Source organism: Pan paniscus, chromosome 8, assembly GCF_029289425.2.
Source record: "Pan paniscus chromosome 8, NHGRI_mPanPan1-v2.0_pri, whole genome shotgun sequence".
NCBI classification, from domain to species: Eukaryota; Metazoa; Chordata; class Mammalia; order Primates; family Hominidae; genus Pan; species Pan paniscus.
The window spans coordinates 84,159,868-84,384,940 of NC_073257.2; the positions used below are offsets into that span (position 1 = coordinate 84,159,868).

General features: G+C 45.8%; 3 protein-coding genes, 1 non-coding gene and 1 pseudogene across 10 annotated transcripts; 3 read left to right on the forward strand and 2 right to left on the reverse strand.

The window, feature by feature from the left end:
- Positions 1 to 42,640: 42,640 nt before the first annotated feature.
- SPOCK2 (SPARC (osteonectin), cwcv and kazal like domains proteoglycan 2) lies at positions 42,641 to 72,309 on the reverse strand. Its single transcript, XM_008968983.3, has 11 exons — positions 71,519 to 72,309; positions 56,277 to 56,285; positions 55,879 to 55,924; positions 55,520 to 55,634; positions 53,691 to 53,805; positions 51,561 to 51,675; positions 50,987 to 51,106; positions 50,276 to 50,494; positions 47,550 to 47,612; positions 46,397 to 46,534; positions 42,641 to 46,277 (listed from the first exon to the last, which is right to left on the reverse strand). The coding sequence occupies exons 1-11, from the start codon at positions 71,705 to 71,707 to the stop codon at positions 46,132 to 46,134; spliced, it is 1,275 nt and encodes a 424-aa protein (XP_008967231.1). The 5' UTR covers positions 71,708 to 72,309; the 3' UTR covers positions 42,641 to 46,131.
- A 7,554-nt stretch (positions 72,310 to 79,863) lies between these two features.
- On the reverse strand, positions 79,864 to 209,356 carry ASCC1 (activating signal cointegrator 1 complex subunit 1). Of its 6 annotated transcripts, XM_055092952.3 has the most exons (11): positions 207,487 to 207,507; positions 203,851 to 203,995; positions 201,375 to 201,474; positions 194,079 to 194,176; positions 187,238 to 187,416; positions 149,707 to 149,843; positions 139,078 to 139,197; positions 119,188 to 119,312; positions 114,231 to 114,316; positions 85,664 to 85,742; positions 79,864 to 80,793 (listed from the first exon to the last, which is right to left on the reverse strand). In XM_055092952.3, the coding sequence occupies exons 2-11, from the start codon at positions 203,960 to 203,962 to the stop codon at positions 80,786 to 80,788; spliced, it is 1,044 nt and encodes a 347-aa protein (XP_054948927.2). In that variant the 5' UTR covers positions 203,963 to 203,995; positions 207,487 to 207,507; the 3' UTR covers positions 79,864 to 80,785. The 6 variants fall into 6 exon arrangements, with proteins under 6 accessions (XP_054948927.2, XP_034786657.2, XP_034786658.2 ...); XM_034930766.3 differs by lacking the exon at positions 85,664 to 85,742 and having other exon boundaries at positions 207,487 to 208,802; XM_034930767.3 differs by lacking the exons at positions 85,664 to 85,742; positions 207,487 to 207,507 and adding an exon at positions 206,882 to 207,004.
- Positions 168,993 to 169,124, forward strand: LOC112441077 (small nucleolar RNA SNORA36 family). The gene has a single exon (XR_003029055.1). It is a non-coding gene; the product is annotated as a small nucleolar RNA SNORA36 family (small nucleolar RNA).
- Positions 176,308 to 181,310, forward strand: LOC106635173 (large ribosomal subunit protein eL15-like; annotated as a pseudogene).
- ANAPC16 (anaphase promoting complex subunit 16) lies at positions 206,670 to 224,494 on the forward strand. 2 transcript variants are annotated; one of them, XM_034930774.4, is made up of 5 exons: positions 206,680 to 206,813; positions 210,678 to 211,017; positions 214,524 to 214,692; positions 221,020 to 221,094; positions 223,666 to 224,494. In XM_034930774.4, the coding sequence occupies exons 3-5, from the start codon at positions 214,551 to 214,553 to the stop codon at positions 223,779 to 223,781; spliced, it is 333 nt and encodes a 110-aa protein (XP_034786665.1). In that variant the 5' UTR covers positions 206,680 to 206,813; positions 210,678 to 211,017; positions 214,524 to 214,550; the 3' UTR covers positions 223,782 to 224,494. The 2 variants fall into 2 exon arrangements, with proteins under 2 accessions (XP_003816019.1, XP_034786665.1); XM_003815971.5 differs by lacking the exon at positions 210,678 to 211,017 and having other exon boundaries at positions 206,670 to 206,813.
- The last annotated feature ends 579 nt before the right edge of the window (positions 224,495 to 225,073 follow it).

Genomic DNA, 225,073 nt, shown 5'->3' on the forward strand with positions numbered 1-225,073 from the left:
CACGGTGGCTCACACCTATAACCCCCAGCACCTTGGGAGGCCAAGGCAGGTGGATCACTTGAATCCAGGAGTGTGAGACCAGCCTGGGCAACATGGTGAAACCCTGTCTCTACAGATACAAAACAAAATATTCACCGGGTGTGGTGGTGCGCACCTGTAGTCCTAGCTACTCGGGAGGCTGAGGTGGGAGGATTGCCTAAGCCCAGGAGGTTGAGGCTGCAGTGAGCTGTGATCACATCACTGCACTCCAGCCTGGGTGACAAAGTGAGACTCTGTCTCAAAAACAAACAGTTGGCATTCGAGGACAACACTAAAAAATGAAGGGGTTTTATATAAAAGGCAGACTTGGCTCCTCTTGAAAATCAGGTGTCTTGGTTTGGGTTACACCGGCAGCTGACACTGGGACAAGGGCAAAATGGTTTCTTTAGGAGCTGTGGATGGTCCGGCAAGGGAGGAGAGGAGGCAGGCAGCCAGCAGAACCGTGCCACTGAGCCAGCTGCCACTTTGGGGAACTGGAGCCGAATCCCTCTGGGAACCACAGTGCAAAGCCGGTGCCTTGGAGTCACTCCACCCCGGGGTGAGGGGAGGGAGTCTGAAGGTTCCTACACCAGTGCCTGTCAGCTTCTGGCTGAGACTGCTCTTGGAGGGTATTAATTTCACAGCACAGCCGCTGGCCCCAGCAGAACAGCATTCCCAAACTCTGGAACAAACCATTAGACTCAGAGGTAAAGATACAGGTGGCTAGAAGTTTCCAGAGCACAGTAAAAGGTTAGGTGTAGGGGATAGGGCACGGTCTGACAACATCTACGCCCTGGGGTGCTCTCATTCCCACAGGAAAAATAGGCTCTGGTGGGAGGGGGCAGCAGCCTTTTTAACAGGAGAAGGTCAGGGTCCCCACCTGCCCATCCCCCGGTCTCCCCAATTACTGAGGCAGCAATGCCCTTTGCCATGTATCATAGCACTTGCACTGATGTTTGACTTCCAACACAATATCTTCTCTGTGAATTCATGTCTGTCCAACATGAGAAAGTGTCAGGCCAAGAGGGCCACGGCTCCCAAGCCATTCACTGTGACAGCTCCCCAGCCACTACGGGTATTTGGGTTTGCAGCCCTGGCTTAAAGTCCTGGAATGCTAAGGGCTGGGCTGGCTTTCCTGACAACATTCACTCTAGGCTTCTTTTTTTTTTTTTTTTTTTTTTTTTTTTTTGAGACAGAGTCTTGCTCCGTCGCCAGGCTGGAGAGCAGTGGCGCTATCTCGGCTCACTGCAAGCTCCGCCTCCTGGGTTCATGCCATTCTCCTGCCTCAGCCTCCCCAGTAGCTGTGTCTCTACTAAAAAAAACAAATACACTCTAGGCTTCTTAATTCTTAGACCTCAGGAATGAGGTGGTTGCTCTCCCTGGTCTGCACACCATGGAACTCAACACCCCCTGGCCATCTCTCATGGCACCTACCTAGACTTCTCCCGCCCACCTAAGCAGATGGCCAGAATAAACACTGAAGAAGAGGACAGCTGGTTTTGCCCACCTGGAGGTGAACAGGGCTAGGCCTGCATCCAGTCCACGCCAGAGCTGCCCCCTGGAATGTTTTCAACTCATTTCTGCCTCGGTGCACACAGTGGGGCATGCTCCTCTGTGGGGTACACAGACCCCTTGGGCACGCGCTCACTGTGATCAGCATGGCAGTTCCCAGTGCCTGGGCTCAAATGCTTCTCCATTCTCTCCCACACAAGAAAGCTCAACAGAGTGACAGAGGACACTGTGTGTGCAAAGACCTGGAGGATAAAGGGGACATGGGAAGTTTGGAGACCAAGAAGCAGTTTGCTCTGGCCGAGATGGTGATGAGACAGGAGGCTGGAGAGGAAAACTGGGGCCCGAATGTACTAAGAAAAAGAGGTTTGACTTGCTCCTAAGAGCTATAGAGAGCCATTGAAAGGCAGAGTGAAGCAGAGTGGTTTGGTCTGATCAACTGTATTCTATTTTACAGAGAGAAGAGTGAGGCACGGAGAGCTGAAATGACCAGCAGCGTCAGAACATGAACCCACGCCACTCATCCTTGGATTCCAAGCCTAGATCCTCCTGTCCTATCCTTTGCCTCGCACCTCCCACCCAATGTATTAAGACCCCATGGGCTGTGTGCTATGGTTTGAATGTCCCCCAAGATTCATGTGTTGAAACTTCATCACCAGTGTGATAGTATCAAGAAGTGAGATGTTTAGAAAGTAAATCATGAGGAGAGAGCCTTCAAGAATGGAATTAGCAGCTGGGTGCGGTGGCTCACACCTGTAATCCCAGCACTTTGGGAGGCCGAGGTGGGCAGATCATGAGGTCAGGAGTTTGAGACCAGCCTGGCCCACATGGTGAAACCCCATCTCTACTAAAAATACAAAAATTAGTCAGGCATGGTGGTGGGCCCCTGTAATCCCAGCTGCTCGGGAGGCTGAGGCAGGAGAATCGCTTGAGCCTGAGAGGCGGAGGTTGCAGTGAGCCGAGATCGCACCATTGCACTTCAGCCTGGGAGACAGAGTGACTCTGTCTCAAAAAAAAAAAAAAAGAATGGAATTAGCAACCTTATGAAAGGGCTGGAGGAAACTAGTAATCACTCCTTTTTGCCCTCTGCCATGTGACAGCACAGCACTCGTCGTTTCCAGAAGAATCCAGAGTAAGACAGGAAGCAGAGAACATCCCTCACCAGACACGAAACCTGCAGCACCTGGATCTTGGACATCCAGCCTCCAGAACTTGAGAGATAAATTTCTATTGCTTAGAACTTGCCCAGTCTGTGGTATTTTAGTATATTAAGTTGGTGCAAAAGTCATGGGTTTTTTGCCATTACTTTAATGTAAAAAAACTGCAATTTTTTTGCACCAACCTAATAGCAACACAATTGGATGAAGACACTGTGTACATGCTATGAAACCCAAGCCAGAATCACAGGCTTCTCTCTGGAGTCATACAGGGCAAGCCCCAGCTCTCTCCTGGGTGCTAACTTTCCAAAGTCTGCCCCTGAGTCTGCTCTTCTCCACGCTTGAATAGCAACAATGTGTCCTAGCTGTGGGACCTTGGACCAGTGACTTGCCCTCTCTGAGCCTCAGCTAGCTCATGTGTAGAATGGGGGATAATATCGACGGGAAGGGTAGGGTGCTGTATGGCACATGCCTGATTTGCAGTGAGCCTGAATCAACAAATACTTTGAAGTCTGGAATGGAGGCCCAAGTGGAGCTTATCATGCAACCTAGGGCCACACAGAATGAGTCCCTCGGCATCTGCCCCAGGCAGGCAGGCTGTAAACCTGGACAAATACTGAAAGGACAAATACTGCAGGACAATACTGAAAACCAGAATTGAGGTTCCAGGGACCAACTCTGAGACACCCCATGGAGCAATTCCCAGAGTTTGAACAAGTGAGCAGGGGAGAGTTTTCTCGTTCCTTTTGGGAGTGTTCATTCATTCCACTTCTGTATTTTTTTAACATTGTCTTTCCCCTGACGTGAGGTTGATTTATTTAAGCAGTTTCCCTTCCAAGAAAAAATGCCCTCTGCCTCTGTCTCTATCAGTGGAGAGACCGACACTTAGAATCAAGAAGACCCTGGTTTAAATCAGTTCACTCAAGACATTGGCTGATGGGCAGTGCTTCTCCCTCCAGCCCTGGCTCTTGAGGGGTCTGGCCAGCCCAAATAGTGGCATGTTCACACTTGGCCTGACCCACCACTTCCTGACACGTGTCCTATTCGGCTGGGGAGCAGGGAAACAGTTGAGAAGACATGTATCAAGACTTGCTCATGGAAGCAGGAATCCAAGATGCCCATTACAGGGGAATGCTCCTGACATCTTACTTCTAGACGCCAGTGCCTTTCTCTTTCTCTTTGAGGGGTGTTTAAACCTCGGTCCCTGACCTCAGCATTCACATAGCCTGCCACTGTGCCTGACCCAGCAAGATCAGTGGTTGAATGAATGAATTAATTAATGGTGATAAAGTTCTAGAAGCATTTGGAATAAGAACTTTTTTTTTGGAGACAGGGTCTCACTCTGTTGCCCAGGCTGGAGTACAGTGGCATGATCATGGCTCACTGCAGCCTCAGCCTCCCAGGCTCAAGCCCACATCAGCCTCCTGGGTAGCTGAGACTACAGGTGCACACCACCACAGCCAGCTAATTTTTTTGTATTTTTTGTAGAGAAAGGGTTTTGCCATGTTGCCCAGGCTGGTCTCAAACTCCTGGGCTTAAGTGATCCTCCTGCCTTGGGTTCCCAAAGTTCTGGGATTACAGCCATGAGCCACCACACCCAGCCATGTCTTTTTAAATACACAGTGGTGCACTGTCTTTGCAAATGTCAGTGTTTGTATGACATGGAAGACAAGAGTGTGGAATCTGGAGCCAATCTGCCTGGTCTCAAGTCCTGGCTCTGCCCATTTCATGGCTGTGTGGCCTAGGGCAAAGTACCCAGCCTGTCTTTGCTGCAGTTTCCTCATCTGTGAAATGGGGATAAAGCTGGTATCTACCTCATGAGGTTGTTGTAAGTATTAAGTTAATGCATGAAAATTGACTGGCGCATAGTAAGCGCTCAGAAATGATTACTGCTATGCTAAGAGCCTGGCCGGAGGTAGAAGTAAAGAGGGTAAAACAGGAAGTTCTAATGGTTTTTCTTTCAAGAAATTGTTACTGAAACCACAGGGGTTCGGGCTAGGTCCTGCTGCTTACAACACAGAAAGCCAATCACTAAGACAATGAGGATTGCCGGGGAAGAAGGCTTCAACTGGATACCGCATCCAAGGAGATCAGTCCCAACTCTATCTCCCTGACCAACTAAACTTAGGGGTTTATATAGCAAGGAAGAAATGTAACTACATCTAGGAAAACAGGAATTAGGGAGGGGTAAGGAAGAGGAGTTGGTCAACAACAGGCAGGCGTTGGCTTAGGAAATCATGAAGGGTGAGAGGTCTGGCATCTCATTGTCCAGATCCAGTGAGTTTCAATCAGGGAGGCCTGATGGTTGGTTTCCTGAGAAATGAACTCAGATAAGACAAATGTAACTTTGCCAAGTTTCAAGACTGGGAGGTTTCATTTCAATATTTATTCCAAAGTAGCCATAAATGTCAGTTCTATGGGATAATTGGGTCTGTTTCAAAAATGACAAGATTGCAGCTGGACACAGTGGCTCACGCCTGTAATCTCGGCTCTTTGGGAGGCCAAAGCAGACAGATCACCTGAGGTCAGGAGTTCAAGACCAGCCCGGCCAACATGGCAAAACTAAAAATCACAAAAATTAGCTGGGCATGGTGGCAGGTGCCTGTAATCCCAGCTACTTGGGAGGCTGAGGCAGGGAGAATTGCTTGAACCCAGGAGACGGAGGTTGCAGTGAGCCGAGATGGCACCACTGCACTCCAGCCTGGGGGACAGAGTGAGACTCTGTCTCAAAATAAAATAAAATAAAATAAAATAAAAGAACTTGGCTTTTGATGCCAGTGATGCTGTGCAAAGGCAGGGAAACACCACATGAAGAGCTCCTAGACAAAGTCTCCTGTTCCATTCTAGATGCAAGCCCAAAATAAACACAGGAATAAAGCTCAGACCCAGTGGAGATCAAAGAAAGGCAAACCCAAATAACAGTGACCTCTTACACTGGCAATATTTTTTTTAAAAAAATAGCAAAACCTGGCTGGGCGAAGTGGCTCACGTCTGTAATCCCAGCACTTTGGGAGCCAAGATCATGCCACTGCACTCCAGCCTGAGCAACAGAGCGAGACTCCATCTCAAAAACAAACAAACAAAAAGCAAAACCCAGTGCTGGTGAAGGTGTGGGGAAACATTCATTCTTTTGATGGGAGACTTCTGAAGGGCAGTTTGGTGACGTATATCAAACATCTTAACATGTTTCCTACCCTTTCATCCAGCAAATCCAGTTACAGGAATTTATTTTATTTTATTTTATTTTTGAGACAGGGTCTCGCTGTGTCACCCAGGCTGGAGTCCAGAGGGGCGATCTCAGCTCACTGCACCCTCTGCTTCCTGGGTTCAAGCTATTCTCCTGCCTCAGCCTCCCGAATAGGTGGGACTACAGGCACATGCCACCATGCCCTGCTAATTTTTGTATTTTGTTTGTTTGTTTGTTTTGGTAGAGACAGAGTTTTACTGTGTTGGCCAGGCTGGTCTCTAACTCCTGGCCTCAAGTGATCCACCCACCTCGGCCTCCCAAAGTGCTGGGATTACAGGCGTGAGCCACCGCACCTGGCCCAGTTACAGGAACTTATCCTAAGGAATTAACTGTGGCTGAATGCTAATATTTAATGTTATTAAACATTAAATGTTGTTTATAATAGTAAAAAACTGGAAAACCACTCAATTGCTGAATGACAGGGGGCTGGTTACATCAGTATGGTTACACATATGATGGATTCTCTGCAGCCATTAAAATGATCATGCAGGTTTTTTCATGACAATTAAAAATGTTTAGGATACATTAGATAACAAAAGTGGGCTGTAAAACAACAAGCGCCATATGACCTCATTTTTGTGAAATGAAGTATTATCTCTAATATGAATATATCTGCACAGATAAATGATTGGAAAGATAGAAACCAAAGTGTTGACGGCCGGGCGCAGTGGCTCACGCCTGTAATCCCAGCACTTTGGGAGGCCGAGGCGGGTGGATCACGAGGTCAGGAGATCGAGACCATCCTGGCTAACACTGTGAAACCCCGTCTCTACTAAAAATAAATAAAAATAAATAAAAATTTGCCAGGCATGGTGGCGGGCACCTGTAGTCCCAGCTACTCGGGAGACTGAGGCAGGAGAATGGGGTGAACCTGGGAGGCGGAGCTTGCAGTGAGCCAAGATGGCGCCACTGCACTCCAGCCTGGGGGACAGAGCGAGACTCCGTCTCAAAAAAAAAAAAAAAATGTAGATTAAACACAACTAAAAAGAAAACAATAAATCTAAAAGAGAGAGCTGAATAAATTATCACGGCATAAACTACCCAGAATGCAGCAGAGAGAGATAAAAACATGAAATGCTAGTTAAAACACAAAGACAAGGCCGGGCGCGGTGGCTCACGCCTGTAATCCCAGCACTTTGGGAGGCCGAGGCAGGCAGATCACGAGGTCAGGAGATCGAGACCATCCTGGCTAACACGGTGAAACTCCGTCTCCACTAAAAATACAAAAAAAAAAAAAAAAAAATTAGCCAGGCGTGGTGGCGGGCGCCTGAAGTCCCAGCTACTCAGGAGGCTGAGGCAGAAGAATGGCGTGAACCTGGGAGGCGGAGCTTGCAGTGAGCCGAGATGGCGCCACTGCACTCCAGCCTGGGCGACAGAGCGAGGTTCTGTTTCAAAAAAAAAAAAAAACAAAGAAACCAAAGTGTTAACAGTAGATGGTGAGCATTTTATGGTTTTCCCTCTCTTTATCTGAATTGTTAACAATTTCTTTAACAAACACGTATTCCTTGTGTCATCACATAGCAGTTAAGAGCTTGGGCTTCAGAGTTAGGCTGCCTGAGTTCAAATCCCAATTCCATCATGGATTAGCTGAGACCTCTCTGAGCCGCAGTCTTCAGGTACAAAATGGAGAGAATAATAATAAAGCCAAGACGCTGGCTGGGAGGGTGTTGGAAGGCTCTAAGTGAGACGATACAACCCGTGTGCTGCCCCTGGCACAGTACCCCACAGTTATCCATGACTGTTACTGTTATCACCATGACTAATTACTGTTATAATTATTAATATAACCTTTGCAATTAGGAAGGTGAGAAGCCTTGGCCTCTGCCCATATCCTCTGGCCACCCAGAGTCCCCGAGAGCTGTCCCCACCAGCTCTTCCCTGCCAGGTTGGCGCTCGCTCTCAGACTTCTGTGAGGCCTTCAGCCCACACTTGCCAGAACTCCCGTGTTTTCTCCTCCGTGCCCTTTTCTGCAGAGAAGGCTTGGAAGAAACAGCCCAGCAAACACCAGTCTCCTGGCCCCAGAGCGAGACGTGGAAGTTTGCACAAATGCATCACCAAATGTTTGATTTGGGAGGAGAGGAAGAGCAGAGCTCATACCGAGGGCAAAATAGGACAGAAAGGAGATTTTTCAGTAAGGGCTGAGGAGAGACCATCATTCATCACTGGGGCCTCCTTGTTTCCTCACTTAGTTTCTTGACTTCAGTCCTGACCACCTCATTTGCTGTGGAACATCTGGCCCCAATATGGGGCTGATTTAATAAATCCAAGACATCTTCCTTTGCCCAGCAGACTTAGAAGAAGCCAAGGAGAAACCCTGTGGGGTTGCCAGCAAGGACCCATAGAGGCAAAGAGACAGACAGGAAAGAGGAGGATGGTGAATAACCAAGTGGGAACCGGGGCGCATCTGGCAGGTGAGCTGAGACCCATGTGTTCAGAAATCAAGATTATGTGCCAGACAGAGGCATGCCCATTGAAGCCAGCAGCAGCCTCCAGAAGCGACCACCTGCCCTTGGTTTCTGTCCTTTCCTGTTGTTCCTCACTAGGTAGGAACTGGCTTTATGTAGGTCACAGATTTTCCAGATGTGGGAGAACAGGATTTGGGACACCTTGTAGTTGTTACACACACACGCGCACGCGCGCACACATACACACGCCCCCTCCTCCCAGACTGGAGGGCGGAAGGGTCATGGAGCTTCAGCTAGAGTCCCTCCTCCTGTTGGTCTGGCCTGTAGGGATGCTGTAGCCCCTCTGCTTGCGGATGTCTCATGACCCCAGACAAAGCAGAGTGACTGTGGCTGACGAGCATGTCGGAAGGGCTGACGGGAGCATCAGGTTGAAAATGAGAGAAAGAAGTGAATGAAAGAAGTTGTGATTCCTAGAAGTTCCCACTCCACCCACTTCCCACAACAACTCCACTACTCCAAATGAGAAATTAATTCCTTCAGGATCAGGGTTGCGAAGGAGGTGCCAAAACCTAAGAAAAAGGCTTTGTGTTTGCAGGGTGTGAACTTGGTTTAAGAGAAGCTAGCCATGACGCAGCTATGGGACAGGGTCCTGGACGTCTCAGCATTTCAGGAGAGTTAGCAAGGCTGCCCTGCGCGGGGGTGGGGTGGGTCTCTTCTGTTACTGGTGTTGGAGATAGAACAGTGGTCAGGGACATTAATTGTGGCGATCGATTTTTCTTATTCTCACTTATGTATGTAGAAGAGATTCAATGAATGGTAAAGTCATTATACCCATTCCCCTACAGGGAGTAGAGAGAGACCAGCTTTCCTCATTCTGAACTCTGGCCCTCTACAGGGAAGAAAGAGTCCCCAAACTCAATACTAAACAAACCCAGTGGTTTTCAGCACCGGACACAAGTTAAAATCTCCCACTAGTTCTCACACTTTCCTGGGTATGCGACGCCCTGCTCCTGAAGGCCTTGTTAAAACACAGATCTCTGGACCCCACCCTAACAGCTTTGGATTCTGTTGTCAGGGTGGGGCCTGAGAGTTTGCACTTTAACAAGTGCCCTGGTGATGCTGATGCTGCTGGTCCCCGGGTCCAACTTTGAGAACCACCACCCCACCCCCGGTCCTCAGAGACTGATTTGGTTGGTTTGGAGTGGGGTTTCTTTGGCAGCTGTTGTTGAAAAGCACCCAGGGTATCCCAGAAGAGCCATGGTTCACACCATCAAGGCCAGTTATGGAGAATCTACTACGAGAGCACATTATAAAAATAAGCACTTTCAGCAGGACATGGACTCTAAAAAAAATAAATAACATAAAAGTAGAAATAAGCAGAAACATCCAGCTCTCAGTTAAGTACTTGCTAAGCTCCAGCTGCTACAACCTCATCTAACTCCTGTTCCCTTTCCACATCCTGGTCTTAGCCCCTCTGCAGCTTCGCAGGAGCCGTCTCCACGTGGCCTGGCCTGGCTGAGCTCTGGGGCAGGAGCGCTTGGTGGCACCTCTTGGCTCTGAGTCTACAGTTTCCTTGACATCTTATTGCTCTGATTTTCTCTCAAGTGCCTCCCCTTCTTTCCTTTGTTCTGGGAGAAACATTCCCTCATCTTGTCTATGTGCAGAGATCCCCAATGACTTGCCTTCCTTACGACTGAGCAGATAGAAAGTGACTCGCCTTGGTCTGTGGAATAGCCGATATCCTATGACCCTTATCCCTCCGCCTGGCGAGGCCCACATGGACATAAATCACAAGGATGCCAAGGCAAGACTGTGGACCCTGCCTCCAGCCGAGGCCTGGCAGAGGGGAGCTGTGGGCTTCCAGCCCCCTGTGGGAAGATTTACCAAACAAAGAGCAGATGCTTCAAACAATGACTTCATTGCAGACTGGGTCCCAGTACATTCAGGAAGGGAGTGGCCCATGGATGCTGGCCAATCCTACTCAGAGGAGCCTCAAAGAGAAACCAGGCAGGCAAGCCAGTGACCAAGCAGCCACGGTGAGGACTGGGGAGGAAGACATGCACATCTCACCTCTCCTGGGCCAGGCAATTATAGGCAATATCCTAATTAATCCTTATGACGGCCAGGCGCAGTGGCTCACGCCTGTAATCCCAGCACTTTGGGAGTCCAAGGTGGGCAGATCAGGAGGTCAGGAGTTCGAGACCAGCCTGGTCAACATGGTGAAACCCCGTCTCTACTAAAAATACAAAACTTAGCCAGGCATGGTGGCAAGTGCCTGTAAGGAGAATTGCTTGAACCCGGGAGGCAGAGGTTGCAGTGAGCTGAGATCATGCCACTGCACTCCAGCCTGGGCAACAGAGCAAGATCCCATTGCAAAAAGAAAAAAAATTAAAATTAAAAAAAATTAATCCTTATGATGCCACAGTAGACCTTGATCTGGAAGATGTGACTGCTGACCTATCCTGCCTCCTTGGGTCTGATACAAACAAGCCGAATGGGAACTGGCAAAAGGGCATGGGTAAGCACTCATGTATGTGCATACAGGCGTGTGTGTGCCTGTGTGCATGTGTGTGTTGATTCGCATACCTTCCTGCCCTCTCCCCACAGATTCCTACCCCTCAGTCTTCCCAGCCCCAGCGCACACAGATTCCATCTTCATTTTCTTAAATCTTCGTCTTTGCCCATAACCTCCCCCATGGAGCCTCCCAGCCTAATTGAAAAAAACAAAAAAAGAGAGAGAGAGAAATATTGAACTGTTATATGATTCCCCTTATCTCAAATGGGAGGAAAATCGCTGGAAAGTTTTAAAGTCTAGGTGTCAATAGTCCTGTGAATCATTTTACGACTAGGTTTGTGCAGCCCGGCGGCCAAGCCCTCTTGCCTCTCTGAATCTGTTTTACCATCTGTAAAATGCAGTCAAGGGAGGTGGGGAGGGCTTCCAGTCAAGTTAGTTTCACATCCATGCTTTGAGGCCCTGTGGTCCCAGAAACAGCAATAAATGGGCAAAACATTAAAAGGGAAAATTTATTTTTTAAATTTTTTTAACTTATGTTTTTTGAGACAGAGTCTGACTCTGTGGCCCAGGCTGGAGTGCAGCGGTGTGATCTCGGCTCACTGCAACCTCTGCCTCTAAAAGGGAAAATTTAAAAGCACCCCCTCTATCAGAAAATAAAAGACACAGTCACACTCAAAATCATTTTAGACCTATTTGTGGTACAAAAATGGACTGAAACCCCAATGCTGTAAGGTGCCAGAGACCTGACCTCTTGGGGCTCTGGGTCAGCGTCAGCTGTCTAGGTTGGGTGCGGTGGCTCATGCCTGTAATCCCAGCACTTTGGGAGGCTAAGGTGGCAGGATCACTTGAGCCCAGGAGGTGGAGGCTGCAGTGAGTCATGATTGTATCATCTCACTCCAGCCTGGACGACAAAGCAAGAACCTGTCTCAAAAAAAAAAAAAAAAAAAAGAAGAAAAAGAAAGATGTTTCTTTATTGTCTTATCGTCTTTCCTGGCATCTCTTACAGCTAGGTGTACCTATGTGACTAATGTCCAACCAATGGAAAGTAAGTGGAAGCGTTAGGTGCGATTTCACAAAGGGAGAGTGGTACTCTTTTTTGCTTCTTCCACCTCATGACAGCTCAAATGCAGACGTAATGGCAAGACTCAAGCCGCCATATTGGAGTGTGGGGTAAAAGCCACTCACTGAGGACAGCAGAACTGGATAGAAGTCTCCTGAGTCCTTGATAATTATGGAGGCACCACGCTAGCCTTGGACAGCCTATCTCTGGAATGTGTGTGAAGTTTGTGTTTCATAATGTTGCTGTAATTTTGGGTGTTCTGTTACTCAAGAGTGAATCTAATCCTCGCTAAATCAGAGGTGTCACACTTCGTGCCACTACTCATTAATTTGGGGCATTAGATTTACTTTCAAATTGTTGTTATTCTAAATAGCATAACATGAACCTCTTTATGTAAAAAACTCAATCTGCATCTCTGGGGGGTTTTTTTCTCATGTACTCTATTATCTTCCTAGGATACATTTCTGTTAACAGAATTTTAGCATCAAAGAATATCTAGGCTGGGTGTGGTGGCTCACGCCTGTGATCCCAGCACTTTGGGAGGCCAAGGCAGGTGGATCACCTGAAGTCAGGAGTTCGAGACCAGCATGGCCAACATGGTGAAACCCCGTCTCTACTAATAATACAAAAATTAGCCCGGTGTGATGGTAAATGCCTGTAATCCCAGCTACTTGGGAAGCTGAGACATGAGAATCACTTAAACCCAGGAGGCAGAGGCTGCAATGAGCCGAGATCGCGCCACTGCACACCACCCTGGGCGACAGAGTGAGACTCTGTCTCAAAACAACAACAACAAAAATCTACATTTTAGTATCTCTCAATTCATGTTGCCAACTAATGTTCTTTTTGTTGTTGTTTTTGTTTTTAAAAAATAATACACATGGGGTCTCCCTATGTTGCCCAGGCTGGTCTCTAACTCCTGGGCTCAAGCAGTCCTCCCACCTGAACCTCCCAAAGTACTGAGATTACAGGCCTGAGCCACTATCCCAGCCTACCAACCAATGTTCTGAAATGGTTGTACAAATGACATTCCTGCCAGTTGCATATTTGAATGCCTATTTCACAGTTCCTGCACTAGTACAGGAGGCAAGGGAGTATACGCTTTCTGTCCCCCAGCCATGCCCTTTGAACCACTCTGGACTTGAGCTGCAGCTGGGCAGTCTCTCCTGTCCCCCCTCACAGCTTCCCCCTCTCAGGTGCCAGTAACATCTCCCACTTTCCTGACCCCAGACTTTCTCCAAAGCTCCAGAAGCTTACTCAGCTCTCATGCAGGTGAAGTGTGGCAAGGAGTTAGTGCCCCAAGGAGACGAGAGATGCTGAAACACACCTGGGTGTTTTTTATTTGTTTGTATTGGTTTTTTTCCCTTTTATTTTCAATTGACATATAATAATTGTATATATTTATGGGATACAGAGTGGTGTTTTGATAAGTGTTGGTTTTGGTAGTGATTTATAAAAGAGGAATAACTGAGTCAACTGGAGATATTTTTGAGGATAGAGGTGAGGACCAGATAATAACAAAATAGCAATAGCAATTATTTGTTTAACACCTACTCTGTACCAGATACTGTTTCGCTGTTGACGTAAAACAATCTTGGCCAGGTGTGGTGGCTCACGTCTGTAATCCCAGCACTTTGGGAGGCTGAGGTGGGTGGATCACCTAAGGTCAGGAGTTCAGCCTGGCCAACATGGTGAAACCCCGTCTCTACTGAAATACAAAAATTAGCCCAGCCTGGTGGTGCTCGCCTGTAATCCCAGCTACTCGGGAGGCTGAGGCAGGAGAATCACTTGAACCCGGGAGGCAGAGGTTGCAGTGAGCCGAGATTGCGTCATTGCATTCCAGCCTGTGCAACAGAGCGAGACTCCTTCTCAAAAAAAGCAAAACAAAACAGAAACAAAACAAAAATAAAACAATCTCTCAGCAACTCTGCAAACTAGATTATTTTATTATTCCCACTTTGCAGATGAGGAAACCAGGGTTTGGAGGTGTAAAGTAACTTGCTCAAGGTCTTGAAGTTATGATGCTGAAGCAATACAGCTTGAACAAAGCCTGAGCCCCACCTCGTCTGAGGTGGCGGAATATGAGGAACATGGTCTTAGGAGGGAGGAAAGAGTGGATGATCCGAAATGAATCCCAGTTTCCCCTACAAAATATGAGGGTCATGTGCAGGGAACCCTGACCAGTCCTCCTGTGAGTGTGTGTGTGTGTGTGTGTGTGTGTGTATTAGGATGGATGGGACAAAGTGATACATTACAAAAAGCCGGGAGAAGCAGCTTGGTCCAATGCTAACCGGCGCCGTGGGAGTGAGGCTCCTATCTTCCTACAGAGAGTGGGAGCAGGGGCCCTGTCTTCGGGGCTTGGCTGGAACAAACAGTTCTGGCGGCAGCCTTGTGTTTGTTCTCTCGGGCAGGCAGCTTAAGGGGAGGCAGGGTCATCCTGGACTGCAGCCTTGAGCTGTTGCAAACACTGCCTCACCTCCCGCCTCACCCCACGCAATGCTGGAACTCTGGGCAGGGGGACGATGGTGGGTCTGTGAGGGTGTCAGGTTGTCAGGAACAAGGCTGGTGGCTTTGAGCAAGTTGTGCAACCCTTCCAGCCCCAGGTACTCATCCTTCCAGTGGAGGATGTCACGGCTGCCTTCACAGGAGATGGAAAGATCAGCCCCTCTCCCAGCTTCTTGTGGTTCATTTGCCTGACTCTCCTGAGCCTCTGCTCAACTCCTCCCCATTTCCTTCTTCTCCCAGTTTTTTTGTTTTTGTTTTTGTTTTGTTTTGGGGGTTTTTTGTGATGGAGTCTCACTCTGTCGCCCAGGCTGAAGTGTAGTGGCACAATCTCGGCTCATTGCAGCCTCCGCCTCCCGAGTTCAAGCAATTCTCGGGCGTCAGCCTCCCAAGCAGCTGGAAATAGAGGTGCCCACCACCACGCCTGGCTAATTTTTTTTTTTAATCTGAAAAGCCAGTAAAAATGCTGAGAGGTCCCTCTGCTACCAAGGTATGCGGGCACGTGGAAGGGGCCAGCTGCCGTGGCCAGATGCTGAGGGGCTGGTAGAGAGAAACATCAGCAGATGGGAGGGCTGCTACTGTCCCAGAGAGAAGGGCCAGCTTGAAGCCATGGGCTTAGGGACCCAATGTTTGGGCCGACTGTTGTTAAGAACACAGTTTTGACATTCCCCTGAGCTGAGTTCCCGTCCCGGCTCACAGTGCTTCCCTGGCTGGGCAACCTGGGGCTTGTGATTGTCCCTTTCACAGCCTCAGTTTTCTCACCCCTAACAACTCGTGAACGTTGTGAATGTTGTGAGATTTGAATGAGATAATGCAGACAGAGCTTAAAAAGAGGCCGGATGCAGCAGCTCGCACCTGTAATCCCAGCACTTTGGGAGGCCGAGGCAGGAGGATCATTTGAGGACAGGAGCTGGAGACTAACCTGGGCAACCTAGTGAGATCCCATTTCTATGGAAAATTTAAAAATTAGCCCGGCGTGGTGGCATATGCCTGTAGTCCCAGCTACTTAGGAGGCTGAATCGGGAGGATCACTTGAGCCCAGAACATCGAGGCTGCAGTGAGCTGAGATGTAGCCACTGCACTCTAGCCTGGGCAACAGAGTGGTACCTTGACTCCAAAAAAAGGCGGACAGGAGGGCTTAGAAAAGAGCTTGGCATGTAGAAAGCCCTCCAAATGTTAACTTATAATTATGGCAGGGATGAATTTCAAAATCATAAAGTGCTCACAGACAACAAGCTGCCTTGTCCACAGAGATGGCTGCAATTCCTCTGGAATACTGGAGGAGGGTGAACAGTGACGACTAAATCCCCCTCCTCTCAGGCCCCAGGACTCCAGGGCAGCACTCTTCTTAGCCCTGGGTGTGTCGGGGGGTAAAGCATGGGACCCTCCTTCCAGTCCCCACTGCCAGCCTCCCTGGGCCCCCAACACCCTGTCCTGCTCTGTGCCAGGAGGCTGCTCACAACCCCCGGAGCGCCTTATTCCTGTGACTGGGCCGAAAGACGAGGCTGGGCGCAAGCCCGGAGCCCAGTGATGTGTCACACGTGAATCTGTCACATGTGAAGATACAGAAACAGCCCCTTGGCTGTTACTAAAGGGAAAAGAGGCCAGCAAGGTGACTCACACCTGTAATTCCAGTGTCAGAGGCATGTGAACCAGAGCAGCTCCATCTTGAATAGAAGCTGGGTAAAATGAGGCTTAAACCTACTGGGCTGCATTTCCGGATAGTTAAGACATTCTAAGTCACAGGATGAGACAGGAGGTCAGCACAAAATGCTGGTCATAAAGACCTAGCTGATGAAACAGCTTGCAGTAAAGAAGCCACTAAATCCTACCAAAACCAAGATGGTGACGAGAGTGACCTCTGGTCATCCTCACTGCTACACTCCCACCAGAGCCATGACAGTTTACAGATGCCATGGCAATATCAGGAAGTTACCCTATATGGTCTAAAAAGGGGAGGCATGAATAATCCACCCCTTTTTTTTTAGCATATCATCAAGAAATAACCATAAAAATGGGCAAACAGCAGTCCTCAGGGCTGCTCTGTCTATGGAGTAGCCATTCTTTTATTCCTTTACTTTCTTAATAAACCTGCTTTCACTGCACCGCAGACTTGCCCTGAATTCTTTCTTGCACGAGATCCAAGAACCCTCTCTTGGGACATGGGGTGGGGACCCCTTTCCTGTAACATTGGCACTTTGGGAGGTCAAAGTAGAAGGATCGTTGGAGCCCAGGAGTTTGAGACCAGCCCTAGCAACATAGCAAGACCCCATTTCTACAAAAAAATTTAAAAAATGTATTAGCTGGGAGTGGTGGCATGAACCTGTAGTCCCAGGTACCCAGGAGGCTGAGGCAGGAGGATTGCTTGAGCCCAGGAGGGCAAGGACGCAGTGATCTGTGATCGTGCCACTGCACTCCAGCCTGGATGACAGACCTGTCTCAAAAAAATAATAATAAAAGAAAAAGGAAGGAAAAGAAATGCTCCTTTTCCAAACCTTTCCCCTGAAGACAGCCTACCCTTAGACTCTGGTCCGTTCCCTCCCAGGCATTCTAGACTCTTGTGTCATGGGGTGAACCCCCCCCCCACACACACACACACCAGCCCTGTGTCTCTCCCTGGGTGCTTTTCGTCCCCGTATTAATTCTCCAACATTTGTTGGTGAATCCTCCCCACTCCCCGCATATGATCTCTCACATGGGGCTTTAACTGATTTTAAAAAATAAACATGAACAAACAGTGAAACTAAAAGCACAGCTATGTTGAAGCCTTGTCCTCTAACCTAGTTTCAAATAATAATAATGATAATGATAAATACAGCTATTATTTATTGTGCTTTGTTGGAAGGACATTAGACAATAATTCAACATTCACAAAAATCCTGGGGTAGGTATCATGATCACCTGCATTTTACAGATAGGAAACTGAGTCATGGAGACATTAAGCCACTTGCCCAAGATCACACAGATCAAGGGAAGATTGTATAAAGCCCCCTCCCACACCAGCTGCCGCTTCCCGACTGCAGAGGCTCAGGGTGCTCTCTCTGTCCTCAGAGGCTTGTGTAACCCTCTCTGTGCCCCTGTTGCCCGGCCTGGACATTCTTGCTTTCAGGCATGGGCACAGGGATCCCTCCAGTTGGCCACAGGCAGGAGCATTCTGAGTGAAATGCCAAGCCTGACTTAGAAAACTCTGCCCCAGACAGCAGCCCGATCATCCGCCACTGGTCGCCTTCCTGTGTTTATTCTGAGGCCACCATGCCTGACAAAGGCCCCTTGTCCTGTCCAAGAAGGGGACAGATTTTTAAGGACATGGATTGAGGATATGGGCTATTTATTACCAGGACTGGTTCCCTCTCCCGGAGGTGTAGGAGTTGCTGTCACGGTCTGTGTGGAAGTCGATGCTGGCCTTGCCGCCCCCTCCCCTGCTTGCTGGCCCAGCTCCCTGCCCACACTCAGATCCACCTGACAGTTTCCTCCACACACACATGCACGTGTGCACAGCTTGCCAGGGTGCAGGGCAAAGCGAAAGTGTATCTCCTGAGTCTGTAATGGCCTATAGGATTCCTGCACACCTAAAGTCATTTGCAAAGTGGTGGTGCATGTGGACATGTGTGTGTCAGTGTAGCACATGCAGGACAGACTACAGAAGTTGCAGGGCCCGGTGCAAAACGAAAATGTGGCACCCCTTGTACAAAAGCATTAAGCATTTCATGATGGCAACAGCAGAGCATTAAACCAAAAATGGGGCTTTTGTGAATTTGGGGTCCTGTGCAACTGCCCAGGCCATATGCCCAGGAAGCAGGCCCTGCACACACATGTTGTGTTTACACCAAGGCACTTTTCTGGTTAAAGGGCTCCAGGCTTCCATTAGAATCTCAAAGGGTGGCAGCACAGTGGCTCACACCCATAATCTCAGCCCTCTGGGAGGCTGAGGTGGGCGGATCACTTGAGGTCAGGAGTTTGAGACCAGCCTGGCCAACATGACAAGACCCCATCTCTTCTAAAAATACAAAAATTAGCCCTGTGTGGCGGCACATGCCTGTAGACCCAGCTACTCCAGAGCTGTACTCTTGTGCCTCAGAATCGCTTGAGCCGGGGAGGCAGACGTTGCAGTGAGCTGTGATCACGCCACTGCACTCCAGCCTGGGTAACACAGTGAGACTCTGTCTCCAAAAAAAAAAAAAAAAAAAAAAAAAAAATCTCATAGAGGTCCAGGATACTCCAAAGGTTATAAACCATTTGGTAGCAGAAGGTCAGTGTCAGACAGGCCTGGGTTTGAGTCCCAGGCACATTACTTATCCCCTGCAGGACTGGACTAAGTTCTGTGCCCTTCCGAGCCTGTTTCCTGGTCTGTAGAAGGGGGATTGTCATAACACTGACCTCCCAGTGCAGGAGAGATGGGAGCCAGCTCGGCACAGTACGTGGCATGTTTCAAGCTCCCAGTCAGTGGTTGGTTAGTTAACCTTTAGTTAGGTCTGTTCTGCTTGTTATTGTGTGATGTCACCTAGAAGTTTCTAAATCCTCCTGCCAGTTTAACCTCAGCTAGCTGTGCCTTCCATGGATGTCCCCAGCAGGCCCAGCACAAAGCATGGCAGGGGCTCTCGGGGACCCAAGTTGGCGTTTCTGTCACCTGGTCTGCTGTGAAAAGGGGTGGGCTGCACAGGTTCAGCTGGCCTCTTCCTCTGGCCCTGAGCGTTCGTTGGCTGAGCTGACGGATCTGCTGTGCAGTATCTGTACTGTAAGAACATGTGATGGGGCAGCAGCCTGAGAGGACCTAGGGCTGGCGGATGCAGGGTTCTAGGCTGAGCTCAAAGGGGCTGGGCCCCTACCTGATAGCTTCTGAGTCAGTGTCACTCTGGACAGAGCCTTTTTCCAAAGCAGGACACCCAGGAGAGGGTTCTCAGGAGACCTGGGGCCCAGTGGCCCTCAGTGGCTGTATTTCCCCTCCAGTGTGGTAGCTCCTCAGGGGTCTCTGTGCTGCCTCCCCAGTTGTCCCCACTGGGTCTGCTAGCATCACAGGGAGAAGCCCCCTGTTACCTAGTCACCCCTTCCCTCCTTTCCCCAGCCTGATCTCCTAGTCCCTCCCCTCCTCTTTCAGGGCAGAGACTCCCAGTGGAGAGGAAGGAGGGGGACACCAGGCTCTAGGGCCTGAGAGGAGGGGCTGAGACGCCTGGTGTGACCTCACCTTGGGACATTACAGCCCCTCAGGCCTCCATTTCCAAGGCTGTAGCGTGCAAGTGAAGTCTTCGCTTCTGCCCTGGGGAAGCCCTGCCCTGTGCATCCAGGGAGGCTTTTCCAACACACACAATGTGCATTTCTTTTCTCTTTCTTTCTTTTTTTTTTTTGAGACAGAATCTTGCTCTGTGGCCCAGGCTGGGGTGCAGTGGTGCAATCTTGGCTCACTGCAACCTCTGCCTCCCGGGTTCAAGCGATTCTCATGCCTCAACCTCCCAAGTAGCTGGGATTACAGGCGCAGGCCACCACGCCTGGCTAATTTTTGTTTTTTCAGTAGGGATGGGGTTTCGCCATGTTGTCCAGGCTGGTCTTGAACTCCTAATTTCAGGTGATCCACCCGCCTCGGGCTCCCAAAGCGCTGGGATTACAGGCATGAGCCACCGTGCCTGGCCACACAATGCGCATTTTTGAACTGATGAGAAATGGAAAGAACCAAAGGTCCACCACGAGGGGAGGGGCAGACACATGGCTGGAGAGTCCTATTATGAAAGGTATGCAGCAGTCAGAAGCTAGGTGGGCTGACAGAGAAAGGTGTCCAGGAAATTTTTTTTTTTTTTTTTTTGAGGCAGAGTCTCACTCTGTGGCTCAGGCTGGAGTGCAGTGGCGCGATCTCGGCTCACTGCAAGCTCCACCTCCCGGGTTCATGCCATTCTCCTGCCTCAGCCTCCCGAGTAGCTGGGACTACAGGTGCCTGCCACCATACCCGGCTAATTTTTTTGTGTTTTTAGTAGAGACGGGGTTTCACCATGTTAGCCAGGATGGTCTCGATCTCCTGACCTCGTGATCCGCCCGCCTCAGCCTCCCAAAGTGCTGGGATTACAAGCATGAGCCACCGCGCCCGGCCGAAATATTTTTAAGTGAAAAATGAAAATTGCAAAACAACACATACAGTATAAATCATTTATATGAAAACAGACTGCTATACATTCTCTAAACATACTGATGTGCAGGGAAAGGTCTAGAAAGATATATTTTACATGGGTTATAGCGGTTACCCGAAGGGGCTGAAGGAGTGACCAAGGAGGACTTTCACCCTCCGGAGCCCTTCCCCGAGGCGCAGCGAGCCTGTCCAGGCGCCCAGACCCCACAGAAGGAATGGAATTTCTAATCCCGGGGCTAAGGCCAGGTTGTACCACTGGCACTCAGAGTGGGAATCCTGTGTGGCTTGTAAATAACTAACTTCCTGGCCACTGATAGTAAAACTGCCACAGTCACCTTTTATTAACCACCCACCAAGGGCAAGGCACGGCCCGGCATCTCCCTCACAGCAACAAGGTGAGTATTATAAGCATGGAATTGACCATCAAGAACTGCAGGGTCTGAGTTTCACCCTGCTTTCAGGCTAGCAAGGTAGCCTGCCATGGTTTCATGGATGCTGGCAGAAGACGCAAGACTCCTGGGACCCAGACAAAGGGCTTTATTGCTCAAACACAACAGGCGACAGGAATTCATGTTCTCCTTGGTTCCCCTTGTCTCATGGGGCAGATTTGGAGGTGGGCCCATGTTCAGTGGGTTTAGCCGAAGAACCCCAAATCTGGAAAACTCCCAATCTTAGGAGGGGGCTTCCAGCAAACTTGCCCAATCTTTGCCCTGAAGGGAAACATTGTTTTTATTCCCCTGGAAAGCAAACAAATAAATCTTCCCTCTTCCCTGGAGGGAGACGCCAAAATCACTAAGCCAAAGGGAAGAATCAAGCTGGGAACTAAGTCAAGCAGGTCCTTAACCTGGGAACTGAGTAGTGCAAACCTGCCTCCCAAGATAAAGCTACATACCTCCCTCACAATTTGCCTACAAGGAAATTCCTTGTCCTCCCTCACAATTTGCCTACAAGGAAATTCCTTGTGGACAAAGGACGGACAGAGTTCAGAGTCATCCCTCTGCTCACGGGAGACAAATGCAGGTCTGATTCTTTCCTCTGCCCTATTGTTTCACTAAGCCAGACTACAGCACAAGTAGCTATTCCTGTAAATTGGGTATTCAGCGAAAGGCTAATCAGAAACTCAAAAGAATGCAACCTTTTGTCTCTTATCCACCCTATGACCTGGAAGCCCCCTCCTTGCTTTGAGTTGTCCCACCTTTCCAGACTCAGCCAATATACATCTTACATACATTGACTGATGTCTCATGTTTTCCTAAAATGTATAAAACCAAGCTGTGCCCCGACTACCTTGGGCACGTGTCCTCAGGACCTCCTGAGGACGCATCCTTAACCGTGGCAAAATAAATTTTCTAAATTGATTGGGACTTGTCTCAGCTACTCTGTGTACACTTCCTAGGCTGTTGACTACACAAACGTCCTTGAAAAGATAATCCAGAACAAAAGCTGTCACAAGACAAGCAGGAATGCAAGGGGCACTGGAGAACGATCTCCCAATGTCAACAGACTGGGGAAGGGAGGTGCTCAGAAGTTGAGTCACTTCTAAAGGTCACACAGCCAGGACACAGCTGACCCCAAAGCCCTTGTCTTTCCCTCCTGCCTCCAAAATGGGCTGCTGGTCTAGCCTGGGAACCAAAGACCCACACGCAAGATTGCTTCCAAGCGAGTGTCCATGGTGTCATGGTTATCACGGTCACCTAGCAATATTGCTTCCACGGGAAAATCTGCTGAGTTCTGAACAACGACTTGTAGCAGAATCGTGGGCACAGGGCCTGTCTGTGGCTTGTGGAGCAGGCGCCGCCCAGATGTGCCTGATGCTGGGATCGAGTCATCCCAGAAGAGAAAATTCCTCCCTGGCTGCCCCTGGGTGATGTCAGAGGAGCTGGAAAGAAGAAATGAGCTTCTGGAGGTGGGATAAATGCTCTTTTCTTTTGCAGAAGGAAAAAAAAAAAGGCCACGTTGTTCCATATTTATTTAAATATGAAATTTATTTATAGAGTAAAAAGAGTTGGTGTTGACTTCCAGCACCCGGCCGGGAAGTGGTTTGGCCTTGTTTTTGTCTCCTCAGAGCACCCTGTCCCCTGGTAACCTAATGTGATTTTTCAGAGTTGGAGGCTAGACCCTGTCCCCAGGCTTTCAGACCTCCCTGGTCCCACCCAGTCTCTGGAGCCCAACCATCCCCGCCTGGAGAATGGTAGGTTGGGGCTCAAGCTTGGCATTGGGCTCCTCTGTCACTCAGTCCTCATCTGCAAAATGGAGGCACGCACATCTGCCTCATGCTGCCCTCGCAGATAAAAAGCAGTCGAATAGTAAGCCAAGCAGCTTCTCACTTGGTAAATTGCTAATATGTGCATCTGTATTTATAGAGAAGGGAGCTGAGGTTTCAAGGCTTCCCTATCTGTAGTCAGCCACTGTCCCATAGATGCCTTTGAAGAAGGTCCGTCCCTGTCACAGCGCCCCTCTCAACTTCCTCCCGGCCACCCAGGAGGAGGTGTCTTCCACAGCTGTGCCTCTGAGCTGTCCCTGAGTCGCATGAGGTTTGTATTCTCAGAGGCTTGGGCAGGGCTGAGACAGGGGTCTCGTCCTGTAGAGAGTGAGGACTCTTACCCAGAAGATGCTCCCTACAAGACCCTTTAACATTGCTTATTGCATTTTAACTTCACAGCAACCCTGGGAGAAAAAAAGCTTTAACGCCATTTTACAGATGGAGAAACCTAGGTTCTGAGGGTCTTGTGTGGCCAGGCCTCACGGCCAGTGGGGGTCAGAGATGGGACTAGAACAGGGACAAGTCTTCCACTGTCTAGGCCTGGCTTCCTGTCCCCACACTGGAAAGCTTCTGAACCGTGACGCCAGACTGAGTGCCTGCACCCCTGACGCCATCTCTGATGTCTCACGTGTTGTGGTACAGCCTCAGTTTCCCCCTCTGTGCCCTGGGATGATGCCGGGCTCCTCGCCACCTGAGATTCTCATGGGATTCTAAGTTCTCCTCAGTTGAACTGTGTGGAGTTAGTTTGGAAAAGTCCAGAGAGGGTCAGTGATGTACCCAGGGTCACCCAGTGAGCTGAAGCATGCCAGGACAAGGTCCAAACCCCCCGCCGTAGGGTCAGGGCTCTGCCAGCCACACCTCCATGGCACAGGCCTCTGCAGGGAAGTGGTGGTGGTGGATGGGTGGCCGCCCTGACTCAGGGTGAGCACTGAGAACCCTGTTCTTGCCTTATGTGAGACCATTCCTGGGTATGTCCCAAATAAGCTCCCATGGCAGACAGGGAAATTACAGGGCGGGGTGGCGGTGAGGAGGCCAGGAAAGACTAGGAGGACAGAGAGGATGGAAAACCAGGAGGAGCAGGCCAACTGCCCACACTTTTCTGCCAAGGGATGACTGGCAGCTGTGGAGATAGCACCTGCAGCAAGGTGCACCAGGGGCCTTGGGGAGGGCCAGGCCCCCATCTCGGGAGATGCCTATCTGACCCAAGGTTGGACAGCTGGGGCTGGAGATGACCCCATGACATCTCTCACCACCCAGGCAGGGTAATGAAGGTGTCCCCTTCGCCTGGAACACTTGCTGCTCCCTCACACTTCAGGCCTTAGTTTCTCTCTTTAAAAAAAAATTGTATAAATATAAGAGGTACAGGTGTCGTTTTGTTCCATGCATAAGGTGAAGTCTGGGGTTTTAGTGCAACCATCTCCTGAATAGTTTACATTGTACCCATTGAGTAATGCCTCACCCCTCACTCTCTCCCACCCTCCCAAGTCTGCAGTGTCCTTCATTCCCCTCTGTGGGTCCATGTGCACTCCTTTTTTTAGCTCCCACTTACAAGTGAGAATATGCAGTATTTGACTTTTTTTCTGAGTTGATTCACTTAAGATAATGGCCTTTGACCAGGCGTAGTGGCTCACACCTATCATTCCAGCACTTTGGGAGGCCAAGGTAGATGGATCACCTGAGGTCAGGAGTTCGAGACCAGCCTGGCCAACAGGGTGAAACCCTGTCTCTAGTAAAAATACAAAATTTAGCTGGGTGTGGTGGTGGGCACCTGTAATCTCAGCTACATGGGAGGCTGAGGCAGGAGAATCACTTGAGCCCAGGAGGCGGAGGTTGCAGTGAGCTGATATCACGCCACTGCACTCCAGCCTGGGTGACAGAGAGAGACTCCATCTCAGGAAGAAAAAAAAAAAAAAAGATAATGGCCTTTGGTTCTGTCCGTGCTGCTCTAAAAGACATGATTTCACTCTTTTTTATGCCTGCAGAGTATTTTATGAGCATATATACCATATTTTCTTTATCCAATCAACCATTGATGGACACTGAGATTGATTCCATATCTTTGCTATTGTAAATAGTGCTGCTATAAACATATGAATGCAGGTATCTTTTTGATATAATGACTTCTTTTCCTTTGGGTCGATGCTCAGTAGTGGGACTGCTGGATTAACCGTGGTTCTAATTTAGTTCTCAGTTTCGAGTCACCATCTCAGGAGGGCCTTCCTGACCTGCCTGGGTAGAGCAGCCCAGCCTGCTGGGTGCTGGTGACTATTTTCATCTGCTTTATTTCTGCCTCATCGTCCTGGAGCCACAAATTTGTGAAATCCATGGAGCTCAGCTTTGTCTGGCTTCCCCCACTGCCTCCAACACCCAGCACAGGGCCTGGCTTGCAAGGGGTGCCTGGTCCCTCTGCATGAGGCCCAGAACTATGATCGTAGTTCACTTGCTCATAGGACAGGATGACAGGAGGGCAAGCTGCACCAGTAGGTGTTCACGGATGCATGGGATAAAGGCAGGGCCCCACACAAGATAAAAATGCAGGGCTCTAGTTCAAGGATTCCTGAGCGACGTTAACGTCAGTGGTGAGGCCATGTTTGTACCATGTGCCTTTGGTATGATGTGAGGAGAAGAGCACTTTACCTCTGGGGTCCTCCCAAAACCCCATAACTCAGCGGGCACAGTGGCTCACACCTATAATCCTAGCACTTTGGGAGGCTGAAGCGGGCAGATTTCCTGAGCTCAGGAGTTCAAGACCAGCCTGACCAACATGGTGAAACCCCATCTCTACTACAATACAAAAAATTAGCCAGGCATGATGGTGCATGCCTGTAGTTCCAGCTACTCGGGAGGCTGAGGCAGGAGAAGCTCTTGAACTGGAGAGGCAGAGGTTGCAGTGAGCCAAGATCGTGCTACTGCACTAAACCCTGGATGACAGAGGGAGACTCTGTCTAAAAAACAAAACCCATAACTCCAGTCTAACCAGGAGAAAATCATCAGACAAATCCAAATTGAATGACATTCTATAACTTACCAGCACTCCTCAAAGACTATGAGGAATTTCAAGACGACAGCAGAGTGTTAAACCAAACGCCAAGCCCTTCTAAGCACAGGGCCTGGGCAATAGCAAAGGCCACATACCTGGGAAGCAGCCTGGGCAGGAGGCCTGAGAAGCAAATGGTGGGGGTGCCCCAGGCCCCCACAGCCCTTGGAAGCAGGAAAGGGGTCCCTGTGAAGGAACCCTGTGGGTGGGGGTGAGGATGGGGGAGGAACCAGGGCCCTAAGCTGGAGAAGGGGTAAAGGGTGTGATTGTGGGCAGGACCCAGGGCCCCTCTCTGAGGGTCCTCAGCACAGGGGGGCTGCCATGAAGTTGGGCACTGCCCAAGCAGGCCATGCAGCCCATCTAAAAAGAGACCCCCATAGCTGCAGGGCCCCAGCAGCTGGGACATCAGAGTTCAGCCACCCACAACCCATGAGTGTCCCCTGCATCCCGAGTCTGCTCCTGTCCCCAGCAACAAGCAAAACAAAGATGGAAGGAGCCCCCTCAGTGTCAGAGACCCCTCACCGTGAGGGTTCAGCTCTGACCCTCACTAGGGCGTGCAGAAGCAATGCCCAATCAGGAACAAGACCAGCACTTTAAATTAGACAGGACTCATTCAGAAAACTATGTCAGCAGAAAAACAGAATCTTCTCAAGGTATCTCCAAGGGGTAGAAATTGGGGCATTTGGCTTTCCCCAGCTGATAGCAGTGTTTGGGTGGAAAGTAACATGCCTTCATATTCGGGTCAAACTGGTACAGATTCCTCAGCAGTTCCCAATGAACTCTATGGGGAATGCAAAGAATGTTCTAATGAGGAAGGGGTCAGGAGGCCTGGGCTCTGGTTCTCTGTTGCCAATTTGCTGTGTGATTGGGATGAGTCCTTAGCCCTCTCTGGGCCTCAGTTTCCTTGGCTGAACAGTAAGGAAGCTGTTTGGGGTGAGCTCTGGCAGGCAGGGGCCTACTGTCCTCACTCTCCTGCAGGGCTGGCAGGGCAGGGAGAGAGATAGGCTGGGTGAGAAAGGGTCTCTGGGGAAAGGAGGAGAAGAGGGGCTTTCCTGGGGCTGATAGAGGCAGGGGAGCATCCGTGCAGAGGTGACACGAGGCGCCGAGGGGGAGGTTCCGCTGTGGTTAGGAGCTGAGTTCAGAACTCACACTTGGGTTTGGATCCTGGCTCTGCTGTCTACTTGCTGGGTGACTTTGGGCAAGCAGCTTAACCTCTCTGGGTCTGTTTTCTTATCTGCAATATAGATGAAACGGCCATCCCTATCTCACGAGGGTGCTCTAATTAGATGAGGCAGGGCCTATAATTAAAGGGCAAAGGTGGTCAGGATGATTGAGGGCAATGGCGCTTTGCGAGCTGATACTACCTTACAACAACCCTGAAAGGTGACACTGTCAATCCTTGAGCCCTGAAGAAACGGACAATCAGTGCAAGAAAGTGTCACCCAGCAAGAAAGTGAACAGGACCCAGCTCCCCTATTCCACGAGGGTTCCCCAGAGGCATGTACAATGGAAATTGACAACAGGAAAATCAGCAGCCCAGTCACCATTTGAAAAGATGCTCATGGCCCGATGCAGCGGCTCATGCCAGTAATCCCAGCACCTTGGGGGCCAAGGCAGGTGAATCACCTGAGGTCAGGAGTTCGAGATCAGACTGGCCAATATGGTGAAACCCCATCTCTACTAAAAATACAAAAATTAGCTGGGCATGGTGACAGGTGCCTGTAATCCCAGCTACTCAGGAGGCCGAGGCAGGATAATCGCTTGAACCTGGGAGGTGGAGGTTGCAGTGAGCCAAGATCTTGCCACTGCACTCCAGCTTGGGCAACAGAGCGAGACTCTGTCTCAAAAAAAAAAGAAAAGAAAAAAAGAAAGAAAAGAAAGAAAGAAAAATGATGAAAGAACCACCCCCCACAAAAAAATGAAAGGGAGACAGACAGGAAAGAAAGGAGGGCAAGAAGGAAGGAAGGAGGGAGGAAGGAAGGAAGTGCAGACAAGCCCCTGACCCATAGCACTGCACACAGCCTCTTCCCAAATGCCCTGGTGCAACCACGCCAGGACGGCCTGGAGCAGCACCTGCTGGCCACTTCCCTGGCCGCACGGCGCTGGCATCCTCCCTGCAGTCCAGCAGCCGTCCTCCACTGGCCATAAAGGCCCCTTTCTCTGGTGGCTGTTTGTGTTGGGCCCTACCCACCTCCACGGGCAGCCTCCAGACACTGCTGGCAGGCACGAGGACACAGTCCCTGCCCGCTGCTGAAGGGCCGCCTTTGTGGACACATGAACCAGCCGGCTGGTGCACCCTGGCCCTTGGAAGCCAGCTGCTTCCCCCTCCTGCTCATCCAGGAGGTAAACAGGACCGACAGCCAGCCTCTGCCACGTTCCCAGCCCCCTCCCCACCCCAGCTCTGCGAGGTCCTGAATCCAGGAATGAACACACAGCCCCTGTTCTTCCTCAACCCACGACATAAATCACTGCTTCTCTGGCCAGGCAGCATGTATCACAGGCACCACTGACGCCTGCTGCCTGGAAACAGGGCCCGGTCCTGCTCCTGCAGGCCTCCTGGAGCTGTGGGTGAGGCAGGACCGGGATCCGCCTGGGGCCACAGCTAGGGACAGTTCCAAGGTGTATTTCTCATTTTTAAAACACTGCATGTATTTAAACATGCCCTGCCTTGTTCCAGAGAAGATCTAAAGCAGCTACAAGGACACATCAGATGCAACCAGTGTAAATGAAGACTGGGATGAAATGCTCAGAATGACTTTTTTTTTTTTTTTTAAGAGACAGGGTTTCACTCTGTTGCTCAGGCTGGAGTGCCGTGGTGGGATCCTAGCTCACTGCAGCCTCAAACTCCTGGGCTCAAGCAGTCTCCCTGCCTCAGCCTCCTTAGTAGAGACTATAGGTGCACGCCACCACACCAGGTCGAGATTTTGAGTATAGTTTAAAACAGAGGAACATCCGAAGCCATGTAAATGTTCAATGATAGGGAATTGATTAAATAAATTACAATATAGCCACACAATTCAATTCATAATATTTATTATGCAGTGATTAATACTGAAGTTATAGGTATAGAACCTAATTAATTTACTACTTATGTATTTATAGAACCTAATGGCAAGTTTGTATGTATAGGCCTAAGAGGATTTTTCCTCAAAGGGAGCTAGAAGTCTCATGACCTTCTTGAAATGACTATGGCCTCCAAGAAGTCAAGAGTCACAGTATAAACTCTATGTATTGTAAAATCCCACTTTTACGTATGTGTGTAGTCTGGGAGGCTGTACCACAAACTTCAAAGTGTCCTTATCTCTGAGTATTAGAATTGTGTATTTTTTCATCATTTTTCTACCAGTGTGATCTATGCCCTTATCATGGTAAGCCACAACTGTGGCCATACATCTTCAAGCAACCAAAGCAAAAACAAAAATGTGGTCAGTTACTGTTTCCCAGTGTTCATAGGAGAAAATAAGTGACTGCTTTTGGCATTAAAGAGGGTAGAGAGTTCTCTGGAGAGGCAGGGCAACTGGGAAGGAGGCTGGCTCATAGAGTGTGAGGACAGGGTGCAGGGAAGCCTCGATGAGGGGCTGAGGCATCTGCAAATATCAGACAATCCATCTGTCCAGGGGAACACCTTGCAGCCCCCCTCGGCTGGCCCCATTCAAGAAAGGGGCTGACTCATTTCTTCAAAATAGGATAGAGTGAGATGGGGTCAGACACTCGCTGTTCGCTTCTTCATAAGAAGGACAGGTAGCAACATCGCAAAGAGTCAGCCAAGAGTTGTCGACTGTCTGGCACAAGTAGAAGAATATTTGGAGGTTACTGAAATCAGAATATACAGAAAGCTGTTCACTCCACCCAAGCCTAGGAGGGCTTTTCCACCAACCTCAGAGGAAAATCTGCAGAACATATTCAAAAGTGTTCCAAATATCTATTGCTGAGTCACAAATCACCCCAGAACTTAGTGAACTAAAGTTCACAACAGCAATCCTTTTATTATCTCTCGTAGTTTCTGAGGTCCAGGGAATCAGGATGGGCTCAGTTGGGTGGTTCTGGCTCAGGAAGGATCTCATAAAGTTGTAGTCAGATGGAGGCTGATGTTGGAATGGCTCAAGACTGGAACAGCTAGGGATGGCCAAGTGTCTCTCTTCATATAGTCTCAGGGCCTCTCCATGTGGTCTCTTCATGTGTGACAGCTTGTGCTTCCTAACAGCATGGCAGCTTCAGGATGGCTAGTCTACTTATATGGCAGCTCGGGCCTCCAAGCCCAAGTATTCTAACTGACCAAGCAGAAGCTGCATCACATACTATAGGCTAGGATTGGAAGTCATCCGTGTTACTTCCATTGCTTTCTATTGGCTATGAGCAAGCCACAGGCCCAACAGATTCAAAGACACAGGACACAGACCTCTCCATGGAAGGAGTGTCAAGGTCACTCAACATCATGTAGATTGAGGGATGTTGCAACCATCTTTGGAAAATATAATCTTCCACACAGAGCCATCACCAATATCCAGAGCAGGTAAGAACAAACTGAGGCAAATGCAAGTCCCAAAACCTTTGGCCTTTGAACATTTGACATTGACACCCTAAGACTACCTTTTATCTACACAAAATTCAGCCATCATAGGCCTCAGTTAACCCACACTTTGAGCTGTGATAGGCCCAAGTGTCGGCCAAGAAATGAGCTTTGGCAGTGGCCATCTTTGTCTGTCAGCAAGGCTGAGTTTGGGCAATTATTTAAATACACTGTTGAGGCTGGGCGCAGTGACTCATGCCTGTAATCCCATCACCTTGGGAGGCCAAGGCGGGTGGATCACCTGAGGTCAGGAGTTCGAGACGAGCCTGGTCAACATGGTGAAACTCCATCTCTACTAAAAATACAAAACTTACCCAGGCATGGTGGCACACACCTGTAATCCCAGCTACTCGGGAGGCTGAGGCAGAGGATCATTTGAACATGGGAGGTGGAGGTTGCAGTGAGCCGAGATCACATCACTGCACTCCAGCCTGGGTGACAGAGTGAGACTCCGTCTCAAAAAATAAATAAATAAAAATAATAAAATAAAATAAAATACACCACTGAGTTTTACCCATACTATCTGATTTTTGAAAAATGAGTAGAGGCCGAGTACTGTGGCTCACACATGTTATCCCAGCACTTTAGGAGGCTGAGGCAGGAGGATCACTTCAGCCCACAAGTTCAAGATCAACCTGGGCAACATAGTGAGACCCCCATCTCCATTAAAAAATTTCTTAAAAGGTGGAAAACAGAAAAGTGGACTTACAGATGGAAATTATGGAAAAGGTGTTTGCTCCCACCCCCAAGACAGCTGAGGCTGAGATGAGTTAAGAGGGGCTCTCATCCACCCATGTTGGATGAGAGTTAGCTGTGAGTTAGTTCTCTGGTGGAAAACAAAGAACAACAGCAACAATAAAAGAACAAATAAAACAATGTGTCTATCTAAAGTATTTTGGGATACAATTATACAATGCCTGGGATTTGCTTTAAAATATTCCAGCAAAGAAACAAAAAGTACATAGAGGGACCAAGATCTGTCATGAGTTGCTAATTGTTGAAGCTAGGGGTGGGTACATGAGGGGTGTTTATTTGTTTGTTTATCTGTTTGTTTTCTGAGACGAAGTCTCGCTCTGTCACCCAGGCTAGAGTGCAGTGGTGCAATCTCAGCTCACTGCAACCTCCACCTCCCAGGTTCAAGCGACTCTCCTGCCTCAGCCTCCTGAGTAGCTGGGATTATAGGTGCGTGCCACAATGCCCGGCTAATTTTTGAATTTTTAACAGAGATGGGGTTTCACCATGTTGGCCATGGCTGATCTCAAACTCCTGACCTCAAGTGATCTGCCCACCTTGGCCCTCAAAGTGCTGGGATTACAAGCATCAGCCACCGCACCCAGCCATGTGTCAATTTTCTTAAGTTAATTGATTGATTCATAATCAAGAAAAGTCTTCAAATGGTTATTGTTGTCTGTTCCTTTCTTTTCCCTGTAGTGTTCTTTTGCTGTTTTTGAACTTGTTTTGTCTGCCAAGGGAGCAGGTATCTTTAGTGGACAAGGGGTACCAGTCATAAAAGATTAAGAGACAATTATGGAAGAGTAAATGTTAAATAGAATGAATTTTGGTCATTAGCCTAATCCCAGACCTCCCCCGATCCCGTCCACTCCCTGACTTGAAAAACCTCCGTTGGATTTCCCTGGCCACCTCCTGGGCCTGGTTGCCAGAGGCGTTTTCTGACGCAATGCCTAGCACGCCCTCTGGTGGCTACTGGCAGAAGTGCAGAGGTCCGTACTCTCTGAGCTCACAGAAGCCAAGTTTTAGAGCTTCCACTAGAGGTCACAAACTGGTTGCTCTACAGGCTGAATGCGACCTATAGATGTGCTATCTATAAAGCATGAATATAAGGACCAGGTTCTTAATATGTTACCAGCATTTAAAAATCTAGATATTTTATGTACAAATCCAGATTTCTGACTTCTTGGAAAGCCAGGTCTGACAATGACAGGCAGAGACCCGCACTCTCCAGTTACCTGTCTGGCCTCTGTGGTTTATGTTCAGTTTCTCCAGCACACGATCCCTGTAGTGGGCGGAATAATAACTCCCAAATATTTGTGTCCACCAGGAACCTTGGAATGTGACCTTATTTTAGAAATAAGATCTTTGCAGATGTAATTAGTAAATCACCTGAAGATAGAATCATACTGGCTTTGGGGTGGGCCCTAAATCCAACAATTTATGTCCCTATAGGAAGAGGGAGGATACCAGCTGGGTGCAGTGGCTCACATCTGTTATCCCAATGCTTTGGGAGGCCGAGGAAGGAGGATTGCTTGAGGCCAGGAGTTTGGGATCAGCTTGGGCAGCATAGCAAGACCCAGTCTCTACAGAAATTTTTAAAAATTAACCAGGCTTCGTGGCTCACACCTGTAGTCCTAGCTGCTCAGGAGATTGAGGCAGGAGGGTCGCTTGAGCCCAGGAATTTGAGGTTACAGTGAGCTATGATCATACCGCTGCACTCCAGCCTGGGCCACAGAGTGAGACCCTGTCTCAAAAAAAAAAGAAGAAGAAGGAGGACAAGAAGAAGGATAAGGAGAAAGAGGAGAAGAAGAAGAATGAGGAAGATGAGGAAGATAGGCACAGAGGAGAAGGCCATATGGAAATGGAGACAGCCTGGAGTGAGGCATCTGCAGGTCCAAGAATGCAAGGATGGCTGGCAAACACAGAAGCTGGGGACAGGCCTGGCACAGATCCTCCGCAAGAACTTCAAGAAGGAGCCAACCCCACTGACACCTTGATTTTGAACTTTTGGCTCCCAGAACTGTGGGAGAATAAATTTGTGTTGTTTTAAACCACCCAGTGTATGGTCATTTCTCATGACAGCCCTAGAAAACCAACATGCAATCCCCAGGAAACCCTTGCCCTTCTACAACATCCCCCAAACAGGCCTCTGCTCTAAAGCCTCAAGGGAGGGAGAGCTCACATCTCCCAGCTGAGTGATGGACTAATCATTGGAAAGTTCTTTCTGCTAAACCGGTACACGACACAAACAACACAAAATCAGGCTAGAGTATATAAAAAGTTGGGGGAAGGGTACCTGGAAAACACTGAAAAAAGTGGGTTGAAACAAGATCATAAAAAGAAAGAAACCCTGCTGGTAGTGGGATCAGGGAGGGCTTCATGGAAGAGGTGGCACCTGAACTGGGCTTCGAGGATGGCTATGACAAGACAAGCAGAAACTGGTGGGAGTGCAAGGCATATTCCAGGCGATAGAGCAGTGAAAGACCCAGAGGAGGAACGTGTGGGTCATGCACAGTAACATTCATCCATCCCTTCCATGAATATTTCTTCACCGAGCAGTGAGCAATGAGCTTAGTTGGATGAAGCTATGTGGCCAAGTGGGGTCAGTAGGTTGAAATGAAACAGCAGAGTCTAAATCTTTACAAAATCCTGGGTCCCCAAGCATGCTAAATAAAGAATTTGACATTTACACACCTCCCCAGGGGTTTTCCTTCAAGCTATTTCACTCACCTCTTGTACAGAGAGGGCTGTTGGTTTTGTGTCTTTCCAGGGTCCCTTCCCCTGGTAATAGACCCATGCCCTGGAGGCAAGCATGGGGACATGACTGGCCCAGACCTGGCCAATCACTGCATTCCATCCACCTGGCAACAGTAACGGATCCAATCAGGGTCCTTCCCTGGGATTAATGTACAGATTCTGGGTGCAACCAGCTCTCTCTGTCTGCTGGGGCAGTCTTGTTCCCTGCTACATGGAGACAGCCCATCAGGAGTCAGACAGAATGAGGCCAACAGGTGAAAAGAAACAGCAAAGCAAAGACGGTCAGCATGGAGGAGCCCTGGGGTGCTGAACTCACAGTTGCCATCCCCAAAGACCTGGTTCCTCAAATTCTTCCTTCAATTCCAAGACCTGCTGCAGGATCCCCACCTTCTATGAGAGCCAATACATTATTTCTCTGTCTATGCCAGTCAGAGTTAGGTAGGTGTCTGTCACTTGCAACCAAAGGCTCTTGGCTGGTACAGTCCTGTTTCTAAAACCCTGCCCCTGGTGACCAAGCAACCAGCGAAAGCAAAGGGAGACGGTGCCCATCCCGGCAGCAGCCCTCTCTCCGGTTCAGACAGGTCACTCCAGGGCACTTTCTGGTGGGTGCTTGGTGCTGAAAAGGGTGATGCTGAAAAAGCACAGGGATGTGAATTGAAGTCAATTATGAATAGGGTAAGAGAAGATAACAAATCAGACTCTTTCCAAAGGACGCACATGCCCACCCTCAGTGATTCCTTTGGATTACAGCTCTCTTTGAAATATAAGCTAGGACAAAAGTTCAAGAGGCAGAAAGTAGGCCAATTTGCCAAAATACCAAAATACCTTAGATGCAGCCACCAAATTTACTGGTGCAAATTTTGTAAATTAAAATTACTAAAAACTTGTTTTTTTAACTAAATATAACATTTTCAGAAATTCATGTAAAGTGTTGACATTTTGGTTTCCAACAAGAAGCAGCTGGGATATGTTGGCTTGGAAAAAATTTACAGAAAGATTCTAAAGGGAAAAGTAAAATTGTTTAAAGTAACTGAAGAGAAATGAATCTCCAACGGTGAGAAAAAGTACTAGGAGTGCTCGTAGATGTTTTATTTTACTTTATTTTTTATTTATTTATTTTTTGTGACAGGGTCTTGCTCTGTCACTCAGGCTGTAGTGCAGTGGCACGATCTCGGCTCACTGCAACCTCCACCTCCAGGGTTCAAGTGATTATCTTGCCTCAGCCTCCCAAGTAGTAGGGACTACAGGCACGTGCCACCACTCCCAGCTAATTTTTTGTATATTTTTGGTAGAGATGGGGTTTCACCACATTGGCCAGGCTGGTAGATGTTTTATACATGGATGATATTCAAATGACAAGTAGAGTAGGTAGCCTAAGGGTGATGTCAGGGCTGAATTGGGTCAAGATCATTCATTCATGCATTCATTTCAATGTATGTCCTGGTTACCCATGAGGCCCAGGCCTCAAGGATACAGATGTGACAAGACATGCCAAAGAACTTGGCAGGAAGCGCTTCAGGGAGTCAAGAAGATGCAACCCAGTTCTATATCCTTATAGATATATCCTATATCTAGCCCAGGGCAGGGTAGAGGCCTGTGCAAGGCCATCAAGGAGCAGACGCAGCCTAGTTCTCTCTGCCTGCGGAGGTCAGGGAAGTCATGACATTTGAGCTGGGTTATTTTTTTTTTTTTTTTGAGACAGAATCTCACTCTGTCACCCAAGCCAGAGTGCAGTGGTGCTATCTCAGTCCACTGCAGCCTCTGCCTCCTGGGTCCAAGCGATTCTCCTGCCTCAGCCTCCTGAGTAGCTGGGATTACAGGCACCTGCCACCATGCCAGGCTAATGTTCTTGTATTTCTAGTAGAGATGGGGTTTCGCCATGTTGCCCAAGCTGGTATTGAATCAAGCAATCCACCTGCCTCAGCCTCCCAAAGTGTTGGGATTACAGGCATGAGCCACCACACCAGGCCAGTTTTATTTTATTTTTTTTTAAGAGAAAGGGTTCCCTATGTTGCCTAGGCTGGTCTTGAACTCCTGGGCTCAAGTGATCCTCCTGCCTCAGCCTCCCAAGTAGCTGAGACTACAGACATGCACCACTGCACCTGGCTTGGCCTGGGTTTTGAAGGATGTGTAGGAAAGTAAAGAAAGGAGTGGTGAACATTTTCAGGCAGGGGAGGCAGCCCTAAGCAAAAGGCTGTAAGGCACAGAGGGTAGAGGCAAAAGGGAGGACAATGAGGCTGGTGACAAGGGTGAGGACCAATTCTCCAGGCTTTCAAAAGGTGAAGGAACTTGACTTTCACCCTGTGGGTAGTAGGGAGTCATTGAGGGTTTTATGTAGAGGAAAGACCCCACCTCACCCATCTCCATGGTAGTTATGACAAAAATGGATGAGGAGCGCTAGAAAGGAAGGAGCTAGAAGCCTAGTTTGCCAGCTGCTGCAACTGTCCAAGTGACAGGTGATCAGGGCTAAGCTGGGGAATGCATTCATTCAGCAGGTATTGATGAATCTGTACCCAACTAGAAGGCAGACTTAAGCCTGGACAGTTTGGCCCCAACTACTTCTGCAGTCTTCATTTGAATCCTTTCCTGCCTCCCAGCCATAGCACGCACAAGGTCTGCAGCACCCTCTGCACACGGTGTGCGCCCAGCAGACCACCACCATTCCCAGCCCTCCCTACTGTCACACAGGCCCCGTCACCTCTTCACAAAGAGTTTGCAACCCTTGGGAAAGCACCATCCTGCCCCGAGAAAAATCACACTGAGACACGTGTTCTTGTGTCTTTTCTATTGGACTGTGGGCTTCCTAAGGCAGGCCGGGCACTATTTCCCACTGTATCCTCTTTTGCACCACCTAACTCAATTTCTCCAAGCCTGATAAGCAAAGAGCCTTGCATACAGCAAGGGTGCAATAAACCCAGCCAAGTGGACATCCCATCTCCAAGGGTCAAGGCCGGATGGTGTAGCTCTAAGGAAGGGGCAGACCAAATGAGCTTTGACATCTCTGGGATTTGATGATCCCGGGATTCTGAATCCAAGAATCTGGGGTTGAACGGGCTCCTTGGAGCCCAGTGTGTGAGCAGAGGGAGAGGACAAGGAACAAAACCAAAGAGATCCAAGTTCAGTGGAGTCCCAAGCCTGCTGGGAACAATGCTGGAGAAGGGGTGCAGGGAGAGAAAGGTAGGAGCCCACGTCTCCCTAGCTGCCCTCTAACTGCTGCAGGATAGGCCGTCACCTGCCCATCAGCAGCTCAGCAAGTGAACAGGCCCTCTCAGCCCTGGCCCAGGGGTCTTGCGTCTCCTGATGGGGGCCCCTCCAGGGTGATCCTGGGGGTCCTGGGGCAACTTCATATTGAACAGCTGGGCGTTGCCAGGCCCCAGGCTGGCCCTCCGGGACAAGGGGAGTGTTGGAGGACCTGGCTGGAGCTAGCTGCCTGGCAGAGTCAGGGAGGAGGCTGGGGCTGCGGAGGAGGAGAGGTTGCCCCACTGAGCGCAGCCTCTGTTGGTGTCACTGACTGTGATATTGTGATATAAGAAGAAATACGTATTTGGTCTTTGCCCTCAGTTCCTGACCCAGAGCCCAAAACCTTTGTAATTTCCTGAGTGATAGGAACTTCTGACACAGAGCTCTGACATCCCTTGGAATTTCTGGAGTGATAGGAGCATCTTTTGTTCCAATGAGGTGAATCCTGGGGGGCTCCTGGATACCCTCAGGATAAGGACTGGCTGCCAGGGGAACCAACTCCCCCCAACCGCTGGGGAAGGGAGAGGGGCCAAAGGTTGAGGCGATCACCTGTGGCCAGTGATTTCATCAGTCATGCCTACATAATGAAGCCTCCATAGAAACCCAAAAAGACAGGGTTTGGAGAGCTTCCTGACAGCTGAACACATGGAGGTTCCTGGAGGGTGGTGCCCATGGAGGGCATGGAGGCTCCACGTCCCTTCCCACCCACCTCACCCTATGCATCTCTTCCGTCGGGCTGTTCATCTGTGTCCTCTGAAATATCCTTCACCGTAAATGGGTAAAGGTGTCTCCCTCAGTTCTGCAAGCCTCTAGCAAATTAACTGAACCTGAGGAGGGAGTATGAGAACCCTGATCTGTAGCCCATAGGTCAGAAGCACAGGTCAGAACCTGGGGCTGGTGACGGGCATCCGAGGTGGGGGCAGCCTTGTGGGACTGAGCCCTTTTTAAAATTGCTAAATTCATTAATTTTAATTTTTTTTAGACAGGGTCCCACTCTCTTGCCTAGGCTGGAGTGCAGTGGTATAATCATGGCTCACTGCAGCCTTGACCTCCCAGGCTCAAGCGATCCTCCAGCCTCAGCCTCCCAAGTAACTGGGACTGTAGGTGCATGCCAGCTCATCTGGCTAATTGTTTTGCTTTTTTGTAGAGATTGGGTCTTACTCTGTTGCCCAGACTGGTCTCAAATTCCTGGCCTCAAGTCATCCTCCCATTTTGGCCTCCCAGTTCGCCACTGTGCCTGGTGGGACTGAGCCCTGACCTGCACGATGTGTCACTCTCTCCAGGCAGTGTAGGAATTGAATTGAATGTGGGACTCCTAAGTGGTGTCCCCTGGAGAACAACTTGGTGTGTAGAGAAAAATCCCCACACATTTTGGTGACCAAAGGGGAAGTATTGTGTGTTGACAGAGTGAGAGTAGAAGAGAAAAAAATAGTTTCGCTTTTTTTCCCCCTCAGATAGACTATAAAGGAGATTGAGGCCAGGCACAGTGGCTCATGCCTGTAATCCCAGCACTTTGGGAGGCCAAGGCGGGTGGATCACTTGAGGTCAGGAATTCTAGACCAGCCTGGACAACATAGTGAAACCCCATCTATACTAAAAATACAAAAAAAAAAAAATTAGCTGGGTATTGTGGTGTGCACCTATAATCCCAGCTACTTGGGAGGCTGAAGCAGGAGAATCTCTTGAACCCGGGAGGCGGAGGTTGCAGTGAGCTGAGATCACGCCATTGCACTCCAGCCTGGGCGACAGAGTGAGACTCTGTCTCAAGAATAAATAAATAAATAAATAAATAAATAAAATTAAAATAAGGAGATTGAGAGGAGATAGTGCAGGGAGGGGCCTCCTTCCCCACCAGCGCCAGGGAAGCAAATATTCCTGGGAGACTTGGAAGGCATCCACCCTCCCCTCTACTGGCATGGCTGGAATCAGAAGAGGATGGGCAGCGGGAGCAGGAGCTTGACCTCAAGGGTCAGCCCAGCTTTCTCTAGAGGCTGACCCATCCCACAGGGGTGCATCAAGGATGCCCACCCTTCCAGAGAAACAGTGGCAGAGTCACACCAAATGTGCAATGTAAGAGAGAGAGAGAGAGAGAAAGCAAGACAATCCCGAACCTAACAAGACATTTTCTGGACTCGTACCTGTGCATGTTTTTTGTTTTTTTGTTTGTTTGTTTGTTTGCCTGTGCACGTTTTCACAGACTCACAACACTGGACAACTGAGTCCAATCCCCTCATCTTACAGATGGGGAAACTGAGGCCCATGGAGAGGTGCTGACCCAAGTTCAGAAGCAGGGCCTGGAAGAATCTCCATGTCTTACCTTCTTCTGTACTTCCCCAGTACCCACGCTCCCATCCACATTCAACCATGACTTACTGATGAAAACACAGGATTTTCCACCTTGGGCATTATCTCAGTGCGGGAGGCATGCCAGGAGTGGCTACAGCCCTGGGCAGCTGACCTTGCAGTGAGCCAGGCCTGGAGCAACACCAAGGCTCCACCACACACCCCTGCCTGAGCCAAGGTCAGCCCTGGGAAACAGAGTCTTCTCATCCATAAATGGGTCTGAGTGGCTGGTGATCCCTGCCTCGTGGAGTTGCTGAGGGGATTCAACAGCAGACGTGGCCTGGACTGGCTCACGCTTGTGATCCCAGCACTTTGGGAGGCTGAGCCCAGGAGTTCGAGACCAGCCTGGACAACATAGCAAGACCCCCATCTCTACAAAAAGTTTAACAATTAGCGGGGCATGGTAGCACACACCTGTAGTTCCAGCTACTAGGGAGGCTGAGGTGGGAGGATTACTTGTGCCCAGAAGTCTGAGGTTACTGTGAGCTATGATCTCACCACTGCACTCCAGCCTAGGTAACAGAGTGAGAAACCTTCTCTGAATAATAATAATAATAATGATAATAATAATAATAATAATAATAATAACGTAAAGGACATAGGGCATTGAAGGGAACATAGAAATGTTTGTTTTTTCCTCTCCTCTCCCTCACCTATTTTGCTCAAAATATAAAAAGTTCTGGTTTTTGTTTGTTTTTGGTCAAATACACCCCCTTGCCTCTCTGAGCTCTCCACAAAGGTGGTGGGTGGGAGGGAAATTCTGCCTGTAGGACTCTGTGTGCAGTCTGGGTTTTTTCTTTCAGATTTGTTCCCAGGACCCAGTTATTCACCGGAGAGAAGTCAATACATAGACCCTGTTCCCAGGAGGCTAAATGCTGAGGGAAAGCAAGGTGCCGGGATGCGGTGGGCACAAGGGGAGGCCTGGTTGAGGACGGTGCTGTGCCCAGGGAGGGGGTGGGCAGGGGGTTCCCACGCATCTGGGCTCCAGCAATGGTTTCCCGAACGGCCGCAGCCGTGTCTGTACTGCAGGTTGACACCTGGGCCTGTCCCCGGCAATGCTCTGTTTGCTGTTGGGCCAAGGAACCCTGGGAACCCAGGTTGACAGGACATGGTGACAATGGAAGGATTGTTCCAGAAGCCGGGGCCCTGGCTGGCCTCTGGCTTCCCGTCACCTGAGCAAATGTCAATCTGCCAGGTACAAAAGCCAACATTTCCCTGACGGTTGAAGACGCTCATTCAGAAGGCCTCCCCTCAGCAGGCTGCAGGCTCCTCCTAGCCACTCCGAATCCGAAACCGCTGTTCTCATCACCATCCCTTTCATCCTACATGCTGGGAGCAGCCCCTTGGCAAACCCCATCGCTCCTCACGCCACCTTCCAGAAAGCTCCTGAGCCTCCAAGTCTGAGCTTGCTGGTGGCATCGAGACCCAATGAATGGCAGAAAAGCTCCCTTCCTAAGGAGTTGTTCCAGCCAGACGGGCAGAGCGTGCCCTGGCTGCAGGCTGGCACCGGGGGCTTTCGCTGTTTGGAAAGCACGGGGGCTGGTTACCACGGGTGATCCATCCAGCAGATCCTGGCCCAAGGCCACAGTTAGCAAGCTCCAGGGCTAGAGATTAGAGCTCCTGTGCCCAGATTCCATCCCCCTCCACACCGCAAAAGGATTTGTTAAAAGACACGTCTAGTGAGGGGTGGGCAAGGCCCAAGAGAAGAAAAGTCACAGAATAATGACGACAGTCCCCCAGCTCAGACAATCCCAGAAATAAAAGTAAGACATTTAGGTGTTCTTCTGCCACACTGGCCAGGCGTGGTGGCTCGTGCTTGTAATCCCAGGACTTTGGGAGGCCGAGGTGGGCAGATCAGCCTGGCCAACAGAGTGAAACCCTGTCTCTACTAAAAATACAGAAATTAGCCGGGTATGGTGGCACACGCCTGTAGTCCCAGCTACTTGGGCGGCTGAGGCAGGAGAATCGCTTGAAGTGGGGAGACGGAGGTTGCAGTGAGCCGAGACTGCACCACTGCACTCCAGCCTGAGCAACAGAGCAAGACTGTCTCAAAAAAAATAATAAAAAATAAAAATACATAAAAAAATAGAATCATGGGCCAGGCATGGTGGCTCACGCCTGTAATCCCAGCACTTTGGGAAGCCAGCATGGGAGGATCACTAGAGGTCAGGAGTTCAAGACCAGCCTGGCCAACATGGTGAAACCCCATCTCTACTTAAAATACAAAATTAGTCAGGCATGGTGGCGGGTGCCTGTAGTCCCAGCTACTTGGGAGACTGAGGCAGGATAATCACTTGAACCTGGGAGGTGGAGGTGGCAGTGAGCCAAGATCGCGCCACTGCACTCCAGCCTGGGCGACAAAGCGAGACTCTGTCTCAAAAAAAAATTTAAAAATTAGAATCATAATGCTAACAAGCATGTAAGGGCCCGATACATACTCCACTGACTCAACTGGTTTTACCTTTCTCACAAGCCGTTTGCTAAGAGGTGGTTGAAGTCTTTGAAAAGCTCATACCCTGGATGAAAATGCTCTGGAGCTGGATTGTGGTGACGGCTGTATGACACTGCGAACGTACTAAATGCCACTGAATTGTACTGTACTGTATTTTTATCTTTTTAGAGATAGTCTCCCTCTGTTGCCCAGGCTGGAATGCAGTGGCACGACCATAGCTCACTGCAACCTCAACCTCCTAAGCTCAAGCAATCCTTAGCCTCACCCACTGCCCCTCCTTCTCAGCCTAATTTTTTTGTTTTGATAGATACAGGGTCTCACTATGTTGCCTAGGCCAGTCTCAAACTCCTGGGCTCAAGGGATTGTCCTGCCTCAGCCTCCCAAAGTGCTGGGATTATAGGTGTGAGCCACCACGCTCAGCCATAAATGCTGTTTTCGTGAAAAATAATACCAAGGGTAAGAATAATCAGAGTATTGCCAGCAGATGGTGTTTATAAAGTTTTTATTTTCCATTTTCTTAAAAATAACATTTGATTTCCTTTATGCATGTGTGGAGTGTACTTGTTTCCTTAGGCTGAGTAATAGGCAGATAAAGACGACACGAGGCAGGGTCCCCAAGTGGAGGCGCGGCGGGACGTGAGAGGATGGGGGCGCAGGGGAAAGGCAGGGCTGGATGACTCACGGGACGCTTGAGTGCCCATCAACGCACACGCACACAGTCTAACACTTTGTTTTTCAATTTTTTAAAAGACATCTAAAATTACTGAGAGATACGATTTCAGCAGTTAAATCTACAGACGGAAATCCAAGCACTTGAACACAATTCCTAACTCTAAGCTCAGTTATTGCACATCACACAGTTTAAGCAGGCTTCAGGCTGGAAAGCAGTTTGCTCTGCTGGGAACTTCCTCGGGATGTCTGCGTCTCCTTCTGTGGTGTCTCTCCCCTGGGACTGCCGCCAGCCTGCAGCCTCTCGACAACCCCAGGTATCAAAGCTCAGCCATTTGTTCTCCCCAAGGGCTGAGGGCTCGGGCTTTGGTGAAGCAGAGGGTCCCCGTGTTGATGCCAACGGACCCCACCCCCTCCAAAGTGAAGTTGGAAGCAGGTGAAGCTCATGGAAGGCTGAAGGCAGGCGGGCTGGAGTGAAGAGGGGTGACCACCCCCGACGTGTGGGACAACAGGGGGCAGTCAGGATGCCGCCACCCACCACCCCTCCCTTCCAAGCTCCCAGGCCATGCTTCCTTCTCCATCACCCTTGGACCCTCTCTGAGGGGTCTCTCAAGGCACATTTATTTTCTCTGCTGCAACCTACCAGATCTGACATTCACCTCCCCCAGCACCCATGGGCCAAGGAGGCCTGGGGCAGCCAAGGGGAGTTCCAGGACCAAGCAAGCAAGAAACCGTTCTTTGAACACATGGTTAAGCTTCTTCAAGCATGGCCCTAATTCCCCTACCTGCCTAAGCCAGGGGAGTGGGGGCAGGAAGGAGCGAGGCATCGAGGAGAGGGCGCTGGAGGGGCTGGGTGGCAGGCCCCTTGGTCAAGGTCACAAATCAAGGAGCCGAGGAAGGACCGATCTGCAACCTTGCTCATGAGGAAACCTTAACCTTGTCTAACAAAAAGCCACTTTGAGGCCGACCTTCAGCTCCACAGGGAGCTGCTGTTCTGTCCACCTTTGGAGGGGCCCAGTCTCAGTGGGGCGAAAGGCAGTGTGGGGGCTTCGGAAACAGGCAAGGCTGGACCCCTGCAATCCTACCAGAGGCTAGTTCAATCCCTTTTGCTTTCTTCCTAAAACATATTTACAAGGACACACAAACGTGCACAGCCAGAAGACCCAGAGACAGAGAGAGCACGTGTCCCAGGAGCGGAGGGTGACATCAAGAGGACAGGGGACACCCTTCCTCTGAACTCCTTCCTTCCCCAGGCCCCCCAGCATCCTTAACAACCCCCACCCCCACCCCGAGGAGGAAAGTTCCAGAACTCCAGCTGGGACAAATGGAAGAGATAGGTAGACTCCAATCCTAGCAAGAGCAGAAGTTTCAAGTAGCTCCGAGTCAGAGGCGCGGCTGCCTCAGAGAGCAGAGGGCTGATGTGGAACAGCATTTCCCCGAACTGAGCCGGGGCTGGAGTGGGGAGGTGAAGGACAGAGAGAGGACAGGAGAAAGAGGGGACTGGGGGACCTGGAACGACGCGACACCTCAACAATCAGAACTGGGCTGCGGAATGGGAAGCAGTTTATGGAGCTAAGTGGGGCTCTGCTATTTCCCCCAAGAAGGACTCAGAAGATGTTGATTCCAGGGCAGAGTGAGGGGCAGACGGGATGAGGCTCTTCTGTAAAGTCCAACAGATGCTCACAGATGCTGGGAGGCTGGGGACTGCCAGGTTGGGAGCCTCACCCAGAGAGCCTCACTGCATTGACCCCACACCCACCACCCACCCAGCACACAGGGGGCCTCTCCTCACGCTCCCAGGCCACCAGGATGGCCCCCAGGTTCACACACAGGCACACACACACACGCTGCACTCACCACGCACTGAAGGGCATCACAGCCCCAAGTCTGGGTAAGAAATTCTCCACCAAAGGTGTTAAGGAATTTGCTTTGCTGAGGAGAACTAGATGGGTGGGGGAAAACAGCAACAAACAAACAAAAGAAATGCACAGGGCCTCTTCTCATCTGGTGAGATGAGCTCACACTGCTCAGGGGATGTTGGGGAACAGCGAGGTGTGAGGTGTGGCCTCAGAGCCCGGCTGCACCTGTCCTGTTCCCTCTGACTTCTCACTTTTCCACATTGCAGGCTTCGAAACAGAGCTTGGGGAAGCCCCTCTGCTGGGGCAGCCCTAGGGAATCCTCGGAGGGGCCAGAAGGAAGCCCTGGGGGCTGAGGGAAGTGGGGCTGGACATGGCCTGTGGGTGGCTCTCCCCTGGCAGGAGGAAGATCATGGTCTCAGAGTGCGGGAAGGCTGCAGCTTTCGGCAGCTGCTTCTCTCCAGGGTCTCAGGGACAGCTCTCTCCGTTGGTCTGGGCAGGACAGGAGTGTTAAGGGTCAGGGAGGAGGTGGGCACACACCCCCTTAGCCTAGACCCAGGCTCCTTGCCTGCTGCTCCTGGCCCTCAGGCGCCCTCAAGTGGATGAGGGGACCCCAGCAAGGGGGATGGAGGCAGGAGTTGCACCAAGGGGGAGCCAGGCAGAGGTCAACTGTGTAACCACCACCCAGTGTCCCCAAGAGAGCAGCCCAGACCATGGCTCCACCACGAGACCCAGAGAAAAGGGACAGGCTATTCCAGGGTCTAGGATTCAGAGCTGCCCCATCTCAACACCTAAAAGCTCCCCCAGGCTCTGCAGCCACAGCCTCCTCCTGCTGAGCCGACCCCCTCTCCTCACCCTGTTCTACCTGCACCACCTGGGCCACCTGGGACAGACCTCAGACAGCTTGGCGAGGCACCCTGTCCCTGGCCTCTCAGCTGCTGCCCTCCTCCTCCGCCGCCACCACCTTCATTCTCTGCCTTGGGTTAGGAGAGCTTCTCTAGTGTTTGGGGATCCGGCAAAGGGACAGGGCTTGCTGTGGCTGGGCATCCTGGCCCGTCTCATCTGAGGCTGGTGGGGATGTCACACCACATCGGCCCAGTTTTGGGAGGACCTCAGCTGGTAGACAGCTCCCTGCCCCTCCCTCCCCTTTGCAATGGGGACAGGCTCGCAGGCCAGAGCTTGACCTCAGAAGCAGGAGGGAGAAGGGCAGGCAGGGGCCGGTCGAGCCAGGGTAGAAACCAAGGGGAGCCAGGGTAGAAACCAAGGGGTCAGGGCTGGGCTGGAGGACACGGCTGGGGGATCTCATTTCATGGATTTTGACCTGTCAATTTGTATTTGTGTGTGAATGTATTTTAAAACCAACAACAAAAGGAAAGAAAACAGCTACAAGGAGGCCGAAGGGGCCTTTGGGTGACTCACTCTGCCAGGAGCAGTGTGGATCAAGGACACATTTGTCAGCGCATGCCACACACACACACATATACACACATGCATGCACACACGCACTCACACTGTCACCCGTCCCAGCCATCTGTGCCACACACATGCCATGCACACTCACACTCCCAGTCCCCCCAGGTGGAGCAGGGTCCTTCTGACTGCATTTCTGGATCCGTTCTCGAAGTTGCCTGCTGCTGCTCAGAGCTCTGCTGTTGAGTCCCCCCCGGCAGCCGGCTCCTGAGGGCGTCTACCAGATGTAGCCCCCGTCGTCAGCCTCGCCTGCCTCGCCCTCCTCCTCCTCGGCCTCCTCGCCTGCTTCCTCCGTCTCCTTCTCCTCCTCATCCTCCCAGCCAACACCGCTTCCAAAGTCCCCCGAGAAGCCCACGATGTCATCTGTGAGGGGATCAAGCCAACAGCGGGTGAGGGAGCTTCTGGCACGCACCCCCCAGCATCCCACGACAAGGGCCCCCAGGCCTGGGCCCCCAGCAGGCCCTGAGCTGCCCAGCCCGTACCACAGTCAGGGCTCCCATGCGTGCGCGTGCCAGTCAGCTCCAGGCCCAGCTGGTCCACACACCAGCAGTCACCGCTGCTCTGGTCACACTGCATCTTCCGGTAGTAGCCATCCTCGTCGCAGCTCGGGATGAAGATGCCTGAATGAGACAGTGCCAGGCAGGGTCAGAGCAGGGGCCCAGGCTGTGGGCCCCTCAGAGAGGTGACCTCAGGGCCTCATGCAGGAGCAGAAGTCTATGCACCCCCAGAGCCCAGCCAGACCAGGTGCTGACCCCCCAACAGGCCCAGATGCTGAGAGCTGGACACCAGCCAGCAATTCTTTCGGCTCTACTCGCTGGAGATGAGGAAACCCGCTTCCTTGAACCACTGCTCAGGCCCCTGTGCTAGCTCCCAGCCGCCCCATCAGTTTCCCTGACTCCATGGCCCAAGTCTTCTAGGACAGCCAGTCTGACTTCACCAGGTTTGACACTCTCCATCCTCCCACAGTTCCTCCGGCCTGGCTGTCCCCTGCTAGGAAGGCCCAGCCTTCTCCTCCCAGCCACTCTGAGTCCGACCTGCCTCCGGGGCCCACTTGCTTTCCTGCAGGCTCCCCAGCTGAAGCTCCCAGGTGCCTGTGTACAGGTCACACTGCTAGTTCTGTCTTTTTAGTGTGTCCATTTGTGTGTTGTGTGTTTCCGGACTGGCCCAAGCTAAAGGGTTATGAGGCCGGGGAGTGCATCCATCTTGCCATCCGCTCAGAGTTGGGCTGGGTCTATTGCTGTTGTATCTGTGGGGCCGGCCCCCAGGTGTTTATGGAGCATGTGAGTGAGTGTCACTCAGGGAGTGGCCTCACTAAAACATTAGTCACAGCCTTGCTGAAGGAAACTGAACTCAGTGGAGGGTTCCAGGATCCTTCTGTATCCCAAACTCTAGCTCCAGCATGGATGGGCATAAAATTAGTGCCTAAAACACACTTTTCCCGGGGCAGATTGGGAGTCCCTGCCCCATCACAAGGATAGACACAGGAAGGGGGCAACCCTCTTCTGTCTTCCTAGGCCAGGGCCTCCTCTGGGCTCCATGTCTGCCATGAGGCCCAAGGCTGGAGACCCTGGGTCTCAGACAAACCCAGGAAGCCGTCCCCACCTCCTCCTCTGAGAGCCTGGTCTGGCCCCTCACCTGGCTTCTTCTTGGCGGCCTCCTGGATCTGGATGCGCTCCAGCTCTGCCAGGCAGGGGGGCTCTGCGGGGAGAGAAGCAGCCTCTGATGGGACTGTCCCCTGGTGCTGGGGGGATGCACTGAGCCCTTCAAGGCTTAGAGACCCAGGCAGGGGCTCTGCAAGATGAAAACACCCCGTTTCTGACACGGGGTCACCTCACAGCAGGGGTGGGAAGCACAAGGGCTCTATGGCATGAAAATGCTCAGTCTCTACTTAGGGGAGCTCATCCCACAGCTGTGGATGACCTGAGGTCCCCAAGAAGTCCTAGGGACCCATGAGAGGAGTAACAGGATTCAGAAGAGGAGGTGGGGTGAACACACAGACACCCAAGGATGAGAGAGCCCAGGGGAACGTAATGCTAGAGGGAATATTAGAGAGAACTCCCAGGCCTGAAAATACAGCCACGCGCTACACAACGACACTTCAGTCAACAGTGGACGGTGGCCCCATAAGATTACAACACTATTTTTACTGTACCTTTTCTATGCTTAGTTATGTTTATTTTATTTTTATTTTTTATTTGTTTATTTTTTTGAGACGGAGTCTTGCTCTGTCACCCAGGCTGGAGTGCATTGGCGCGATCTCGGCTCACTGCAAGCTCCGCCTCCCGGGTTCACGCCATTCTCCTGCCTCAGCCTCCCGAGCAGCTGGGACTACAGGCTCCTGCCACCACGTCTGGCTAATTTTTTGTATTTTTAGTAGAGACGGGGTTTCACCCTGTTAGCCAGGATGGTCTCGATCTCCTGACCTCATAATCTGCCCACCTCAGCCCCTCAAAGTGCTGGGATTACAGGCATGAGCCACGCGCCCAGCCTTATTTTATTTTTTGAGATAAATAAAATAAATTTTTGCTCTCGTCACCCAGGCTGGAGTGCAATGGCACGATCTTGGCTCACTGCAACCTCTGCCTCCCGGGTTCGAGTGATTCTCCTGCCTCAGCCTCCCAAGTAGCTGGGATTACAGGCACCTGCCACCATGCCTGGCTAATTTTTGTATTTTTAGTAGAGACAGGATTTCACCATGTTGGTCAGGCTGGTCTCAAACTCCTGACCTCAGGTGATCCACCCACCTCGGCCTCCCAAAGTGCTGGGATTACAGGCGTGAGCCACCGCGCCCAGTCTATGTTTAGCTATGTTTAGATGCACAAATGCTTACCATTGTGTTACAACTGCCTGCAGTATTCAGCACATAACATGCTGCACAGGTTGTAACCTGGGAGCAATGGGCCAGGTGCACAGGAGGCCGCACCACCAAGGTCTGTGTAAGTACTCCTATGATGCTTGCACAGTGACGAAATCACCTAATGATGCATTTCTCAGAATGTATCCCCCTCGTCAAGTGACGCATGACTGTAACTGGCAGCCAGCCTCTAACTTGTCTGCGACCTTGGGAAGTCCCCACCTCTCCAAGCTGGAAGCCTGCCTGGTTGTAAAATGAGGACAGTTCCCAGCCTCCTGCCCAAGAAAGCTGCTGTACAGAATGGATGGAGTGGCCTTCAAAGGCCCAGAAAGTCAAAGTGCTGGAGTGATGCAGGTCGCAGGAGGGCTGGGCAGTCAGAGTGGTGAAACAGATCACAATACCACGCATTTGCAGAGGGATTTGTGAATTACACGGTGCTCTGCACAGATTTTCTTGGCTCATCCTCACAACAGGCTCCAAGATAGGTATTGTTATTTCCTGATGCGGATGAAGAAGCAGAACTCAGAAAGATGTGGTCACTTGCCGGGGGTCCCTGACTAGCGTATGGTGGGGCCTGGGCTGAAGCTTTGGGCCCTGACTGCCGATCCCCCACCAAGATGGGGAGAAGCATCCAGTGAGGAACACCAGGGCTTCCCCAGCTCTGGCCACACAGGTCAGGTGAGCCTGGGGACCTCAATTTTCCGAGATGACTCTGGTTTGAAAGCTCTGGTTTCAGGTATATTCAGCTGAGAAATTTCATTACATCTCTAAGGCTGATGACAACGTATGTAAACACTTATTGGTGGCACAAAATTTAAGATGTGCCTAAAAGAAGAATCACCGAGAAGCAAATGCATCTTCACCTCCGAGACCCTCACTTGTACAGCCCCTTCCCAAGCCCTCTGAGGGGCCCCAGAAAGTTTACATTCGTTATTTTTCATACTCTTTCTTTCCTTCTTTTTTTTTTTTAATAGGTTCTTGCTCTGTTGCTCAGGCTGGAGTGCGCTGGCACAATCTCAGCTCACTGTAGCCTTGACTTCCTAGGCTCAAGCAATCCTCCCACCTCAGTCTCTCAAGTGGCAGGGACCACAAATGCATGCCACCATGCCTGGCTATTTTTTTTTTTTTCATAGAGAGGAGGTCTCCCTGTATTGTTGGGCTGGTCTCCAACTCCTGGGTCACATGATCCTCCCACCTTGGCCTCCCAAAGTGCTGGGATTTCTTTTTTAACTCTTTCTTAAAGAAGACCTCCAAAAGTATATAAGCTTCAGGACCCACAAAATCTGGATCCGCCTGGGAGCCTGCCAAGGAAGGGAGCTGAAAGTGTTGGCTTCCCTGGGCCTTAAGGGATGAAGCCCTAAGGGAGTGCAGGAAGTGGGCAAGCTGGGAAAGTGCTGGGCCTGGGGACGTAGCCAAGAAAGAGCCACTCTGACTTCCCAAGAGAGCCTGGAACTTCGGGTAGAGCCCAACGGGTGAGGCAGGGGCCTGGGAGGGGGGCTGCACTCACTCTCCCTCCAGAAGCAGAAGCACCACTCAGCAGTAGAGACCCGGCCATCCTTGTAGGTGTCACAGGAGTTGAAGAAGGGACGGATGCAGACCTCGTACTTGTCCAGGTTGATGGCGGCCAGCTCCGTCTGGTCCAGGAAGAGGTCAGCACTGGTGTCCAGCTTGGAGAACATCCAGCCAATGGAGTCCTTGCAGCTGGCCCCCAGGCTCTTGTCCAGCCCTGGGAAAAGATCAGGTTCAGGCACGCTTCATCTGGCTATTCAGCCGTTTCTCCAGCCCTCCATCCCTCCACCTCGCCATCAGCCCCAGCCCTCTATTCTGGGTCTGGGCAGCTTGGAATCTAACCATGGGATTGAGAAACTCGAGAACGGCCGAAGGTCCTTCCTTCCACCTCCACATAGGACTATGCCTGAACCATTCAAAACACGTTCTGAAAGCCCTTCAGGGAAAAGAATTCCTGCTTTCCCTGGGCTACCCATGTCAGGGTTTAAGCTCCCTCCACCCATGTTAAGTTCTTCCTACTAGCTAACTGGTATCCCTCCTGCTCTGGTGGAAGCTGACTTTTTTGGGGTGAAGGTTCTTTTGGGGCCCAGATTGTAGGGCCCAGAGTCTGGCAGGAAGGAACAAGGGCGGGCTGGCCCAGCATACACCTGTGTCCTCAGCTCCTTCCCTATTTCCCTCCCTCCTCCAGGCAGAGCAGCAAGCTTCCTACCGCTGGCCGGGCTGGCTACACTGCTGGCTGAGCCATTTTGCTTGGAGTTCTCATGAAGGAGCTGGAACCAGTCCCGCAGCCGATCTCCCAGGTCAGCCAGGTCCTGACCGGTGCAAGTCTCTGCAGAACAGAGAGAAGGCATGGAGGGCGAATGTGCAGTGGAGCAGCAGGCTCGATCTCAGTCTGGGATCCTGCCCTACAGGCCAGGAGGCTGGGCAGGGGTCAGGGAGGCAGCAGCAGAAGGGAAGGTGGAAATCAGGGGCTTCCTCTCAAGTCCTCTCCCATTTCCCACCACCCACTCCTTCCTGGCATGAAAAACACACAGCCCAGGTTCCTTGTGGCTGAGTCCCTCCCTCTGCCCACCTTCCAGGCACCCAGGGGAGAAACGAGGGCTGAGCCCAAGCCTCCTGCTCTGTGTTAATCTGGGCCTCTGACCTCACAGCTCCCTCAAGCTTTCTGCATTTTTGCCACTTCCCTCTTACTCTGCACACCTCTTCTACCACCCTAGAGCCCTGAAGGAGGTGCCAGGTGGCCCTTCAGCACCCCTAGCCTGGTGGCCCAGCACTGTCCTCACCTGGTTTGCCATCAGCGGTGGAGGTGGCAGCCTGCTCCGTGGGGCAGGGGCAGGGGCCCTCGCATCGCACCGCCAGCTGCTTGCTGCTCAGGCACGCCTGTTGCTCCAGCTTACACTGCACATGGGGAAAGGTGGAACAGGGGACTGAGGGCTTACCCCAGGGGTCCCCACAGCTGGGGACACCCTCAAGCCTCTCATGGCAGCCACATCTGCCTCCCCCCATGGAGTGCCCATGAACAGCCTGAAGGGTCCTCTTGGTTCCTCTGCAGACTGAGGTGCACGGTGGAGAGAAGCAGGGCCCGGGAAGCAGGGCTCAGAGCTGGTCCTAGCCATGCAGGCTCCCATGAACCTGCTCGGACCTCTCTAAGGATTTGTCCCTCCCAGGACACCTGTCTCCCCTCTCCTGCCCCTGTTGCCCCTCCCCTGCCCCTGTCGCCCCTCCCCTGTGTTAGCTGTCTGTTGCCCCCCTGGCTCTCATGGCCTGTTCCTTGGTCCCTCTGTAATCAGCCATCAGCCCTTCCCTCAATGATCTCCCCACAGTCACCCCAGTGGACTTTTCTCAGTTCTCCTGATAGGACACAGCACCGCCTATGGAGCATCTAACAATTCCTCGGCCTTCGCTAAGAACTGCTTCTGCCATAGCTGCCTGCTAAAGCCGGGTTCTGACCAGGGCCTTTTCTCCTGGTCATATCTCTTTCTTCTCATGGGGCGGCTGCTAATGGGAAGCGGGTCATCACAGCGCTCGACAATATTATCTCACTTGGGAGGCTTGGGTTTATCCTGCTCAGCAGAGAACAGCAAGGCGCACAGAGGCCCAGTGACTTGCCCAAGGCCATGAGCCGGGATGAAAGCCAGACTTCCTGCTGACCTCCACCTCCCTAAAGGACAGCGTGACCCCTGGACCGGACCGCACTGCAGCGTCCTGCCCAGACCTCGCCCTGGCCTTGGGTTGTGGGACACTAGCTCCTCTTCTTCTCCTCCTCCTCTCTGCCAGCTCTGCCAGCTCCCCTGCACCCCTCTCACCTCCTAAATGCAGCCTCTGCCCTGGCCTCTTGCTCATTCTCTCTCTCCTCCCTTTCTTCTCCCTGGATGACCTCATCCCCACAGCAATGTCAATCATCACCCACAGCGGGTGACTGAAGTCTGCATCTCACTCCAAGAAGGCCCCTCAGCCCTGGCACCCACCCCAAGCCAGCTGTCAGTGCCCTCCCAAACCAAGCAATTCCCGACTCCTTGTTGCCAATAAAAACATTCATTATCAGCACCTGCATTTCTATGTTACTTTTTTTTTTTTTTTTTTTTTTTTGAGACAAGGTCTCACTCTGTCACCCAGGCTGGAGTGCAGTGGTACAATCATGGCTCACTACAGCCTCGAACTCCTGGCCTCCCCCTCAGCCTCTCAGATAGCTGGAATCACAGGCACACGCCACTGCACCCAGCTAATTTTTGTATTTTTTGTAGAGACAGGGTCTCACTATGTTCCCCAGGCTGGTCTCAAACTCCTGGATTCAAGCAATCCACCCGTCTCGGCCTCTCAAAGTGCTGGGATTGCAGGCGTGAGCCACCGTGACCAGCCTAAAATTTTTTAAATGCTTTCTCAAATATTGTCTCCTGAAATCCTCACAAAAATCCACATAAGGTGCAAATTCATTCTCCCAATCAGTTCCTTCTTCCATCACCTTCTTATGGAGGATTATTTCCTGCTGCCCCAGAAGGCCCCTGCTCACTGGTGAATACTGGCGCCTCCCTGTGGAAATCCTCCTTTCTTCCCCCACTAACAATTGGATGCCAGAGCTCCTTCTTCCACAGCCCTCCACACTTGGCTGAGGTCTTCCCTCAGTTCCTTTGACTTGCAGTTACCTGACCATAGTGTCTCTTCCAGGCCCCACTCCCCACCTGCACCTGTCCGAGGTCAGGGACAGACAGGGTCTGGCTCCAACTCTCAGGTAGTTCCAGCCAGGGCTGCAGGTGGCCCCAGTATGGCTGGCTGCATTGAACGCACTGACCTTGCCATCTGGCCCCACCTCAGTCCTGGAAACCCCTCCGGAGGCCCCAGCCGGGTCATCCTTTCTGCTTCCTGTGGCCTCAGGTGACTCCATCCCCACCCTACCTGGGGCCTGGGCTCCTCACCACAGAGCTGTAAGTGTGGCCATCTGAGCCGCAGACAGAGGCAAGCTGGGCCATGTGGCAGGGCTTGCAGATGGAGTCTTTGTTTCCATGGAGTTTCACGGTCGGCTGCTTGATCCTACAGGAGAGGGTGGGGGGCACACCAGGGTGGAAGTGACAATGAGGAAGGAGCAGGGGAAGGGAGGGCTGAGGAGACCTGTTCCAACAGGAAGGCAGCAGCAATCTCCAGCAGATCAGCCCCTTCCTGCCCCTGCCCACCCTCCCCACACTGCTGCCAGACCCTCCTCCAGCTCAGAAGGGTGGAACCAACTGAGCAGGGCATAAATTCCCCCAGCTTCTCTTCTTCTAGGAGTCACTGAGTCCCATGGGGCCTTCAGGTAGCAACTCCAGGTCTGAAGGCCAGAGGTAAAAGGGGGTCACACTTCACTTAGGGGGTCAGACCAAATCTGAGGTTGCAAACTGATGACCTCTGGGCCATACTTGGCCACCAAGTGTTTTTTTTTTTTTTTTAATTGAGTTATTTATGCACTAACATTTACCAAATGGGAGAGTTCACATAAATACCTGGATTCTTGGCCTGTCTTTGAAAAATGGAAGCATGGGAGTCCTGGACCTGCATTCCTACATAGCTGTAATAGACCAGGGCCAAGAAGCAGCTGCCTGCTTTCCACCACGCCTGTGCTCCACAGAGTGGCCCGTGACCAAGCACTCTTCATGCATTACATTACCGGCTACGCCCCTGCAGCCTTATAAGACTGCAACCCCATCTTTCATCTTCTATGATTCAGGAAAGAAGGGAGGGAACTGGAACCTTTTCCAGGGTCTTGGAGCCAGGCAGAGCCTTGTCCTTGGGCTGGAGCTAAGACTTCCTTTTTTGTTGTTGTTGTTTTTTTGTTTTTTTTTGAGACGGAGTCTCACTCTGTCACCCAGGCTGGAGTGCAGTGGCGTGATCTCGGCTCACTGCAACCTCCGCCTCCCAGGTTCAAGCAATTCTCCTGTCTCAGCCACACGAGTATCTGGGACTACAGGCACCATGCCCAGCTAATTTTGTATTTTCAGTAGAGATGGGGTTTCACCATATTGGTCAGGCTGGTCTCAAACTCCTGACCTTAGGTGATCCACCCGCCTCGGCTTCCCAAAGTGCTGGGATTACAGGCAGGAGCCACTGCACCCAGCTGGAGCTAAGGCTTCCTTAAATGTCCCTCACTCCTTTCTCCTCTGCAAGCTACAACCTCTCACAAGCTACCACCTTAAATATTTCATGAAGTCACTGCATGTCAGAGCTGTAGGGAACCTCAAATTATATGGTCTAACCTATTTGTCTTAGAGATACTACATCAAGGCCCAAAAAGGAGATGTGACTTTCCCTGGATCCCACAGGGTTTGGTAATTGTTCTCATATGGTGTGGCTTTCTCCTTGCTCATCTCTTAAATGACTTACTTTAGGTGAAGGCAGCCGCCATGTTGTGAGGACACTCAAGCATCCCTATGGAGGGGTCCACATGATCAGGAACTGAGGCCTCCCACCAAGAGCATAAGAGTGAGCTTAGAAGTGGATCCTCCAGCCCGACAAGCTTTCAGATGAAACAGCCCCAGCCAGCACCTTGACTATAACCTCAAGACAGACCCAGAGCCAGAACCATCTAAGAGAACCACTTCTGGATTCCAACCCTCAGAAATGATGTCAGATAATACATTTTTGCTGTTTTAAGCACTAAGTTTTACAATTTATTTAACAGCAGTAGATGGCTAATTCATAAGGAGAGGGTCAGTTGAGCCCTTGCTCTTTGAACACACCCCCTCCAGGGCTCCCACCTCCCCAAACCTCTCACCTGTGCTCCAGCTTCTTGCGACTGATGCACATGGCCCGCTGGTAGCCCTGGGCAATGCACACCTTGTGGCGGCTGCACTTCACCTTCTGGCAGGGGTCCTTGGTGGTATCCAGGGCTGCAGGGGCACAGAGTCAGGACACAGGTCACCTGGGAGAACCCAGGAACCTCCAGCCCCACTTCTGAGCTGGGAGGCCTCTCCCTCCAGCAGCCCTTGATAACCAGAGCTCCTGAGCTCAGAAGTCCCATCCCCACCGGGGCCTGGCTGCTCAAGGAGCCCCCAGGCGGGCTAAGGGCTTGCCCTCTGGTCTAAAGTCTTCACACGTGTCAGTCACCTTCCCCCGCCGGGAGAGTCATGTTACCTTCATCTCCTTGCTGATTGTCCTCCCAGCTCTTGATATAGTCATCCTAGAGGACAGAGAGGGACAAGGGAGAAGGGAAAGGCTAAGATCCATATCCCAGAGGTTCAACTGCGGGGTCGAGGAGAGGCCTGGGCCAGCGATGTCATGTGCCAATGGCCGTCATCCTGGTGGCTGACCCCTGTCCACCCAGGCCCTGCCAGCTGCCTCCCCCACACCTCTATCCCTATAAACCCATGTCCAGAATCCTTTCCAGCCTCTCCCGTGAGCTCCTGATTGCTCCCATGCCACACTGGAGGCTGGCAGGGAAGGCAAGTCAGAGTGAGGGTGTGGAGGGACACAGGAGGGGGGGGGTGTGCTCTGCAGAGATCACACAGAGTGGGGTCCTGGGCAGTACTCACCTCCACTTCCTGGAGATCAGGGAACAGCAGCAGGCCATGGAAAACGGAGCAGGAAGAGAAAGGGAGAAAGATGGGGATATCAGTGTGAGGCCCTCTGGTGTTCCTGGGGTCCCCTGCCTCATCATGTGGCCGAGCAATGGCCTTCGATGGCTGTGTTCCTCTGACCCCCAGGAACCCCAATAAGAGGCCAGTATTCTTATGTCTTCACCACAGAGCTTAAGACTGGCCTTAGGAGTAGCAGGGGCCCGTGGCTTTGAGAGGGTGGGGCACCCCCACTCCGTTCCCAGTCCAGCCCCAGCCCCACCACCAGGACAGATGTCCGAGGTGTCCATGCTGCGTGGGAACAGAGCTTCTCATGCCTGTGCCCTGGGTGTCTCAGAAACTGCCTGAGAAACGGTGCACTGTCTGTCTCCTGCCAAGGCCCCTTCCTTGTCAGTCCCCTCTCCTGACCTCTGCCCACCATGTGAGTGAGGTGGGAGGAAGGCCCCCTCATCCAGTCTGCAAAGGGACGCTTTTTGCTCAAGGTCTGACATCTCTGCAGAGCTCAGCTCATACACGGAGTGAGGGAGGAGGCCATGCCTGTGATGAGGCTTCCCCAGTTATCACGATTCAGCTTCAAACCCTCAGAGGCAGAGGACCCAGAAAGGGCCCTACGAGGTCACCTGGTCCAGCCCCCTCTTTGTGCAGGAGAAAGCCCAGAGACAGATGACCTGACCCAGGTCCTCCCGTCACACAACCCAGGTCTCCTGACGCCCAGCACAGACCACTTTTCTTGCTACAACACACTCTCTGAGGCCTAAGGCACAAGGGAGACCTTCTCACCCTGCTCCAGCTGCAGGGGCCTCTCGGGCCCGTGGACCGCAGAGTGGCCAGAGGCAGAGCGCCTCCCACCTGACCCAGCTCCCTGGCAAGAACACTCAACTTATCTGGCTTCCTCCCTTTCCCCTACGCGGCAGAGACAGTTGCTAAAAAACACCAAACAGTCCCAGGGCACTCCTGGTGGAAACTCTGCCAGGCAGGCAAGGAGGGGGCTTCCCAGGCCTGCAGGCTGGCAGTGACAAGGACCAGCTGCCCACTTCCTCTGCGTGGGGCTCCAGGAGGGGCTCTGGGAGCTGGGGGGAGAGGGGCATGAGAAGCTACGCGCAGCTGCCCCCTTCATCCTGAGTTCTGCCATAGCCCAAAGGAGCAGAGATGTGTAGGGGTGAGCAGAGCTGTCAGGTCTGGGGGAAAAGGGCGGTGGGGCCATGGCACCAAACGGCACCCACATGCATGCAGCAGTGGGCACACAGAAGGGTGCCTAAAAGGCTTTGAAATCCAAGGCCTTCAGGCTTCTGAAGCCTCCCCTGGAAGCTGGCAAGCATCAGAGCAGGCAGGGTGAGGCCTCCTGGACAAAGGCCGAAGGGGCCAGACCCGAGCAAGCAGTTGGCATCACCACCGAGAAAGATGCGGTGTGCACAGGCATAGACCTGAGTGCATGCTTCTGCATGTGTGTGTGCATTTATGCAGACCCAGGTGCACCCATGCACACTCACAGGTCTGTATTATGTAGCATGTATGTGCAGGCATGTTTGTGTGTATGCACATCCTCATTTATGCACAGGTGGACATATGCACACACATGTGTAGTGACAGAAGGAAAACAAGGACACTAACAAGGACATTGTTCACCCAGTGCCAGATGGTTTTTATCCAGAAACGAGGTAACAAAACCCACTCTGTGAGCAGCCTCCAGTTTCACACTCGAGGCTCTCCCTCAGGCTGGCCTTCCTGCCTCTTCCGCAGTGAGAGAAGGAGGCAGCAGGAGACGGGAAGGAGGGGGAGGGCGGGAGGACCGCAGACTGCTCCCGTGAGAGCCCACAGCGGCTCTCTCCCTCTCTCTCCTTCTTCCTCTTGCTTTCACGTGCCTCCCCGTGTGTTCCTGTGTCCCTCTCTCCTCTGTCTCTCATTGAGCCTCTTCCCCATCCCTCTGCTCGGCCCACACCTGGCCCACACGTACCTGTCCTAGCAGCCAAGAGTCCCGCAGCCCCTGGGCCCAGGAGCAGACAGAGGAAGGCTGCAGGGGTGCTTCCTGGGAGCCTGTGGGGCACCTGGCCCAGCACTCACCCCATCCCTCAGGCTTGACCTGAGCGCTCCTGAGCCCCCAGGCAAGCCTCTGGGGAGGCTGCAGGCACCACTTCCCTCGTTTGCTAAAACCAACGAAGCCTTCTCCAGGAGCTCCTCAGGGTGCAGGGGTCCTCTGCTGGGGGTCCACCCCACAGGAGATGGAGGGAGGCCAAGAGAGGTGCAGCTGCTGAGGCCATGATGACAAGGGTTGGGGCAAAAGTGGCAACTGGTCTCCATCAGCTGGGGTCTTCCCGTCTGTACCCATCATCCCCTGGGGCAGGGGTGGGGACAAGGCTGTGCAGGTGACGGGAAATGGCTGGGTTCTGGGAGGGAGGTATGAGCCCTCAACCATACCTGCCCTCAACCAAAAAGATCTGTGTGCCCATAACCCACCTGCCCCAGAGTGGAAGTAGGGAAGGTGCCTCCAGCCCCCGGGTGTCATCTGAGGCCCCTGGCACCGGCTCACTCCCACCTTCTGGCCCAACCCTGCTGCCTTAACCTCCAACCAGGCTGTGAGTGGAATTTTTGGGACTCAGTACACAGTGGATTCTCAAAGGTCAAGACCAAGAATTTATGATTAGAAATTTGGGGGAAAGTGGGGATGGCGTGGGAGTTCTAAGAAAGGGGCTTTCCCCAGCTGCTCCACCATCCCCCACTCCCCTCCTGACTCAGCTGGCAGGGAGGGAGCCCCTTCTGTGCAAAGCACTGCCCCAGGTTCCAGCCTCGACTTTTTGCCTCTGCTGTGGCCAGGCTGGGCAGGCAGGATGGAGGGGCCCCAGTGGATCTGGATTCCAGGACCCTCACTCCCAGGAAAGCAAAGGCAGCCAGCCAGAGAGGGACGAGGAGAGCAGGGCCCTGGGGTCCTGCAGATCCCCAGGCTTCCCCCGACCAGTGCGCCTTGGGCAAGCACCCGACCTCGAGGGGCTCAGTGCCTATCTCCCAGGACTACTCAGAGATTAAAGCAGATGGCACCTGCGGGGTGCCTGGGGTCCAGGAAGCACTTAACAAATCAAAGCTGCTATGATGGAGAAGAGACCCCCGGACTGCAAGTGGGGAAAATGAGGGACAGAGATGCCACATGAGGAACCCCAAAAAAGTGGAGAGGGAGAGGCCACCATGGGGACAGCAGAGACCAGAAGGGATACGAGGAGAGTCCCCTAGGAGGTCTTGTCGGGAGGAATGACGAGGAAGTCCTCTGGGCAGCTTGGGAGTGGCCACTCTGAGGGTAAAACTCAAGGACACACTGAGGGGTCCCTGAGGCCAGGTGTGGGCTGGCGCCACCTTTAAGCTGAAAAAAAGGTGTTTGTTGGCAAGTGCGAATAATGCCTTTCAGTGCAGTGTTGGGTGTCTATTTATGGCACCCCAGTGGGCTCATTAGCAGTTGTGAGAAATAGTCTGATCAGGGCACCTGGGGCTTCTCAGGAAACAGAGGCCCCGTTCTACACCTGAGAGTGGTGGCAGGTGGCTCTGCTGCCGACCTCACCTGGAAAATGGGGATTTGGAAGAGCTCGTGGCTTGTATTGCATGGTGCTTATATATGCTTATCTATCTACCTATCTATATGAGTAAAGCTTTTAATTTAAAAAAATGTTTTAATAGAGATGGGGTCTTGCCATGTTGCCCAGGCTGGTCTTGAACTCCTGGGCTCAGGCAGTCCTCCTGCCTTAGACTCCTACAGTGCTGAGATTATAGGCGTGAACCACTGCACCCAGCCTGCATGGTGCTTTTAGAGTAAGTTCTCTCCAGGCATTTGGATGGGTCTGCCTTTTATCCTCACAGTCCTGTGAAGCAGTCAGAGCCAATAGGATCAACACCAGAAGAAAGGAGAAAACGAAGGCTCAGAGAGGCAGAGCAACTGGCCAGAGATGGCAAGACAAAAGAGGAGCTGAGTCAGGGTTCCCCATCACCCCCTCCCACCCCACAAGTTAGAGTCTCTCTCCTTAAGAGAGGACCAGCATCTGCACTGAGGAGGAGGAGGCAGAGAGAGGACATAGAAGGGGCACTGGGCCAGGAGTCCACTTTCAGCCTGGCCCACGGCGTGTCCTCAGAGAAGTCACTTCCTCGTTGTTGAGGACCTCAGTGGTGACTGCACCTTAGAATCAGCCGAGGAGCTCTTTATTTTTATTTATTTATTGAGACAGAGTCTTGCTCTGTCACCCAGGCAGGAGTGCAGTGGTGCAATCATAGCTCACTGTAGCCCCGAACTCCCAGGCTCAAGCGATCCTCCCACCTCAGCCTTCCAAGTACCTGGGACCACAGGCATGTGCCACCATGCCTGTCTAATTTTTGTTGTGGTGGTTTTTTTCATAGGGATAGGGTCTTGATATGCTGCCCAGGCTGATCTCGAATTCCTGGGCTCAAGTGATCCTCCTCCCTCAGCTCCCCAAAGCACTGGGGTTGCAGGCATGAGCCACTGTGCCCTTCCCCGAGGAGCTTTTTAAACCTTCCAGCACGCACAAGCTACCTGAGACCCCTGAAATCCCATGGGTGGTACCCAGCTCCGGCCACGCTTCTGTGCTGGCTCTAGGCAGGCAGCTTAGAGACCACTGGGCCAGCCATCAGGCCTCAGGTCCCTCTCACTCTGCGCTTATGTCTAATATTTTGCTTATGTTCTTGGGTGTCTTCACCCCAAACACGGGGCCTCTGGGATGAAAAAGAACAGCCATTCTTCCTCCCTCCGAGGGTGCCTCACACAAAGCGATACGAGGTGTGCTGAGGAGCAGGCCGGCCCTGGGAGAACCCAGGCTCCTGCTTCCAATTCCAGGCCCGTTCCTGGAGCACGCTTACCGTGCCACCCTCGAGAACCCAAAGACTGTCCTGCCCCTTTCCCTCCCGAATCCCTCTCGCTTGCCCTCCCTGCCCTACACCCACCGGCCAGGACCACCCCAACCCGAAAAACTGCAGCGCCTCCTGAGGGTCTCCCTCCTCCCACTATCTTCCACACGGCTGCGGCCACCCGGATCCTTCCAAAACACAATTCTGACCCGGTCTCTCTCTCTTTGAAACTGAATATACAGTTTGATCTCATTTTGGGGAAAAAGAAAGTGAGTAGGTGAAAAGGATTTATACCAAAATGGTAACAGTCATTTCCACTGCTGGGTAGGAATACAGAGAATTCTGACATCTTTCTGCTTTTCTCCAACTTTCCCCAAAATTTCTGCAATGAACATATATTACTTTGTAATAAAGAGAAAAAACATAATCATAATCATAATAAATAATAGGCCAGGCACGGTGGCTCACACCTGTAATCCCAGCACTTTGGGAGGCCAAGGTGGGCGGATCACGAGGTCAGGAGATCGAGCACCCTGGCTAACACGGTAAAACCCCATCTCTACTAAAAATACAAAAATAGCTGTGTGTGATGGCGGGCGCCTGTAGTCCCAGCTACTCGGGAGGCTGAGACAGGAGAATGGCGTGAACCCGGTAGGCAGAGCTTGTAGTGAGCCAAGATCGCGCCACCGCACTCCAGCCTGGGCGACAGAGTGAAACTCCGTCTCAAAAAAATAAAGAAATAAATAATAAAAATAAAATAAATTTTAAAAATAATAAAAAATATAATAAGTATTATATTTTGAAAGCCTTTCACAGGTTCCCAGTCACCTACAGAAGAAATTCCATCTTCTCTTGATCTCTCCCTGGCTACCCCAGCTCCAGGTCCTTCCTGCAAGGTTCCAGCATGGCCAAACCTCGGCACAGCTGTCTCCATCCAGAATGCAAGTTCACATCAGCCCCAGAATTTCTATTCATCTCCCAAAACCCAGCTCAGTCATCATCTTCCCGAGCCCCACTCCTTATCCTTCAGGCCAGCTGTGCCTCACAGAAGTCTACCATTGCTCCAGTGACACCAGGCAATGTCGCCTCTGCCTCACTCTGCCCTAGTTAAATAGCCAGTTCCTTGAGAGCAGAGACCATGTAAATTTCTTCTCTCTATGCCCAACATCTAGTACCTAGTAATACACACTCCTAACAATAGCTGACATCTTTATAGCAATTACCACGTGGCAAGCATTATGCTAAACACTTCACATTCATTGGCTTGTTTCCTCTTCACAACAGCTCTAAGAAACATTACTATTATTATCTCCATGTCTCAGATGATAAAATTGAGGCTCAGAGAGGTTAAGTGACTTAGGCAGGGTCACACAGCAATTGCACAGGAGAAGAGTGCTGCACCCAGAACTGTGATTCCAGAATCCGTGCCCCTAACCAGCACTCCATAAATGTTAGCTGATGAAAAAAGTCCTAGGCCAGGGGTGGGTCCCAGGAGGCCTAATCCCAGCCCACAGGTGGTTTCTCCTACCACACCAACTCTGCTTCAAGTCCTAGGCAGGGAGTTTTGCAGCCAGGAGAGGAGGGTCTGGTGGTGGAAGGGGAAGACACCTGGGGGCCCCCGTTCTCCAGGCATTTTTCAGAAACCCCTTCACATGACCCCTGGTTCGGCTGGTTTGGAGCTAACCCATCTTCAGCTTTGATCTCTGCAGCTCAGCTCAGTTGCCATGGAGACGGTGCCCACTGAGCCAAGCTGGGGGAGACAGCAGTGAGCGCGCAGGCCTAGTCAGGCTTAGGGGGCACATGCTGGGTGTTTCCAAGTGCTGTTTACTTCCTGTCATTTTAATTAGCACCCAAATCACCCGCTCACTTCACAGCTTGAATTAACCCAATCTCTCCCAGCTTCTCCATCTGGTGTGAAGCTTGGGACCCAGCAGCGAATCAGCAAAGAAGAGCAGCCCTCCAGACCCTGGCTTATGGGGTCAAGATCCACCTGCTTCTTTGCAGCACAGCGTGACAGAGAGACCTCACCCCCTACACCCCTCACCACCAAGGACTCAGGGGCCTGGGCTCCTGCTTGGCCTTGCCACTGACTGCCAGCAAGTGAGTCGCTTCCCTTGCTGGACTGGCTTCCTTGGCTGTAAAATAAGGATGACCCCCTTGCCTTCCCCTCTGAGCTGCAGAAGAACCCAGGCAATCATGTCTGCAAGGGCACTTTGTGAACTGAAACTCCATACTTTCAAAAGACACAAGACAGGACACCTGAACCCCGGGTTCTCTGGCATACACCCGGGGAGCCTAGGGACAGGGCTGGGCAGAGGCTCTGTAGGGTCTCAGTGTTACAAGGGGTCTCAGTATGGACATCTGACATTGTCTCCACTTGAGGACACACAGCCAGAGGCACAGCGACAGGACGGAAAGAAGACAGTCATCATAAGACTGAATACACCACAATTTCCCTAACCCTGTTACGGCATTTCTTCATTTTTTAATAGATCAAGAATCTCTAAAAATGGAAGTGGGCCAGGCCTGGCTCAGCCTCTGAGAGGCCCTGTATCTGCCATTATTTTGGCCTCATTCCTCAGGCAACGGGGCCTGTGATGGAGGCCAGTCCACCGAAGAAGGCCCAGGACTGGAGAGAAGCTTGCCTCTGTGGCCTCCTCCTGCCCTCCCTGGAAATAGCCACAAGGCACAGACAGAGGGACTCAGAAAAGAGCAAGGTGGGGCCCAGTGGGGACACCTGGGATCCTCCTCTGCTGAGGATTAACACCCCATCACACACCTGGGAGAGGGCACCTGGGGAGGCAGTGTCCCTGCGAGGGGGTGGGGGTGGCTGGGAAGGGTGGGGGGCAGAGGGGCCAGTCATTAAATACTTGAGCCTCTCTTGGAGGGGGCGGCAGAGGCTGTGATAGGCCTGGATAAACAGAAGGAGACAGGCATCTAGAAGACTCTGGCCTCCCACCTCCTCTGCCCTCAGAGGAATTTCCTTGGAGGACAAAACTGTGCTTATCATCACTCCTTGCATGCCAGGAGCCGGGCTGGGCCTGGGCTCAGGTATGCCTGCGCCAACACCCACCTGCTGCCCGGGCCCTGACCTCCCTGCTGGTCCAGTGGCATCTTGGTGGCTCCCCTAGTCCTTGGTCCCTGCTCCAGGCGGTGGCCCCAATAGTCTATAAAGGGCAGAGAACAGTGGGAGGTGTGAGGGGCCCGGGGCTATGTTCTGAGCTGCCTCAGGACCATGGCTTCCCTCCTGGAACATGGGGGTGGGGGTCAGAATTCAAGCCCAGGGAGGTCTGAGGAAGACCCCAGGGCTGGAGCTGAGCCACAGGCCGTGGTGCAGGGGAAGAGCCCCGGGCCACAAGAGGAGTGGGGTTGCAGGTGCCTGCCCTTTCTCTGGCCCTGTTTCTTCACCTGTGAAATGTGGGGCTCAGTGCTTCTGAGTCTCCAGGATTCTGCTCCCCCAGTTCTTCCAAACTGAGAACTTGGAGATGAGCGGAATAGGAGCCAGAACGATTTCAGAGCCTTCGCGTCCTCTGCCCTGTGCCAGGGGACAAGGGATCAGGGAAGGAGCGAGCTGTTTGCATCCAGGCAGAGGTAAGACACCAGCTGGGCCTGGCTTGTCCTTCTGTACAGGGCAGCCTTGACCGACTGGCAGGTGTTGGGGAAGACAGCAGGAGGGGGCTGGACGCCCCACCCTACAGAATCTGTTCTCTACCCGAGGGAGCCCTGTCTCCACCATCCACATGTCTGACAGGTGGCTGGCCCACTCTGTGGGCATAATATGGTGTGGGAGTGGGGAAGAGGCTCAGAGCACCCTCTCCACAGGATAAAGTGGGAGACTGGCTATAGCCAGGGATAGGCACGGAGGGCTGAAGGACAGGGAGATGCGGGGACAGTCGTCATTCACTTTATCATTCACTCCTTTATCCCACAAATGAATCACTGAAATTCAGGGAGCTGGGCTTGTTGCTGTGTTTGTCCCAACCTTTTGGGGTTCCGGAAAAGGAAGAGATCTCCCCAAATCACCAACACAATCAGACCAGCGCCCCAGCCCCTCTTTACTTGAACCCACAGCACTGCTACTTGGAGAGGGGAGGGAGGGGTGCAGAGAACGGGCTGGATGAGATCCTGTCTGGCTCTAACATGCCACAGTGCACACGTTTACATTGAGCACCTACTGTGTGCCAAACACCCCATGCAATGCTCTGGGGATGGGGTGGTAAGGTACACAAGGCTGACTGTTCCCAGACCCACTCTTCAGGGGATCACGATGGGAGGAATGTGACAAACACACATTACAAATACCAGCAGAAGGACTCTGAAGATACAGCCCGCAGTGTAAGTGATGCTATGAGGCAGCATCCAACCTGTGCCAAATGAGTTATGGCCAATAAATGCTGCAGGAACCCCAAGGGAGGAGCCACACCTGCAACTGGATGCTGGCCAAGCCCTTGGGCGGTCAGAGGCTGGCACACTTCAAGAGCCACAGCCGGGCCAGGTCTGCACACTGAGGCTGGGCACAGTGGTATCTAAACTGTGTATCCAGGCATAGGCCTGGGCATACATTTTTCCCATCCACAACTCTTGGAAGACCCACATTGCTCCTGCAAGGAGACGCGCAGAGACGGGGTTGTGGACTGCATGTTTGTGTCCCCCCCAAACCCATATGCGGAAATCCTGACCTCCAATGGGAGTCGATTAGGAGACGGGGCCTTGGGGGAGGGATTCAGTTTAGATAAGCCATCAGGGTAGGGCCCTCATGATGAGATTGGGGTCTGAATAAGAGGCTAGAGGCTGGCACAGTGGCTCATGTCTGTAATCCTAGCACTTTGGGAGGCGGAGGGGGGTGGATTGCTTGAGTCCAGGAGTTCAAGACCAGCAAGGGCAACATGGTGAAACCCCCTGTCTACAAAAAATACAAAAATTAGCCAGGCATGGTGGTGTGTGCCTGTGATCCCAGCTACTTGGGAGGCTGAGGTGGGAGGATTGCTTGAGTCCAGGAGGTGGAGGTTGCAGTGAGCCAGGATTGCATCACTGCACTCCAACCTGGGTGACAGAGTGAGACCCTGTCTCAAAAAAAAAAAAAAAAAAAAAAAAGAGGCTACATAGAGCTCATGCTCTCTCTCTCAGCCATGTGAGGCTATAATGAGAAAAGCGTAAGCCAGGAAGAGGGCCCTCATCAAACATCGAGTCTGCCAGCATCCTGATCTTAGACTTCCTGGCCTCCAGAACTGTGAGGACAAAATAAATCTCTGTTGTTTAAGCCACCCCATCTCTGGTATCTTGTTACAGCAGCCCACGCTAAGAGAGATGATACGTGTGTCCTCAGCCTGATGCTTGCCCCAAGATGCCATTAGGCCCCATTTCTCAGGTTTCTTGGTCTCCAGCTAATATACACCCTCCCCTAATCTGGTCACAGGTACTTTCTCTGGAGAAAAAAGAGAATCTCTACTTTAAACCCAAAGACCTGCTGCCCAGCCTGTGGCGGTGGTGTGGTAGGATAAGCAGGGTATACGTGTGGGTGGCCAGGCCATTGCCAGGCTCTTCCTGGAGTGACAGCATGCTAAAGCCTCTGCAGATGATTTGGTTTCACCTCCCCACTAAACCACCAGGAAAATCAAGGCCCAGAAAGGTGAAGTGGCTGCCGCAAGGTCACACAGCTAGTTCTGTCCCCTCACTGGGAAGATGAGCAGAGCGCTCTCTCTGGCCCTTGGGGCTTAGGGTAGGACAGAGCTCTTCTGTGCTCCAGGTAGCCTTCTGACCTTTTTGAGAAGGGGACGGGAGGGTGCTGGCTTCCCATCCTCTCAGGCTGCTGCAAGACTGGAGTAGCATACGACAGCCTCTCCAGGCAAAGAGGGCTCTTCTCTCCCTCTCTTCCCAGGCTTGGAGTCTCGCTGGGTGTTCAAGAGCCCATCACTCTGCTGACACTGCTCCAGCTCCAGTTAGAAGGTGGGGTGGAGGGGAGGTCAGGGAAAGGCCCACCCTCCCATTCTCAAACCCCAATTGTTGTTGTTGTTGTTATATGTTTTGTTTTGTTTTTAGTCACTTTATCTGGCAGAGGACCCAAACCCCAATTATGAAATCCATCCTGACCCACTTTTGGGTTCTTCTCACACACCCACACTTACCCACAGACGTCGGCGCAGCGCATCCCCACACTCGCAGTGGTTTAGGTGTGTGGGGTGGGAAGCAGGGAGGGGTGGTCAGGAGGGAGCCCCTTTGTGGCTACTTGCTACTTGCCTTCTTGGTGTTCCTAAACACACGATATTGTTAGCCGGCAGGTAACAATATCCCTGGACCAGACCCCAGGATCATGATGAAGTCCCTGGCATACAGGAAGGGCTCAGATCTGCAGTGAATGAGTGACAGTGAACGTGCAGTAACGTCTTTCTCACAGGGACAGGCATGGTGTGGGCCAGCCCCAGAAATGAGGACCCATCTGGTGGTTTTTCCGTGGGGGAGAAGCGTAGTACTGCCCTGGAAGCCCTCCAGCCCCCTGACAAGGTGCCTTCACACCTATGCGTCCCTTTCAGTTTCCTAGTCTGAAACCGAAGCTCAGAGGGCTTAGGTGATGTGCCCGGCATCCTGGGGCCAGTCAGCGGCAGAGCCCGAACTGGCACCCAGGCCAGAGCTGTCCCAGCACACTGCACCCTGGCCCCTCCTGGGTGGAGAGCTGCCTCTGGAGTGTTGCTAGGCCTGGGTGGGGAGTAGGCTATAGGCAGGCTGCTGGAGACACTGAGGGCTTTGGCCCACCTTCCTGGGAGGTGACACTTCTACTCAGGGCATCCTTGAAGACTCAGAGGACACAAGCCAGAGTATACTTTGCTCTTCAGGGTAGACCCTTCCTTCTCACTTTCGCTAAGGGTGAGGCCTAGAATTCCCTGAAAAGCAAAATTAAGTGAGATGACTTGGATTCAAATCTCAGCTCTGCTACTTACTAGCTATTTGACCTTTGGGTAAATTACTTCTCTGTGCCTCAGTTTCTACAACCATAAAATGGTAGGCTGTAAAGTAACAATAACTATCTCCCAGGTCCTTGAGAGGCACAAGAGACCACTCAAATTAAAGTGCTTTAATTTGATTTAATTTAACGGCAGATGTGAGTGCTGACTGCATCAGGGATTCAACTTATATGAACTGTGCGCCTCCTGGGTGCCAAGCACTGTGTGAGACACTCATAAATATAATGAAAACTTCATAGAAGTGGAGTACAAAGTAGAGAAGAGCCAAGAAGAAAGACAACAGTCAGTTCTTCGTAGCCAAGCTCTGTGGAGCCTGCCCTGAAGAATGCTGTGTAATGGACCTGTCTCCTCCAAGTGTCCATCCCGCTAGGCCCTAGATGCTTTGTTCCAAAGACCTGCATTAAATTCCACCCAGTTGTGCAGGGAGTGAATTGGGAGGTAGGAGCATCGGAGAGCAGGGCTTGGAAAAGCCCAGGACTGCCCAGGGCAGGGTACAGCTAGATCTGTAGGCCAGGGAGCCAGGCGGAGTCCACAACCTCCCCCGTCTTCTGCCAGAATCCCCTCCTCCCTGGCAGCCGGGCACCCAGCATTAGAAGAGATCGACCCAGGCACAGGCTGTAAGAGCCCTGAGCCCACTGGAGGGGAGGATTACTCAACTGGTAAATCCTGCCTTCCCTATAATCCTGGTGCTCAGAGAAAGATGCTAAGCTGCGCTCCCTCTCAACCAGCTCTGGCCAATTCCAAAGTGGAGCAACTCCCCAAGTTTTCTTGCTCTTCTTCATTCTCCTGACCCTTTCAGCCTGATTCCCTCAAGTTCCCCCTTCAGTTCTGTCCACATCACGTGAATGAGGCATTTCCCTCCCAATCCTGTTCCCCAAGAGTATCCCACTCGTCCTGCTTGCCTCCACCCTACTAGGACAAATAGGGGGGCCTTGTACCATTTTGGGGTTATGAACAAGGTCCCAGTTCAACCTTGCAACCCCTTAAGGGGTTCAAACGAAATTTCCCTTTCTCCTTTGAGGAAACAAGGAGCATATTTTCCAAAGAGCTGGCCTAATGGAAATATAAAGCCCGTTGCTACTGGGCCCAGTTAGAGTGCCTTCAGCCCTTAGGCAGGAAGTAGGGCTTCTTCTGGCAGAAGAGGGATGTGTTTGTAGTGCTGGTGGGGACCCTGTGTACTGTCTGGGCACTGCACAACTTCAGGGGGCCCCATTTCTATTGTGGCACCCCTAGAGTTATGCAATGCAGTGGCTCTGAGCTAGCAGCCTCCTTCCTGCCTTTCTGCAGAGGCTGTCAACAGATCCCCAGGGCCAGGCCCTCTTGCCCAGCCTTCTTTGTCCTACTTCTCTCCCTGACCCTGTCCTCCTGCAGCCAGGACTACCTTAAATGGGGTTTTAGAGGACATCTGCCCTACAAAAGCCTGAGGCTACCAAAATCAACACACACCTAAAGCTTTCCCATGAATCTTATATGTGCAAGTCCTGAAGACTTTCAAATCTAGTGCCTTTCTTCTGATGAGCATGAGAGGAAGGGGGAAGTGGTTGGCACCAATACAGAGAGACAGGTGGGTAGCCCAGTGCCATGGGGTCAAGCAGTAAGTCATTTATTCTCACCCGCGGAGCTGGCTATTGGAAGCAGGTGGAAGAAGGGAGGTGGGGAGGAATCTTTTATTTTAAACCTTTCCTGTTCTGATTAAGCATTTCTTTTCCCTCTGACCTTCACTGGTCCCATTTTGGCAGATCAAACAGACAGTGAGTCGGAGGGAGGCCTAGGCCAGTGACACATGGATTCCGGATGGCCCGGCCTGCTGCCGCCCCCTCGCTGCTGTGGCCAGGCTGCTGCCCAGGAGGCGGCAGGAGACTGCGGCTCATCTGCGCCGGGCCTGCAGGTGCCTCGGGAAGGCCTCGCGGGGCTCCAGGCTCCTGCGGCTGGACAGGTCGCATGTGGGGCGAAGGCGGAGATCAGCAGCCCATCGGGGGGCCCGGCCACTCAGCCTGGAGACCTGGCTGCCCGTGGTTCCTGCTGTCCTCTGTGAATTACAACCTGCCAGTTTGACTTTGGGGAGAAACAGTCACTTGTCTGACGGTAACAAAAAGATCCAAATCTCTGCCTCTTCCCATCACTTGGCTGGATAGCCTATGAAGCATGTGTGTTTTAAACAAATTTCCAAGGAACTTGTGGATGCACGCAGTTTAAGAGAAAACGGGAGAGGTCATGGTGTGGCCTGCGTTGTACTGGGTGGGTCGGACGAGGGAACCTGGGGAAGGAGGAGTAAGGGCCAGGGTCCTAGAAGAGGTTTTCTGGGGTCAGGGCGGCGGTGAGCACCAGGTCGCCAGGAGCAGCCGGCGTCGCCTCTGGCGCATCCGGGCCCATCCCCCACAGCACCCCCAACGATCTCGGGGTCCAGCCACACCCTCCGCCCGCCCTGCCTCACCCCTGCTTCCCCAGCCCCCAACCCGGCCCGGCCGAGAGGAAGGAGCCAGCCCCGCCGGGCCGCCGCCTGCGACTTCCCCTCTGATCCACAGGTGCCGGTAAACAAAAGTGCCGCAGCTACCCCCCCGCCCCCACCCCGCGGAGTTCGGCCCAAGGTTACGCCGGGGTTCGGGCGGCGCCCGCCGGGGGCCCCCAAACCCAGCTTCTGGACTCTCCCCGGCTTCTCAAGCCCACCGGGCCGGGAGCCTTCCTCTGGCTCCGAGCTGCTCCCCTCGCTCCAGGCTGGATTCCCCCCTGAAATGTTGGTCCGGGAAAACCAGCCTGGGTCCTCGCGCGCCCTTCTGCACGGGGACCCCAGCCCACCCCCGTACGGACACGCCTTCCACCATCTCGCCTAGGAAGGCTGCTGGGACCCCAGACCCAGAGCCCCGGTCACACTCCCGTCCCATGCTGTCCCCCTCCCGCAAAGCCCACGGTGGGAACAGAGGGCACCGCGCGAGCCGATGCCACCCTCACTGCCGGCCCCACCCAGACCTGCCGGTGCTGCAGTGCCCCGTATGTGCAGCCTGCAGCATCCCAGCGGCTGGGGCAGGCCCGGGGGCGGCTCGCACAACGCAGCTGGGGACCGGGTCGGGGTCCAGCCGCAGCCGGGGTCTGGGTCCCCCCGGCCCCGCACCCCTTCCCACTCCCGGCCCGCAGGGGAGACCCCGGAGCGCGCGCCCCCGGAGCGTCGGGCAGGTGTGGAGCTGGGAGTCCCGGGGCTGGGGGGTCCCAGGGCCGCCGGCCCGGGCCGCAGGGACAGGGGAGGGGCGCCGGGCTGTGACCCCCAGTACTGTTTACTTTCCGTGTAATTAGCCGGCCAGGCTGCGGAGCCTCGGGCTGCGACGTGCGGCGGCCGCTCCCGCAGACCCCGGAGCTCAATCCCCGAACCCGCAACCCCGGGTCTCTGCCTTGGCAGCCCTGCGGACTCACGTCTCGGAAGCGGTTCCAGTGCTTGATCTTGCCGCTGTACTGCGAGATGGACGACAGCCATTGCTCGTCCTCCATGAAATTGCCGGGGGTCTCGCCCTCCTTGAGACCCTTGGCGTCGCCTTCGGCCAGGGCTGCCGCGGCCAGGAGCAGCAGCGGCAGCACCAGCCGCCCGCAGCCCGGGGCGCGCATCGTGGTCTGGGTTCGACCTGGGGGGTCTTGACTTCTGCAGTATTTTAATGTCCTTCCTCCCACCCCGCTGCTGGCGAAGCGCACACGGCTGTCCTCAGCTCTCCTCCCGCGGTCTGCCTCCGGTGACTGGCGGAGAGTGGGTCGCGGCTGAAATGTGACCTGGTTAGGAGATGCACTTGTCTGAAAAAGCCCAGCACTGGACGCGGAGAGGGAGAGAGAATCAGAGAGGCTGCGCCAGCAGGGGCTGTAACTGTAGCATCAGCATCACGTTTGACATCATCATACCTGGTTTAAAAAAAAAAAAAAAAGGAGTGGGTAGATTTCAAAGCGAAGCGCTCCCTCGTTGAGAGCGCCAAACGCCAGCCAGCCGCAGCGGGGCCCAGCCCCGCCTGGCACACAGGGAGTTGCAGACCAAGAAATCCAGAATCCCGAAATGTCCCTGAGCTCCCTCCAAGGATGGAGAGCAAGAAGGGCCCCAGGATCTCCCCGGGGAAGATGGGATGGGGGAGAGGGCACAAAACTCTCCGGTTACAAAGCCAGCCAGGCTCAGGTGTCGGAAAGGGAATTTGGTCAGACACTGTTTTTCTCCCCTTGCCTCCCACCCAGAGGGGCCTGCGCCACAGCCCTGACAGCTGGCTTCCTGCGAGTTATGGCTCTACCGTAATGGGTGGCTTCGTTAAGACAAAAGCCGTATAACAACTGGCTGCTCAGAACCATTGCTCCCCAGCGGCACCGCGTTGCGCAAGGCAAGGCCTGAGCACTGAGTGGCTGGTGAAACAGAGGCAGATGTCCTCCTCCCCAGGCAGCTGTTTAGGGGCTGTCACCCGTTTTGTCAGCTCTTCCCAGGACAACCCTAAAAGGCAAATGTCTGACCATTTCATCTGCCTTGGAGGCTGCAAATTTGGAAAAGGCATATTTGCTTATGGTTTTTTGACTTCAAGTTAGTTTGAATAAGCCACTGGGGAAGCCGGGGAGTGGGGGGCTGGGGTGGGGTGCTGGTTTTGTTTGAGGTGTTTCGGGTTTTGTTGAAACTGCGACCCTCCTTATTGGCTGTAGATTTAAATGTTGACACACCAGCGGGGAAGGCTGGAGGCTGGCCACAGTCCCAAGATCACAGCAGAAATGGGGACAGGTTTACATTACAAATACATTAAAGAGGAAACATCATCTGATGGGACAAAACCTAGTGAACTTTTGGGACCCAAGCCCTAGACTGTGTTTTTATAAAAAGACTTAGCTGCTGTGATCTAAAAATAAAATAAAATAAAATTTTTAAATGCTTTAAAAAACATAATCTTAATCAGTAGGAAAAAACATAGCTTACAAGGTTCCTTGTCACCCTGAATCTGGCCTATCTGGGAACTCTGAATGCCTCAGTGGCTCAGGCTGGAGTCTCGTTGGGAAAACAGAAAACAATAGCTCCCTTTCCGTGTTTTCTTGTTTCCTTTGCTGTTGGATTTAGTGGTGGTGCTGCAGTGAGGCCCTGGCCATTGACGTCTTCATCTCACAGTAATAAAGCATTCTTCCTGGGTGTGTCCTGGCGCTGTACAGTGAGAGAGCACGGCTTGCTGTCGTGGAGACTAGAGGACAGAATCCCACTTACTGGCTGGATTCTTGAGCAATTACCTATTTTCTATCTAAAACTAATGGTAATACACCATCATTAAAATTGCTGTAAAGTGCAAGCAAAATTACATACTAAGTGGGCATAATGGGCATTTTTTTAAAAAGTTAGTCTTTCCTCTGGTTGGGAAGAGAAGGCTACGGTGTCCCACAGTTCTGAAGATTCATCAAAATTTGCCATCTTTTCCACCATCTCAATCCTACAATCCTAGTTTTGTTTTGTTTTTGTTTTTGTTTTCGTTTTTAGCAAAGCTAGCTATATATCTCTAAGGCACTTAGGAGATAGGTACCAGATACCACAGCTCTCCGATTCCTGTGCTATCTTAGGGGCTTCCAGAGTTACCAAAGTTGCTGAATAAAGAGTTTGGAAAGGTGCTGTCAAGATGCCCATCAATATGACAATAGCTGTCTCCAGACTCTGAGGGTCAAAATGGCTCCCACAGTCCCAGGTAGCTTCTCCAGTGGGACTTGCCTTCTGTAGCACCTTCAAGCTGGGTCAATACTAGTCTTGTGTCGAAAGCTAATCAACAACATTCCAGTCCCATTAGTGAAGCCAATAGTAATGCTATTTAGGAAGAAGAACCCAAATTTCCAGATGACTGGTGTAAAACTTGTAGGAAATGGCCAATAGTTTTAGTTTACAAAGAAGAAAAAAAGGGCCAGGTGTGCTGACTCACACCTGTAATCCCAGCACTTTAGGAGGCCAAGAGGCAGGAGGATGGCTTGAGCCTAGGAGTTCCAGACCATCGTGGGCAACATAGCGAGACCCTATCTCTATACAAAATTTAAAAAATGAGCCATGTTGCACATGCCTGTGGTCCCAGCTGCTCGGAGGCTGAGGTGAGAGGATTGCTTGAGCCTGGGAATTAAGGCTACACTGGGCTAGCATCGTGCCACTGCACTCCAGCTGGAGAAACAGAGCGAGACTCTTTCTCAAAAGAAAACAGAAAAGAAGAAAAAGAAAAGGTTTTTCAATTTTTTTTTTTTTTTTTTTGAGATGGAGTCTCGCTCTGTCGCCCAGGCTGGAGAGCAGTGGTGCGATCTCGGCTCATTGCAACCTCCGCCTCCCAAGTTTAAGGGATTCTCCTGCCTCAGCCTCCCGAGTACCTGGGATTACAGGTGCCCGTCCCCATGCTCAGCTAATTTTTGTATTTTTAGTAGAAATGGGGTTTCACCATGTTGGCCAAGCTGGTCTTGAACTCCTGGCTTCAGGTGATCCTCCCTCCTCAGCCTCCCAAAGTGCTGGGATTACAAGCATAAGCCACCACACCCGGCTTGGTTTTCCTCATGTTTGAAAGAATTACTGGCAGGTTAGCCTTTTCAAGACAATAGCCCCAAACATGAGGAGCTGCTGCTAGGTATATGTATTAAGTGGTACATATATTTTACACATTTTTCTGTTTGCACTTAATATTTAGCAATTCTAAAATGGAGAAGAGAAACCTTAGTTTCCTAAGAAACCCAAATTGAATACATCGAGTTTCGCTCTTGCCCAGGCTGGAGTGCAATGGCGCGATCTTAGCTTACTGCAACCTCTGCCTCCCAGGTTCAAAAGCAAATCTCCTGCCTCAGCCTCCCGAGTAGCTGGGATTACAGGAACGCACCACCACACCCGGCTAATTTTGTATTTTTAGTAGAGATGGGGTTTCTCCATGTTGGTCTGGCTGGTCTCAAACTGATCTCATGTGATCCATCCGCATCGGCCTCCCAAAGTGCTGGAATTACCAGCATGAGCCACCGTGCCTGGCCTGAATGTATCTTAAAACCCATTTAATTCCATTTCTAGATGACCCCACAAGCACAAAAAGATAAACACACAAAGATCCAGAACTGTTCATAATAGCCCATCCTGGAAACCAATTCAATGTCCATTAGCCAGGAACCACCTAATTAAAGGATAAAACATACCTGTAACAGACTATTGTGCAGACATTACAAATAATGATGTAGATCTGTATCTATTAAAGACCAATGTGATCCACTATGTATTGCTGGGTGAGAAAAGCTCGTTATATAAGATCATATATAATAGGATCCCATTTGGAAGTATAGTATAGTATAGCCATTCTCAAACTTTCTGGCGTCAGGAGCCCTTAACACTAAAAAATTATTGAGGACCCCAAAGAACTTTTGTTTCTGTGAGTTATATATATAGTGATATTTACTGTATTTGAAAATCAAATTAAGAATTTAAATTTTTTATTTTAAAATAATAAATGTACCCATTTCATATTAACAGAATATTTTATGAAAAACAACCGTCTCTACCCCTCCCCCAAATTAGTAAGAGAGTGGCACTGTTTTACAGTTTTACAAATCTCTTTAGTGTCTGGTCAGAAGAAGACAGAGTCTGGCATAAGCTTCTGCATTACAGCAAGTGTATCCATTGCTGGGGCTGCCGTAACAAAGTACCACAGACTGGGTGGCTTCAACAACAGACAATTATTTTCTCACAGTTCTGGAGGCTCAGAGTTCAAGATCAAACTGTTGGTGGGTCTGGTTTCTCCTGAGCCCTCTCTTCATGGCCTGCAGGGTGGCCGCCTTCTTGCTGTGTCTTCGTTTCCTCTGTGCACACACTAGTCTGGTGTCTCTGTGTGTCCAAATTCCCTCTTCTTATAAAGACACCAGACAGATTGCATTAGGGCCGACCCTAACAGCCTCACTTTAACCTAATCACCCCACTAAAAGCCCAATCCCCAAATATACAGTCACATTCTGAGTTACTGGGAGTTAGAGCTTCAACATGTAGATTTTGGGTGGTCATGACTCAGCAGCAGGTATAAATGAAAATAGCCAGTAAGAGCACAGTATAAGCACTGGCAGCAAACTGAGTTAATCTCTGAAAACACATATATTTGTACCCTAAATCTATCAATTTACAATATTCTAGAAAACAAAAGTACACACACACACATTCTACTAATTATCAGAGTGATGTCACCATGTCACAGAGCCTCTGGAAAACTCCACTGAACACTCGTGAGAGAATGAGTTAAAAAGGCACATAGCACCTTAGCGTTCTTATGAAAACAGTTTGGACCTCCTCGTAGGCATCCCCTAAAAGGTTCCTGGGGACTCCTAGAAGTCCAAAGTCCACACTGTGAGAGCTGCTGGTACAATCTATATGATTTAAGGCAATTTTTTTTCCCTTTTTTTTTTGAGACAGGGTTTCACTCACTGTCACCCAGGCTAGAGTGCAGTGATGTAATCATGGCTCACTACAGGCTTGCCCTCCTGGGCTCAATTGATCCCACCTCAGCCTCTGAAGTAGCTGGGACTACAGTCGCATGCCACTATGCCTGGCTAATTTTCTTTTGTGCTTTTATTTTGGTAGAGACAGTGTCTCACCATGTTGCCCAGCCTGGTCTTGAACTCCTGGGCTTAAGCAATCCTCTTGCCTCCCAAAGTGCTAGGATTACAGGTGTGAGCCACTGCCCCCAACTTTAAGGAAAATTTCTTAACCTTGTTAAGCCTCAGTTTGTAAAATGGGGACAATATTACCTACTTAAGTGGGCTATTGTAAAGATTGAATTAATGTACAAAAAAAAAACAAATGTGAACACTCCACTAACATTAGCTATTATTTGTGAAAAATTTCTTAACTTCTCATATTTTATATATGTCTAAATGTATAGGGAGTAGTTACCTCTGGAAGCTAAAATTTATTTTCATTTATTATTTATTTATTTTTGTAGAGATGGGGTCTTGCTAGTTTGCCGATGCTGGTCTTGGACTCCTGGCCTCAAGCGAACCTCTGGTTTCAGCCTCCGATTTAAATTGAAGTATAACACACAGTGACAAAAGCACAAAGCATAAACTTGATTATTTTTCATAAAGTAAACTTGTCTTCATTTAAAAGGACATTTTACAAAAAAAAAAAAAAAAGCTATTAATAAAAACCATAACGGCAGCCACTTTCCTCACTTCTAGCAGCAAGAGCTTGAACATTCATGCTCCCTATGGTATCGAGATGGAAGCTGACAGGTGTTCCATTGACTGAACTCAATACACCTCTAGTGCCAGTGGGTTCCCTTGAGCTCCAGGACAGTGAGCTCCAGCACAGTACAAGGGCAAACAGGAACCAAATCTGAATTATTACGATGCTGGATTCTACTCAATGCCCAGTTTTGGAAACTCTAGAGCTTGCTTTAAAAATAATCATTGTAAGAAACATTTACAATGTGTCTAAAATAAAAATTACTCTCCATAACAAAGTTCCATGTATAACAACACAGATTCTGTGAAGTAGCGAGTGAGAGATTTTTTTCCCTCTTCCTCTTAGAGAAATTGAGGGTGAAGTCAGTGCCTCAAAAGCTGGCTGGAGCACTGTTAGGTACAATGAACTATTTCAGTGTAGAATGAATTACAAAACGGTAATATGAAGGAAGGTTTGATTGTAAGCACAGCAGCAGCAAATCCTCCAACATTTACCCCATTATCATTTGGTGAGAGGGGAACCTTAACTCTAACCCTTTTACTGTTGTTGCTCTCTACCATTTTGCTTTTTCATAAAAGTTCTACATCAAAACTGTTACTCCCTCTTCCACAATAGCACTGAAAACTGTATTTCCTTAGAGCTATACTGTCCCCAAAATTGTAATACAGACTTCATGAGAGAATATTTTATCTCTGCCTACCACAGCATGTGAAAAAAAAGGAATTTTTTAAAATTTAAATGTTAAAAATGTTCCAATTCTACCAATACCTACCAACTTACAAAACTCTAGAGAACACAGAAATACACAAACACACATTCCATTAACCACCAGAGTGATGATGCTGTCGCGTCATAGAGCCTCTGGAAAACCCCACTGTATAACTGGTGAGAGAAAGAGAGGGAAAAAGGCAAACAACTTGAGAAGAATTACTTAACAAGACATAGGGAAGAGTAATCACTAAATCCTCAATAACACAATTTCCAATTCTATTTAGAATTTGGTATTTGGGCCCAGTGTGGTGGCTCACAGCAGTAATCCTAACACTTTGGGAGGCCAAGGCAGGAAGATGTCTTGAGCCCAGGAGTTCGAGATCGGCCTGGGCAACACAGTGAGACCCCATCTCTACAAAAAATTTTTTTATAAAAAGTAGCCAGGCATGGTGGTGCACGCCTGTAGTCCCAGCTGCTCGGTAGGCTGAGGTGGGAGGATAGCTTGAGCCCAAGAGGTCAAGGCTGCAGTGAGCCGTGATTGCACCACTGCACTCCAGACTGGGTGACAGAGTGAGACCCTGTCTCAAAAAAAAAAAAAAAAAAAAAGAATTTGGTATTCAATATATAAAGCTAAATTTTCCAAAGACAAAAAACTTAGAAAAAAAAGTTTCCTACAAACGTTAAGTCATAAGTCTCAGAAACTCAAAAGAAGTGACATTTACTTCCTGGCTGAGGTTGCCCAATGGCTTGTCAGAAAGAAACCAACGAGAGAGAGGCACATCAAGATGAGATGGGGCATTAACTCCACAGTCAGCTTCAGAATTCAGCACTGTCCCTGGAGCACTCATTCCCAAGTGCCACCTAACAACAATCTGAGGTGAAGTAAAATCTCAGTTTGTATAGAAAATGAATATCCGTAGAAAGAGGAGGCCTTCTGGGAAAAAAATCAACCTCGCGGCCAGGCGCGGTGGCTCACGCCTGCAATCCCAGCACTTTGGGAGGCCGAGACGGGCGGATCACGAGGTCAGGAGATTGAGACCATCCTGACTAACAAGGTGAAGCCCCGTCTCTACTAAAAATACACACACACAAAAAAATTAGCCGGGTGCAGTGGCGGGCGCCTGTAGTCCCAGCTACTCAAGAGGCTGAGGCAGGAGAATGGTGTGAACCCGGGAGGCGGAGCTTGCAGTGAGCCGAGATCGTGCCACCGTACTCCAGCCTGGGCGACAGAGCGAGACTCCGTCTCAAAAAAAAAAAAAAAAAAAAAATCAACCTTGCAGGTATTAATATGTAAGTCCTCCATGAATGATCCAGCTATGCTTTAAGTGAGGGCAACATTGTATCCCAACACAGGAAGGGGTCAAATATGTGAACTATGTGATCATACTAACAGAAACACCGTTAAACATTTTATTCACAAGTGATTTGTGCAGTCCCAATAATAAATCTCAGTGTTAGACACAGTCCTCACAATGTAGCAACTTAACACAGAGTTCAGAAGTGCAGTTAAAGAATATAAAGAGAGAAAGAATCAAGGCAAGAATAAGGAAGGAGAAGAAGGAGAGGACATGGAGGGAGGAAGAATGTGAGGAGGCAGGGGTGGGAGGCTGGGGCTCCCCAGCATTCCCGCCTCCCTCTGCTGGTCCGTGGTGAGGGAGGAGTGAGGGCCTCCTGTGGCTGACATTCTTCCAGGGAACTCTGCACAGTCCTGCTGATATCATCAGTTTCTTTTGCTGCGGCCTTGAAAAGTAAACAAAAAAGGGCTGCAACACTGCAACTCCATCAGGGGCATGGGAAGATGAGGGTGGGGATGGGGTGAAGGAAAAGGAATCCAACAAATATTAAGAGGACAAACTTTGGTAGGAAAATGATAGACCAAGCAAAGTAAAAGGCAAAAAACTTTAATGGTTATTTTGCTAAAGATAAAACTCTGGGTGGTAAAGGAATTAAAGGCAGAGTCTCAAAGAGATATTTGCACCCCCGTGTCTGTATTAGCACTACTGCCAATAGTCAAGAGGAAGCAAGCCAAGTGTTCACTGATGGAGGAACAGAGTGTGGTACACACATGTAACGGAACATTCCATTATATGTATAATACAGGAAGGAAATCCTGTCACCTGACACAACATGGATGAACCTTGAGGACATTATGCTAAGTGAAATAAGCCAGTCACAAAAAGACAAGTCACTGTATGATTCCACTTATATGAGATACTGAGAATAGTCAAAACCAGAGAGACAGAAAGCAGAATGGTGGCTGCGGGGGCTGGGAGGAGTGGGAATTACTGTTTAATGGGTACAGTTTCCATTTTACAAGCTGAGAAGCCTATGGAGATGGACGGCGGTGACGGCCACACAGCATTATGAATGTATTAACAGTTAACGTTACTGAACTGTGCACTTAAAAATGGTGAAGACAGTATGTTTTATGAGTATTTTATGACAATTTAAAAATTAAAAGAAAAAAAACCAGAACACACTAAGGGTTATAGGCACAAATTCTCCTTATGCCCACCACCATCTCAGCTGGTAGTATGATGGCTATAGACACCATTAGAGGCAATGGTGAATCTATGGGGAACCACCCAGGAAAGTCACCATCCAAATGTCCACATCTCTGCTTGGCAATTAAAATGAAGACACTTTTCTTCAGCACCTGGTGAAGATGTTTAGTTTCTAGTGCTTTCCAAGATCCACCTCAGGAGAAGTCAATTTGTCCACAGGAAGCGTAGTTTCCAAAGCTGTCTACGGTGAACCTCTGAGAGATGTGAATTGAATTCAGCTTTAGGGAGCCAAAGTAGAAGTTCTCAAACAACTGAAAAGGAAGAATAAAAACCCAGAATGAATATTTAAAGTATAGATGAAAATATTAAACATCAGATTATCTTGTAAAAACACCAAACCACAACAATCCCAACAAATCTCTCATGCTTTTTCTTTTCAGTGTTTACTCTGAATAATGATCCAGGAGAGAAGGGATGGGGGTGGGAGTGAGAAAAGAACAGCCAGCTCTTCTCTCTGATTAATTCTAAAGTCTCCCCTGACAAATGCACCAGAGAAAGAGGTGCTGAAAAGTCAAATCCGAAATTCATCTACTGACCAGATATGACCAAGAACTTATAGCAAACGCCCCATGGCCACACCCTGACTCACAGAGTCTGACCAGGCTGCTTCTGACTTCCAGTGACTGACCATGCAGGGATCTCGGCTTTGTTGCACCGGGGTTAAATTTGACATAACATATATCTAATCAACGCCATTTGTTAGGAGCGCTGACTAAAATAAATAGAAGATAAGGCTCCTGACTCACAAGTGATTCAGACAAACCACTGAGGGACACAGAGCATGCACACATACACAGAACAACCCAAGGGACACTTCTACTTGCCAACAGAACAAGTACAAGTGATTACTTATCAAATACCTTTATTAGACTTGGATTCAAGCCAGCGACCTAAAATAAATACTTTTTGCTATGATCCTGTACTTTACAAAAGCTTTCAAAAGTGTGTCAGAGTGAGGGATGAACCATACATACTCCAAGAGGGACTGGACTTTGTGATTACCACATTTATAAGGCAGGACCCAAAATGACATCAGAATTCATCCCAGGAAAATGCAGCCATAGTGCCTGAATAAGGAGCGTCAAAGAGTAAAGGGCGTACCTTCCTCTGTTAGGATGTAGGAATTGCTCTTTCTTAAAATGTCAGTACAATCCCAAGAAAGCCTTGGTTGTTTTTTAGAGACAGGGTCTCTCGCTTTGCTGCCCAGGCTGGAGTGCCTTGGATTGCAGTAGTGCAATCATGGCCTCAACTCCTAAACTCAGGCAATCCTCCCATCTCAGCCTCCCAAAGCACGGAGATTACAGGCATTAGCCACCATACCTGGCCCCAAGAAAGGCTTGTGACACATGTCCCCAACGATGCCTGAGGGGACCTTTGCACATGGACAAGTGACTATCTTTTCACTTATTTTTATACAACCTCCACACACATGGACCTTGGCCACCATTGCTTTTCCTCTTCCTGCAATTAATGGCCTAGCAAAATGCCTGAGGGTTCATTAAAGGCTAACTTTATAAAGCCCAGTAAATATTGATTCTTCAACATGACATCAACTTGACCCCAAAGATCTATTTAGAGGTTGTGTGCTGCATTGTCTTGTGTTTCAGAAAGGTGATCAGCTCCTGCCTGCATTGATTTACACAATTAACTTCTCTTCCTGGCTTTGGCAGCCTGCTTAAACCATATCCACCCTTTTATGTAAAGAAATTCAGCCTGAAATGGTTATCTGCTAATCCCTTTGCTGAACACTAATTTGAAGTGAAAGACACGTCACTAAGACTGACAGATTTATAGCTCTGCAAACTGAAGCCTTCTAGGTACAGAAAAGCTATAACCAAAGAGGCAATAAAAGACAATACAAAAGAAAACTAAAAGGAAACTCATAATACTTTCAACAAGTTACTTTTTAAGGATTGGCAGCCTGTGAGTGCTCTACCTTCTTCTCTTTGTGCCCATGTTTTCAAGTAGTGGGGAGGCCACAGTGAGGAGCTGCAAGTGACCGACCCATGACTTCACTTCACCTTATGCAGATGGCCTACAGACAGCATGAATCTGCCAGGGATATTCTCCTACTCCAGGTTTAAGGAAATAGCAAATGCAGCAATCATGAAGTTAGCTGGGATGTGACTGCAATGCAGTAACAGAAGAATTGAGAGAGATAACTAAACATAAATTCTCACATCCACTAAGGCAAGAGCAGGCTGTGGAAAGAGTGCTGGATTCTAAACGTATGCCCGGACATGTAAGCTGTGTGACTGTGGACAGAAGACACCACCCACTGTACCAACTACAACAGGGGCAAAAGATCATAATGGGCAAAGACCTCATAAGAGCAAGTACAAGGCCAGGCGCGGTGACTCACGCCTGTAATCCCAGCACTTTGAGAGGCTGAGGCAGTGGGATCACCTGAGGTTGGGAGTTCGAGACCAGCCTGACCTACATGGAGAAACCCCGTCTCTACTAAAAATACAAAATTAGCCAGGCGTGGCAGCGCATGCCTGTAATCGCAGCTACCAGGGAGACTGAGGGAGGAGAATCGCTTGAACCTGGGAGGCGGAGGTTGCGGTGAGCCGAGATTGCATCACTGCATTTCAGCCAGGGCAACGAGAAACTCTGTCTCAAACAAACAAACAAACAAACAAATAAACCAAAAAAAAAGCAAGTACAAGTACCTTGTGTGCTCACTGAGCAGGGTTTAAACAAAATAAAAAATACCTTGTAAACTGTAAAGTGCTATGGAAAATTAGTATTTCCGTAGCAATATGGTATTTCCGTATGGTATTTCTTATGACGTTTTTAAATATCTCTCTGCCATCATTACCCTTGTATTTATTTTACCTTTGTAAGTCGCCATGTTCTTTCATACCTTTTGATAATATCACAACAAATGGATTTCTCATCCAGACGTCCCTAGTGCCAGTGCCAATCTTCATGTCACCCTTCCTACCTCTGTTCTTGTCCTCTATGATTTAGTAACAGATAATTTACTAGCAATTTTTCAGTTATCTTACTGCTTAGTTATTATCTTTTTTTTTTTTTTTAGATGGACTCTCTCTCTCTCTGTCACCCCGGCTGGAGTGCAGTGGCGCGATCTCAGCTCACCACAACCTCTGCCTCCCGGGTTCAAGCTATTCTCCCTCAGCCTCCTGAGTAGCTGGGATTACAGGCATACACCACCACACCCAGATAATTTCTGTATTTTTCAGTAGAGACGGGGTTTCTCCATGTTGGCCAGGCTGGTCTTGAACTCCTGACCTCAGGTGATCCGCCTGCCTTGGCCTCTCAAAGTGCTGGGATTACAGGCATGAGCCACCATGCCCAGCCTATTATATCTTTATTCTTTGTTTTTTTCCTTTTTATTTATTTTCTTAATAGAGACAGGGTCTTGCTAGGTTGCCCAAGCTGGTCTTGAACTCCTGGGCTCAAGTGATCCTCCTGCCTTGGCCTCCCAAAGTGCTGGGATTATAGGCATGAGACACTGTGTCCCGCCAATGTATCTTTATTCTTAAGTCTTTTAGTTCTATCAATTATTTCTAATGACTCACTAAAATATAAGCCCTACAGAGGAAGAAGCTGGATCCTACTGTACTGTAACATTATCTAGTAGACTGCATCTGATCGATAAATATCTGCTGGACAAAATGACAATGAAAACTAATGCTGTAGATGTCCATGTACATCCCCAAGTCTGGAAAGAGAAAACTATGACATGCACTTGTCTAGACTGGATTTAAAGGTCTAATGTATCGGTTCCCACCAAGGAATTTCTGAACAGGACTTGCCAAATTCAATCAAGGGGGCGGGGGACATTTCTACATGTTTCTTATTTGTGAAAACCTGGATCTCTTTCTTAGCTTCAGTTCCTGATCTGGAATATTGCTGAGCACCTGATGTTATGCATTTTCATGCCAAGAGGCACATGAAAGTAGTTCTGTCTCCCAAGTGCTTACCATCTCGTTAGGGAGAGTGCATATCAGAAGAGGGAAATGCTGATGACCTGGGTGTGTCCATCTTATGAAAAGTCACTGAGTCCTTTACTCTGTGATCTGTGTAGCTTTCTGTATGTATGTTCTACTTTAATGAAAAAAGCTTACCTAAAACAATATAGGTAGTAAAGGTTAAGTGTGTGAGATGAGAGGTACAGGCCATCAATAAATGCAGCAGGAGGTAAGGAAACAAGGGATGCTGAGGGCTGCGGACCTAGGAAAGCCATCTGGAGGAGATGAGACCTGAGCTGGGCCTTGTGGCAGGTATAGGGCGTAACACAGAGGAGGGAGGGCAGCATGAAGGCAGAAATGGGCATGGTGGGCTGGGCCAGGCAAACAGTTTAGATGTTTGGAAGGTTCCTAGAGTGAGGCAGTGAGAAAGACAGAAGGAAGGAGAATCAGATTAAGGGTGTCTGGGGGACCTGAGGCTCAAGTTCACAAGTTATACTTCATCTTACATGGTGGAGAACCACTGAAGGCTTTAGGGTAGGTTGGTGGCCCAAGATGAAAACCATGTTTTAGGGAGATTAACCTGGGTATGATGTATTGTGCTGACTGGAGAAGGGAACAAGATAAAGACAAAAAAGGAGACCATGGTAGTAGTTCAGTCATGAGGGTGATGTTGAGTGTCTCAACTACAAACAGGCAGTAGGCTTGGAAAGACTGGAGCAGATGTGAATGAATGAATGAAGCCATGAATGAAACTATAAATGAAACACAGACCGGAGCTAAATGATGAGAACTTATGAACACAAAGAAGGAAACAACAGACACTGGGGCCTCCTTGAGGGTGGAGGGTGGGAGGAGGGAGAGAAGCAGAAAAGGTAACTACTGGGTACTGAGCTTAATACCTGAGTGATGTAATAATCTGTGCAACAAACCCCCGTGACACATGTTTACCTGTGTAACAAACCTTCACATGTACCCCCAAACCTAAAATAAAAATTACAAAAGAAACATAGAAACGCCTTGGTGACTTTCTAGATGAGAAGGAGATGGAAAAATCAGTGATGATGGGTCCAATGGGTGTATATGAGGCTGCCATTAACAGTAACAGAACATTTTTGAAAGGGAGCTACTTCATGGGGAAAACAACAAGTTCAGGTGTGTTTACACACTCACGGCTGTATCTTACCCACTAGCTCTCTGTGTCCCAAGCCCTTCTCGATTCTAGGATTTTCCTGGTAGGCTCTGAGAATATGCATCAGAGACACCTGTAGCACAGTTAAGTGGAAACAGATCACTATAAAAGGCTTTATGAGCGTCCCTCCTTTTATTGAGTTGTAGTTCCTTTTATACTAGGGAAATGAACCCTTTTTGTCTATGTTACAAGTTGCAAATACATGTATTTCCTCTAGTTTGTCACTTGTCTTTTGACTCTGCTTATAATGGTATTTACCATGTCAACTTTAATTTTTATGAACTCACAATTATCATAACAGGAGATTTTAAAAACAAAGTTACCTAATGCCAATAATTATACATTAAAAGATTGGCCGGGTATGGTGGCTCACACCTGTAATTCCAACACTTTGGGAGGCTAAGGCAGGCAGATCATCTGAGGTCAGGAGCTCAAGACCAGCCTGGCCAACATGGTGAAACCCCATCTCTACTAAAAATACAAAAATTAGCCAGGCATGGTGGCGGTCGCCTGTAATCCCAGCTACTTGGGAGGCTGAGGCAGGAGAATCACTTGAACCCGGGAGGCACAGGTTGCAGTGAGCGGAGATTGCATCATTGTACTCCAGCCTGGGCAACAAGGCAAAGCTCTGTCTCAAAACAAAACAAAAAAAAGATCAAAGTGAACTAGAAATATGTAGGTATTGACAACAACAGTAATAAAGATAACAACAGCCAACATTTATTAAGTAAACACATGTGCCAGGAATTATCTTATTGCGTCCTCACAACCCCACGAAATAGATACTATGTTTTTTTTTCTTTTTTTTTTGAGACAGAGTCTTGCTCTGTCGCCCAGGCTGGAGTGCAGGGGCGCGACCTCAGCTCACTGCAAGCTCCACCTCCCGGGTTCATGCCATTCTCCTGCCTCAGCCTCCCGAGTAGCTGGGACTACAGGCGCCTGCCACTGCACCCGGCTAATTTTTTGTATTTTTAGTAGAGATGGGGTTTCACCATGTTAGCCAAGATGGTCTCGATCTCCTGACCTCGTGATCCACCCGCCTCAGCCTCCCAAAGTGCTGGGATTACAGGCGTGAGCCACCGCGCCCGGCCAATAGATCCTATGATTAATCCCCATTTACAGATGAGCCTTAGGTTTAGATGGCTTAAGTAATTTGCCTAAAGACACACACGAAGTTGATGGTGTTCGGGACTTCTCAAAATGTGGCACCTTGGCATTTGAGCAAACAGCAGAAGCAGGAAAGTCTCTCTCACCTTCCACAGCCCCTCTTCCCTGAAGCAGACGATAAAACCTATGAAGGCCGTCCTGTGACCTCCTGCTCTTCTCCCCTGAAGCAGGTCATAAGACCCTCATTCGACAGATACCCTCCCTTTGCCCAGAGGAAAGGAATATCCTTATCTGTGAAGACACAGGGCATAGAAAAGAATCCGAACAAACAGGCCTTGCTAAGCCTCCCCTCAGTTTATTACCATTAGACCACACCCTTTGTCCTCCAACCATACTTCTCCATGACAGTCAAACTTACTTATAAAAATCAAACCTACTTACAAAACCTTTATCAAACCTACTTATAAAAATACACAAGTTACCACTTCCTTTGGATCTTTATTTCTGAAGGCTCCCGTGTCATGTAAAGCTTGTATTAAATAAATTTGTATGTTTTTCTCTTATTAATCTGACTTTTGTTACAGGGGCCTCAGCCATGAACCTAGTGATGGGTGAGAGAAGAAATCTTTCCTCTCCTACAAAATAAAGGCAAAAAACTGAGATTCACACCCAGACAGCCTCACTCTAGAGTCTGAGCCCGTTGATTCCTGTACTCTATTGCCCCTTAATGTGAGTGGCTCCCCTTGAAACACAGCCCCATTAAATAGCCACAGTGAGGAACGCTGACCCAGACAACTCCCAAAGACTGAAATGAACATGTTCTTTCACTTGCTGTTCCTATATTCACTGCCACTGCTTTTCCTGAACCTGGTTGAAGAATCGGATGGCTCTAGCTCAGCTGGAAGCATTTTAATTGAATTCTGGATGAAAATAAGCACGAGTCAACTAAAAGGCTATATTTAATTTGGTATTTGAATGGGGAAAGATGAAAAAGCTTAAACTACAAGTTAAAAAAAAAGAAACTTGGTTGCTCTTTTGAACCTGAACTAAACATGAAGAACAAAGTGTTGTATTGTTTAGAAAGTAACAGACCTAACAGGAAAAATTTAAATTAAAAAAGAATCTAGTTAAGGTGTCTGAATCATGTTGAATTTTTTCTCCTCACTGTTGTTTTATAACAATTCCCTTGGGGATTTTGAAACCTAAACCATTTTCTTTCTGAAAACATTTTCCCTGACACGCACACACATACAGCCCTGTTGTTATGGAAGTCAGTATTTTTTAAAACCTGCTATAAAGGAACATAACAACGAACAGTACACAAAACTACAAATATTTAATGAGGAAATGGAAATAGGATTAAAACTGCCAATCGCTGTGATATAATTAGTAAATAATAAGTACTGACTTGGACGATTTAAGAAAATTTAAAACCACACCGGGCGGGGTGACTTATGACTTGACCTCAGAGGAATGGCTGGACTCCAGAGGAGAGATGGCTTGACTTCCGGGAAGAGCCAGCCAGAAACAGGCAGACTTTGGGGTAAGATTACCTGCCCATCCCGTCCCTTCTCCAGCTCCCGTGTCTGCTGAGAGCCATTTCCATCACTTAATAAAATTCTCTGCCTTCAACATCCTTCAAGTGTCTGGGCAACCTCATTCTTCTTGGATGCCAGACAAGAGTTCAGGACCCATTGGGTGCGGGTACCCAGAAAAGGCTGTCACACTGGCCCTTCGCCCTCAGTGGCAGAGGGCAGCCACCCCACATGACGAGGCAAGGGTACCACTGAGCTGATCACACGCTGCTGTCCACAGACAGCGGGACAAAGAGAACATTCTAACATGCCCTCTGGGGCTTTGGGGATCGCTGGCACCCTCACCTAGACACTGCCACGGGGCCCACACAGAGCCTGCTTCTGCCAGCACCCAAAATGGCCAGCCAGATCCCATACTCACTTGCTCACGTGCTCCCTCCCACAAGGGGTTGAGCACAGAGAGCCAAATAAATGGGGCACCCCCGTCACAAGTCTGACGAAGAGGTCAAGAAAAATCCTGCATCAATAATATCTTTAGAAAATTAAACAAACTTTTCCTATCACCAAGTAAAGAGAGAAATGTAGACCTTTGATGAAAGGTTTTTGGTCAAAATCAAGGTTTTCCCTGACAAACAATGGCAAGATAAAATCCAACCATCCTGCTGTCCCCTGCTCACATGATCTGTGAAGCCTACCATTTTCAGTTTGTACATGTTTCTTTCCTAGGGAGAACACAAAGGGAATTATTGATTTCTGGTAATGTTGTGGTATACACTGAAAGAAAACAAATAGCAAGATTTAAGGGCTCACTGTGGTTATTTTTCCTTGCATTCGTTTCAAAGCTTCTACTCCTTCCCCATTGCCCTGTGTCACAGCCATCAAAGACCAGAAGTAACTCCAAATGCAACAAGGCTGCCAAAATGAAACTGGCAATCTCAAACAGAGGTGGGGAGGAGGGTGGAGAGGGGCCTTTTCTTATATCTGTGACCTCGGGCTATAGAACCGAATGAATGGCCAGTCCGCAACAGCACAGTGACAATCTGCTGGGGATCCCTGCTCACTTGGCTTTCCCAAATGAGGCTCGCTCTTTTCTTCAATCTTAGACAAAGCTGTGGTTACTCTCTTCCAAGATCCCTCTTTTAAGAAATCTACTTCTTGTGCTGGTGGCCTCGGTGAACTATTTGCTGTCTCAATACTACTTGAATAAGAAGAAATTCAGTTTTGAAGTTAAAAATGAAAATTCAAAATATTCAAGTCTTATGCTATTTATAATCATTCTTGACACACATGAGATAAACCAACCTTTAGAATATAATCTGATGCAACTGAAAGTAAGTACAGGGGGTTCAATTAATTCAAGTATTTAGAAGGATGTACTAGGTCATATTTCTCTCTAAGAAAGGATGCTATTGTTCTCATGTATGGCAATCAGACTTTTGAAACTCAAAGCAGAGTGAATAGGAATAGCAAATGCATGCTACTTTGAGGTTTTCCCAGTGTTTTTCTTCCATAGCCTGTTTACCAACTTCTATTTCTCACAATTATCCCGTTTATAGATAAAAGTAGTAACACTATTTTGTACTTAATAATAACGCTTAACCACCTACCTCCCTATGAGGGATGTTATGAGGATGAACAGAAGACAGGCTGACAAGTACTTTGAGCTCTTTGGGAAGGCACTCCCAGTATGAAGCCTTGCTGTGGTTAAATAACACCTTTCATCTAAGTATCTAAAAGTGTCTTACAAAGCCCAGCTCATTAACTCCAAAAAAATTGCTATGATATAAACCAGAGCTGAGCATTATTATCCCCATTTATATAAGAAACAGGGACAAGCTAGGACCACTAATACTGTCAGAGAAATTTAAGAGTTCCTGGGATGAGGCCTAGGATACAGGCCAGTGGAAGGCCACGTCCACAAGGCAGTGTGTATGGGCCTCTCAATTCCAATAACAAATATGTACCAAAGAATGCCAAGTGGGGAAGCAGGTCCATCCTTAGGCTGTGCATATACAACCAGATAGCAAAGAATGAGGAGCAAATGATGTGAAAAGCTATCATCGCAGCCCTTGGAAGATCCCAATTGCAAAACATCAAAACAAATAATGGTATATTTCAGATGCATTCCTCTTAAAAGAGGCATCTAGGTACAGGACTAGTATGACTTCAGGGAGCAAACAGAAAGATACAAATACCAGACTAAAAATATAATCGATTTTGAAAAAAAAAATCAAGGTTCTTCGTATGTCATGTTACTAATCTCACTCAGAATTAAGATCACTTTATTGGGAGTTAAGTCATCAAAAAGAATTAAGTTCACAAATAAGTTTCCCCCCCCAAAAAAATAAATTTTGTTTCAAAGTTATGTTTATTAAAATTCCTCAAACCTAAAAAAAAAAAAAATTCTGAGTTTCTGCCAAATACCGTGCATTTGTCTTCTGGGCCACCTGTGAGATTACTTCTGAGGAGACCAAATGTGGGAGGTATGAAGAGGCAAGAAGGAAATGGAGATCCACCACATCCGGGGTCAAAAAAACCCTTCCATCTACTTTAAAAATACTCACATGGGCTGTGCCCAAGTGGATTCTTTCTAAACATCATCACAGAAGAATGTAATTGAGAGTCTGTTTACCCTAAGGTAAGTCATGCTCCTCTACACACAGACACACATACCTTCACCTAGGTACAAAAAATTGAAATTTCTTTTCTACTGAAGAAAGGGCACAAAAAGTTTCTTGGGCAGACTAGACGTTTTTAATGCTTTCCTATTGTGAAAATAAGTAATTCAAAATCTAAGCTGTTGGAATCTTAACATATTGTAAGGCCTAAGGGAATGTGATTATGTGAGTCACTTAAACTTGTATCTGTAACCTGGGCAGCTGTAGCTGTTGTTTTTCTGATTATAGATTAGCCTTTTTCCTCACCTACACTGTTTTGTAAATGGTTGTAAATGAATAAACAGTGCCAGAGAAGATCCCTTCCCTTTTAACTGTTGATCTTCATTTTGATTAAACTTCCCTCTTACATTTCTCATACAAAGACTTAAAAGACTATCACATCATCTAGGATGGTATGTTAAATACTTTCTTTTTCTTTTTTTTTTCTTTTTTTTTTTTTTTGAAACAAGGTCTTACTCTGTCAGCCAGGCTGGAGTGCAGTGGCGTGATCACAGCTCACTGCAGCCTCCACCTCCCAGGCGCAAGAGATCCTCCCTCCTCAGTCTCCTGGGTAGCTGAGACTACAGGTGCATGCCACCATGCCTGGCTAATTTTTGCATTTTTTATAGAGACAGGGTTTTTCCATGTTGCCCAGGCTGGTCTCAAACTCCTGGGCTCAAGTGATCCTCCTACCTCCACCTCCCAAACTGCTGAGATTACAGGCGTGAGCCACCATGCCAGGTCCTACACTCCTAAGTTGGAAAGGAAGTGAAAACAAGCTGTACAGAAAAGAAAACAAACTGTAATTAACTAAATTATAGCTCATAAACCAACCTTGTATAGAAAATGTTATAATCCTACTAAATTTGTTTTCTGCCTATATAAGCAGGACCTTAACTTTTAACTTTAAGCACTGACCTCATTTCTGTGAAGTCCCTGTTTCCCAAATGGCCATTCCCAGCTTTTCACTTGAATAAACTTTTAAAAACTGAGTTCTGATCCTTTCCATTATTGCTGGTCGACATTATCAATGACTACAGACCCACTCCCTCCCCTAATTTCTCCATCTTTAAACAGGGATGATCCTTTACAAAGATGTTCTGCAGTTAAAGATAAATTATAAGATGAAATTTTGAGCTCTGATTATTATTGTCACTCACTGACTATAATCTCTAATGCATCACTGCAGGAACCAAAATGCAGAGTATCCTTAAAAGAAAAAAGGAAGAAGGTTTATCAGGTACTCTGACAGCTTACAGGCTCTACAGTCATTATCTGGTCTCATAGGGCTGTAATATTTTTAAAGACCAAAATAGGAACATCTACTTCAGAATAAAAGACAATGAGGGTGGCAGGTAGTGACTATCCTAGAGTCATCTCCAAACACAGCTTAACTCTGCCCAAGATGCCACTTTTAATCTGAAACATCAGACTGCAGTGATCAGTGGTGTGAGAGCCAATAATATTATAGTAGCTAATAATAGCCAATAAAAGAGAGGACATAATGCACTTCCAGAAGGCCTGGGGCACCTCAGATCCAAGGAGCAAGGTCAAGGGCAGTCTGTGGGAGGAGCAATTCTTATCAACATCGTGGCCTCTATTAGGAGAGCAGCAAAAAGGCTGTTAAGTCAGTAGAACAGCTGTGATTTTTCAACCCATCAGCAGGCCACTCCCGTTTTTGTCTCCAATAAAATAGTACCAAAAGGCTTGTGTGTCCCCAGAGCCCAAGTCCCCTCTCCACTGACTGAGATGGCATTCCTTGCACAGAATGGGAACAGCAACTTCCCCTCACTCATCCTGCTCTCAAATCACCTGCCTGTCTTGCTGCAGTGAGCAAGAGGAATGCTCAAATGAGCATTAGCCTGACCTAAGGATGTGCTGGCAGAAGGCAGACAAACACAGCCAGGGAGGGAAGGCTTGAAAACTTCCTTCAAATAATCACTCAGGGACGCACTTTGGGAATTTGGCCTGAGGCTCACTGCTGATGTAAGGATTATCAAGTTTAAGACTGCTGGTAAGGCCAAATGACCTATTAGAGGGTGAATTAAAACTGCTATATACAAACAGGAGGCCAGGCAGTTCTGCTGAGCACCTCAAAATTCAAAATGCCAAGGGATTTCCCCTCTCTGCAGTCTTTCAATTTTGAAAAATAGCAAGAAAATAATATGAGTAGGGGTAGGAGGTAGAGGAGAAAAGAGGCTACGCTGACCCGGCTGGAGAACCCACACCTAATCTCCGCCTAATCTCGGCACAGGCTAGGCACACTCCGCCCATTTCCACATTACGTCACAGAATTAGCCTCAGAGATGAGAGGTGAAAGTTCAATTTGCTGCATTATTTCTTCCCAAGGAAGCCTTGCCACAGGGCATGGGTATTACTGCTTTACCTGACAAAACTGCCCCTGGGGCTGATGGCTAGCAGAGACTCTTCAAGCCTGTGACTAGCAACCCTAACGGCAGGTGCCCTTTCAGAACTAATCTAGATGATGTTTCTGCAGATAAATTCTCTCCCTTAGAAAAATACCTCTTCTTAATGCTCTTATTTCTGGTGTGGTCATCTTCCCTCAGGTATTATTCATAATGGTCCCTCAAACAAATGCAACAGAAGATAAATATTTGGTCTCCGTATTACACAGTAGAAAGGAAGAGCAAGTCAGCAGAAATGAATCCTTAGAGGGGAGTACACAGGGGACAGCAACAGGGACATTTCTTCCTGGCCCCCGGCTTTTGGGAGGCTGGGCACAAAGTGGCTGACTATTGTGCCAAGGCAACAGATTCAGGAGCAGCATGGAGGAAACCAGTCACCAGCCTCAGCCCATCTCCACTCCAACTTCTCCACCAACAAGGCAGCATCCAGAAGTTAAAGAGCAAATCAGGCCGGGCGCAGTGGCCCATGCCTGTAATCCTAGCACTTTGGGAGGCCGAGGTGGGTGGATCATGAGGTCAGGAGTTCGAGACCAGCCTAACCAACATGGTGAAACCCCGTCTCTACTAAAAATACAAAAATCAGCTGGGCGTGGTGGCACGTGCCTGTAATCCCAGCTACTCAGGAGGCTGAGGCAGGAGAATCGCTTGAACCCGGGAGGCGGAGGTTGCAGTGAGCTGAGATCACGCCATTGCACTCCAGTCTGGGTGATACAGCGAGACTCCGTCTCAAAAAAAGCAAATCAGATGTCCCTAGGCAACATCAGACAATGCAAAGAGTACACATGCATATAAATAACAGCTATCCAAATAATGGCTGGCCTTGGATTGGCTCCCTGGAAGAGGGGAGAGAGGCTGCCACATGTTATCAACTAAGTTATTTTCAACTAAGTTACCTCATTAGACGGGAAGACATGAAATACTGCATCCTCTGTCAGAACCAAAGGAAACATGCCTTGAGTAGCATCACTGTAACTTTATAGACTCTAACACACACTTTTCTATAATCTAATTCAGATGGCCCTCCTTCCCCTCTGCAAAGGTGTGGGCTAGATGTCAAATAAGCAAAATGCTTTGGAAGAGAGAGAGGGTTATCATCTCCGTGCATGTCACAGTCATAAGGCCACTACAATTTAAGAAATTGGTATCAGGCCAGGCGTGGTGGCTCATGCCTGTAATCCCAGCACTTTGGGGGGCCAAGGTGGGTGGATCATTTGAGCCCAGGAGTTCAAGACCAGCCTGGGCAACATGGCAAGACATCGCTACAAAAAAATACAAAAATTAGTTGGGTGTGGCAGCACACGCCTGTAGTCCCATCTACTCAGGAGGCTGAAGTGGGAGGATCACTTAAGCCTGGGAGACTGAGGCTGCAGTAAGCCAAGATGATGCCACTACACTCCAGCCTTGGGTGACAGAGCAAGACCCTATCTCAAAAAAAAAAAATTCAAAGTTTTAACCTACAACTGAGAGAATAAACTCTGAATTGAATTTCTGATTATACCATTTTCTCGCTTTTAATTTGTAATAATAATGTTCACATTTGAGTATTAATTCTAAAATTGTTTCATCCCTCGGATATGGGGAAGAGAGCATCTTTTTTTTTTTTTTTTTTGGAAACGGAGTCTCTCACTGTAGCCCAGGCTGGAGTGCAGTGGTGCGATCTTGGCTCACTGCAAGCTCCACCTCCCGGGTTCATGCCATTCTCCTGCCTCAGCCTCCCGAGTAGCTGGGACTACAGGTGCCTGCCACCGTGCCCGGCTAATTTTTTTGTATTTTTAGTAGAGATGGCGTTTCACTGTGTTAGCCAGGATGGTCTCGATCTCCTGACCTCGTGATCCTCCCGCCTCGGCCTCCCAAAGTGCTGGGATTACAGGCGTGAGCCACCACGCCAGGCCAAGCATCATTTTTTAAGAAGACATCACAGCTTCATAGCATAGTGAGCTTCACTCTTGTTTCTTTTACCTCTTTCCACCAGTGTCCTCTAACATTTGGAATAACACTTAGCCATTGTTGATACAAAGCCCCTGAAACTAAAACGGTTTTATTTGGTCTGGTCTCTAACAAAGGGCTGCTTCAAAGAGGACAGTGCCCTGTCACCATCTCTGGGTCCAGATTTATATTCTGCTACTGGTTTGTTTATACTGTAGCTAAAAACACACAATGCAGAATATATGTACAATGGAATAATATTCAGCCTTAATAAGGAATGAAATTCTGACATATGCTACAACATAGGTGAACCTTGAAAACATTATGCTGAGTGAAATAAACTGGACACAAAAGGACAAATGTACAATTCCACTTACATGAAGTACCTAGAGTAGTCAAATTCATAGAGACAGAAACTGGAGTGGTGGTTACCAAGGGGAAGGGGAAATGGGGAGTTGTTCATTAAAATGAGTTTTAATTTGGAATGATGAAAAAGTTCTGGAGATGGATAGTGATGATGGTCGCGTAACAACATGAATGTACTTAATGCCACTGAATTGTACACTTAAAAATGGTTAAAATAGCCAATCTTATGTATATTTTACCACAATTTAAAAAAACAACGGCCGGGTGCAGTGGCTCACACCTGTAAGCACATCACTTTGGGAGGCCGAGGTGGGTGGATCACTTGAGGTCAGTAGTTCAAGACCAGCCTGGCCAACATGAAACCCCATCTCTACTAAAAATACAAAAATTTGCCGGGCATGGTGGCACATGCCTGTAATCCCAACTACTCAGGAGGCTGAAGCACGAGAATCACTTGAACCCAAGTGGTGGAGGTTACAGTGAGCCGAGATCCTCCACTGCACTCCAGCCTGGGCAACAGAGCTAGACTCTGCCTCCAAAAAAAAAAAAAAAAAAAAAAAAACCCCAACATACAATGGACCCAAAGTGACCCACTCATTTCATCAGTGAACTACATCCAAAATAATATGAACAGTCCTAGAAATGAACACATAAAAAGATAAGTATTTTCTACAGTAAGTACAGACATCCCGTTCAAAGAGTTCATAAGAATGACATCACAGGAACCAAAGACAATTGAATATTTATTCCCCCTCCCTCAAATGCACCAAGCATGTAGCTTAGTGTTTTATATTTAGTAGGTATTCAATAAACATTACCAAATATTTATTTTCATTCTGATAAGAACCAGAAATGATTTTAAGAAAGGTAATGCTAACCTCTTAATTTTTTTTCTATTTCTTGTTATTGTGCTGGCTGGGCCCTTTCAAAAACCCTGCATGATTCCCTGACTGACCCAGGACAACACATGGAAGTATTCCAGTCCCACTGCAAAGAGGAATAACCTGTGAACATGAATTCAAAAGAGAGCAAAGGTATTTTACAGACCAGGGAAGGTGCATCTTCCCAGAATGGATGTTGGCTTCTGCCAAAAATCAGTCAATTTCTTGTTTTGCAGTTCCATGTTAACAATGGTTTCACCTCACTGACAGCCATATCTTCAGATGCTCTCATTAGTGTTTTAAGACTTCACTGTCCAGGCAAAGTAACACATAAGACACATTTAAAAATTCCAAGGAGAAGTTTTGGTGAAACACAGCTTAGAGTTGAATCTTCCTTTCCCTCACCCCCTAAATAGACTGAAATAAGAAGCTACAACACCAAACTGAAGCATTTCAAACTGTACTTTTTCCTTATATATCTGATGCTCTAAGGAACTGCCCAATCACCTGTCAGAAGTCTTTCAGATCCTTTAAAACATAGTATATTGTTTTTCTATTGCTGTCAAAATATGAAAAGCCCCTAATAATCTTCTGCAATCTCCTATTTTTATAGCTTTTCATCATCAAAGAAGGGAGGCAGAGCCATATCTTATCACTAACAAAGCACCATATTCTAGCAGGATGTCTTGTCACAATCTCCTTCCTAAACTTTCACATTTTTCTGACATTCATGCTAATTGTAAAATTAGCACCATTTACTTGCAAGTTCAGTGCACTTTATTTTTCATTCAATATTTTTTATTAATACCTTCTGTAATAAGGCATAAATGAAGCTGCCTTCAAACAAAAACACTGTCCATGTTTCAAGTTAATCAGTGCATACCATAGAGAAGCACAGAATTAATTTTGGATGTATTTTGAAATAAAAGAAAGTTAAATGTAAATGTAAGCTCATTATTATCTTTATCAGCTGAGTCTTGCTATGTGTAGTAATAAAGCTGCAATCAAATTTAATTGAGAAATGAACTTGAAAGATTGTGAGTATGAGCTATAGGTATATTCAGTTTGCGGCTCTCTTTTCTTGAGTTGAGTAACCTAATTTTAAAAAAGAAATAAATGGCTGGGCGTGGTGGCTCACGCCTCTAATCCCAGCATTTTGGGAGGCCGAGAGGCAGGCGGATCACGAGGTCAGGAGATCGAGACCATCCTGGCTAACATGGTGAAACCCCGTCTCTACTAAAAATACAAAAAATTAGCCGGGCATGGTGGCGGGCCCCTGTAGTCCCAGCTACTCGGGAGGCTGAGGCAGGAGAATGGTGTGAACCCGGGAGGCGGAGCATGCAGTGAACTGGATCGCACCACTGCACTCCAGCCTGGGTGACAGAGTGAGACTCCGTCTCAAAAAAAAAAAAAAAAAAGAAACATTTGCTAGAAATGAAAATAATTAATTAAACAGAAATTCAATAGGATTGACTGTTGTTAACTATATCTTTATGACATAATTAGTTTATCTTGAGGGCCTATTAAATAAATGCATCATATTTAATCATAAAGCAAAATTGTGTTGGGTGAAATAAAAGAAAAACTAAACTCTAACCTCTAAGACAGGAGTCAGCAAACTTTTTTTTTAAAAGGCCAGGAGGCCACACGGATTCCACCACAAGTACACAACTGTGCCAAATGGTGTGTAAGTAAATGAGCTGAGCTGTGTTTCAACAAAGTTTTACTTATTTGGATTTCACATAATTTTCATATCATTAAATAGTACAGTATTCTTCTTTTGATGTTTTTTCAATCATTAAAAAATGTAAAAACTATTCTTGGTTAGAGGGCCATAAAAAATACAGGTGGTGGGCCACGTTTGGCCTTCAAACAGTAGTTTGCCAAGTCCTGCTTTAAGAGTTTATTATATGAAGTACAAGGCAAAAAATATCCCCTCTGGCAAATCTAGTGTTCTATTGATGCATAAGAAAAAATCTTTTTCTTCTCTCCTTCCAAAATCTGATGTCTGTAGAAAACAGTTCCAAAAAAGTTTCCTGAGTGCCTGCCAGGTGCAAGACACATTGCTAAGCACTGAGAGGCACCTAAGAGGCCTCTGAACAATCAAAGTAGGGAGAGAGGGGTAGCTGAGAGATGGAGAGAGCTCTATTGATTTGGACGGCTCTTACCATTAAGGAAGAGGTAGTATCTGTATTGGACTTTGAAGAACAAGTATCATTTGAATACAGGGAGACTGTAGTAAAAGAAAAACACAGAGATAAGGACAAAACCTTAGGGAATAGACATATTATGGAGTGAATTTTTTAAAAAGTAGCTCCAGAATCAGGAAGAAAACCAGGAGAGCCAACTGCCACTGAAGCCAAGAGAAGAAAGCATTTGAAGGAGAAAAGGGCTTAACACTCTCAGTGCGGATACTGGGGAAAAAGTAAAAGTAGGTCAAGGCACTGAACAAACAGGGGCTATCAATGACTTTTTACAGTGTTGTTTTGGTATAATGGTAGAGGTGGCAGACAGGTTGGAGAGAATAAATAGGGACTAGTCTGAAAGGGACGGTGGCAGGAAGAATGGCTTTATAGTGCTTATTCAGACTAGAGAAATGGGTTCTCCTTCCTTAAAACAAAAAACACTCTCATGAAAGATGCAGCTACTTTCTTAGTAAATTGCTCTAATATGAAACACTCTAATAAGAAAGTTGTTCTTTATACCAATTAAATTCTTACACTCTTTGAAATCAAATGGCCCAATTTATGTGGTAAGATCAACAGTTAAGAGGTGCATCTATCGTAAACATTGCAAAAAGACACAGCCAAGAATCAACAAACTTTTCTGGAAGGTGCTATATAAACACACGTACACCCCAAATGGTTAAGTGTCCTACTAAGCTCCTAAGTGTATGCCTGTCTGTCCTTCTTTCTTCATAAAATTTTTTATTTCAACATAGTTTTACACTTATAAAAATGTAATAAGAATAGTAAAAGGAATCCTGAATAGTTTTATCCTTCCTTCTTTTTTAAAAACCTACTTCAAGAAAAGCATTCTTTGGCTGAACTTCCTGCTTTTTGTTCTTTGTAATGTAGATACTGCCATTAAATTTTGGCCATCAGTTTAAAAACTGTTAGGACTCAAGTAGTTTAGTTAATGTTGTCCATGATTCAGTCACAAGTTGTAAGAAAGCAAAGTACAATATAAGCTCACTTAACAGAGTTCCTGTTTAAAATTCATCGGGCTTCTTTAATCTTTAGATTGATGTTTTTCACCAACTATGCCCCATTCTCTCCTTCAGAGGTTCCAATTAAATATATGTTAGATCTTCTCACTTACTATCCTGAATGTTTTGTTCTCTTTCTGTAATTTTTATCTGTCTATGCATCATTCTACATAATTTCTTCTGATCTAACTTCCAGTTCACGATTTCCCTCTTCAGCTATGTCTAATTTGCTGCTAAACCCATACACTGAGCTCTTTATTTCAGTTATTGCCTTTTATAGATCTAGCATTTCTATTTGGTTCTTTTTCAGAACTGTTATATGGGATTTTCTTTTTAATAGTTCCCAATTCTCTGATAAAAATTTTAAGCTTGCCAGCCAGGCACAGTGGCTCATGCCTTTAATCCTAGCACTTGGGAGGCCAAGACAGGAGGATCACTTAAGCTCAGAAGTTCGAGACCAGTCTGGGCAACACAGTAAGACCCCATCTCTATATTTTAAATTTTTTATTTTCTGCAATGGAGTCTCACTCTGTTGCCCAGGCTGGAGTGCAGTGGCGTGATCTCAGGTCACTGCAACCTCCACCTCCCAGGTTGAAGCGATTCTCCTGCCTCAGCCTCCCAAAGTGCTGGGATTACAGGCGTGGGCCACCATGCCTGGCTTTTTAAATTTTAAGAATTAAAAAACAAATTTAAGCTTGGCTTTGATTTCTTCGAACACAGTAAGCACAGTTGTTTTTAGTCCAAGTCTGATAACTCTAGTATGTCATATATTTATGAGTTTTATAAGTCTGTTTGCTTATTGTGACTGGTTTCCTCTTATGTCTAATCATCTTTGACTGTGTATTGGCCACTTTTGGAGAAAAAGTTCCCTGGAGGAATATTTTTAGGCAGAGGGTGATGGTACCTTCTTCCAGAGATTTCTGTTTGCTACTGCCATATGCCTGGAAGCACTACCAGTTCATAGCCTCTTTCATCCAAGATCAAGACCTTAGGGTCTATTTCCTCCTTTTAGAACACTAATGTTAATTTTTGCACTGATTGAGAACGCTCTTTGTCATATTTTCCCCTCATATTTTCTCTTTGCCATTTGCCAGAGATTTCCTTGACTCTTTCTTCCAGTCTTTGATTAAATATGCGTATATGTGAGTGCATATATGTAATCTCCAAGGACCCTCTCATTCTCTAATTGATCCTTTTAAATAACATTTTTACTTTCCAAATGATTCTTCAGGAAGTTGCATATCTGTTTCACTAACAATTGTCTACTTCACATGATTGTCAAGAATAATGTAATTGCTTTCAATGCTATATATAAAAGCTATTACAAAATATTAGTATGGCCAACTGAACTGCAGTTTGTGTATTAGCTTTAAAAGCCTGGAGAAGAAGTGACATCTGCTAGTGATTTTACTTAAACAATGTTAAAATATCCAGTCATAGAAATATAACATAGTAAAAAAGGCACAAGAGCCATGGTGAAAATCAAGGGACAATAACTTTATCCTAAATTCCATTTGCTGTTATATATCCTGCTATAATAGTGCAATGGGACATTTAGCAATAGACAATCAAGGAAAGACTTTCTGAGAAATTTGAGTTTTGAGAAAAAAATCTAAAGAAGAGCCAAGTGACTAAGAAAATAATTTTCGGCCGGACATGGTGGCTCACGCCTGTAATCCCAGCACTTTAGGAGACTGAGGCGGGCAGATGACGAGGTCAGGAGATCGAGACCATCCTGGCTAACACGGTGAAACCCTCTCTCTACTAAAAATACAAAAAACTAGTCGGGGGTGGTGGCACACGCCTATAGTCCCAGCTACTTGGGAGGCTGAGGCAGGAGAATGGCATGAACCCGGGAGGCAGAGCTTGCAGTGAGCCAAGATCGTGCCACTGCACTCCAGCCCGGGTGACAGAGCGAGACTCCATCTCAAAAAAAAAAAAAAGAAAAGAAATAATTTTCAAAAACAGTATATAATATGGCTGAATATTGAATCGAATAATAAAACTGGATAATAAAAAGAAACAATGTTTTCTTCCTCAAATGAAATAATACACTTTCTGGCTGGGCATGGTGGCTCACGCCTGTAATCCTAACACTTCAGGAGGCCAAGGCGGGTGGATTACCTGAGGTCAGGAGTTCGAGACCAGCCTGACCAACATGGTGAAACCCCGTCTCTACTAAAAATACAAAATTAGCCGGTCATGGTGGTGCACGCCTATAGTCCCAGCTACTCAGGATGCTGAGGCAGGAGAATTCCTTGAACCTGGGAGGCGGATGCTGCAGTGAGCCAGGATCGCACCATTGCACTCCAGCCTGGGCAACAAGAATGAAACTCCGTCTCAAAAAAAAAAGAAAAAGAAAGAAATAATATACTTTCTAAATGCTAGTCTCCCTTTGCAAGCATTAATATCTTTTTTTAAAAGCTACAAGACTTCTAGTTTCCAGTCTAGCATTAAGGACTTCGGAAGTCGCCACTCCATCCTAACAGGGAAAAGCTGAACAAACTGAAACCTTGACAACTCTTCATAGGTCTGTCAGAAGACTGAGGTCGGGGACAAATTGCTGCCCCCAAAACTGGAGACACACACAGGTGGATACAGAGAATCACAAGGGAGAAGAAACCCACAGGAGAAACCTCCAGAGAGTGGAGTAACCTAACTGTAATTGACGAACTGCTAGAGGCTGTGTGGACAAGTCTAAGAGTTAGAAACTCCAGGGAACCACCTCACCAAAAGTTTTTGTAATTTTACCTCCAGGAGCTCTACTTGGCCTCCTGCTTCCAGCAGGGGGAGGAATAAAAGAACCATTCTGAAATATGCCAGACCACTTTGTTCTTAACAAGGCCTGCCCTCAGGAGAAACTATTTTACCAGAGCCTAACCTGCTGGGGTTTTATGAAAGCTTAACATACCTAGGGGAAGGATGATATCCAACTCCAGCCCCCTCTAGCCATCCACAGTGGGGAAGAGAAATATCCAGCCCTGGTGGGCACTAACCTTCCATGTGTAGGAACCCCACCTCAGCTCCCTCCAGTCTTCCACATAGGGGCCCCTCTAACCATCCTGTTCCACCTAACGGGGGTGATGAGAAGCATAGGTGATATTCACAGTCCAGTGGCACAAGCTCACCAAAAGACTGAGACCTAATCACAGAATTACAGAACACTTCCCCTCCGTCCAACCTTACCATCACACAACAGTACATCATGTCCCTTTCACCCAGTACATCACGTCCAGATTCAACAAAAAATTACTACAAGACATAGTAAAAGGAAAAAAAAAACAAAAAAAACACAATTTGAAGAGAGAGGGCAAACATCAGAACCAGAGTCAGAAATGGCAGGGGTGTTGGAATTATCATACTGGGAACAACTATGATTAATATGCTAAGGACTCCAATGGATAAAGGAGACAACATGCAAGGACAGATGGATAATGCAGGCAGAGAGATGGAAATTCTAAGAAAGAATCAAAGAGAAATACTAGTGATTAAAAGCACTGTAACAGGCTGGGTGCAGTGGCTCACGCCTGTAATCCCAGCACTTTTGGAGGCCGAGGCAGGCGGATCACCTGAGGTCAGGAGTTTAAGACTGGCCTGGCCAACATGGTGAAATCCCATCTCTACAAAAATTAGCCAGATATGATGGCGGGTGCCTGTAATCCCAGATACTCGGGAGGCTGAGGCGAGAGAATTGACTGAACCCAGGAGGCGGAGGTTGCAGTGAGCCAAGATTGCACCACTGCACTCCAGCCTGGACGACAGAGTGAGACTCCATCTCAAATAAATAAATAAGTAAATAAATAAATAATAAAAATACTGCAACAAAAATAAAGAATGCCTTTGATGGGCTCATTAGCAGACTGGACATGGCTGAGAAAGAATCTCTGAGCTTGAGGATATGACAATAGAAACTTCCCAAACTGAAAAGCAGAGAACAAAGACTGAAAAAACACAACAGAATATCCAAGAACTGTGGTACAACTACGAAAGATATAAGGTGCACACAATGCAAATACCAGGAGAAGAAAAAAAGGAATGGAAACAATATTTGAAGGAATAAAGACTGAGAATTTTCCTAAATTAATGTCAGATTCCAAACCACAGATCTAGGAAGCTCAGAGAGTACCAAGCAGAATAAAGACCAAAAAAAAAAAAAAAAAAATTGTACCTAGGCATATCATAGTCACACTTCTGAAAACCAAAGATAAAGAAAAAATCGTGAAAGAAGCCGAAGGGAAAAAACAAATACTTTTCCTATATAGAAGCCAAGATAAGAATTACATTTGACTTTTCCTCAGAAACCATGCAATCAAAAAGAGAGTGGAGTGAAATACTGTTGAGAGAAAGAAACTCCATCAACCTGGAATTCTGAACCCTGTGAAATTATCCTTCAAAAAATGAGGGAGAAACAAGTATAAGCGATATGCTAAGAAAGAAGAGAAAAAGAAATTATATATAATGCTCAAATAAACCAAAAAAGGCAGAAAAAGTGTGGGAGGCAAAAATAGAAACAAAGAACAAGGGCAACAAATACAAAACAGTAACATATATAATAAACATTAATCCAACTATATTAATCAATAATCACTTTAAATATCAATGGTCTAAATACACCAATTAAGAGACAGAGAGTGTTAAATTAAAAAAAAATAATAAAGCAGCCAAACAATATATTGTCTATAAGAGACCGACTTTTTATTTATTCATTTATTTCGCGACAGGGTCTTGCTCTGTCACACAGGCTGGAGTGCAATGGTGCAATCATAGCTCACTGTAGCCTCAACCTCCCAGGCACAAGCGATCCTCCCACCTCAGCCTCCAAAGTAGCTGGGACTACAGGCGTGCACCACCATGCCCAGCTAATTTTTTAAATTTTTTGTAGAGACAGGGTCCCACTGCGTTGCTTATGCTGGTCTTGAACTCCTGGGCTCAAGTGATCCTCCCACGTGGGCCTCCCAAAGCGCTGGGACTACAGGCATGAGGCATTGTACCCAGCCAAGAGACTCACTTTAAATATAAAGACACACAGAGATTAAAAATAAAGGGATGTCCCAGCATAGATGGGTTCTTAAAAAAAAAAAAAAAGAAAAGAAAAAGTAAATAAAGGGATGAAGAAAGATATACCATTCTAACACTAACTGAAAGAAAGTTGAGTAGCTATATTAATTTCAGATGGAGCAAACTTCAGAGCAAGGAAAGTTATTATGAATAAAGAGGAGCAATACATAATGATAAAAAGATCAACTGTCCAAGAAGACCTAACAATCCTTAACACATATGTGCCTAAAAACAGTGTCAAAATACATGAGGCAAAAGTTGACAGAAGCAAGAAGAAACAATGAACTCACTATTATAGTTGGAGACTATAACTAACCGCATATATCAGAAATGGACAGATCCAGAAGGCATAAAATCAGTGAGGATATAGTGGAACTCAACAGCACTACCAACTGACTGGATATAATTGACATCTATAGAATATTTTATCCAACAACAGCAGATTACATGTTCTTCTCAGGCTCACAGGAAACACTGACTAAGACAGATCACATTCTGGGCCATAAAATACGCTGTAATAAATTTAAAAGAATAGAATCATACAGTGTCTGCTCTCAGGCCACAATGAAATTAAACTTGAAAGTGATAACAAAGATAGCAGGAAAATCCCAAAATAGGTGGAAATTAAACCACACACTTCAGCCAGGCGCAGCGGCTCACGCCTGTAATCCCAACACTTTGGGAGGCCAAGGTGGGCGGATCACAACGTCAGGAGTTCAAGACCATCCTGGCCAACATGGTGAAACCCCATCTCTACTGAAAATATAAAAAGTAGCTGGGTGTGGTGGCACATGCTTGTAATCCCAGCTACGTGGGAGGCTGAGGCATGAGAATTGCTTGAACCTGCAGGGGCGGAGGTTGCAGTGAGCCAAAATCGTGCCACTGCACTCCAGCCTGGGCAACAGAACCAGACTCAGTCTCAAAAAAAAAAAAAAAAACCCACACACTTCTAACCAACACACACTTCTAACCAACAAAAAGACCTTAGCTACCACACCCTTAGCTGGGTGTGGTAGCTCACTCCTATAATCCCAACATTTTGTGAGGCTGAGTGCTTGAGCCCAGGAGTTAGAGAACAGCCTGGATAACAAAGTGAAACCCCATCTTTACAAAACAATTTAAAAGAAAAATTAGCCAGGCATGACAGTGCATGCCTGTAGTCTCAGCTACTTGGGAGGCTGAGGTGAAAGGATTACTTGAGTCCATGAGTTCGAGGCTGCAATGAGCTATGATTGTGCCACTGCACTCCAGCCTGGGTGACAGAGCGATGAGGCCCTATACCTAAAGAAATTAAAAATTAACTTTTAAAAAAGAAACTTCAAGAGAGATTTAAAATATTTTAAGGTAAATGAAAATGAAGATACAACTTAACAAAATTTGTAGGATACATCAAAAGCAGTGCTCAGAGGGAAATTTATAGTATTTAGTGCATATGTTAGAAAAGAAAAATGATATAAAATCAATAATCTAAGCTTCTTCCCTTAGGCAACTGGAAAAGTAAGAGCAAATTAAATCCAAATTAAGCAGAATGAAAGAAATAATTTAAAAAATCAGAGCAGAGGCTGGGCGCGGTGGCTAATGCCTGTAATCCCAGCACTTTGGGAGGCCGAGGAGGGCAGATCACAAGGTCAGGAGATCGAGACCATCCTGGCCAACATGGTGAAACCCCGACTCTACTAAAAATACAAAAAAAATTAGCCAGGCATGGTGGCGTGTGCCTGTAGTCCCAGCTGCTGGGGAGGCTGAGGCAGGAGAATGGCATGAACCCGGGAGGTGGAGCTTGCAGTGAGCCGGGATCGTGCCACTGCACTCCAGCCTGGGCGGCAGAGCAAGACTCTGTCTCAAAAAAAAAAAAAAAAAAAAAATAAGAGCAGAAATGAAAATAACTGAAAAGAGGAACTCAATAGAGAAAATCAGGAGTGAATCCTAATGTAAACGGCGGACCATGGGTGATGATGTGTCAATGTGGCCTATCGATTTTAAAGATGTACCAATGTGGTATCAGATGCCAATAGTGGGGGAGGCTGTGCGTGTGCAGGGATGGGGGCATTTGGGAACACTGTACTTCCTGCTCAATTTTGCTGTGAACCTGAAACTGCTCTAAAAAATAAAGTTTATTAAATTTTTTAAAAAGTGACCGCATAGTTCTAAATCTCACCCCCCTTCTCTGTCCTCTAGAAAAAAAAAATTGAATTTATCTTTTCAACACTCTTCTAATACTTCAAAACAAAATATTCATTCAAAACAAGTCTCTCCCCTGAGAGTGTTTAAGAAGTTAATTGTGCTTTCGTTCCCTTAGGATAGACTGACTAAAGAGTCTACCGGGAGGGGCATGGGAGGCAGGCTCCACTCTTTGACCTTGGTAGTAGTCACATTGTTCATTTTATGACTATTTGTTAAACATTAAATGTATGTCTCATGTACATATATAAATATACACATATATATTTCAGCAAAAAAGAATAAACAGTATTTTTAAAAGCTTCCTTCATAAAAATGTCTCTAAGTAAAGCAAACTAAATAAAGATCTCATTGAAATTTATTCATTATAATTGTCCTTTTAAAGGCTCTGAAGAACAGAGATGGGACAAAACCAAAACTGAATGAAATACTTGGGTGGCTCATTCACATCTTTCAAGAAAAGTCTCAATGTGGCTAGAGATTTAAAACATATTTTCAGGGGAAAGTATTTAAAATTAATACAGTTAGTTTAGTACTGCCAGTCTCTTCTTTCTCTAAATTAAAAGATTCTTATATATAAAATAGAAAAGGTACAAATTCATCACCCTTTTACATGGCTTATATTTTCCAGGATTTCTAAGTGTCTAAAGAAATGGCACTTTTACACTATCCTCTGACTTTAGACCTATAGTACTTTCCATTCTTTCCCAAATATATCACTGTGACTTTATTTGTACCATATCACCTTCTCTGATGAGTACAACCTAGGGCTCTAATGCCTCCTCTTCACTCTGCAGTCAGAAGCTATGCTTTTGAACAGTTAACATTGTACCCCTGGTTCAATCTGCTGAGAGCACAATCTTGGAATACTGATTCTATTGCTTAAGACCCCAAACAGACTGTCATTACCTCTCTCCCCAGAAGCTGGCAATTAATGACCATTTTACTTCTAGCTAGTGAGGGAGCATTTACTTCCAGGCAGTGTGTCTTTAGGTCAGCATGATTTCTCCAATTATAAATTTATCACTGCCTATGGCTAAACAAACAACATCTTTTTTTTTTTTTTTTTTTTTTTTTTGCTATCTCTTAGATTAGAAATGGATACTCTCTGAGGGGACACCATCCCATTAATTTGGCCTAGGTCTTCTTCACTCATGCATCCTCCTTTTGGAGCTATCTGGCACTTTTCCATAAAAAACCACCATAACCAAATATGTTTGTTCTTTTTCAGGTTTGAATAACACAGGAGAATGATTCTAGTTGTCAGTTCTTAATTCAAAGTCTTTCTTAGGGCAAGACTTTCTTATTTTTAACTAGGAATAACCAGACACTAGTATATTACAGCTGCAACAACTCTCAAAAAAGCTGTACAAAAGAAAAATGTGGCTTCCATCTGCAACAGTCATTAAAGATTTCTTTTTTCTTACTAAGGCTCCCAGAACACATATTATACCAAGCCAAAAGAACCAATTTTCTTCATGGAGTAGAATAGCAATTGGCTGTTACTCATTAAATTCTTACAGCAATGAGCAATGACTTTCTTTCTTGTTTTGTTTCTCTTTGAATAGTAGATGAAGTTGATTTTTTTTTTTTCTAAGGCTGCCTCCCATCACCAGCATTCCTGATCCTTGGCCTATGCAGCTGTTAATATGCTGCACACGTATGCCTGGGCTCCTTAACAACCAATACAGTTAACCTTTCTGTTTACTCCAAGTCAGTTCCTATCTTGTTAGTGAAATTGATTTTTTTTCTTTCTAAGCATAATAATTTCATATCATACAAAAACTATATATATGAAGTCCACTGGTTTTCTAAATCCTGTTTTTATTTTAAGGGCTTCAGGAGCCATGGATTCTCATGTTTTAATTGAGAAAGACGTGTCCATTCATGGTAATGCCAAAAGGTGGGTGGACTATGGCTACTTCACAAGCATATTTAATTGCCTCTGTGTTGGGGGTGGGAGGTAACTGTTGGAGCCCACATTTACTTTTATTTTAAAAAAGAAGCTAATTCTCTTGATTGAACATAGGTGAAAGATTATTTTTCTGGAACTAGTGATTAAGGAGTAAAATATTAAATACTATACTAAAGGATACGTCATCATAACTATCTGTGGTCAAAGGCACTTGTCCATAACTCACCCCATGGTTTTTATATTCTAATTGTCTATTAACTATCTGTACCCCTCACGGACTGGAAGCTCCTAGAAGGCAGGGATTGTATCGTAATGACTGTTTCATCTTTAAGGCACATAGTCTGGCAGATGGTATATAGTCAATAAGTATTTCTGTTAGTGTTGATATTATATTCGATACAAAAATCTAATTATTAACTAGCTACGGTTTTAGACTAATTGGCACACTCACTGCCCCACCATTAATGAAACAAGCTTTAATTGGCCATTATCCCAGATCAGGCAGATATGCCCAACTTCAAATATCTAATGGTCTCTACCTAAACACTGGGCATCTTTACGGGAGGCAGCAGAAAATAATGCTCAATTTGTGAGTTTTGAGTCTTTCTTTTCTGATTCAGATTCTGCTACTAACTAGCGGTACCTCTGGCAAGTCACTTTACCTTAGTAGATTTCATGTCAGAGATTAAAGTGGGGAATTGGACTAAATGGTCTCCAAGAACCTAGCTAGGTCCAGCTCTAAAAGTGATTGGGCTTGAATTAATAAGGGTATTACTGATATAGCAAGTCCTTGTCAACACCAGAGGGAGCTACATTCATATCATCACTGGGGTGGTTCAGAAGATTTCAGGAAAAAGCAGTTAAATTGAAAACTTACTTTCCAGAATGAGAGAAATTCTATAGCAAGGTAAGAGCTCCACACTGCTCATACGGCCACCCAACAGGCTCTCTGCCATCACCCCACTCTTATAGATGTCAAAGCACCTCACACCTGACTTGTACCAACACACAAGGCTTCAGTTTTAATTCCATGAAAACCCAGTTGGCTTTGAGCCATTCCTAAAGATTTCTTTCCCCATTCAGTCTATTTTCTTTCTTAACCAAATTAACAACAACAAAAAGCAAAGTAATTCATTGTGATACTGGAAAATCCCCAAAGAAGGGAGATAAAGGAGGAGAAAGATTCATATCACACCGAAGCTGTAGCCTGGAAAAAACAGTAAAGTTAACTACAACTGAATTCATTAGCAGCCTGCCACTCAAACCCAAAGCTACCTCAAAAACAAGAAAACTACTCAAAAAGAGAAAACATATCAAGGAAAGGAAGGACTCAGCATAGCTCTGCAATGCAGGTGCGGGAATGCCTGAGACGATGGCTGACACTGCCCTATTGGGCTCCATGGTAAGCAGTCACAGCTGCTGAAGAGTGATGTCATTAATTAAAGCAATGGGGTCACATTAGGCATTTGGCAAAAAAACTGTAAAGAGACAACATAAGGGAATGGAGGGTGGAATAGGGAAGAAAAAGTAAAAGCATTTCTAAAGCTAAAGCCTATTCTGACGTTATCATATGCTCCCTCCTCCACCTCAGCAAAACACCCATAGCCTTGAAAATGACCTAAACCCGCTCCTCTCCCCTCTCCCCTCTCCCCTCTCCTCTCCCCTCTTTCCACGGTCTCCCTCTGATGCCGAGCCGAAGCTGGACGGTACTGCTGCCATCTCAGCTCACTGCAACCTCCCTGCCTGATTCTCCTGCCTCAGCCTGCCGAGTGCCTGCGATTGCAGGCGCGCGCCGCCACGCCTGACTGGTTTTCGTATTTTTTTGGTGGAGACAGGGTTTCGATGTGTCGGCCGGGCTGGTCTCCAGCTCCTAACCGCGAGTGATCTGCCAGCCTCGGCCTCCCGAGGTGCCGGGATTGCAGACGGAGTCTCGTTAACTCAGGGCTCAATGGCGCCCAGGCTGGAGTGCAGTGGCGTGAACTCGGCTTGCTACAACCACCTCCCAGCCGCCTGCCTTGGCCTCCCTTAGTGCCGAGATTGCAGCCTCTACCTGGCAGCCACCCCGTCTGGGAAGTGAGGAGCGTCTCCGCCTGACCGCCCATCGTCTGGGATGTGAGGAGCCCCTCTGCCTGGCTGCCCAGTCTGGAAAGTGAGGAGCGTCTCTGCCCGGCCGCCATCCCATCTAGGAAGTGAGGAGCGCCTCTTCCCGGCCGCCATCACATCTGGGAAGTGAGGAGCGTCTCTGCCCGGCCGCCCATCGTCTGAGATGTGGGGAGCACCTCTGCCCTGCCGCCCCGTCCGGGATGTGAGGAGCGTCTCTGCCCGGCCGCCCCGTCTGAGAAGTGGGGAGACCCTCTGCCTGGCAACCGCCCCGTCTGAGAAGTGAGGAGCCCCTCCGCCCGGCAGCCACCCCGTCTGAGAAGTGAGGAGCGTCCTCCCTCCTCGTCCGGGAGGGAGGTGGGGGGGTCAGCCCCCCGCCCGGCCAGCCGCCCTGTCCGGGAGGTGAGGGGCGCCTCTGCCCGGCCGCCCCTGCTGGGAAGTGAGGAGCCCCTCTGCCCGGCCGGCCGCTCCGTCCGGGAGGGAGGTGGGGGGGTCGGCCCCCCGCCCGGCCAGCCGCCCCGTCCGGGAGGTGAGGGGCGCCTCTGCCCGGCCGCCCCTACCGGGAAGTGAGGAGCCCCTCTGCCTGGCCAGCCGCCCCGTCCGGGAGGGAGGTGGGGGGGTCAGCCCCCCGCCTGGCCAGCCGCCCCGTCCGGGAGGTGAGGGGTGCCTCTGCCCGGCCGCCCCTACTGGGAAGTGAGGAGCCCCTCTGCCCGGCCAGCCACCCCGTCCGGGAGGGAGGTGGGGGGGGTCAGCCCCCCGCCCGGCCAGCCGCCCCATCCGGGAGGGAAGTGGGGGGGTCAGCCCCCCGCCCGGCCAGCCGCCCCGTCCGGGAGGGAGGTGGGGGGATCAGCCCCCCACCTGGCCAGCCGCCCCGTCCGGGAGGGAGGTGGGGGGATCAGCCCCCCGCCCGGCCAGCCGCCCTGTCCGGGAGGTGGGGGGCGCCTCTGCCCAGCCGCCCCTACTGGGAAGTGAGGAGCCCCTCTGCCCGGCCAGCCGCTCTGTCTGGGAGGGAGGTGGGGGGGTCAGCCCCCCGCCCGGCCAGCCGCCCCGTCCGGGAGGGAGGTGGGGGGGTTAGCCCCCCGCCTGGCCAGCCGCCCCGTCCGGGAGGTGAGGGGCGCCTCTGCCCGGCCGCCCCTACTGGGAAGTGAGGAGCCCCTCTGCCCGGCCAGCCGCCCCGTCGGGGAGGGAGGTGGGGTGTCAGCCAGCCGCCCCGTCCGGGAGGGAGGTGGGGGGGTCAGCCCCCCGCCCGGCCAGCCGCCCCGTCCGGGAGGGAGGTGAGGGGGTCAGCCCCCCGCCCGGCCAGCCGCCCCGTCCGGGAGGGAGGTGGGGGGGTCAGCCCCCCGCCTGGCCAGCCGCCCCGTCCGGGAGGGAGGTGGGGGTATCAGCCCCCCACCCGGCCAGCCGCCCTGTCCGGGAGGTGAGGGGCGCCTCTGCCCGGCCGCCCCTACCGGGAAGTGAGGAGCCCCTCTGCCTGGCCAGTCGCCCCGTCCAGGAGGGAGGTGGGGGGGTCAGCCCCCCGCCGGGCCAGCCGCCCCGTCGGGGAAGTGAGGGGCGCCTCTGCCCGGCCGCCCCTACTGGGAAGTGAGGAGCCCCTCTGCCCGGCCAGCTGCCCTGTCCGGGAGGGAGGTGGGGGGGTCAACCCCCCGCCCGGCCAGCCGCCCCGTCCGGGAGGTGAGGGGCGCTTCTGCCCGGCCGCCCCTACTGGGAAGTGAGGAGCTCCTCTGCCCAGCCACCACCCCATCTGGGAGGTGTACTCAACAGCTCATTGAGAACGGGCCATGAAGACAATGGCGGTTTTGTGGAATAGAAAGGGGGGAAAGGTGGGGAAAAGATTGAGAAATCAGATGGTTGCCGTGTCTGTGTAGAAAGAGGTAGACATGGGAGACTTTTCATTTTGTTCTGTACTAAGAAAAATTCTTCTGCCTTGGGATCCTGTTGATCTGTGACCTTACCCCCAACCCTGTGCTCTCTGAAACATGTGCTGTATCCACTCAGGGTTGAATGGATTAAGGGCGGTGCAAGATGTGCTTTGTTAAACAGATGCTTGAAGGCAGCATGTTCGTTAAGAGTCATCACCACTCCCTAATCTCAAGTACCCAGGGACACAAACACTGCGGAAGGCCGCAGGGTCCTCTGCCTCGGAAAACCAGAGAACTTTGTTCACTTGTTTATCTGCTGACCTTCCCTCCACTATTGTCCTGTGACCCTGCCAAATCCCCCTCGGCGAGAAACACCCAAGAATGATCAATAAAAAATAAAATAAAATAAAATAAAATAAAATAAAATAAAAAAAAGAAAATGACCTAAACCCTTACAGAGCAAGTGAAAAGAAGAACTGAAAACCTCTCCATTAGTATCAACTTATGTTTCTCTTTGTCCAGAGGAACAATGGCATGCTAACCTGATGGAGAAGGCATAAATCATGAATATTACAGAAGGGTAGTCGTCTGTTAGAGAAAGACAAATGTAATCCTGAAGAACCCCTTTACTTACATTTCATAGATTAATTCAACACTCAGAAAGGCAAAGCTTCAATGGTCAAAAATGGACCATCTACTTTTTAGGACATAGGCTGTTCCTGAGTAAAAATGGCTTATAAAGCCACTGCAGAGATTGACTTTGTGGGTAAAGAGAAAAATCTACTAAAACAAGACAAATAATTATTTTCCACTTAAAAAAAATGCAAGCTCAAACCTCTAGAGGTAAGTACAGAGTAAAACTTAGGTTGAAATCAACTTATTTCTATGAATCCAAGTGGTTGGAATACCTAAGGGTTTCTTTTTTTTTTTTTTTTTTTTTTCTAAGTGTTTCTTATATCACCAATTTCAGGCAGGGTGCAGAGGCTCACACCTGTAATTCCAGCACTTTGGGAGACAGAGGTGGCAGGACCACTTGAGCCCAGGAGGTCAAGGCTCCAGTGAGCAGTGTTTGCACCACTGCACTCCAGCGTGAGCAACAGAGCGAGACACTGTCTCAGATAAACAAATAAACAAACAAACCACCAATTTCAAATACTCTAGAAGTGCCAAAGCCTTAAGAGGACCAGCTACTTTTCCTCTCTTTCCCTTTAGATAATTAAAAAAAACAAGTATGAGAAAAAGTATGAAGAAGTATGAAAAAATATACGGAGAACTACTTGTTTTCCTGCCTTATTTAGGACATGTGCCAAAGGATTTCCAATTCACTCTGCTTCATACTGACCTTTAAAATATTTCGGCCATCAAATGATTCTCTTTCCTTGAAGATACATTTGCCATCCGCTGTGTAGAGATTGTACCTGCCTTCAGCTGTAAATATTCCAAAGATAATGTTAGAAGCTTAGATTGATTGGTTGTTTTCTCTTGGATTTCTATAGGTACATAGGTACAACTAGCAAAATTTTCATAAACTACCTGGAAAGTGGCATAATGAGGAGGAAAAATGTCAGGCTATGAATCAAGAGACCTGGCTTCTAGTCTCAGTTCTGTCAACAATTCATTCAGTATACATTTATTCATTCACCTATTCATTCGACATTCTCCAGGCACTCACTATATATTCCTAACTATGCAACTAGCTACATTATTAGGCAAATTATGTTTCCATTGTGGACCTTAGTTCCTCATTGACAAAGTGAGAGGCAGGACTAAGTGATCTTCAAAGGTTCCTTATGTTCTATAGATCCAAGAAAAGTGGCATATAATTTTAAATATGTAAAAATACATAAGAGTTCACACATTAGCTAGTCAAAACTCATGCTCTGGGTTGATTTAAGGACTTCCCCCAAAGGAAAAAGAGCCCTTCAGTTGCAATCAAAGGTATCCTTACAGATATTCTACACAGGAATGCAGCAAATCTATGACCTTAGCCTAAACCAAGCTGTGCTCTAGCTTCTTAAGTTAATTTGGGTTGCATATCTCAAAAGACATCCTTAAAGGTTGGCAAGGAAAAGAATATCAAAAGAGAGGGAAACAGGAAAGAAAAAAAATGTAACATCATTTCATGTCCTTCTCAAGTAAAAATTCAATACAGGAGAGTCCAGAGTACAAAAAATTCAAAGCATCCTCAAGAATTAACTCAGAATATTTTCTGAAATATTAATCATTTCCTACCCACTGACAGACCTTCAAAAATACTTATTTCCACATTTAAGTACGTTATTTTACTTTTATAAGTAAGGAGAGTACTAGGCCAGAATTGATGAAATACATCTAGAGTTTTAAAAACTCCATGAACATAATACATAATACATTTCAGCTAGCCCACTGGAGTTGCACATGGGTAACTATGGAACTATGTCTCTAATGAGAAGGATGCTCTTAATCAAAGATCCCAACCCCGTGCATATTTCACAACTTAAAATTAAGAGAAAGAGAATGTGTGAAGTTGCAAAAGAACAACAAATAAATTGATACCAAATAAATATCAAAAAGTGGAAACAACACAAATGTCCACCAATTGATGAAAGGATACATAAAATGTGGCATATCCATACAATGGAATATTATTCAGCCATAAAGAAATGAAGCACCAGGCATGGTGGCTCACGTCTGTAATCCCAACACTTTGGGAGGCTGAAGCAGAAGGACCACTTGATCCCAGGAGTCTGAAACCAACCTGGGCAATATAGTGAGACCTTGTCACTATAAAAAAAAGTTTAAGCCAGACATGGTGGCTCATGCCTGTAACCCCAGCACTTTGGGAGGCCGGGACAGGTGGATCACCTTAGGTCAGGAGTTGGAGACTAACTAGCCTGACCAACACGGTGAAACCCCGTCTCTACTAAAAATGCAAAAACTAGCCAGGCATGGTGGCGCACACCTGTAATCCCAGCTACTCAGGAGGCTGAGGCAAGAGAATTACCTGAACCTGGGAGGCGGAGGTTGCAGTGAGCCAAGATTGCACCACTGTACTCCAGCCTAGGCAACAAGAGCAAAACTTCATCTTAGGAAAAAAAAAAAAAAAGTTTAAAAATTAGCTGGGTGTAGTGGCATGTGCCTGTATTCCCAACTACTCAGGAGGCTGAAGTGGGAGAATCATTTGAGTGCGGGAGGTGGAGGTTGCAGAGAGCCAAGATCACTCTACTACACTCCAGCCTGGGCAACAGAGACCTTGTCTCAAAAAAAAAAAAAAAAAAAAAAAAAACACAGAAAACAAAACAAAAAAAGGAATGAAGTACTGATGTGTTATAACATGGATGAGCCTTGAAAATATTATGCTAAGTGAAAGCAGCCAGCCACAAAAGATCACATACAGCATGATTCTGTTTATATGAAATGTCCAGAACAGGCAGCTCTATAGAGACATAAAGTAGGCAAGTGGTGCCTAGGGCTTGGTGGAGGTCAGGGGAGGGCAGAGTGAGAGGGGTAGGAAGAAATGGAAAGTGACTGCCAGTGGGTATGGGGTTTCATTTTAGGGTGATGAAAATGTTCTAGAATTGATTGTGGTGATGGCTATACAACTTTAACCAGACTAAAAACCACTAAATTATATATATATATCAAGAGAGTAAATTGTAGAGTATGTGAATTATATCTCAATAAAGCGATTATATTTTGAACATCTGCAAATAGAGGGATAACTAGACTGTGAACACACAACACTCTCTTATATAAAGCTCTAGTACTAACTGAATATAAACCTGGATCCACACAACTTAGAATATACAGATTCCTACATATCTGAACTCTTCCTGTGTTAAGAGATTAGTTAATGATGGACCATGACATAGTTTTAAGAGCTCTGAACAAATATTTAAGGACTAAGACAAATGGAAAATGTACTGATAGCTAATAAATGTCTAATAAAATACTGTCTATACCTGCAACGCCCAAAACAGTGGCCACTATCCAGATGTTTTCCCATAAATTTTAATTAAAATTAAAAATAAAAGTTCACTTTCACAGTCTCACTAGCCACCTTTCAAGTGCTCAATAACCCCATGTGTCTAGTGGCTACCATATTGGACATCGCAGATACAGAATACTTCAATCATCACAGACCGTTTTCTTAATACAGTATGTCTTCTGAAACAATAAATTTAGAGTACACTCCAGAGTTCTGAAACTCTGCCTTTACATAATAATGTTAAAATGTACATCATCTCAGGGGATTCTCAATTTGTTTTCCAAAATTAAAATATACTGTTCAGAATAAAACAAATAGCACAAACCTAGTTACATGTTTCCACTGGACAAGCTGCATTATAATACATAGATATTGAAAATATTCCTACTTCCTGTACTACTACTCCCCGAAGGAAAGAAATATGCTCAACTGGGCCAGGCGCAGTGGCTCATGCCTGTAATCCCAGCACTTTGGGAGGCCGAGGCAGGTGGATCACAAGGTCAGGAGTTCAAGATCAGCCTGGCCAAGATGGTGAAACCTGTCTCTACTAAAAATACGAAAATTAGCTGAGCGCGGTGGCAGGTGCCTGTAATCCCAGCTACTCAGGAGGCTGAGGCAGGAAAATCGCTTGAACCCGGGGGGCGGAGGTTGCAGTGAGCTGAGATGGCGCCACTGCACACTCCGGCCTGGGCGACACAGCAAGACTCCATTTCAAAAAAATAAAATAAAAATACACACACACACACACACTCAACTGGAACAAGTTCAAAGTTTTGGATTCTATTACCTACCCAAACAAGAGTATATAGGCTTTAACTGAGTTATTTGAAGCTCTCTTAATCTCAGTGTTCTCAAAAGTAAAATAGAGATTTATTTATAAGTCTTAAATAAAATTCAATATGGCATCACAAAATAGTAGTATTTTAGAACTAATAACTAGATAGCTACAAATTTCTTGGTCCTACCATGACTGTAACTAAACGGGGTTAATTATCAAATGATTGCCAGTTGGGATCTTTGGTACATATCTGAGAGAAATTAAAAGACGTGCCTTAACTAAAAGGGACACACAAATTGTCCTAACTAAAAACCTACAAATAGTCAATGGTTCAAGTCCTGATGGAGTTATCTTCTCCTCTAGATAGATTTTTTTTTTTTTTTTTTTTTTTTGAGAAGGAGTCTTGCTCTGTTGCCAGGCTGGAGTGCGATCTCAGCACACTGTAACCTCCGCCTCCCAGGTTCAAGCGATTGTCTTGCCTCAACCTCCCAAGTAGCTGGGATTACAGGCATGTGCCACCACACCCGGCTAATTTTTGTATTTTTAGTAGAGACGGGGTTTCACCATGTTGGCCAGGCTGGTCTTGAACTCCTAAATGCAAGTAATCCACCCGCCTCAGCCTTCCAAAGTGCTAGGATTACAGGCATGAGCCACCGCACCTGGCCCCCACCTAGATTTTCTAAAACCAAGGTCAGGGCTCAAGAAAGGAAATGAAACCGGAATACGTGATCTTGGTGCTGCTAGTGTATTTTGAACCACAAGTCTTGGAAGGAAGAGTTGCATATGGCTTGAATGTGTGACTCCTGATCCGATGCTGAAGGTACTAGAGAAGCTTTCACTTTGGAGATAGGGACAGGAAGAAAAGAAAACTTCTTTTTGAAATAAACAACTATCCCAAATCAAGGATTAAAACAAGGCATTTTTATAAAAAGGCTCAGAGTCCATGAAGAAAAAAACTATTATTTTAACACAAGGTTTCTCAACCTCTGTGCTACGACATTTTGGGAAGAATAATTCTTTGTCATGGGGGACCGTCCCATGCATTGTAGAGTGTTAGACAGCACCCACTAGGTGCCAGCAGCAACCCATCTCCAGCTCCCTAACTATGATAACCAAAAATGTCTCCAGACAATGCCAAATGTCATCTGGGGGCAAAATAACCCCCAGTTGAGAAACACTGATTTAACATTTACTTTCACTAGCTCACCTTCCTTTCTTTTTTCTCTTTAAAAAAAAAAAAAAGCCACCAAGTATTGCATGCGACATACTTATGCCAAAAATTTATTCACTGTTTATATAAAATTTACCAGAGCATCCTGTATTTGTATTTGCTAAATATGGCAATCCTATGTGTGACAGAAATAAAAGATCTGGAAGCCACAGTCCCATGCTATATATGTTCTTGCCCACCTCTACTATGCTCATCAGAATAAGCTAAGAGGTCTAAAAAAGAAGCTATATCAGAGATTCTTTGATAGCTCATTCTACCTAAACCTCAGAGATGCCACAAGGCCGCTGATCACAAACTGTGCTCTAGTTCTCTGGGGGACTTACCATTGGGGTCTTTCCTGAATAGTGTATTCATAACTGTAGCATGCAGTTTCACACTATTCCACTCTTTCACTATTAGTCCAGATGCCTGAAAACGTTCCAGCACTCGATCAACTAATTCTTGTAGCCTGGAGAAATTGGAGAAAAGTAGTGCAGAAATCTTAGTAAACTTCTGAACATGCGATTACCAATTCAACAATGTTTATGGAGCATGTGCTCTGTGCTAATCACTATACAAAGCCCTGCATCACAAGAGGAAGAATAAGAGACTCATCTCCCACCATCATGGAGCTAAAGATCAGTCTTGTTTGTCTGCTTAACAGATAGTAGAAATAAATGATGGCAATATATTATGGTGAGCATGAAGGGAGTGATCAACTCTACATGGAGAGGGCCAGGTTTCCACAGGAGGTTTAGACTTAGTCTGGAATGATCATTAAAGATTTGCAAATAACACCAGGGAGGGAGGGGCACTTCAAGTAGAAGAAGAAACAGCAAGTGCAAAGATGCCAAGGCATGCAAGATCACAGCATATTCAAAAAACTGTCAATTATTTACAATACAGCTATGACAGAGAGTGACAGAAAAGGGACAATGGAGATGAGCTAAGTCTATAAGTAGTGGTCAGATTAGGGAAGCCACAGAAAGACTTTCAAAAGGGAATAATGTGGTCTGATGTCCATTTTTGAAAGCTGACTCAATAGCAGAGTGGGAAGGGCTTTAGAAGAGGAACAGCTACAGAGGTCAGTCAGCTAGGTGGCTACTTCAACAGTCAACATCACTATGATGTGTCAGGCACTGTTCTAAGCACTTTTTATCTGTTAAATCATTTAGTCCTCATAACCAATTATTATCCCTATTTACCAATACAGAAGCCAAGGCACAGAGAAGTTACAAAACTTGACCAACTTCACAAAACTAAGTGGCAAATCCAAAATTAGAAGGGGCCAGGTGCAGTGGCTCATGCCTGTGATCCCAGCACTTTGGAAGGCTGAGGCAGGCTGATCACTTGAGGTCAGGAGTTTGAGACCAGCCTGGCCAACATGGTGAAACCCCATCTCTACTAAAAATACAAAAACTAGCCGGGTGGTAGTGGTGCGTGCATGGTGGCTCACACCTGTCATCCCAGCACTTTGGGAGGCCAAAGAGGGAAGATCGCTTGAGGCCAGAAGTTCAAGATCCACTTGAGCAATATAGCAATACCTCGTCTCTACAAGAAAAAATCTTTAAATTAGCTGGGCATGGTGGCATGCACTTGTAGTCCCAGCAACTCGGGAGGCTGAAGCAGGAGGATAGCTTGACCCCAGGAGTTCGAGGCTGCAGTGAGCTGTGATTGTGCCACTGCACTCTAGCCTGGGCAGCAGAGTGAGATCACGTCTCTTAAAAAAAGAAAAACAACAATAACAAAAAACAACCCTCGGTTTCCTATGGTCTTCCAAGTAAGAGTCCAATCCTTCCTGACCCATGTGGCCTTCACAGCTTGGCTTCAGCCTGCCTTTCTGTTTCATTGCTGCCCTTCCCTTTCTATAGATTTTCTCCAGTCCTTGAATGTATTGTGTTCTTTGATATTGAATCTCTCAATTACTTAGGACAAACATTGTTTTAGAATCACCTTCACTTCTTTGACTCCCTTATACCAGGGCATCTCACTTCTCACCACTTCCAGTGCCACTGTCCCAGCCACCTGGCAACCAGCAAAGACAACTGATAAGGATGAGGAAATAAGAACAGGAAGACTTCAGAGAGGCTGAAATGAGAATTACAAGGGGAAAAAAAGGAATAACCGTACAGTACAACACTCGAGAAAAGAAAAAAAGCAAAAATATGCCTCCTTGTTTCTCACAATTAGAGTCCTCTATCAGAGCAGTTTTGCTAGCACACTGGGGATAGAAATCTTCTGACGGAGGAGCCAGAGAGGAGGGAAGGCAGGAAGTGCACATAACTCTGTCAAGAAACTTGAAAGGAAGGAGAGAAACGAATACCTGGGGAATCTGAAGATACAGAGTTGAGTGAGGGCTGTGTGTGTTTTCAATGAGGAGAAAAAGTTGCAAACGCTTACTGACAAGAAATTATCCAACAGAGAAAGAAAAGGAAACCAGGCAATAGGGGAAATGGACAGAACAAGACCTCCAAGGATGGTGTGTTCACAGGTGATAGGAACACAGCAGTGAACAAAACAAGCCCCACCCTTGTGCAGCTCACATTCAGGTAGGAGGAATGAACAAACACACACGCACACCTCTGGGTGCCACATGCCTTGAAGGAGATGAAACAGCAGAGAGGGAGTAGAGTGTGAATGGGGGTGGGGGCACCATGTTAAGTAGAGTGATCAGGAAGGGTCTCCCTAATAAAGTGACATTTGACAGAGACCTGAGGGAAAAGCATTCTGGAGAGAGGAAACAGCAAATACACATTTCTGAGACAGGCATATGCACAGAAGGACTGAGGAATAGAAAGGATGCCAGTGTCTGCAGTGAAACTAGGAAGAGAGAAGTGATGAAGTCGGAGAGGTGTGACCAGGTTAGCTGAAGCTCTCAGGCCCATGGAACGACTTCAGTAGTTACAGAGTGAGGTGGGAGCTTTTGGAGGGTGTTAGGCAGAAGACTGACATGATCTGGCTGCTGTGTGGAGGACAGACAGCAGTGGAGGCAGGACAGAAGCAGGAAGGCAGTTAGGAGGCTGTGGCAATCACCCAGCTGGCTGGGACAGTGGCACTGTAAGTGGTGAGAAGTGAGATTCTCTGGTATAAGGGAATCAAAGAAGTGAAGGTGATTCTAAAACAATGTTTCTCCTGAGTATTTGAGAGACTGAATGTCAAAGAACACGATACATTCAAGGACTGGAGAAAATCTGTAGAAAGGGAAGGGCAGGCTGAAGCCAAGCTGTGAAGGCCACATGGGTCAGGCAGCATTGGACTCTTACTTGGTAAGCCATAGGAAACCGAGGGTTGTTTTTTGTTGTTGTTGTTGTTGTTTTTCTTTTTTTAAGAGACATGATCTCACTCTGCTGCCCAAGCTAGAGTGCAGTAGCACAATCACAGCTAACTGCAGCCTTGAACTCCTGGGGTCAAGCTATCCTCCTGCCTCAGCCTCCCAAGTTGTTGGGACTACAAGTAAATGCCACTGAGAGGTTAAGCCAGCTGGACTTCCTGGGTTGAATGGGGGACTTGGAGAACTTTTCTGCCTAGCTAGAGGATTGTAAATGCACCAATCGGCACTCTGTAAAAACGCACCAATCAGCGCTCTGTGTCTAGCTAAAGGATTGTAAACGCACCAATCAGCACTCTATGAAAACGCACCAATCAGCGCTCTGTGTCTAGCTAAAGGATTGTAAACGCACCAATCAGCACTCTATGAAAACGCACCAATCAGCGCTCTGTGTCTAGCTAAAGGATTGTAAATGCACCAATCAGCACTCTGTGAAAACGCACCAATCAGCACTCTGTGTCTAGCTAAAGGATTGTAAACGTACCAATCAGCACTCTGTGAAAACGCACCAATCAGCACTCTGTGTCTAGCTAAAGGATTATAAGCACACCAATCAGCACTCTGTAAAAATGCACCAATCAGCGCTCTGTGTCTAGCTTAAAGATTATAAATGCACCGATCAGCACTCTGTAAAATGGACCAATCAGAATGGGCCAATCAGCAGAGGGATGTGGGCGGGGCCAAATAAGGGATAAAAATAAAAGCTGGCCACCCAAGCCAGCAGCAGCAACCCACTTGGGTCCCCCTTCCATGCTGTGGAAGCTTTGTTCTTTCACTCTTCACAATCAATCTTGCTGCTGCTCACTCTTTGGGTCCACACTACCTTTATGAGCTCTAACACTCACAACGAGGGTCTGTGGCTTCATTCCTGAAGTCAGCGAGACCACGAACCCACCAGAAGGAACAAACAACTCCGGATGCGCCACCTTTAAGAGCTGTAACACTCACTGCAAAGGTCTGCAGCTTCACTCCTGAAGTCAGCAAGACCACGAACCCACCGGCAGGAAGAAACTCCAGACATATCTGAACATCTGAAGGAACAAACTCCGGACACACCATCTTTAAGAACTGTAACACTCACCACGAGGGTCCGCGGCCTCATTCTTGAAGTCAGCAAGACCAATAACCCACCGGAAGGAACCAATTCTGGACATACCACCATGCCCAGCTAATTTTTTTTTTTAACTTTTTGTAGAGATGGGGTATCACTATATTGCTCAAGTAGGTCTTGAACTCCTGGCCTCAAGCGACCTTCCCTCCTTGGCCTCCCAAAGTGCTGGGACGACAGGTGTGAGCCACCATGCCAGGCCATCAATGACAGTTTTTAAGAAGCAAGAAACAGGCCAAGTGCAGTGGCTCACGCCTGTAATCCCAGCACTTTGGGAGGCCAAGGCGTGCAGATCACGAGGTCAGAAGTTCGAGATCAGCCTGGCCAACATGGTGAAACCCCATCTCTACTAAAGATACAAAAAATTAGATGGGTGTGGTGGTGCATGCCTATAATCCCAGCTCCTTGGGAGGATGAGGCAGGAGAATAGCTTAAACACATGAGGCGGAGGTTGCAGTGAGCCAAGATTGCACCGTTGCGCTCCAGCCTGGGTGACAGGGCAAGACTCCATCTCAAAAAAAAAAAAAAAAAAAAAAGGAAAAACTAAAAACAACTAAAAGCACAGAAACCAATTAAGAGAGATGTTGTGCTTCCTTATATAGTTATCTTAATCTTTTTCCCCAATTACAAAAATAATACAAGCTCATTATAGAACATATGAAAAAAGTACAGAAAAGCATAAAAAGGAAAACATAACCTCACCACGCAGATAAACACTTAACCTTTTGTGTTAAATGTATATCTATGGATGGTGAGGTTACGTAATCAGAAAAAAATTTCAGATAAACTGCTTTTAAAAGTTTCTGATTAACACCATCTAAGAACCATAATATTTCTTCTTCTTTTTTTTTTTTTTTTTTTTCAGAGACAGGGTCTCACTCTCTCATCCAGGCTAGAGTGCAGTGGCACGATCTCAGCTCACCGCAACCCTCTGCCTCCCAGGCTCAAGCGATTCTCCTGCCTCAGTCTCCCGAGTAGCTGGGATTACAGGCGTGTGCCACTACCACCGGCTAATTTTTGTATTTTTAGTAGAGACAGGGTTTTGCCATGTTGCCCAGGCTGGTCTCAAACTCCTGCCCTCAAACGATCCACCTGCCTTGGCCTCCCAAAGTGTTGGGATTACAGGCGTGAGCCACTGTGCCTGGCTGAACCATATATTTCTAAATATAAGTTAGGTCTGAATATAACCATGCACCGCAAATTGCACTTCAGTTACAAATCACAACAGAATAATTCCTCACTTTCCCCCTTAATCTCTTGAAGAAAAAAAGTAGACAGGGAGTTCAGCTATATAAAACTGAACATGAAACACGAAGCATGAAATACTGGAGTAAGTAAACTAAACAGACTACATGAAAGAAATCAGTTTCCACCTTTGTCTTTCTGGAAAACTAGGATTTCTGACAATTTACAGACTCAAAACTTTGAAGGGACTAATATCCTTTAAAAAGTTCTAGTGTAACCTGCTCTTTTTACACAGGAGGAAATGATGCAGAGAGGCTGGGTTGCTCAGTCAGTGACAGAGGAACCAGAATCCAAGTCTACAGGCAGCCTGTGCTGTTTCCTTTTTCTTTCTTTTTTTTTTTTTTTTTTTTTTTGAGATGGAGTCACTCTGTCACCTAGGCTGGAGTGCAGTGGCGCAATCTTGGCTCACTGCAACCTCCATCTCCCGAGTAGCTGGGATTACAGACATTCGCCACCACACCCGGCTAATTTTTGTGTTTTTAGCAGAGATGGGGTTTTGCCATGTTGGGCAGGCTGATCCACTGACCTCAGGTGATCCGCCGGCCTTGGCCTCCCAAAGTGCTGGGATTACAGGCGTGAGCCACCGCGCTCGGCTTGTTCTGTTTTCAATTCACTGTGCACTCCACGAAGACTGGCTATTTGTCTTATTCACTGTTTTATCTCTGCACCTAAACTAATGCCTAACTGGCACATAATCAGTGCTCAACAGTCTTTACATGCATTCATGAATGAATTCACAGATAGCAAATATTTTGGAATTCTATTAAGAGAGCTTAAGGGTACTTGGACATAATCACTAAATTTCAGGTTGACAATATGTCACTATATTTCTTTTTTCTTTTCTTTTTTTTTTTTTTTTTTTTGAGACGGAGTCTCACTCTGTTGCCCAGTCTGGAGTGCAGTGGCACAATCTCAGCTCATTGCAACCTTCGCCTCCCAGGTTCAAGCGATTGTCCTGCCTCAGCCTCCCGAGCAGCTGGGACTACAGATGCCCGCCACCACGCCCGGCTAATTTTCTGTATTTTTTAGTAGAGACAGGGTTTCACCGTGTTAGCCAGGATGGTCTCGACCTCCTGACCTCGTGATCCACCCAACCTTGGCCTCCCAAAGTGCTGGGATTACAGGCGTGAGCCACGGCACCCAGCCATTTCTAACAGTATATTATTTCAATTCTTATTTCATTGATCCTTTCCTGTTTATGAATAAATCACAAAGCTTCTCTATGCCTTTGCTTCCTAATAAGCAAATTAAATATAACAGGGTTGCTATGAAAAAAGGAATGAATTATTCTTAAGCAGCTTTATCACTTAGATAGTGCTTTGGATTTGAAAACAGAAGCCAGTTATTAATGCACTAAATCTAAGCTCTTAGTTTAAAGGCCTGTAAGTGCTATAAAGCTCAAGCATTCCAGGACCATCTTTACAAATAAGGAGTTTGTGCTGCAGAATGATCACTGACTGCCTAGAAAGTGCAAATTTCAAGCTTTTGTTTGGGCTTTCCCTCCCAATTTAATTCAGCTCCATCCAATTAATGCTTCCTGAGTGCTCACTGTGTACAGACGTCATCCTAGTGACTACAAGAATAAAAACTAAGCAAAGATGGTCCTTGTTATTAATAGATCTACAATCCACTAAGATAAAATTTTGTTATTATTTTTATGAGACTATAAAGTAGATTTTGGTAATAACATAAGCAATACAGAGTGTTTCGGGTAATTTAAAAGTGGAAGAGATTATAGTGGGGTTAGGACCAGTATAGGTTACAAGGAGGATGGGCTTAGGATAAGAAGCTAACTGCACTCAATGCATTTTTTTACATCAGTTAAATGAATAAATAACAAACATTCTTCGAACATCTATGTCATGCATTACAAAAGGCAGCCAAATAACACATAACTCCCTGCCCCCAAGAATCTTACAGTCTATTTAAGAAAAAGAAGAAAGGATGGCAAGAGGAAAGAGAAATAGCATTTGGACAAAAGAGGAGTAATATAAGGGAAATTTCAGTCACAAGAAACAATATTAACAACAAAAGATCAACAACCAATAATGAAGCAGGCTGGGGCCCAGGGCAGGCACTAGATAGTGGGAGATAAAGCTGAAGTATTAAGATGATGTCATACTGGAAGATCTTGAATGCTAGACTGAGGATTATGAATTCAAAAGATGATGAGAAATGATGAAAGATTTTTAAGCAAAGTCCTATGGTACATAAGCTATTGCTTAGACTGATGTAGTAGTATTTCATAATATCTATATTCAGTAACATAAAAGTAATGTGTAGGTTATATTTCACAAGAATGAACTGCAGAAATATATGTGTAATGTGATCAATTTATGTAAAATTATATGCATAGACAATGACTCTCGGTATTTGCTCTGAGGAGGAAAACTCAAGAGTTGGAGGAGGGGGAAAAGGAACTGTTTAATTTTCACTTCACCCATCTGTAAGATTTTATTTTTGTAGGCAAAAACAATGTAAAAAGAGGCTTGGCTGTGAAAGGAAGATGGCAAACTATGCATAGTGATGCAGGGCTGCACCATTGTGGAATTTAATGCACACATATATACCTCTCTCATCTTTTCACCAAACGCTCAAAAGAGTAGACTATATCCACTTATTTTTAATGTCCTCTTTCTGTCCCATAAGCACAGGCTTTACAGTCAAACAGAGCTGGGTCAAACCACAATTCTACCACTTACAAGCACATACTAATTACCACTAACCTGGAGCTGACCAAGTATACCAAGTATAACATCAAATTGTTTATATATAGAGATAGATATAGATATAGATATATAGATATACAGATATATATAGATATATATCAGACAAGCTAAAAGAAAAAAATTACTTGTTATCCACAAATAACGACTGGTAAATTGTTTATGTATCCAGGCTGACTTATTCTTCTATTGCTCTCTCTTCCCACTTTTGAGATAGAAGTCAGTATACAAATTGCTTTGTAATCTCTTTTTAACACATAATAATCTACAGTGAATACTTTCCCAAGATATAATGTTTAGTCAACCCACAGTATTCTCTATTCTACAGATGTTCTACAGTTTATTTTCCATCAATTTGATTTTGATGACCATTTAGACTGCCGCCAGTATTTACTGTTATATACAATACTGTAATCGGGATCTTCATATAGATATTTGTCCATATTTCTGATTAATTCCATTGGATAAATTCCTACAGGGAAAATCAGCAAAGTCTAAGAAATACAAAATAAAACTCTGGGAGTAAAAGGCGAATATGCTCTCTAGAAAGCTTATATTAATTTATACTTTTACCAGCAATGACCTTCTCATGTCTCTTATCAAACATCTACCTAGTTTTCTTCTACTTTTAAAATTAGCCTTCCTTGTAACAGATGAATTACTGAATAGATTTAAGCTCCCTAACATAAGAGCCATTGTACCCATTTTTGTTTCCCCTACGGTATCTGGTACAATGCCTGGTACTTTGTAGATACTAAACTATTTATTTTTGGATATTTATCTTTTGTCTAACTACTTATTAGCACTTTTACTGATCTCTTATCAATGTTAAAGCTTTTACAAGTATTTTTAGTAGAATGCTATTTATTTGCAAATAATGACCATTGGTCTTCTAAAAAAATTTTCCCACACAACACCTACGTACTTTTTAAAATTGTCTCTGTAGCTGGGGTATTAGCCAAAACTGTCAGAACAATGTGTTTAATATTAATGATAAATGTAGGCAACCCTGTTTTCTGATTGTAATGGGAATAAACCTGGTATATTACTGTTCAATATGATTGTTGATTTAAAATAGACATCATATTAGACAGTATCTATTTTTATTTTTTGAAAGTTTCTTTAAAAAATATTAAATTTTATCAAAAGTCTTTCAGCCATGCACTTAGCTATTATTTTTTAATTTGACCCATTTAGTAGGATATTATTAGATTTTTCTGTTCCTAATTCATCTTTGCATTCCTGAGATGAACCAGTTTAGTCATGAGAGTTCACATTCATCTTATTCTTACCCTCTACTTTCAGAAAATTGCCAAATCCAGCAGATTTCACTTTTTTTTTTTTTTTTTTTTTTTTTTGGTGAGACGGAGTCTTCCTCTGTTGCCCAGGTTTGAGTGCAGTGGCGTGATCTCAGCTCACTGCAACCTCCACCTCCCAGGCTCAGACAATCCTCCTGCCACAGCCTCCAGAGGAGCTGGGATTACAGGCATGTGCCACCATGCCCGGCTAATTTTTGTATTTTTCGTAGAGACGGGGTTTCACCATGTTGCCCAGGCTGGTCTTGAACTCCTGACCTCTGGTGATCTGCCCGCCTCAGCCTCCCAAAGTGCTGGGATTACAGGTGTGAGGCACTGCACCCGGCCAGATTTCACTATTCTTGCATCCACGTGATTCTCATTGCTACTGCTCTAGTTCAGGCCTTCTTTGCTTCTCAGCTGGACTACAGTAATGGCTTTTAAATAGCTCCCCCTCCTGTTCCTGATACTTCGTTTCCATTACACGTGTAGTATATAATTGCATACAATTCATATAGTCTCTCAATTTATTTATAATTTCCTGCAAAAAGGTATTAAATGGGCCAGCCATGGTGACTTACGCCTGTAATTCCAGCACTTTGGGAGGGCTGAGGTGGGTGGATCACGAGGTCAGGAGATCGAGACCATCCTGGCTAACATGGTGAAACCCCATCTCTACTAAAAATACGAAAAATTAGCCACACATGGTAGTGGGAGCCTGTAGTTCCAGCTACTCGTGAGGACAAGGCAGAAGAATGGCGTGAACCCAGGCAGTGGAGCTTGCAGTGAGCAGAGATGGCGCCACTGCACTCGAGCCTGGGTGACAGAGCGAGACTCCGTCTCAGGAAAAAAAAAAAAAAAAAAAGGTATTAAATGTGTTTTGTCATAGTTATTCCTAATTTCCTTATAATTTTTGTTGCTACTATAAATGTGTTTTATTTTAAATGATACTGCTTTCTGTTTGCTGCTGGTATACAGAAAACCAAAGGATTTTATTATACTGATTTTACAGTCAATCACCTTACTAAACTCCCTTTTTGTTGTTGTTGTTGTTGTTGTTGTTGTTGTTGTTAAGAGACAGGGTCTCTCTGTTGCTCAGACTGGCCTCAAACCCCTGGGCTCAAGCAACCCTCCAGTCTCAGCCTCTCAAGTAGCTGGGATTACAGATGCATACCACCACGCCTCAAACTCCCTTATTATTTCCTAATAATTTGGTAACTGCAGGTAACCTTGTTTTATCTCTGGTCAGAAAGTATAATATGTAAGATACCAACTCATTAAAATGTACTAAGCCTTACTTTATGATCTAGTATGTAATCAATTTTTTTCTACTGTTCCATGTGCCTGAAAAGAATATGAATTCTCTAATTACTGGGCATATAATTCCAGAGATAAGTATTAGATAAAACTTGATCATGGTTAAAATATTCTGTATCTTTACTGACTTTATATCTGCTTGATCTACCAATAATTAAGAAATAGGTTGCAATCTCCTCCTATGATGAAGGGTTTCTCAGTTTTTCCCTAATGAAAAATTAACTATACAAATTTCACTTAATCTACTTTGAGGCTGTTCTATTAGGCTCATACAAGTTCAGAACTGTTATATCTTCCTGGTAAAATGAACCCTTTATCATATATAATAGCCTTCTCTATTGCTAATAATGCATTTTTTCTTTTCTTTCTTTTTTTTTTAACAGTCTCATTCTGTTGCCCACACGTGATCTTGGCTCACTGCAACCTCCGCCTCCTGGGTTCAAGCAATTATCTGTCTCAGCCTCCCAAGTAGCTGGGATTACAGGGACCTGCCACCACGCCCAGCTAATTTTTGTATTTTTAGTAGAGATGGGGTTTCACCATCTTGGCCAGGCTGGTCTTGAACTCCTGACCTCATGATCCACCCGCCTCGGCCTCCCAAAGCGCTGGGATTACAGGCGTGAGCCACCACAGCCGGCTGCATTTTTTCTTTAAGTTTATCATGTCTGATATTAATTCAGTTACGCCAACTTTCTTTTGGTGTTTGCTTCATATATCTTTTTCCTTTGTACTATTTCAACCTTATGTAGACATGTCACTTATTAAAAGCATATAACTTAATTTTGGCTATATCTAATCCTATATTTTCTTAACTGGTGAGTTTATTCCATTAACATATATTGTAATTATTATATGTCTGGATTTCTTCCCACCACCTTACTTCTTAATTTCTGCTCATTCCACTTTTTCCTATGCTTCTTGTCCCTTCTTGGATTAAATTTGTGTTTGTCCCCTTTTTTCTGTCTCTACTTGTTTGGAATTTACACTATTTTTAGACTTATTTTTAAATTTTTACTATGTACATTTAGCTTTTCAAAGTCTAAAGTTAATATCTTAATATCCTGCCTCTCCCTTGAAATTAAAAAAAAACACTCTAGAATACTTCAATTCTAGAATTCCCCTTAGTCCTGATTTACCTGCTGTTAGTTGATATTTTAGTTCTATCATTTTTAAACACCCCCTTAAATATAAAATCATTATTTTACACAGACTATTTTATTTACCCACGATTGCTTTCTGCATCTCATACTAGCCTCCTTATATCTCAGACTTTCTGGATTCATTTTCCTTTTCCGAAATATACCCTTTAGAAGTTCCTTTACTGTGGTTATCTCACAGTGGTAAATTCTCTCTGTTTTTGTTCATCTCTGAAAGTTTTTATTTCATACCTTTGTTGTTTAAATATTTTATTTTTTCCTGAGTACACAATTCCAGGTTGCTGGTTGTTTTAACATTCAGAAAATATTATTCTGCTGTCTTTGGCTTCTGTTATTGTTATTGAGAAGTCTGCTGTCGTCATAATTGTCAATCCTCCATAGGTGGCTTCTTTTAAGATCTTCTCTTTGTCTTTAATGATCTGTAGTTCCATTATGATCTATCTTGATGTGGATTTCTTTTTATGTATTGTTTGCATTTAATCTTTTTCCTCTTATCTACTGCTTCTACCTTAATCCAAGCACCCCTCTAATTTCTTCAGGTCGCCATCTGTATCACTCTCCTACTCTTCATGCCCCATCTATATCTGGAGTTTGCCAGGCTTTTTCTTGCCATGGGGCTTTTGCTCTGCTCCTCTGTTTGCCTAAAAGCTGGAAAGAACCTTCCCACCACTCTTAGCCTGCAAACTTCAACTCTTTTAGATCTCAGTTTAACATCAATTCCTTAGACAGGCTTTTAACATCAATTCCTTAGAGAAGCTTTCCTTGAGGCTTTTTCTTTTAAGTTTCATTTAATCTTGATAAAGCAGTGAAAATGGTGTTATTAAATCTCTTCCCTAAATTGCCATAATAGTTTCCCTCTGTTAGAGAGCATCGTTTTTCCCTTGCTCAGTCTTTATCCCACTCTGCAATTACATTAATATATTCATGTGGTATTTGTTAATGTCTGTTTTCCCCACTTGTCTGTAAACTACACTGGAGCAATGGCTGTGTCTGGCTTTATTCACTACTCTATACTCAGACTATAACACAGTACCTGGGATACAGTAGGCTTTCAATAAAGTTTTGTTGAATAAACAAATGACCAAATGGAAAAAAACTTCCTTTAAGTGGCATATAACAGCATTTCTAGATCTAAACCCTGCCTGTTCTGCAGCCTCATCTCCCACCTTACCCCATTCCCATCTCACACATTCTATTGGAAAATAATGCTCTTTCGTGCCTCTGTGACTTTGCATTTGCTATTTATTCCCATTTCCTAAAAAGGTACTCCTTTAGCCTGCAAACTCTTTATTCAGCAAAGAAACCTCCTCCATGAAGCCTTCCTTTAGGAGATTTGCCCAAGCGTGGGCAGAGTTGTCCTGCCCTTCCCGACAGCCCTGGCATCTCAATCACAGCCTCACCCTAGTGGATCTTAATGGCTGCCATCTGCCTCTTGTGGATGACAGAAGCGCTATGGTCTACTGCCCTGCATATCCTAGGCATTCAAAGAATGCCTGGGGAAAGGGGACTAGAAAGGCCATGCAGAGCAGAATAAGCGAGGGTGTCAGGTCTTTGAGGAGATAAGAAGAAATGGGGTCACGAGAATAAGTAAAGGGATTAGTCTCATCAGAGTGAACATTTTCAGAAAAACAAGGAAATTGAGTTGAGTGCAGGAGATGAAAATAGGTGAACTGTGATAGGAAAAGGAGGAAGTTGAGGCAGTGGCTTCATGTTCTCAGCAAAATAGGAGAAACCATTCTTTTGATAGGGACAAGGGACAAGGGTGGAGGGTTTAGAGAGTAACAGACAAAACAGAATAGCCACAGTGTTCAGTGTATAAGTCCTAACAGCTGACTCCTAGCTAATGTAAAAGCTTCCTTAAACAAATTTCTTACCAGTCACACTTTACCAAACCAAACCGAGGATGCATTGGTAAGTGTAACTCCACTGTCCCAGCTCTCTGTTTCCAGAGAACAAATCTGATCTAAGTGGTTACGTCCTTTCACAGGTCAGGCATTTCACATTCAATCATTTAAGGGAATCTTTGATTTAAAATACTACATATGAAAGCATACCAAAAAAAGTTAAGTGCTTGTATCTTCATTACATGTATTTTACTACACACAGTTCTTGTATTGAGCTGTCTTTTCACATAAAGAAAAAGATTGAATGGTCCTTAAAAACAGGGCCATGTGTTACTAGCTTCTGTATCAATTTGTACTGTCTTGCAAAATATCTTGCACAAAGGAGGCATTCAGATAGTTTTTTAATGAAATTAAATAAGTGAATAAGTCCCTTAGGCATCCTAGATTTTGGAAGGGGAATTTACAAATCTTTTTGAAACAATACAAAAGTGGCTATTCTCAGGAAGAGGAATAGACAATAGAAAAGAGAAACTAGAGCAGTACAAGAGGTGAGAATTATCCAAAAATGTTCTTGGTTGATTGCACTAGTGGATTCAGTGGATATTTCACAACACCTTTTATTTTTTTTGTGATGGAGTTTCCATCTGTTACCCAGGCTAGAGTGCTGTGTCACGATCTTGGCTCACTGCAACCTCTGCCTCCAGGGTTCAAGTGATTCTCCTGCCTCAGCCTCCCGAGCAGCTGCGTTACAGGCATGAGCCACCACACCCAGCTAATTTTTATATTTTTAGTAGAGACGAGGTTTCGCCATGTTGGCCAGGCTGATCTCGAACTCCTGACCTCAGATGATCCACCCACTTTGGCATCCCAAAGTGCTGGGATTACAGGCATGAGCCACTGTGGCTGGCCTAAAATAATAAATTTTAAGTTAAATTTTCCACTCTAAGAATTGGAACATAGTCTATCCTACTCAACTTAGCATATACACACTGAAAACCTTCTTAGTTCAGGGCACAGCTTTGCTATCTATATGTTCCTTACCCAAATCACTTAGGCTCTCTGAACTTCCCTGATCTATAAAATGGGCATAAAAACAGTATTTATCTTACATAGATGTTACGAAGACTAAATGGAAATAATACGATCTAAGCACCGTGCCAGGCAAGAGTAAGTGCTAACCAAAGTTAGTTATAATTCCCTGGAAACTATAATCTAAAATGTTAGAGATAAAATATTACTTAGACCAGTGGTTCTTACGTGGTCTGTGGGTCTCTGGAGGTCTCTGAAACTCTTTTAGGGAGTCCATAGGTCAAAACTATTTTTATAATATTTATGACATTATCTATCTTTTTAACGGGGATGACATTTGCACTAATGGTGCAAAAGCAATGGTAGGTAAAGCTGCTGGCACCCTAGCATGAATTACAGTAACGGCATCAAACTGTGCTAGTAGCAGTATATTCTTCACTATATATTTACAGGTTTTTTTTAAGTTTCATTTAATCTTGATAAAGCAGTAAAAATGATTTTATTAAATCTCAGCCCTTGAGTGCACATCTTTTAATATCCTGTGTGATGAAACTGGCAGTATGTATAAAACACCGGTTCAAGCTGTGTTCCTTTTGGAAAAAGAAATACAAAAAGTAAAAGAAAATTTTAAAAAATAAACGAATAAAGTACTTGGTCCATATACCTAAGTAGATGGCTGTCTGGAAAAACGCACTTGTGAGCTGTCTGAATTGTGAGCTGAACTAGTCTTGATCCACAGAACACCATCTTTACTTAAAAGAACCACAGACAAATTATGGTTATTCAGGCCTAGCTATTTGGCAGACATTTTCTCAAAAGAGAAAATCAAGGAAAATAACTGTCAGTATTTGGTGCCAATATTAAAATTCGAGCTTTCAAGTAAAAATTAGAATTTTGGAAAATGTGTATCTGCCACCATGAGTTTGACAGCTTCCCAATGCTTAAAAATTTTGATGAAATTGGTAGTGATATTAACATATTTTAAATACTGCAAAATAAAATGTGTCAACATTTGAGAAATCTGCATAACTCAGTGAACCAGTATTTTCTAAATAACCGATGTTAGAAAACCGTGCATGGGTTAAAGATCCAGTCAAAATGTGTAACAGACCAATGGATTTTAATGTAAGAGAGTATGAATGTTCACTAATACAGGTTCAGATTCCACATTGCAACTAATCTTTAAAAAAAAAAACTATGACTTGTCAAATTTAGAGTAGTATGAGATATCCACAATTATCTGAAAAGATCATTAATGTACTCCCCATTTTTCTAACTACATATCTGTATCTGTGAGGCTGGATTTTCTCATATACTTCAATCAAAACAACATATCACAATAGACTGAATGCAGAAGCAGGTATGAGAAACCATTTGTCTTCTATTAAAGAGATTCAAAAATATGTAAAACCATGCCTATCTTCTCACTAAATTTGGGGGTTGGAAAATAGAGTTACTTTTCAGTTAAAAAAAAAAAAGTGTTGTGGCCGGGCACGGTGGCTCATGCCTGTAATCCCAGCACTTTGGGAGGCCAAGGTGGACAGAGCACAAGGTCAGGAGATCAAGACCATCCTGGCTGACACGGTGAAACCCTGTCTCTACTAAAAATACAAAAATTAGCCAGGCATGGTGGCGGGTGCCTGTAGTCTCAGCTACTCAGGAGGCTGAGGCAGGAGAATGGCGTGAACCCGGGAGGTGGAGCTTGCAGTAAGCCTAGATCGCGCCACTGCACTCCCGCCTGGGCTACAGAGCGAGACTCCGTCACCAAAAAAAAAAAAAAAAAAAAAGTGTTAAGTTGTGTTATTTTTTAATGAATAAACAAATAAGTAAATTTCTCAGTTCTAATTTCTACTCAGGTAAATACTGACAGATACAACTCATGTAAAACAAAAACTCTTTGAGGTTCTCAATAATTTTTAAGAATTATGAGACTGTGAGACCAAAAAGTTTCAGAACTGCCATCTTAGATGATTCATTGTTTCTGTTCACAAAGTTGAAAAATAATCTACCCTATACATAGTACATTGTAGTTCTATAATACTGTGAAGGCATTTGGATACTTAGAACACAAAGTAAATGATCCAGATATCAAATTTCAACCTGGCGGAAACATTTTAGGATATCCTAGTATGTGATCTCCTATAAAGTAACAATGTGCTCCTGTTTTTAAGGTAGGTCATTAGTATGCTGTTTAGGCACACACCAGATATTGAGGAAAAGAAAAATCTGGCGGCCAGGCACGGTGGCTTACACCTGTAATCCCAGCACTTTGGGAGGCCGAGGCAGGTGGATCACGTGAGGTCAGGGGTTCGAGACCAGCCTGATCAATATGGTGAAACCCGTCTCTACTAAAAATACAAAAATTAGCCGGGCATGGTGGTGGGCATCTGTAGTCTCAGCTACTCGAGAGGCTGAGACAGGAGAATTGCTTGAACCTGGGAGGCAGATGTTGCAGTGAGCTGAGATCACACCACTGCACTCCAGCCCAGGCAACAAAAGCAAAACTCTGTCTCAAAAAAAAAAAAAGAAAAATCTGGCACAGAACACACACCAAAATAGCTCCTATGCCATTCTATACCATTTTTCCTCCCTTCTCCCCAAAACTTGCTTCCAAATGAAATGAGATAAGACACCATTGAGATTATCAATTCAAATTAAGATAACAGAAACCTTATAAGAAATCCTGCAGGAAAGCAAATAAATGTGGGAGCCTGCCTAGAGAATCAGATTTTCTCTAGAAGGTTTCTGGCTCAGTGTGAACCTTCTTCTACCCTGCCCTAAATAAAAAGACCACACAAAAACAAATTTCCAGTGCATGTGGGGCTCTCTGTTCACCAAAAGCTTTGATTCAACTAATAAATGACGTTAACATTGGAAATGGCTCTGAATGCCAAGGCCAGCCTCAGAAATCGCCTCAACTGCAGACTGAGAATCGCTGGGAGGGATGTAGGTGTAGTAAGAACAAAAAATTAAAAAGAGTAAACATTTGCAACCTACAGAATGGGAGAAAATTTTTGCAGTCTACCCATCTGACAAAGGGCTAATATCCAGAATCTACAAAGAACTTAAACAAATTTACAAGAAAAAATCAAACAACCTCATCAAAAAGTGGGCAAAGGATATGAACACTTTTCAAAAGAAGACATTTATGCAGCCAACAGACACATGAAAAAATGCTCATCATCACTGGTCATCAGAGAAATGCAAATCAAAACCACAATGAGATACCATCTCACACCAGTTAGAATGGTGATCATTAAAAAGTCAGGAAACAACAGGTGCTGGAGAGGATGTGGAGAAATAGGAACGCTTTTACACTGTTGGTGGGAGTGTAAACTAGTTCAACCATTGTGGAAGACAGTGTGGTGATACCTCAAGGATCTAGAACTAGAAATACCATTTGACCCAGCAATCCCATTACTGGGTATACACCCAAAGGATTATAAATCATGCTACTATAAAGACATATGCACACGTATGTTTATTGTGGCACTATTCACAATAGCAAAGACTTGGAACCAACCCGAATGTCCATCAAGGATAGACTGGATTAAGAAAATGTGGCACATATACACCATGGAATACTATGCAGCCATAAAAAAGGATGAGTTCACGTCCTTTGTGGACTTGGATGAAGCTGGAAACCATCATTCTGAGCAAACTATATGCAAGGACAGAAAACCAAACACCGCATGTTCTCACTCATAGGTGGGAATTGAACAATGAGAACACTTGGACACAGGGCAGGGAACATCACACACCTGGGCCTGTTGTGGTGTGGGGGGCCGGGGGAGGGATAGCATTAAGAGAAATACCTAATGTAAATGACGAGTTAATGGGTGCAGCAAACCAACACAGCACATGTATACATATGTAACAAACCTGAACATTGTGCACATGTACCCTAGAACTTAAAGTATAATAAAAAAAAGAGTAAACATTTTTTGATGTTTCAATAATGTAAGTCTGTGCCAAGCACTATTTTAAGCATTTTAAATAATTTAAGTAATTTAATCTTTTTAAATTTTTTTTTTTTAGACGGAGTCTCGCTCTGTCACCAGGCTGGAGTGCAGTGGCACAATCTCGGCTCACTGCAACCTCCACTTCCCCGGTTCAAGTGATTCTCCTGCCTCAGCCTCCCGAGTAGCTGGGACTACAGGCGCATGCCACCACACCAGCTAATTTTTTGTATTTTTTTAGTAGAGATGGGGTTTCACCGTGTTAGCCAGGGTGGATTCGATCTCCTGACCTCGTGATCCGCCCACCTCAGTCTCCCAAGGCACTGGGATTACAGGCGTGAGCCACCGCAACCGGCCAATATTTTTTTTTTTTTTTTTTTTTGAGACAGGGTCTCGCTCTGTCACCCAGGCTGGAGTGCAGTGGTGTGATCACGGCTCACTGCAGCCTTGACCTCCTTAGGCTCAGGTGATCCTCCCACCTCAGCCTCCTGAGCAGCTGAAACTACAGGTGCACACCATCATGCCTGGCTAATTTTGTTTTTGGGGTTTTTTTTTTTTTTTTGTATAGAGAGAGTTTCTTTCACTCTGTTGCCCAGGCCAGTCTTGAACTCCTGGGCTTAAAGCAATCCACCCACCTCAGCCTCCCAAACTGCTAGGATTACGGGCGTGAGCCACCATGCCCAGCCAAAATTAAGATTAATAACCCTATGAAGTTGGTAAAGTTTTCATCCCCATTTTGTCCTGGTATCCACTACAACTGCATTACATCACGTTTGAAACTCATACTCTAAAATGCCATCCTTCCTGCCTCTTATCCTGGAAAACACAAAGGAACCACTGAGTTCCACAAAGACTAGATTGTTACTATCAACACCCGTTATCCAAGTAACTCAGTAGCTACCACATTAGCCTGGTGCAGGGTGCGCGCCTATAGTCCCAGCTACTTGAGAGGCTGAAGCAGAAGGATCCCTGGAGCCCAGGACGCTGAGATCAGCCTGGGCATAGTAAGACCCCCATCCTAAAAGTCAGACTTAAAATCTGATACTTTTTCCTACAACAAATTCCTCTTTCAAGAGATTAACTTACTATTAAAAAAAGAGAGAGAGAAATAATTAACATGTTCTTTACAATAAGAACTCAAAGAAAAGGAATCAAAATGAATCAAACTTTTGAGGATGCTTTTAGGTACCTCTTGATTGAAACAAAGAAGCATTCCAGAAATATACCTGTTGGAGCCATCTTTCATATGAACTTTGGCGTAAAGAACATCCACCATGCCAGGATCATCATTCATGTATTCTATCCCTGCCATCTCCACTTCTAGGGGTTTACCCCCAGAAATATCACTGCAAAGGAAAAAGCATTAAGATATCTATAACTGTTTAAGCTAAGAGGGCTATTTTATTTTGAAACATGGTTAATACACATAGTCAAATATGTATGTTACTTACATGTGTACAAAAACATGGTAGTTGTGTTTTTTCCTAACATTATCTAATTGCCCTTCTAATTTCAAAATTAATAAATTTTCAATGCACACAAATTGGAAAACACCGGAAAGTATTTCCAATGTCAAACTACATTTATCCCAATACCAGTTTATTAGCACTGTCTCATGAAGAAAGTCAAGTGATGACAGTTCTGATCCATAAAGACATTTACTATGTTGGCTCATCTCTCAGGCGCCCATCTCTACTATTTCTACAAGTTACAAACAGCATTTCACTCTTATAACAAAGGTGGAGGTATAAACTGATATCACATCTTTATTTACTTTTTTATTTGTTTGTTTTGTTTTGTTTTGAGACGGAGTTTTGCTCTGTTGCCCAGGCTGGAGTACAGTGGCGTGATCTCGGCTCACTGCAACCTCCACCTCCCGGGTTCACACCATTCTCCTGCCTCAGCCTCCCGAGTAGCTGGGACTACAGGCGCCTGCCACCACGCCCGCCTAATTTCTTTGCATTTTTAGTAGAGACGGGGTTTCACCATGTTAGCCAGGATGGCCTCGACCTCCTGACCTCGTGATCTGCCCGCCTTGGCCTCCCAAAGTGCTGGGATTACAGGTGTGAGCCACCACGCCTGGCCTTTTTTATTTTTATTTTTTTTTGAGACAGTTTTGCTAGTCGCCCAGGCTGGAGTGCAATGGCACGATCTCGGATTGCAACCTCCGCCTCCTAGATTCAAGTGATTCTCCTGTCTCAGCCTCCTGAGTAGCTGGGACTACAGGCACCTGCCACCACGCCAAGCTAATTTTTGTATTTTTAGTAGAGATGGGGTTTAGCTATATTGGCTAGGGTGGTCTTAACTCCAGACCTCAGGTGATCCTCCCACCTTGGCCTCCCAAAGTGCTGTGATTACAGGCATGAGCCACTGCGCTCAGCCTGATATCACATCTTTACAAGCAATCTGTCAATATCTATGAGAAGCCTTCATCAATAAAAACCCTTTCCCCAAGCAATTCCATTTCCAGGAGCCCAAGCTAAGGAAACAATTTTGAATTCAGTTACACATCAACTTGTGTAACTGTTGATAAAGCAAAGTTCTCCTTTACAGAAGAACTCCAAAACTAATAAATGCAGAAGGAACAACGAAATTAGAATCTTGCAACTCCTGATAAAATAATAGATCTTGACAATGATCACCAATGGCTGCTAAAACTTGGGCAAAAGGCTGGGGGAAATATAAAGCGACCCCTCTAAAGAGGAGCTCTATAAATAATGGTCATGATGACCACACCTGAACCCACTGACCAAGCTGAATATTAACAGTAAAAGAAACAACCAGACAATATGTGCCTCTTAGCATGATGCAATAAGAATATACTCATATTTATGAGAAATAATTTATGCATAGGGTTTTTTTTTTTTTTTTTGAGACAGGGCCACACTCTGTCACCCAGGCTAGAGTGCAGTGGCGTGATCTTGGCTCATTGCAACCTCCACCTCCCAGGTTCAAGCGATTCTTGTGCCTCAGCCTCCCAAGTAGCTGGAATTATAAACATGTGCCACCATGTCTGGCTAATTTTTATACTTTTAGTAGAGACTAGGTTTTGCCATGTTGCCCAGGCTGGTCTTGAACTCCTGGGCTAAAGACATCTGCCTGCCTTGGCCTCCCAAAGTGCTGGGATTACAGGCGTGAGCCACTGCACTTGGCCTATGCATAGGGTTTTAAATGAGGCATAAAGTTTTGTTTTGAGTACCAAAAGATTGGCAACAGACTAAAAGTCAAATAACATGGTACTGATTAGATAAATTATAATACTAAGAGCAATAAATAAACTATACATGTGACTAAGGAAGGTTTTAGGTACTGATATAAAACGATATAAAAAAACATTAAAAACTGATATAAAATGATATATAAAACTGATATAATAAGTTATATTTCTAAGTTTTAAAAAAGGTTTACAACAATGTGCATGCTATGCTACTTGTACAAAAGATGGAGGTATGAAAAAATATGTTATATATATTTGTTTATACATCTATAAAATCCCTGGAAGGATACAGAGAAAGTGGTACACTGGTTGCCTCTAGAGAGGAAAGCAGGTGGCTGATGAATTTCAGTGGTAGAGAAACTGCACTGCGTATCCTTTGCAACTTTAAATTTTTGAACTATGTAAATGTATTATCCATTAACAAGTTAAAATTTTAAAAAATATCCAAAATAAACCAAACACAAAAGTGTATATACTAAGTAATTCTATTTATGGGACATTTAAAAACAAACCACCAAATCTATGTAATAGAAATCAGAACAGAGGTTGCTTCCGGGAGAAGTGAATTCACTGGAAAAAGGCATGAGGGACCCTCATGGGGTGATGGCAATGTTCCACGTCTTGATTTGGGTGAGGTTGCACAGGTATAGACATTGGTCAAAGCTCATCAACTACACCTAAGATCTGTGCATTTTTAGTGTAAGTAAATTACACCTCAAAGGAAAAACATACATATACATATCCAAAGTGTTAATGGTAATTATTTTTTAGTGGTAAGATTACAAAATGATATTTTATTTTTGTGTATCTGTAATTACTGGTTTTCCTAAAATTAACATGTGTTACCTTTGTGTTAAGTAAAACCCCACCATCCTGTTTTCTTCCTGGACCCCTTAATAAAGAAACTTGTACTGCAATCAGAAAAGGCCTTGTTGTGCCATGCTGAAACCCAATTAAAAATCAGCTCACTGCGCAGCCTTCTCCAAACCCCAAGGGGATAGGCACTTTCTCCATCTTATCCACATCTATATCCTCAAAATCTCACACCATGACTTATACAAAATGGGTGTTCAATAAATCTCTGGCAAACATTAAATGGATGTTTTAAGGGGGAAGCTGTTCTGGACAATTTTGAGAAGAATATGGTCACAGGCTGATATACTAAATAGTTTGGATATTTGTCCCTGCCCAAGTCTCCTGTTGAATTGTAATCCCTAATGTTGGAGGTGGGGCCTAGTGGGAGGTGTTGGGATCATGGGGACAGATCTCTTGTCAATGGCTTGGGCCATCCCCTTGGTGATAAATGAGCTCTCACTCTGAGTTCACACAAAATCTACTTGTTTCAAAGTGTGTGGCACCTCCCCTGCCACTCTCTGTTGCTTGTTCCTGCTTCTGCTATGTGATGTGCTTGATCCCCTTCACCTTCTGCCATAATTGAAGCTTTCTGAGGCCTCCCAAGAAGCCGAGCATGCTTCTTGCAATCCTGCAGAACTGTGAGCCGATTAAACCTCTTTTCTTTATAAGTTACCCAGTCTCTGGTATTTCTTTATAGCAATAATGCAAGAACAGCATAATACACATGCTATATTGTCATTAAGTAAAAATGTGGTACTGCCTTAAAAACAAAAGGATTTGGCCAGGTGCGGTGGCTCACGCCTGTAATCCCAGAACTTTGGGAGGCTAAGGCGGGTGGATCATGAGGTCAGGAGATCGAGACCATCCTGGCTAACATGCTGAAAGACGGTGAAACCCCATCTCTACTAAATATACAAAAAACTAGCCGGGCGTGGTGGCGGGCGCCTGTAGTCCCGGCTACTCAGGAGGCTGAGGCAGGAGAATGGCGTGAACCCAGGGGGCGGAGCTTGCAGTGAGCAGAGATCTCGCCACTGCACTCCAGCCTGGGCGACAGAATAAGACTCCATCTCAAAAAAAAAAAAAAGAAAAAAAAAGGATTTTAGGATCAATCAAAAGACAGCTGGAAAAAAAGGAAAAAGTTGTCTTGACATTGAACCCAGGTCATGGGGATGCTCTTTGTAGCCTAGGAATCCTAATAGTAAAGATTCCCTTAACACTTCAAGGCCTTATTATTGCATAAGACCAAAACTTCTCTCAGTATGAAACTAGTAACTCAACTATTTTAGGCAGACACTTTTCTTTCCATGTTGCCCAGGGTGGTCTCAAACTCCTGGGCTCAAGCAATCCTTCCAGCTTGGCCTCCCAAAGTGCTTGGGTTACAGGCATGAGCCACTGCGCCCGGCCCAGATACTTTTTCTAATTAAGAAAAATTACAGCCCTGATCATAATAAGTCTTCCTATAGCCATCTCTAATAAGAAGTGAAATGTTTCAAAACAAAAGCCAAGCTCTGAACTGTCATCTGAGGTATGTAGCTTCCATCAATACACAATGTATCTCCATTCCAAGTACTAGCCAAAGAATTCGATTTGAAAGATTGCCACTGAATCCTATCAAAATGAAGTCAAAAAAGTTTGTTTGAAAAAAAGTTTCACACTAAATACACATCCTCTGACATTTTTAAAGCTCTCACCCTGCATAGTTACATCACCAGAAAGCATCACCACACCATTGGCTTAGCTTCCCACTAAAATGTTTTTAATGGGTTATATTTAATGTTATATCTGCAATTTCTAAGGTCAACAGAAGAAAGACCCATATGAACAATGTTTTTATCTTCTGCAAAATTCCTGTTAAAGACACTGTCAATCATCATTCAGCATTCTTTATTAAGATTTACATGACAAACTTTCGATGGATCAAGAACCAGAAAAGGTTACTCTCCTGAAAAAACTGTTATACTGGGGTTGGCTTCACAACAACCTGAGTGTACTTAACACCACTGAACTATGCACTTAAAACGGTTATGATGGCAAATTTTATGTTGTATTTTACCACAACTGAAAATTTTTTTAAACTATAAAAAAAATTGTCATACTGCTTTTTATCAGACAAGAACTATACTAAGTGGTGTATTTCTTTTTGTAATTTAGTTCAAGTACACTGGTGTCAGAAAATAGTACCAAACTTTAATGCTCAAGTACAATTATTACCTTACCTTGACTTTCAGATAGAATTTTCTCCCTATACCATCCTTATGGTTTCTAAATCTCTGACTGTAACATTTCTTTTGTATACATGTCCTCACTCTTAACTACCTCAAATACTTGGAATTAGATGGGGTACTAAGAAGAAAAAAAAATTAGAAACAATGAAACAGGATCCAAAGCCTGCTTTATGAGCAGAAACACAAACTGTTTCAACCCACCCCTAAGATTTATCAAGAGGGAGATGAAAGAGCAGGATAGAAATCCGATGGTTTGCCCGATAAACACTCTTTGTCTTAGTGGCCAAACAATTACATCTGGGACACCAGTAAGCAAATTACTTTCCAACTGATGGCACGTGAGGCAATAATCAGGCATTAATGTTTGTTCATGCGTATTTTCTCTCCTCTTTCTAGTCCCTTTAAACTTCTTTGGTTTGACGTCAGGCCTGCTGGAAACACTGAGGCACAGGAGGGTGCTGCTGCGACTGAAGAAGAGCTGCACATTTGTCAGACTCCATACTCAGAGCCAGTGCACGGTCTGTGTCCTACATCTCACAAAGGAAAGTCACCAGGGACACAGCCGGAGCTTCCGAATTTACTAAACACTGAATAATTCATTCAAAATCTATAGAGCTACAAGAGCCTTTCACTGAAAAATTGAAACAAAACTCCTGTTTTTGGTCTCATAGCATCCTTCAAATTAAAAAACTACCCCCAAATTTAAAATGAATACTCAACTACTCATTTCTTCAATATAGCCATATAGCTCCATAGTTTAAATCAAATTCCAACATAGCCACATTTATTTCAATACTCCCATTTTAAAAACCATCAAATTAAACTACAGCACACTATGTACAGGTCTGTTCATTTTTCAGTGTTTTCCTTTCATATTTTAATTTGGGACCACTACACCATAAAAGGTTCAGGTTAGAAATGCCATTATTTATGGACATTTTTTCTAAGTATACCAAGCACAAAGACTAAGGTCAAAGAGCAAGAAAAAATTCGATGATCCAATTTACTGATTTACTTACCAGAGATTTAACAGAAGTACCCTTTTTGTTTTTTTAAGAAGTAGTCTCTTCTCAGAAGTAAATCAGTTTTGCACTTTTTAAACAAATGCATGTGATGGGGGAAATCAGGAGAAGAAGGTTGGGGAGGCTTGCTTTATTTTACTCGCTGGTTCCACATCTTTCCAGCTTTTTAAAAAGAGCATCTTTAAACAAATTTTTGCATGCACTGCAGATTTTTGGCAGGGTAACTTTGTCCTATTTCAAAAGCTTTGCTGAATTTGAAAAACTACAATTACTGTTTTCATACTGTCATGTCAAAAATTCTGAGGAACTATTAAAACTGCTCTTTATTCCCTAGGCACACTAACTCTGACATGCTTAAAGGGCTGAGATTTGGCATTTAGTCACAAAAGGCACCAAGAAACATAAAAGGGAGGAACTCAGCTAAATCTTTGCATAGCTTAGGATAAACCTTCAGTGATTAAAAACCTGTGACCTGATTTTCATAAGGTAAAAAGAACAAGTACTTCTCTAAACAAATATTTTATCTACCTTTAAATTTTTTCTTAGCAGGATTATCCCAATGGCAGCCAAGGAAATGCAGTAGCTTTCAGTTTAGTTTAGCAAAAAGTAAACTGGGAATACATTAAAGTATCAGAACTGATCCTTAAACCAGGTAAAACTGCCCTGCTTTGTAAAATAAAGCATAATGCTTTGCTTTATATAAGGGAAATGGAAAGTATCTAATGACAAACACCAAGTTATTTTGAATTTCAGGTAAGATCTAGAGAAAACAGATATGTCCGTTACTGAGCAAAGAACATGACAAGAAGTGTTCTTTGCTCTCTGAGATTCAGAAAGGATAGAAGACTGCAAACCCTATCAGCTTATGATCTTGCTCAAGAAAAATAGTTTGTCTTTGAAAAAATTAGTTGAAAAAGATAACTGGCCCATAAAGTGTTTGTATTACAGTTTCTTTTTTTTTTTTTTTTTTTTTTTTTGAGATGGAGTCTCACTCTGTCGCCCAGGCTGGAGTGCAGTGGCGCAATCTCGGCTCACTGCAAGCTCCGCCTCCCGGGTTCACGCCATTCTCCTGCCTCAGCCTCCTGAGTAGCTGGGACTACAGGCGCCTGCCACCACGCCCAGCTAATTTTTTGCATTTTTAGTAGAGACAAGGTTTCACCGTGTTAGCCAGGATGATCTCGATCTCCTGACCTCGTGATCTGCCCGCCTCGGCCTCCCAAAGTGCTGGGATTACAGGTGTGAGCCACCGTTCTTGGCTAAACAGTTTCATATACAACATAACTAGAGAAAAATTTTAGATCCTTTTACCTTGTTCTATCCAATGAACCAGGTAAACCATTTCTATAAGGCCATGTTAGAATAGCATGGGGCCTGCCTACAAGAATGGAGTAAAAAAACTATTTGAGTGAATTGGCTTTCACATTTCTCTCTTTTGTCAATCTTAAGTAAAAGGAAGAAAGTAAAGGGAAATAGGGGAAGATACGGTTCTTTGAAATAAAGCTGTTATTCCCCCTCCCGTCTCCCTCTCCCTCTCCCGTCTCCCGTCTCCGTCTCCCTCTCCCTCTCCCGTCTCCCTCTCCCATCTCCGTCTCCCATCTCCGTCTCCCGTCTCCCGTCTCCCGTCTCCCTCTCATGCCGGGCCAAAGCTGGACTGTACTGCTGCCATCTCGGCTCGCTGCAGCCTCCCTGCCTGATTCTCCTGCCCCAGCCTGCCGAGTGCCTGCGATTGCAGGCGCGCACCGCCACGCCTGACTGGTTTTCGTGTTTTTTTGGTGGGGACGGGGTTTCACTGTGTTGACCGGACTGGTCTCCAGCTCCTAGCCGCGAGTGATCCGCCAGCCTCGGCCTCCCGAGGTGCCGGGATTGCAGACGGAGTCTCGTTAACTCAGTGCTCAATGGTGCCCAGGCTGGAGTGCAGTGGCGTGATCTCGGCTCGCTACGGCCTCCACCTCCCAGCCGCCTGCCTTGGCCCCCCCAAAGTGCGGAGATTGCAGCCTCTGCCCGGCCGCCACCCCGTCTGGGAAGTGAGGAGCGTCTCTGCCTGGCCACCCATCGTCTGGGATGTGAGGAGACCCTCTGCCTGGCTGCCCAGTCTGGAAAGTGAGGAGCATCTCTGCCCGGCCGCCATCCCACCTGGGAAGTGAGGAGCGCCTCTTCCCGGCCGCCATCCAATCTAGGAAGTGAGGAACGTCTCTGCCCGGCCGCCCATCGTCTGAGATGTGGGGAGCGCCTCTGCCCCGCCGCCCCGTCTGGGATGTGAGGAGCGCCTCGGCCAGGCCACGACCCCGTCTGGGAGGTGAGGAGCATCTCTGCCCAGCCGCCCCGTCTGAGAAGTGAGGAGCCCCTCTGCCCGGCTGCCACCCCGTCTGGGAAGTGAGGAGCGTCTCTGCCCGGCAGCCACCCTGGCCGGGAGGGAGGTGGGGGGTCAGCCACCCGCCCGGCCAGCCACCCCGTCCGGGAGGGAGGTGGGGGGGTCAGCCCCCCGCCCGGCCAGCCGCCCCGTCCGGGAGGTGAGGGGCGCCTCTGCCCGGCCGCCCCTACTGGGAAGTGAGGAGCCCCTCTGCCCAGCCAGCCGCCCTGTCCGGGAGGGAGGTGGGGGGGTCAGGCCCCCGCCCGGCCAGCCGCCCCATCCGGGAGGGAGGTGGGGGGGTCAGCCCCCCGCCCGGCCAGCCGCCCCGTCCGGGAGGGAGGTGGGGGGCTCAGCCCCCCGCCCGGCCAGCCACCCAGTCCGGGAGGTGAGGGGCGCCTCTGCCCGGCCGCCCCTACTGGGAAGTGAGGAGCCCCTCTGCCCGGCCACCACCCCGTCTGAGAGGCGTACCCAACAGCTCATTGAGAACGGGCCATGATGACGATGGCGGTTTTGTGGAATAGAAAAGGGGGCAAGGTGGGGAAAAGATTGAGAAATCGGATGGTTGCCGTGTCTGTGTAGAAAGAAGTAGACATGGGAGACTTTTCATTTTGTTCTGTACTAAGAAAAATTCTTCTGCCTTGGGATCCTGTTGATCTATGACCTTACCCCCAACCCTGGGCTCTCTGAAACATGTGCTGTGTCCACTCAGGGTTAAATGGATTAAGGGCGGTGCAAGATGTGCTTTGTTAAACAGATGCTTGAAGGCAGCATGCTCGTTAAGAGTCATCACCACTCCCTAATCTCAAGTACCCAGGGACACAAACACTCTGCCTAGGAAAACCAGAGACCTTTGTTCACTTGTTTGTCTGCTGACCTTCCCTCCACTATTGTCCTATGACCCTGCCAAATCCCCCTCTGCGAGAAACACCCAAGAATGATCAATAAAAAATAAAATAAAATAAAATAAAATAAAAAGAAAGGCTTTCCCCACCCTCCCAAGTCCCCAAAAAAGAATAAATGTATAATGCCTGCTAGGCATGAACCTTCATAAAATAAAGTGAAGAGGAAGGAAAAAAAAAAAAAAAAGAAATAAAGCTGTTATGTCAGATGTATGTGTAAATTAAAATTTTACAGTAAAAAAAGAATAACAACTCTGCCCTCAGAACAGTAATGCTTTCCCTGAGTCAAAACAGATTGCTTAGACTGTTTCTGGTATCCTTTCTGAACTGGCTGGAGATGGCAGCTCACGCCTGTAATCCCAGCACTTTTGGAGGCCGAAGCAGGAGAGTTGCTTGAGACCAGGAGTTTGAGACTAGCTAGCCTGGGTAACAGAGCAAGACCCCGTCCCTAAAAAAAATAAAAATAAAAATAATAATAAAAAAAGTTTTAATTTTTTAAAATTCTTGCTGAATCAAATAAAATTATTTGTATTTAAAAAAAAAAAAAAGAGGCCGGGCTTGGTTGCTCACGCCTGTAATCCCAGCACTTTGGGAGGCCAAGGCGGGCGGATCACAAGGTCAGGAGATCAAGACCATCCTGGCTAAAACGGTGAAACCCCGTCTCTACTAAAAATACAAAAAATTAGCCGGACGCGGTGGCGGGCGCCTGTAGTCCCAGCTACTCAGGAGGCTGAGGCAGGAGAATGGCGAGAACCCAGCAGGCAGAGCTTGCAGTGAGCTGAGATTGCGCCACTGCACTCCAGCCTGGGCGACAGAGCAAGATTCCATCTCAAAAAACAAAAAAAAAAGAAAGAAAGTCAGTATTTCTAAAATATAATGAAGACTTCCCTAGAGAATCGTGTTATAATGTTTGCACTCCAGCCTGGGCGACAGGAAAAAAAAAAAAAAAGAAACACAGTGTTTCTAAAATATAATGAAGACTCTCCTAGAGAATCGTGTTATAATGTTTGAGTTACTGTAATAGACAGAATAACGACCTCCAAAGATGTTAATGTCCCACTCTCTAGAATTTATATTCTATCTTACATGGCAAAGAGATTTTTGTAGATGTGATTAAGGTTATGGAATCTGGTATGAGAGGTTAGCCTGGATTACCTGAGTGGGCTCCATCAAATCACATGAGTCCTTCCCATGTTATACACCCTCTGGTTCAAAAACAAGTCTGTAATACCAAAAAGAAGCCAGCCCAGGTAGACCACCCAACCCCCATCCCTGAGAATTACTCACTTAATGAATTCCTCTTTACACTGCTGTAGCATCTCACATGTCTGCTGGATCTCTTCCTCACTCAAAAGCACCAACATCCCAATAGTTAGATGAAGCTTTTTAGGATTCTGGAAAATGCTGCTGTCAACTCCATGATCCTGTTATCAAAGGGAGAAAAACAAGAAACTCAGCCCATACAAAGGCAAATGGCAAGAATAAAATTGAGTCCCCAAAAATAAACCCACACACCTACAGCCAAGTGATTTTCCACAAGGTGCCAAGACCATTCAATAGAGAAAGTCTCCTCAATAAATGATGCTGGAACAATAGAATACCCACATGCAAAAGAATAAAGATAGACTACTACCTCCTACCATATAAAAAAATTAACAAAATAGATCATGACCTGGAATTCAGCAATGGATTCTCAGATATGACACCAAAAACATGGACGACAAAAGAAAAAAATAAACTGGACTTCACCAAATTAAAAAACTTTTGTGCATCAAAGAACACTATCAGGAAAGTGAAAAGAAGCCTACAGAATGGCAGAAATATTTGCAAGTAATTTACCTGATAAGGGTCTAGTATCCGGAATATATAAAGAACTCTTCCAATTCAACAATGAAAAGAAATCTAATATTTTTATTTTTTAATTATTTATTTATTTTTGAGACAGAATCTCGCTCTGTTGCCCAGGCTGGAGGGCAATGGCGTGATCTTGGCTCACTGCAAGCTCTGCCTCCTGAGTTCATGCCATTCTCCTGCCTCCGCCTCCCAAGTAGCTGGGACTACAGGCGCCCGCCACCACGCCCGGCTAATTTTTTTGTATTTTTAGTAGAGAACAGGGTTCACCATTTTAGCCAGGATGGTCTCAATCTCCTGACCTCATGATCCGCCCGCCCCAGCCTCCCAAAGTGTTGGGATTACAAGAGTGAGCCACCGCGCCTGGCCCAATTTTTTTATTTTTTAAGAGACTGGGTCTTGCTGTCACCCAGGCTGGACTGCAGTGGTGCAGTCACAGCTCACTGTAACCTCAAACTCCTGGGCTCAAGTAATCCTCCTGCCTCAGCCTCCTGCATAGCTGGGATTATGGGTGTGAGCCACAGAACCCAGTAGAACCCAATTTTAAAATGGGAAAAGGGACCAGGCACAGTGGCTCACGCCTGTAATCCCAACATTTTGGGAGGCTGAGGCGGGCAGATCACTTGAGATCAGGAGTTCAAGACCAGCCTGACCAACATGGTGAAACCCCATCTCTACCAAAAATACAAAAATTAGCTGGGTGTGGTGGCAGGCGCCTGTAATCCCACATACTCGGGAGGCTGACACAGGAGAATCGCTTAAACCTGGGAGGCAGAGGTTGCAGTGAGCCAAGATCACGCCATTGCACTCCAGCCTGGGTGACAAAGTGAGACTCTGTCTCAAAAAAAAAAAAAAAAAAAAAAAAAAGGGACTGGAATAGACTTTTCTCCAAGGCAGAAATACAAATGGCTAACAAGCAGAACTGGCTAACAAGCACATGAACATCATTAGTCACTTAGGGAAATGCAAATCAAAACCACTATGAGGTACCATTTCACACCCACTAAAAATCAAAATAATGGAAAATGACAAGTGCTGGCGAGGATGTGTAGAAATTGGAACCCTCATACATTGTTGCTAGGAAGGTAAAATGACTCAGCCTCTGTGAAAAAGAGTTTGGCAGTTCCTCAAAAAGTTAAACATAGAATTACCACATGACCCAGCAATTCTACTCCTAGGTATATGCCCAAGAGAACTGAAAAAGGGACTCAAATACATGTACATGCATGTTTCCAGAAGCACTACTCACAACAGCCAAAAGATGGAAATAACCCAAATGTATATCAACAGATGAATGGATAAACTAACCGTAGTATATACACACAGTGGAATATTATTCAGCCTCAAAAAGGAATGAAATTCTGGCTGGCCGCGGTGGCTCACGCCTGTAATCCCAGCACTTTGGGAGGCCGAGGCAGGCAGATCACCTGAGGTCAGGAGTTCGAGACCAGACTGACCAACATGGCAAAACCCTGTCTCTACTAAAAATACAAAAATTAGCCGGGTGTGGTGGTGTGTGCCTGTAATCCCAGCTACTACGGAGGCTGAGGCAGGAGAATTGCTTGAACCCGGGAGGAAAAGGTTGCAGTGAGCCGAGATCGCACCACTGCACTCCAGCCTAGGAGACAGAGTGACACTCACTCTGTCTCCAAAAAAAAATTTTGGCTCTGGGAAGCACAAGAAGTAAATATACCTCATGAATCCCTAAAATTGAGGTGAAATTTGCATAATATAAAATTAACCATTTTAAAGTGTACAATACAGCAGTATTTATATTTAGTGTATTCAATGTTGTGCAACCACCAGCATTCTTTAGTAGCAAAACTTTATCATCTGATAAAAGCATTCCATATCCATTTATTTATTTACTTTATATTTATTTTTATTTTTTGTGATGGAGTCTTGCTCTGTCATCCAGGCTAGAGTGCAATGATGCGATCTTGGCTCGCTACAACTTTAGCCTCCCGGGTTCAAGCAATTCTCCTGCCTCAGCCTCCTGAGTAGCTGGGATTACAGGTGCCTGCCACCACTCCTGGCTAATTTTTTGATTTTTTGTAGACAGGGTTTTTACCATGTTGGACAGGCTGGTCTCCAATTCCTGACCTCAGGTGATCCGCCCATCTCAGCCTCCCAAAGTGCTGGGATTACAGGCATGAGCCACCATGACCAGCCCTCATACCCATTTAAATAAATAATCACTCCTCTTTCTCCATGCCCCATCCCCTAGTGACCTCTAGTTTGCTTTTTGTCTCTTTGGATTTATCTATTCTGGATATATTATATAGAAAGACTCATACAATATAAGACCTCTGTGACCAGCTTCTTTCATTTACCATGATGTTTTCAAGGTTCATCCAAGCTGTAGCATTATCACTCCTTCACTCCTTTTTAGAGTTAAATAATATTTTAGTGTATGTATGTATCAAAATGTGTTTATTAATTCATCTATTGATGAAGATTTGGGTTTTTTGCACCTTTGCTATTAGGAATAATGCTGCTATAAACATTTGTGTACAAATTTCTGTGTTAACATATGTTTTCAGTTATTTAGGGTATATACCCAGGAGCAGAACTGCTGGGTCACATGGCAATTCTATGTTTAACTTTTGAGAAACCACCAAACCATTCTCTACATTGGCTGAACTAACAAACATTCCCAGCAGCAATGTATGAAGGCTCCTGTTTCCCCACATCTTCACTGACACTTGCTTTTTAAAAAAATGATAGCGATCCTTGTGGGTATAAAGTGGTATTACATTGTGGTTTTGACTTGCATTTCACTAACGATCAATGATGATGACATCTTTTCATGTGCTTTTTGGATATTTGTACATCTTCTCTGGAGAAATGTCTACTAAAATCTTTTGCCCATTTAAAAACTGTCTTTTCATTGTTGAGTTTTAAGAATTCTTTATAAATTATTGATAGTATACCCATATCGGTCCATGGGTCCCTTTTAAAGGAAGGTAGGTCTCAAATTTCATTAATCTCATTCTGCAAATGAAAACAAGAAAAAAAAAGTTGAAACTCTTTTTTTTTCTTTTTTTTTGAGACAGAGTTTCGCTCTTGTTGCCCAGGCTGGAGTACGATGGCGCAATCTTGGCTCACCGCAACCTCCGCTTCCCAGGTTCAAGTGATTTGCCTGCCTCAGCCTTCCTGAGTAGCTGGGATTGACAGGCATGCGCCACCATGCCCGCCTAATTTTGTGTTTTTAGTAGAGACGGGGTTTCTCCATGTTGGTCAGGCTGGTCCCAAACTCCTGACCTCAGGTGATCCACCCGCCTCGGCCTCCCAAAGTGCTGGGATTATAGGCATGAGCCACCGCGCCTGGTCAAGTTGAAGCTCTTCTATTCCAACAGGAATGAAACAGGAATCCTATCGCTGAACTGCAAGTTCTTATTGTATAATCAGGTCTCTGGCCTGATAAAATGCTCCAAAGGCAGAGAAAGGTATTTTATCAAGTATGAATAGCTTACATCTTGTTCTTGGTTTACCTAAGGCTTACTGCCTAATATTTGCCTTGGCAACAGTAGTTAGTTGACTCTTCGTTTTCTAAGTGTTAATGGAGCTTGAGCTATTTTTACATCTGATGAAAAGTTTTGTGATTCCACACATCAACCCAAATTGCCTAATTTAATGAAAGTGATTGTAAGGAACAATCAGCTTTAAATGTGTCAAGGAAGGCTAAGTGCAAGGCTTATCACCCCAGCTTCTCTAACCCATGGCCTGCCACATTAGAAAAGGCATGCAAAGCCCCTCAAATGATTTTAATATGCACAACTCCATCCCAAACTACAATTGAGAATTGCTCCCCAGCAATAACGGTAATATTTGTTGGGCCCTTGCTCTGCTCCAAACGTTTTCTATGCAATGTATAGACAAATATCTTATGACAGAAGCACTATTATCATCCATACGTTACAGATGAGGAAACTGAGGCACTGAGAAATTAAGCCACTTTCCCAAGGTAACATTGCTAGGAACAGATAAGGTCAAAATTCAAACCCAGGCAGTCAGGCCCTAAAGTCTATACTTTTGATCAATATTATATACATAGCCTTCCTAGTAATAGTTGCCCAAAGTGGGCTAGGACCATAGGACCACCACCCAGAGGCAAGTCCTTATGCATTTCAACACAGCTCACTCAATAAATGGATCTAATCACTAAATTAGGCCTGAGAATAAAAAGAATCTCATAATTCTATCAAAGGAAAGTGGTTTTAACATCTGCCTTTTCTAGCCAGGCACAGTGGCTCATGCCTGAAATCTCAGCACTTTGGGAAGCCAAAGCGGAAGGATCGCTTGAGGCCAGGAGTTCAAGACCAGCCTGGGCAACTTAGACCAGTTCAAGACCAGCCTGGCAAACATGTTTCTTTTTGTAGAGGAAAAAAACAACATAATTGAGTTTTTTTCCTCTACAAAAAAAAAAAAATAACCCACAATATCTGCCTTTTTTTAGATATGACACCAAAAGCATAATCCATAAAAGAAAAAAAAATGGATAAAGTGAACTTAATCAAAATTTAAAACTTGTGCTTCAACAGATATCATCAAGAAAATGAAAAGATAAGCCACAGAGAAAAATATTTGGGAGAAAAACATTTGCAAATCCTACATCTGATAAATATAAACATAAAAAATTCTTGAAGTTCAACAATAAAAAGATACATAATCCAATTTTAAAATAAGCTAAAGATTTGAACAGATATTTTCCCAAAGAGGATATACTAATGGCTAACAAACTTATGAAAAGAGGCTCAACATCATTAGTCATTAAAGAAACGCAAATCAAAACCAAAATGAGATATCACCTCACACCCATCAGAATTATTATAATCAAAAAGATAAACAATAACAAGTGTAGATGAGGATATGGAAAAACTGAGCAGCCACTTTGTAAAATATAAATTTGTAAAACAGCACGGCCACTTTGGAAAACAGTTTGGCAGTTACTCAAAAAATTAAACATAAATTTACAAAAATTCATACAAAAAAATACAATGCAGCCATTTCACTCCTAGGATTCTACCCAACGAAATGAAAACAAAGATCCACCTCAAGATGTGTACATGAAATCTCACAGCAGTATTATTTATAATAGCCAAAGAGTAGGAACAATCCACAAGTCCACCAACTGGTGAATGAATAAACGAAATGTAGGCTAGCCATATATGCAACACTATTCGGAAATCAAAAGTAATGAACTACTAACACATGCAAAAACATAGATAAGCCTCAAAATATTATGCTAAATAAAAGAAGCCAGATGCAAAAGACTATGTATTATATGATTCTATCTACATGAAATGTCCAGAAAGGACAAATCTAAAGAGACTGAAAGCAGGCTAACAGTTGCCTGTGGTGAGCAGTGGGGCGGCAAACAGGCACAAGGGATCTTTTTAGGGTGATGGAAATGTTCTAAAGCTGAATTGTGGTAATGATTGCACAACTCTGTAAATTTATTTAAAATCACTAAATTGTACACTTAAAATGAATTAATTTTATGGTATGTAAATTATACCTTAATGAAGCTGTTAAATAAGTTGTGTCTATGTCTTTTTTTTTTTTTTTTTTTAAGACAAGGTCTCCTCTGTCACCCAACCTGGGGTGCAGTGGCATGATCATGAATCCTGCAGCCTCAAACTCCTGGCCTCAAGCGATCCTCTCTCCTCAGCCTCCCGGTGGCTGGGACTACAAGCTCACATCACCACACCTAGCTAATTTTTTTTTAATTTTTGTAGAAATGGGGTCTCATTATGTTGCCCAGGCTGGTTTCAAACTCCTGGCCTTAAGCAGGCCTCCCACCTGAAGCTACCACACCTGGCTAGCTCACTGGTGGTGGCTTACCCCTGTAATCCCAGCACTTTGGGAGGCCGAGGCAGGGGGATCACGAGGTCAGGAGATCGGGACCATCCTGGCTAACACAGTGAAACCCCGTCTCTACTAAAAATACAAAAAAATTAGCTGGGCGTGGTGGCACGCGCCTGTAGTTCCAGCTACTCAGGAGGCTGAGGCAGCAGAATTGCTTGAACCTGGGAGGTGGAGGTTGCAGTGAGCCGAGATCGTGCCATTGCACTCCAGTCTGGGTGACAGAGCGAGACTCCATCTCAAATAAATAAATAAATAAATAAATAAAATAAAATACTTTTAAAAATCAAAGAAAAAACTCAAAATGCTATTGAACAATAGGCAAAAGACAGACACTTCACAAGAATAAAGATATAAAAATGACTCGAACATGTAGAAAGACATATAATTTTGCTCATTTAAAAAATGCAAATTAAAACTACACTGAATATCATTTCTCACCCATCAAACTGACAAAAAATCAAAAGCTTCACAATACACTCTGTTGGAGAGGCTGTAGGGACACGGGCACTTTCATACATTGCTAGCAGAAATGCAAAATGGTACAATCCCTGTGGAGGGAAATTTGGCAATATCTAACAAAACAAAAGACACTATAAATAAGTATTTACCATCTGACCCGATGCTCTAGACTGAATTGTGTGCCCCCCCAAATTCATATGCTGAAGCCCTTCCACTCAATGTAAATGTATTTGGAGACAGGGCCTTTTGGGGATAAAGTTAAACAAGGCCATAAGGGTGGGGCCCTAATCCAACAGGACTGGTGTCTTTATTCAGAAGAAGAAACACCATGAGTGAGAAAGCACAGAGAAAAGGCCGGCAAAGAGAAACAGTCGCATGAGGACACAGCAAGCAGGTGGCCATCTGCAAGCCAGGAAGAGGCTATAGCAGAAAGCAACCCTGCCAGCACCTTGATCTTAGTCTTCCAGGTTCTAGAGCTAAGAGAAAACAAATTTCTATTGTTTAAGCCACCCAGTCTGTGGTATTCTATGACAGCAGCCTGAGCAGATTAATATACCCAACAATCCTACTTCTAGGAATTTATCCTGAAGATACATCAACAACGTAAAATATGTATGCATGAGGTTAGACATTACAGCATTACTGCAGAACACTTAAATGCTCAAGTATAGAATGGTTGAAAACTATGTATAAACACATGTATACAATGATCTGGAGTGATATTTCAGGACCTATTATTAAATGAGAAAAGCAAAGTGCAGGACAGGGCGGGTTGCCTCACACCTGCAATCCCAGCACTTTGGGAGGTCAAGGTGGGCAGATCACTTGAGACCAGCCCGGGTAACAAGGTGAAACCCCGTCCACACAAGAAATACAAAAATTAGCCAGGTGTGGTGGCACATGCATGCCGGTAGTTCCAGCTACTCAGGAGGCTGAAGTGGGAGGATCACTTGAGTCCCAGAGGTCGGGGCTACAGTGAGCTGTGATAGTGCCACTGCACTCCAGCCTGAGTGACAGAGCAAGATCCTGTCTCAAAAAAAAAGACAAGTGCAGAAGAGCTTCTATACTTGCTACCATTTAAGAAAGAAGGGAAAATAAGAAAACATACATTAATATATATATGCTTATTTTTACAAAAACAAACACAGGACAAATAAACCAGAAAACAATGATATTGGTCACCCACAAGGGATGAAGGAGAAAGGGGCAGAAAGAATACAAGAATGTGTGACACTTCTGGGTATGTATGCCTCTTACATAGTTTTGACTTTTGGAAGCACGTTAATGGTCTACATATTCAAACATAAAATAAACAAGTATGGAAACGGGAAAGAAACCTAATTTGAAAGTAAACTAAAAATAAACCCAACTGTATTTTAAATGAATATCAAATCCACACTAGAGGGGGTTAAAAAAGAATCAACAAACACAAGGCCGGGCGTGGTGGCTCACGCCTGTAATCCCAGCACTTTGGGAGGCCAAGATGGGCGGATCACCTGAGATCAGGAGTTCGAGACCAGCCTGGCCAACATGGTGAAACCCCATCTCTACTAAAAACACAAAAATTAGCAGGGCATGGTATCACGTGCCTGTAATCCCAGCTACTCAAGAAGCTGAGGCAGGAGAATTGCTTGAACCCAGGAGGAAGACATTGCAGTGAGACAAGATCGTGCCATTGCACTAAAGCCTGGGCGACAAGAGCGAAACTCCGTCTCAAAGAAAAAAAAAAAAAATCAGGCAAGAATCATTAAAGGATGTTAAATCTAAGGAGAAATTTTGTTGAGGAGTAGAATATTTGCATAGTCTTAAAATGTCCTCTTCTAGACTGCTTATCGGTTGAAAGGTAAAAATATAGTAACTATAAAGAAATTAATCAACACTGACTGGATGGTGTCAAAATTAACATCACCAATGAGGGACACTGTATACTCTAAGAAGGACACATCATCACCTATGCAATGCTCCATCCAGGAATGCCTAAGTCTACTCATGAGGAAATGCCAGACAGATCAAAAGTGAGAAGCATTCTATTTAAAAAGCCAATGTCAAGAAAGACAAAGAGCCGGCGTGGCACCGTGCCTGGAATCCTGGCTACTCAGGAGGATCACTTGAGCCCAGGAGTTCAAGGTGCAGTGGTGCTCACAGCACCGCACTACACCCTGGATGACAGCAGAGTGAGACTCTATCTCAAAAAAAAAAAAAGAAAGGCAGACAAAGAAAGCCTGTGGAAATGTTCCAGATTCAAGGAGGCTAGAAACATGACAATTAAATACAACACCTAATCCTAGACTGAATCCCAAACTAGAGAGGGAAAAAATGCTACAAAGGATATTACTGGATTAAGTGACAAAATTTGAACGTGGATGGTAAATTAGATAAAACTATCAATGTTAAATGTATTGAGGTTGAGAACTATAACATTATTATGCAAAAAAAAAAATTTGCCAGACACAGTGGTGCACGCCTATAGTCTCAGCTGCTCAGGAGGCTGAGGGGATAGCTTGAGACCAGGAATTCAAAACTAGCCTGGACAACATAGCAAGCAAGACCCCACCCCCCCCCCCAATATTTTTAATTAAAATATTTTGAAATATTTAGGGTTAAAGGGCTATGACATGTGCAACTCACTCTAAAGCAGTTCAGAAAGATAAAAATGGAATACGAAAACAAATAGTGAAATATTAACAATAGGTGAATCTGAATAAAGGATACTATTCTTTTCTTCAACTTCTCTGTGAGTTTAAAACTACTTCCCGTAAAAATTCTCTATTGGTGCTATAACAAATTACCACAGACTTTGTGGCTTACAACAATACGAACTTATCCTACCATCTTCTGGAGGTCAGAAGTCTAACATGAGTCAGCAGGGCTGCATTCCTTGCGGAGGCTCCAGGGCAAATCATTTCCTTGAGCTTTCTAGCTTCTAGAGGCTACCTGAATGTCTTGGCTCAGAGTCACATCACTTCAATCTCCACTTTAATCGTCACCTCTCCTTCTCTGACTCTGACCTTCCTGATTTCCTCTTTTTTTTTTTCTCAGACGGAGTCTTGCTCTGTCGCCCAGGCTGGAATACAATGGCAAGATCCCGGCTCACTGCAACCTCCGCCTCCTGGCTTCAGGCAATTCTCCTACCTCAGCCTCCTGAGTAGCTGGGATTACAGGCACCCGCCACCATGTCCAGCTAATTTTGTAGACATGGGGTTTCACCATGTTGGCCAGGCTGATCTCGAACTCCTGACCTCAAGTGATCTGCCCACCTCGGCCTCCCAAAGTGCTGGGATTACATGCGTGAGCCACCGCGCTCAGCCCAACTCCCTTATAAAGACCCATCTCAACATCCTTAACTTTATCACATCTCAAAGTCTCTTTTGCCATAAAAGGTAATAGTCACCGGTTTTGGGATTATGATGTGAATATCTTTGGAGGGCCATTGTTCTGCCTGTCACATGCCCCCTTCCCAAAATGTTTTTTAAGGCATCTTTGGGGAAATACACTTGGGTGATAAAACTAAAGAAAACTAAGGATGTGATTACTGTAAAAGTTGGGACAGTGGTTACCCTTCAGGGGAAGAAGACAAAGGCAAGACAAGGAAGTCTAGGGTGCTGATAAGATTGTATCTCCAGCCTGCACGGTGGTTATAAAAGCATCCATTTGTTCTGTATCGTCTTCTGATGTGTGTTACATTTAACAATTTTGAAGTTTTTTTAGAAAAACTCTAAGCACAAGGCTGGGTGCAGTGGCTCACGCCTGTAATCCCAGCACTTTGGGAGGCCGAGGCGGGCGGATCACGAGGTCAGGAAATCGAGACCAGCCTGGGCAACATGGTGAAACCCCGTCTCTACTAAAAATACAAAAAATTAGCCAGGCCTAGTGGTGCACAACTGTAATCCCAGCTACTTCGAGGGCTGAGGCAGGAAAATCGCTTGAACCTGGAAGGCAGAGGTTGCAGTGAGCCAAGATTGCACCATTGCACTGCTGTCTGGGCAAAAGAGCAAAACTCAGTCTCAAAAAAAAAAAAAAAAGAAAAACTCTAAGCACAAATAAAAGAGGAAACAGTTTGTTTTTAAGCTTTTATAGATGTTGGGCTTTTTTTTCTTTTTTTCTTTTTCTTTTGTAGAAATGGGGTTGCGCTATGTTGACAAGGCTGGTCTTGAACTCCTGGCCTCAAGTGATCCGCTGGCCTCAGTCTCCCAAAGCGCTGGGATTACAGGCATGAGCCACTGCACCCAGTCCAATGTTGAGATGTTTTAAAGGTAAAATTACACTAGTTCCTCTAAAAATATATATTATATATATTATATATAATATTTTTATATTATATATTATATATAATACATATTTTTATATTATGTATTATATATTTTATATTATATATTATATATTATATTTTTATATATTTTATATTTTATATTATATATTATATTTTATATTTGTATATTATATATAATATTTTTATATTATATATTATATATTTTTATATTATATAGTATATATTATATTTTATATTATATATTATATATTATATTTTTATATTTTATATTATATATTATATATTTCTTTTTTTATATATAAAATATAGTGACTAGAGAGAGAAAAATGAGGGAAAGAAATGCCCTGTCACTAGCATGCCAAATCAAGACTTAACTAGTAGAGCCAGACTCAATTCTACAGGCCTGAAAGTGCACACAAGTACCTTTCTAGACCTGGAAATGACTAGGAAACATAAGGGGAAAATGGCCTAATGGTTTAAAATTCCCAGCTTACTATCTCAGTCACTTTGATATTCCATTGCTCTTTCTTCCTTTTTCTTTCTCTTTATTCTTCAACTTTCTCTTGCATAAATTTGCCCTAATACCCAGCTAGAAAAAGGAAGTTCTACAACTTTGCTTTCCCTGCCTTACCCTTTGGGAGCCTAGCACTCTAGTCAACTTGAGTTTACTTGCCAAGAAAACACCAAGTACTGGGAAACAAAACACACAGAAGGCAATGGAGCAAGACAAGGTACAGACAGGACACCTAAGGGTCACACGATCGAAAGTCCTTTTTGGAATTATGAGTCATAAGGGTTCAAATAATCCTTTACTATAGACTATATAATTTACAAGTAACTCCACTGGACAGTCTTTTAATGAATGGAGAAACGCTCTAAATTCTGCCCTACCTCACAATGCCATCTACCAAGAGAAACTTTTCTCTTACTGAATTATCTAAATTTAATTTGGAACCAAACAATCTTCAAGGCAACGGCATAAATCTCTAGAGCCACTGTTTTTCTTTGCTCGGAATATATCATATTCCTGCCGCAAGCCCATTCACTGAGATGAATGAAGACCAACCAACATCAAATTCTTTACTGCAGGGGTTTAATTACACTGGGCCCTGCTCCAAGTTCGCCATTACTTGGAGCTGGAACTATCTTACTCCATTAGGCTGGCCACCCAGGCTGGCGCCTGAAAGTTCTAATGGATTGACCTTCCACCCAGCAGGGAGAAGCAAAGGGTGAAGTAACAGGAATTTCCTGGGGCAGTTTTGTTTATGAAAATAAACATGTTTCTTTATGACTAAGTCACAACATCACTAAGCCTCAGTTTCTTTCTTGTTAAATAAGGCCTCATCCATGCATGCGAAAGCTTCCTCTAAAGAAAACTTATGTACATGCCTAAGTCACAGTTCACCGAGTTCAAGGTCATGTCCTGACTCATCAGTCCTGAGTGCATGGACCTTAGCCCTCTCATTCAAACTGCAGCTCATGATTTACCACTAGCAGTCACCACATCATCACAGGCCCTTCACTGGCATCACTTTTAATCCAGCACCCTGGGCTCGAGTGGGGCAGAACTGCTAATAATACTATCAGTAGGAACAATTAACAAGACATAATAAAATCTACACATATCAAGCTTGGGGAAAAGGGCAGTAGACAGCAGTATGGATTGGTCCATCATGAAGCATTCTCTGCTTCCTTAAAGCTCAACCATCCTTTCCATGAGATGGGATACAACACAGGTGCAACTGCCAGAGCTGTCAGCAAGTAGAAGGGAGGCCTCTCTCCAGACATAGACCTGTAAGCTCACACTCCACTACATGCTAGTGAAGAATCTGATCCAAATGTGTAGCACCCAGAATGTAAATAATTTATAGCTCTCTGCCTTGGTGGTACATGCCAATTGCCAGAGACAAAAAATAATTCTCAAATCATATTCACATATATCATCTTTTAGGAACTCCAGGTATAACAAACGTTTGTGCCTTTAACCTGGAGTAGAGAGCCTAGGGTTCTAATTCTAACTTTGTCACAAACCAGCTGTAATTAGGCAAGTCATGTCACTTCTCTAGCCTCGGCTTCCTCCTCTGTAAAATAAGGGAGGTGGCCTGGTTTACCTGTAAGTCAAAGGACCTACAAACTTTTTACATGTTCCCACAAAACCTAAATAATTATCTGCTAACAAAATAGATTATGTGTGAGGGATCTACCAATTCACTTTCTGATATTCTACGCAAAGAAAAGGAGAAAATATGCATGCTTCCCCTATACTCGTTGTATTTTCTTTCTTTTTTTATGGCCAAATCTTGTAGAATTGTTTCTGGGCAGGTGATATGAAGTTCATTCATCTAAAGAAGTTATTCAAATAAGGCAAAGTGATGAAAAGAGCATTTGGCTGTGCAACCAGACAGGCCTATGTTCAAATTCTGCCACCTATCAGCAGCATGACCCTAGGTGAGTTACTCAGTTGCTATGAAGCTTAATTTCATCATCTATAAAACAGACAATACTTCTGTCTCAGGTTTGCTCTGCAGATTAAATGAAACACATATGAAGTCTCTGGCACACAGTAGTATGGAATAAATATAAGCTTCCCCCTCTTCCTTTTTACATGACTGTGCAGCACTAGACAAATGCCATCTTTGCTCTCCCTTTTAAAGCAGCACTGGAAGCTAAATTAGGCTCTGCTGAGTCATTTCCATTATTCTTTAAGAATGTTCAGAAAAGCTGACTTTGATTTGCAAGTCACTATGTGTTATTAATGAAATACTGTGTTAAGCTGTATAAGCTTTAGAAAAAAGAGTTTTGTTTCTCCTGGCTTATAAATTCTATTTATTCATACATAATTACAAGAAAGTGGAGAGGTTCTTAAAACGTGGACAAACATTCAAGCATGGGCTTTTATACTGACCAGAGAAAAGAACTTCTCATGCATTGTCTAAAGATCTTTACCCATTAAAGAGGAGTGAAGAGCATCTCCCCTCACTAAAGGATGCACCACCCCACTTACCTTAGATGAGCACAAAGAATCCTTCAGCCTACTCTTCTAAAAACTTCACTATTCCTCCATAGTTACTTGAAAGCACTAGTTAGCAAGGCATCTACTCAACTTACATTTATTCCCAAAGACAGACCCTGGTTCCTCTCACGTTTCTGATGGGTTAATAGCGCAAGAGAGATCTGTTGCTGCTTCTTAATGCCACTCCTTCCTTCCCCTCCATTTTGTAACCCATGGGATTACTACAAGTCTTACTTTGTACAGCAATAATTACAACAATTATAACAATAACATTCATTCGGCACTATGTGCCATGCTCTGCTCTAAACACCTTAAACTTATTAACTCATTTACTCTTCATATCAACACTGTAACATTAATACCATTATTATCCCCACTTCAGAGCAGAACTCTGAAATATCTTTGGAATATATCCCCTCCTGAATATGCCACAAACCCTAGTCTTCTTTCAATAGACAGTATCGATAGCCTCCCAACTGGTACCTGCCTTGGTGCCCAACTCCTTACCTCTCAAGACATCCTCCACACTGCCTTCAATTTTTTTTCTATGGTGCTAAGTTCATCACAGTCCTTGCTTAAAATCTTAACTAGTTTGTTTCTTTCTTTCTTTTGGAGACAGGGTCTCGCTCTGTCACCCAGGCTAGAGTGCAGTGGCACAATCATGGCTACTGTAACCTCTATCTCTGGACTCAAGCAATCCTCCTCCCACATCAGCCTCCCAAGTAGCTGGGACCTCAGGTACACACCACCATGCCTGGCTAATGTTTTTTATTTTTTGTGGACACGGAGTTTCATTATGTTGCCCAGGCTGGTTTCAAACTCCTGGACTCAAGGGATCCTCCCACCTCAGCCTCCCGAAGTGTTAAGATTACAGGTGTGAGCTACCATGCCCAGCCTTAACTATTTTCTTACTCTCTATAGGATATTACATTCAAAATCCTTAACCCACACAGGAGCTTTCACAACTTGGGTGCCATGTCATTTCCACTCTTAACTCCTACCTCTTCCTTACTCTACCTCTTTCTAAGTACCAGCCTTAACAAATTCCTCACTCTCCCCTGAATACCTCACAAGTGACATTTCCTCTGTGCAGAATGCTCCCTGCCCCCATTTGCCAGCCTGGCACAAACTCCTGTCCCTTCCAGACTGTTCAATTGTCAACTCCCTTATCAAGCCTTCTCCAACCACTACAGAATTTCTCCTCTGGGTACACACTGCACTTATCTAGTAGCACTTATCTCACAACACGGTACCTATTTCTGGAAGAAGTCTATTTCCCACACCCTAGAGTATGGGATCCTTAAGAGTAGAGTCCATTGTTGGCACATAATATGTCCTATATGTTATATATACCTGGTATAAAGTAGACATTTAATAACTAGTGCATGAATCAATAAGACACAAAAACCTGTTCAAAACTAGTATCTCCACCGAAATGGGACAATATATGAATCTTGTAAATATTTCCTTTTCTTACTTTCCTACCCAACTTGGTAGGTTTTACAATCAGAACTTGGGGCTTTTTACAATTTTCCTTACAACCAAAGACAACTATCCCATCTTCATTCTAAATCAGTTCAAAAGATAACTACAAATCCTACAACTACCCTTAAACATGAAAAATCCTAAATTATACACTAAAGCTTTTATATAAACATTTTCTTCTTCAGTGACTAATACTAACTGGAAAAAAAATCCTGCCTGAGGGAGTTAGGGGGATGCAGACCCATTACCCATTCTGCCCAGTGTAAGCCTCCATGTTACAGTATGAGCAGAATTATGTAGTTTCTGCAGCTATAACTGATTCAGGTTCTTTAGGCAGCCTGAGAAATCCCCTGTTGCTTCAGATGGATCTATAAGCCTTCAAATGTTCCACTGCACATGGTTTTGAATTACCGTTTTTCATTACTGATGTGCTTTCTACTGGACCCTGCTGTGAGATAAAGTGGAATTATAGCAGCATTACTAGCTAAAAAATGATTGAGAGATATACAAGGTTGTAATATACTTCTTGAACTTGTAGGCAATGAGACATCTTTGAATCTTAATGCAAGAGACGAAAGAATGAAAAAATAAGGTGCAGCTTATCTGCAGATCACACAGATGAAGAATACCTTGCTAATGTCTGTGAGCAGCTAAATCCTACATTAAATACTCAGGATTAGGGAACTGAAGCACAGGGATGATAGTGATAATGTCTGCAGTCAAACAATATTTCTTATATAACAGATGAACACAAAGAAAGGTGACTTCAGGGAATGCTATCCTAAAAGGTAAATTCAGTTAACATGAAGAGCCAAGGGTGAGGTCAAGGACAAGTCTGCTACCAAACAAAGAGGAAAAAGAGGCTGACTGTTTTAAAGGAAGAAAGAATTATGTTCAAGGAAGGATGATCAGAAGGATAGAATGAGACCTGAGCATAGAAAAGTTGCCTGTTGTACCAAAAATGTGACCTTCACAACAACGTTTAACAATGAAAATTAATAGCTGTGATAGAATTCTCAGACTGACCCCTAATGACCTTTTACCCTGGTATAATCCAGGTTGTAGGTGGACCCTGTGGCTGTGATAATGTATGAATCCTACAAATTATATTATGTTCTATGGTACAGCGGACTTTAAGAGAGAGAGATTATCCCAATGAGACTAATCTATACCCATGAGCTGTTTAAAAAGCAGAGTCTTTGGCTGGTGGCAGAAGTCAGATCTGACATGAGAAGGATTTGGTGAAGCCAGAGCAGTCACGTGTCAAGGAAACGGCACTTTCAGACGTATAGACACAAGGATCTGAATTCTGCCAACAACCTGAATGCACATGGAAGTTGATTCTTCCCAAGAGCCTCCAGATGAGATACCAGTCTGGTCAACATCTTGATTTTGGCCTTGTGAGACCCTAAGCAGACAACCCAGTCCAGCCCACTGGGTCTTCCGACCTGCAGTACTATGAAACTACCAGAGAACTGTGAGATGATACATGGGTGTGGTTTTAGGCTGCTACGATTGTGGTAATTTTTTACACAGCAATAGAAAACTCATAAGGTAGGGTAAACTATAACCTGATATTTCAACAGAATCTTTCATATCAGAGATCCCAAAAGCACTTGATGTATTTGACATAAGCTATAAAGAAAAATAAATTTACCTTCTCAAAAAAAGAAATAAACATTAATAATATCAATTTTTTTTTTCCAGAAGATGAAGAGTCTCACCTTCTTAAGTCCTGAACCAGGACTGAAGGCAGACATCTTAATGAACACGTCCTTAGATAATATCTGATCCATATGACACTTCTTTTCAACAGTTCGGGAAGAGCATATGATTTGAATAATAACCCAAGCAAAAGTGGAAAGCTCTGCTGCTTGTTTTTGTTGTTGTTGTTGTTTCCTGAGACAGGATCTTGCCTTGTTGTCCAGGCTGGCTAATTTTTGTATGTTTTGTAGACACAAGTTTTGGTCGCCCAGGCTGATCTCAAACTCTTGGGCTCAACTGATTCACCTGCCTTGGCCTCCCAAAGTGATGGGATTACAGGTGTGAGCCACTGCGCCCGGCCTGCTGCTCTTTTTTAAACCCTCAAATACTGTCCAAATTATTACCAAATTCCAGTCAAGGCTGTTCTCACTTGAAAATGCCTGCTGAAAGATTGGTATAGTTCGTTAGCAGTTGGTCAGTTGATTAGCAAGCAACCATCAAAATGTCTTCAATTGTTTAACAGGATATTTTTTTTCCCATTCAAATAACTTTTCCTCAGTGACCCCTAGGACTGTCAACTATTTGTTCTATTGGATTAGAGCAGATGCTAGATCCTACTCAACTTCGTATCACTGCTCTACTTAACACTGTGGCATCCACTAGCTGTGGCACCTTAGGCAAGTTACTCTCTCTAAGCTTCCATTCCTTCATCAGTGAAATGAGATATAAATACCTACCTCATAGGGAGGGACTGAAGATTAAACAAAATGAACATAGCAGACATTTAGAACACTGTCTAGCAAAATACAAAGCTCAATACATATTTGCTATTTTATACATCACTCAATTATCAATTGAGTGAATAAAAACAGTGGGACACTCAAGCTAATTTACAATATTATAGATTACTAGCAGAAAAAAAATGCATGAACAGCAGCTTTATTCATAATATCCCGTAAGTGGAAACAATCCAAATGTTCCAGTGGTGAAACTCAACTATTTTTAAAAAAACATAAAAATACTAATGACAGAAAAGAAAAATACTTTTAAAAGAACCGGCCGGGTACGGTGGCTCACACCTGTAATCTCAGCATTTTAGGAGGCCAAGGCAGGTGGATCACTTGAGGTCAGGAGTTTGAAACCAGCCTGGCCAACATGGTGAAACCCCATCTCTACTAAAAATATACAAAAATTAGCCAGGCATGTTGGCACATGCCTATAATTCCAGCTAACCAGGAGGCTGAGGCATAAGAACTGCTTGAACCCAGGGAGCAGAGGTTGCAGTAAGCCAAGGTTGTGCCACTGCACTCCAGCCTGGGCAACAGAGCGAGACCCCATCTTAAAAAGAAAAAAAGAAAAAAAAAAGAACCAAATGGAACTTCAAGAGATAAAAAAATAAAAGAGCTACCCAGGCACGGTGGATCACACCTGTAATCCCAGCACTTTGGTAGGCCTAGGCAGGCAGATCACTTGAGGCCAGGAGTTCAAGACCAGTCTTACAAATATGGTGAAACCTTGTCTCTACTAAAAATACAAAAATTAGCCAAGTGTGGTGGTGTGTGCCTGTAATCCCAGCTACTCAGGTGGCTGAGGCACAAGAATCACTTGAACTCAGGAGGCGGAGGTTGCAGTGAGCCGAGATCGCACCACTGCATTCCAGCCTGAGCAACAGAATGAGACTCTGTCTCAAAAAATATATAAAAATCAAAAATCAAAATTGATAATTCCATCAAATGGGATTAACAAAAGATTAGACACTTCAAAAAAAAAAATCAGTGAACTTGAAGACACATCTATAGAAACTATACAACCTGAAGCAGCCTGGGTGAGGGGATCAGTCATACCCAAACCTCAGCATTATATAATATACCCATGTAACAAGCCTATACATGTACCTCCTGAATCTAAAATAGAAGCTGATTCCAAAGAATTGAGTTCAGTTCAAGGCAGCTTCCCTGTTCTGTTAACGAAACTTTGGGACATTGAAATGGGCTACGGGAGATGATTGGTTCAAAAGCATTATTCTATTCATTTGCCTCTCTTTTTTTTTTTTTTTTTTTTTTTTTGGAGACAGAGTCTCACTCTGTCACCAGGCTAGAGTGCGGTGGCACGATCTTGGCTCACTGCAACCTCCACCTCCCTGGTTCAAGCAATTCTCCTGCCTCAGCTTCCCGAGTAGCTGGGACTACAGGCACGCACCACCACGCCCAGCTAATTTTTGTATTTTTAGTGGAGACAGGGTTTCACCACGTTGGCCAGGATGGTCTCGATCTCTTGACCTTGTGATCCACCCGCCTCAGCCTCCCAAAGTGCTGGGATTACAGGTGTGAGCCACCACGCCCGGCCTATTTGCCTCTCATCTTACAAAAATGCCTGCTTGAGTCTAATATATCAACAGTTAAAGATGCCTAGAAGAGATGGGACTGAAGAGGCTGAAGACTTACTGAGCTTGGACTAACAGACAAGTTACATTCAGTTTTAGGAAGTCAGGTCTGATGAACTAAGATAAAAAGAAACTGAATTATTTTCATACATGGTTGCTTTTCAGAAATAAAAACAAAATAGAAGCTGAAATTTAAAAAACAAACAGATTTTAACATTATAAAATTGTAAAAACAAAAATTTTGAACAATAAAGGAATATTTAATTTTTTTCTTTTTTTTTCATGAACCATACATGAGACTTAAGGAATATTTAACTATTTTTGGAAAACTGAAGCAGAGAAAAAAAAAACGTCTGGACAGAATCTCAGTAACTTGTGCACCAATATCAAGTGATTTTTTTTTTCTGAGATGGTCTCACTCTGTTGCCCAGGCTGGAGTGCAGTGGCACCATCTCAGCTCATTGCAACCTCCACCTCCCGGGTTCAAGCGATTCTTGTGCCTCAGCCTCCCGAGTACCTGGGATTATAAACGTGTGCCACCACACCCAGCTAATTTTTGTATTTTTAGTAGAGATGGGGTTTCACCATGTTGGCCAGGGTGGTCTCAAACTCCTGACCTCAAGCGATCCACTCACCTCAGCCTCCCAAAGTGCTGGGATTACAGGTGTGAGCCACTGCACCCGGCCTCAAGTATTCTGATACACATGTAATCAGGGTTCCAGAAGGAGATGAGAAAAAAAGGAAAGAAAAGACATTCGAGGAAATAATGACTGAAAATTATACAAAACTGGAGTGAAACAGCAAGAAAGGAGACTAGGAAGTTCTAGGCCCTCATTCCCCCATGGACATATCAAATAACAACATACAGACCAAAGTAGCTTTGGAAGAACCCTAAAAACCAGTTAAGAAGTTGCAGGAACCAAACATACACCTAACCATGAAAAGGTCACACTTCAAAGTGGTAGAAAACTTTGTGCCATTTTCATTCATCCTTGCCCCACTCAATCTGTCCCACCTTGTCCCACCACTGGGAAGAAGCTACCCAATTTCCAGCTCTTCCCTCAGGATGGAGCAAAAATAGAACTAGCTTCAATGTTCTGGCTTGTGTGGGGCTGCCTGAGGGACTGGTTGCTGTCTCACCTGACTTGGAGGGCTAATGGGAATGGTGGCACAGTCTGGATATCAGGCTGGAGGCCATTGAAAGCAGTGGCAGGCGCCACGGCAGGGTTGTTTAACAACAACAAAAAAAGGCTAGATACTATATGGGATAAATATATATAAGGAAAAAAGTCTAAAGAGGACTGTATTATTTTTCAATTAAGTCAATAATATAAAATTCAGAAAGGGTATGAAAATGTTCCTGCTAAAAGAGGTTGAAGAGACATAAAAACTTAAGCTGGGTATGGTGGCTCACATCTATAATTCCAACACTTTGGGAGGCTGAGGCCAGAGGATCACTTGAGGCCAGGAGCTTGAGACCAACCTGGTCAACATAGCAACACCCTGTCTCTAAAAGAAAAAAAAAAAAGAGAGAGAGAGAGACAAAAAACTAAATGCAATGCCTGACCTTACCCTGGATCTTGTACTGAGGGGGGAAAATATTATAAAGGACAGTATCAGATCATATGCCATTAAAGCTTATACTTTCTTATGGTATATTCCTTATACTATCTTTATACAAATTTTTCTACATTGAAATTATTTCCAATAAAAAAAAAAGGCTGCCAGATAAGAATGACAAAAAATTTCTTTTTTTTTTTTTTTTTTTGAGACAGAGTCTCACTCTGTTGCCCAGGCTGGAGTGCAGTGGTGCAATCTCAGCTCACTGCAACCTCCACCTCCTAAGTTCAAGCGATCCTCCCTGCCTCCGCCTCCTGAGTAGCTGGGATTACAGGCACCCGCCACCATACAGGACTAATTTTTGTATTTTTGTAGAGATGGGGTTTCCCCATGTTGGCCAGCCTTGTCTCGAACTCCCGACCTCAGGTGATCCACCCACCTCAGCCTCCCAAAGTACTGGGATGACAGGTGTGAGCCACTGAGCCCAGGCAACAACAAATTTCTTATTAGAAACTATACCTGGCCAGCTATAGTGGTTCACACCTGCCATCCCAGCACTTTGGGAGGCTGAAGCAGTTGGATTGCTTGAGCCCAGAGAAGTTTGAGACCAGCCTGGGCAACACAGCAAAGGCCCATCTCTACAAAAATTAGCTGGGCATGATGGTACAGACTTATAGTACCAGCTACTCGGGAGGCTGAGGCAGGAAGATTGCTTGAGCCCCAGAGGTGGAGGTTGCAGTAAGCCGAGATTGCACCACTGCACTTCAGCCTGAGTATCTGAGTGAGACCATGTCTCAAAAAAAAGTTTTTCAATAAAAAATAAAATAAAGAAACTATACATGCCAGAAGACAGTAGAATTATATGTTCACAGTCCTAGAAGAATAAACTACTTAGAATTCTATAATCAGTAAAAATCTTTCAAAAAAGAAGGTGAATTAAAAAATTTTTCAAACAAATAAAAGCTGAGAGAAATTATTTCCCACAGATCTGAACTATAAGAAATGTTAGGCTGGGCACGGTGGCTCATGCCTGTAATCCCAGCACTTTGGGAGGCTGAGGAGGGCAGATCGCCTGAGGTCAGGAGTTGGAAACCAGCCTGGCCAACATGGTGAAACCCCATTTCTACTAAAAATATAAAAATTAGCCAAGTGTGGTGGCATGCACCTGCAGTACCAGCTACTCGGGAGGCTGAGACAGGAGAATCGCTTGAACTGGGGAGGCGGAGGTTGCAGTGAGCTGAGACTGCACCACTGCACTCCAGCCTGGGTAACAGAGCGAGACTCCGTCTCAAAAAATAAATAAATAAATAAAACCCTCAATCCAAAAAAAAAAAGCGGTACAAAGAAGAGATGAACAGAAACAAACATGAACAAAGAAGACCAAAAAAAAATAAAGAAGAGACAGAGAGAAATAAAGAATAAGATGGTAGATTTAAACTCACCCATAGCTAGAATTACATTAAATGTAAATGTTCTATCTACTCCAGTTAAAAGGTAGAGATGTCAGACTGCAATTTAAAAATAAGAAACAATACCTAACTATATGCTGTCTAAAAAGAAACCTGTTTTGAATATAAAGATACAAATATGTTAAAAGTAAAAGGATAGAAATAGATATATAGTGTAAACACTAATCAAAAGAAGGTTAGAATGGTTATATTAACATCAAAAAAGTAGACCAGAACAAGGAACATTATCAGGAATAGAGAAAGATATTTCATAACTATAAAAGGATCTTATCAAGAAGGTGTGGAAAAAACTGGTAGAACTGAAAAGAGAAATAGATGAATCCACAGTTACAGGTGGAGATTTCAACACTCCTCTCTCAGCAACTAAAAGAACAAGTAGATACAAAATCAGTATGGATACAGAGGTTGCAGTGAGCCAAGATCACGGCACTTCAGCCTGGGTGACACAGCAAGACTCTATCTCAAAAAAAAAAAAAAAATTTATAACACAATAGTAACAAACAAAAAAAATTTTAAATAAGCAATATCACACACTTTTTAAAAAAAGGTTAAAATGGTAAATTTTATGTTATGTATATTTCACCACAAAAAGAAAAGCTAAAATACCATCAACAACAACAAAAATAGACAAAATATTTGAACAGGTACTTCACAAAGGCAGATACACAAATGGCCAATGAGCACATGAAAAGATGCTTCGCAGCATCAGCCATGAGGGAAATGTATATAAAAACCACAATGAGCTACCATGATGAGATGCCCACTAGAGAGGGTTAAATTAAAATAAGATAGACATCACTAAGTGTTGGTAAGAATGTGGAGCAACCTAAACTCTCACACATCATTTGTAGCAGTGTAAAAGGGTACAACCACCTTGGGAAAAGATCTGACAGTTTCCTATTAAACTAAACATACACCTGCACATAATCCAACAATTACACTATTAAGTATTTACCCAAGAGGTATAAAAACATATACTGAACACAAAGAACACATAAATTTGGCACAAATTTATAATAGCCAAAGACTAGAAACCATCCAAACATCTATCAGAGTTGAATAGATAAAGAAATCTCCAGCTATAAACAATCCAAACATCTATCAGCGTTGAATGGATAAAGTGGTACATTCATGCAAAGAAATACCACTCAACAGCCCTCTCCCTCTCCCTCTCCCTCTCCCGTCTCCCTCTCCCTCTCCTTTCCACGGTCTCCCTCTCATGCCGGGCCAAAGCTGGACTGTACTGCTGCCATCTCGGCTCGCTGCAGCCTCCCTGCCTGATTCTCCTGCCTCAGCCTGCCGAGTGCCTGCGATTGCAGGCGCGCGCCACCACGCCTGACTGGTTTTCGTGTTTTTTTGGTGGGGACGGGGTTTCGCTGTGTTGGCCGGACTGGTCTCCAGCTCCTAGCCGCAAGTGATCCGCCAGCCTCGGCCTCCCGAGGTGCCGGGATTGCAGACGGAGTCTCATTCACTCAGTGCTCAATGGTGCCCAGGCTGGAGTGCAGTGGCGTGATCTCGGCTCGCTACGGCCTCCACCTCCCAGCCGCCTGCCTTGGCCCCCCAAAGTGTGGAGATTGCAGCCTCTGCCCGGCCGCCACCCTGTCTGGGAAGTGAGGAGCGTCTCTGCCTGGCTGCCCATCGTCTGGGATGTGAGGAGCCCCTCTGCCTGGCTGCCCAGTCTGGAAAGTGAGGAGCGTCTCTGCCCGGCCGCCATCCCACCTGGGAAGTGAGGAGCGCCTCGTCCCGGCCGCCATCCCATCTAGGAAGTGAGGAGCATCTCTGCCCGGCAGCCCACCGTCTGAGATGTGGGGAGCGCCTCTGCCCCGCCGCCCCGTCTGGGATGTGAGGAGCGCCTCGGCCCGGCCGCGACCCCGTCTGGGAGGTGAGGAGCGTCTCTGCCCGGCCGCCCCGTCTGAGAAGTGAGGAGACCCTCTGCCTGGCAACCGCCCCGTCTGAGAAGTGAGGAGCCCCTCCGCCTGGCTGCCACCCCGTCTGGGAAGTGAGGAGCGTCTCCGCCCAGCAGCCACCCCGTCCGGGAGGGAGGTGGGGGTCAGCCCCCCGCCCGGCCAGCCGCCCCGTCCAGGAGGGAGGTGGGGGGCTCAGCCCCCCACCCGGCCAGCCGCCCCGTCCGGGAGGTGAGGGGCGCCTCTGCCCGGCCGCCCCTACTGGGAAGTGAGGAGCCCCTCTGCCCAGCCAGGAGCCCCTCTGCCCAGCCAGCCGCCCCGTCCGGGAGGGAGGTGGGGGGGTCAGCCCCCCACCCGGCCAGCCGTCCCGTCCGGGAAGGAGGTGGGGGGGTCAGCCCCCCGCCCGGCCAGCCGCTCCGTCTGGGAGGGAGGTGGGGGGGGTCAGCCCCCCCGCCCTGCCAGCCGCCCCGTCCGGGAGGGAGGTGGTGGGCTCAGCCCCCCGCCCGGCCAGCCGCCCCGTCCGGGAGGGAGGTGGGGGGCTCAGCCCCCCGTCCGGGAGGTGAGGGGTGCCTCTGCCTGGCCGCCCCTACTGGGAAGTGAGGAGCCCCTCTGCCCAGCCAGGAGCCCCTCTGCCCAGCCAGCTGCCCCGTCCGGGAGGGAGGTGGGGGGCTCAGCCCCCCGCCCGGCCAGCCGCTCCGTCCGGGAGGGAGGTGGGGGGTGGTCAGCGCCCCCTCCCGGCCAGCCGCCCCGTCCGGGAGGGAGGTGGGGGGGTCAGCCCCCCGCCCGACCAGCCGCCCCGTCCGGGAGGGAGGTGGGGGGCTCAGCCCCATGCCTGGCCAGCCGCCCTGTCCGGGAGGGAGGTGGGGGGGTCAGCCCCCCGCCTGGCCAGCCACCCGGTCCGGGAGCTGAGGGGCGCCTCTGCCCGGCCGCCCCTACTGGGAAGTGAGGAGCCCCTCTGCCCGGCCACCACCCCGTCTGGGAGGTGTACCCAACAGCTCATTGAGAATGGGCCATGATGACGATGGCGGTTTTCTGGAGTAGAAAGGGGGGCAAGGTGGGGAAAAGATTGAGAAATCGGATGGTTGCCATGTCTGTGTAGAAAGAAGTAGACATGGGAGACTTTTCATTTTGTTCTGTACTAAGAAAAATTCTTCTGCCTTGGGATCCTGTTGATCTATGACCTTACCCCCAACCCTGGGCTCTCTGAAACATGTGCTGTGTCCACTCAGGGTTAAATGGATTAAGGGCGGTGCAAGATGTGCTTTGTTAAACAGATGCTTGAAGGCAGCATGCTCGTTAAGAGTCATCACCACTCCCTAATCTCAAGTACCCAGGGACACAAACACTCTGCCTAGGAAAACCAGAGACCTTTGTTCACTTGTTTGTCTGCTGACCTTCCCTCCACTATTGTCCTATGACCCTGCCAAATCCCCCTCTGTGAGAAACACCCAAGAATGATCAATAAAAATAAAATAAAATAAAGAAATACCACTCAACAATAAAAAGCAGCAAACTCCTATAACACACGACTGACTCCCAAAAATATTAATATTGAACCAAAAAAAGTCACACAAAAGACTATATATCATATAATTCCATTCATTTAAAATTCTAGAAAAAGGAAACCTAATAGCAACACAAAATAGATTAGTGGTTGCCCGGAATCAGTGGTAGGAGGTGAGGGGATGGAGTGGGGATCAACTGCAGAGGAAAGAAATATTTGAGGGTGACATAAATATTCAATATCTTGTTTGTGATGGTTGTTACACTGGTGTATACCTTTATCAAAACTCATCAAGCCATATTCTTAAAACAAGTGCATTATAATGTTGTATATAAAGTATAACTCATTAAAACTGACTTTTAAAACAGAATGGAAAAAACTATGAAAAAATTTAAAGTTTGCATTCCCTTAACCCATGTTATTCTACCTCTTAGAATTTATCCCAAAGAAACCAGGAGTCAAACAAAAAGATGCATGTACAGATGCTCACTGCAGTGTTATTTAATAAAAATAATTTCCTCTAATGTTCCATCAATAGAGGATTGATTAAATAAACTAAGGTACATTCACAGAATACTTCACAGCAATTAAAAATGGGAGTTAGCTTCTAATGTATGGACCTGAAATATCATACGTATTAATTTAAAAAGTAATATAACATAAAATATAAAAGAATATAACTTTTTTGGGGGGTTTTTTTTGGTTTTTTTTTTTTTGTAGAGACAATGTCTTACTACATTGCCCAGGCTGAACTCCTGGGCTTAAGCTATCCTCCCTGACTCAGCCTCCTGAGTAGCTGGGGTGCCCACCACTGCACCTGGAGAATAAACATATATTACAAATATATATGTGTATTCAAAAAATTTATGAGCCAGGAGATTTTGTACCAAGAGATGCTATCTTTTTCTTATGCTATTAAGCAAGGGAATGTTGAGATCATCCCTATTTTAGAGATGAGGAAACTCTCAGAGATGACAAATGAGTTTCAGAGGAGCCAAAAGAACTGAAAATCCCACAGTCTCTCAGAAAACAACTGCTATCTCAGTGAACAGGTATTTGCTCTTCAAATCTTGTAGAAGAGAACTCACATAAATTGAGGTAATAAATGCAGAGTACTACTGGAAAGTGCCTACAGGCTTTCATAGCCATCTTCGTGTCATTCTAACATCAGAATGAAACTTACTAAAAATCTCTTCCATATAATCTAGATAATGGTCCCTTACTGATTTCCTCTTTAATGCTGTGCTTATTTCCAGCTGTTATCAGGGCCGAATTTGAAGACAGAAAAGAGACTATGTTAATACGCAGTCTCCCTGAAAGCAGGAAGGAAGTCCTTTGGACTGATTAAGGCCAGCATGACGTTCACGGCGAACAAGCTCATTCTGGCTAAATTAAAGCAGTAATTCCAGTGTTTGTTCCCTGTCAGCCATGTCAGCAGCCAAAAAAAAAAAAAGGAAGAAAGCGGACGCACATGCACATGCCCAGAAAAAAAAAAAAAAAAGACTAACTTATTACACATCTGCTTGTCTTATACCTGGTATTTGTATCCTTCCAAAGAATATATACAATGACTGAGCTTCAACTAGTTTGCATTTACCAGCTAAAATAATTTCAAAACTTAGACCCTACTCCCCAAAACAGTACTGGGCTATACTGAAACCTCAGCGTTCCTGATCTCCTACCCCACCCTCCATTCCCACTAAGAACGAAGTCATCTTGTTATGAAATGTTAAGGAGAAAAATGATTTTCTGATGGTTCAGTGATATTAACATTGACATATATGTATTTTCCTCATAGATATGGCCTTATTTAAGCACATAAATGCAAAGTTAGTCACTTAAAAACTGGTTTTACAAGGCCGGGCACAGTGGCTCACGCCTGTAATCCCAGCACTTTGGGAGGCCGAGGCGGGTGGATCACAAGGTCAGGAGATCGAGACCATGATGGCTAACACGGTGAAACCCCTTCTCTTAGGCCGGGCGCGGTGGCTCACGCCTGTAATCCCAGCACTTTGGGAGGCTGGGCCAGGCGGATCACGAGGTCAGGAGATAGAGACCATCCTGGCTAACACGGTGAAACCCTGTCTCTACTAAAAATACAAAAAATTAGCCGGGCACGGTGGCGGGCGCCTGTAGTCCCAGCTACTCGGGAAGCTGAGACAGGAGAATGGCGAGAACCCGGGAGACGGAGCTTGCAGTGAGCCGAGATCACGCCACCGCACTCCAGCCTGGGTGACAGAGCGAGAATCCGTCTCAAAAAAAAAAAAACTGGTTTTACAAATACAAAAATCAACCAGGTGTGGCTGATTAAACTCATTAAAACTGACTTTTTACAGTTAGAGGTGGTGGGCATCTGTAGTCCCAGCTACTCGAGAGGCTAAGGCAGGAGAATCGCTTGAACCCAGGAGGCAGAGCTTGCAGTGAGCCGAGATCAAACCACTGCACTTCAGCCTGGGTGACAGAGTGAGAGTCTGTCTCAAAAAAAAGAAAAAAAAAATTGGTTTTACAATTCTACACTAAGCTCAGGCCATCTCTTGTATGTGCCCAATCTGAATCTATTCACCTACATAGCCCTCTTCATAAATAAGCAATTTTACTAATTCTCACCCCATACACCACAAAAGTACTTGGTTTCTAATACTTCTTCTTTTTTTTTTTTTTTTTTTTTTTTTTTTGAGACAGTCTCGCTCTGTCAGGCTGGAGTGCAGTGGCATGATTGTGGCTCACTGCAGCCTCTACCTTCTGGGTTCAAGCGATTCTCCTGCCTCAGCCTCCCAAGTAGTTGGGATTACAGGTGCACACCACCACGCCCAGCTAATTTTTGTATTTTTAGTAGAGACGGGGTTTCACTATTTTGGCCAGGCTGGTCTCGAACTCCCGACCTCAAGTGATCCACCCACCTCGGCCTCCCAAAGTGCTGGGATTACAGGCGTGAGCCACCACGCCCGACCTGGTTTCTAATACTTCTAACACTGCATATCCATCTCTCACTGTATTCTAACACCTAAGACTACCTTTAGCAATATGAACCTGATCGAAAAAAGGAAAGGAAAAGGAAAAGGAGAAAGGGAAAGGGAAGGGAAGGAAGGAAGGAAAGAAAGAAGAAAGGATCTTGTAAAAGTTTTCACCCAAAACATTTTCACTTTGCCACAACTTTCAAAGCTACCCTTTATCTACTCTTCACACTCCAAATAATACTAACAACTTTAACTCGCAGTAAAGTATAGCAGGAGTAGCAGCTACCATTTATTAAATGCTTATTATGTATCAAGTACCATGCTGAGTTCTTTATGTCATCTCATATATTTATTTTGAGACAGGGTCTCACTCTGTCACCCAGGCTAGTAGTGCACAATCATGGCTCACTACAGGCTTGACCTCCTGGGCTTAAGCATCCTCCCACCTCAGCCTCCCGAGTAGTTAAAACTACAGATATGTGCCACCACTGCGAGCTAATTTTTTATCTGCTGTAGAGACAGGGTCTCCCTAAATTGCCCAGGGCAGTCTCGAACTCCTGGGCTCAAGCAATCCTCCAGCCTCCCAAAGTGCTGAGATTAGAAGGCCTAAGCTACCTCATCCAGCGTGTCATCTCATTTAATCCTTCCTACAACCCTCCCAAGTAGGCTATAAAGATTTGGAGAAGTTAGGCCAGGCGCAGTGGCTCACGCCTGTAATCCCAGCCCTTTGGGAGGCCGAGGCGGGCGGATCATGAAGTCAGGAGATCGAGACCATCCTGGCTAACACGGTGAAACCCCATCTCTACTAAAAATACAAAAAAAAAAATTAGCCGGGCGGGGTGGCGGGCGCCTGTGGTCCCAGCTACTCGGGAGGCTGAGGCAGGAGAATGGTGCAAACCTGGGAGGCAGAGCTTGCAGTAAGCAGAGATCGAGCCACTGCACTCTAGCCTGGGCAACAGAGCAAGACTCCATCTCAAAAAAAAATAAAAATAAATATTTGGAGAAGTTCATTTGTCCAAGTCCACATAGACTGAAGAACTCAAAATCAGAACTAAGTCCATCTGTCTGAAGAACCAAAGATACTGTTCGGGTGGGGTGGCTCACACCTGTAATCCTAGCACTTTGGGAGGCCAAGACAGGTGGATCACCTGAGGTCAGGAGTTTGAGACCAGCCTGACCAATATGGAGAAACCCCGTCTCTATTAAAACTACAAAATTAGCTGGGCATGGTGGCGCATGCCTGTAATCCCAGCTACTTGAGAGGTTGAGGCAGGAGAATCGCTTGAATCTGGGAGGCGGAGGTTGCAGTGAGCCGAGATCGCACCACTGCATTCCTGCCTGGGCAACAAGAGCAAAACTCCGTCTCAAAAAAAAAAAAAAAAAAAAAAAAAAGAACCAAAGACATGAACCATTGTTCTATTTTATTCCAAATGCTTTTATTTCTGTCTTCACTATAAGATTAAGAAAGTACAGCCTTTCTGTCTGGCGGCAGCCATCAGGTAAGCCAAGACAAGTGCATACAAGTATATCCAGGAGCTACGGAGAAAGAAACAGTCTGATGTCATGTGCTTTCTTCTGAGGGTCCACTGCTGGCAGTACCACCAGCTCTCTGCCCTCCACAGGGCTCCCCACCCCACCCAGCCTGATAAAGCGCAGCAACTGGGCTGCAAGACCAAGCAAGGTTACATTATATATAGGATTCATGTTCGCTGTGGTGGCCGAAAACACCCAGTTCCTAAGGGTGCAACTTACGGCAAGCCTGTCCATCGTGGTGTTAACTAGCTAAAGTTTGCCTGAAGCCTTCAATCTGTTGCAGAGGAATGAGCTGGATGCCACTGTGGAGTTCTAAGAATCCTGAATTTATATTTAGATCTATGACTTAAATATTGGATTGGTGAAGATTCCACATACAAATTTTTTGAGGTTATCCTCATTGATCCAGCCCATAAAGCTATCAGAAGAAATCCTGACACCCAGTGGATCACCAAACCAGTCCACAACCACAGGGAGATGCGTGGGCTGACATGTGCAGGCCGAAAGAGCCGTGGCCTTGGAAAGGGCCATAAGTTCCACCACACTATTGGTGGTTCTCGCAGGGCAGCTTGGAGAAGGCGCAATACTCTCCAGCTCCACCATTATCGCTAATATAAGTAAAGTTTGTAAAATTCATACCTAATAAACAATTTAAGACAGTCATGTCTGCTTACAGGTGTTATTTGTCTGTTAAAGCTAGTCTGCAAATTATTTAATGAATGCTTTGTCAAATTAAGAAAGTTAAAGTGAAGGCCGGGCACGGTGGCTCACGCCTGTAATCCCAGCACTTTGGGAGGCCGAGGAAGACGGATCACGAGGTCAAGAGATCGAGACCATCCTGGCCAACATGGTGAAACCCCATCTCTATTAAAAATATAAAAATTCGCTGGGCATGGTGGCAGGCGCCTGTAGTCCCAGCTACTCAGGAGGCTGAGGCAGGAGAATCACTTGAACCCAGGAGGCGGAGGTTGCAGTGAGCCGAGATCGCGCCATTGCACTCCAGCCTTGGCAACAGAGCGAGACGCCGTCTCAAAAAAAAAAAAAAAAGGAAGTTAAAGTGCAATAATGTTTGAAGACAGTAAGCGGTGGTGCATCTTGTTTCTTTTTTTTTGAGACAGAGTCTCGCTCTGTCGCCCAGGCTGGAGTGCAGTGGCGCGATCTCGGCTCACTGCTACCTCCGCCTCCCAGGTTCAAGCGATTCTCCTGCCTCAGCCTCCCGAGTAGCTGGGATTACAGGCACCTGCCACCATGCCCAGCTAATTTTTTTTTTTTTTTTTTTTTGTATTTTTAGTAAAGACGAGGTTTCACCATGTTGGTCAGGCTGGTCTCAAACCCCTGACCTCGTGATCCACCCACCTCAGCCTCCCAAAGTGCTGGGATTACAGGCATGAGCCACCGCGCCTGGCTGGTGTATCTTGTTTCTAATAAGATAAACATTTTTGTCTTTGCTTTATCTTATTAGGGAGTTATATATCAGTGTATAAAACATACTATGTGGTATAATAGGTTTAAAATAAATTCTTTAAAAGAAAAAAAAAGCATACCATGGACATACATATGTAAAAAAATGAACCTTGACCTAAATATTGCATCTCGTACAAAAAAATTACTGAATCATAGATCTAAATATAAAAAACCAAAACTATAAACATTCTAAAAAGAAAACCTTCATATTTGAGGGTTAGGAAAAAAAATTTTCTTTTTTTTGAGATGGAATTTCACTGGTTGCCCAGGCTACAGTACAATGGCGTGATCTCGGCTCACTGCAACCTCCGCCTCCCAGGTTCAAGCAATTCTCCTGCCTCAGCCTCCCTAGTAGCTGGGATTACAGGTGCCCGCCACCACGCCCAGCTAATTTTTTGTATTTTTAGTAGAGATGGGGCTTCACCACGCTGGCCAGGCTGGTCTCGAACTCCTGACCTCAAGTGATCCACCCACCTCGGCCTCCCAAAGTGCTAGGATCACAGGCATGAACCACCACGCCGGCCAGGAAAAGATTTTTTAGACATAACATTAAGAGTACAACCCATAAAAAAAAAATAAACTAGACTTTATCAAAATTTAAAACTTTTGCTCTACAAAAGACACGAATAAGAGAATGAAAAGACAAGCTACAGATTAGGAGAAAATATCTGCAAATCACATATCCTCAAAAGGACTTGTATCAACAATATACATAAAGAACCCTAAAAACTCAATGATAAGGAAACAATCTGGCAGGGCACAGTGGCTCACGCCTGTAATCCCAGCACTTTGGGTGGCTGAGGCAGGTGGATCACGAGGTCAGGAGTTCAAGACCGGCCTGGCCAATATGGTGAAACCCCATCTCCACTAAAGATACAAAAAATTAGCCGGGCATGGTGATGCATGCCTGTAATCCCAGCTACTTGGGAAGCTGTGCCAGAAGAATCGCTTGAAGCCAGGAGGCGAAGGTTGCAGTGAGCCAAGATCGAGCCATAGAACTCCAGCCTGAGTGACAGGGCGAGACTCCATCTCAAAAAAAAAAAGAAAGAAAGAAAGAAGAAAAGAGAACAACCCAATTGTTGTTGTTTGTTGAGACAGTCTCACTTTGTCACCCATGCTGGAGTGCAGTGGCACCATCTTGGCTCACTGCAACCTCCATCTCCTGGGATCCAGTGATTCTCGTGGCTCAGCCTCCCGAGTAGCTGGGATTACAGATGTACACCACCGTGCCTGGCTAATTTTTGTATTTTTAGTAGAGATGGGATTTCACCCTGTTGGCAAGGCTTGTCTCAAACTCCTGGCCTCAAGTGATCCACCCACCTCCATCTCCCAAAGTGCTGGGATTACAGGCATGGGGCACTGCCCCCCGCCAAACAACCCAATTGTAAAACAGGCAAAAGACATGAACAGACACCTCACCAAAGATAATCTAAGGATGGCAAAAAAAGCACATGAAAAAATGTTCAACATCATTAGCCATTAAAGAAATGTAAATCAAAACCACAATAAGATGTCACTACACAGCTATTAGAATAGCAAAAATAACAAATAGTGATAATATCAAATGCTAGTGAGGATGGAGAACAACTGGAATTCTCATAAATTGCTGTTGGGAATGCAAAACAGTACATGCATTCTGAAAAACAGTTTGGCAGTGTTTTATAAAGTTAAATATACACCTACCATACATCACAGCAACCCCATTCCTGGGTATTTTACTGTAAAGAAATGAAAACTTACGTTCGCACAAAAACCCGTACACAAATGTTTACAGCAGTTCTAATCATAGTTGCCAAAAACTGCAAAAACCCAAGTGTCCTCCAATGGGTGAATGGAGAAACAAATTGTAGCATATCCATAAAGTAGAATATTACCCAGAAATAGTAAGGAACAAACTCCTGAGACACACACAACTTGGATGAATCTCAAAAGCACTATGTTGAGTGAAAGAAGCCAGTTACCTACTGTATGATTCCATCTATATGACATTCTCAAAAAGACAAAACTACAAATAATAAAACACACACACACACACACACACCACACACACACATGATAAAACTACGGTGAAGAAGAGCTCAGTGATTGCCAGGGGTTGTGGGTGAGGAAGAGGTGACTATAAAGGGAGAGCATGAGGGAGTTTTTGGGGTGGAACTGTTCTGTATCCTAATTGTTGTGGTAGTTACAGAAATCTAAACATGTTTTAGAATTCACAGACATGTATACCCCAAAAAAGTCCATTTTAATTATAATAATTTTGAAGATAAAATTGAAAAAATGTAATTCTTCAGAGGATAATTGGTTAAATAGGGGTTTAAAAAGTTAAAGTCTTACCTCTTACTGTATATCAAAACATATTCTAAATTAACTAAAAAGCTAAATGTAAATTATGAAATAATACTGATTTTTTTTTTTTTTTTTTTTTTATTGAGACAGCACTGTTGCCCAGGTTGGAGCGCAGTGGTGCGATCTCTGCTCACCGCAAGCTCCACCTCCCGGATTCACGTCACTCTCCTGCCTCAGCCTCACGAGTAACTGGGGCTACAGGTGCCCACCACCACGCCCGGCTAATTTTTTTTTTTTTTTGTATTTTTAGTAGAGATGGGGTTTCACCATGTTAGCCAGGATGGTCTCAATCTAGAGACGGGGTTTCACCATGTTAGCCAGGATGGTCTTCATCTCCTGACCTCGTGATCTGCCCGCCTCAGCCTCCCAAAGTGCTGGGATTACAGGCATGAGCCACTGCACCTGGCCTGATGTTCTTAATATATATGATGCTCCTACAAATAAATTTTTAAAAAGAACACTCCCAAAGAAAAATGGGCCAAGACATGAATAAACAAAGTACAGGAAAATGCTTTATCTCACAAATAGTTGAATAAATAAACAGTAAAGCAATGACACAGTATTTTTTGTCAACTGAAATACAAAAAAAAAAAAACCAAAAACCTTAAAAGAATGATAACATCCAGTACTGGCAAAAGTGGGAAAGGAAACCTAAAGAAAACTCTAGTTTGGAGCATAAAGTGCTATAAGATTTCCTGAAGGTAATCTGGATGTCTATACATGTTGAAAAATTCATACATCCACATATACTGTTTTTTCACTTCTAGTGAAAAACAGTATATGTAAAATAAACAGTATAAGTAAAATAACCCACTAGTGCAGAAAAATGTATTCAGCACACTCATAACAAAATAGAAATTAAAAAAGTTAAATAATTACATATCCATATAATAGAACAGTAGGTAGCCATTACGAAACCAAATCACCTGAACAGTTAATGAAATCAGATTTTTGTTTTGTTTTGTTTTGTTTTTGTTTGTTTTTTGTTTTTGAGACAAGTTTCGCTCTTGTTGCCCAGGCTGGAGGGCAAAGGTGCGATCTCGGCTCACCGCAACCTCAGCCTCCCAGGTTCAAGCGATTCTCCTGCCTCAGCCTCTCGAGTAGCTAGGATTACAGATATGCGCCACCAGGCCCGGATAATTTTGTATTTTTAGTAGAGACGGGGTTTCTCCATGTTGGTCAGGCTGGTCTCAAACTCCTGACCTCAGGTGATCAACCCACCTCAGCCTCCCAAAGTGCTGGTATTACAGGTGTGAGCCACCATGCCCGGCCCAGATTATGTTATTTTAGTCATCACTGCTATAATTTCCTACTTGTTCTCACAAAGTAGGTTTTGTGGGTTTTTTAGGTTTTGTGGGTTTTTTGCTGTGGTTTTTTTTTTTTTTTTTTTTTTTTGAGACAGGGTCTGGCTCCATTGCCCAGGCTGGAGTGCAATAATACAATCTCAGTTCACTGACACCTCCACCTCCTAGGCTCAAGCCATTCTCCCACCTCAGCTCCCAAGTGACTGTGACTACAAGCACACACCATCATGCCTGGATAATTTTTGTATTTTTTGTAGAGACAGGGTTTTGCTGCTATGTTACCCAAGTTGGTCTCAAACTCCCAAGCTCAAGCAATCTACCTGCCTCAGTCCTCCACAAAGTGTTGTGATTAGAGGCATGAGCCAACATGCCAGCCAAGATTTAGGTCTTTCTTCAATGACAAAACAATGTTCATGGTAGAATGATTACGCTTTCAAAAAAACTAGAATATAAGATTATATACAAGCTAAATTTTATTTTATTTTTTATTTTTTATTTTTTGAGATGGATTTTTACTCTTCTTCCCCAGGCCGGCATGCAATGAGGTCGGGAGTTCGACACTGACCAGCCTGACCAACATGGAGAAACCCTGTCTCTACTGAAAATACAAAATTAGCCGGGTATGGTGGCGCATGCCTGTAATCCTAGCTACTCAGGAGGCTGAGGCAGGAGAATTGCTTGAACCCGGGATGCAGAGGTTGCGGTGAGCCAAGATCGAGCCATTGCACTCCAGCCTGGGCAACAAGAGTGAAACGCTGTCTCAAAAAAAAAAAAAAGTATGTGAGTGTACAGACACATTGATACACACACATATATAGCAATGATGTAACAGCATCTCTCAGTAGTGGAATTATGGATGATTTTTTATTAATCTTTTCTGTATTTTCTAAATTTTCTATAATAAACATATTGCTTTCATACTTTTTTGAATCAATATACATTTTTTAAAATCAACTAACTGATATCCAAAATGAGTTTAAAACTTGTTTTCTAATCTGGATTATCTGCTATTATCCTGGTCACAAGCATTTCACTGTTATCTAAGTATGGCAATTCTACATGCAAATTTGTCTTTTAGTTACTAATCCCAAATGAGCCATGACCGCCCAAAGTCAGAAGATCTACAGATAATGGCATCTCATTAACATTACCACCCAAAAGATGCAGAATAGTGTGTCTATTAGGATGAGCCATTTGTGTCTTAAATCTTTTTTTTTTTTTTTTTTTGAGACAGCATCTCACTCTGTCTCCCAGGCTGGACTGCAGTGGCACGATCTTGGCTCACTGCAACCCCCATCTCCCAAGTTCAAGCAATTCTCCTGCCTCAGCCTCCCAAGTAACTGGGATTACAGGCACATGCCACCTCACCCAGCTAATTTTTTTTGTATTTTTAGTAGAGACGGGGTTTCACCATGTTGGCCAGGCTGGTCTTGAACGCCTGACCTCAAGTGATCTGCCTACCTCGGCCTCCCAATGTGCTGGGATTACAGGCATGAGCCACTGCGCCTGGCCCGATATGTGTTAAAATTTTTTAAAGACATTTCTGTAATATATAGAAACTTATGAGCTGATATGTCCATACACTTTTTTTTTCAGTTCAATATAAGAAGCCAAAAGAAATAGTTATCTTTTTTGGTGGGGGAAGAAGTTTATAACTCCCTACTGTTTGATTTATGAACCATTTTTGTATTCTTTTTATATGTAACTTTTTTTTTAACCTTCTTGTTTTGTTTGCACTTACCATGGAGCACTTCGCCAGTACTTCCTCCTGGAATCTCAGGAATCCTTCCTGAACCTCAACTTCATTGAGGAAAAAGGCAAGGAAGTGAGTGAAGGGCTGCTTTCTTCGAAAAGTGTCCAAAAGAACATCAATCCGTGTTCGGGCTGAAATTACACCATTTCGATGCTGGCCAGTGATTACTGTAAACAAAGAAGAAAGGGTAAACTGCTCAAGGACCCCCAAATGCTTATAAAACAGGACCTCTTGATACTGTCACCTCTGAGGAGCTAAAGCAGTTCTGAATGCGTATATGAATCTAAACAGGGGACAATAACAAATATAAGAAAACTGCTAATTAATTCAATGTAAGCAGAATGAGGCTTAAAAATAGAATATCCTTGGCCAGGCACGGTGGCTCATTCCTGTAATCCCAGCACTTTGGGAGGCCGAGACAGGTGGATCACGAGGTCAGGAGATCGAGACCATCCTGGCTAACACAGTGAAACCCCACCTCTACTAAAAATACAAAAAATTAGCCAGCCTGGTGGCGGGCGCCTGTAGTCCCAGCTACTCAGAAGGCTGAGGCACTGATGGAGGGAACCCAGGAGGTGGAGCTTGCAGTGAGCCAAGATTGTGCTACTGCACTCCAGCCTGGGCAATAGAGCAAGACTCTATCTCAAAAAAAAAAAAAAAAAAAAAAAGAATATCCTTAAGACAGCTTATAAAGTAGAAAAATGAATTCAAGTACTACAAAGCAAACCCTTGCTAGTAGGAATGTAAAATGGTGTAGTCACTATGAAAAAGTTTGGTAATTCCTTAAAAAGTTGAACATAGCTGGGCGCAGTGGCTCACGCCTGTAATCCCAACACTTTGGGAGGCTGAGGTGGGCAGATCACTTGAGGTCAGGAGTTCAAGACCAGCCTGGCCAATATGGCAAAACCCCATCTCTACTAAAAATACAAAAATTAGCTGGGTGTGGTGTCACATGCCTGTAATCCCAGCTACTTGGGAAGCTGAGGCACAACAATGGCTTGAACTAGCAAGCTGGAAGTTCCAGTGAACTGAGATCACGCCACTGCACTCCAGCATGGGCAACAGAGCTAGACCCTGTCTCAAAATAAATAAATAAATAAATAAATAAATAAATAAATAAATAAAGTTGAACATAGACTTACCATATAACCCAGAAATTCTACCCTTAGGGATACCCAAAATAAGTAAAAACCGAGAAAGAAAAAGGGAAGGGAAGGGAAGGGGGAGCAGGGAAGGGGAGGGGAGGGGGGAGGGGGAAATGAGGAAGGGAAGGGGAGGGGGGAGGGAGAGGGGAGGGGGGAGGGAGAGGGGAGGAGGAGGGGGAGGGGACGGAACAGGTGAGGAGGGAGGAGAGGGGAGGGAAGGGAGCAGATGGAAGGGGTGAGGAGGGAGGGGAGGGGAGGGGAGGGAAGGGAGCAGATGGAAGGGGTGAGGAGGGAGAGGAGGGGAGGGAAGGGAGCAGATGGAAGGGGTGAGGAGGGAGGGGAGGGGGAAGGAGATGGGGGAGGGCAGATGGGAGGGGGAGGGGAGGGGGGGAGGGGAGGGGGAGGGGAGGGGGAGGGGAGGGGAGGGGAGGGGGAGGGGAGGGGAGGGGAGGGGAGGGGGAGGGGAGGGGGAGGGGAGGGGGAGGGGGGGAGGGGAGGGGGAGGGGGGAGGGGAGGGGGAGGGGGGAGGGGAGGGGGAGGGGGAGGGGAGGGGGACGGGGAGGGGAGGGGGACGGGAGGGGGACGGGAGGGGGAGGGGAGGCGAGGGGAGATGCGAGGGGAGGGGAGGGGAGGAAAGGGAAGGGAAGGGAAGGAAGGGAAGGAAAGAAAAGAAAGAAAAGAAAGAAAGAAGGCAAGGCATGCTCATGCCTGTAATCCCAGCACTCTGGGGCAAAGGCCAAGGCAGGAGGATTGCCTGAGGCCAGGAGTTCCAGACAGCCTAGGCAATTTACTGAAACTCCGTCTCTACAGTGGTTGGAGGTGGAGAAGCTTCTGATGTTCCATTGCCTGAGATTTCAAAACAGACAAGACCAGATCCTTGTCTAGAGGATTAAAAGCTACCAGATCATTTCCTCCTCTGATTTCTCTAATTTAGGAGACACAAAAGAAATGGGTAAATCACAGCAAATATCACACGAATGCAACTGCAGACTTGACTTCACATCACAATTCAATTTACTCTAACCAATACATTTGGTTTTTCTATATACTTTACTTCTCTACAAGATCAATAAGCCAGTTTATTTATTTTATTTTCGAGACAGTCTTGCTCTGTCACCCAGGCTGCAGTGCAGTGGCACAATCTCGGCTCACTGCAACCTCCGCCTCCCAGGTTCAAGCGATTCTCCTGCCTCAGCCTCCTGAGTAGCTGAGATTACAGGCACGTGCCACCACACCTGGCTAATTTTTGTATTCTTAGTAGAGACAGGGTTTCATCATGTTGGCCAGGCTGGTCTCAAAATCTTGACCTTGTGATCCACCCAACTTGGCCTCCCAAAATGCTAGGATTACAGGTGTGAGCCACCACACCCAGCTAATTTTGTATGTTTATTTTTATTTTTTGAGATGGAGTCTTGCTCTGTCGCCCAGGCTGGAGTGCAGTGGCACGATCTCGGCTCACTGCAACCTCTATCTCCCAGGTTCAAACAATTCTCCTGCCTCAGCCTCCCGAGTAGCTGGGAATACGGGTGTGTGCCATCACACCCAGCTAATTTTTTTTTTTTTTTTTTTTTTTTTTGAGACAGAGTCTCACTCTGTCACCCAGGCTGGAGTGCAGTGGCACGATCTCGGCTCACTGCAACCTCCGCCTCCCGGGTTCAAGCAACTCTCCTGCCTCAGCCTCCTGAGTAGCTGGGATTACAGGTGTGCACCACCATGCCCTGCTAATTTTTGTATTTTTACTAGAGACAGGGTTTCACCATGTTGGTCAGGCTGGTCTCAAACTCCTGACTTTGTGATGTGCCCTCCTCAGCCTCCCAAAGTGCTGGGATTACAGGCGTGAGCCACTGGGCCTGGCCGGCTAATTTTTTGTATTTTTAGCAGAGACGGGATTTCACCGTGTTAGCCAGGATGGTCTCGATCTCCTGACCTCATGATCCGCCCACCCCGGCATGAGCTAACACGCCTGCCTAGTTTTTATTTTCTCTTCTTTGTTTTCTGTTTTTTTGTTTGTTTTGAGACAGTCTCGCTCTGTCACCCAGGCGGGAGTGCACTGGTGCGATTGGCTCACTGTAGCCTCGACTTTCCCAGATAAAAAGATCCTCCCACCTCAGCCTCCCAAGTAGCTGAGACTACAAGCATGTGCCACCACACCCAGCCAATTTTTGTATTTTTTTGTAGAGATGGGGTTTTGCCATGTTGCCCGGGCTGACCTTGAACACCTGGGCTCAAGTGATCCTCCCACCTAGGCCTCCCAAAGTGTTGGGATTACAGGCATGAGCCACCAAGCCCAGCCTGACACACTAGTTTTTCACACTGCAACATTTGTGCTAAGTTAAAATGGAGTCTTTATAACCTGTCTACCCTTTTCTGGATAAGTTCTGGAACGAATCTAGTATATTAAAATGGCTAGGGTCTCCACATTTACACCACGTTATAATTTTACTGCAATAAAAAATATTATATAACTTACTACACAAATAGAAAAAATGGGGAACATATAACAAGTGTTAATAGCAATTATGTTTGGGGTTCGTATTATAAGAGACTTCCATGTATACCTTATATATAATTTCTGCAAGCTTTCTCTTTTTTGAAAGCATGTATTAATTTTATAATCAGAAAAAATTAGGGCTGGGTGCAGTGGCTACCTGTAATACCAGCACTTTGGGATGCTGAGGCTGGCTGCACCTGAGGTCGGCAGTTCGAGACCAGCCTGATCAACACGGAGAAACCCCATCTCTACTAAAAGTACAAAAGTAGCCAGGCATGATGGCACATGTCTGTAATCCCAACTACTTGGTAGGCTGAGGCAGGAGAATCACTTGAAACCAGGAGGTGGAGGTTGCATTGAGCCAAGATTACGCCAAGCCAAGATCGTGCCAATGCACTCCAGCCTGGGCAACAAGAGCGAAACTCCATCTCAAAAAAAAAAAAAAAATAGATGAAGTAACTTTTAATGCAATTATAAAATGACCTTGGTATTTGTAACTTGAATGTTAAAACTCAAGGAAAATAAAATTTTGCACTTATAATTCTAATAAACTGAATATTTACTTTAATAAAAGTCCTTCCAAATGCTGTTAAAAGTTCTAATGCTAGAGTTTGTTGACATTACCTAGAGAAAACTGTGTCACTGCACTGGCCAATATGGGAGCCCACATGCAGCTAGTTAGTTAAATTAATCAGAATTCAGTAAAAGTAAAAATTCAGAAAAAAAAAATTCAGTTCCTTTCATACTAGCAATATCTCAAGTACTCAAAGTCATACGCATGACCAGTACCTGACACGTGCGGCTCCTGTGCTACACTGCATGGATATAGAACATTCTCATCAACACAGAAAGCTCTTTTGGACAGCACTGTTGTCCAAAAAGTCAATTGCTACTTATCTGCTGTCAAGGTGATTATTCTTTTGTGTGTGTGTGTATGACAGGGTCTCGCTCTGTCACCCAGGCTGGAGTGTGGTGGCATGGACACAGTTCACTGCAGCCTGGAGCTCCTGGGCTCAAGTGATCCTCCCACCTCAATCTCCCACAGTGCTGGAAGTACAGGTATATGCCACTGTCCCCAGTCAAGGTGATTATTCTCACATAACATAAAATGAAAAAGAGTACTTATAATTTTTTATGCAAAAACAATACAATCTATGAACATTTATGGAAAATGGGGCTAGACGCAGTGACTCTTGTCTATAATCCCAGCACTTTGGGAGGCCAAGGAGGATCGCTCAAGCCCAGGAGTTCAAGGCCAGCCTGGGCAACATAGCAAGACCCCATCTCTACAAAAAGTATTAAAAATTAGCTGGGCATGGTGCTAAGCGCCTGTAGTCCCAGCTACTTGGAAGGCTGAGGGAAAAGGATTGCTTGAGCCCAGGAGTTCAAGGCTACAGTGAGCTATGATGGAGCCAATCAACTCTAGCCTGGGCGACATGCTCTTGCCTGTAACCCCAACACTTTGGGAGGCCAAGGCAGGCAGATCGCTTGAGCTCAGGAGTTCGAGACCAGCCTGAGCAATGTGGCAAAACCTTGTCTCTACAAAAAATACAAATAAATTAGCCAGGTGTGGTGGCGTGTTCCTGTAGACCCAGCTATGCAAGGCTGAGATGAGAGGATTGATTGAGTCCAGGAGGTAGAGTCTGCACTGAGCTGTGATCATGCCACTACACTCCAGCCTGGGCAACAGAGACTCTGTCTCCAAAAATAAAATAAAATAAAATAAAGGACTAAAAGGCCAGGCATGGTGTCTCATGCCTGTAATTCCAGCACCTTGGGAGGCTGAGGCAGGCAGATCACTTGAGACCAAAAATTCAAGATCAGCCTGGGCAACATGGTGAAATCCTGTCTGGATAAAAAATAAATAAAAATTTTTAAATGAAAAAAGAAAAAGAAAATGGGTTAATGAATTATTGGAGGTTGCTGCACTCTTTGACTTTAAAAAAGTTCCATCGGCCAGACATGGTGCTCACGCCTGTAATCCCAGCACTTTAGAAGGCCAAGGTGGGTGGATCACTTGAGGCCAGAAGTTTGAGACCAGCCTGGCCAACATGGCGAAACCCTGTCTCTACCAAAAAATACAAAAATTAGCTGGGTTTGGTGGCACACACCTGTAGTCCCAGCTACTCGGGAGGCTGAGGCAGGAGAATCGCTTGAACCTGGGTAGCGGAGATTGCAGTGAGCTGAGATTGCACCTCAGCACTCCAGCCTGGGTAACACAGCAAGACTCTGTCTCAAAAAAAAAAAAAAAATTCCATCCTTCCAGAATGAGTTTACAGTTTTGTCCTAACAATGCCCCTCACTCAAAGCCATTGTACATACAACAAAAGCCTATGCCCTTGGTTTACAGTGAGGCTTGGTACAGACACTTTCTAACTTGATTTATACTGCTAAACTATTTTTCCTTATCAGAACAGTTATTTGAGCCAAGTTATATTATTTTAATCATTACTCTTATAATTTCCTTCCTAGTCTACAAAATCAAGGGTAAAAAATTGAGAGCACAATGGAAAAGGCTGAACTTTATTTCATATTCACTGATCTCATTGATTTTCTCTAATTCTAATTGGAAACAATTCACAAATCCATTTCAAGTTACCAAAGCATGAAAAGAAATCTCCTAATACACAGTGAAATCTGGAAGCTTTATTCCATCAAGGTATGATAAAGTATAAAATTAAGGCCCAGGTACTCAATCAAGATAAGGTTATATAATTCCATCTTTCCTCATTTGGGAGACTGGTACTGATAAACCATAAAGACGCCCATAGCTGGCCGGGCACGGTGGCTCACGTCTATAATCCCAACACTTTGGGAGGCCGAGAGGGGAGGATCACCTGAGGTCAGGAGTTCGAGACCAGCCTGACCAACATGGAGAAACCCCGCCTCCACTAAAAATACAAAATTAGCCGGGTGTGGTGGCACATGCCTGTAATCCCAGCTACTAGGGAGGCTGAGGCAGGAGAATCGCTTGATTCCGGGAGGCGGAGGTTGCAGTGAGCCGAGATCACGCCACTGCACTCTAGCCTGGGTAACAAGGGCAAAACTCCGTCTCAAAAAAAAAAAAAAAAAAGAAAAAGCCCATAGCTAAAACCCCACAGAAAACATAGTTACTAAACACTGCAGTTGGTTACATTATTCCATAAACATGCAAAAGTGACTTCAAATGTAACTTATATCTACTGAGTCTCACCAATTTCCCCGTCTTGTCCAGGTTTAGGAATGCTAATAGAAGTTTTGGTCTCCATTTCTATTTTCTTCCTAGTGTCCCCTCTCTTTCCAACTATATGCCTGTAACATAAAGTAATTAAAAGAAGATTAAGTCAAAATGTACCAAAATAAAGAACCTCATTATGTTTAAATCCTTTGTGACAAGAGATACTCCCTTACAGAAAAGTAGTTCAGTAAAAGCCCAATATTTGTGGAAGAAATTACAAGTCATCTAGCTTTAGAACATGCTGTAGTAAAGTCATTGGCAAAGATGAGTTTTTGGCCCTATAGCCAATTCAATGCAGAGATAGAAAAACCATGCCCAACACCCGTTTGCTTCTCAAAATTAGATTTAAAATCTGGGTCTGCAATAAAGTGAAAGAAAAGCTGGCCAGCAGGTGCAGTGGCTCACACCTGTAATCCCTGCTACTCAAAAGACTGAGGTGGGAGAACTTCTTGAGACCAGGAGTTTGAGACCAGCCTGGGCAACAGAGTAAGACCCCGTCTCTAAAAAAATATTTTAGGCTGGCGGCAGTGGCTCATGCCTGTAATCCCAGCACTCCAGGAGGCTGAGGTGGGCAGATCACCCGAGGTCAAGAGTTCAAGACCAGCCTGGCCAACATGGCAAAACCCCATCTCTAAGAAAATACAAAAATTAACTGGGTGTGACAGCAGGGTGCCTGTAATCCCAGCTACTTGGGAGGCTAAGGCAGGAGAATCACTTGAACCCGGGAGGTGGCGGTTGCAGTAAGCTGAGATCGCACCACTATACTCCAGCCTGGGCGACAAGAACGAGACTCTGTCTCAAAAAATAAATTTTTTTTTCAGTTTTTTTCAATAGAAAAATTAGAATATCTGAGAACTCATGGCAACAGCGAGCTACAGCCAACTCTCGACTACCCCATGAAGACGGGACATGAGCTCACAATCCCCATCACTCCCACTTAAATCACTTATTGACTCATTTACATTACTTGCCTGGACTTCCAAGTATAAATATTCTGACAATCCAAAGTTATCTTCTGGAACCCACAGTCGTTTGATGTGTTCAAGTGAATGAGACTACCGAATCCCAAGAGAGAAATTTCAGAGTCTATAAAGCACTAAGAGGCCATCACAGGGCTATCAAGTTAAGAACTCCTTGTCATCAACGTTATTTTAACCTCTATGACTTCAATTACAGTACCCAATTCTACGGATGACTATGTCTAAAACTATTTGTTAGTTTTTGCGTGGGATAAGAAAGCCCAATTACTTCCCTTAAGATCTATTATAGTAAGCCAGTTTTTAAAAATAAGATGTTTAGAGGAAGATTGGAAGTCTGTAACTTCCAAGTGGTTTTCCTGTGTGTTGGGATAGAGATTGTAGGGCACCAAACTCTGTGAGGCCTTTGTTTTCCCACCTTACCAATTAGGAGTGCTTTCTGTCAGGCTCCAGTTTGTTACTATGTGGCTAGTGAACAAGCCTATCACAAAAAGCAGTGGTTCAAAGTGCTATTAATAATCTAGGCTTCAGCACCTAAGAAAGCAAAGTGGTTGAGGTTTAAAAGGCTTTAGAATCAAACAAACCTTGGAATTCATATAACCACTGTAAGCCTACTTCTTCACTTATCAAAATGAAGTGAGAGGCTGACGCAGAAGGATCCCTTAAGCCCAGGAGTTCAAGGCTATGGTGAGCTATGATCACACAGTGGCACTCTGGCCTGGGTGACAAAGTGAGATCCTGTCTCTAAAAAAATAAAAATAGGCCAGGTGCAGTGGCTCATGCCTGTAATCCCATAATTTGGGAGGCAGAGGCGGGCAAATCACTTGAGGTCAGGAGTTCAAGACCAGCCTGGCCAACATGGCAAAACCCTGTCTCTACCAAAAATACAAAAATTAGCAAAGCCAGGCAAGGTGGCTCAATGCCGGGTGCGGTGGCTCACACCTGTAATCCCAGCACTTTGCGAGGCCGAGGTGGGGGGGATCACCTGAGGTCAGGAGATCGAGGCCAGCCTGGCCAACATGGTAAAACCCCATCTCCACTAAAAATACAAAAATTAGCCAGGCGTGGTGACAGGTACCTGTAATCCCAACTACTCGAGAGGCTGAGGCAGGAGATTGCTTGAACTCAGGAGGCAGAGGTTGCAGTGAGCCAAGATCACACCACTGCACTCCAGCCTGGGTGACACGAGTGAAACTCCATCTCAAAAAAAAAAAAATTAGCAGGGTGTGGTGGCGGGCGCCTGTAATCCCAGCTACTTGGAAGGCTGAGCAGGAGAATTGCTTGAACCTGGGAGACAGGGGTTGCAGTGAGCAGAGATCGCACCACTGCATTCCAGCCTGGGCGACAGAGGGAGACTCCGTCTCAAAAAAATAACTAAATAAAATTAAATTAAATTTGGCTGGGGGTGGTGTCTCACGCCTGTAATCCCAGGGAGGCCAAGGTGGGTGGATCACCTGAGGTCAGGAGTTCAAGACCAGCCTGGCCAACGTGGTGAAACACCGTCTCTACTAAAAATACAAAAATTACCCAGGCATGGTGGCAGATGCCTGTAATCCCAGTTACTCGGGAGGCTGAGGCGGGAGAATCACTTGGACCCAGGAGGCAGAGGTTGCAGTGAGCTGAGATTGTGCCATTCCACTCCAGCCTGGGTGACAGAGCGAGACTCTGTCTCAAAAAAAAAAAAAGAGGCCAGGCATGGTGGCTCACGCCTGTAATCCCTGTGCTTTGGAAGGCTGAGGTGGGTGGATCACCTGAGGTCAGGAGTTCGAAACCAGCCTAACCAACATGGAGAAACCCCACCTCTACTAAAAATACAAAATTAGCCAGGCACGGTGGCGCATGCCTATAATCCCAGCTACTCGGGAGGCTGAGGCAGGATAATCTCTTGAACCTGAGAGGCAGAGGTTGTGGTGAGCCGAGATCATGCCATTGCACTCGAGCCTGGGCAACAAGAGCGAAACTCCCGTCTCAAAAAAAAATAAACATTAAATTAAATTAAAATGGAATGAATAATACCTATTTGTCATAAGGTTGTCGTAAGGATTAAATGTGATCATATATGAAAGAGCTTCCCAATAAGTGGCACAGAGCTCCATACAGTCCATGCTGTAGAGCAGATGCCCCTAACGTTAGTAGATTAAGCATACCGGGAGAAGGACCCTGACAGTAATAACTTAAGCCTACCTGAGAATCACCCTATGATCTAAAAGGAATTATGTGTTCAGAGTTCCAAACTACGGAATCCGGCTTGGATTCATTCCAACCCAGAGATTCATTCCTTTATCTATGAGGAACATCTGAATCCCTGACCCGTTTATGGAACCCAGGCCATACAGAGGATTGAGACCCTTTGTTTTGGATTAAATAAAGGTTGCCAGGTGATGGCTGCTAGGGGCAGGGTGCTAAGTGGAAATGTTATATAAACTGTATGCTTTTTCCAAGCAGTTGAAGTTCTGTCCAGCCCACTACCACGGCACCACCCTTTATGCAAGTCCCCTCAATAAATCCTCTGTCTCATTTGCTGGCTCTGGGTCTCTTCCCCAGCCTCTCTAACATGGTGCCATCCCCATCAAAGTCAACAGGTGTGCGGCATGACATATGCTATCCTCATTAAACCTATACTGGCACCTTTTCAGTTAAAAGTATAGCTGGACAGAAAAGAGGTTTACATGGAAAATCTAAAATACTCACTATAGGCCAGACACAGTGGTTCATGCGTAATCCCAGCACTTTGGGAGGCGAGGCAGGCAGATCACCTGAGGTCAGGAGTTCAAGACCAGCCTGACCAACATGGCAAAACCCCGTCTCTAACAAAAACACAAAAAAATTAGCCAGGCGTGGTGGCGCATGCCTGTAGTCCCAGCTACTCGGGAGGCCGAAGCAGGAGAATCACTTAAACCAGGGAGGCAAAGATTGCAGTGAGCCCAGATCGTGCCACTGCACTCCAGCCCGAGTAACAGAGTGAGACTCCGTCTCAAAATAATAAAATAAATAAAATATTTGCTACAATAATACAAATAAGCAGTGACAAGGTGACTCCTTGGTTGAATACATAAGAGGAAATTCCTACCAGGTCAAGTGGTTCTCAGTCTTGGCTATACACTGGAATCACCTGGGGGGCTTCAAATAGTGATACCTGGGTCCTGCTCCCACAGACTCTGATTTAATTGGTCTGGGGTGCACCCAAGCCCTGGGATTTTCAGAAGCTCCCCAGATGATTCTCCTGTGCACCTGAGGCTAAGAACCACAGCATGAGACATAACCCATGGACAGGTGTTGACAATATTAGGCTCTGATTATAAATTAGTTTGGCCAGGTAATTTCTTTCTTGATCCAAATAAGCCTACAGAAATTATTCCCAAGAAAGAAATCTTAGTATTTTTTTTTTTTTTTGACACAGGATATTGCTCTGTTGCCCAGGTGGAATTACATAGGCACAATCATAGCTCACTGTAACCTTGAACTTCTGGGCTCCAGCAATACTCCTGCCTCAGCCTACCAAGTAGCTGAGACTACAAGCACTCACTACCACGCCTGGCTAATTTATTTTTTTAATTTTTATTTTTTTTTGTAGAAACAGGGTCTCACCATGTTGCCCAAGCTGGGTGGTCTCCAACTCATGGGCTCAAGCAATCCTCCCATCTTGGCCTCCCGAAGTGCTGGGATTACAGGTATGAGCCACCACACCCAGCCTTCCGAGTAAATATTACCTATTAATTAGGATTTATCAGACCCAATACCTAATTTAACATGCAAGTCACTTGACACATAATGAGTGCTTAGAATATAGAGAAATCAAAAGATTATCAAGTCAGAATCATGAGAGGAACTTTTACACACCTTAGCAACAGCAGATTCACACCAAGACCTGTTACACTGATTTTTTTTTTTCCAGGAAACTGAGCCACAACTTTCTAAAATCATGTTTCTTAGGAAAAAATGTCACTAGAGCCTGATTTGGTCATATTCCAGGAGAATTTTATCTTTAATAGGTGTTTCAGAATGCTATCAAGGTGGATGAAATGAAAACATTTGTGGCCGGGTGCGGTGGCTCACGCCTGTAATCCCAACACTTTGGGAGGCCGAGGCAGGTGGATCACCTGAGGTCAGGAGGTCGAGACCAGCCTGGCCAACATGGTAAAACCCCACCTCTACTAAAAATACAAAAATTAGCCAGGTGTAGTAGTGCAGGCCTGTAGTTCCAGCTACTCAGGAAGCTGATGCAAGAAAATTGTTTGAACCAAAGGGGAGGAGGTTGCAGTGAGCCAAGATCATGCCACTGCACACCAGCCTGGGTGACAGAGTAAGACTCCATCTCAAAAAAAGTGTGTGTGTGTGTGTGTGTGTGTGTGTGTGTGTGTGTGTGTGTGTAGAGACCAATAAGCAGGCTATTTTAAGTAATCCACAGAAAAGACAGAGAGGTAGCAGTGAAGATACAGACAGCTGGTAGATTCAAAAGATATTTAACACACTTGTAATGCCAGCCCACTGGGAGGCCAAGGCAGGTGGACTGCTTGAGTTCCAGAGTTCAAGACCAGCCTGGGCAATATGGAGAAAACCTGTCTCTACCAAAAATACAAAAAATTAGCCAGGCATGGTGGCACACACCTCCCAGCTATTTGGGGGGTTTAAGTGGGAGGACCACTTGAGCCCAGGAAGTCAAGGCTACAGTGAGCCGAGATCGCACCACTGCACTGCAGCCTGGGTAACAAAGCAAAGCCCTGTCTTTAAAAAAAAAAAAAAAAAGATATTTAAAAGGTAATATGGGATATGGTGGTTGGGCACAGTGGCTCATCCCAACACTTTGGGAGACCAAGGTGGGAGGATCACTTTTGTCCAGGAGTTCAAGACCAGCCTGGGAAACATAGTAAAACCCCATCTCTACAAATAATTCAAAAAATTAGCCAGGCTTGGTGGTGTGTGCCGGTTCCAGCTACTTGGGAGGCTGAGGTGAAAGGATCACTTTACCCTGGGCAGTCAAGGCTGCAGTGAGCCAAGATTGTGCCACTGCACTCTAACCTGGCAACAGTGCGACACCCTGTCTCAAAAATACAATAATAAAAATAGGCTGGGTGCAGTGGCTCACACCTATAATTCCGGCACTTTGGGAAGCTGAGGCAGGTGGATCACCTGAGGTCAGGAGTTCGAGACCAGCCTAGCCAACATGGCGAAACCCCATCTCTACTAAAAATACAAAAATTAGCCAGGCATGGTGGTGGGCACCTATTATCCCAGCTACTCAGGAGGCTGAAGCAGGAGGATGGCTTGAACCCTGAGGGCGGAGGTTGCAGTGAGCCAAGATCGTCCCATTGCACTCCTGCCTAGGTGAAAGAGCGAAACTCTGTCTCAAAATAAATAAATAAATAAAATAAAATAAATAAAATGTTATGTGGTTTGGATCTGTGTCCCTGCCAAATCTCATGTTGAAATGTAACCCTCAGTGTTGGAAGTGGGGCCTGGTGGCAGGTGTTTGGATCATGGGGGTGGATCCCTCATGATGGCTTAGCACCATCTCCTTGGCGATGAGTGAGCTCACACAAGATCTGGTTGTTTAAAAGTGTGTGGCATCTCACCTCCCATCGTTTTTGCTCCTGCTTTCACCATGTGACACGCCTGCTCCCACTTCAGCTTCTGCCAAGAGTAAAAGGTCCCTGAGGCCTCCCCAGATGCTGGTGCCATGCTTGTACTGTCTGTAGAGTCATGAGCCAATGAAACCTCTTTTCTTTTTTTTTTTTTTTTTAAGACTAAGTTTCACTCTTGTTGCCCAGGCTGCAGTGCAATGGCACAATCTCGGCTCACTGCAACCTCTGCCTCCCAGGTTCAAGTGATTGTCCTGCCTCAGCCTCCCAAGTAGCTGGGATTACAGATGCCTGCCACCACACCCGGCTAATTTTTGTATATTTAGTAGAGACGGGGTTTCGCCATGTTGATCAGGCTGGTCTTGAACTTCTGACTTCAGGTGATCCACCCGCCTCAGCCTCCCGAAGTGCTGGGATTACAGGCGTGAGCCACCGCACCTGGCCGAAACCTCTTTTCTTTATAAATTACCCAGCCTCAGGTATTTCTTTATAGCAACACAAGAATGGCCTAACACAAGAGGCAAAATCAGCTTAGTGATACATGTGGAACAATGAAATTAATCTGTAATCAGTCCTTTGACATTTCAGGACATAACACTACACTATTTTATCATTAGTAATCAAGCACTGCAATAAGTATGGAAGACCAAAGGGTCCACTTCCCGCTGAGTTTCCTGGAAGTGTCTCCCCATGAAACTGTTGGGGACATGACTCACTTATAGAGCAAGCTGGGGGCCCTCAAAGTAGACCGGAATCCTTGTGGGGTCTGCTCCACCTCGTAGGCATCACAGGGCTCATCAGCACACTCCATGGAGCCTGCACAGAAACCATCACACCTCACTCAGAAACAATGTTGCTCTATGGACAACAGCTTTCGCCTCAGCTGTCAACCGCTGTTGAGGTTTAAAAAAAGCAATACACAGGCATAAAGAACAGCCGGACACTGTACATTCCATGACACTGCTCTGATACTCCTTCTGACCCGATCTTATAGGAAATAAACCATAAAAAAACACATAATGACTATTTTAAATCTTTCAGTCTTGGAACCCTGGGAAGGTAGCATATGCATACGGTAGTTCCCCCTTATCTGTGGTTTTGCTTTCCAAGGTTTCAGTTACTTGCAGTTAACTGCTGTCCAAAACTATTACTACAATAAGATACTGGATATGAGACAGAGAGACCACATTCACATCACTTTTATTACAATGTATTGTTATAATTGTTCTATTTTGTTAGTTATTGTTATTAATCTCTTACTGTGCCTGATTAATAAACTAAACTTTATCAAAGGTTTCTATATACAGTTGGCCCTCCATATCCAGGGATTCTCCATCTGTGGATTCAACCAACTGCAGATTGAAAATATTTGAAAAAAAAATCCAGCCTGGGCAACAAAGTAAAACCCCCTCATCTCTACAAAGATTAGCTGGGCATGATGGTACATGCCTGTAAGTCCCCACTACTCAGGAAGATGATGTGGGAGAATCATTTGAGCCCGGGAGGTGAGGCTGCAGTCAACCAAGGTCGTGCCACTGCACTCCAGAATGCGCTTGTCTCTTAAAAAAAAAATTACGGCTGGGCGCGGTGGCTCATGCCTGTAATCCCAGCATCCTGGCTATCACAGTAAAACCCTGTCTCTACTAAAAATACAAAAAATTAGCCGGGCATGGTGGTGTGCACCTGTAGTCCCAGCTACTCAGGAGGCTGAGGCTGGAGAATGGCGTGAATCCGGGAGGCAGAGCTTGCAGTGAGCCGAGATCACACCACTGCACTCCAGCCTGGGTGACAAAGCGAGACTCCGCCTCAAAAAAAAAAAAAATTACTTGGAAAAAAGTCAGTAAAATAACAATACAGCAATAAAAATAATAAAAATTAAACAACAATACAGGCCGGTCATGGTGGCTCATGCCTGTAATCTCAGCACTTTGGGAGGCCAAGGCAAGAGGATCACCTGAAGTCAGGAGTTTGAGGCCACCCTGGCCAGCATGGTGAAACACTATCTCAACTAAAAATACAAAAATTAGCCAGGTGTGGTGGCAGGCACCTGTAGTCCCAGCTACTGGGGAAGCTGAGGCAGGAGAATTGCTTGAACCCGGGAGGTAGAGGCTGCAGAGAGCCCAGATCACTATCTCAACTAAAAATACAAAAATTAGCCAGGTGTGGTGGCAGGCACCTGTAGTCCCAGCTACTGGGGAAGCTGAGGCAGGAGAATTGCTTGAACCCGGGAGGTAGAGGTTGCAGAGAGCCCAGATCATGCCACTGCACTCCAGCCTGGGTGACAAGAGCAAAACTCTGTCTCAAAAATTAATAATAATAAATAAAAAATAAAATAAAAAATAAAAAGCAATACAGTACCACAACTATTTACAGAGCATTTGCATTGTATTAGGTATTATACATATCATAAGACAGGATTTAAAGTAGGATGTGTGTAGATTACATGCAAAAACCACGATGTTCTACAAAAGGGACATGACCATCCGAGGATTTTGGTAACATTATTGGGCAATGGACTAAATACATACGTTCATTTATTTCAAAAATTTATACATAATTACTTTAGGGCCAAGTGCAGTAGCTCATGCCTGTAATCCCAGCACTTTGAGAGGCCAAGGCAGGTGGATCACTTGAGGTCAGGAGTTTGAGACCAGCCTGGCCAACATGGTGAAACCCTGTCTCTACTAAAAATACAAAAATTAGCTGGGCATCCTGGCACATGGCTGTAATCCCAGCTACTCAGGAGGCTGAGGCACCAGAATCACTTGAACCTGGGAGGCGGAGGCTGCAGTGAGTGGAGATCACATTACTGCATTCCAGCCTAGGTGACAGAGCGAGACTCCATCTCAAATAATAATAATATTATTAATAATAATAATTACAACTCTACAAAGGAACTTAATTTTGTCATAGAATATTAACGGCTAATATTAACAACTAAAATTTCTCTTTATGATATTTAAACCTCTGTACAAAGAAGAAACATAATAACTTATAAATTGCAACCAAAAACACTTCAGCTAAACTCAAACTCATCAGTACCCTTAGACATGAACATAAATGGAGCTATATGAGGCCAAACATCTCAAATTTCAGTGCTGACACAGAAACACATTAAAACAAACAAAAAATTGATCCTACAATACACAGGACATTTTACTTCTTATCTGACCAAAGAGCAACTAGGATTACCTTGATAGAAGTCCTCTTCATCTTCTTCATGTTGATAGGTCTGTTCTTGGACTGGATTCTTCCTGTAATTCCGGCCATCAATTCTTATAAGCTGTGGACGCAGAACTTCCATGACACTTTCTCCAAATGATATTCCAATTATGCCCTGAAAAATATAATTACCATCTTACCTTTCTTAGTGAGAATTAAAACTCCTATCTCTAGTGTCTGAACCATTATGCAGGTCTGAATTGGGCATCAGTTCACAGTATCTCCCACACAAAAGCAGCACCATTTCCCATTGGATTTCCCATCTGTAAACCAGTTTAGGTTAATTGCTGCATTTTCTACCACACTGGCTCACTCTAGACAGCAAAGTAATTTGTAAACTATTTATCACCCTCCCCCCAAAAATGATTAAAAGGCATACACTCTTAAAAAAAAAAAAAAAAAAAAAAGAAGGAAGGGAGGGGAGCAGTGGTTCACATCTGTAATCCCAGCACTTTGGGAGGCCAAGGTGGGAGGATTGGTTGAGGCTGGAGTTCAAGATCAGCCTTATGAACATAGTGAGACCTCGTCTCTAAAAAAAGAAAAAGAGGGCCAGGTGTGGTGGCTCACACCTGTAATCCCAGCACTTTGGGAGGCCGAGGCAGGCAGATCACAAGGTCAGGAGTTCAAGACCAGCCTGACCAACATAGTGAAACCCCATCTCTACTAAAAATACAAAAATTAGCTAGGCATGGTGGCACGTGCCTGTAATCCCAGCTACTCGGGAGGCTGAGGCAGGAGAATCTCTTGAACCCAGGAGGCGGAAGTTGCAGTGAGCTAAGATCGCGCCACTGCACTCCAGCCTGGGCAACAGAGCACAACTCCGTCTTAAAAAAAAAAAAAGAGAAAGAGAAAGAGAAAAGGGCCAGGCATGGTGGCTTACACCTGTACTCCCAGCACTTTGGGAGGCTGAGGAAGGAGGACTGCTTGAGCCCAAGAGTTTGAAACCAGCCTGGGCAACATGGCGAAACCCTGTCTCTCAAAAAACAACAACAACAAAAAAAAGAGAGATTAAAAATAAAAGGCATTATAAATGCCTGTATATAAACACAGCCTGTCCATGGCTTTGAAAGAGAGAATAAAGGTCTCTTTATTACTTTAACCTAATGAGTAAAATGCAAACTTCAGTGGTTATCTAACCATTTGCACAATATCTCTTTTTTTTTTTTTTTTGAGACGGTGTATTGCTCTTGTTGCCCAGGCTGGAGTGCAATGACACAATCTCTGCTCACTGCAACCTCTGCCTCCCGGGTTTAAGCGATTCTCCTGCCTCAGCCTTCCCAGTTGCTGGAATTACAGGCCCCTGCCACCACCCCCGGCTAATTTTTTGTATTTTTAGTAGAGATGGGGTTTCGTCATGTTGGCCAGGCTGGTCTGGAACTCCTGGCCTCAGGTGATCCACCCGCCTCAGTCTCCCAAAGTGCTGGGATTACAGGCGTGAGCCACTGCGCCCAGCAAACTCTTTCTATCTAGCAAGATAATTAAGACAATGAGGGATATTTAATACACTTAACCATCCAGAAAAAAAAAAAGCCCCTAAGTACTTTTAGAGGTGCTAGAAATTCATACCAAACAATCAGTTCCAGTTGTCTGTCAAAGCACAGTTAAAATAACAACTTAACCAATATGGTTCTCAGACCAACATACTGCTGAAGGGGGGAATCCAATTTCCACAGGCCACTGCCCAACAAAATGCACATCGCTCACTGCGAAGCCAAGCTTCTGGTCACATCACTTAATGAATCAATAATTTAGGAAACAAAGGTTCCTTACAGGCTAGCTGAGGTTAAATTCAACCAATATTCCTACCATGTACAGCTTAGATAGTCTTGAAGCCCAAAATACTTAAAAGTTCCAAAGAAAACAAGTTGATCCTTACTAAATACACTAATGTTCAAGCCAACGCGGGCGCGGTGGCTCACGTCTGTAATCCCAGCACTTTAGGAGGCCGAGGCGGATCATCTGAGGCCAGGAGTTCGAGACCAGCCAGGCCAACATGATGAAACCCTGTCTCTACTGAAAATACAAAAAGTAGCCGGGTGTGGTGGCGGGCGCCTGTAATCCCAACTACTGGGAAAGCTGAGGCACGAGAATCGCTTAAGCCTGAGAGGCGGAGGTTGCAGTGAGCTGAGATCGCGCCACTGCACTCCAGCCTGGGCGACAGAGCGAGACTTCGTCTCAAAAAAATAAATAAAATAATAATTGATGAGTTGTGCGCTTACAGAACCAAGAAGAGGTTTCGTTAGAAATAACAACACAGAAGGTAAACCGACATGGATGGAGGAAAAGGGCACATCATTAGCAATACTCGATGACATCACAACCCAGTGGCCTATTCCCCGAGGCCTCTAAAGTTCTCAACGAAAAAAGACTTTCAAGGGAAAAGCTTAAAAAAAAAAAAATGTTCCCCACAAAAACAGACTAAGATGAAAGTCGGGCCCTCAGACCACGAGCTCCGGAAGAACAGGCAGTTGTCGCGGAGACAGCAAATGCAGCATCTACCTGTCCTACATGGCCCTGCGATACGAGACTGCTCGGAAGGAAAGAGAGGAATAACCAACTTAACCCTGCTTCGAGGTGGTTTGGAGAGGAAGAGGAAAGCTGTGTCTTTCTGCAATATCGTGAGGGAAGCCGAGGCCCTGAATCATCAAAGAGAAGGAGAAGAGGACTAGGCGGCTGCAGGTAAACCAAGGTAGGGCGAGGAGGAGCAGGACCCGGAATTCCTCTACGCGAGCGCGTTCTCTGCTCCCCTCCTCGCGTCTCCGCCCCGGCCACGCCCACCACGGCACGGGCGCGCACGGGCGCGCGCACGCCGCCTTCGCCGCTGGCTCCGTCTGTGGGGGCGCGAGCACGCCGCCGTCCTCGTCGTGGTGAGCGCAGCCACTCAGCCTGGTCCTGGGGGTGGGGCTGTAGGGGAAAGTGCTAAAGCCGCTGAGGTAAGAGGCCGAGGGGTCGAGGGCCCTCGGGAGCTTGGTGAAAAGGGAGTTAACCCCCAGCATCCTACCTGCAGGGACTAGAAAAATGGAGAAGGTAGGAGGAGAAACAGGAGACTGCTGCAGCAGACGTGCGATAGGAAATTTCCCCAGGCCGGGTTTGACCGAGTGCGCATGCGGGCCGAGGGCTGGCGCCTGCGCAGTGGGACAGCGCCGATGGCGTCGTTTCCTGGGGACCCTGCTGGGTGGGAAAAGTGGCTACGAGTTAGCTTGGGAGCCGCTGGTGTTCTGAGCGCTCCCCTCTCTGGCCACTTTTTCTCCACGCCCACCCCCGCCCCGTTCCCGCCCCCCGTTACAGCTGCGGCATCTATTTGGTTTGGGTTGTAATCCAGCTGTTTTGAAGTGGAACGATTTGTTGATGATGGAATTTAATGATTACTTGTAATAATTTGCCTTTGTACTAGGGTAGGAACTTTTAAGGAATTACTCTTTTTAAGAAAATAGGCATATATCTGTTAGAAAGGAAAGGAATTTATATTCATAAATATATGAATGCGAGGTCATCCCTGCCGTACATGAAGTAAATGTTTAAGCATCTTAGCTCGGACACAGCAATCTGTGTCCACAAAGCATCGTTACTCTCCTGTGAGGATCTCCACTGTCAGCCCCAACTTACCTGACAGGGCCAAGTCCCAGGATACTTCATCATCAGTATTTGTTTGACAAAATTTTACTGGGCACCTCCGGTGGGCCTGGCAAACTGGTTGAAGATAGAGTTGTGCGAATAGATCTGCACAATGAGAAAGAAAAAAATCCATAATGATCCAATACTCATGACACAGCGCTTCTCTGTCTCCTGCATGACCTTTGCTGAGCTGCTCGCCCTGCGTTCTGTCGTTTGTTCATCATTCATTCATCCGAAATGCTCGGGACTGGAAGCACAGTGGAAACACTGCCCCAGATTCTGTGCTCGGCATTGAGGGTAGAAAGACTTTTCGAAGGTGGCAGGGTGTTTCTTAAGATCATTGAACCTTAAAATGAAAGTGTAGGCCGGGCGCGGTGGCTCACGTCTGTAATCCTAGCACTTTGGGAGGCCGAGGCGGGCGGATCACGAGGTCAGGAGATCGAGACCATCCTGGCTAACACAGTGAAACCCCGTCTCTCCTAAAAAATACAAAAAATTAGCCGGGTGTGGTGGCGGGCGCCTGTAGTCCCAGCTACTCGGGAGGCTGAGGCGGGAGAATGGCGTGAACCCAGGAGGCAGAGCTTGCAGTGAGCCGAGATCGCGCCACTGCACTTCAGCCAGGGTGACAGCGAGAACCCGTCTCAAAAAAAAAAAAAGGAAAGTGTAAAGTGCTTAATAGAAGGCACTGGCCCTCCTCCTGAACAGATTCTTTCTCCTGTGGGAGCTTGCTGACTCTGTTAGATGGAGAGAATTAATACTTTTTCCATGAGGTTTTTTCATAGTAAGTATGAAAACCTGGGATCTGCATAGGAAAAAAGACTCAGTAGTAACTCTCCGTTAATGATTTTGAATAGCCAAGATTTATGAAGTGTTTACTAAGCCTGTAACTGTTCCAAGTGTTTTACGTGTATTAACTAATCTTTGTCACACCTGTGTGAGGTAGGTGCCGTTATTACAGGTTGAGTATCCTTAATCCAGAAATCCAAAATCCTCCAAAATTTAAAACTTTTTGAGCACTGACAGGATGGTCAAAGGAAATGCTAATTGGAGCATTTTGAATTTTAGATTTTCGGATTTGAGAGGCTTAATCATTAAGTATAATGCAAATATCCCAAAACCTGAAAAAAAATCCGAAATCCAGAATACTTCCAAGTCCCAAGCATTTCGGATGAAGGGTACTCAACCTGTTTCCCATTTTGCAGATAAGACAACTAAGGAACAAAAAGATCCCGGAGCGGGAGGCGGAGGTTGCAGTGAGCCAAGATCGTGCCATTGCACTCCAGCCTGGGCAACAAGAGTGAAACTCCGTCTCAAAAAAAAAAAAAATAAATAAATAAAAATATATATATATATATATATATATGCCGGAGGTTGCAATTTTTTACGTTTTTGGCATCAGACCTTGGCGATGACCTTGAGCAGTAGGGTATAAATAACTCCCACATGCTTAGCGTTCCAGTAATGGAACACTAGGCATAAATGGGTTAAATGATTTGTCCACAGTCATGCAGCAAGTAAGTAGCAAAACCAGAACTCAGAGAGGCTTCATAATCTTACCCATTATGCTGCTTTACCTTGCACATGACAAATAACATACCAACAAGCCATTGCTTCAAAATGTCGCAGCAGATAAGCTAAAATTGTCTCTACACCTCAGTTTTATTTTTTCATATATAAAATGGGGAAGTTGGGTTAGATGACCTTTAAGGAATCTGTGGTTTCTGTGAAATATTTAATTCACTCAGCAAACATTTACTGAAGTGAACAGCTACTTCCTTACTATAGGCCAGGTGTTATGTTTGGTTCTGGTGATCAGTTAATTCCTGCCCTGAGAGCAGTTACCATCTAGGGTTTATTAGTTTTGCTTTACTCTCATTTACCACTTGCTGGTAGCATTCAAAATTTAACCTAAATCTTTAGAGCTAGAAATTACTTAGGTATTTCCACCTCAGCAGAAAACTGCTTATTTAAAGTTAGCTTTATGCTAATTCTGTGCTCCAGTTTTCAACCCTGGCTGTTTTGTGTGTGGAACGACAGTAGTTCTGAGAGTTTGGAAGAAAACAGGATGAAAGGGAGTTCGTTTGATTATATTCAGCTTAGAAGTCACACTGTGGCTACCTTTTGAAGCTGTCCTCACTCTGGCAGTTGCTTGGGTGCTCTGCTCAGCACCTGACTTCAAAATATAAAGTATAAAGCATTTGCAACTGAATAGAGCATTTATCAGGGTGTAGGTAAAATAGATTAGAGTTTTAAATCTTAGGTGAGATATATAAACAGTTCACCGTGGGTTCTACTCTGAACTGATGGGAAATAAAGACTGAGCTGCTCTCCAAAAGATGGCTAAGTTGTCTGTATACTTTATTTGAATCCCACCAGGAATTCACTTAGAGATTTGGACCTGATCCCTTACTGCTTAAGTTCAAAAACTTGTCAGGCTATATTTTGACCCAGTGTAGTCCGGAAGATTGGATGTTAATCTAACTCCCAAAGTTGTTGCCTCTGTGGATATGAGTACAATTTGGAAAGTTATCAGAGCTCAGAGAAAAGAGGAAGAGTGATCTAATAACAAGATTGAAAATGTCAGCTGAGCAGAGTGGCTCAGGCCTGTAATCCCAGCATTTTGGGAGGCTGAGGTGGGAGGATCGCTTGAGCCCAGGAATTGGAGACCCGCCTGAGCAACATAGTGAGACTTCCTCTCTACAAAAAATAAACAAAATTAGTGGGGTGTTCTGGCACGTGCCTGTAGTCCCAACTACTCGGGAGACTGAGGTGAGAGGATAACTTGTACCCAGGAGGTCAAGGCTGGAGTTAGCCAGGATAGTGCCACTGCATTCCAGCCTGGGAAACATAGCGACACTCTGTCTCCAAACAAAATAAAAAATAAAATGTCATTAATCAATTTGCATTTTTGCTGACAGTCTAGTTATAATAGCTGTTTTACCGTTCCCATACCCCACTTCACTATTAATCAGTGTTACTTATAGACATGTAATGAAATCAGAAACCAAGCTCTGCTTCTCTAACAGCCTTAAATCTTCATCACAAAATTAAGCAAACAGAACAGCCAGTATTTCAAGACATACTATATCATTTTCGTTACTAGGAATCTGGATTTTATGTATATAAATTTACATTTGTATTTCATTTCCTCACTTTTTTCTATTTTCAAAAAACATGGCCAGGTGCAGTGGCTCACGCCTGTAATCCCAGCACTTTGGGAGGCCAAGGCTGGTGGATCACCTGAGGTCGGGAGTTCAAGACCAGCCTGACCAACATGGAGAAACCCCATCTCTACTAGAAATACAAAATTAGCCAGGCATGGTGGTGCATGCCTGTAATCCCAGCTACTCGGGAGGCTGAAGCAGGAGAATCGCTTAAATCCGGGAGGCAGAGGTTGCTGTGAGCCGAGATCGCACCATTTCCAGCCTGGGCAACAAGAGGGAAACTCCGTCTGAAAAAAAAAAAAAAGAAAAAGAAAAAGGAAGAGAAAAGAAAAGAAAACATAAGTTTCAGCCAGGCATGGTGGGTCACACCTGTAATCCCAACACTTTGGGAGGCCAGGGTGGGAGAACTGCTTGAGCCCAGGAGTTCATACCAGTCTAGGGGCAACATGGTGAGAAGTTGTCTCTACTAAAAGTAAAAAGAATTAGCTGGGCATGGTGGCATGCACCTGAGGTCAGGTCCCAGCGACTTGGGAGGTTGAGAGGTTGGAGGATTGCTTGAGCCCAGGAGATGAGGCTGCAATAGCATGATCACGCCGCTGCACTTCAGCCTGGGTGACAGAGCGAGAGCCTGCCTCAAAAAACAAATATGTTTCAACTTTTTTATAATAAATATGTTCATTTTGCAACTAGCAAAAAAAAAAAAAACCCGAAAGAAAAATACTCAGGCTGGTCTAGGTGAAGTGGTGTTACAGTAACTGATCACCACTAGTTACAGATTTCTTTGTTCCTTTTCCACTCCCACTGCTTCACGTGACTGGCCAAAAAAAAAAAAAAAACTCAGCTAAAATTCTCTCTGACCATTATAGAGGGAAATTCATTTTACAATCCTTTTTTCTCCCCCGCCAAGATGGAGTTTCGCTCTTGTTGCCCAAGCTGGAGTGCAATGGCGCTATCTCGGCTCACTGCAACCTCCACCTCCCGAGTTCAAGCTATTCTCCTGCCTCAGCCTTCCAAGTAGCTGGGATTACAGGCGCCTGCCACCACGCCCAGCTCATTTTTGTATTTTAATAGAGATGGAGTTTCGCCATGTTTACCAGGCTAGTCTTGAACTCCTGACCTCAGGTGATCTGCCCACCTTGGCCTCCTAAAGTGCTGGCATTACAGGCGTTAGCCACCAGCCTGCAATCCTTTTTGAAGTCCTTTCTTTTAATTGGGCTAAAATTCACATAACATAAAATTAACCATTCGCCATTTTAAAGTGTACAATTCAATATAAAGTTATTTTTAATCTAAATACTAGAAATTTATCCATTACAACAGCCAATAGCCACATGTGGCTACTTAAATTTTAATTAATATTAAATAAAATTTAAAATACAGTTCTTCAGTCACACCAGTTTATAGGTGCAACATGAAGCTACTGGCAACCATATTGTGCAGTGCAGAAATAGAACACTGGAACATTTCCATCATGGCAGAAAGTTCTATTAGCATGGCACTAGACCATTTTTTCTTTTCTTTTTTTTTTTTTTTTTTTTTTTTTTTTTTGAGACAGAGTCTGGCTCTGTCACCCAGACTGGAGTGCAATGGAATGATCTCAGCTCACTGCAACCTCCACCTCCCAGGTTCAGGTTCAAGTGATTCTCCTGCCTCAGTCTCCTGAGTAGCTGAGACTACAGGCGCCCACCACCACACCCAGCTAAATTTTTTTTTTTTTTTTTTTTTTTTTTGAGACAGAGTCTCACTCTTTTGCCCAGGCTGGAGTGCAATGGTGCAGTCTTGGCTTACTGCAACCACTGCCTCCCAGGTTCAAGCGATTCTCCTGCCTCAGCCTCTCGAGTAGCTGGGATTACAGGCACGCACCACCATGCCCAGGTAATTTTTGTATTTTTAGTAGAGATTGGGTTTCACCATGTTGGCCAGGCTGGTCTTGAACTCCTGACCTCGTGATCCACCCGCCTCGGCCTCCCAAAGTGCTGGGATTACAGGTGTGAGCCACCGCACCCGGCCATTTTTTCTTTAAAAAATACTAAATACACTTGTTAGAGGGCTGAGCGCAGTGAGACTTTGGGAGACCAAGGTGGGAGAATCACTTGAGACCAGGAGTTAAAGACCAGACTGGCCGGGCATGATGGCTCATGCCTGTAATCCCAGCACTTTGGGAGGCCGAGGCAGGCAGATCACGAGGTCAAGAGATGGAGACCATCCTGGCCAACATGGTGAAACCCTGTCTCAACTAAAAATACAAAAATTAGCTGGGCGTGGTGGCACGCGCCTGTAGTCCCAGCTACTCAGGAGGTTGAGGCAGGAGAATCGCTTGAACCTGGGAGGCAGAGGTTGCAGTGAGCAGAGATCGCGCCACTGCACTTCAGCCTGCCAACAGAGCGAGACTCCGTAAATAAATACATACGTACATACCAGACTGAGCAACATAGCAAGACCTTGTCTCTATTTAAAAAAAAAAAAAAAAGAAAGAGGCCAGGCGCAGTGGCTCATGCCTGTAATCCCAGCACTTTGGGAGGCCAAGGCAGGCAAATCACCTGAGGTCAGGAGTTTGAGACCAGCATGGCCAACATGGTGAAACCCCGTGCCTACTAAAAATACAAAAATTAGCTGGGCATGGTGGCTCATGCCTGTAATTCCAGCTACTCGGGAGGCTGAGACAGGAGAATCGCTTGAACCTAGGAGACGGAGGTTGCGGTGAGCCGATATCATGCCACTGCACTCTAGCGTGGGTGACAAGAGCGAGACTCCGTCTCAAAAAATTAAAAAAGGAAAGAAAGAAAATACCATATACACTTTTTAGAATTTTTGTTAAAGTCGTGTAAGCTTCTGTGGCAAAGGGAGGGTTTTGTTTTGAACTTTTGTAAGGTGTCATGTATTCAGTACAGTTTTCTCGTTAACATTTGCATTTTTTGGTATGAAATAGGATTAAACACTCACAGGTAGGTGCTCTGTTCATAATAGGCCATGATTTCCAAGATTGTTTACTGAACTTTTTGTTCCAGTTTTGGGATGCCACCAAGTGATAAGTTTGGGTATTACATTTAGATGAAAAGGTTAATTTTTTTTTTTTTTTTTTTTTTTTGAGAGTCCCGCTCTGTCGCCCAGGCTCACTGCAACCTCCGCCTCCCGGGTTCAAACGATTCTCTTGCCTCAGCCTCCTGAGTAGCTGGGATGAGAGGCGTCCACCACCACGCCCTGCTAAATTTTTTTGTATTTTTAGTAGAGACAGAGTTTCACCATGTTGGCCAGGCTGGTCTTGAACTCCTGGCCTCAGGTGACCTATCCATCTCGGCCTCCCAAAGTGCTGGGATTACAGGCGTGAGCCACCGTGCCTGGCCAAAAGGTTAATTTTTAATGAGAAAGCCAATATGTATTTCCTAACTAGTTCCCCTTCCCTGGGAACAGAACACAGTGTTATTCTGGAATATTTGGAAAATATTATAATTTATTGTTGTGGCTTGATCAGGATGTATCCAAGAAAAACTGTCCTATGAAGTGTGATGCTTTTATCCTCGTATAACTTATTTCCTCTGTCAAATTTCTGCCTTGGCACTGCCATATCACCCCTTCATAACTCATAAATCACCCACAGTCAATCTTAGTTGACATAAACAGTTTGCTAATGGTAGGAATTCATGTTTTAAGTAGATATACTATTCTTAAGCATATTTTCAGTTCAAAACCTGACTGATATTTTGGCCTGAGACATCAATAAAATATTGTGAAAGTAGAGAGGATAGAAAAAAGGGGAGCTAACTCTTTACAAAACTGTATGCTGGCCCTTAACGGCAGCTAGAATGAAATGTTGTCACTCTCACTTCCATAAACTTGCCAATTGCTGTTTTTCTTTCTCTGTAGTGAAGTAAGAACTCTGCTAGAGAGGAAATGGCTGCTTCATCATCATCCTCCTCAGCTGGTGGGGTCAGTGGAAGTTCTGTCACTGGATCTGGTTTCAGTGTCTCAGACCTTGCCCCACCACGGAAAGCCCTTTTCACCTACCCCAAAGGAGCTGGAGAGATGTTAGAAGGTGATCTCATGCTGCTTTCTGAATAATTGGATTCAGACCTGCAATGCATATTAATTGTAAAGAAGCTATTAAGTGGATTAAAGATGAGTTTGCCCTGATTTCAGCTCCACATTTCATTTCTTGTCCCCATCTCAAAATAGTATCTTTAAAAACAAGTCTTGCTCCAGAATCAGAATTTTGGAGCTGAAAAGGACTTTGGAAATCAATGAAGTCATCTAGAGTTATTTAGATCCAGAAAAGTTAAGTGATTTGACCAGGTTAAAGGCAGAGTCAGGGCTGGGCACGGTGACTCACTCCTGTTATCCCAGCACTTTGGGAGACTGAGGCAGGTGGATCACTTGAGGCCAAGAGTTTGAGAGCAGCCTGGCCAACATGGTGAAACCCCATTTCTACTAAAAATACAAAAATTAGCCGGGCATGGTGGTAGGCGCCTGTAATCCCGGCTACTGGGGAGGCTGGGGCAGGAGAATCGCTTGAACCTGGGAGGTAGAAGTTGCCATGTGCCGAGATCTCGCCATTGCACTCCAGCCTGGGTGACAGAATGAGACTCTGTCTCAAAAAAAAAAACGCAGAGTCAGCACTGAATCCAGGAATTCTCTTGACTTCCTACTCCAGTTTGCTTTATCCTGGCACCTGTCTACCTCCCATGGTAGTAGGTTTGATGTATTTTTTTCTAGGGTGATTAATCTACAGATAGATTCACCCTGTCAGAAAGGTTCTAAGAGGGAATAAAAGCTAATACATTGCCCTTTTGTGTGAACATAACTCCTGACCCACTGCAGCATGATGCCGTGTGGTTCTTGTAGCACCAAAGCCAGATTTGCATCAAATCATTCACCATCTTGTTCAGCATCATTGGCTGACTGGCTGGCCAAGATCAGGGTACAGGCTGTAAGCATGTCATTTGAAGAGCTAGACTAATACTTCTTATCAGGGAGCATAAAAATCACCTGAAGAGGTTACTTAAAATGCACATTTCTGGCCAGGCACTGTAGCTCATGCCTGTAATTCTAGCAGTTTGGGAGGCCAAGGCGGGTGGATCACCTGAGGTCAGGAGTTCGAGACCAGCCTGCCCAACATGGTGAAACCCCATCTCTACTAAAAATACAAAAACTAGCTGGGCATGGTGGCGGTGTCTGTAATCCCAGCTAATCGGGAGGCTGAGGCAGGAGAATCACTTGAACCCAGAAGGCAGAGGTTGCAGTGAGCCAATATTGTGCCACTGCACTCCAGCCTGGGTGACAGAGCAAGACTCTGTCTCAAAAATATATATAAATAAATAAATAAAATGCATATTTCTGGGCCCACCTTAGAGTTTCTGAATTAGTCTAGGGTGTAGCTCAGGAGTCCATTTTTTACCAGCATCCAGGCCCTTCTCATGAAGGCAGTCTTCCATATTTTGAAAAACATTGGGACCAGGAGTGGTGGCTCAAACCTAAAATTTCAGCATTTTGGGAAGCCAAGGCATGAGGATTGTTTGAGCCCAGGAGTTCAAGGTTGCATTGAGCCATGATCATGCCACGGCACTCCAGCCTGGGTGACAGAATGAGACTCTGTCTCAAAAAATAGTAATAATAAATTTTTAAAAAGCACTGGGAGGCCAGGCGCAGTAGCTCACGCCTGTAATCCCAGCAGTTCTGGAGGCCAAGGCAGGCAGATCACAAGGTCAGGAGATTGAGACCATCTTGGCTAACATGGTGAAACCCCGTCTCTACTAAAAATACAAAAAAATTAGCTGGATGTGGTGGCGCATGCCTGTAGTCCAGCTACTCGGGAGGCTGAGGCAGGAGAATCACTTGAATCTGGGAGGCAGAGGTTGCGGTGAGCAGATATCATGCCACTGTACTCCAGGCTGGTGACAGAGCAAGACTCTGTCTCAAAAAAAAAAAAAGCTTTGGGGAATAACCTATTAAGGATTCAAAATTTACTTGATTCTAGTATTTTAGTGCTTAATTATATATTGATCTTTTTTCCTTTAAGTGTTGCAATTTTTTTTTTTTTTTTTTGAGACAGAGTCTCGCTCTGTTGCCCAGGCTGTAGTGCAGTGGCTCGATCTCGGCTCACTACAACCTCTGCCTCCCGGGTTCAAGTGATTCTCCTGCCCCAGCCTCCCAAGCAGCTGGGATTACAGGTGCCCACCACCGCACCTGGCTAATTTTTTTAATATTTTTAATAGAGGCAGGGTTTCGCCATGTTGCCCAGGCTGAGCTTGAACTCCTGACCTCAAATGATCTGCCCACCTCAGCCTCCCAAAGTGCTATGATTACAGGCATGAACCACCGCACCTGGCCTTAATATTTCAAATTTACACAAATATATTTTAAAACTAATCTAGGAATATCTGTGAGAAAGATACAAACTATAGGCCAGGCATAGTGACTCACACCTGTAATCCCAGCACTTTGGGAGGCTGAGGCAGGCAGATTGCTTGAACCCAGGAGTTTGAGACCAGCCTGGGCAACATGACGAAATCCTGTCTCTAGGAAAAATAAAAAATTAGCTGGGTGTGGTGGCACGTGGCTGTAGTCCCAGCTACTTAGGAAGGTGAGGTGGGAGGTTCACCTGAGCCTGGGAGGTGGAGGCTGCAGTGAGCTGTGATCGCATCACTGCATTCGAGCCTGGGTGATGGAGACCTTGTCTCAAAAAAAAAAAAGAAAAGATACAAACTATAGTTGGCCTTGGGGGTGATGAATAATCAGAAATAATAAAAAGAGTTACGGGTTAAGCCCAAAATCATTTGTGACAGGAAACCACGGGGGGACTCTGGGACCATAGAGCTCCCTAGGATGGGTTTGGGTTATGACTAGTGGTGAGGTAGATGACCAGGTAGCATATGTAATTAGTGATACATGTACTTCTGTCTACCTTTTTATTTTCTTTAATTGTGTTAACTAAATACTCAAGTTAGTATCACTGAGTCTGGTTAGAAGTAGTGAACAATTGGGGCCCTGTTACCATATTTGGTGCTAAAACTATATTATGACTTCATTTATATGCAGCAAAGACCTAGTATTAAGGAAGTTTCCCACAAAACAAATCAAAAATGGGAGACACTTAAATTGCTTAATGAGTTTTATAGCAGCAGAAGAATCCGTATTCAACAATGGAGCTCTAAGATTAAAGTCATTTAAATTCTAGCTATAAGAGGAATTTAATACAGGAGGTACCTCCACAGTCTCAAAGCTATCAGCATTCTTTGTCAGTATACACCAAATTATGTGGAGATATTGAAGAAGAAAGGCTTCTGAGATTAGTCTGAATGTTGATGTTCTAACGAGTTATAGATCTATCCATTTTTATTCCATCTCAATATGCTTCATGGAGAAATGTGTTTCTGTTGTAGGATACATTTATATTAAGTATAAATACACAGTGCACAGTTTTGATTGTGTTTCTTACATTTCAAGTTTTACCAATAATCTTAAATCTTAAAAAGATTAAGATAATCTTTAAAAATCTAAAATCTTAAGAATATAAAGAGTATTACACTTAAAGACTGTGAAAAATAATGTAGAGATGGCAACCCCTAAACCCATTTAATATTCTTGGTCAAATCAAGAATATTAAATTGAGAAGAGTACTCTGAAATGTAAGGATGTTGGATTTGGAAGCATTTTCTACCATGTTTATAGGTGATACTATTCTATTATACAATAAATCTAACACACATGTACCTGACCAATAATAGTTTAATAGAATATGAAAATAGAGGCCGGGCACGGTGCCTCACGCCTGTAATCCCAGCACTTTGGGAGGCCGAGGTGGGCGGATCACCTGAGGTCAGGAGTTCGAGACCAGCCTGACCAATATGGTGAAACCCCGCCTCTACTAAAAATACAAAAAAAAAAAAAAAAAGGCATCGTGGTGTGTGCCTATAGTCCCAGCTACTCGGGAGGCTGAGAGAATTGCTTGAACCCAGGAGGCGGAGGTTGCAGTGAGCCGAGATCATGCCACTGCCCCCCAGCCTGGGCGACAGAGCGAGACTCGGTTAAAAAAAAAAAAAAAGAATATGAAAATAGAGCAGGAAGGGTTGCCTGTCAAGAGTAAGGAACAAAAGCAGTTAGGAATCAAGGATGGATGCTGTTTTTAATCTCGAAAGGTTCAACTTGATGTTACATCCTTGTGAGTCTAGGATAGTAAACCCAAATCACCTGTAGTTAACCTTGTGAATTAACTTTTTTGTGCCTCTGCTCTCTGATAACAGACACCTCACATAAGCAGCATACAGCAGTTTGCAGCATTCTCCTGCCCTTGGCCAAAATTGTCCTCACCCAGTTATTACTGAGCACATTAGAAACTGCCTTCCAGCCCATCAGTGGCTGTATTTTAGAGACATTGTAGCCACTGAAGTATAAATTATCTGGCATTGTCTAATTGCCTACTGTGAGGTAATATTCTTTTTAATGTATTTGTTACCATCCTTATTTATTGGAGTTGGCTATGGTGTTAGATTTGGGTAATTTACTGAACTTTTCCCTGTTTATGACCTGTGCTTGTCCCTGACAAGGAAAGCTGATGTATTGCTACCTACTGTGTTACAAAGGGTTTGATTACAGTTTCTAAATGGAAGAGATTGCCCCCAGCTGACTCCGTTCTGGAGCAATTCCAGGCTTTAGACTGGTACTAATACCACATCTAATAGGATGTGGCTAAGAAGCAATTGGACTTGGACGTTAATAGGGAGCTGCAAATCAGCAAAAGTGTGTTCCACAGGCATATAGTGTGGTGGAGTGAAATGCAGAGGTGCCTTTTTGAAAGTTTAGCTTATATCCTTTTGCTTTGAAGTTCATTACCAAGGAAAATATGCAAATATCACAACTTAACCATTTTATCCTAATGGTGCCTGTGATTAAATGTAAGTGAGAGGTGGCACTTTCAGGAGCTTCCATATACATCTTAGCCTGATCCTTATAGCCTATAATTCCCACTGCCTTGTGTGTAATCCTAAAATTCAGGATCAAACCATCTGGGAGGTAAACTCTAATTGTCTATGCTTTCCTCTTTCTAAAATAAAATATGAGTTATAATTGGACTTTTTAAGCAAGAATATGAATAGGATAATGACTGCTGACATTCAAACCTCTTTTTTTTTTGAGACTGAGTTTGAATTTACAGAATGTAACACTGTCTCTGAAGAATACAAAAAGTGTACATCCCAATAATTATACTTTCATTTTTTTCTTTTTCTCTTTTTTTTTTTTTTTTGATCACTTTGAAGATGATATTGGAAGGATGCCCTCTTGGTTATATATTCAAGCTCTTTGGACACAGTATCTATAGTTGTTTTTTTTTTTTAATTGGTTATTGTGACTTCTGAAATAAGGTCTCCTTTGTGTGAAACTCAGCATGAGGCCAAAATGTGTTAGTCCTGTCTGCTTGCCATTTAATACCTGGCCAACACAACAACCCATGATTGATGGGTGAATGCTTGAGGCCTAGTAGTGCTAACGTGAAGTACTGCCTGAAAAAGGACAGCTGTGTCCTCTCTCCCCGTTTGTTTTAGGATTTTCGCAATAAGGTACATCCCCCAAATGGTTTCTGCTACCTTTTTAAAAATCAAATGTTTCTACGTGAGCTGTAAATTTTTGAGAATATGTTTTGCTGTATCAGCCCTTGCCTGACAAGGAATAACATGAACTAGCTTATGTTTCATGATCATCTTCCAAGTGCTGTGGCAACTGAGTTGGCCACTTCTTGTTGGCAGTTCTTGGCACCAGTACAATTCTAGGTTCTGAACTTGCACCATACTCTTATCGTCATCCAAATTGCAGTGTTTTGGTTCAGTTGGAAAATCAAGGTTACAGTTTGCGTTCACAGAATGAAATTTCCCAGCAGTGTTCTGTGATTGTCAGAGTGATGTAATTTGATATATTAAAAATCAACAATTTTTTCCTCAGCTTTGTTTTTTAGACTGAAAATGATTTGGAGTTTTGGTGAACCTTTATATTTTGACACTACAGGAGCCAGCCACAAGGCCAAATGTGTCAGCTGCCAGTGTTTGCTTGACATACAGGAGAACATTAAGGAACTCTCAGGTTGGGAGGAGGGAAGTGTTGACCAGGACATCAGACGGAGGTTTCTTGTTTTTGTTTTTTTAAACACTATTTTTAAACTCTTAAGTAGAGGGACTATTTTAATATTCTAGGTATAGAATAAATAGCTTTTATAACAGTCTTAGTTCTAAATGAAGCAGAACCCGTCTTTGTAAACACTGAGAACTAGACCCTGAATGTACAAGCAGGGAAAAGAATAGACAAGTTTACTTGGTTTATCAGAAGCCATAAAACCCTTAGAGCAGATTAAAACCTTTTCTCCTTTTGTTTGTAGATGGCTCTGAGAGATTCCTCTGCGAATCTGTTTTTAGCTATCAAGTGGCATCCACGCTTAAACAGGTGAAACATGGTAAGCACATGAGTGTTGCGTACTTGACTGTGAGAATAAATTTGCTAGGGGGTGGATGAGGCTGTGACAAAAATCCCCAAACTCAGCAAGGCTATTTTAGTGGACTTCCTAAATTAAAGAACATTCTAGGTCTTAATCTAGTCATAATGTCCACATTGAGGCTCAAGGTTGGGGCCGAGTGCAGTGGCTCACGTTTGTAATCCCAGCACTTTGGGAGGCTGAGGCAGGTGGATCACCTGAGGTCAGGAGTTTGAGACCAGCCTGGCCAACATGGTGAAACTGCATCTCTACAAAGAAAAAATTAGTCAGGCATGGTGGCGCATACCTGTAGTCCCAGCTACTTGGGAGGCTGAGGTGGGAAGATCACTTGAGCCCGGGAGGTTGAGGCTGCAATGAGCTGGAATCACACCACTGCACTCTAGCCTGTGCAACAGAGACCCTGTCTGAAAAACAAAAAAAGTTGGTCCTCCAGGGAGTCAGTGCTTCCTGCTCCTCTTGTGTTACTTTTTCCTCTCCTGTCTGAAACCTCCTTTTACTGTTGTCCTCCACTGGTTACCATCATCATCTTCAAGTATTTGTACGATACCTCCTGGTCTGTCTATACTCTAACATCCTGATAACACTTTTTCTGTTACATTAGGCCTCACCAGGCCTTCACTTCTGCATCAACAAACTGTGTTCCCCCTCCAGACCATTTCTCCATTGAAACTTTATGTAGGGGGAAAAGCTGTAATTGCCTCTAACCCTAGGATTTTAGTCCACAAATCACTATGGCATAGAGGATGAGTACTTTTTTTAGGAACAGAGCACATCCAGGCCGGGTGCAGTAGCTCATGCCTCTAATCCCAGCACGTTGGGAGGCTGAAGCAGGAAGACTGCTTGAGCCCTGGAGTTCAAGACTGACCTGGGCAACATGGTGAAACCCCATATCTAAAAAAAGAAAATACAAAAATTAGTGGAGAATGGTGGTGCATGCCTGTGGTCCCAGCTACGTGGGAGGCTGAGTTGGGACGATCGCTTCAGCCCAGGAGGCATACTCCAGCCTTGGTGACAGAGTGAGACCCTGTCTCTGGAAAAAAATAGGGCACACCCTGAAAATGTGATCATTTTATTTTAAAATGACTTTTATTTTTTGAGACGAAGTCTCTCACTGTCACCCGGGCTGGAGTGCAATGGCATGATCGCGGCTCACTGCAACCTTTGCCTCCTGGGTTCAAGTGATTCTCCTTCCTCAGCCTCCCAAATAGCTGGGACTACAGGTGCACGCCACCATGCCCAGCTAATTTTTGTATTTTTAGTAGAGATGGGGTTTCACCATGTTGGCCAGGATGGTCTTGATCTCTTGACCTTGTGATCCGCCTGCCTTGGCATCCCAAAGTGCTTGGATTACAGGCATGAGCCACTGCGCCCAGCCTTTCTTCTTTTAACGTTAGAAGAAACTTCCAACTTAAAAAAAAAAAAATAGGCTGGGCACGGTGGCTCATGCCTATAATCCCAACAATTTGGGAGGCTGACACGGGCGGATCACCTGAGGTCGGGAGTTCGAGACCGGCCTGACCAACATGGAGAAACCCCATCTCTACTAAAAATACAAAATTAGTCAGGCATGGTGGCATATGCCTGTAATTCCAGCTACTCGGGAGGCTGAGGCAGCAGAATCGCTTGGACCCAGGAGACAGAGGTTGCAGTGAGCTGAGATCACACCATTGCACTCCAGCCTGGGCAATAAGAGTGAAACTCTGTCTCAAAAAAAAAAAAAAAAAGAAAAAAGAAAAAAAAAATTAAGCTTCTGACCAGCATAGAATAAGACCCCATTATGAGAATTTTGAGGGTCGGGCACAGTGGCTCACGTCTGTAATCCCAGCACTTTGGGAGGCTGAGGCAGGCAGATCACCTGAGGTCAGGAGTTCGAGACTAGCCTGGCCAACATGGTGAAACCCCATCTCTACAAAAATAAAAAACTTAGCTGGGCACGATGGCGGGTGCCTGTAGTCCCAGCTACTCAGGAGGCTGAGGCAGGAGAATCACTTGAACCCGCGAGGCAGAGGTTTCAGTGAGCCGAGATCGCGCCATTGCACTGCGGCCTGGGCAACAAAGCAAGACTCCATTCCCCACCCCCACCCCACCCCCCCAAAAAAAGAGAGAGAATCTTGAGGAGAAAAAAAAAATCCATCTAGAAATTTTTTTTTTTTTGAGACGGATTCTCACTCTGTCACCAGGCTGGAATGCAGTGGCACGATCTCGGCTCACTGCAACCTCTGCCTCCAGGGTTCAAGCGATTCTCCTGCCTCAGCCTCCCGAGTAGCTGGGACTACAGGCGCATGCCACCACGTCCAGCTAATTTTTTTTGTATTTTTATAGAGACAGGGTTTCACCATATTGGCCAGGATGGTCTCGATCTCTTGACCTCGTGATCCGCCCTCCTCGGCCTCCCAAAGTGCTGGGATTATAGGCGTGATCCACCACACCTGGCCTAGAAATTATTTTTATACCAATCATCATCTTGGTGGCTGGTGGCAGTCTCATGGGTAATACGTTGTTGCATAATATTCTTTCCTTGACTCCTTACAGATCAGCAAGTTGCTCGGATGGAAAAACTAGCTGGTTTGGTAGAAGAGCTGGAGGCTGACGAGTGGCGGTTTAAGCCCATCGAGCAGCTGCTGGGATTCACCCCCTCTTCAGGTTGATACTGCCTGGATGGTCACCTCTGGTGCGCAGCAAGTGCAAAGCCAGTGGGGGACTTTCTCACAGCTTACATAGCCATCCAGAGATCCACAGCTACGTCGCTGAATTGTTAATGCACATTTGTACTTGGTTTCTCTGTATCTATTCACAGGCAACAAATACTTATATGTGTGATCTTTCAGGGAATATTTTGTTTATTTGTTTTTAAAAGTATTGGGAATCAGATTAAGACAATCGGTTTCAGAGAACCAGGAGGTTTGGGGTTAAGAGATACTCAAAAATTTTCACAAGCCAAGTAGGGCATATATCAGATTTGGCCAACTGAATGGCGTCTGTCCTGTCATCCATATGGTGCCTGGAAATATTTACCAGTCAAGGTCAAGGTCAGCATCTGTGGTTAAAAATATAGCATTCTGACCTAAAAAAGTTATTTTGCAGATGAATGTGTTTTCAACTCAGGACCTATCCAAATGAGGAATTTTTAAATATTCATTTTTTTTTCCTATTTTTAGACATCAATTCTATAGATTCTGACTTTTTCTAACCTCTTATAGACATGCCAAATGCTGGCAAAAAGAAGTGCTTTTTGGATATGGCAGCACTTGTAAAAATAAAGCAGTAAGCAAAATCCTTTTAAACACAGAAATCCTGAGTTCTTCTCATTGGTGGACTCAAGCAATTCTGTAGCAAATAAATCCTTTGAAAGAGCTCCAAATTGGTGGCATTATCCTTTCAAAATCTCAGGGATTTGGGATGAAGTGAAGAGGTCAAATTACTTTTTAGAAGAAGGGAATCTAAAAACCATCTCTCCTAAACAAATGGTAGACTGGCTTTACTTAAGGGATATTTGTCTTTATAGGAGTACATAAATTTATCTTAATGATATTTAAGTAGATTTTTTTTTTTTTTTTGAGACGAAGTTTTGCTCTTGTTGCCCAGGCTGTATCGCAATGGCGCGATCTCTGCTCACTGCAATATCCACCTCCCGGGTTCAAGCAGTTCTCCTGCCTCAGCCTCCCAAGTAGCTAGGATTACAGGCACCCGCCACCACACCCAGCTAATTTTTTGTATATTTAGTAGAGACGGGGTTTCACCATGTTGACCAGGCTAGTCTCGAACTTCTGACCTCAGGTGATCCACCTGCCTCAGCCTCCCAAATTGCTGGGATTACAGGCGTGAGCCACCGTGCCCAGCCAATTTTTTTTTTTAAGAGACATGGTCTTGCTATGTTGCCCAGGTTGGTCTTGAACTCCTGGCCTCAAGAGATCCCCCCAACCTTGGCCTCCAAAGTGCT

What these genes read in the sequence shown, in the direction of transcription:
- SPOCK2 (XM_008968983.3), bottom strand. Translation starts at nt 71,707, where the DNA reads ATGCGCGCCCCGGGCTGCGGGCGGCTGGTGCTGCCGCTGCTGCTCCTG. An exon ending in CAATCAGCAAGGAGATGAAG is followed by an intron (nt 55,635 to 55,878) that starts GTAACATGACTC and finishes GTGCCCCTGCAG; the next exon opens with CCCTGGATACCACCAAGGAC. An exon ending in TGTAGCCAGCCCGGCCAGCG is followed by an intron (nt 50,495 to 50,986) that starts GTAGGAAGCTTG and finishes ATCTTTTCCCAG; the next exon opens with GGCTGGACAAGAGCCTGGGG.
- ASCC1 (XM_034930766.3), bottom strand. Translation starts at nt 207,519, where the DNA reads ATGATGAAGTATCCTGGGACTTGGCCCTGTCAG. An exon ending in TGAAGAGGACTTCTATCAAG is followed by an intron (nt 201,475 to 203,850) that starts GTAATCCTAGTT and finishes GTTTCTGTGCAG; the next exon opens with GCTCCATGGAGTGTGCTGAT. An exon ending in ATGGCCGAAATATTTTAAAG is followed by an intron (nt 80,794 to 114,230) that starts GTCAGTATGAAG and finishes CTTCCTTTTCAG; the next exon opens with TTGTTTGAGAACTTCTACTT.
- ANAPC16 (XM_003815971.5), top strand. Translation starts at nt 214,551, where the DNA reads ATGGCTGCTTCATCATCATCCTCCTCAGCTGGTGGGGTCAGTGGAAGT. An exon ending in AGCTGGAGAGATGTTAGAAG is followed by an intron (nt 214,693 to 221,019) that starts GTGATCTCATGC and finishes TTTTGTTTGTAG; the next exon opens with ATGGCTCTGAGAGATTCCTC. An exon ending in GCTTAAACAGGTGAAACATG is followed by an intron (nt 221,095 to 223,665) that starts GTAAGCACATGA and finishes GACTCCTTACAG; the next exon opens with ATCAGCAAGTTGCTCGGATG.